The sequence below is a fragment of the Rhinoraja longicauda genome, chromosome 27 (assembly GCF_053455715.1).
Source record: "Rhinoraja longicauda isolate Sanriku21f chromosome 27, sRhiLon1.1, whole genome shotgun sequence".
Lineage (NCBI taxonomy): Eukaryota > Metazoa > Chordata > Chondrichthyes > Rajiformes > Arhynchobatidae > Rhinoraja > Rhinoraja longicauda.
In genome coordinates, this window is record NC_135979.1 from 12,371,578 (window position 1) to 12,631,664 (window position 260,087).

General features: G+C 43.1%; 2 protein-coding genes across 3 annotated transcripts in view; both read left to right on the forward strand.

Moving 5' to 3' along the window:
* The first annotated feature begins 71,343 nt into the window (after positions 1–71,343).
* On the forward strand, positions 71,344–243,489 carry col8a2 (collagen, type VIII, alpha 2). 2 transcript variants are annotated; one of them, XM_078423168.1, is made up of 3 exons: positions 71,344–71,472; positions 191,597–191,759; positions 238,387–243,489. In XM_078423168.1, exons 1-3 carry the CDS (start codon positions 71,449–71,451, stop codon positions 240,309–240,311), a joined length of 2,112 nt encoding a protein of 703 aa, XP_078279294.1. In that variant the 5' UTR covers positions 71,344–71,448; the 3' UTR covers positions 240,312–243,489. The 2 variants fall into 2 exon arrangements, with proteins under 2 accessions (XP_078279294.1, XP_078279295.1); XM_078423169.1 differs by lacking the exon at positions 71,344–71,472 and adding an exon at positions 166,405–166,427.
* Positions 243,490–248,022: 4,533 nt separating this feature from the next.
* Positions 248,023–260,087, forward strand: part of yars1 (tyrosyl-tRNA synthetase 1) — a 34,341-nt gene continuing 22,276 nt past the window's right edge. Inside the window, exons 1-3 of the mRNA XM_078423108.1 lie at positions 248,023–248,148; positions 256,636–256,717; positions 257,777–257,923. Of these exons, the coding sequence (XP_078279234.1) occupies positions 256,661–256,717; positions 257,777–257,923 (204 nt within the window). The 5' untranslated portion in view covers positions 248,023–248,148; positions 256,636–256,660. The remainder of the gene's footprint in view (positions 248,149–256,635; positions 256,718–257,776; positions 257,924–260,087) is intronic.

Below are 260,087 nucleotides of genomic sequence, written 5' to 3' on the forward strand. Positions count from 1 at the left end.
GCCGAGTGGCCTAATTCTATAAATGGAAGGAAGTAAGCTGGAACTCCATTGTGACTTCTTTCAGTGGAGTATAATAACACACATATTTGCCTACCTGCCTCTACCTACCTCCAATATCCTTAATGAATTTTAGAGGTAGGATGGAAGCACATGGTTGACCTGGCCTCAAGGCTTCTGACTCTGTCTGATACTCCTTTGAGATCCACTCATATAAATGTTAACTAAGAGTAGAGCCTGGTCTCGACCCGAAACGTACATCAGTCTGAAGAAGGGTCTCGACCCGAAACGTATATCAGTCTGAAGAAGGGTCTCAACCCGAAACGTCGCCCATTCCTTCTCTCCTGAGATGCGGCCTGACCTGCTGAGTTACTCCAGCATTTTGTGAATAAATACCTTCGATTTGTACCAGCATCTGCAGTTATTTTCTGACACTATTTATTCGCAATGATCACCCAGTATCCATATGCTGTAAAGTTGGGGGATAGGGGCTGCCTCAAATGCGGAAGCTTATGTTGAAATGGACTCCCAGCTCAACATAAAATGTTGGAGCTATTTCAAAACCTTCCAGCATATCGCAGGGACTTTACTCAAGAAATTCCTATTTTGACGTGCAGAGACTGTTTCACATCCTGACCGCCATTTTTTACCATCAAATGAAACAAGCAACTTAACGCCAGGATCTTTATCAATTCTTTCTTTGCTTTTCCCTGCTGTACAGAGCCCTGATGAGCAGCCAAGGTGGATAAAACTGCACTAATTAATTCCCTCCCTTGTCACCGCACATGTAGAACAATAGAGAAAAAAAATGCTTTCATTGGATCATCTGACTCGCACCTCCGTGAGAATTCTAATGTTATGCGGTTCAAATCCATTCTTTGATACTTTTTTGTATGACACCCTTCATCACAAGTTTTCAGTTTGACTGCTGATTTCAACGTCTTTATACAGCTGGAAAAATACAAGACACTGCACGCGAACAGAATGCTGAACAGACCAAATATTTCCTCGACCAGGCGAGCGAGCTACATGTTAATTTAAAAAAAAAATCTATATTACGGCTTTTAGAAACATGTTGGACTTAAAAATCTATTCAGAGAATAATATGCAAGGACAAGCATTTTGTTGTTAACGGTGATTGAAAAATTCTTAAGTAGCTTTTTTGATGTACAGTGCTAACATTACAGGAAGAAGGAAAAAAACATTTGGATGATTTTTTTATAGAGCAGGCTGGAACTTGATTTGGTTTGAGTTGGCTGCCAAAACGAGTTGGCAATTTTAACTCCAAGTCTACAACCATTTGTATCATAAAACCGCTTCCGATCATTCTGCCATTAGATAAAATAGCTTTTGCACACTTGTGAAAACACAGTACAAAGTTGTTTCCATATGCTGGGTTACCCACCTTGCTGTGAGACCCAGCAAACAAAACACTGCAGTTGCCACAGAAAGATAGGAACTCAACAGCTAAGGGATTGAAGATCCTGCTTCACGTGAGAATATTGCAAGCTCTTCTTAAAGCATCTTCTGGGATGCATTCTGGTTCAGTGAATTAGAATGGTGCCTTTTTAGTCTGGGGGCCTGTGCCCAAATGTAATGACATTTGTCAGCCCTAAGGTAGAAACAGAAACACGATCGATAAAAATATGGATTAAAACAATTTTATTTTATTTTCGCACTCTTCGGGAATTATGATCTACATATATAAAGTTAGTCTTTAGGGACGGTAAATGAGATTTGGTACATCATTGAAATCTCTCTTTGACTTTTTACCCACGAAGCATAATATTATCAGGGTATTTCATGGTGAGATTAATTTATAAATGTCCTAGGTTTGTGTCGGGGTGATTGTTTTATCTTGTGTAGGAAGGAGCTTAAACCGAAGATAGACCCGAAAAGCTGGAGTAACTCAACGGGTCAGACAGCATCTCTGGAGAAAAGGAATATGTGACGTTTTGGGTCGAGACCCTTCTTCAGACCTTCTATTGGAGAAGGTTGCATACATCCTAGCATCTTGAGGATAAGTACAGCATCCAAATCAATTTTGAGTACAAAGGCAAAGTTTTGAGTACAAATACAAAGTACAGTTTTGAGCACAAGTACAAAGTTAGAAATGTAAAGTCAGATGGTGATGGGTTTCTACCACTGTTAGTCCTCTGAAACATGAGTTTGGGGAATTAACACCAGAAAATAAAGAGATGGCAGAAATAGGTTGCATCAGTCGTTACCATAAAGGAGGCAACAACATCCCAGAGATCAGGAAATGGAAGGGAGGGAGGGATTTAGGAAAGTTACAATCGTCAGGGCAGTGGTACAGAGCAAATTGCTGGAATTGTGGCCTGAGTAGTTTTTGGATCCTGATTGATTTCATCCTGGGTTCTTAAAGTAAGTCGCTATGGAGACATTTGATGCGTTGGCTTTACTTTTCCAAAATTCTCATAGTTTGGGGAAGTTTCCATTCGATTGGAAAGTAGCAAATGTAACTCCTTATTCTAAAAGGGAGGGAGTCAGAAAGCAGGAAACTGTAAACAAGTTGGCTCATTGTCTGTCATCGGGAAATATTTAAAATCTATTATTAAAGATGTTGGTCTGAGATGTTAACTTAGAAAAATTCAAGATGAAAAATAAAGTCAACATGTTTTCTGCGAAAGGAAAATGATGTTTGACCAATTTACTATTCTTTGAACAAGTAACATGAGTTGGGTATAATGGGGAATCGGTGGTTATAGTATATACAACTAGTAGAACCAGAAGATTTTCAGAAGCATTTCATAAGGAGTTGCCTCAAAGCTTATTGCAAAATAAATAAAAGCTTAAATGTAGCAACAAGGAACTGCCGATGCTGGTTTACACAAATGGATGCAAAGTGCTGGAGTAACTCAGAGGGTCAGGCAACATCTCTGGAGAACATGGATAGGTGACATTTTAGTCCCAACTTGAAGCATCATGTTCTCCAGAGTTGCTGCCTGACCTGTTGAGTTACCCCTGCACTTTGTGTCCAGTAAAACTCAAATGGATAAGTAAGTCATTTTCTGTTCTGCAATGAATGATGGACCACAGGGATTGGTATTGGGGTCTCAACCTTTTATGATGTATATGAATGACTTGGATGAAAGCACTGAAGGTATGATTGCTAATTTTGTTAATGCTACAAAGTCAGATCGGAAAACAAGTTATGAAAAGGACACAAAGTGATTTCCAAGGGCATACAGGTAGATTACACGAGCAGGAAAAAGATCTGGCAAATGGAATATAACGTGGGAAAATGTGAAATTGTCCACTCTGGCAAGAAAAATAAAGAAGTGTTTTATCTTCCAGTGCTCTGAAATACAGAAGGATGTGGGTATCTGAGTGCATGATTACAAAATACCTACAACTAGATACATCTAGTGAGCAGGAGAGCCAACAGAATGTTATTGTTATGTTATTATTATGTGCCCTCCATAATGCTTGGGACAAAGAGCCATCATTTATTTATTTGCCCTGTACACCACAATTTGAGATTTGTAATAGAAAAAAATCACACGTGGTTAAAGTGCACAGTCAGATTTTATTAAAGGCCATTTTTATACATTTTAGTTTCACCATGTAGAAATCATAGCTGTGTTTATACATAGTCCCCCCATTTCAGGGCACCATAATGTTTGGGACACATGGCTTCACAGGTGTTTGTAATTGCTCAGGTGTGTTTAAATGCCTCCTTAATGCAGGTATAAGAGAGCTCTCAGCACACAGTCTTTCCTCCAGTCTTTCCATCACCTTTGGAAACTTTTATTGCTGTTTATCAACATGACCAAAGTTGTGCCAATGAAAGTCAAAGAAGCCATTATGAGACTGAGAAACAAGAATAAAACTGTTAGAGACATCAGCCAAAGGCTTACCCAAATCAACTGTTTGGAATATCTTTAAGAAGACAGAGAACACTGGTGAGCTTACTAATCGCAAAGGGACTGGCAGGCCAAGGAAGACCTCCACAGCTGATGACAGAAGAATTCCCTCTATAATAAAGAAAAATCCCTATACACCTGTCCGACAGATCAGAAACACTCTTCAGGAGTCAGGTGTGGATTTGTCAATGACCACTGTCCGCAGAAGACTTCATGAACAGAAATACAGAAGCTACACTGTCAATAGTCAATAGTCAATAGTCGTTTATTTGTTACATACACATAAATGTGTAGTAAAATGAAACATTACCCGCAGTTGAACAATAAGACCAATAAGATTAATCAATAAAAATGCAATAACACATACAATCACAACTAACACCAAACAAAAAGAAACATCCATCACAGTGAGTCTCCTCCAGTCCCTCCTCACTGTGATGGAAGGCCAAAATGTCTTTTTCACTTCCCTGCCGTCTTGTCCCGCGGTCAGGCTGTTGGATTTGCCACGTCGGGGCGGTCGGGGCTCCCGATATTGAAGCCCCCGCTGGGCGGTGAAAAATCCCGCGGCCTATTTCAGGCCGCGCCGGACGGTGAAAGGTCCGTGGCGGGCCGACCCAAGCCCCGCAATTCGGGGCGGGCGAACACGCTGCCTCTGCCGCTGCCGGAGCTCCCGATGTCGGCCCCCATCCAGGGGCCTGCGGGCTTCCGACGTCCACGCGGCCCGCGCCGGAGCCTCCGGAGACGAGTCGCAGCCGTTCCCGCAGCATTCGCAGGCAGCCAGCGCCGCAGGTGGTGAGTCCGCGCCGCGGGCTCTGCGAACCAGAGCCCCAGGTGGTCCCAGGTGAATGGCTGATGGTAGGCCGCAGCGGGAACGGAGACACGACACAGAACAAAGGTCACGTCTCCGTTCTGGAGAGAGAATGTTACAGTTCCCGTTCCCTCCCACCCCCCCCCCCCCAAACATAACATACAACACTACATCATATTAAACTACAATTCAGACAAAAACAACAAAAAACACAAAAGACAGACGGACTGCAGGCACTGGTTAGCCGCAAAATAGGATGGCCGGGTTACAGTTTGCTAAGAAGTACTTAAAAGAGCAACAACAGATCTGGAAAAAGGTCTTGTGGACAGATGAGACGAAGATTAACTTATATCAGAGTGATGGCAAGAGCAAAGTATGGAGGAGAGAAGGAACTGCCCAAGATCCAAAGCATACCACCTCATCTGTGAAACACGGTTGTGGGGGTGTTATGGCCTGGGCTGAAGGTACTGGCTCACTTATCTTCATTGATGATACAACTGCTGATGGTAGTAGCATAATGAATTCTGAAGTGTATAGACACATCCTATCTGCTCAAGTTCAAACAAGTGCCTCAAAACTCATTGGCCGGCTGTTCATTCTACAGCAAGACAATGATCCCAAACATACTGCTAAAGCTATAAAGGAGTTTTTCAAAGCTAAAAAAATGGTCAATTCTTGAGTGGCCAAGTCAATCACCCGATCTAAACCCAATTGAGCATGCCTTTTATATGCTGAAGAGAAAACTGAAGGGGACTAACCCCCAAAACAAGCATAAGCTAAAGATGGCTGCAATACAGGCCTGGCAGAGCATCACCAGAGAAGACACCCAGCAACTGGTGATGTTGATGAATTGCAGACTTCAAGCAGTCATTGCATGCAAAGGATATGTAACAAAATACTAAACATGACTACTTTCATTTACATGACATTGCTGTGTCCCAAACATTCTGCTGCCCTGAAATGGGGGGACTATGCATAAACACTGTTGTAATTTCTACATGGTGAAACCAAAATGTATAAAAATGGCCTTTATTTAAATCGGACAATGTGCACTTTAACCACATGTGATTTATTTCTATTACAAATCTAAATTGTGAAGTACAGAGGCAAATAAATAAATAATGGGTCTTTGTCCCAAATATTGTGGAGGGCACTGTATTATGAGTGGAGTTGAAGACAGGTAGGAAAACCAAACTTCTGGTTGTTTCTTTAGGAGAAAGGGAGACAATGTGGTCATTAAAGGTTTGTTCTTTACTTCTGAAGAACATAATCTGTTTGGCATTAAAGTGTCTTTATCACCTCACCAACATTTCCTCACTGTGTCTTACTCAGATCTCAATCTTTCAAGAAAAGCCTGTTAGAAAAATGTGCATTGCCTTATTTGTGCTTGAATGGCAGATGTTTCTGGCAAGTCGGTGTGTTTGCACATTCCTCACTGCGTTTCACTTGGGTCATTTCAGGGGGCCAGGACAAGCCAAGCGCATAGTTTGGATCAGGATTCGCACATATTCAGATCTGGTAAGGACAGCAGATTTCTATCCTGAAAGGACATGAACTAACAAGATGAATTCTCAGTTCAGGTCAGTTTAGTTTCTTGTCACGTGTACCGAGGTACAGTGAAAAGCTCTTGTTGCGTGCCAACCAGCCAGCGGAAAGACACTGCATGATTACAATCGAGCCGTCCATCTGGTCACCACACAATAGGAAAACATTATTCACAAAGGACATTTTCTGGATTGGAGGATTTGGGTTTGGATTTATGTTGTCAAGCTGGAAACGGTACAGAGAAGATTTACGAGGATGTTGCCAGGACGAGAGGGACTGAGCTATAGGGAGAGGTTGAGAAGGACTCGAATCCCTGGAGCGCAGGAGGATGAGGGTGATCTTATTGAGGCATATAAAATCATGAGAGGAATGGATCGGGTAGATGGGAATATCGTTCAGTGCAAGGTAAAGCCAGGAAAGTCTGATCAAAGATAGTCCGAGGGTCCCCGATGAGGTAGATAGTAGTTCAGGACTGCTCTCTGGTTGCAGCAGGATGGTTCAGTTGCCTGATAACAGATGGGAAGAAACTGTCCTTGAAACTGGAGGTGTGCGGCCTATTCTTGTGACAGTCCTATTCCTGATGTGTTAAATTCCAGTTGTTTTTAATTGTAGGTCCACAATGTGGACAGGAAGGGCAGCAACAAGTGATTGCTTGTGAAGAGGTAGCTGGTGACTGCTATCTCTTATGCGGTATTGTTTTCCTCGAACAGCTTTGTTTTATGTTAAATAAATCCTTTTCATAGTCATAACCCAATAAAACACTGGAAACACTCAGCAGGTCAGGCAGCATCTGTAGAGAGTGAAACAGAGCTTCAAACATCTCAACTTGATAATGTTTCAACAGAACTTTGATAGTACCTGCCTCAACTACCACCTCTGGCGGCTTGTTCCTTGCACTCACCATGATGTCTTAATAGACAATAGACAATAGACAATAGGTGCAGGAGGAGGCCATTCAGCCCTTCAAGCCAGCACCGCCATTCAATGTGATCATGGCTGATCATTCTCAATCAGTACCCCGTTCCTGCCTTCTCCCCGTACCCCTTGACTCCGCTATCCTTAAGAGCTCTATCTAGCTCTCTCTTGAATGCATTCAGAGAATTGGCCTCCACTGCCTTCTGAGGCAGAGAATTCCACAGATTCACAACTCTCTGATTGAAAAAGTTTTTCCTCATCTCAGTTCTAAATGGCCTACCCCTTATTCTTAAACTGTGGCCCCTTGTTCTGGACTCCCCCAACATTGGGAACATGGTTCCTGCCTCTAACGTGTCCAATCCCTTAATAATCTTATACGTTTCGATAAGATCCCCTCTCATCCTAAATTCCAGTGTATACAAGCCTAGTCGCTCCAGTCTTTCAACATATGACAGTCCCGCCATTCCGGGAATTAACCTAGTAAACCTACGCTGCACGCCCTCAATAGCAAGACTTTCCTTATCTCATTATGTAATTTTCCCTTCCGAAATAGAGCTACGATAAGATAAAGTGATCTACATTCGATGAACACTTCCACTGTAGGGTTGTCGTGAATTGAAGCCCTCCTTCCCCGTTTTGCACTGGGATTGTTACCAAAATACTGTAATTAATCTGTAGCCCATACATCATGCCATCTAACAGACCTACATTCATGAACAGGGTTGTGTGGTACAATTTGCTGCTCGTCAGTTCCACAGCAGCACAAATAAGTTCACATGAACACGTACAGATATTTTGATAAATGAGACCATAAGGATGTTATTTAACTCATCGAACAAAGATTCATAATAGTTAATCGTTCCGTGAGTGTTTTCCTAAACATTGTAAATTATAGTGAGTGGTTTCATAAAACATGTAACAGCTCCATATTTCCATCATAAACTTGTCCCAAATGGAACTACCTTATGTTCTACTCATTTTTACTACCTGCTTTTTAAGTGCCTGTTAGTTAGAGAGCGAGAGGGAGAGTGAGAGAGAGAGAGAGAGAGAGAGAGAGAGAGAGAGAGAGAGAGAGAGAGAGAGAGAGAGAGAGAGAGAGAGAGAGAGAGAGAGAGAGAGAGAGAGAGAGAGAGAGAGAGATATTAAGGTCATCGTAACAGGACATTTTATTCATATTATTGATAATAAGAAACAGACCTAATGTGGTAGCTTCTTGCTATTATGGTTAGGAATGTTAGTTCATCTCTTGTGGCATTGCCTGCAGACTTGAGAATAATGGCTCGGGTTCAATAAGTCTTTGCAAGATCAGCTCATATTTCAGACAAACTTGGCTACAAGTGGCCTGGTTTTGTATGGAGATGGGGCTCTGACCTAGGTCAGTGGCACTCATATAGTTATGGTTGGTTTAGCTGATTTCATTTTCCTTTCCCCGGGTAATGCTAAAAACCATCTTCTCTGTACCCTCGTCTTCATCTTTTCACTTGTGTTCCTGGTTTGACCAGGTTTTACCAAATTAATTAAGGAATTGATCCAATGGACTTTACCGTATCCAGCAATCCAACCATTTAGCACCAGTTTACAAAGTGTTGGGGCATGTTTCCTCTCTGCTAGGTTTAGATCAGGTTACTCGGGGGCAGCGAAGATAACCTCGGATTTATTTATCTTATTCTCTTGCTTCCTCCATTAGAGAATCCACACATGTCCGATGGCCTCACATTCATGTTACTAGGATTAACTTCATCTGCCCCAATATTTCCTTGTGCCTTGATGTCAAATTTTGATTGATAATGATTGTGAAACACCATGGACCATTTTTCCACGTGAAAAGATAAATACAAGTTTTGGTGTAAATTAGATGAGTGGATGTACCTTACCACCAGTGTCCGGACGATATGTTTTAGAAGTTCAAAACAAAGGCTAGGCTACACTTGAAACAGTGTGTGCACCACCTACTATCGGAAGACATTATTCACAAAAGACATTATCTGCATTGGTGGATTTGAGTTTGGATTTATGTTGTCAAGCTGGAAAGGAGTACAGAGAAGATTAATGATGATGTTGCCAGGACTAGAGGGTCCTGCCTCTAGGGAGCGCATGAGGATGAGGGGTGATCCTATAGAGTTGTATAAAATCATGAGAGGAATAGATCGGGTAGATGCACAAAATCTCTTGCCCAGAGTAGGTGAATCAAGGACCAGAGGACATAGGTTTAAGGTGAAGGGGAAAAGATTTAATAAGAATCTGAGGGGTTACTTTTTCACACAAAGGGTGGTGGGTGTATGGGACAAGCTGCCAGAGGAGGTAGTTGAGGTTGGGACTATCCCATCCTTTAAGAAATAGTTAGACAGGTACATGGATAGGACAGGTTTGGAGGGATATGGACCAAATGCAGGCAGATGGGACTAGTGTAGCTGGGACATGTTGGCCGATGTAGGCAAGTTGGGCCAATGGGCCTGTTTCCACTCTGTATCACTCTATGGCTCTATGACAGATTATATCTAAAAAGAGATTGGAAAGGATGAGTCAGTTTACCCTGGAGTGAAGGAGGCTGAGAGTTAGTGAAAGCATTTAAAAGGCATTATGATAGGTACTTGAATGAGAAGGTATGGAGGAATATGGAATTAGTGCAAGTAAGTGGGATTAGCATAGATAAACACAACGGGAAGCATAGGTGGGCTGAAGGGCCTGTTTCTATGCTGAACAACTGCATGACTGTAAGTATTTAGCACAAATGCTATGCTAGTGTACTATGGATGCCAATCATTCCGCTCAGGATACCGAAGGCATTTCCCTTATGAGCGTAATGATATAAAGCAACAGAAATATTTAGACTCCTCTGCAAACAACAATGAATTTTGTACCCAGGTTATTTCCACACTTTCTTACAAGTGATTTTCCAATTCCATCAAATGCAGTCAGATCTTAACAAATATTGTCGTTAAAACACTATGACCTGACTTCTAACCTGATATCCATCCACAATGGCCTTTTGAGGAAAGGAGTTCCAAATTATGGTAAATTACTTGTTAAATTGTGTGTCACAGTTGTAATTACGCTGAACAGCAGGAGATTTTACAACATGCATTGGAATTTTATAAACACATTCCTTCAATGTAGATACCGATGAAAGATAGTAATTCTTTACCGAGGATTTGACATTTACTGTGCTCGTTCTCTCGTTTACATTGCTTGTTGCTAGTCTACCTAACATTTAGAATGTGTTGGGATGGGAAGCACCGTGCTGTGCAGAAAGGGACAACTGCTTTGGTTTGTACGTCATTTCTCTCTCATGTTCTCTTCCACTGGCCGATAGAGTGGTGCAGCTGGTAGCGCTGCTGCCTCACAGCGCCAGAGGCCCGGGTTCGATCCTGACCTCGGGTGCTGTCTGCGTGGAGTTTGCATGTTCTTCCTGTGGCCGCGTGGGTTTCCTCAGATCCTTCCCACATCCCAAAAGCGTGTAGGTTTGTAGGTTAATTGGCCTCTGTAAATTGACCCTAGTATGTAGGGGGAAATGTCCTTTTATCCAGGGAGAGGTGGTAAATTCCCAAAAGCGCAGTTACAATCGTTTTTAGTTTTAGAAATCCAGCGTGGAAACAGGCCTTTCGGCTCACGGAGCCCACACCGATCATCCGTTCACTAGCAGCGTACTAGTGTGTAGGATGAAAAGGTTATCCCACTTTTGCATCCTACACACTAGGGGCAATTTACAGAAGCCAAGTAACCTACAAACCTGCACGTCTTTGGAATGTGGGAAGAAACTGGAGCACCCGGAGAAAACCCACGCAGTCACAGGGAAATCGTCCAAGCTCCGCACAGACAGCCCCCACAGTCAGGTTTAAACCTGGGTCTCTGGCGCTGAGAGACAGCAACAGTTCAGCTGTGCCACTGTGCACCTGCTATGTGCTGTCTGTTTCACAACCCAGCAATATGAAGTCAGCAGCCGGTGGCAGAGGAAGAAGAGCTCCCAGTGCCAGAGACCAAGGGTCATGTTGATGAACAGCTGGAGCAAGAGGAGTAGGAGGCCAACCATGAGGAAGTCCAGCAGAATACCAACAAAGCGAAGATAGACACAAAGTGCCAGAGTAACTCAACAGGTCAGGCAACAGCTCTGGAGAAAACCCTACAAACCAACATCTATAGTTCCTTTCTACACCAACAAAGTGAGCCCATTTAGTTTAGTTTAGTTTAGTTTAGAGGTACAGTGAGGAAACAGGGCCTTTAGTCCACCAAGTCCACGCCAACCAGCAATCACGCCATACACTTGTTCTGTCCTACACACGAGGAGCAATTTACTGAAGCCTGCACATCTGCACATCTTTGGAGTGTGGGAGGAAACTGGAGCACCCAGAGAAAACCCAAATGGTCACAGGGAGAACGTACAAACTCCGTACAGACGGCAGCCGTAGTCAGCAACAAATCCGGGTCTCTGGCACTGAAAGGTAGCAACTCTACCGCTGCGCCACCGTGCCACCCCCATTGTAACACTATCTTACAGAGATTGTAACAAATCTTCTTGCATCATGCTTTAAATGGGATCGATCTCGTTCACTTTGGAAACCGCTTATAGTGATTAAGTAATGATTTTCCAATCCTTAAGGAGGAGAAATTTGTCATTGGACACTTGTGTAGGAAGCCTTCTGTACAGCGGTGAATACCGCCACACATTCAGTGGCGGAGAATCAGTGGAGGGGGTACAACCACTCATCTATATTTGCTTGCATTAATGCTGCCAATGAATTATCTTAATAAGGCATAAAAGAATTAATTCAAAAGGACATTCCACCTCTGTGGCATGGGATAATTATACAACAGTCAATCCCATTATTGACATCTGTTTCAAATGAATCTCCACATGTAACATATGGACTTAAGTGTTGTGAATTGTGTGCACTTCGTGGAAATGGAGTAAGAGTGTTGGGTCAAGCAGAGGAAATGCCATTTGTGTATGACAAATGAAATATCCGTTTCAAAAAGATTTACCCATTGCTCATAGTCCTAGAATGTTGAGACAAATGCTGGAAGTCAGACCGACAGTAAGTTGATATAAATCAGTTATCTGGAAACTCATGGAACAGATTATGCCACAGACAACACAGACATACTCAAATAAATCTATCATTTATGTAACCGCTGCAATCCAAAGGGAAAGCATGCAAGTGGCCTTTATGCAACCCAGACTATTAACGATGTATTTATAACTGGCAATTAATATTCCATTAATAATAGTTCCATATTAGACTTATTCCATTAATTGGCAGCGGAGGCCAATTCACTGGATGTTTTCAAGAGAGAGTTAGATTTAGCTCTTAGGGCTAACAGAATTAAGTGATATGGGGATAAAGCAGGAACAGGCTACTGATTTTGGATGATCAGCCATGATCATATTGAATGGCAGTGCTGGCTCGAAGGGCCGAATGGCCTACTCCTGCATCACTTTTCTATGTTTCTAAGTTTCTATGTTTCTAATACGTCCAAAGTGTTCTGATTTATTGACCATGTTATTTCTATCGGAAAGATTAATGGTTGAATCAAATGATTGGCGTAGGAAGGCCACTTGAATATGTTAACATTTTGCTATTTTTGTTGAGGATAATGTCTAGGGTTTTTTTTTTCTAATGCCTTAAAGCCAAAATGCAATAGAATTGTGACATAAAGGGAATCTTGGAAATTGAGTCAAATTTTGAAGGGGAAACGAGGTACTGGAGATGCTGGTTTACAAAAAAAGACACAAAGTGCTGGAGTAGCTCAGCAGGTCAGGTAACAACTCGGAGAACAAGGGTAGGTGACGCTTCAGGTCGGGACCTGTAACTATGTTCCCTTGTTCAAGATTCACCCACTAGTGGAAACATTTTAACCTCTACTCTTCCAGTCGCCAGATAGAAACACAGAAACATAGCAAAAATAGGTGCAGGTGTAGGCCATTTGGCCCTTCGAGCCAGCACCGCCATTCAATACGATCATGGCTGATCATCTAAAATCAGTACCCCTGTCCTGCTTTTTCCCCATATCCCTTGATTCCTTTAGCCCTAAGAGGTAAATCTAACTCTAACACTCTCTTGAAGAAAGGTCCTGACCTGAAACGTTACCTAACCATGTTCTCTAGAGATACTGCCTGACCTGTTGAGTTCCCCCAGCACTTTATGTCATATTTTGAAGTAAACCTGTAGTTTATTTTTAACAAAAGAAAATTGTAGTAGGTTCCCTGTGTATATTTTGTCTCCAGTGGCCATTTGTGTTCCGCCTTTGGGAATAGGTGGACAAGAGATGTTTGATTTCATATCCCTTGGAAACTTTGCACAAAATGCCCCTTTTAACTTATTTTCAGCAACTTCTGATTTTCAGTGAATATGCATGAAAATATCAGAGTACTAGATTAAGTCTGTGGCATAATGTGTTTCTATCTTGGGCATTTAGCAAAAAGGAGATGGGAACTTAGGAAACTCATTAAAACTTTTGAAAGTCTCTATTTCTTCGGCCTCTCAACTCTTGGCCTGATCTACTATCCTTGGATGATGTCTTTGCTTGAAGTATTCTGAAGCCTTAAATGTCCCTGATATTTATTGTTGGAAAAGGTGTCAGTTTTGCCCAATGTTCTGCAGTTCCTTCCATTAGCTTTCTGTTTCTCTCTCCTTAATTTGTCTATCAAAACTCCATTCTATCTCCAAGCTGACTGCAACTTGTCCAAATATATGCAGTGTGGCACGGGGTCAAAGTCTGATTGATATTATTCCTGTGAAGTCACTTGGGATGTATTTAAGAATGAAAAACTACTATAGAGGAGCAAATTAATGGGAAAGATTATCTCAGTATGTGAGTGCTAAAAAACGGAAGCATTTATAACCATGATTTTAGATTTAGATTTTAGATTTAGAGATACAGTGCAGAAACAGGCCCTACGGCCCACCGGGTCCGTGCCGCTCAGCGATCCCCGCACATTAACACTATCCTACACCCAGTAGGGACAATTTTTACATTTCATTTGCCCAGCCAATTAACCTACAAACCTGTACGTCTTTGGAGTGTGGGAGGAAACCGAAGATCTCGGAGAAATCCCACGCAGGTCACGGGGAGAACGTACAAACTCCATACAGTACAGCACCCGTAGTCAGGATCGAACCTGAGTCTCTGGCACTGCATTCGCTGTAAGGCAGCAACTCTACCGCTGCGCCACCGTGCCGCCGGCGCAGCAGTAGAGATGAGGGGGGAAAGATTTAATAGGAACCCGGGGGGGCAACTTATTTACACAAAGGGTAGTAGGCGTATGGAACGAGCTGCTGGAGGAGGTAATTGAGGCAGGTACTATCGCAACATATAAAAAACATTTGGACAGGTACATGGATAGGATAGGTTTCGAGGGTTGTAGGCCAAACGCAGGAAGGTGGGATGAGTGTAGATGGGGCATGTTGGTCAATGTGGGCACATTGGGCCAAATGGCCCGTTTCTATGCTGTATGACTGTATGACTCTATTAGCTAAAAGTGCCAAGAGGATAACCTATCTCAGCCCCCTACTGTGATCCCCAGTCTCATAGAGGTCAGTCTCCAGCTAATTTGATTTCCTCAATGGATACAGCAAAAGACTCCAGGAGCAGAAATCATCCCAGCTAGAGTGATATACTGACGATTCCACAGCAGAACTGGCTGTGTATTTGGTTCAACTGCCCCATTGCATTTCCCACACTGCTGTCTACCATTGGCAGGGTAAATAGCCCTAGTATGTCCTGTTCTACAAGGGCAGCAGGTGCATGGAAGCATTACCATCTGCAGATTCCCCTCCATGTGCCACACCAACCTGACTTGGGAAAATATCCCAGGTCCTTCATGGCCGCTGGGTCTAAATCCTGGAACACCAACAGCACAGTGGTGGTACCTTCACCAGAAGGACTGCAGCGGCTCCACAGTGCAGCTCACTGACTTCTCAAGGCCAATTAGAGACGGGGAATAAATGCTGGCCTTGCCAGCAAAGTCCATATCCTGAAACAGAAGTAAAGTACATCACGGAATTAGAGTTATAGGGAAATACAGCATAGGACGTTTGACCACTGCATAAGACAGCATGGGACGACCGATATAGGACGTTGTAAGGAAATAACTGCAGATGCTGGTACAAATCGAAGGTATTTATTCACAAAATGCTGGAGTAACTCAGCAGGTCAGGCAGCATCTCAGGAGAGAAGGAATGGGCGACTTTTCGGGTCGAGACCCTTCTTCAGACTGATGAAAAAGTGGACGTTAGTCTACTGAGATTACGCTGACCATCGAGCCTCTATTTATGCTAATCCTACCTCATTCTCCCCACATTCCCATCAACCCCAGCCAGATTCTACCACAAATGTTGGGGACAAATTAGAGTGGCCAGTTATCCTACTGAGCCCCACATCTTTGGAATTAGAGAGGAAAACCGGAGCACTGGGAGGAAACTTGTGCAGTCACAGGGAGAACATACAAACTCCACGGATACTACACCAGAGGGGAGGGTTGAACCTGGATCACTGGAGCTGCAAGGTGCACTTCCATTAACTGTGCCGCTGTACGGCTGACCAGTACATTTTTAAAACTTTTCGGATTATCATTTGCAGTGATAATTTTCACCAATGAGTTCCAAATGGGGTAGATCATAACTTTATAGTTTTACTGAATACACTTCTGCTTCTGTACCCTCATGATTTTATTTCTGTTAAGCCAAGGATTTTTGATGAGAAATGCAATGAGTGCTGTGCAGTTAGACTTGGCTGGTTCGCTAACAGTTATCTCTGACAGCATGGTACAAATGGGCACCAGAGACAAAATAAACATAGAAAACCAACTGCAAATCTTTAGCATACAGAAGGTACAACAAGATTAGCCCTGTGAAATGACTGAAGGCCAGGTTTAATCATGGTCTTGCTTTTGCTAATGGAGGATACAAAGATGGATGCGAGTACGTTTGGGAGAGATTTGCGGGTCAAGGCCTTGGAATGGGTGATGTTAAATGTATAATATGGTTGGACACAGAAGCATTGGCCACACTTGTGGCGATGTGGCACTGTGATGTGTGGGCTCATTAAGGATCAATGATCACACCGAGGTTTTCCAGTGTTTCTGGTCTTGGACAGACATATAGAACTTTGCACTCGGGCATCTCATCATGTGGTAGAACTTGGGTGGAGATTAAACACACATCATTCTCAAAGTTGGTTCCAGATATTCAGTTAACATTATTGGCACCTCAATCCAGACCGAATCAAGGCTTCCAACTAAACATGGGCTAATTTGATTTCCCGTTGCTAAATCCTGCATACAATTTTCTTTGAAGGCAGAGTCTCTCTTCTGTTTTGTGAATGTTAACCACAGCTTACATCACCCTGAAAAATCGCTCCACATTTTCCAGTGTAAAACTACTGCCACATTTAACACTTTACACCTTTTTCCATACAAAAGGCTATTTGATTTAATATTCTTTGAAAACGACGGCATAAAATGCCTTTTCTAATTCCCTTTAGGCATGGTTGGTTTTCGGTGAATGTTTGTGAAAATATCAGAAGAGCAGATTGACTCTGTGAGTTGTGTTTTTATCCACGGGCGTTTATTAGAGAGGAGATGGGAATGAATTGCTTACAACTTGCTTTATAAACAGCTACTTCCTGAGTCAATGAATAGGAGTCTCAGGCATTCAGAAAGACTTGAGTTTGCAGCCATTAATAAAGAAGTAATGATGTAATGGCATTCGCAATTTGGGTAATTTTTTCCATTTAGTTGAATAAACAATAGTGCGTTTTAACATTGCGAATAAGTCTTGTGTGTTTCTCTCAATTGTGCTTTGAAATGCCACTAAGATATTTTCGATTCATTAATTTTTTTTCTTGATTCTTTTTCTCCACAGATGAGTTTCCAATAATGGATTGACTGCCAAAACACTGCTGAGCATAGTTTTATGAGCTAAGTCATGAAATATGGACTATTGTGCAGTCTAAAACTGTGCTCTATTGCTCTCTAATAGTCGAGTCCTTGAGCATTATTTCTCAATGGTCTTATTTTTCTATTAAAAACGGTAGCAAAGAATCAAAAAATAAAATAATTATATGTATGAGTCACAGGGTCATGGTGTAATCATATGGGACATCATCAAAATCTCAAGTGCAGTTCATTAATCTTGAGGCTGTTTTCCCATCTGTAACAAATGACCGTTGGTTGTTCAATATTACTTCCATACTTTTAAAAAAAAATGCAGCTTTCTTCCCCTGTTCTGTCAAGGGTTCGTTTCTTAGGTTGTGCCAGCCCAGCCACGTATCTGCTGACTGTTAGTAGGCCATTAGAACATAGAACATAAAATATTACAGAACAGTACAGCACACGAACGAGCCTTTCGGCCCACAATGTTTAAGCCAAACATAATGCCAAGTTAAAGTGATCTCATCTGCCTGTACATGATCCATATCCTCTATTCCCTGCACTTCCATGCGCTTATCCAAAAGCCTCTTAAATACCACTATCGTATCTGCCTCCACCGCTACTCCAGGCAGTACACTCCAGCCCCCCATCATCCCCTGTGTAAAAAGACTTGCCCCACACATCTGAAAAGACTGGTTCCACCAAGATGCAGGACTGAACACCGCAGGAGATCCTTCTTCCCTGTGGCTATCAAACTGCACAACTCCTCCCCCTTCTGTCAAGCGGTAGACTGACGCCCCCACCCCACCCCCCCACCCCCCCCCCCCAATCTTTGCACATTACCAATCCTTTCTACTCGTCACTTTAATTTCATGTTTCATGTATCTTGTGTTTTATGACTGTTGGCAGACCATTTCCTCCTGGGATAAATAAAGTACTATTGTATCGTATTGTATTGTATCGTTATCTCCATTAAACTTTACCCCTCTCAAGTTAAAGCTGTGCCCTCGAGTGTTGGACAAACCAAGCCTATTCAGTCTGTCCTTACAGCAGAAATGTTCTGATTATATCAACGTCCTGGTGAATGTACTCTGCACCCACTCCACTCCAGTCATGTTGGTATGGCTGGCAACACAAGACCCAATTGGCCACTCCTCTCACCAAATTAAAGAGAGCTACTGGATAATCTAGGTTAGAGGCAGTGGCTGAGACATCAATATTAATGAAGGCGCTGACGAGATCTTCTCTGCTTTTCGGCAAAGTAGAATCTTTGGAACTTTGACCTTATTATCAGAATTTGGTTGTGCGGTACTTTAGGAGGTTTGGAGAATGTGAGGGGTTCATCATGAATGGAAGTTCTTTCCTATTCACCACGGCACCTAAAAGGTGTCCAACGCCACAAAATCAAAATATATATTTTCCATGTATACATTGACTCAGATTTTATTATCCGGGAGATGGCAACATATAAGATTGAAATATATAAGATTATAAATAATTTTATAATAAAAATTATAAATATATAAGAATTGAAACATAAAATTATTAAGGGGTTGGACACGTTAGAGGCAGGAAACATGTTAGAGGTAGGAAACATGTTCCAGAACCAGGGGCCACAGTTTAAGAATAAGGGGTAGGCTATTTAGAATGGAGATGAGGAAAAACTTTTTCAGTCAGAGAGTTGTGATTCTGTGGAATTCTCTGCCTCAGAAGGCAGTGGAGGCAAATTCTCTGAATGCATTCAAGAGAGAGCTAGATAGAGCTCTTCAGGATAGCAGAGTCAGGGGGTAGGCAGGAACGGGGTACTGATTGAGAATGATCAGCCATGATCACATTGAATGGCGGTGCTGGCTCGAAGGGCCGAATGGCCTACTCCTGTACCTATTGTCTATCGTCTATTGTCTAGCACTCCCCTGGTACTGCAAAATACGACAAAATATCATGCTCAAATTTCTCAGTTGGGTCTTAAATCCACAACTTTCTGATTCAAACAAGAGTATATGTAAGAGTGCGTTTGGCGGCATTGAGTCTCAACTCACTGTAGTTTAGAAGGATGAGGGGGCACCTCATTGAAACTTACTAAATAGTGAAAGGCCTGGATAGGGTGGATGTGGAGAGGATGTTTCCACTAGAGGGAGAGTCTAGGGCCAGAGGCTCTAGCCTCAAAATTAAAGTACATTGCTTTAGGAAGGAAATGAGGAGGAATTTCTTTAGTCAGAGGGTGGCAAATCTGTCGAATTCATTGCCACAGAAGGCTGTCAATGGATATTTTTAAGGCAGAGATAGATAGATTCTTGATGAGCACGGGTGTCAGGGGTTTACGGGGAGAAGGCAGGAGAATGGGGTTAAGAGGGAGAGATAGATCAGCCATGAATGAATGGCGGAGTGGACTTGTTGGGCTGAATCGCCTTATTCTACTCCTATCACTTATGAACTTATGAACTTATATATAATTTCATCCCTGTTCACTAATAAAAAGAGAAAGAAGACAAATATTCTAAAATGAGGCCAGGAAGAAATATGGCTCAAGTTCTGGCTGTGTAACGTATTACTGGAGGCCGACAAACAAGAGTATTTTTAAAACCACAATCTAATGGAAACCAAGGAGGAAGTGCTGAATGTAAGTGTACACACGCCAATCCCTTTCATGTCCTGTGCACTATGCACGGTTGCATTAATTGCCCCGTTTTCCTCTGCATTGGATAAGTTGGTTTGGTGGGCAGTCATGGACAGTTTTATGCCTCCAGAACAAAATCGATCTGTGGTTTCTGATAAATAAAGTAATACAGCAAAGAAACAGGGCTTTTGGCACAACTTGCCCAAGTCGACCAAGATGGCTCATCTACATTAGTCCTCTTGAATGTGAAAAAAACTAAGGAGCTGATTGTGGACTTTAGAAGGGCTCAACATCCAAGGACGTACACGCCACTGGAAATAAATGGGTCTACTGTAAGCAGCTTTAAATACCTGGGAGTCCACATCAAAGAGGATCTGACAGGGACAACACACATTGCCACACTGGTGGGTAAGGCAAAGCAGCGCCTTTACCACCTTAGACAGCTGAGGAAATTCAGAGTGTTTCTGAGGATCCTTCAATGCTTCCACTCTGGGGCTGTAGAGAGCATCCTGTCCGGCAACATCACAATCTGGTTTGGGAACAGCTCTGCCCAGGACAGGAAGGCCCTGCAGAGAGTAGTGCGTTCGGCAGAACGCACCATGGGAACTACACTCGCCCCCCTGCAGGACCTATACATCAGGAGGTGCAGATCAAGAGCAAGCAAGATTATGAGGGACCCCTACCACCCCAGCAACGGACTGTTCCAGCTGCTACGGTCAGGCAAACGCCTCCGCTGTCACGCTGTGAAAACGGAGAGGATGAGACGGAGTTTCTTCCCACAGGCCATCAGGACTGTTAACTATTATAACTCCAGGGACTAAATTTTCTTTTCTGTATTAATTTTAATTTATATGCTGTAATTGTAACTTTTTTTGTACAATCCGCAGGCATTGCCACTTTCATTTCACTGCACATCGTGTATGTGTATGTGACAAATAAACTTGACTTGACTTGACTTGACTTGACCTGCCTGCATTTGGCTCATATCCTTCTAATCCACATACCTGTTCAAATGTTTTATATGTTGTGATATCACCAGCCACAATTACCTCCTCTGGCAGCTCATTCCATATACCCACCACCCTTTGTAAGAAACTGTTGCCCCTCAGGTTCCTATTAAATCTTTCCCATCTCACCTTAAACCTATGTCCTCTGCTTCTTGATTCCCCTACTCGGGGTAAAAGACTCGGTGCCTTTAACCTATCTATTCCCCACACGATTTTATACACCTCTTTAAGATCACCCCTCATCCTCCTGCGCTCCAGGGAATAGAATCCCAGCCTGGTCAACCTCTCCCTGTGGCTCAAGTCAAGTCAAGTCAAGTCAATTTTATTTGTATAGCACATTTAAAAACAACCCACGTTGACCAAAGTGCTGTACATCTGATTAGGTACTAAGGAAAAAATGAAACATACAGTAGCAACAAACATAACAGCACATACAAAACAGTTCACAGCACCTCCTCAATGGGCCTCAAACGCTAGGGAGTAGAAATAGGTTTTGAGCTTGGACTTAAAGGAGAGGGCAGTTCTGATGGGGAGAGGGATGCTGTTCCACAGTCTAGGAGCTGCAACCGCAAAAGCGCGGTCACCCCTGAGCTTAAACCTAGACCGCGGGATAGTGAGTAGCCCCAAGTCGGCCGACCTGAGGGACCTGGAGTTAGAGAGGTGGGTTAGAAGATTTTTGATGTAGGGGGGGGAATGTCCATTTAGGGCTTTATATGTGAAGGCTCAGGCCTTCTAGTCCTGGCAACGTCCTCGTAAATAAGTTGAACAAGCTGTGGCGAAGGGGAGAGTTCCCTTGTTTGAAAGCTGTAGGCTTCGTGTGAACAAACGCAAATAAGGCAGAGAAAAACAACTGTTATAAAATCTGCAGGTTTTGTACAGGAAACTGAAATATTCATTAAATAAAAATCAAAACAATGCATGATTTAGTAGACAGTTGTGGTGGATGTGATGCACACTCAGGATTTCAAGAGAGAGGATGGTGTTAGACAATCAGTGCCTGGAAGCAATCACTGGTTTTACAGTCTGGATACCCTGAACCAGCCTGGAGATATCTGAACTCCTTTTTGTAATGTTCCAGATGATTATTCAGTTATCCTGAGACTTAAAGCCTCAGAAGGAAGCTATTTGGATCTATTATCAATGAAAACAAATGCCTGCAATAATCTGCCAGATGATGTACATTCCCCAATGCTGGTGACAGCTTGGAAAAGCTCTCAGTTTGGGAGCTACCAATGTATTTGTTCATTATAGCTTTAGATGAAAATATAGATGTTAATACACTAAAGGAAAGGAGAATGAACGAACAGTGGTTGTGGATAGACGTTAGGTGTAATTAGTAAGGGAAACAGTGAAAAATGAATATCGAATAAAAAGGAGACACAAGGAAAGGCAGATGCTGGATTCTTGATCAAAACCGCACAGTGGCAGAGCAATAGAGATGCAGTCTTACAACTGGGGACCCCGGCTCAACCCCGACTACAGGTGCTGTCTGTACGGAGTTTGTACGTTCTCCCTGTGACTGCATCTGTTCCAATGATGTACAGGTTTAATTGACTTCAGTAACTTGTCCCTAGTATGAAGAATGTAAAACTTGGATAGCACAGTACTAGTGACAATGGGCGATTGTTGGCCGGTGTGGTTTGGGTGGGCTGAAGGGCCTGTTTCCACGCTGTATTGCTAACCTAAACTAAACTAAGCTAAACTAAACGAAACACAAAGGGTTGGAGGAACTCAGTGGGTGAGGCAATGAATTGGCGGTAAAGTCCACACATATCCAGGAAAAGGGAGGGCTTATAAGTGATTCTTTTTCATGGGATGCCAAGAGATCTCTGATGCCAATAACCACTCTGGCATAGAGACTTAATATTACAAACATGTAATGTAATTCCTCCAAAAGTCAATTAGTTTTGAAACTTTCAATGGTACAATGGTTCTCTATTATCACATGTACAAGACGTATAGTAAAATTCTGTTTCTTGCATACAGTTCAGTAAAGCATTGCCATACCTAAGCACAATCCCAGTTTAGTTCAAAGTACATAGAAATGGTCCACTGTGATCGCATGCAAGAGCCGCCAGGTTTTGACGCCATTTACGATTTATTCTTAATTTTCAGTCTATCTCTTTCATACCTCTTAGTCCCGTTTGGCTCTCCCAATCTTTATTGTATTTTCTGTACAGTTTCAAACCCAATTTATGTTTCCTGCTTTATATATCCCTGATAACAACTTTGCGCAGTTCAGGCCAACCTGTTGCATGTGATGCTGAGACGTACTGGAGACGTTTTGTGGAGGATGTCACACCAGATCTATTGCCAGATTAGAAGAGGTCTCTGACCACGAGCTCAGGCAGGCATTGTGGGCAGACGTCAGTCTAGTGAAGGGGTGGGGGAGCTGCTTTACGTCCTCATCGTCCACCCTGGGTAGTTCCACAGATCTGGCAAAATTTGCAGCAAAGCGTCAACTACGATACTCTGAAGCACCAGTTGCCACTTTTGATTGTTGTAGTTGACATACGAAAGGAAGAAGAAGTCTAGTGAAGGACAAGCACCACTCCTTTACTGCAGATGCACAAAATCTGCGTCAACTGAAAAACGTACGTTCTGATTTGGTGGCATTATACACCTCTATAAGTGCCGTGGTGAGAAGGAAAGAACCTCCACTTGTGATGTACCCCTCACCTTCACCGAATCTCCCAAAGTACAGCACATCCAAATTCTGAGGCATCTTCACACTTTGATAAAAGAGAAGTATTTAGAACGTGAAATCAAAACATCCTTGTAAAACAAACAGCAATAAAAGATATGTACTTTTCAGCCTAATTGACACATAAATATAATTGACATATACTTGACATATAAATGTTCTGAACGTTTTCATGGAATGATGTCGATCAACCATTTGAACCAACAGTTCAGTGTTATATATATATATGATTTTACACCGATAAAGGAAAATCCACCGGTCATGATTTTTACTTCAGTTTAATTTCCTTGGACGCCCGTCAAACCTTGATTTATTCCCATTTAATGTGACGTACTGAGTGCTCCAGTTGAAAGGGGAGTGGATCGGCTGTCTTACTAATGGGTTCCCTGCGATTGAGATTGCCCCCACTTATAAATCATAGACTTTATATTTACTTGTGGCTTAGTTGAGTTCTAAGACGGAGAGCAGAAAGTTCAGCCAGTTGACCAGCCTGTCTGGGAAGAAAATAACAGGATAGATTCCCTAATTTGATAAGTACTGGTGGAATAACATCTGTGAATAACGAGGAATCAGTTATGGAACGGATCCCATGCGCTGGCTTGTTATGATGTCTGTCGGTTTGGATACAGCCGCTGCTGTCGAAACAGACCAGTCACATCGGTAAACATAGTGCTCCAACTTGGCCAAGAGTTTCATTATGTGCTACCAAATGATTATCCAAAATGCACTCCGCTCAGAGAGGATTTCCATCATGGAACAGCGTGCACATTTAAGTCAAGCGCACAGATTAGAAACTAGACAACACTTCATAAAATAAAAAAGGCAATTACCACGCAACCAGAAGCCACAGGATTACATCCATTGACAGTGTAATTTTCTCCTTTTTACAACCATTTTCGACTTTCCAAAGGGGGCAGCTAAAGTCATTTGGAATTAAGGATCTGTTGCAGCATTCAACTCGTTGATCCGTGGAGTCATAAAGTCATACAGCAGGGAAAGAGGAACTTTGGTCCAACTTGCCCATATCGGCTAACATGTTCTATCTATACTAGTTCCACTTGATTGGTTTGGCCCATATCCCTCTCACCCTGTCCTATCCATGTACCTGCCTAATTGATTCTTAAACATTGCAATAGTCCCTGCCTCAACTACCTCCTCCGGCTGCTCGTTCCACACACACACCACCCTTTGTGTGAGAAAGCTACCTCTCAGATTCGTACAGAATCTTCCCACCCCCCCCCCCCCGTCACCTTATACCTATGTCCTGTGGAATTCTCTGCCTCAGGAGGCAGTGGAGGCCAATTCTCTGAATGCATTCAAGAGAGAGCAGGATAGAGCTCTTAAGGATAGTGGAGTCAGGGGGTATGGGGAGAAGGCAGGAACGGGGTACTGATTGAGAATGATCAGCCATGATCACATTGAATGGCGGTGCTGGCTCGAAGGGCCGAATGGCCTCCTCCTGCACCTATTGTCTATTGTCTATTGTCCTATGGTTCTCGATTCCCCTTCTCAGGACAAGAGATTGTGTGCATCTAGCCAATCTATTCCTCTCAAGATTTTTAGGTGAATGTGTCTCCAGCTTTGCCATCTGCTTCACAGCTGGGTGCTAATGGCCTTTCTCCCTGATTCTGGAGAACCCTCATGTAGTTCTTTGAACCTCCACGTGCCAAATCTGGTTGGATTTATGTCTGGAGGCTTCAGCATCAACTGCCATTCAAACAGCAATTTCCTTCTCATCACTTTGCCATAAGACCATTAGGCCATTCAACCCATCGGGTCTAGTCCGCCATTCAATCATGGCTGATCTATTAACATCTTCCAACTGCAGATGCCCCATCTCCGCTAGTCTCACTTGCTTGCTTTTAGTCCATATCTCTCTAAACTTCTCACTCTCCACGACTCATTACAAGTATCCTCGCGTTGAACAGAAAAAAGATTTAAACGTGAAGATAAAGGGCGTGTAAGCACTGCGGGAATAATGCCATCCAAATAGGTTGTCAGTGGAAGGTCAACTCTCACAAAAGAAGACTAGACAGGAGCAGCTTGTAGAACACTGCAGATGGAGAGCAGGGTAAAGAGTGAAGCTTAAGAACCAATGATGGAAATCACAATGATATAAAAATATAAGTGAAAGCTAATGATCGGATTTTGGTGAGATATCACATAGAACATGACTTTAAGTCATAGAGTCATGGAATGATACAGTGTGGAAACAGGCCCTTCGGCCCAACTTGCCCACACTGGCCAACATGTCCCAGCTACACTAGTCTGCGCTTGGTCCATATCGCTCCGAACTTGTCCTATCCATGTACCTGTCTAATTGTTTCTTAAACGTTGGGATAGTCCCAGCCTCAACTACCTCCTCTGGCAGCTTGTTCCATACACCCACCACCGTTTGTGTGAAAAAGTTACCCCTCAGATTCCTATTAAATCTTTTCCCTTTCACCTTGAACCTATGTCCTCTGGTCCTCCATTCCCCTACTCTGGGCAAGAGATTCTGTGCACCTACCCGATCTATTCCTCTCATGATTTTGTACACCTCCATAAGATTATCCCTCATCCTCCTGCATTCCAAGGAATAGAGACCCAGCCTGCTCAACCTCTCTCGGTAGCTCACACCCTCTAGTCCTGGCAGCATCCTCGTAAATCTTCTCTGAACCCTTTCAAGCTAGACAATATATTTCCTATAACATGGTGCCCAGAACTGAACACAATATTCTAAATGCGGTCTCACCAACGTCTTATACAACTGCAACATGACCTCCCTCCCTCAACGGAAGAAGTAACACATTCAGTGAAGGTAAAGAATGATGCTGAATCAATAACATGCTTCGAGTCTCCAAGATCCAAGCACCACTTAGAACAATTAAGAAAATCAATGAGGATTTAAAATCATTTGAATTGGTTTAATTGGTAAATTTATAAATGTTGGTAAACTAGTTTTACTCTTCCTTATCTTGCATAGAAGGAAGCAGGGTGGAGTATATAACTATCGATGGCATCGCTTGGTATTGTAGTCGATCATGTAAGTGTGTTGTTGTGTGCATCTGTGGAGTTTAGAAAGAACTTTGGCTAAAGCAGTCACACTTTTTAGAGCTCCCTATGCTTCCAGAATATAACCCAACACACTGGGTCTCGACACGAAACGTCACCTATTCCCTTTCTCCAGAGATGCTGCCTGACCCGCTGAGTTACTACAGCATTTTGTGTCTATCTTCAGTGTAAACCACCACCTGCAGTTCCTTCCTGCACATTCTGTCTGCTCCACTGCGAAATCTCCTCAAGGTATGCCTATTTTGAAGAGGTTCCCCTCCTCTCTCGAAGGGTCTCGACTTGAAACGCCACCTATTGCTTTTCTCCAGAGATGCTGCCTGACCCGCTGAGTTACTCCAACATTTTGTGTCTATCTTCAGTGCAAACCACCATCTGCAGTTCCTTCATACACATGTTGAAAGACTGGAGCGACTAGGCTTGTATACACTGGAATTTAGAAGGATGAGAGGGGATCTTATCGAAACGTATAAGATTATTAAGGGGTTGGACACGTTAGAGGCAGGAAACATGTTCCCATTGTTGGGGGAGTCCAGAACCAGGGGCCACAGTTTAAGAATAAGGGGTAGGCCATTTAGAACAGAGATGAGGAAAAACTTTTTCAGTCAGAGAGTTGTAAGTCTGTGGAATTCTCTGCCTCAGAAGTCAGTGGAGGCCAATTCTCTGAATGCATTCAAGAGAGAACTAGATAGAGCTCTTAAGGATAGCGGAGTCAGGGGGTATGGGGAGAAGGCAGGAACGGGGTACTGATTGAGAATGATCAGCCATGATCACATTGAATGGTGGTGCTGGCTCGAAGGGCCGAATGGCCTACTCCTGCACCTATTGTCTATTGTCTGCTCGGGAGAAGGCACTTATCGGGGCAGACCCATACGTGATCCTCTCCATACTGTATTATCCTTTCAATGACTGCATTTTATTTGTTCAAGTTGCAACCTGGGCTTTGTAGATCATAAATACTTTGTTAGCAATGTTTACAATGATCAGAAGTGGCCAAAAAAGCAACTGAGTTGAGCTCCCAAATAGTTGTCGAAACAATACAGAGAAACATCTTCCAACTGCAGACTTACAAATTGTGGAACTGACTTCCAGCCAAAGTCAATAGTGTGTTAACTTGGTTAGGAATTTGACTGAAGATAATAAGGATAAGGCATTTTGAAATGAGTGGTTTATGGATAGTTTTTGAGTTGCTGGCATCAACAATGGGTGTGACAAATGAAGATGAATAATGCAGGCTATCTCAGATATTCCCGCATTCTTGCTGAATTACCTTTTGGCAGAAGGGTGACCATGCTGAGACTTTGTATGTCTTTCAGGAGAAGAAACAGGTTTAGTAAATCAACCTTGCATTGTGCATGAAATTACAACTTCTCGTTCTGTTTTCCCATGTAACATTGGTTCCACTCAGGTAACGTTGGTTCCGCATGGTAGGCTGCTTGGCAAGGTGAGATTACATGGGATCCAGGAAGAGCTAGCTAACCGGGTATAGGATTGGCTTCATGGTAGGAAGCAAAGGTGGGGGTGGTGGAAGGTTGTTTTTTGGACTGGAAGTCTGTGGCGAGTGGTGTGCCTCGGGAAACAGTATTGGGCCCATTGCCGTTTGTCATCTACATCAACGATTTGGATGAGAATGTACAAGGCATGATTAGTAACTTTGCAGATGGCATTAAAATAGGTGATATCATGGACAATGAAGATGGTTATCCTATATTGCAGCAGGATCTTGATCAGCGGGGCAAATGGACCTAGGAGCGGCGAATGGAATTTAATTGAGATATGTGTGAGGTGCAGATTAGGAAGTCAAACCAGGGCAGGACCTTCACAGTGAATAGCAGGGGAGTGTTGAGGAGCAGTGGGATCTAAGATTACAAGTACACAGCTCCCTGAATGTGGTGTCGCAGGTAGATAGGGTGGTAGGGATGTCTGTTGGCATAGTGGTCTCCATCAGTCAGGGAATTTATAAAAGTTGGGATGTTACTGTTGTACAGTTAGTGAGGCCGCATTTGAAGTATTGTGTACAGCTTGGGTCACCTTGCTATGAGAAAGATGCCATTAAGTCAATAGTCAATAGTAAATAGTGCTTTATTTGTCACATAAGCAACTGCACAGTGAAATTCCTTTTGCATATACTATACTGCACATGCGGGCACCACCATTATTGGCGCACTAAGCAAAGTCCAAGTGCAAAGTCTGCTCAGCCCACGCGTTCGATGTACTGGAGCAGTTCCTGCAAACCCATGTCCCTCTCCTCTCCTTGTCCAGCCATCTTTGTGTTCCGGGGGCACCTCCTGCAGCCTACCTGAAGCCTCTGGAGGCATTACCCGGGTTCACCCTCCGAAAACAACCTTTCACCAGCCCCCTCTGCTCCCTGCCATGGAGCCAATCCTATATCCAGTTAGCTAGCTTTTCGTAGACCCCATGCAACTCTACCAGTGCGCCACTGTGCCACCCTAACATTGGATCCACCACTTCACAGCTGAAGATGCTGTTGAGACGCGTGAAGCTATTACTTCTGGCCACCAATTCCATCTCTCTCCCCTGCTATCGACTCCAAGTTGAAGTAGGCTGTTTGGAACTAACAACTAACCCAATTTCTCCTAAACATACTCTAATCTCTCCATTTCTAATGCTGCTCGTTTCTTCTCTCATCAGATGCTGAAATTCTCATCCATGTCCCCATGAGGTTGTGCTCAGACTTTTTCAAACTCTTGTGATTGGCTTGACATTGGGCAGCCTCCATCTAAGCCTTTGCACCTATGTCCTGACTTGCACCAAGTCCTAATCGTCCGCGTGCTATTTGATCTATATCAGCCTCTCAAGAGACAGATTTTAAATTCTCCATTTCTGAATTGTTTTCATCACCTCTGTACTTCTCTCCTGCTTCGAAAGAATCAGTCTTGTTTTAGTCCCTCTTGTCTGCCTGCCTGAGGAATGGTGGCCGTGCATTCAACTGACAAGGTCCTGCCCACTGAAATTCCTTCTCTCAACTGCTCAACCATTTCATTGCACTTGCTTCCCTTGGGACCGTTCTTAAAAACTTATGCTCTTGGTTGCCCCACAGAACATCTCTTTTATTTGACAAAAGTAAGCTTATTTATAGGTACAAAATGACAGTGAAAACACTACTCCAAGGAAACATCTGCCTAAAATAAGGAATATGCATATAAGTATCAAACCAAAACATTGTTGCCTTCATATGAGAAACACTCGATCCCATGTGGTCATAAGGTCATAAGGAACAGGAGTAGAATTAGGCCATTCGGCTCATCAGGTCTACTCCACCGTTCAATCATGGCTGATCTATCTCTCCCTTCTAACCCCATTCTCCTGCCTTCTCCCCAAAACCCCTGACACCCTCACTAATCAAGCAGTGACGCCCAGCAGTCCCGGAAAGTGGCCAAGGTGCCCGTGAACACCCGCGTGCTCCCTCTCCAGGGACACCCGGGCACGATGATGTAAGAGGGGTGGGCAGTCTGCTTGGCTGGAGCCCTCAGCTGCCCGCTACCATGACCCACACATGGCCAGCTCGGCCAGGCCCAGCAGCAGATTAACCAAGAGAAACATCTCTTTTTGTTTTTGGGCCTCCATCCATTCTTGTGGACGGCTTCTGCTTTGTGAAGTCACTGATACTAAAGACGCTGTATGACATGACATATATTATTGACACAGCTTCCTGATACTCATTCGGTTATCACTGAAGCTGCTGCAGTCCCTTGGCAATAATTAACTCAGCACAGCTTTGACTCATTTAATTGTTGAAGTTCTCAATCAAATAAAAACATTTCTTTTATCTACTGATTTTACAAACAGAAATCATTTTACTTTCTAGCAGCTCACAGTGAAACAAGATTTAGTATCCCAGATACTGGGAATTCATTAATTATTATTCTTGGATCATCCGTTGTTAGTATATGAATTATTATTTGTCTGAGTGTCTCTGTTCAGTCCCTTGGACAGTGATTAACTCTTATCTACTTGCACCAAAGAGGCCATCAGTCGAGGATATGAATATCCTCTCACTGGTTATTACTTCACTGAGCCAACATGTAGTTGAAAAGGAGTTCATTGGAAACCATATCTCTTTTAATGACAGTATCAGAGGCATCTCGTGAAAATTGTAGACCTATCAGCAAAACGAGGAGGAAGATTAAACAATCTTTAATCTGCTTTGTGTCCATTCCTATGTTTATTTTTCTGGTCTGAAGATTACGGAAGGAAGAATTCCAAATTAACATTTGCAGTTTGTGCTGAACCACATAAATTCCACGCAACGTTTCCAGAAATGAGGATAATTTGAAAGCTGCGCTGTCTGACTTTTTGAATGGCTGATTTTTGGACGTGAGGCTACGTTTTATATATTCAGCAGTCAGGAGCTGTATAACTGGATTACTTGGTGGCAATTCATTGACCTTGAGCAAAAGCAAACTGCTGGTGGAACTGAACGGGTCAGGCAGCATCTGTGGAAGGAGAGGAGGACAGTGTTTCAGTTTAGGACTCTTCTTTAGTCTGGCATAGAGGTGAGACAGGTACGTCAGGTGGGGAGGAGAGAAGGGTAGAAGTAGTAACCAAGGCTGGAGGTGATAAGTGGAGAAGACAAAGAGCTGCAGATACTTGCATCCGATGTGAAAGAATACCCAACATAGAACAGTACAGCCCAGGAGCAGGCCCATCAAACCCTGATGTCCATGGCAAACATTATGGCAAATAAAACGAATCTCTTCTGCTTGCATGTGATCCATATCCCTCGATTCACTGTCTATCCATATGCCTATCTAAAAGCCTCTTAGATGAGAAGTGAACTGTAGAACCAGAGGTAGGGGTGATGACTAGGTGGAAGTGGCTGGGGTGGGGGAGGGTGTATAGGAACCCAGTGGCGGTCGAGTTGGGTGAAGGGCAGAAGGAGGAAGTGGAGGAGGGGAATGAACTGGGTGTGACAGGAGGTGCGGAGGGATTGGAAAGAAAGGAGTGCGTGCATGAGAGGACCTGGGCTGATGAAAAGGAGGGAGAGGTGTTGGGGGGTGAAGTTTACCTGAAATTGGGGAATGCAATAGTCATCGTCACAGAGTTATACAGTGTGGAAATAGGCACTTCGGCCCAACTTGCCCACGCTGACCAACATGCCCCATCTACACTCGTCCCACTTGGCTGTGTTTGGCCCATGTCCCTCTAAACCTATAAAATAGGTTTTCATAGTAGTAAAATAATTTGATTAGTAATGCCATTGGGCTGAAGGCTTCCCAGACATATTACAGATGGATGACTGATATAGAATGAGAACCCAAGTTGTAGAATTCAATATTAAATCCAGAATTCATAGAATCTAAGACCATTTCTGGAATCATTAAAACTCAACAAAGCCCTTTTCCCACAGTTCCCACACTCCCAACTTGGAAACTAGATCTGGAAGAAAGTGATTCTCAAGTACCAATGGAGTAATATGCCGGAAGGTAGACCAGAGAAATTATGTTTAATGTGTTATTTATTACATTATACTTCTTAATAACACAATGATTTATTTATTTTTGACAGGATCTAGAATTTCACATGCACTACTTTTTTCAATAACTTATTGAAACATATAAGGCCCTGAGAGAGACAGAAGGGTCGAGGCTTAGATGTTTCCACCAGTGGGAGAATCTTCAACAAGGGGACATTGTTACAGGTTCTGGCTCGGAACATCACCTATCCATGTTCTCCAGAGATGCTGCCTGACCCCGCTGAATTACTCCGGCACTTTGTCTATTTTATTGTAAACCAGCATCTGCAGTTCCTTGTATCTCGACATACTTGTGTTTTGTGTCAGGACTCTTCTTTAGACTGAAGGGTGAGGAGTGGGTTGTGAAGGGCTGGAGGCGAGAAAAGACCAGAGTCAACCAAGGCCGGCCACAAATGACTTCAGGCAGGGAAGTGCCTGGTAAGCCCATTGTTGGCTAACGAAGGTGCGATCTTAAGAAGGAAACAAGGAGGAGAACTGTGGAACTGGTAAAATGACCAGGGTGGAGGAAGGGAGCCGGGGAAGTGGAAGGGGGGTGGGTGTCGGGAAGGGGAGTGTAAGTAGAAGTTACTTGAGATTAGAGAATTCAATGTTCATATCACTGTGTCGTAAGCTACCCAAGCGAAATATGAGGCGCTGTTCCTCCAATTTGCGTGTGGCCTTACTCTGGCAATGGAGGAGGCCTTAGCTTAGCTATATTTCTTAGCTTCACAAACAAACTGTTCTGCATTGTTGAGAAATAATTGCTGCCGTTCCAAGATACCGCGCTGTGAAGCGAGGAGTTTAATTTTGCCCCATTCCCCAGCTGCTTTTGTGGTGTTGGCCCAAGGGGGCTGGAAAGATGAAACAAGATGAAATATATTTAAAATATCACCCAAGCGTATTCACTAAAACGAAAAAAATTAAATTGTGAAACTATTTCTTTCACGGTCAGTTACCCACCGATACTATGATATTTGCCCGAGTTTCCAAATCTGAAGACCCTTGGAGTAGATTCTCCCACTCATCCTTTAGTTTGATGCTGACAGCTCTCCCTAGTGTAGATTACATTGGACATGGTCAAATAGCCCACGTGGTTGATATTGTTTTTTTTCCAAATCAAAACAGTGCAAGGGAAGTGAAGGAAACAACAGAAGCAGATGGGGAGGAGCGGGAGAGGAGGATTGGGGTAGGGGGATGAGGAGAGAGTGGTAAATCTGTGGAATTCTTTGTCACAGAAGGATGTGGGGGCAAAGTCAGTGGATATATTTAAGGCAGAGATAGATAGATTCTTGATTAATATGGGCGTCGGAGGTTACGGGGAGAAAGCAGGAGAATGGGGTTAGGAGGGAGAGATAGATTAGCCATGGTTGAATGGTGGAGTAGACTTGAGGGGCTGAATAGCCTAATTCTACACCTTTTACTTATGATCTTATGAGATTGGGGGGGGGGGGGGGTGGGGGAGGGGGGGGGCGAGGAGAATGGGGTGGGAGAAAGGGGGATGGGAGGTGACAAGAGAATGGAGGGTTGGGGGAGAGGAGGGAGGGAAATAGGGGAGGAGGAAGAGGAAGAGGAGAATGGAGGATAGGGAGATGTGAAAGGAGGATCTGGGGTGGGATTGAGGAGGGTGGAGTTCACTGCTCCTCTTCCAGTCTGGCCGTCGACAATGTTAAATGTTCATATTGGCCTTTGGGGATGTCATTGGGGCCTTGAGGCCCTGGTAACATCAAGCCACAGTGTTGGAGCAGAGGCAGCATCCTCATTAGGCCAAACCTGCTGAGAAAGACACACAGCAAAGTGTGTTTTGTTCCTTTTAGTTTGGTTTGATTGAGGATCAGTGGTGATCCTTTCAGCTCTGCAAATAAATCTTGGACCTCTCCTGTCCCGGGCTCCATCTGTCTATCCACGGTGTAGTTCGTCCTCTCAGAATTCTACACCACGAATGTTCCGCATTCCTCTAATGGAATGTGTACACTGAGTGGGGGGGGGGCTATTTCTCTCAGTGTCGGACCCCTGCCACCTAATTCCAGAGGCCAGGCAGCTGCTCCCATGGATTTACCAACTCATCGTGAAAGGCAGGAATAACATTGCTCAAAGGAATGGGACTTCATGGTTTCAAATGTTCTCTTTCTGGGCTCCAGGAGATGGATGAGCAAAGTCTTAAAGATTTGCACATTATTAGAAGGATGCAAAATATTAATTACCGGGTTTAGCTCACCACGGTAAATATACTGAAAGACCGCTGTGCAAACACAGCAATTTGTCAAAAATAATGGGAGGGTGAAGTTCAGATGTCCTTTATGCCAAACAACTGTGGAGTTGAGTTAATCCAAACCCTGAAGATTAACAGCTCAAAGCATATCTCTTGGCCCCCCGTTATAATGGACGATTTGCACATTAAGAACAGTGTGCATCATTAACAGACTGTTATTTTATTCCAGCAAGATCTGACCCATTAATCTTGCAGTGATTAAAACCGCGTGCAACACATAGCTGAACGTGTTTAGTTGATTAAAACACCATAGAACAAAATATATATTTAGAAATTGGCTGGACAATGAAACTGACTCCAGCTAGTCTGGCAAAACTAAATCAACGCGCCTTCGTATAAATGTAATAAGAGTTGAAAGATAGTGAGAGAGAATGTGAACTGTTTTCCCTTGTACTATAATTTGAATAGGTTTTATTTTCTAATTGGATGAAACAGCAGCAAGATAATTGCACGATAGGTTTATGTGTTGTTCCCAGCCAGCACGAAGATGATTGGGAAATATAAGAACCAACCAAGCTTAATGACCTGTAGAAACGAGGAACCGCAGATGCGAGTTTACACAAAAGGGCACAAAGTGCCGGAGTAACTCGGTGAGTCAGGCAGCACCTCTGGAGAACATGGATAGGTGACATTTTGGGTCGGGGCACTTCTTCAGTCCTCCTTGTTCTAAGCGACAAGGATTGAATAGAGGCCCACAATTGGTGAGTCTTTCTCACTCACTACTCTCCGGCTAATGTACTGAGCTTTTATTGGGAGTAGCCGCTGTAGTACCTTTCATCAGGTCTGTTTCAATAGTCTGAGGAAATTGAGTTTGCTTTCAGTTTTCGGTGAGTGTGGATGTGTGTGCTGCCCCAGCTCTAACTCATCTGCTGACATCAAGTTGTCAGTAGTGATTTTTTTTTGTCTTTGATCGCAGATCAGATGCAGAAATATTGTTGGCTTGCTGCGTTCAAGTGTGTACAGCCAGCTCCAATACACAAGTGAACGAATGGAGCTCAGTAAAACCAGCGGGATTCTCTCATATTATTCAATGCCAGTGATCAGTTTCCAGTGTGTAACGGGTCTCATCACGACGGAATGCAGAGATTAACGACTTTGTTATGGACGGTAAAGTAATGTTTTCTTTTCACCTGAAGCCGTTTCAAGTGTTTGTCATTTTAATTAGCTGTTAAACCAGCATTCACATCAGGACTGTTGGACTATCGAACCTTTCTTATGAAAGGCAAGATTTATCACAGATTAATATGTACAAAATCGGCACCACTTGCATTTTATATTTTAATATTCCAGGAAATGGCCCAAGTTTGGATATGTTTTGCCTGATCGACTTATTAACTCCACATGGTAGCAGAACTGGGACTTGCATATTCCAACATACCTGACGATTCTTTGAATTTGCCCCAGAGTCTCTGGATTTCCAAAGAATGTAGCAAAGCTCAGGTTGCTAAGATATAACTTTGCTTTGCGGTCTCCAGCAGTTTTATCAGAGTTACTAGGCCCCAAAGGTTTGCGAATGATCTGCGGATTAAAAAAGAAAAGAAACCTTCGTTATGCAAAGTAATGAGTGCTGAGGCATTACAGGATCAACTGCTACAGACATAGATAGAGTCATACAGCATGGAAACAATGCCTTGGCCCAACTAGTCCATGCTGACCAAGGTGCTCCAAGTAGGCAGGTTCCACCTGCCCAACTTTGGTCCATATCCCACTAAACCTTTCCTGTCCAAGTGTCTTTTAAATGTTGTATCGTAAGTAGGTCTGGAAATTCTAGTGTGCCCTGGAGAATATGATAGATGGACTGACCTACAGTCTGCTAGTGACGTGCCCATGCAGAGCAACGAGCCTCCGTGTCACCGAGATGGTAGGTCTGAAATCATCTGACTGTTGGGGCGGGGGGTGTTGTGTGGGCCTTGTTGGTGGTCGGGTATGTGGCCAGTGAATGTTGGATGTGAGTTGGGTTGACCATCAGGAAATGGGTTGACATGGAACGAGATGATGGATGAAGGTTGGGGCTTCAAGGGGTGTTGATGATTGCACTGGGCCAGGAGGAGAAAGCATGGAATGGGGGATTGTCAGAGCACAGGCTAATAAGGAGTTTGGGGGTGGTGCAGGTTGGCATGTGAGGAAGATGGGACTTGAACCATGGACAGTGTGAGGAGGTGGGTGTTTATCCGTGGGTGAGAGAGTCAATGGGTGGGTGATGAATGGTGGGTGAGGGAGTCAGTGGGTGGGTGATGAATGGTGGGTGAAAGAGTCAGGAAGGTGGTCCATTGGAGAGGTGCTTGATTAACATTCAGATTATGACTTGGATTGGTCATTGGGGATCTCAGCGGGATAGGGTTCGTTGGGTTTATACTTTGGCAGGTCAGAGATGGGGAACAATGTACAAGTTGTTGAGTCACTCAGTCTGGCATTATGCTACGAAGAAGGACACAAAGTGCCGGAGTAAGTCAGCGGGTCTGGCAGCATTTCTCCAGAGATACTGCCTGACCCGCTGAGTTACTCCTGTACTTTGTGTCATTTTTTGTAAACCAGAATCTACAGTTGCTAGTTTCAACTGTGCTATGAGGACCTGATTTATCTGGGAGTGCCACCATTATTCACTCCTAGGATGTGGTCTGCTGCCAAAAGGAGAAATGAACAGAGAATGATATATTGTGATGTACAAATCATGTCAGGTGTGCAGATCTGAAGTGAGTAGAGCTACTTGATCTCATTTCTAGGCTGCAATGTTTGAACACAAAATATTATGGAGAATGTATCTCTTGCTCACTTTGCATTGTTATTTCGATGGTTACAAGAACGGGTGTTCACAAACTGATCTCGGCAAAGGGAACACACACTGGGATGAAACATAGGAATCTGTCTGAGAATGCACATGAGGATGGGTTGCCTCAACAGTCTCCCACCACTCTTCCCCACGCCCAGGTCCATGCCTCTGCTTATACACTCGGAGTACAATAGACAATAGACAATAGACAATAGGTGCAGGAGTAGGCCATTCGGCCCTTCGAGCCAGCACCGCCATTCAATGTGATCATGGCTGATCATTCTCAATCAGTACCCCGTTCCTGCCTTCTCCCCATACCCCCTGACTCCGCTATCCTTAAGAACTCTATCTAGCTCTCTCTTGAATGCATTCAGAGAATTGGCCTCCACTGCCTTCTGAGGCAGAGAATTCCACAGAATAAACCTAAGATTATCCAAAACTGCCGCTGACTTTCTCCAATACTCATTGATTCGTGTTACCCAGTGTGCCTGCTTACCTACGGGGGGCTGCTGGTTGGACAATGCCTTGAAATTAAACTCCTCATCCGTCCTGATCCAATCCCTCCGATTCTCTGTAACCTTCTTCAGCCCAGTAACTCTTGGAGACATCTGCAGTCCTTTCATTCTGGCTGTGTGACCATTCCTTAAGATCGTTCCATCATTCATTCAATAGCTAAGCTCCTAAGATTCCGAGTTCATTCCTTAAACGTTCCCATCTCCTTGTTTTTTTTTCTCCATATTTAAGATGTTATTTGGACTTGTCTCCGGAGACGTTTTGGGACATCAGCTCCAATATCTCCTTCGCCTTCTTAATAACTTCACCATGATAACTCTGCCATGTAATGGGGGTTGATATTACAGTAGCTGCAGCCAGCGTCCTGAAGGATCTTTGGTTCACATTATGCAGAGGTTGCCAGGTGTAAATACCAGAATATTGTCACCATCTGCATTCTGAGTTTAAGGCCGCGTTGCAAGTCTCTGAGGAGTAAAAGGAGAACACATAAGACGTATTGGGAGAAGATATTTCAAATCCAAAGCTAAAGGATACACAAGAATAAGCTGAGGTTATTTTCCAAGTTGTATTTTTGGCTTGCCTTTGAATGTGAATGATAACAATCGAGCCATTGCAGTGACAATAGACAATAAACAATAGACAATAGGTGCAGGAGTAGGCCATTCAGCCCTTCGAGCCAGCACCGCCATTCAATGCGATCATGGCTGATCACTCTCAATCAGTACCCCGTTCCTGCCTTCTCCCCATACCCCCTCACTCCGCTGTCCTTAAGAGCTCTATCCAGCTCTCTCTTGAAAGCATCCAACGAACTGGCCTCCACTGCCTTCTGAGGCAGAGAATTCCACACCTTCACCACTCTCTGACTGAAAAAGTTCTTCCTCATCTCCGTTCTAAATGGCCTACCCCTTATTCTTAAACTGTGGCCCCTTGTTCTGGACTCCCCCAACATTGGGAACATGTTTCCTGCCTCTAATGTGTCCAATCCCCTAATTATCTTATATGTTTCAATATGATAAGGGAATAATGTTTAGTGCAAGGCAAAGCCAGCAAAGTGCAATCAAGGATAGTCCAAGGGTCACCAATGAGGTAGATCATAGTTCAGCAGTGCTGTAGTCATGCAGGCGTGCACCAGATTCACCTGGATGGGCGGCACGGTGGCGCTGCGGTACGGTTGCTGCCTTACAGCGCTTGCAGCGTCAGAGACCCGGGTTCGATCCTGACTACTTTATTTTTACCAAAAATAATCACTAAAAATAAATACACACAAAAAACACAAACAAACCCACCACCATAATACAAAATAAAGCAAATATTCTTAAATATTAAATCGCTATTTCCCCATCCTTATTGAGGGTACATTCCACTCCCCATGGGGCCCAGCGGTCCCGGAAACCCCCCAGGATGCCCGTGGACAGCGCGTAGTCCCTCTCTAATACCACCCGGGTGCAGACATAACCCCGGAAAAGGGGCAGGCATCCGGCTCGGGCAGAGCCGCCCCCTCCGCCTGGCGCCATGACTCGCCGATGGCCAGCTTGGCCAGGCCTAGGAGCAACCCAACCAGGATATCTTCAGCCCTACGCACAGGATGTCCAAAGGTGAGGATGGCCGGTGTGAAGTTCAGCAAGAAGGCAAAGAGCAGCCCCTTTGGAACAGGGGCTACAACCTCACTCACTCCATGTACACACGGTACACAGACTCACCCACTCCATGTACACGTGGAACACAGACTCACACTCTCCATGTACACATGGTACACAGACTCACGCACTCCATGTACACGTGGTACACGGACTCACACACTCCATGTACACGTGGAAGACAGACTCACACACCCCATGTACACGTGGAACACAGACTCACACACTCCATGTACACGTGGAACACAGACTCACACACTCCATGTACACGTGGAACACGGACTCACACACTCCATGTACATGTGGAACACAGACTCGCACACTACATGTACACGCGTGGAACACAGACTCACACACTCCATGTACACGTGGAACACAGACTCACACACTCCATGTACACGTGGAACACGGACTCACACACTCCATGTACACACGTGGAACACAGACTCGCACACTACATGTACACGTGGTACACAGACCTCCAGCCCGCATAAGTGGCAGGCGGCTGGCGAGTCTGCGAATCGCGAGAGAAACAGGGTACAAGGGACTCCTCGGTGCAGTACCCCCACCCAGGTCCCCATCGACCCCGACTACGGGTGCTGTCTGTACGGAGTTTGTACGTTCTCCCGTGACCGCATGGGTTTTCTCCGAGGTCTTCGGTTTCCTCCCACACTCCAAAAATGTACAGGTTTGTAGGTTAATTGGCGTGGTGTATGTGTAAACTGTCCCTAGTACGTGTAGGATAGCGTTAATGTGCGGGGATCGCTGATTGGCATGCACCTGGTGGGCTGAAGTGCCCGTTTCCGCGCTGTATCTCTAAACTAAACTAAACTAAACTAAATTCAAGCATAACTTTAACATGGATTTGCCAGTATGATGGACCCAGATATCCTGTGCTGGATTAGCTGCTCACAGGCCAAGACTAGAACAAAACCCAGCATGGAGTGGTGAGCATGTCTACTTACCTAATTTAAACTGCAATACAGTCAGTTGGCAGTTCAACCAGCAATGTGCCTTTGTCATGCACGTAGAGGCTGTGGATATTGCTGGAAAGGTCACCGTTTATTTGCTGTCCTCGATTGTCCTCGAGAAAGTTTTCCTTTTCTGCTGTTTGCCGCGGAGTTCCAAGATTTAGACCTAACGTGAATGAAAGAATGGCAATATATTTCTAAATGCGTGACATGGAGTGGATTCCAGATACAGGAAGTTGCCTGGAGCTCTGTGGATGAAAACCATATTTCTGTTAATTTGGTTTATTTCTTTCATGCAATCTTGTATTTAGAATGTCACAAAATGGCAGACTGGATCCCAATCAAATGGGCGGGTCTGTTCTGGATGTACAAATGCACATGAAGACTATTATGTTATGTTAAGAAGACTGGAATTCTGGAAGGAGGTTTCAAGGCATTAAAGGAATTTCGTACAGATAAACACATGTAAAAAAATCTTTTTGAGGCAATCAAAGGAGGAAAATAATCGAGGTAATTGTTTGATTGTCTCCTCCATGGTCCCCTTTGCCCACAACTCGGCATTTTGTTTTGGTAAGACCTGTGTGAGATCAGAAATGTCCATTAACATCACTTCCCTTTATGTAACCAATACAACAACCATTTCATATCAGCAATCACCAGGAAGAAGGGCATAGAGGATAGTGAGATCAGGGAGAGATATGCTGATATTCTACGGCATGTTGATGCAGGAAAGAAGGAGGTGTTGGGTGTCTTGAAGAACATTCAGGTGGATACGTCGTCAGGTCCTGATTGGGATCTATCCCAGCAAGAGAGCAGATTGCTGGGGCCTTACCAGTGAGTGTTGCGTCCTCTTTAGCCACACAAGAGGACACAGTGCATGATAGAATAGCCACTGTTGTTCCTCTGTTTAAGGAGAACAGTAGAAACAAACCAAGAAACTAAAGACTAGTAGGCCTTACATCAGTGGTAGGGAAATTATTAGAGAAGATTCTTAAGATTTGGCAAAACATGGCCTTACTAAGGATAGTCAGCATGGCTTTGTGCAGGGGAGGTCAAGCCTTGCAAACTTGATTGAGACTTTTGAGGAAGTGATGAAGATAATTGATGAGGTTAGTGCATTGAATGTTGTTAACATGCAAGTTAATATCTCCCAATTGCTGGCATCACAGACTGTGTGAAGGTTTGTTTGAAGGTGTAAAGGTCTATCAGGTATACAGTGGGATAATCGGCTACCGAAACTGGAGTAATGGCCGATAGAGCCTAATCTGAGCAAGTGTGAGGTGTAGCACCTGGGGAGGTCAATTGTAAGGGGAAAATATACAATTAACGACATCATCCTTAATAGCATTGATGTACAGAGGGATCTTGGGGGCCAAGTCTATAACTCCCTGAAAGTGGCAACACAAGTAGATAGAGTAGTAAAGGAATTATATGGTATGCTTGCCGGCATAGGCCAAGGCATTGGATATGAGTCAGGAAGTTATGAAGCAGCTTGAAAGGAGTTTGATTAGGCCACATTTGGAGAATTGTTGTTCCATTACAGGAGAGATGTGGAGGCTTTGGAAATGGTGTAGAGGAGGTTTACCAGACGATGCCCGGATTAAGGGGTATTAGCTGTGGGGAGAGGTTGGGCAGACTTGCATTGTTTGCTCTGGAACACCAGAGGTCGTGGGGAGACCTGATGGAAAGATATAAAATTATCAACGTCACAGATAGGGTAGACAGTCAGAACCTTTTTCCCCAGGATGGAGAAAGGAAATACTAGAGGGCATGGCTTTAAGATGAGAGGGGCAAAGCATAAAGGAGAAATGCAGGGCAACTTTTTTATATAGAAGGTGCTGAGTGTCTGGAATGCACTGCTGGTGGGGTGGTGGGGCAGATGTGATAGTGGTATTTCAGAGTCCTTTGGATAGGCATATAGATATGTAGGGAATGGAGGGAGATGATGGTTGAAGTATCAGGTAGATAAGAGATGGCATCATGTTTGGCACAGACATTGTGGACCCAAGGGCCTGTACTCTTCTATGTTCTATAACTTCTCTGCAAATCACCATGTGATGAATGTACACATCCTGAACTTTCTTCAGTACACTTTTAAAAACATCCCACTTGGCCGATGTTCCTTTCCCATCTAATAACCTGCTCCAGTCAACTTGAGCGAGACCTTTTCTCTTACCCTCAAAGTTGGCCTGACCCCAGTTGAGCATTTTAACACGTGGACCCTCTCCGTCCCTATCCATAACTGTCTTAAAACTAATCGAACTGTGATCACTGGTCCCAAAAGGCACCTCCACACACACTTCATTGACTTGCCCTTCCCAATTTCCCAATACTAGATCCAGCGTTGCCCTTTTACGTGTGGGGCCTCCACATACTGCTGAAGAAAACTCTCCTGAACACTTTTGAGTAATTGGACCTCATCTGAACCCTTCACTCTATCATTTTCCCAGTCTATATTGGGAAAGTTAATATCCCCGACGACAACAACCTTATTTGATCTGCAGCTGTCTGCAATCTCCCGGTACATTTGCTCTTCTAATTCCCGTTGACTATTCGGGGGTCTGTAGTACACCCCCAACAAGGTGATCATCCCTTTCTTGTTCCTCAGCTCCACCCACATAGCCTCACTAGACGAACCGTCTATAATGTCACCTCTGAACACAGCCGTGACATCCTCCTTAACCAACAATGCAACCCCACCTCCTCTTTTTCCCTCACCCATCTCTCCTGAAGCTCCTGTACCCGGAACATTGAGCTGCCAGTCCTGCCCCTCCCTTAACCAGGTTTCAGTCACGGCTACAAGATCCCAGTCGCTCGTACCTATCCGTGCCCTAAGCTCGTCTGCCTTACCCGTCAGGCCCCTTGCATTAAAATACTTGCAGTTCAAACCAACCCTCCTTCCTCGCTCTCCGCCTTTCACCTGCCTATTCTGTCCACTAATCTTTCCCACACCAACTTCCATGCCAACGTCTAGCCTCTCACGTGCCTTTGTCATGCACCAGATCCCACCCCCCGCCCAATCTAATTTAAACCCTCCCGTGTACAGTAGCAAACCTCCCCGCTCGGATGTTGGGCCCCCTCCAGTTTAGGTGCAACCTGTCCCTTTTATACAGTATGAGAAAATAACTGCAGATGCTGGTACAAATCGAAGGTATTTATTCACAAAATTCTGGAGTAACTCAGCAGGTCAGGCAGCATCTCGGGAGAGAAGGAATGGGTGACATTTCGGGTCGAGACCCTTCTTCAGAATGATGTCGGGGGGGGGGGCGGGACAAAGGAAGGATATAGGTGGAGACAGGAAGATAGAGGGAGATCTGGGAAGGAGGAGGGGAAGAGAGGGACAGAGGAACTATCTAAAGTTGTAGAAGTCGATGTTCATACCACTGGGCTGCAAGCTGCCCAGGCGAAATATGAGGTGCTGTTCCTCTAATTTCCGGTGGGCCTCACTATGGCACTGGAGGAGGCCCATGACAGAAAGGTCAGACTGGGAATGGGAGGGGGAGTTGAAGTGCTCGGCCACCGGGAGATCAGTTTGGTCAATGCGGACCGAGCGCAGGTGTTGAGCGAAGCGATCACCGAGCCTGCACTTGGTTTCGCCGATGTATACAGGTCACCCCTGCCCCAGAAAAGATCCCAATTATCCAGAAATGTGAATCTCTGCCCCCTGCACCAACTCCTCAGCCACACATTCATTTCCCCCATCTTCCTATTCTTACCTTCACTAGCACGAGGTACAGGAAGCAATCCTGAGATCACTACCCAAGGGTCTCGACCCAAAACGTCACCCATTCCTTCTCTCCCGAGATGCTGCCTGACCCGCTGAGTTACTCCGGCATTTTGTGTCTACGCTCAAACTTACTCCTTGGTTTCAGCCTCGATGCTTCATATTTTTGATGATTGGCCTTCTGTTCACTATGGCAAATTTACCGCCTGTTTTAAACAGAGGACCAGAGTGCATGAGCCTCCATGCAGGCTCCTTCTGCTCACCGCCTACCTGAATACCAATCACAGGTCGACTCCATTAACTCCTTGCACATCTTCTCATGTCATAGTTAGATATAGCTCTTAGGGCTAACGGAATCAAGGGATGTGGGGAGAAAGCAGGAACAGGGTACTGATTTTGGATGATCAGCCATGATCATATTGAATGGCGGTGCTGGCTTGAAGGGCCGAATGGCCTACTCCCGTACCTATGTTTCTAAAGATTCTATATTTATATGTTCTGTGTGCATTAGTTAAGCTATATCTTGGCTCAGCATCTCACTCATCTACTCTCCAAACCCCATTTAAATGTGTCAATAACTTTCATAAACTGAGAGATACCAAAGAGATTCACCTTATAACATAAATGGCTTTTTCAATGACCAATCCATTGCCATTATAGCATAAACTGATTTTTAATCCAATATCACAGGATTCTGTCCACAGATGTTACCAGATCCACTGGGAGTACTCCCACACTTTGTGTTTTGTTCAAGATTGCCGTGTCTGCTGTTTCTTGTGTCTTCTATCTCCTGTGCATTTTATGACGCTTGATGTTGTATTGTTTTATAAACTGCTTCAAGTTCCCTTGACATATCTAAAGTGATGGTCGCCCATCTGCTAATTCTCTCTCCATTTGTTGAATTAATTGAAATTAAACAAACAGCAGGTTTTCCAGAGTGCTGGAGTAACAAAGCAGGCCAGCCAGCATCTCTGGAGAACATGGTTAGGTGATGTGTCTGAACCGTTGAGTTACTCCAGCACTTTGTGTCTTCTTTTGTAAACCGGTATCTGCAATTCCTTGTATCTACAATAGCATTTCCAGCTTTGAAACTTTAACTAAATGCTGTTCTTTACCTCTAGTTTTGTCGGACGGGTTGAATTTGTAGAAAGGGTCAGAGCCAATGCTGGTCTCATGACCTGGCTCCACATTCCACAGCACTCAATGTTTCTAATGCAAATTAATCTTCCTTAATGTTTGTTTGCATGCAGATAATCTCTTATGATTATGTTGTGGAATTTGCAAATCAGTTATGGCAAGAATTTGAACATTTTCCCAAGTGGGGTAGGAATTTTGCAACAAAGTAAAGCAGATTAAATCTGGTTTACAAAAACTAAATGGTCTTGAAAATTACCACCTAAATTCGTTTGAAAATGTTGCCAAAAAAACATGGTCTTTAATTAAACACCTACCAGAACAATATTGTTCCCTTTCACAGTGTACCATGTGTCAGTTTCAATGCGAGTGTTACTTTATTGATCTATTGTAAGATCTTGCAGTTTGCTTGCACTTACAGCAGTTGGATGCCTACTCTTAAAGGGACAAACTGCAATGTGAGCATGCACTCTTCCAATTATTGGGGAGTGCTGATTTTAGATTTTAGATTTAGATTTAGAGATACAGCGCGGAAACAGGCCCTTCGGCCCACCTAGTCTGCGCCGCCCAGCGATCCCCGCACATTAACACTATCCTACACACACTAGGGACAATTTTTACATTTACCCAGTCAAGACCTGGACGTCTTTGGAGTGTGGGAGGAAACCGAAGATCTCGGAGAAAACCCACGCAGGTCACGGGGAGAATGTACAAACTCCGTACAGACGGCGCCCATAGTCAGGATCGAACCTGAGTCTCCGACGCTGCATTCGCTGTAAGGCAGCAACTCCATGCCGATGAATGAATTAAGGGAGGAGCATTAGAATGCACCCATGGATAAGACGGAACTATTTGGCAGTTGAAGTACAGTTTTTGCAGAAGGCACTCTTAGTTCTTTTCTGATTAGCATTTGTTAATGCGCTGAAGGCAACACTTATTCATAATGGAATAATGTTGGAATGCACTAAAATGCTTTTTAATTTCTCAGGCCTCAAAAGATGCAAGTACCGTCTGGCCAATAATCACCATCTTGATTTGGTACTTGCCCGACTAGTCGATCTTCTCATGAGCCAGAACAGTGACTTTGAGCAGATTGTTGAAACATGGGCGATATTGACTCTCTGTCACACACGGGCGAGTTTCTCCTCACAGGTCCCTACGCTCGGAGTGTGAGAAGGAATCCTCCGCTGATTATTCAGGTCTTTCTCTCACCTACCATTGCCCAGCTGTGATCGACTAATTCAACCTAGACTGTCAGTGTTATTCTGGACTCTTCCTGCACTGTCAGGCTCGATTCCCACATTAGGCAGTATAGTTACTGCCTGAAAGCTCACGAGCTTGTTCTGGGTGAAAGTTAATAGCTGAATTTTAATTCATGTGTTGGGTGTACTTTCCGTTACAAATTCCCAGTTCTTTTTTCTTTTAAGAGGAGCTAAGTGGTTCTAGTTACTTTCTTTATTTTGATATCTTAATTCAAAACTGTGTTAAGCTGAGAAGTTCATAAAGCAGAAGTATTTTTTGTGCAAAGGATCAAAGAAATGGCTCAAAAACCCACAGCGGGAAAGGGAAACACAGAGCACAAACCAAATGGTTTCACACAACCTTTCTCCAAGCATTTTATGATCAACGTTTAATTAACCTTTTATCAAACAAAGAAGAATCAATTTATGGTCCTAACATCAACGGCGAAGAAGCTGCCTTCTATTTTCTCCATTTTCCACAATACTTTTGCAACCACTTTGATTTTCTTCCTTTAAAAAAAAAAGATTTTGTCCAAAAAAAATTAAAGAAAATATTTTCATTTGTTATGTTTATCAAATCATTTTATCATTTTGGTTCAAATATCAAACCACCAATGCCTTTGATAAAAACAGGTTATATATCGTCAAAAGGAACTTGTGGGATCTGTAAAAAGACTCCACGCCGACCAACATGCCCTATCCACACGTCCCACCTGCCTGCACTTGGCTCGTATCCCTCTAAATGTATCCTACCCATACACCTGCCCAAATGTCTCCTACACATTATCATTGTACCTGCCTAAATTACCTCCTCCGGCAGTTCGTTCCATATACCCATCACCTTTTGTGTAAAGAAGTTACCTCTCAGGTACCTATTAAATCTTCCCCCCACCTCACTTTAAACCTATGTCCTCTGGGTTCTTGATTCCCCTACTCTAGCCAAAAGACTCTGTGCGCTTATCTGATTTATTCCTCTCATGATCTTGTACACCTTCATAAGATCACCCCTCATCCTCCTGCACTCCAAGGAATAAAATCCTCGCCTGCTCAACCCTATTGCTCAGGCACTCCAGACCTGGCAATATCCTCGTAAATCTTCTCTGCAGCTTGACAACATCTTTCCTTTCACATGGTGACCAAAACTGAACACAATACTCTAAATGTGGCCTCGCCAATTTATTATACAACTGTAACATGACCTCCCAACTTCTATATTCGATACTCTGACTTATGAAGATCAAAGTGCTGAAAGCCTTTTTGACAACCCTTATCTACCTGTGATGCCACTTTCAAGGGACGACGTACCTGCACTCCTAGATTCATCTGCTCTACAACACTCCCCAGAGCCCCGCCATTCACTGCGTAGGTTGTGCTCTTGTTAGACTTTCCAAATGCAACATCTCGCACTTTTCTGTATTAAATTTCATCAACCATTCCTCACTCAGCCCACCTGCCCAACCGATCAAGATCCTGCTGCACTTTTTTGCATCCATCTTCACTATCTACAATACCACCCACTTTAGTGCTATCTGCAAACTTACTAATCGTGCTTTGATTATGCGTAATGAATATTTGTCATAAAATCAAAACAAATTTGTTTATTTTTTTAAAAATAAGCAAAATTCAGATCCATAATAAAATCTCAAATAATAGATTTTTTTAATAAAGAAAAAAAATCTCACTTTTATACATGCTCATAGACACATTTAATATTTAGGACCTGTGTTCCACTAATCTAACAGCTCATTTAAACAAATGTGAAATGTTGTCATTTTGTTACCTTCTGTCTCCTTTCAGCCCTCCAGACTATGTATTTAGTTTAATTTAGTTTAGAGATACAGAGCGGAAACAGGCCCTTCGGCCCACCGAATTCACACCAACCAGCGTTCCCCGCACATTAACACTATACTACGCTAGGGACAATTTTTACACATATACCAAGCCAATTAACCTACAAGCCTGTACGTCTTTGAAGTGTAGGAGGAAACCAAAGTCCTCAGAGAACACCCACACGGTCACGGAAAGAAGGTACAAACTCCGTACAGATAAGCACCCGTATCCAGGATTGAACCCGGATCTCTAGCTGTGGAAGAGGGTGGTGTGTGTACGGACATTGTACGTTCTCCCTGTGACCGCGTCAGTTTTCACCAGGTACTGTGGTTTCCTCCCGCACTTCAGACATGCAGGTTTGTAGATTAATTGGCTTCGGAAAAATTGTAAATTGTCCCTAGTGTGTAGGGCAGTGCTAGTGTACCGGGTGATCACTAGTTGGTGCGGCCATGTTGGGCAGAGGGGCATGTTTTGTGCTGTATCAATAAAGTAAAGTCTTTACAGCCTGGAAAAGTTAGTTAGAATTGGTGTGAATTTCAGGCATTTAGAAACTGGTCTTGACAAAATATTATGCTCCATTGAATGTCAGCTGTGAGCTCTTAATGATGTACTATATCATTGATACTTCTATTAAGACTTTCTTAATGCAGGTAATCTTTGTTTTTTGTATTTACTTTAATAGTCAGTACAATGCGTCACGGTGGCACAGCGGTAGAGTTGCTGCCTTACAGCGCCAGGGACCCGGGTTCCATCATGACTGCGGATGCTGTCTGTACGGAGTTTGTACGTTCTCCCCACGACCTGCGTGGGTTTCCCCCGGGAGCTCCGGTTTCCTCCCGCACTCCAAAGGCGTACAGGATTGTAGGTTAATTGGCTTTGGTAAAACTATAAATTGTCCTGAGTGTGTGTAGGATAGTGTTAATGTGAGGGAGATGCTGTGGACTCTCCACGCTTCTAAACTAGACTAAACTAAACTAAATCACAAATGCGTATTTATGGTTGCATTGCAATGCAATGAAATTAATATGCAAAGCAAACACATTATTATGACATTGTTTTGGATTTCTGTTCAATTGTGGCACTCTTTGCGATGGAATACATTTGTGAAGCACATGAGCACGACATTTTAAAGATAGCATAACAATCATTCATACCGCGATGTGGTAAAGCCCACGCTGTGCTTCAACATAAGTGGTTCGAGTCGAATTTTTTTTAAGGCAAGTCACGCACACATAAATTCATATGGAAGGGAAATGGGAAACAGGTGTCCTCCAATCTCCATTTCTCAATTTTCCATTCAACACATGAAACTTATTGTGCAAATATGTCACCTATTTGGTAGTTCATTTAAAAATGCTCCTTTACAGTCTGGACAAACACTAACTCATTCCTGGAGGATGTTGTTTTTAATAACAATGTCTCTCAGCTGTGATACACAGAGGCTATTTATATCAAGGACATGAGAATATGGCAAACTCTGGAATAATATGTATTCCCTTTGTTTTCTGTTTCAGTGTTCTGCTTGGAAAATGGGTCACTCTTTTCAATGACTATCAGTGCTATTTGCTTCATATTGATAAGAAGCTCATTGTGTCTGTAGGTTATTTGGCATTGTTACTTACTGAAGCAAATGGCAGAGCAATTTGGCTTTGTAACTATTAATCACTATTGGAGTTAAGGTTCTGCATTGTATTTGATGCATTACTGGAAGTCACCCACTCAGTTATAATAATTTCCACCTTGGTCACATTTTAAAGTTCTGCATATTTGTGTGTTGTTTTCACACCGTGTTGCATCCTGACTTCCACTCTCGTTTCCTGCTGACAATGGGACCTTCCATTTTTTTCCTTTAAAGGCACACAGTCTTCCATGCCGCACTTCCCCTTGTGGATTGTGTCTGAGGGTCTCGGTCGCAACAAAACAGTTTTCAGTCGTTCCTGTTCTTCTTCAGCTGCACTGCTGGGGCTCAAGTTGTCCACCCCCCCCCCCCCCGTGGTGAACCCTGTCAACTGGCCTCAGTCAGGCGAACGACAACAAACAGAGACAGCAGAAGCAGAAACAGCTTCATAACTTCTGTTGCCTCAAACGCAAGAAGAAGAAGTAGCTGCACTGTATTGGGTTGACATCCGTAAATCTGTACTGTGATGTCTCTCATAGGATCTTTGGAGCATTTGAGCTGCATCCACCATTTTAATGCTGCCTTCCCTGAAAGCAGCCACCTGAATCTGCACTCTTTGTAATTGTGTAAACAATAAAACCTTGGTAGAGAACGAACTGTATCCAGAATGCATGGAGTCTCATCTTCTGCACCGGTACTGTCTGTTGCAGATGTAATTGAAAGCATCTTGCTGCAGTAGAGTTTTGTTTAGTTTACTTTAATTATTGTCACATGCACCAAGGTACAGTGAAAAGCTACTGTTTGCGTGCTAACTAGTCAAAGAAAATAGTATACATGATTAAAACCAAACCGCCCACAGTGCATAGATAAAGGATAAAGGGTACAACATTTAGTGCGAGATAAATTCCGATTAAAGTTAGATCAAAGATCACTAATGTGAACCATATGTCATCACCTCAACTTATAGTGCCGCTTCTCATTTCTCCTACAAAAATGTAACATGACACAGTTCTAATTATTGAATCACATCTGCTATCTAACCAGCGTATATCTCCTTTAAATCCATTACTATCCTCCTCGCCATCCACTCTATCTCCAAGTATTATGTCACTTCCAAATCGTCTGCTGTTACCTCAAGTCTAAATGATTAATATTTCCTAGTGCTGGCCCCTGAGGAGTTCAATTGTACACTTCCCTCCAATCCAATCTTCCACAGCTACTCTCTGTTTCCTTTTACTTCGCCAATTTTCTACCAATGCTGTTCCAAACTCTTTTTATTTATGGTCGTCAGTCTTGATGATCACAAAAACTGTATTTCCATACATATATGTATGCATATTGGAAGATATACAGATCACAGTTTTTAGATTTATAGTTTTATTTCCCTCATTTCTCCTCTGTTACTCAATAGTTAGTTAAACACCATTTGTCTTTTAAAAACCCATGCTTGTCAGCAAATGCCTCAATGCCAGCCCCATATATCAACAATGACTCTGTTGTGTTCTGAGTATCATGATATTGGTAGCATTTCTAGAATCTGTTCGTTCCATTTGAAGCTGGGAAAGCTATACCTACAGTTTGTGAAGTGTCATTGAGGAAACCATAACAAGTTGCTACATTGTGCCTTATACATGATACTCTCTGCATCCTTGGTGCACTGGTAATGAGAGAGAGAAAACATCTTGGGGTGTAGGATGATGCAGTGAAGAAGCAATCTGTATTATTTGGAGGGGCGGCACAGTGGGCCAACAGTTGCTGCCTTACAGCGCCAGAGACCATGGTTCAATCATGAGTGCGGGTGCTGTCTGTATAGAGTTTGCACATTCTCCCTGTGAATCTGAGCGGTACCTTTTTCACACAAAGGGTGGTGGGTGTATGGAACAAACTGCCAAAGGAGGTAGTTGAGACAAGGACTATCCCAACGTTTAAGAAACATTTGGACAGGTACATGGATAAGACTGGTTTGGAGGGATGTGGACCAAACGCAGGCAGTTGGGACTAGTCTAGCTGGGACATGTTGGCCGTTGCGGGCAAGTTGGGCTGAAGGGCCTGTTTCCACTGTGTATAACTCTATGACTAATATAAATGCTGAGATTCCCAGTGATGTCTGTGTGAATGACATAGAAAACGTACCCCTCAGAACACCTGACTTTACCTCGACATCACTTCCTTTGATCAAAATAAATTGCCAGGCTGCTTGTCCGATATTCAGTGCAGAATGAATGGCCATTTCTCCCAACAAATGTGGACAGCCTTCCATTGTCTTCAGCCTCTGCCACAATCCATTGCCATCTGACCTTCCCTAGGAAGCGATATGAAGCTGAACTACACTGTCATTTAACACAGGAGCATCTATCCATTGCTTTATCACCAGATGCAACTTTCTGACTATTTCAAACTCCTAAACATTTTCTTGACCCGCTGCTCATTTGCTGCTGAAACTCATTCCTGCCTTTGACTCTTGACTCTTCCATAATATTTCTGGTTAAAGCTCATTAAATTCCAAAGAGGAATCCATAGAAGATTGGAAAACAGCCAATGTGATTATCTTGTTAGAAAAGGGAAGAAGTCACAAGTTGGGGAACCATGGGCCGGGTAGTTTAACATCTGTGGTTGGCAAGATGCTAGAGTCAATAATTGTAGAGGAAATAGCTCACCATTTAGGAAAGGTGAATATAATCAAATCCAGTCAACATGAACGTTTTATGAAAGGTAAATCATATTTGACAAATTTACTCAAATTCTTTGGGGCAGTGACATGGAGGGTTGTTTGGAGGGAATCTTTAGATGCAGTGTATTTAGATTTCCAAAAGGCATTTGACAAGGTGCCGCTTGAGAGGCTGGTGCATAAATGAAGATCCTATAGGTTGTCAATTTGTTGTCACCGAGAAAACAGAGTTGGAATAAATGTGTTGTTCTCAGGTCAGGAGGATGTAACCAGTGGATCACCCAGCACATCCCTCCTCCCATATGGGGCCAAGACCGCTCACAATACTCCAAATGCAGTCTGACCAATGCCTCAGCATTATCTCCCTGCTTTTATATTCTAATCCTCTCGAAATGAATGCTAACATTGCATTTGCCTTCCTTACTGCTGATTCAACCTGCAAATTCACCTTTAGGAAATCCTGCACCAATGCTCCTAAGTCCCTTTGCATCTCTGATTTGCGAATCCTCTCCGAAATTTGGAAAATAGTCTATGCCTTCTTATTTCTACCACCAAAGTGCATGACTGCACACTTTGCTGCGATGTATTCCATCTGTCACTTCTCTGCCCACTCTCCCAATGTGTCCAAGTCCTTCTGCAGAGTCTTTGCTTCCTCCACACTACCTGCCCCTCCACATATCTTCATATCATCCACAATCTTGGCCACAAAGCCATCAATTCCACCATCCAAATCATTAATATAAAGTATCGGACACAGCACTGACCTCTACGGAACATTATTTATCACCGGCAGCCAGCCAGCAAAATCCCCGCTCTCTGCCTTCTGCCATTCGGCCAATCTTCTATCCATGCTAGTATCTTCCCTCTATTAGATGGGCTCTCATCTTGTTTAGCAGCCTCACGTGTGGCACCTTATCAAAGGCCTTCTGTTGGATACTCACAGTGCATTAGAGAGGAACACCCACTAAAAACTAAATGTTGCAGAAAACCAAAATAGAATCAATTAAAGAAGTGGAATGACTTGGCTCAAGTGTTGCAAAATAGCTAATTCCATTAGTTAACATAGAATTCATTCAATGACCAGAAAAATAAGATAGGTAAATAAATTGGAAGCAACAGGCTAATCACTTGATAGTAATGAGTGTCTCGGTAAGAAAAAGTTGAACCGTGTCCATTCCACAAACAAGGGTGAGAATCAAAGACGTCTGGCCTGTGGAATAATTCACTGGCAGCCATCCTCAAAATTCAGGCTTGGTTTGGCTTACTCTGCCTCTTTGCTTCCATTCTCATTGAATGCATTTTTCCCTTGTTACAACTTCAATGTACTTTATTTCACGGATGCATTGTACCCAACTGCGTAGCGCTCTGGTGATGTTGTCAGATGGTTGCATTGAAATCAGGGCAGTTTTAAACTCTGGCCTCACCTTCCTTTATAATTGAATCATTGTGTCTCCCCTGAATTAGATCTTTTTCAATTCCTGGGATTTTTCCCTGCTTCTGGCTGCACTTAAGCTGAGATGAACATGGCTCTCCACATTACCCTTCTGTTAAACAATCCCACCCACTCAAGAAATCAATCCATTATTTAAGTTGGAAAGATTGTGCCAAAAAGCACAATATTAATTTGATTTGGCCTAATGAGGCTTTGGCCTTTTCTAAGTTATAAATTAAATTTTCCAAAATGTATTTTCCTTGCCTTTAGATGGAAACCTTAGATTGCTGTAGTAAACTGAAATAGAATCAATGTTAAAAGCCCAGAGTCAAGAATGTGGCAAAACAGAGTCTGAAACCACATTTAACCTCCCAAATTGATAAATCCTGAAGTTAGAAAGTTCGGGCGTCCATCCAGATTTACTGAACAACAATAGAGCCAAATGAAATCAGACACCCAAGAACTTCGAGGCTGTCAAAAAAGTTTCTTGATTCATGGATGATTTGCAGGGAGGGCTTTGGACTATTTGCATCTTAAATACAATATATTCATTTAGCAAATGTATAGATCCCAAATTTGTAGCTGTGCAGAGGTGATTAGAGACATGGTTAAAAACTAGGACAGGAAAAGGCTAAAAACTTGTGATTGGATGGATATTGTGGACTGTCAACTCCTACTCATCTACAATCAGCAAATCCCCTTTAAATTATATTAGCGGAAATCTTCAAATGGCTGGATTAATAGGCTGCCTTGCTTTTTCGTGAACTCTGATGTGTCAAACGTGTACATTGAACGCTGCAACACTTACGTCCCGATACTGTAATCCGGGCTGATTTCCTTCGAATATACGATCTCTTTCACAGATGCAATTTTCACAGTGCAGTTTCACAGGGATTGTTTTCTATGCATTTTGTACATTTTTCGCGAACGTCGGGCCAAATGTGGGAGTCAAATTTCTGAAGACGTAATGAATTTTATTTATTCTTTTCTGTTGTCTAGGCACCGGTGGCAGTGCCAGCGTTTACAGCCCAATTACTAATTGGCTTCCAATACCTGGTGGTGAGCCAGCTTTTGGAACCGCTGCAGAACCTCTGATAAAGACGCTCCCACAATGGAATTTCAGGATTTCAACCAGGTAACAGCAAAGCACCAGCAATAAATTTCCGAGTCAGGATGGTGTGCAGCTTGGAGGGGAAATTGCATGTTGTTCATGATACACACAGTGCTAGTGGTGGAAGGAATGTTTGTGTGAATCAGGGCATGTGACAACCACAGAGCACAGCTAGGTTGCTGCTGGTTTAAACGTTCCAGTAACTATTATTGTTACAACTTGCTTATTTTTTTAACATGGATAGTGCACCGTGATGCTCTAAACATCGACCTGCATTCAGCTACTTTTCAGACTGTTAACCTGAAGTCTTCTTTTAATTGACTGAGAGGAATTTACACCATCACCAGTACACTAGGAAATTACTTCCATCCTGCAACTAAAGGTTTTATTTGTGAAACTTGTAGTTACAGGTTGGGAGTATTTTGGAGCTTTACTGTTGCCCTGCAGTGAATGCATTCAAGAGAGAGCTAGATAGAGCTCTTAAGGATAGCGGAGTCAGGGGGTATGGGGAGAAGGCAGGAACGGGGTACTGATTGAGAATGATCAGCTATGATCGCATTGAATGGTGGTGCTGGCTCGAAGGGCCGAATGGCCTCCTCCTGCACCTATTGTCTATTGTCTATTGTCTATCCTCCCGTACATCATTTAGTTTAGTTTCGTTTGGAGATACAGTGTGGAAACAGGCCCTTTGGCCCACCGAGTCCGGGTCGACCAGCGATCCCCGCGCACTAACACGATCATACGCACGCAAGGGACAACTTACAATTATACCAAGCCAATTAGCCTACAAACCTGTACGTCTATGGAGTGTGGGAGGAAACCGGAGAACCCGGAGAAAACCCACGCAGGTCACGGGGAAAACGTACAAACTCCGTACAGACAGCACCCGTAGTCAGGATCGAACCCGGGTCCCTGGCGCTGTGAGGCAGCAGGTCCACCGCTGCGCCACCATGTGGTCCAGGACATACGGTAAAACATTCCCATTATTCGGAACACATTTACTTCCTTTGGATATCTGACTACTACCATGATAGTAAAGTAACTATAGCTGTCAATTTTATGCCTTGTGCATGAGGGAGGGAAAGTAAACAAGCAGCCATTTAAAAATAAAGCTGGTTGGGGTTTGTGAGTTGAGACAGTGAATGTTGTTGATTACTGTATTATTCAGAGTTTAGGTGGTCAGACAATGTAAATAGAAACTTGTTCTTGGCATGGAATAAATTGGAGGCTGGGCATTGTATGCAGCTTCTGAAGTTTGGCTCTGTCAACATCCATGAACATGATTTGGGGAGTGGAGTAGAACCTGGAGCCATTGCAATATTACACCTTTAACCCAAGTGACCGAGGATGAATTTCTATCCAGTAATTTCCAAAATTGTTGCAGGATTTCCTTCCATATTATCACAGTCACTGCACCCCAATGCATTGAGCACAGAACGACATTTCACTGCAGTAATAAGCTCATTCAATAATTTCGTTTAGTTGAGAGATACAGCGCGGAAGTAGGCCCTTCGGCCCACCGAGTCCGCACCGATCAACTATCCTCGCACACTAACACTATCCCACACACACTAAGGACAATTTACATTTACATCAAGCCAATTAACCTAAAACCTGTACGTCTTTGTAGAGTGGTAGGAAACTGAAGATCTCGGAGAAAACCCACGAACGTACAATCTCTGTACAGACAAGCACCCAGAGTCAGGATTGAGCCCGGGACTCTGGCGCTGTAAGACAGGAGCTCTACCGCTGCGCCATCAGTTATTGCATGAGTTATTGTTAGAGGTGACACATTTCACCTGCTGCTCATGGAAGCTGTAAGGCAGACAGAGCACCCCTTTGGATTGCACATATTCACCTTTATGCAGTATTTTCTGAATGCACTTCATTTCCCCCCCCAGCCTTGACTTGACTTGTGCTGTTACACTGTTCTTCATTCCCATTCTCCCTCAGCCATGCTCATTCTTCACTCGTGAGTTTGACACACAAGCACCACGGGGGGTATTTAATTCTGGGAGGCATTACACTGGAGTCTAATCCTGCTCTCACAGATTTTGCACAGGCATTTCAAAGAAGGCTGCTGGCCTCCCTTCCATTACTTTTACCGCACCTCAATTCTTCAGTGGAAGCCTTTTTGACTACCTTCTCATTTGGCGAGCACATTAATCACTCAATTGAATAAATCAGGCATTTGGCCTGGAGAAGGAGCTGGTGAATGATACAGAAAATAACGCGCAAGAGGCCATGAATGGTCATTACGCAGGATAACAACGGAAAGTTTTGAGGTGGAGGAGACAAATAACCTATAGAGTTGTGCAGCATGGAAGCATGCCCTTCAGCCCAACTTGCCCATGCCAACCAAGATGGCCCATCTCCACTAGTCCCATCTGCTCGCGTTTGGCCCATAATCCCTCTACACGTTTCCTGTCCATTACATAGCATCATATTGTACAACATGTGAACCCATTTCAAAAATCTGACAATCACTAAGTTCATCGCAACATTTCTGATTTTCATGTGAATTTGGATCATAGACAATTTCGAATTAAAAGATTGGGAAATGTTGATATGTAAAGGGATCTTTGTGCCCTAATCCATCAGTTACTTAAAGAAAACATGAACGTGTAGAAAGCGGTTAGGACATCAAAGAGTGTAATGGTCTTCACTGGGAGATTATTTGAGGACAAGGGGAAGGTTTGCTACAACTGTACAGACCCTTGGCAATTCACCAGTCAGAGTATTGTTTAGAAAGGAGACATTATTGCCGTAGAAAGGAGACATTTGCCATAGAGGGAATATAGCAGTTTTACGGTTCATTTTTGGGATAACAGGATTGTCATTTGAGAGGAAACTTGGTGAATTAGGTCTGTTTTCTCTTCAGTTTTAATGAACTGAAATATGCAAAATTCTGACTGAACTCTATAGGTTGGACATAGGTGGGATGTTTTCCTCAGCTGAGATATCTAGATTGAGTGGTCACAATCTCAGAAAATGATTTAAAACATTCAGAGGAAACTTCTTTACCTTTAGATGGTGTTAAACATGTGGATTTTATTATCACAGGATATTGTGGAGGCCAGGCCATTTAGATTTGTTTAGTTTAGTTCAGAAATACAGTGCGGAAACATGCCCTTCGGCCCACCGAGTCCGCACTGACCAGCTATCCCTGCACACTAACATATCCTACCCATACCAGGGACAATTTTACAATTAAACAAAGCCAATTAACCTACAAAACTGTACGTCTTTGGAGTGTGGGAGGAAACCGGAGCACCCGGAGAAAAACCCACGCAGATCACGGAGAGAACGTACAAACTCCGTACAGACAAGCACCTGTAGTCAGGAACGATCCCTGGCCTCTGGCGCACTGCTGCACCACCGTGCCGCCAATGAATTAAATATATTAAAGCAGGAGACCAAATTCTATGGATGTGGGGAAAAGGGAAGGGACGTTGTATTGAGGTTGAAGATCAGCCATAATTGTACAGAAATGCAGGGCAGGTTTGATGGCTGAAAGGCCTATTTCTGTTCCAATTTTTCTGTGTTCTGTTTTTCCAAGGTCCATCTAACATCTAACGGTTGGGGGATCTAAAACATATGTGGTGCCACCTGATGGCTTCCTGGATTTTTGGTCAAACACAAACTGCCTGTTTAACCTGTGGCAATTTCTACAGAAGCAGATACCCAGTGCTCTGTGAGGCTGCCACGGCATATTCTAAAGAGACCCTTCATGACAAGGTGCCAGATCAGAGAATTTCTTACTGAAATGCAGATCCAGCATTCATTTCCAACTGGTCAAAGGTGATAATGTATCAGCTCTTACTGGTATTTTGCATGAGCTTGTGCAGTCCAGCTAGCTGACCTTAGAATGACCTTTGGCAGCCTCTCACAAGAAGGCCCCTGAGACCATTAAAAGTGTCTGTGTAGGAAGAAACTGCAGATGCTGGTTTACACCGAAGATAGACACAAAAAGCTGGAGCAACTCAGCGGGTCAGGCAGCATCTCACGAGAAAAGGAATAGATGACATTTCGGGTCAAGACCCATTCTCAGGCCGAGAGTCAGGAGAAGAGGGAAACTAGAGATATGAAAAGGTACAGAGAAAAAATGAATGAACAGTGTGCAAAAGGACAAAATCAAAGCCAGTAACAATGATTAAGGAATTGTGGAGCCCACAATGGTTCATTGTTGGCTGTGGAGAAGGTGATAACGAGTGATACAAACCATGAAACTCAGCAGGACGACAGTGAAACTGTCTGCGTTGTCTGATTTTGGAAGAGGTCTGAATTGAGCTAACGGGTCCACTATACATTTCTGCCTGCTGTTCACCTGCCTTCTTTCCCTCGTCCACCTAGAAGGATGAGAGGAGATCTTATCAAAACGTATAAGATTATTAAGGGGTTGGACACGTTAGAGGCAGGAAACACGTTCCCAATGTTGGGGGAGTCCAGAACAAGGACAGTTTAAGAATAAGGGGTAGGCCATTTAGAACTGAGATGAGGAAAAACTTTTTCAGTCAGAGAGTTGTGAATCTGTGGAATTCTCTGCCTCAGAAGGCAGTGGAGGCCAATTCTCTGAATGCATTCAAGAGAGAGCTGGATAGAGCTCTTAAGGATAGCGGAGTCAGGGGGTATGGGGAGAAGGCAGGAACGGGGTACTGATTGAGAATGATCAGCCATGATCACATTGAATGGCGGTGCTGGCTCGAAGGGCCGAATGGCCACCTCCTGCACCTATTGTCTATTGTCTATAGGCCTATCCTGGGTACTCGATCCTGGGTATCCGATACTCAATGTGAGGTGACATTGCTGAGGGTCGTCCCGTGTCACTTGATTGCCACTCACAGCTGAGTAACACTAACCTGGATGAAGTCCAAGGACTCAGGCCTCTGAACCACATTGTGTTATCCTTAACTGCACTAGAATTCCATATGGTTTTGTGGCTAAGAAAGTAATGGGTGATAAAATGAAGCAGTAATATATCCCTGCTGAATATTGGTCTACATATAACACTTGTAAATATTCTTGCACCATGACCTCGCAAAAGTCCATTCAGTCTCCAAGCTCTTTTTTTAATGAGGTGGGAATGGCTGCTGACGTGAGCCTGGGTCATGAGTGCAAAGTTTCCCAATAAGGTAAATTCAAACCTTGTGCCAATCAGCGTCAACAAATACACTTTCTGTTCCTGATAGCTGCTTCCCAAGAAGGTGATCAGAGGTCATCAGCCTGAAAAGTGAACTTTGTTGCTCTCCCCTTAGAGGTTGAGTATTTCGATGTGTTTTTTCCCCCTGCTTTTGTACCCAATAGCTGTTGCTTTTGCTGCAGCAAAGTGAGACAAACAACCCTCTCTTGCACCACCCTGGTGACCGATAGTTCATGTGGGAGTCTAATCAGTATCAGGAAGCTAGTCAACATGAATGCAAGTACACCCAAACCTTGTTATGTCCTCACCTAATGCATATACACAAATATTGTCAATAGACAATAGACAATAGACAATAGGTGCAGGAGTAGGCCATTCGGCCCTTCGAGCCAGCACCGCCATTCAATGTGATCATGGCTGATCATTCTCAATCAGTACCCCGTTCCTGCCTTCTCCCCATACCCCCTGACTCCGCTATCCTTAAGAGCCCTATCTAGCTCTCTCTTGAATGCATTCAGAGAATTGGCCTCCACTGCATTCTGAGGCAGTGAATTCCACAGATTTACATCTCCCTGACTGAAAAAGCTTTTCCTCATCTCCGTCCCAAATGGCCTACCCCTTATTCTTAAACTGTGGCCCCTGGTTCTGGACTCCCCAACATTGGGAACCTTTTTATTTCCTACAACTTTTCAGTGACTTCACTCTAAAAGTACCTTAAAGGTCAGGGCGGCACGGTGACACAGGGGTAGATTTGCTGCCTTACAGCGCCAGAGACCTGGGTTCGATCCTGACTATGAGTGCTGTCTGTACGGAGTTTGGTACGTTCACCCCATGACCTTCGTGAGTTTTCTCCGGGTGTTCCAGTTTCCTCCCACACTCCAAAGACTAAAAGGTTTGTCAGCTTATGTTCTTTTGGTAAAATTGTTCCTAATGTGTGTAGGATAGAATAAGTGTGCGGAGATCGGTGGGTCGAAGGGCCTGTTTCCGCGTTGTATCCCTAAACTAAACTTAAGGTCTTCGAGACCAGGAAGATTGTGAAAAGCATTATCAAAGTGCAATTAATTTTTAGTTTTCCTTTAAATTTGGGATAAGTAACTCAATATTCAGAAACCTGATCAATTATTCTCACTTCAGTTTCACGCTCTCCGTCTCTCTCTTTCTCTCTTTCTCTCTTTCTCTCTCTCTCTCTCTCTCTCTCTCTCTCTCATTGTCCCTCTCCTCTTCCCGCTCTCTCACAGTCCCTCTCCCCCTCCCTCTCTCTCCTTTCCAGTATATATGTACATGTGAAGATTCATTGTACGTTGCAATGTCCTGTGGCTTTCCAACAGTATTATAGTAAGAAATACGGTGAGACCATTAAAATAATAAAATGAGATGTACAAGGCTGTGAGAACAAGCAGAGTCTAGCCCATGGGAAAGTGACCAAAATCCAACTGAGGAATTGCTAATTTCAGAAAAAAATTGAATACAGAATTAATGTTAGTGATAGAAGAATTCGAATCCAACAAATATGATTAAGCTCCTTCCTCCCAATGGGATAAGGCTCCAGACAAGATTCCTGCAGGCTCTTTCATCAACCCACATAATGCAATATTGAAAAGCTTTTCTTCATAGCTTGCCAGCTCAGGGCATTCACGCACAATTGGTAACTTTCATTTCAGATTCCGTGACTGTGCCCCACATTGGTGGCCCCAAGGGTTCCCGAGGAAGCCAGTGAAATCTCAGCAACCTGTAAAGGTCACAGGCATTCTTGCCGAGGTTTTAGCACGCGGGTGCTTAAAACTTCCAAAGTGATCATTGAACCTCACTGAATCTGTCTGTGCAATACATTCTTTGCTGCAAACTTATAAGCACTTTTCGAAAAGAAAAAAAATCTCCACATTGCATACATCCACAATTGAACGGAGGCTGTTATTATTTTCTTTTTGTACAATCAATAAAGCTGCGGGTTCTTTGTGACGGACATTGAAAGGACTACACATGGAACAGATTTGACCCAGTAACGACTTTAGCATAATTTATTTCAAAAAGTAAAAATTGCTTCGAATCACTGAGTGTGTCTTAATGCACTGAAAGCCTTCGAACAACACCGATGAACAGATGGTACTAGTCATTCATCGCACTTGTAACCTGCTCATTTCTGTGGGCTTTTCCTCAATTTAGACTTACCAGATAGTTAAAATCCACTTGCACTTGAATGAACTGGCTCTAATGCTCCCGAGTACATTTAGTGTCTACCCATCACATCTCAACTTAAAGCCTTTCCTGTTATTTGAATTCTGAGTGCCTAGTGCTTCTGGAGTGGCAAGGCAGCTTGAAGAAATGCAGCCTGATGTCTGTATTGAACTGCACATCTTCTCTGAACCCTTGAAAGATGTTGTTAAGATTGAAAGGGTTCAGAGAGGATTTACCAGGATGTCACCAGGTCTCGAGGGACTGAGCTATTGGGAGAGGCTGAGCAGGCTAGGGCATTATAAGAAAATAACTGCAGATGCTGGTACAAATCGATTTATTCACAAAATGCTGGAGTAACTCAGCAGGTCAGGCAGCATCTCGGGAGAGAAGGAATGGGTGACGTTTCGGGTCGAGACCCTTCTTCAGACTGATGTCAGGGGGGCGGGACAAAGGAAGGATATAGGTGGAGACAGGAAGATAGAGGGAGATCTGGGAAGGAGGAGGGGAAGGGAGGGACAGAGGAACTATCTAAAGTTGGAGAAGTCGATGTTCATACCACTGGGCTGCAAACTGCCCAGGCGAAATATGGTGCTGTTCCTCCAATTTCCGGTGGGCCTCACTATGGCACTGGAGGAAGCCCATGACAGAAAGGTCAGACTGGGAATGGGAGGGGGAGTTGAAGTGCTCGGCCACCGGGAGATCAGTTTGGTTAATGCGGACCAAGCGCAGGTGTTCAGCGAAGCGATCGCCGAGCCTGCGCTTGGTTTCAGGCTAGGCATTATTCAGGCATTATTCCTTGGAGCGCAGGAGGATGAGGGGTGATCTTATAGAGGTGTAAAAAATCATTATAGATCGGGTAAACACATAGAGTCTTTTGCCCAGAGTAGGGGAATTAAAAACCAGAGGACATAGGTTTAAGGTGAGGGGGGGATTTAATGGGAACCTGAGGGTAACTTTTTTACACAAAGGGTGGTGGGTGTATGGAACAAGCTGCCGGAGGAGGTAGTTGAGACAAGTACTATCGCAATCGTAAGGTCATAAGGTCATAAGTAATAGGAGCAGAATTTGGCCATTCGACCCATCAAGTCTACTCTGCCATTCAATCATGGCTGATCTATCTCTCCCTCCTAACTCCATTCTCCTGCCTTCTCCCCATAATCCCTGACAATGTTTAAGAAACATTTAGACAGGTGTATGGATCGATAGATTTAGAGAGATATGAGCCAAAAGCAGGAAAGTGGGACTGGTGTCGATGGGGCATGTTGGTCGGCATGGGCAAGTTGGGCCAAAGGGCCTGTTTCCACTCTGTATGACTCTATGTGAATTTTCTGTTATATTTACACTTCGGTGGTATTCATCATTGTGATCTCCTTGTAATCCATGCCAATGAGCTGAAAGATTTAACACAGTCTGTCTGGAAGGACTAGAAAGTGACTTCCAGAGTTGCCCTCCAGAGTAACGGTGTGGAAATGCATCCTTCGTCACATGCAAAATGCATTGTCGTTAAAAGACACAAAATACTGGATCAGACAACATCTGCGAAGAACATGGATAGGTGATATATAATGAAAAGGAACTGCAGATGTTGTTTATACCAAAGATAGACACAAAATGCTGGAATAGCTTCGCGGGTCAGGTAGCATCACTGGAGAAAATGGATGTGACATTTCAGATCGGATCTAAGGAACCTGAAACGTCACTTATCCATTTTCTCCAGGGATACTGCCTGACCCGCTGACTAGCTCCACCATTTTGTGTCTATTGATGGTTAGGTGAAGTTTTGGTTGGGACCCTTCTTCAGACTGGATTTTTTTCTTGAGTCTGAAGAAGGGTCCCAAACCGAAATGCCACCTATACATGTTTTCCAGAGATGCTGCCTGTTCTGCTGAGTTACTCCAGCACCTTGTGTCTTGTTTTGGTGTACACCACCATCTGCAGTTCCTGGAGTATGCATTGCCTTTAAGTCACTGAATGTATTGAAGCATTTTACATGTTCCCCACTGTTCTTTATTCAGTGAGCCCTGCCCTCTGGATCACAACATCAATCAAAACTAGGTACTCATGTCTAATTCTGCATTATAACACTGGATGTGCATTTGAATGAAGTCAGAAGTTGGACATAGATTTGAAACTCTGCCCAGCCAAATACCATTAAAAAGAAAATTGCTGATGTATAAATGGGAAGAGCTTCCAGAATGCCAGGAAATTTGGAAATGTAGACTTAGCAGACCACCAGAGAAGTCAGAGCTACAGACTAACTACCAGGGATATTGGACTCAAGGGTCAATTTGCCTGTAGTAAAATTGAAACACACAGATCCCATTAGACATCGAAGGAGTACAGGTCAAACGTTTGCGCTCTAACAGGTCTGGGAATTGGATGGATCGTACAACTAGGTATTTACAAATTGTAAACCAAAAGACATGTAGTGCACAATTAAGTAACAGCTTTGTGATGTGATCATTTGAATAGCAAGCTTTGCACCATAAAAGGTCTCTTCTTCTGTCTATTGTGCATCACCGGTGCGGTGTGCACTACCTATATGCTAATAGTATGCTGAGGCTGTTTTGACTGTAAGACCAGTAGGAACATACCCCAGCTCTGAATTAACCTCTGAGTCACACAGCATTTTAACATGGAAATGTATCACAAACATCCGGGAACTCCACACCTTGGAGACAGTGGGAACCTCCCTACCTCACAGTCTATGCAGTTAAATAAGGCTCATCTTCTCAGGAGCAATTAAGAATGGATAATAAATGCTGGCTTAGTTTGTATGATCTGCATCCCGGGGATGAGTAACTGAAACGGTGAAGAGTGCCTAATTGCCATACGTACCAAAAACGGAGCAATGAAATTCTCACTTGCCACAGTTTAACAGGCCCGTAAAACACAATAACACAGCGTTCATATAAAATAATCAAAAATACAATATATAAACAATCGTAATACTAGGTAACCATAAGAGTGCAAACAGAAGCCCGAAGATCCACAGAAGATTATAGTTGCTGAGGTTAATGTGCGGTGTTCAAGAGACTAATGGTTGCTGGGAGGATGCTGTTCTTTTACCTGATGGTCATGATTTTCAGGCTCCTTTGCCTTCTTCCCACTGGTATCAGCGAACTGAGAGTGTTTAGTTTAGTTTAGAGATACAGCGCGGAAGCAGGCCCCTTTGGCCCACCGAGTCCGTGCTGACCAGCGATCCCCGCACATTAACACTACCCTACCCACACTAGGGACAGTTTACACATACACCAAGCCAATTAACCTACAAACCTGCACGTCTTTAGAGTGTGGGAGGAAACCGAAGATCTCGGAGAAAACCCACACAGTCACGGGGAGAACGTACAAACTCCGTACAGCCGTACCTGTACCTGTAGTTGGGATCAAACCCGGATCTTTGGCGCTACAAGCGCTGTAAGGCAGCAACTTTACCGCTGCGCCAATGTGGCCAGGGTGGTGCGATGTGTGGTATTTGATGACATTAGCTGCCTTTTTGAGGCAGTGCCTCCTATAGATCGTTTCACTTGTGGGGAGGTCAGTACCTGTGATGGAGCAGGCAGAGACATGCAAAGACGCAAAAGCTTCTTTAGGTAACTAACTGCCAGAAATGTTGCTACCTTGTACGTGTAACAGATCCAAATGGGAAAATTGTCCTTGGGTCACAAGTTTCTATTGGGACAAAAAAATCCAAATCTGTCTCATACAAACAAACCCAAATCAGAAACTTCACAAAATGAATCAAGTCTCCGTAATTAAAATCTAATAAAAGAATTAAATGAATCTAAATGTGTCCTTATTTGGAAATTTGTTAGGTTCACTTTCATTCAATGGTTAATTCACAACTCCACTCTGCAGTGTTAGGCAAGCCCTTTTATCTTCAAACGTGCAGCAAAACTTTTTCTGGACCTCTGACAAGTGATTTAAAGTGTAGACGAACGGAAGTGATTTGTCTGTGATGGTTTGTTTAGGAACACAGAAGGATCATATATCATAATTGTCCTGGTCATGTAGCTATATCAAAACCAATCGTTGCTTTACGAGTTTGGCAAGGTCACAAGTTGAATTTACTGTGGCTTGAAGCCAGGGGTGGAGTTGCAATGGTCAAATTCCACGTGAGATGAGGAATGTAGGTCAGGATTCAGTACAACTGGGGAAGGATGACAAATAGTGGCCTCAGCTGAAATGATGATCTGTTTTGTCCTGATTTCATTGTGCACCAGGCAGCAATTCGCAGCCACAAGGCACTGTGTGAAAAGTAGGCAGATACGTTTTCAATGGAGTTTAACTTTCTCACCCACCCACACCCCCCACATTTTGTCAGACTCACAACCCACTGTGAAATGTAACCATGAACTGATAACAGAAACTTGGTACAATAGGCACAACAAGCTTCAGAAAGTGGTTCACTGAAACTCACGGAGTGAATGTACGTGGGAAAAATCACTGTTGAAATGATTAGGAATAATATCGATGAAAGTTTTCTTCAGGTATTTTTAAATGAATATCCATTGAACAGCTGGCGTTAATTTGGAGTATTCTGGAAATTTGGTAGATATAATTTAGAAAATATAGCCAGTAAATTTGGACGTTTGGACACGACAGCTAAGGAAGCTCAGAAGATTGCGGAAATTCAGAATGTCTCTACCAACTCTTGCCAATTTCTACAGATGCATCATATAACCAAATGCATCACAGCTCGGTATGCCCAAGATTGCAAGAAATTGCAGAGTTGTGAATGAAGCCCACTCCATCTGCAGACTAGAATAGTCCTCTCCCAGTCTCCCAACATTGACTCCATCTGCACTTCATGCTGCCTCAGGAAAGCATCACACCCCAGTCATCCTCTCCTCTCCCCTTTCCCCTCTCCCCGTGGGCAGAAGATACAAAAGCTTGAAAGCACATACCACCAGATTCAAGGACTGTTTATCCGATCCGTTATCTGCCTCTTGAATGGACCTCTCATATGCTAAGGATGAATTTCTAATCTTCCAATCCACCTCCTTGCATGCCTGCACTTTTTAAACACAGCTTTTTCTCTGTAGCTGTAACATTATTCTCTGCACTACCTGATGTATTCATGTATGGTATGATTTCCCTGGATAACACACAAAACAAAGTTTTTCACAATACATGTGACAATAATAATAAAGCAAAGCATAAACTAAAACAAATCATAGTTGTTGTTAAGATGGAAAGAGTGTACAAAAGATTTACGAGGATATTGCCAGGACTCGAGGGCCTGAGCTACAGGGAGAGGTTGAGCAGGCCAGGACTTTAATTCCTTGGAGTGCAGAAGGGTCGCTGAAGAAGGGTTTCGACCTGAAGCGTCACCCATCCCTTCTCTCCAGAGATGCTGCCTGTCCCGCTGAGTAACTCCAGCTTTTTGTGTCTATCTTCGGGGAAGGTAGTTGAGGTAGGTACTATCACAATATTTGAAAAACGTTTGTACAGGCACATGGATAGGATAGGTTTAGAGGAATATGGGCCAAACGTAGGCAGGTGGGACTTGCGTAGATGGGGGATGCTGGTTGGCGTGGGCAAATTGGGCTGAAGAGCCTGTTTCCTCGCTGTATGACTCCATGACTTCATAGTTAAACCACATAATCTTGACCATAAATGGAGGATTTGTTAGGTTTAATACGCATTATATATCAGAACGTTTAAACGGTATCTACATCTAAGAACATACTGCCAAGAAAGGAAATACATCATTCAAAGAGGTTTAGTGGTGCAATAGTTAAGTTACAGAATTGGTATCGTGAGGTATAGACTATTGACCTGGAGACGTGAGTTTGAATCCCACCACAACAAATGGGGACTCTAAATTCAAGTAATTAAATAAATCTGGAAGAAAATGCTAGTATCAGTAGAAATTGGCCATGAAACTACTGGATTGTTGATAAAGAACCATCTGGTTTGCTAATGTCCATCAGGGAAAGAAATTTGCCATTGAACCTGGAATATAATTCCGCACAATCCTCAGAAGTACTGTATGCTTAACCCTTAGTAGAGAGGCCCAAAAAGCTGAAGTAACTCAGCGGGTCAGAGAGCATCTCTGAGTAGAAGGAATGGGTGATGTTTCAGGGTCGAGACCCTTCTTCAGACTGAGAGTCAGGGGAAAGGGAAACGAGAGATATAGACGGTGATGTATAGACGGTGATGTAGAGAGATACCTTAACCCTTAGTGGCCCTCAGAAATGACTCTTGCAAACCTTTCAGTTCAAGATTAGTTACTATGTTAAAAAAATGGACAGATTTTCACAAGTCTTCATTTAAAATATCCAATTGCTTTTATTAATTGTAATACTCATGAACAGGTCTTGTCAAGACCAAAAAGATATTAACGAAATGAAATAAATGTGAAATTATAACTCAAATAATTGAAATGTTATTGGACTAAAATTGTTTTTGCCGTTTGAGTCAATAATGAGAATTTCAATTCAAATTGCATTGAAGTACCTATTTTGGAGTATTTCAGGCAAATGAAACCATAGTATGTAGAAAGGAACTGCAGATGCTTGGTCCGCATTGACCAAACTGGTCTCCCGGTGGCCGAGCACTTCAACTGCCCCTCCCATTCCCAGTCTGACCTTTCTGTCATGGGCCTCCTCCAGTGCCATAGCGAGGCCTACCGGAAATTGGAGGAACAGCACCTCATATTTCGTCTGGGCAGCTTGCAGCCCAGTGGTATGAACATCGACTTCTCCAACTTTAGATAGTTCCTCTGTCCCTCTCTTCCCCTCCTCCTTCCCAGATCTCCCTCTATCTTCCTGTCTCCACCTATATCCTTCCTTTGTCCCGCCCCCCTGACATCAGTCTGAAGAAGGGTCTCCCATTCCTTCTCTCCCGAGATGCTGCCTGACCTGCTGAGTTACTCCAGCATTTTGTGAATAAATACCTTCGATTTGTACCAGCATCTGCAGTTATTTTCTTATAAAGAAGAATTGGAAATGGAGCCCACGGTGGATGGAAGAGGATGTGGAAACAAGGGCCCCAACGAGTTGGACAGAGGCCAAGAACTGGAGCCCCAGTAAGTGGAAATATTTCACCAGAATTACAGTAAAGCATGGCCACGATGTTGTCAAGAGAAGCCATTTGAAGAGAAACATGATCATGTTTAGATGTACAATACACAAGAAAACAGGAGCTGTAGGGCACCAGTCCCTTGAAAATGATCAGGGCAGATCTATCCGAGGCCTCAAACTCTCCTCCGTGCCAGTTCCCCGTGGCCCTTAATTCCTTGAGGAAATTTATTGTTAATTCCTAGTGCCCTTGATAGGGAGAACGTGCAAACTCCACACATACAGCACCTGAGGTCAGGATCGAAGCCGGGCCTTTGTGAGATAGCGGCTCTCCCAGCCGCACCACTGTAACACCCTACGCACCACTGTAGTGCTCTAAATTGTCCTGAATTTTAATAATGCAACTGAACATGAGTTTATCATAAGACAATTAACAAGTTAAGTTTGGATGTCAAATCAATACTTTGTTTCAAATTCATGAAAATGTCCAGTGGTCAGATTGGGGCACAGAGTCAATTTCTGGATGCTTTAGATGAATATAATTCATTTAAATGATTTACTTATTTTTTGTGTTCCAGTGGTTAAAACATTCAGCTTAGGCCTTGGAGCTTCTTGTAGGGCCACTGATGACTCCAGTGAATGGGATCTTCCCATGGGAATGACTGGGAACGTGTTGTACGAAGGCATGGATGTGAGGTAGAGGTTGCAATCACCTCAGTCATGAAAGGTGGAACAGGGTTGAGGGCCGGAGTGGTGTAGCCATCTTGGGGGGCATGATCTGTTTAAAGTCGTAAGACCAAGATGCCCCACCTACGCTAGTCCCACCTGCCCACATTTGGCATAGAGTCATAGAATCATACACCATAGAGACAGGCCCTTCGGCAGAACTTGACCATGCCGACCGAGATGCCTCATCTACGTTAATCCCAATGGCCCACATTTGGCGTAGAGCCACAGAGCCATATACTACCAAAACTAGCCCTTCGGCCCAATTTGCCCATGCTGACCAAGAGGACCCATCCATGCCAGTCCCACTTGCCAGCGTTTTAGTGTAGAATCGCTGAGCAATACCGCAAGTTTCTGGCAGTATATTTTCAAAATTAGTGCAAGGGCTCAAATTGCACTGAAGACAATTTACATGTACAACGCTCGTTCTTGTGCTGTACTGAGGGTTGTGTCAGGTGGATTGTGTGAAGAGGGAGCAGCCTAATCGGTTGGAAACTCGGGGTCTTGATGTTTATGTAGTGTTAAGTGAAAACACTGGAGGGTGCATGGTATAAATATGTTAGTCATTGCAGCTTGTAGTGAACACTCGATGAGCTTCATGTGTATGTGAACATGGGGCTGCACCAGACAGTACGCACTAAAAGCTTTAGAAGTTCCACGTGCTATTGGACATGGTGCTCCACTGGGATATATGGAGCATCTGTTTCTACTTCATGAAGCAGATCCGTATTTAAGTTATTCCAGTCCTTACAGTTAAAAAAAAAATCAATTTTTATTCTATTTAAATGAACGTTAAAATCCTATCTGCGGTGCTTCATAATACTGTTCCCAATTATCTGCCTTCCGAGCTGCTCTTAGCTGTGAAACCTGCAAGTGTACCTGTGGATTTATTAATTATTTAGACCAATATTTCCCTTGGAAAGATTCAAAAAGGAATGATAAAAGTAAAAGATTGTGAATGCTTTTGCCGGCGGCACAGCCAGAACGGCAAATATCTATAAAGTCTAGAAATGAAATTTGTTTTTAACAAAAAAATACTCCTCAACGATTCTTTCCCCTCCCCCAACCCTACAAACATGGTCCTTTGTATCTTAAAACCTGAGAAACAATTCTCAGCTGGAACATGTTCAAAACAAACCAAAGCTGATCTCAGCCTAGCCCATTAAACAGCTTGTGAAGTAGTGCGCTCTAAGTCACACACACACTCTCATAAACACTCATACATGCATGCCCCTTGCAGAAGGCTGTCAAAGTGGCTTTTCCTCTCACTCTCTCTCACTCTCTCACTCTCTCTTTCTCTCTCTCTCCCTTTCTCTCTCTCTCTCTCTCTCTCTCTCTCTCTCTCTCTCTCTCTCTCTCTCTCTCTCTCTCTCTCTCTCTCTCTCTCTCTCTCTCTCTCTCTCTCTCTCTCTCTCTCTCCCGCTCTCTCTCTCTCTCTCTCTGCTCTCTGTCCCTTCTCTCTCTCTTTTCACTGGGAAGCTAGAAGTTGAAAACTGCGAAGGTATTTGCTCTTCACAAAAACCTACAGAGTGGAGCATCCAGACGAAATATCACTGTCACGTCTAGAAAACTTGTCCTTTCTTTTCTAAATGAGGTGCAGCCAACTAGTCAAGGTAGGAAACTTTAGTTCCCATTTCTTCATTTTGCCTGTGTATCGATTACATGCCGTGCATATTAAGCTAAGCCAAGGAAACCTCTGCATTTTTGCAGTGGGGAAAAACCTTTTACTCTTAGAGGGACATTTTTGGTAAAGAACAACAACATAGAAATGGACTGAGTAAACTATTTTGTGGTTGTTTTCTGTTTATAAAATATAGATTCAATGAGATAAAACAGTGTTGAAGAGTTCTTTTTATAACAAGCATAAAACTTATCACTATCACAGTTAGAGTTTAAGATGCCAACAGGTTTCAGTCCGAATAACAGAGATGCTATGTTGAACTGAAAGAAGTTGCTATTAAAAACAGGTGGTATTTTAATTCCTGCAATGTCACTCGATGGAATCAAAATATGAACAAAGAAATCACTGTATAATTCCAGACAACAATATGTAATGCTGAACAGTAGTTGCATAGCATTCTTTAAAAAAATATGTGCTGTAGAGATCACAGGGCTAAAAATTGATCAGCAGCTGAATGATTGATTTCTTTGTTCTTTAATATTTATTTAATTGTTTAATGTGCTCATTGTGGTCCTGGATGTGTGCCATAAGTGAGATGGGACTTTAAAATGAGTCCCTGGCATTTTATTCCCTATGGATCCTGTGGCACTTGTCAAATAAGCAGTGGGTGTATGCTGCAATGTCATGGCTAACGTTGATCTCTCAACTGGCAGGCATTGAGCAAAAAGAGTTTCAGATGATTTGTACTGCTTTGGTCTGCTTATGCTGGTTGCTGCGTTTTTTCTACATTACAAAGGTGACTATTTCAAGTAACTTCACTGGCAGTGAAGTGTTTTGGGGCATCCTGAGATTGTGCAAAAGGTGCTATTTAGATGCCAGATGTAAACGCAAAGATCTTTCTTTATTTTCCTCTTCTAATTGTGGTGCAATGACGAATTTAGGTGCCAAAAGTAAAAGCAAATTCAAACGAATGATGAGCTACACCTACGTTTTCTCTATCTGTTACACCAGCTCTTTAAAATCTTTGCTCGCTGCCCCGTTAGTTTGGCGCGACCCTATGGAGACCTTTCCTGAATTTGCACGTATTTGGGATTTGTTCCCAGCATTGTCTGATTTTAAAAGTGATCAGCAAATGTGATTCCTGTCCTGACATTCAAACCCTGAGACAGAGTAGGTCGGGCATCCAATACCTGTTTTGCGTGGGGACTTGATTCTTCAAGGATAGTCTTACTCAGACTGATTCAGTGAAAGATTTTTCATAATGATTAGCTGGAACCCATCTTCAATCTTCAACCTTTACTTCACGCAACAGAAAAGAAGGTTCTTAAGCAGTGTCTTCAAACTTAGTCCCTGATTTAAGGAAGGTGCAAATTGTGCAATCTTTAGCTTGTGGAGTGTGGTAGCTCAGCGCTAACTTCATACTGCTTAATAAAACCACATGCCTGGAAGTTGTGAAACACCTGTTTTGATTTGTTAATCAGACAAGGAAAGTCGTGGATCAGAAAGATAGTTCAGAAGTGATTGGTAGATACAGGTGTCTGGCCAATCTATTGGTGTGGGATCAGAGCTGAGGGCAGATGTGGATATCAGTGGTGTAGAGGGATCAAAACAGTTAGCACACTAAGTCTGTTATTGTCCCATTGGTACATTGCAGTTTGCTACTGAAATCCAGTCCATTGACTGGAATTAATCTTTGGAGGCAGATTTCAACATGTGTTTAGTGTCACTAGCTGGACATGAATTTCTTGGTGTTTACACTCTCATTTAAAACAATAAATATTGAATTGACTTTTGGCCTTAATTAGATCTTAGCAAACATATGCCTACCTGATCTCACTGGCTACTGTTTCCGAGCTCCTGAAACACTGCTGTAATGCACAGGCTACCAGTGTTTTGTGGATTTTAACTAACAGTAACTCTCAACGCTGTGTCTCTGCATCTCACTGAATATAAATCGTTGGCTGCAAACTAAACCGTTACACAAGTGTGAGGGAAATCTATAAGGCACTGTGTATTGAGAAACGAGCTACCACCAGTATAATCGCGTGGTATCAGTTAATTCCAGATGCTACTTTGCAGATGTTGAATTCCCTTTGTATCTTGTCATGTTCCTTAAATGGCAATTAGGTGTGCAGGTTTGGCTATGTCCGGCACGGATATAATGTATTATTTTGGTGGTACGTTCATTATTGTATCTTAATGACCGAAATAGTAGCTTGAAATATTTTCAGTTTAACATGACTTTAGTATTGCAATCTGTATTCACTATCTTGCACATGAAAACAAGTGCAATGTGTCAATGCCATCCTCCAGAATTAGCAATGGGTTTGCATGAAATATTTTTGTTCACAAATAACCATGAGGTTTATTTGTGCAGAAAATGAAGTTAAATTAAAATCTTTAAAATTCACAAACAAAACCTCTTACAGCGCCAAAGACCCAGGTTTGATCCTGTCCTTGAGTGCTGTCTGTGCAGAGTTTATACGTTCCCCCTGTGACTGCATGGGATTCCTCCGGGTGCTCCGGTTTCCTTCCACATTCCAAAGACGTGCAGGTTTGCAGGTTAATTGTCTTCTGTAAATTGCCCCTAGTGTGTAGGATGCAATGGTGGGATAAAATGGAACCAGTGTGCAGGCGATCAATGGTCAGCACGGACTTGATGGGCCGAAAGGCCTGTTTCCACGCTGCATCTCTAAACTAAACAAAAACTAAAATTACTTGTTTAGTTTCAGTGTACTTTAGCCCACCGAGTCCATGGCGACAAGCGATCGCCTTACACTGGCACGATCCACAACACTAGGGACAATTTACAATCTTTACTAAATCCAATGAACCTACAAACCTGTACGTCTTTGGAGTGTGGAAGGAAACCGGAGCACCCAGGGAAAACCCACGTGGTCACGGGAAGAACGTACAAACTCTGTGCAGACCGCATCCCGTAGCCAGGATGGAGCCAGGGTCTCTGGCGCTGCAAGACAGCACATCTACTGTTGCACCACTGTGCCGAACAATGTTAGAGGGAGTTGCAATGTTCCCAAACACATTCGTTTTGAATTCTGAATGTTCCAGGTTTGAATCCACAGATATTACATTTTTGAATGAACTTCCAACAAAGGAAAATGACAAAGGTTTTCAGCAACAACTTGAAGTTTAAAAACAACATTGCTGGTAATACTCTGTAGCCACGATGAGAAACATCTTTTAAAGACCAGATACATATCTGCTCCAAAGTTTCAATAGTTTCCCAACTACTTTGTTTGTTCAAAGGCTAGTTTCATAATAGGAAAGAAAGAGTATACCATCTGAAACACATTTAGATTTTATTTCTTATAGATGTTATCACCATTAGTGCTGATGCTAATAGTTCTCTTAATTCCCTGTCATTAAGTACTAATTTAATCCTGAACTGCTAAACAGGATCAAATTGAATCTGCAAATGATCAAATGTATCCTTCCAGAATTATTATAGACAATAGGTGCAGGAGGAGGCCATTCGGCCCTTCGAGCCAGCACCGCCATTCAATATTCTGTTTTTATAAAATGAGATAATCAGATTATGGCGACTTGAATTCTCATTTAATGGAATATAATAAAAAAGAACTGCAGATGCTGGTTTATACCAAAGATAGACACACAAAGTTGGAGTAACTCAGGCAGCATCTCTGGAGAACATGGATTGATGTCGTTTTGGGTCGGGACTCTTCTTCAGACTTTCTTTTTCATTTATTGGGATTTGGATATTGTTGCCAAGGCCATGATTTATTGTTAATTCCTGGTGCTGTTGAGAAGGCAGCGATTTATTATTAATTCCTAGTGCTGTTGAGAAGGCGGCGATGGTGAGCTGCCTTCCTAAACCACAGCAGACTCTCTGGTGAAGTGAAGCCTACTGTTGGGTAGAACATTGCAGGATATAGATTCAGCAATGTTGAAGGCACAGTGATACGTTTTCAAATCAGGATGGTGTGTCACTTGCAGGTGAACCTGAAATATGTGATGATGTTCCAATGTGCCTGGCACACCTGAATTATTTGGTGGTGGAGGTCATGGGAGGAGCTATTGGAGGAGGCTGGTTGAATCACTACAGTGCGCTTTGTACATGGTGAGCACTGCAGCCACTGTATGGATGAGTAAGTACCACTTGATGCCACCAGTTTGCCTATATGCACAGCTGTAGTGGAGGTTTTCAGTACCACTACTGGCTGGTCTTGTAAAACTTTGCTGTGTCTCGGTAGACATGAATCCAATGTCTCAGCCATTTCTTGATATCACCTAGGGTAAATCAAACTGGCTGCTTGCCAGCTTCCGTGATGGTGGAGACTATCCTCTCAGTACTTGCGACGGAACATAGAATACTCCTGCCTTGTCTCTGGCATTCAGATTGAATCTACAAATGCTTGAGAATGAGGATAGAGGATTTCCTTGGAGGCTTTTCCTTTTGTTGGCTGTTTCATTGTCTACTACCTTTCACAATTCTGGCAGGACTGCAGCGCTTTGATCTGATCAGTTGATAAACTTAATTCTGTGAAGTCCTGCGTTGGAGCATCAATGGTTTATTTATTGTCACTTATATAGAGTTACAATGGAATACTTGTTCTTCATGCAATCCGGTCAAATCACATGTTGGTACGATAGATCGAGGTGGCACAGTGGTGCAGCGGTAGAATTGTTGCCTTATAATGCCAGAGACCCGGCTTCGATCCTGACTATAGTGATATCTGTTCAGAGTTTGTACGTTCTCCCTGTGACCGCGTGGGTTTTCCATGTGTACTGCGGTTTCCACCCACACTTAAAGACGTACAGGCTTTAGGTTAGTTTGGCTTCAGTAAAAATTGTAAATTGTCCCTCGTGTGTAGAATAGTGTTAGCGCGCGGGGGTCACTGGTTGGCATGGACTCAGTGGGCCAAAGGGCCTGTTTCCGCGCTGTATCCCTAAACTAAACTAAAGGTCCTCTTCCGGCACAGCACCCTGAGAGAGTTCAACCATTAAACCATTGGAGCTTCATCAGATTGGCACTGCATTGTTAGGTATGGTAGATGATATTTCTGACATGTCGTTCCGCCCTCTTCTTTGAGCTATGTAACATGATAGAAATAATAAAGGGTGGGATTTGCTAAGACAGGTCCCACAGAGTAGAACCAAGGACTCATGAGTTGCTGAGGACCATCAGCAGCAGCAGAATGGTACCCTGCCAAAATCTGAAAGATTTTGAACTCGTGGGTTCTTGGTTCTAGTCTGTAGGACCTGTCTGAGTCCAGCACATTCAGAATAATTGTGATGCTACACATAATACAACCGAGAAAAGAAGCAAAATGCTGGAGTATCCCAGCGGGCCAGGCAACATCTCTGGAGACCATGGAAAGCTGACATTTCGGGCCAGGACTGAAGAAGGGTCCTCACCCGAAACGTCACCTATCCATCCATGTTCTCCAGAGATGCTGCCGGACCCCCTGAGTTACTCCAGCACTTTTTTGTCTCTTTTTGTAAACCAGTGTCTGCAGTTCCTTGTTTCTGAGTGTGCGACTGAGTGTGTCTTGGTGATGAGAAGGGTGCTTTGCTTCACTGAGCCACTTCTAGCAATGTTGTCTGGCACAGGTATATCAGGGAGGTAAATGTCAGGCAGGTTGAAACTGCAACCCACAAAGCCTCGGTCCTTTATCACTTTGGAATATCAGTTGTCCTTTGATCCAGCTGCAACAGCTTCCCTGGTTGAGGTCCGATGAAGCCACCTCCTTTCAGATCAGGCTCCAGGCTTCTCTTCACGGTAGATGCCCGTTTAATGGCTCCTCTGGCAGGCTAGTCAATAGTCAATAGTCAATAGTCAATTTAGGCTACCGTCGTCACCTCTGTTCAAAGGCAATTGTTCTGGGCACTTGGTTCTAATGATGGTCTGCAGCTTGTTTCGACTCAAACTTTGTGACTTCCTCAAAGGTAAGATAATATTTTCCAGTGGTTGCTGCGATAAATAATTTTCTCAACGAAAAGCAACGTGAAAAATCTTTATGGTCATTAAAGGGACAGGAGACAGATTTATCCAGTTATATTAATATCTTCCATTGCCTTCACTCAGATAACAAAGTGTGCTACTCTATGTATGGTATTGTATTTAATCTATTGTATTTTCAACAACCAAATTACCAGCCAATCTACTCTGTCATTGGTAAAGTGGTAGAATGTGTTGTTGAAGGCGCTGGTACGTGTACTTGTACTCTAATAATCTGCTCAGTATTGCTCAATTTGGGTTTTAATAAACCACTTGGCTCCAGATCTTGTTATGACATAATTAACAATGAGGTGTCCCTGATCATCTTTGCGGTATTTTCACCGAGTGTGGCATCGGGGTGGACAACGGCAAATGTTGCAACACGAGAACATCACTGCAGGAGATCCTTGACCCAGTGTCCAAGCCTCAACCATCTTCAGCTGCTTCATCCATTTTCTCCCTGGTGCTATAATGCCAGAAGTGATATTGGCTGATGATTGCAGAGTACACAATTCTACTTGCAGCTTCACAGGAAATAGCCCAAGCTTAAACGTAGCAAGACTAGATGATATTTAACCAAACACTGAAAAGTGGAAACTGCATTTGTACTCTCATAAAGAGCCAAGGAGTGACCATCTCAAACCCAACAGATTCTAACCTCGTGTCCTTCAGATTTGATGGCTGAGTCCACCATCTTGAATATTCTACATTTCTCCATAATATTAACTGCAGATCAATGTTCCAGTATCCTGTGGTGCATGTTAACTCCTAACAGCCCAGAGTCCTTCTACTATCTACAAGGCACAAGTCAGATGAGTGCAGGGCCAGCAATTCTCCAGAAGCTTGATTTAGTTTAGTTTGGAGACACAGCATAGAAACAGGTCTTTTGGCCCACTGAGTCCACACTGGCCATTTATCACCCGTTCTCTCCAGTTCTATGTTATCCCACTTTCGCATCCACTCCCTACACACGAGGAGAAATGTATAGAGGCCAATTAACCAACAAACTTGCGTGTCTTTGGGATGTGGGAGGAAACGGGAGCACCTGGAGGTAACCCACGTGGTCACAGGGAGAACATGCAAACTCCACACAGACAGCATCCGAGGTCAGGATCGAACCCAGATCTCAGGCGCTGTGAGGCAGCGGCTCGCCCAGCTGCACCACTGTGCCACCCTATGCGCCACTGTGCAAGCTCTAAATTGTCTTGTTTTTGAAGAAACTTTTATAATGCAGCCGTGCAGAAATTAAATGTTGATGTCAAATCATTATTTGTTTTCAAACTCATGAAAATGTCCGGTGGTCAGATTGGGGTAGGGGGTCAGGTTCCATGGGTGCAAACTCCTCATGGACAATACCCAACGTCAGAGCCAAACCGGGTCTCTGGCACCGTGAGACAGCAACTATATCAGTTGCACCACTGTGCTAATCAAGCAGTGTGATTGGCACCCCCTAATCACCCTAAACATTCATCCCTCCACCATTCATTGCCTGCAGCCTTTATCATTGAATGATAGGAGAATGGGGTTGAGAGGGAAAAATAGATCAGCCATGATTGAATGGCAGAGTAGACTCGATGGTCTGAATGGCCTAATACTGCTCCTGTGTCCGATGACCATTCACAATGGCACTGCAGTTATTTGCATAGATCATTTGCTTAGATCATTTCAACAGCACCTCCCAACCTATACAAAGGACAAGGGCAACAGCGAAAGGGAGCACCACCGCCAGCTGGTTCCCCTCACCAGTTGCTCAACATCCAGACTTGAAAGTATATTGCTGTTTTGTGATCATGAGGTGCTAATCCTGCCACGTTGATCGGCGGGACCGGGAATCCACCCGAAGGCTCGTCGGACAGTGTAACCGGGTGGGAGCTGGAGACGTTGGGTGCAAGGAGTGGGCCGGTGGGAGGGTGAACCGGGGCCAGGCCTCCAACGCCTTTAAGGTCGGCTGCAGGAGGCGTCCCGGGAAACAAAGATGGCCGAGAGAGGAGAGGGACTGCGGTTCGCGGGAACTGCTCCAGTACACCAAGCGACCGGACTTTGAATAATGGCGGCAGAACATGTTAGCGCCTGCATGTGTGGTATATGCAAAAAATAATTTTACTGTGCAGTTGCATATGTGACAAATAAAGCACCATTGTAATAGCATTGAGGGAGCATCTTTAGCAGAAAAGCGGAGAGATTCAAGAAGGTGGCTCGCTAGTTGACTCTCAAGCATAAATAGGCCTGGGGAGAAAATGCTGGCCTTGCCAGCGATGGCCAGATCCTGAAAAATGAGTGAAGTGAAAACATAATCCGTTCACCATGGGATGGGTTTCAGCACAGGAGATGAAGATTTATTAAACTAGTTGAAAACCAGTCTCTAGGAAAATTATATTAAAAATTGTCTGCCATCTGACTCAACATTTTTTTTCGATTATTGCCCATGATGGGGCCAAGATATATATTATTAAATGGTTATGGCTGTTTTAAAGCTGGTAACATAAGCATGACCGATTGGTGTTGTCAGGTGCAATGTTTCCTGTCTGAGTTTTTAGGTTGGGGCTGACTGTCAAGGGGTGAGAAACTGTGGGCCATTGAATTAATGGGGGCGATGGCTGACGTTAATCAATTCACTGGGTTTCCAGACTGTACTCAATTATTTTAATTGAGCTCAGGGCTCATCTCCAACAAATCCTCTCCCTCGCCCCAAATGAAAGAAGTAGGGTTTGCTGCACATTATTTTTGTGAGGTTGAAGATTTTGGTCCCAGACATGTTGACTTTCTATCCCGGATGGGAGTCAGCTGCATGAAGTGAAGGTTGGTAGCAAAGCTGTTCGCGTTTTGTTTACAATGCATTGCACAACATTTCCAGGGTTGCTTTTTTCTTAAAATGTTGCCTTTGTGTAGTTTAGTTTAGTTTACTTTAGTTTACTTTAGAGATATAGCGTGGAAACAGGCCCTTCGGCCCACTGAGTCCAAGCTGGCCATCGATTCCCGTACATCGTACACTGACAGTATCCTATACACTAGCGACAATTCACAATCTTTACTGAAGCCAATTAACCTACAAACTGAGCAGTCTGAAGAAGGGTGTCACCCATTCCTTCTCTCCAGAGATGCTGCCTGACCTGCTTACTCCAGCAATTTGAGTCTACCTTTGATTTAAACCAACATCTGCAGTTCTTTCCTACACAACCGGAGCACCCGGGGAAAACCCACACAGTCACAGGAAGAATGGACAAACTCTGTACAGACAGCACCCGTAGTCAGGATTGAATCTGGGTCTCTGCCGCTGTAAGGCAGCAACTCTACCGCTGCGCCACCGTGTAAAAATGTATAAGAGTGCCATTACATAATTTTCCCAGAAGTCAGGAACTTATCAACTTCAAACATTGGAAAATGAAAAGAGAAACAGAGTTAACGTTTCAAGTTGAAGATCCTTCATCAAAACTGGGAAAGAGAGAAAAATAAGTGAATTTTACATCAGAGATGAGGGGAAGATATGGATAGGATAAGGGGAATAAAAGTGTTCCCATTAACCCATTTGACCTTTACAGCTTATGCTTGTGGGAACCTTGGCCCACCCTATTTCAGGTAATCCCTTTGCCCTACCCAAACTCTGCTCTATATTTTTTTTAACAAGTCTGACCTGCTGGGTGTTCCTGCATATGCCATTTTTATTTCAGGTTTCTAGCATCTGCGGTATTCTTGTTTAAGATGGGGGAATTGGAGAGAGGTCAGAATGCCATACTGTGAACCCCTGACATGACAGAGGGTGCCTGTTGCAGTTACCGAGCAATGCAAAATGACCCAGGAATGATAGAAACAAGGAACTGCAGATGCTGGTTTACACAAAAGGACACAAAGTGCTGGAATAACTCAGCGGGTCAGGCAGCACCTCGGGAGAACATGGATAGGTGACATTTCGTGTCGGGACTGAAGTCTGAAGAAGGGTCCCGACCCGAAACATCACATATCCATGTTCTCCCTGCTGCGTTACTCCAGCACTTTGTATTCTGGAGTGATAGCTCTTTTTGTTTCACCCATGAAAAGAATATTTTTCATTTTGCAAAAAAAGTTATTTTGTTTTCACAAGAAATATCTTGATAAAAAAGGTTTGTGTCAAACGTTGCAACTAGCAATTGATATGGCAAGATAACTGGCATCCATTGGGCAGTACGTCCATAGTCCGATGATGCCTGGTCTCCTCAGGAGATAAGCAACACTGCTATTGAAAACAAGTCCAAAGTAAGAGATAGAGTGGATGTGGAAAGGATGTTTTTGCTGGTGGGAGAGTCTATGACCAGAGGTCACAGCCTCAGAATTAAAGGGCGCTCTTTTAAAAAGGAGGTGAGGAGGAACTTCTTTAGAGGGTAGTTAATCTGTGGAACTCATTGCCACAGAGGACTGTGGAGGCCAAGTCAGTTGATCTTTTTAAGGCAGAGATAGCCAAATTCTTGATTAGAACCAGTGTCAAGGGTTATGGGGGAGAAGGCAGGAAAATGGTATTGGGAGGCAGAGATCAGCCATAATTGAATGGCGGACTAGACTAGATGGACCAAATGGCCTAATTCCACTCTTATAACTTGTGAACTTGTGACTCAGAACGGCTATTTGGTATTCAGCCAAACTGTAAGCAGCTTGCTCCTGCAACACGGCCAGTAGCTCAATGCTTTCATTTGGTTGGCATGGTGGCTGATTAATTGAAGCTGTCTGAACCCACAGCCCTGCCCCGACACTGAACCCATCGGCAAAACCCAAATAAAGCGACGAGCCCACAATCACCACTACTTGGGACTTCTGGAATACTCAAAGCTATTTTTAAAATGCAATTTAATTCTGCTCCCAAAAACCAGGAGGCAGCACTAACATTGTTGCTGCCGCACAGATCTCAGTTGCTCCGTATGCAGTGTGGGTGAATTAAAGTCGAAAAGGATTAAGTCAGCCTCAACAATACATTGCTTTACTCATTACATTACCAGCTGAAAGTTTAACTCTTCAGAAAATTACTTTTGATCTTAAACAGCTTTATAAATTGGAAGCCTTTAAAACGAGGGAACTATCTCCTGCCTAAGAGTTGCGATTAACCTCTAAGAAAGAAGTTTAATAAATTCAGCATTTTCACATCGAGAAGGGAAAAATATCTTACACCAAGAAACCGAATCAAATCGCACCCCAGAATCATTTCCCATAACAAACAATAAAGGTGTGTGTGGTCTGGAAAAATAGCTTTTACACTTCTGTTCATGCAGCCTCAAAAGAGTGCAGAGAAGATTTACAGGTATGTTGCCAGGACGTGGGGGCCTGAGCTTAGGGGTGCTAACTATCTCATTCCCAAATAAGGGACAAGGTGATGTCACCGTCCCGTGCCCCATGTCACCCTGCCAGCGGCCACGTGCTCCCACTCAGCCAATGGCGGCCGCCCGGGCCGGGAGGCGGGTTGCTAGGCAACCTCCGTTAGGCGGCGCCCGGGCCTACAGTGTCCGGGCCTAGACTGTCCGGACCTACAGTGTCCGGGCCTACAGCGCCCGCCCAGGCCTAATACGGGACAATTAGCCGGGACAAACCAATTCAGCCCAAAATACGAGGGGCAACTTTCTCACACAGAGGGTGGTGGGTAGATGGAATGAGCCGCCAGAGAAGGTAGTTGAGGCAGCCACTATAACAATATTTAAAATACATTTGGACAGGTATATGGACAGGGAAGGTTTAGAGGGATATGGGTGAACCACTATAATTTTGTGGGCAGTTTAAAATGGGCATTTAAAATAGGCCTTGCCAGCAGTGCAAATATCCCATTAGTTTAAAACAAAAGGCTATTATAAATCGGGTAGTGATTAGACAGAAACTTTTAACCAAAATGTACAAGCAGTTAATTTCTAGCCCCAGTCTCCTCACTAACAAGGATCAACATCAAATAACTACTTGAGTGGCACAAAAATGAAACGTCCATTACGTTAAACGGTGTGGATATATAATCCACAGTATGAGTCTAAATTTCCATTCGGCACTTACACTTGGCATAAAGATATCCGATTCTCAAAACCTTGTGCCAAACCAAAAACACCAAGTTAAACTCACTCTGAAACTTTCCACATAACAGACTGCGCTCATCTGACTGACAGACATTAACCAGACTTTACAACCATTTCTGTTCTAGAAACTGCATTCTTTAATTTATTTTTCATTTGCCAAGGCTGGTCTACGTGAAATACTGGAAACAGCAATGATTAGGCATGGCATGTGCCTGGTGAAAGCTGCATCTGTAACTCTGCACCAGATTTGAGTTCCAGTGAAGGTTTATATTTGATATATATGAACTTCTGCAAGGCTTGCTGAGTGTTTCCTAAATTTTCTGTTTCAGATTTCCAGCAACTGGAATGTTGATTTTGTTTTTGCATATTTTCCATTTTCCCATGCATGTAAACAGCCTTACACAGGCACTCTCCGAATCACTTAAGTGTTACATTCTGAGAGATTTTACGTAGGTCGGAATCACCATCCTCATCTGCTGCCTGGAACAAAGCTCACTGAGTGTATTAACTGTAAGAAAATAACTGCAGATGCTGGTACAAATCGAAGGTATTTATTCACAAAATGCTGGAGTAACTCAGCAGGTCAGGCAGCATGTTGGGGGAGAAGGAATGGGTGACGTTTCGGGTCGAGACCCTTCAAGGGTCTCGACCCGAAACGTCACCCATTCCTTCTCTCCTGAGATGCTGCCTGACCTGCTGAGTTACTCCAGCACTGAGTGTATTAACTGCCTCAGTGATGTCCGGCTGTGTCCAGGGCACTTTCTGGGGCACATGGCCTTCTGGGTAAGCACCACAGCCATTGTTGACTTGTTTCCAGTGTAAACCTGAGTGATTGTACAATGTTGTGGAAATTACAGATCGCCTTGATTGCACTAGGGACTGAGCATAGGTTAGATAGACACAAAAATCTGGAGTAACTCAGCGGGCCAGGCAGCATTTCTGGAGAAAAGGAATAGATGACATTTTGGGTCGAGCCCCTTCTTCAGACTTGGGGGCGGAAAGGGAAACGAGAGACAAAGACGGTGATATAGAGAGACGTAGAACAAATGAATGAAAGATATGCAAAATGTAACGATGATCAAGGGAAGGTGGGGCCCACAATTGTCCATTGTTGGCTGTGGGCTAGGTGATAACGAGTTATACAGACAGTGTAACTCATAGTTTAGATAAGTGCGAGTTAATGTCAGTCGGGGAGGGGGGGGGGGGGAGAGTCGTGTTGATATCGACAATGGCTATTGTTGTAGATTCTGCCTACACATTTCAATCATTAATTGAAGATTGCTGCATTAAAACAGAGATCAGACTTCAAAAGCATCTCAGTGGCTGTGAAGCAATTTGAGATGTCCTGAGGTACTGAAAGGTTCTATTTACATGCAAATCGTATTTTAATTGTTAAATAGTAAAGAAAAAGACGAATATTTGCATTACTTTCTCTTCCTTTGGAATCACCCTGGGCTACAGACAGTGATTGGAGATGCAATGAACCTTGTTGAGACTGATCTTTTGATTCTTAGTCTGTGTACAAGAGGATTACAAGTCTTGAAGGTGTTCATAGTTTTCTTTAATTGAGAGATTTTATGATACTCAATGGTGCTTTAGATTTTATCGCAATAAGCAGCTTTGCACGACTGAATGTGAGTTATAAATGTCAGTAATTTCAACACTGCGATTTTTGTGATTGTTCAGTAATAAGTTCCTTTAAATCTTAATCTTTTTAAACTAACTTAACTGTTGACAAAAAGGGTTGAAATTACTGGAAGTCTGTGTAAATGAATCCTACCTAATAGTGGTGGAACTGAACTTAGATGAAACTCTCCCCCCTTTCAGAATATGGATAAGGTAAATATAGAATATCCTTAGTCTGCTCAGTCTGAAGAAGGGTCTCGACCCAAAACATCACCTATTCCTTTTCTCCAGAGATGCTGCCTGAGTTACTCCACTGACCCACTGAGTTACTCCAGCAGTTTGTGTCTATCTGTAGAATATTCATGTTCATTAGTGATAGGAGCAGAATTAGACCATTCAGCCCCTCAAGTCTCCTCCGCCATTCAATCATGGCTGATCTATCCTTCCCTCTCAACCCCATTCTCCTGCCATCTCCCCATATCCCTGACACCCGTACTAATCAAGAATCTATCTATCTCTGCCTTAAAAATATCCATTGACTTGGCCTCCACAACTTTCGGTGGCAATGAATTCCACAGATTCACCACCCTGGTATATTCCACCTGGTATAAACTAACATTCCATTACTAGATTCAGGAACAACTAATTTCTGACAGCTATCAGGTTCTTAAATCAACCTGCACAATCCTAATCCTACCACTCCTGAAGGTTGAGGTAGGGGCAGGACGTGGTGTGAGAGGGCCTCAACCCGAAAGTTCAACCATTCCTTTTCTCCAGAGATGCTGCCTGTTCCGTTGAGTTACTCCAGCCTTTTGTATCTATCTGTGGTGTGAGACGTGTCCTGTTGAAACATCACTGCATGTGTCCAGATACCTTCACGTGTTAATGCATCAGATTGTGTTCAGTTCTGGGCACCATGTTATAGGAGAGATATTGTCAAGCTTGAAAGGGTTCAGAGAAGATTTACGAGGATGCTGCCAGGACTAGTGGGTGTGAGCTATAGGGAGAGGTTGAGTAGGCTGGGTCTCTATTCCTTGGAGCACAGGAGGATGAGGGATGATCTTATAGAGGTGTATAAAACCATGAGAGGAATAGATTGGGTAGATGCACAGAATTTCTTGCCCAGAGCAGGGGAATTGAGGACCAGAGGACATAGGTTCAAGGTGAAGGGGAAAAAGATTTAATAGGAATCTGAGGGGTTACTTTTTCACACAAAGGGCAGTGGGTGTATGGAACAAGCTGTCAGAGAAGGTAGTTGAGGTTGGGACTATCTCAAAGTTTAAGAAACAGTTAGACAGGTACATGGATAGGACAGGTTTGGAGGGATATGAACCAAACGCAGGCAGGTGGGACTAGTGTAGTTGGGACATGTTGTCCGGTGTGGGCAAGTTGGGCCGAAGGGCCTGTTTCCACACTGTTTCACTCTGTGACTCCATGACTCTATGTGCTGAGGACCCAGAAGGAAACTCGTGGACTCTGCAATTTGCAATCAATCCTCGATTTTCCTGAATATTCTACTTATCATTGCAATTGGGAACTGCAAGCCATAAACGGGACTCCATAATCCGTTTCTAAGCAATCAAGTTATTTTTCCTTTTTTTAACCCAAGTGGTACATTTTTCGCTGTGTGATGTTGCCTCACAGTGGCCCTTTTTGTTTAGGTTTAAGAGACAGTAATCTGTTTCCATTGACAACAGAAGATTATAGTTCACTCATACTTCTGAAGGGGGGTGGGGTGGAGTATTTACAACCACATGACTAGTTTTCTGCTAAGCATCTTTGGTGACCTCACTCTCTTACTGTAGAGTACAAAAGTCCTGATAAACCTTATAAAACCAGCACTGTTGTATTTCTGACCTTCGCTACGTCGTCATGGAACCGTTCTGAGCAGGAATTTGACATTACTGTACAGAGGTGCAGATGATTTGGGGTAAAATGATTTAGCTTAGCAATGCAGCGTGGACACAGGCCCTTCGGCCCGCCGAGTCCACGCCGACCAGTGATCACCCTTACTCTAGTTCTATCCTAGACACGGGACAATCTACAGAAGCCAATTAACCTATAAACTTGCACGTCTTTGGGATGTGGGAGGAAACTGGAGCACCTGGAGGAAATCCATGTAGTCACCGGGAGAATGTGCAAGCTCTGTACAGACAGCACCCATAAGCAGGATCGAACCTGGGTCTTTGGCACTATGAAGCAGCAACACTGTGCCATCCAATCTCCTTTTATTCCGCATCTGTAAGGCAGCAACTTTACTGCTGCACCACGAGGCTGCCCAGTGACATTGTTACAGCCTTCCAGGCTTTTGCAGAGATGGTGGGAATGGGGGACTCACTGGTGCAGCTGTAGAGTCTGTTTCTCACAGGCCCAAAATAGAAAATAGGCCTTTTGGCCCAACGTGCATACATCGACCAACATGCTCCATCTACACTAGTCTCACCAGCCTGTGTTGAACCAAATCCCTCTAAACCTATCCAACCAAACAACCTCAATTCAATCCTGCCCTTCGCTTCTATCAGTGCAGAGTTTGCATGTTCTCCTTGTGACTTTGTGGTTTCTTCCAGGTCCGCTGGACTTAGCATCGCCGGCGCGACTCGGCCGCGGGACCTAACAGTCTCAGTGCTCGGTGCGGCTCGGCCGCAGGGCCTTCCATCGCCCGGCGCGGCTCGGCCGCGGAACGGTTCAGCGCCCGGCGCGTCCGCGGGGCCTTCCATCGCCCGGTGCGGCTCGGCCGCTGGACTTAACATCACCGGCGCGGCTCGGCCGCGGGACGTTTCAGTGCCCGGTGTGGCTCGGCCGCGGGGCCTTCCATCCCCTTGCGGGGGTGTGCGAGTCGGTCGCCTCGTTAGGGGTCGAGCTGCCTGTCCGTGGGCGTGGGGGGAAGAGAGTGGAAGTTTTGTTGCCTTCCATCACAGTGAGGGGGTGTTTGGACTCACTGTGATGGATGTTTGTCTTGGGGTCGTGTATCCTGTGTACTTTTTTCTTTTTTTTGTTGTGTTTTGTGACTGCTGTAATTTCGTTCGGTACTTGTGCCGAATGACAATAAAGTTCTATACTACTACTATACTATACTATACTATACTATTACTAGTATACTATACTATACTATACTATACTCTGGTCCTCCCCCTCCCATCCCGGAGTTGTAATTAATTAGCCACTGTAAATTGTCACAGAGAATCTGGGGAAGAGTTAATAAAAAAGTGAGGAGTGTAAAGAAAAAATAGTGGAGGATGGAATGACTCTGTTTGTTGACATAGACTCAACAGGCTCCTGCTGTATCAAACGGAAATACGGTCAATTCTGGAGAGGTTATCAGCAATTAGTCCTTTTATCTGTAGTGTGATCTAGATTGAGCGAAGATTGGATAAAGTCTGTTCAAGAACTGAGTTCTGTGCTGGTTCTTACATCAGCAATAACAATGTATCTCAAATGTCTCATAAGAATATTAGCACACACTAAGTTTGAACACCATTCATCACTGTGCCACAGGGAGTGACGGAGATATCAGAACAGTTCACCACGAGCTTTTGACTAAAGTGATAGATTTGGAGGAGTGCCTGGAAGGAGGCAATGAATTCCAGATCTTAATGCAGAGGCTAGTGATGATTAAGCTGCCACTGTAAAATATATTTGGCCATTGTCATGAAACCTGTTATATCTGATCTAGGAGTCTTTAATGGGAAGTATATGATGGAGGAATATATATTTCCTTTTCCATCATTAGTTGATTTATCACCTCAACATTTATCACTAAAAATACTTTAAAAATATGGCGCAGGTTATGATACTGTGAAATCGGGCCAACAAACGGAAGAATAATGTAGATAGGCACAAAATGCTGGAGTAAAAAGGGTAGGTGTCGTTTTGGGACACCACCCTTCCTCAGATGAAACGTCACCTATCCATTTTCTTCAGAGATGCTGCCTGACTCGCTGAGTTACTCCATTACTTTGTGTCTACCTTTGGTATAAACCAGCATCTGCAGTTCATTCCTGTCACGTAAGAATATTGAAGTTTGAATGTCCTCGAATGTAACCTTAGGAATGCACTGACGGTGCCAAAGGAATAACGTTTTGCACAATATCTGTTGGTCACGCAATCATTAATAACAATAAATTATTAAATAATAGCTTGCATCTTACCCAGGCTAGGAAGTAATCATTGTCCATATATGCTCACACATTAGTGCCTTGTTAGCTGTACTCCTGCGTTGCCTTGGGTTACTAAAGCCACCTGATGTCAGGGGTGATGGGGAGAAGGCAGGAGAATGGGACTGAGAGGGAAAGGTAGACCAGCCGTGATTGAATGGTGGAGTGAACATGATGGACGGAATCAAGGTTATTTAGATTTTAGATTTTTTAGATTTAGAGATACAGCGCGGAAACAGACCCTTCGGCCCACCGAGTCCGTGCCGCCCAGCGATCCCCGCACACTAACACTAGGGACAATTTTTACATTTACCCAGTCAATTAACCTACATACCTGTACGTCTTTGGAGTGTGGGAGGAAACCGAAGATCTCGGAGAAAACCCACACAGGTCAAAGGGAGAACGTACAAACTCCGTCCGTAGTCAGGATCGAACCTGCGTCTCCGGTGCTGCATTTGCTGTAAGGCAGCAACTCTACCGCTGCGCCACCGTGCCGCCCTGATAATATTATCCAATCAGACCAACAAACATAAGGATATTGAAGATAGACACAAATCACTGGAGTTACTCAGTGGGTCAGACGGCATTTATGATGGTTCTGATGGAATGATAATTCTGCTCCTAAAACCTATAAAACCTATGTCGCATTCAAAACGCCCAGCCTGACCATATCTGGAACATAAATTTCTCCACATCTTAAAAGCCAGCCTCTGCACTGAACTGCAGTCCTGTCTCTGCTATTCATGAAACACTTTCAATATGACAGCTGCCACCACATTTATTTATTTATTCACTGGAGAGCACTCATTACACTTTACTCTACACTGATTTATTGCTGGAAAACAAAATGTGCCAGGCTGGCCATTTTGTATTTGTTAACTTACTTTAAAACTTACTTGCCAGCTTGAGGTGTTCTGGCAAAGGACTCGGCTGTTGACAATGGCATCTTTGTGGGGAGGCTGGAAGCGGTTGTCTGAGCAGCAGTTTAATTTGAGTTGACCTAATCTTTTATGTGAAGAATTGACCATGGGGTAAGAACTTTATTGAGCAAAGGTAGGATGGTGCCCTCTCGATCTGTCCCAGAGCCTCTGTAGCCCTTTGATGACTGTCCCGTCTCCAGACCTCTTTGAATGCAGTATCAGATTTAATCTTATTACACCTCTGCAAATGTATTCTGGATGCTGGTATCTCATATTTATTTGATCCCATTTTACCTGTGTTACTCTAAGTAATTTTTTGGAATGCATTTAACTTGAAAAACCCGGCGTTTTGAACGTTTATTTCTCTAACTTCAAGTAACCCCAGCATTCCATCTCGCCCCCCCCCCCCCCCCCCCTCCTCTCCCATCCTTGTTGTCCTACCAGTTCCACTGTTCACATCCTTGTATCCCTCTCGTTATCACCTCTTCCCCAGCCAACAATGGGCCATTATGGGCTCCACATTTCCTTGGATATCTTTTGCCTGCCATGATTTGTTCTGGCCTTTTCCTGCTTCCAGTTCCCCCCACCTCTACTTTCAGTCTGAAGAAAAGCGGCACGGTGGCGCAGCGGTAGAGTTGCTGCCTTGCAGCGAATGCAGCGCCGGAGACTCAGGCTCGATCCTGACTACGGGCGCCGTCTGTACGGAGTTTGTACGTTCTCCCCGTGACCTGCGTGGGTTTTCTCCGAGATCTTCGGTTTCCTCCCACACTCCAAAGATGTACAGGTATAGACAATAGACAATAGACAATAGGTGCAGGAGTAGGCCATTCAGCCCTTCGAGCCAGCACCGCCATTCAATGCGATCATGGCTGATCACTCTCAATCAGTACCCCGTTCCTGCCTTCTCCCCATACCCCCTCACTCCGCTATCCTTAAGAGCTCTATCCAGCTCTCTCTTGAAAGCATCCAACGAACTGGCCTCCACTGCCTTCTGAGGCAGAGAATTCCACACCTTCACCACTCTCTGACTGAAAAAGTTCTTCCTCATCTCCGTTCTAAATGGCCTACCCCTTATTCTTAAACTGTGGCCCCTTGTTCTGGACTCCCCCAACATTGGGAACATGTTTCCTGCCTCTAATGTGTCCACTCCCCTAATTATCTTATATGTTTCAATAAGATCCCCCCTCATCCTTCTAAATTCCAGTGTATACAAGCCCAATCGCTCCAGCCTTTCAACATACGACAGTCCCGCCATTCCGGGAATTAACCTAGTGAACCTACGCTGCACGCCCTCCATAGCAAGAATATCCTTCCTCAAATTTGGAGACCAAAACTGCACACAGTACTCCAGGTGCGGTCTCACCAGGGCCCAGTACAACTGTAGAAGGACCTCTTTGCTCCTATGCTCAACTCCTCTTGTTACGAAGGCCAACATTCCATTGGCTTTCTTCACTGCCTGCTGTACCTGCATGCTTCCTTTCATTGACTGATGCACTAGGACACCCAGATCTCGTTGAACTCCCCCTCCTCCTAACTTGACACCATTCAGATAATAATCTGCCTTTCTATTCTTACTTCCAAAGTGAATAACCTCACACTTATCTACATTAAACTGCATCTGCCATGTATCCGCCCACTCACACAACCTGTCCAAGTCACCCTGCAGCCTTATTGCATCTTCCTCACAATTCACACTACCCCCCAGCTTAGTATCATCTGCAAATTTGCTAATGGTACTTTTAATCCCTTCGTCTAAGTCATTAATGTATATCGTAAATAGCTGGGGTCCCAGCACCGAACCTTGCGGTACCCCACTGGTCACTGCCTGCCATTCCGAAAGGGACCCATTTATCCCCACTCTTTGCTTTGTTAATTGACTGGGTAAATGTAAAAATTGTCCCTAGTGTGTGTAGGATAGTGTTAGTGTGCGGGGATCGCTGGGCGGCGCGGACTCGGTGGGCCGAAGGGCCTGTTTCCGCGCTGTATCTCTAAATCTAAAAATATCTAAAAAAGAAGGGTTCTGACCTGAAACGTCACCCATCCTTTTTCTCCAGAGATGCTGCCTGCCCGGCTGAGTTACTCCAGCACTTAGTGTCTATCTTCGTTACAGACCAGCATCTGCAGTTTCTTCCTACACATAATTAAAAAACTAGTCTGGTTATTAAAGTATTAATATTTAAATATTTTTAGAAATAAAATTAAATACTGGAACATATAGCTTAGATAATGCATGAGCAATAATGCTCCTACCATAGAACAACGAAAAATACAGTGCAGGTATAGGCCCTTTGGCTCACAATGTCTGTGCCAAACATGATCCCAAGACCATCACTTACCTGCCTGCACATAACCCATATCCCTCCCATTCTCTGCATATCCACATGCCTATCCAAAAGTCTTTTAAATGCCACTAACATATCTGCTTTAACCACCACCCACAACACCATGTTCCAAGCACTCACCACCCTCTGTGTTAATAAACAACTTGCCCTGCACACTTCCTTTAAAAATTGACCCTCTCACCTTCAAGCTACGCCCTCTAGTTTTGATTTTTTTTTCCATCCTGAGAAATACATTCAGTTCCATTGAAGTCATTGGTGGCAATAAATGTTCAAGTTGTGGTGAAACCGGAAACATGATCTCTGTTCTTCTCTCCACTAATACTGCTGCTTGACCTGTGGAGCATTTCAGCATGTTTTGTTCCTTTTTCATTTCAGATGCACATTGTTTCCAGTGTAATGAAGATTTAAAAAAACCCCAGCAAATGTCAGAAATTTGAAATGCAAACATACAGTGTTTGCAATGTGCAGTAGGTCAGGCAGGACCTATGGAAAGAGAATGAGAATTAATTATTCAAGTCAAAGACCCTTCACCAGACGTGGAACCTATATTTAATATGATTGGGAGAACAGTCAAGATAATATTTAATGTCTTATCCAAAAGATGTATGGCTTTCAGTGCAGGACTTGGATTTAAAAAAATTATGTTTATGGCAAGCAAACCTGCTACAGAAAACCGCTGGCTATTTGGAATTCTAACAACATTGGAGCTTTTTGGTCTTTTTTTACTCCTGTACCTCAATGTCAGTCTGCATTGTGCTGGATGTCAGATGTGAGTATGTCTGATGACTAATCCACTCCCAGACTCACCATTGAGTCCAGGCCCTTTCTGCTATTTACTAAGCTGAGGGATCAGATGCACTTCATATCTGGCCCCTCACCTGTTTGCCACCTGGTGTAGCTAGTTTTTTCTGAATGTCTAGGAAGGAACTGCAGATGCCGGTCTAAATTGAAGGTAGACACAAAAAGCTGGAGCAATTCAGCAAGAGTCTGAAGAAGAGTCTTGACCCGAAACATCACCCATTCTTTCTCTCCAGAGATGCTGCCTGTCCTGCTGAGTTACTCCAGCTTTTTGGGTCTATTTTCTTTTGAATGAGGCTCATTGAGCAAAATAAATAATTTGGGGGGGGGGGATTTGTTTTCTGAAATTTCAATAAATATATTATTTCCCTTTTTTTTAGAATAAAAAGAAAGTTATTTATATTAGTGTTAACTGTTTGTAAGTAGGCAATTCAAGCTGGTGAAGCTGGCCGATTGACAGGATGAAACCCTAAGATCTTTGAGGTTCACGCAGTGGCTGTGGAACCAGTGCTTGCTCTCCACCATTTCATCACGGCTGATTTATTTTCCCTCTCAACCCTATTCTCCTGCCTTCTCCCCATAACCCCTGACACCCTTTCTTCTCAAGAATCTCTCAATCTCTGCCTTAAAAAAAAAAGCATTGTATATATATATTATATAAATATAATAATCATATTCTAAACTCCATTGGGCTTGGTTTTCTTGGTTGGGCACTTATCCTGGTGTTAAAGCAAAAGTACTTTGTGTTTTTACAACATTAAAAAAAAAAGGAAATACTATTATAATTAAAACTAACCACCATATACATTGAAAGCTAAAATGGCTTTACCTGCCAGAATTAGTCAAAAGCCTGAGCATCCTACAAAATGCTGAAGTATTGTGAATATTAAAAGCTGGTCTGATTTACACATGTCAGCTGGGCAATGCTGTCTCACTCTATAAAGCATTCCGCTCTCAGGGAACGCCTTGGTTGAGAAAGATGGACTCTATTAACTCCAATGAACAGCCCTGGTCTTAAAGGCTCAAGGCTTGTCTAGCAAACTGTCAAGCACATCGCTCTTGCTCTCCAAATTAACTGGGTAAAAAACCTGGCTTGTCTATAGCTTGTGTGGCAGCAGCCAGTGTGAAACGCAGGAAGGTCACTGTTTTCAAGCCATGCCCCCCACCCAGAGCCACACACAAAACTGCCATGCGTTGAGCTTCATTTTTACTGCGCCAGTCTGTAATCTCTACAATTGATGATATCAACTGAGCAGCAATATGTACAAGATGACTGACTCTGCTTGGTCAACCATGTTGACTTACAGCATAATGTCTGGCAGCATTGAAAAATTAGACTGGTATCCATTTCAAGCTTTGTTCATTATATAAGTATGTGCTTTGTTATAGGTTAGTTCCATATCAATGACTACTATGGCAGCCCATAAAGTGAGCTTTTACGGTAAACAAGTCTCATGGAGTGTTGATTGTAAAAGCATTGGGGATATGGTTATAGTGAGATGTGGGCTACAAGTCTCTTTAATAATGCCTCTTAAGTTATAATAAACATTGTTAATATCTTTCAGAGGGTGTGGGATTAATGTTCAAGTATGTAGTATAATAATATGACAAATTAGCAATCATAAAAGGTGTGGAGCAATTCCCTGATGATATTTTTACGAGAGGATTGATGAGATCACTTTGCCAAGCTTGCCATTTCAATTCTCCTCCCTATTCCCAAGCTTGCACGTCTCTCCTCAGCCTCCTCCATTGGCCAGGGTAAGGTCAAATGCAATCTGGAGGAACAGCATTTCATATTCTGCCTCAGTTGTCTGCAACTCAATGGCATGAACGATGAATACTTTAATTTCAGGTAACCTGTTCCTCTAGGTCCCTCTATCCATCTCAGATCCCCCTACAATACTCATCCCCCTCTCACCCAGCTTCTTTCCCACCCACCCGTTCCATCAGGTACCCTTCTTCTCGTGTTCCCATCTCCCCACTTCACATCCCCCATTTCTTCCTATGTTCCATCTTCCTTTCCCATCGGATTCAATGAATCAATCAATGATACTTTATTGTCGCATGTGTCTAGGCACAGTGAAATGCTTTGCTTCATAAACAACCCGGTAAAACCGTACAGCAGGCATCGCCTAGGTAGTACACAAGTGTCGCCATGTTTTGGCGCCAACAAAGTTACAAAGGTTCACTGAAGAGTCCTATCAACTGCCTGCTACTGCATCTACTGCAGCCCCCCCACCCCGCCCCCCGCCTCACCCTCCAGCCGCAGGGCCCCCCTTCATTTTTGCCAGATGCCGGAGCACCCGGACAAAACCCACGCGGTCACACGGAGAACGTACAACCTCAATATGGACAGCACCCCTAATCCATCATCTGCATCTCTTTATTCACAAAATGCTGGAGTAACTCAGCAGGTCAGGCAGCATCTCGGGAGAGAAGGAATGGGTGACGTTTCGGGTCGAGACCCTTCTCCATCTGCATCTCTTGGTTACCTCCACCAAACATGTCTCACATTCTGGTGTTATCCATCCCCCCAACCCCCCCACCTCCCCATCCACGAATCCTCCCCTACTCACTTGGAGCCCCCTATTATGTGTCACCTCTTGCCCCACACCCCCTGACCTCTTCATGATGCCTTTCTCCCCCGGTCTCTTTCAGGCCAGAGGAAGGCTCTCGACCCGAAACATCCACTGTCCATCGCCCCCTGCAGATGTTGCCTGACCCACTATCTTCCTCCAGAATCCAGCATCTGCAATCTTCCGTGTCCCCATTGATGAGAGTGGTCTGGTGAAATATCTTGAAATTATTTTCGGATAAATTGTGTAATGCGATGTGACAAACAGACACAAAAATTTGTAAGCATTAACATCTGATCTAAATTTCATTCTGTTCTTGTAACAGTAGAACGAGAACATTTCCAAACGCTTGAATTGGCCATATATTCCATATTTGTTTACAAATTATGGAACATAAATATTATTGTAATGGTGATCTGATCTGTTGGAATTATCTTCGCTGCTAAACACAAGTAATAAATCCAACTAATAAGCTGGATGTGTCAATTCAGCCACTTTCACTTCCTTCTTTAATCCATGGCCTTTAGTTTATTTTCATTAAATGTTTAGATTTTATTTAATAACCTTTTATTGCCTTGTGTTGGCTCAGTTTAGACCCAATATAATGCTTTATGAAACTCAAAACAAATCTAACATTGGGGTCTGACTTGCATGGTTAGGACAACACATTTGAACTGACCTTTGAGCATTATATAATAGGTATGTAGGTTGATTGGCTGGGTAAATGTAAAAATTGTCCCTAGTGGGTGTAGCATAGTGTTGGTGTGCGGGGATCGCTGGGCGGCACGGACTTGGAGGGCCGAAAAGGCCTGTTTCCGGCTGTATATATATGATATGATATGATAATGAAAGAGGATGCAGCTTTTTTCAGTGAAGTCCCTATTTCCCTTTATTCAGGACGGGAAAACTTCGGGAAGGTTCCTGAGCACAGGCATTGTCCAATAATGCAAGCCGGAAATAGGTCAATAAAAGTTCAGCAAAAGAAGACACCAACTCATTTTTGTTGACTTTCATTGTTAATTAACAGGTTAACGCTATTTATCACGATTCATGCATGATGAATAGGCGATTACATGAGACATTGCTGGCAGCAATGAGAGACCGTTCCACAAACAGAGGCAGAATTCTAAAGAAGTTGTCGTGTGAAACCCTTATTTCTGGACACCCAGTCATTCAATGTGTTCCATGTCTGTATCTCATGCTTCAGCTATTTGGGGTGTTTTTAGTAACATCTGGAATCGAGCTAAATGCTTGCTGTAAAAACACCATATAAATGACATCACCTGTGTCAACAGCCAAAGCTGAGGTTTTTGCTCCTGGTCAGAGATCACAACGACTTGCATTTATATCGCCCGAAAATATAGCAATAAGTGCAATTTTTCCAAAAAAGTCACTGAAGGAGATTACAAGTCAGTATAGTTATAGGTGTGGGCCTCAAGGAACCTCTTCGAATAGAAGAGAGAGAGAGAGAGAGAGAGAGAGAGAGAGAGAGAGAGAGAGAGAGAGAGAGAGAGAGAGAGAGAGAGATGAGAGAGGCGAGTGAGAGAGAGAGAGAGAGAGAGAGAGAGAGAGAGAGAGAGAGAGAAGTGAGTGAAAGAGAATGAGAGCGAGAGAGAACAAATGAGTGAGCGAGAGGAAGAAATTGAGAGAGAGAGAGAGAGAGAGAGAGAGAGAGAGAGAGAGAGAAGTGAGTGAAAGAGAATGAGAGCAAGAGAGAACAAATGAGTGAGCGAGAGGAAGAAATTGAGAGAGAGAGAGAGAGAGAGAGAGAGAGAGAGAGAGAGAGAGAGAGAGGAGAGAGAGAGAGAGAGAGAGAGAGAGAGAGAGAGAGAGAGAGAGAGAGAGAGAGAGAGAAGAGAGAGAGAGAGAGAGAGAGAGAGAGAGAGAGAGAGAGAAGAGAGAGAGAGAGAGAGAGAGAGAGAGAGAGAGAGAAGCAAATAGGATTATGGAGGGAATTGCAGACAGCTGAAAGGATCATCATTTGCAGAATTGTGAGGTACAAAAAGCCAGAAATAGAGTGTAAGTGTTAGTGTTCAAGGAGATTACCTCAGATTGAGAACAAGGATATGTATTTAAAGAATAAAGCATTGCTAGAAAGAGGATGTGGTGGGGAGATCCTTTTGGTACAGCGAGCATACACATGGTGATGAGTGATAGCAACGATGGAATTAAGGATATGTAGCTTTGCATGAGCTTAGGCTCTTGAAGAGCAGAAGTTGGAAAATTGGATGGCAGAATCTTGGAATAGTCCACAGGTTGTCCAGCTGCAAACAAAAATGATGCAATGATACTTTATTCAATGATTCAATGATACTTTTATTGTCACATGTACCTATGTACTGTGAAAGTCTAGTATGTGTGCGGGGATTGTTGGTCAGGATGGACTCGGTGGGCCGAAGGGCCTTTTTTCCGCGCTGTATCTCGAAACTAAACTAAACTAAAAGCACAACTGGACCTTCTTCAATTGTTGTAAGAAGGAACTGCAGATGCTGGTTTAAACCGAAGATAGACACAAAAAGCTGGAGTAACTCAGCGGCTCAGGCAGCATCTCTGGAGAGAAGGAATGCATGATGTTTCGGGTCGGGTCTGAAGAAGGGTCTCGACCCAAAACGTCACCCAGTCGGAAACAGGTGAATTGATCATAGGGAACAAGGAGATGGCAGACCAATTGAACAAATACTTTGGTTCTGTCTTATCATATCATATCATATATATACAGCCGGAAACAGGCCTTTTCGGCCCTCCATGTCCGTGCCGCCCAGTGATCCCCGTACATTAACACTATCCTACACCCACTAGGGACAATTTTTACATTTACCCAGCCAATTAACCTACATACCTGTACGTCTTTGGAGTGTGGGAGGAAACCGAAGATCTCGGAGAAAACCCACGCAGGTCACGGGGAGAACGTACAAACTCCTTACAGTGCAGCACCCGTAGTCTTCACTAAGGAAGACATAAACCGTCTGCCGGAAATAGCGGGGGACCGGGGGTCTAATGAGATGGAGGAACTGTGGGAAATCCAGGTTAGTCGGGAAGTGGTGTTAGGTAAATTAAATGGATTAAAGGCAGATAAATCCCCAGGGCCAGATAGGCTGCATCCCAGAGTGCTTAAGGAAGTAGCCTCAGAAATAGTGGATGCATTAGTGATAATTTTTCAAAACTCTTTAGATTCTGGAGTAGTTCCTGAGGATTGGAGGGTAGCTAATGTAACCCCACTTTTTAAAAAGGGAGGGAGAGAGAAAACTAGCCTAACATCGGTAGTGGGGAAAATGCTAGAGTCAGTTATTAAAGATGTGATAGCATCACATTTGGAAAGTGGTGAAATCATCGGACAAAGTCAGCATGGATTTACAAAAGGCAAATCATGTCTGACGAATCTTATAGAATTTTTCGAGGATGTAACTAGTAGAGTGGATAAGGGAGAACCAGTCGATGTGTTATATCTGGACTTTCAGAAGGCCTTCGACAAGGTCCCACATAGGAGATTGGTATACAAACATAAAGCACACGGTATTGAGGGTTCAGTGTTGAGGTGGATAGAAAATTGGTTGGCGGACAGGAAGCAAAGAGTAGGAATAAACGGGTCCTTTTCGGAATGGCAGGCAGTGACTAGTGGGGTACCGCAAGGCTCAGTGCTGGGACCCCAGTTATTTACAGTGTATATTAATGATTTGGACGAGGGAATTGAATGCAACATCTCTAAGTTTGCGGATGACACGAAGCTGGGTGGCAGTGTTAGCTGCGAGGAGGATGCTAGGAGGCTGCAGAGTGACTTGGATAGATTAGGCGAGTGGGCAAATGCATGGCAGATGCAATATAATGTGGATAAATGTGAGGTTATCCACTTTGGCGGCAAGAACAGGAAAGCAGAGTATTACCTGAATGGTGAACGATTAGGAGAAGGGGAGATGCAACGAGACCTGGGTGTCATGGTGCACCAGTCATTGAAAGCAAGCGTGCAGGTGCAGCAGGCAGTGAAGAAAGCGAATGGTATGTTGGCATTCATAGCAAGAGTTTAGGAGCAGGGAGGTTCTACTGCATTTGTACAGGGCCTTGGTGTGACCGCACCTGGAGTATTGTGTGCAGTTTTGGTCTCCTAATCTGAGGAAAGACGTTCTTGCCTTAGAGGGAGTACAGAGAAGGTTCACTAGATTGATCCCTGGGATGGCGGGACTTTCATATGAAGAAAGACTGGATAGACTAGGCTTGTACTCGCTGGAATTTAGAAGACTGAGGGGGGATCTTATAGAAACATATAAAATACTTAAGGGGTTGGAGAGGCTAGATGTGGGAAGATTGTTCCCGATGTTGGGGGAGTCCAGAACCAGGGGTCACAGCTTAAGGATAAGGGGGAAGTCTTTTAGGACCGAGATGAGAAAACATTTCTTCACACAGAGAGTGGTGAATCTGTGGAATTCTCTGCCACAGAAGGTAGTTGAGGCCAGTTCATTGGCTATATTTAAGAGGGAGTTAGATGTTGCCCTTTTTGCTAAAGGGATCAGGGGGTATGGAGAGAAGGCAGGTACAGGTTACTGAGCTGGATGATCAGCCATGATCATATTGAATGGCGGTGCAGGCTCGAAGGGCCGAATGGCCTACTCCTGCACCTATTTTCTATGTTTCTATGTTTCTATGTTTTCTCCAAAGATGCTGCCTGTCCCGCTGAGTTACTCCAGCTTTTTGTGTCTTTCTTCAATTGGTGGTTGCCACTCACTTCAGCATATCTCCAATATCAAAATGATACAATAAAGGGGAAAAGAAGATAGCTTGCAGCTATGGGGATGGTCCTTTGGATGCACTTATGAAAATCCCACTTGGATCTATGCTTCCCTCTGTAAACTTTTTCCCAAAGTTAAGTCACAGGGTTACCACATGAGAAATCGCTGAAGAAATCTAAAGTTCTGCCCAAAGGGTGTCAGGGGTTATGGGGTGAAGGCAGGAGAATGGGGTTGAGAGGGAAAGATAGATCAGCCACGATTGAATGGTGGAGTAGACTTGATGGGCCGAATGGTCGTATTCTGCAACTGCTGTAGAATTTATCAACTTATGAACTGAAATGAATTTCACACAACAGGAAAGTAAAGTCCAAAAGAGAAAGATTAGAGATGTAACCGAAAGATGTGTCAAGAAGGTAGTTTTTCTGGCGAGACCTTTTCCTGTGCGCTGAATTATTTTAAACACTGTCTCCGTGAATTGTGGCATTTTAGTTTCCTACCAACAGAGTAACTTTAACCAGACTCTCTTGGTTGTGATCTCCCGATACATGATCATGTACAGCATTTATCCTGACACATTTTTCTTCAATGTTGACTCTGTTCTTAGAAAAGGAAATATTTTTTCGAGGAAACCTCTTCAGAGGCTTTGGCAGAATCGGGGGCAGTCACTGATAAGACAGCTGCTGCTCCTCGTCTGTGTTGGCAGCTCTTGGTCACATCGCTGCACCCAATGATTCTTAATGTTACTGCTGTCAAGCCTCACGCCCCAGACCAGAGCTCCCACATTCCAGAAGGTTCCACTGCATTTGTGCGAGTTCAAGGCCTGCATGGGGAAGGCGAGTTTGCTTCATTGGTATATATTTTGGATGGAAGGTAGTTTGGATTTCAAACTAAGCAACTGGACACTGTCAAAGTAAGGAAGGCCTCCGTTACATTATAGACAATAGGCAATAGACAATAGGTGCAGGAGTAGGCCATTCGGCCCTTCGAGCCAGCACCGCCATTCAATGTGATCATGGCTGATCATTCTCAATCAGTACCCCGTTCTGCTTTCTCCCCATACCCCCTGACTCCGCTATCCTTAAGAGCTCTATCTAGCTCTCTCTTGAATGCATTCAGAGAATTGGCCTCCACTGCCCTCTGAGGCAGAGAATTCCACAGATTCACAACTCTCTGACTAAAAAAGTTTTTCCTCATCTCTGTTCTAAATGGCCTACCCCCTTATTCTTAAACTTTGGCCCCTGGTTCTGGACTCCCCCAACATTGGGAACATGTTTCCTGCCTCTAACGTGTCCAACCCCTTAATAATCTTATACGTTTCGATAAGATCCCCTCTCATCCTTCTAAATTCCAGTGTATACAAACCTAGTTGCTCCAGTCCTTCAACATATGACAGTCCCGCCATTCCGGGAATTAACCAAGTAAACCCACACTGCACGCCCTCAATAGCAAGAACATTATTGCTGTTCAAGAATAATGTCTGTGAAATTGTCATGATGAAAGGAAACTTTTTGGGGACTTTTTGTAATAGTTTTGGTTGAACATAACTGTACTGTTTGAAAAAGAAAATCATCAATCAATAATCCGAATGGATGGTAGATCATCTTACCTGAGGAGACACAAAGTGATGGAGTAACTCAGCGGGTCAGGCAGCACCACTGGATGACATGGATAGACGACATTTCATGTTGGATCTCGATCTGAAGAAGGGTCCTGATCCGAAACGTCACCTATCTCTGTCGCCATCGCCTGACCCACTGAGTTACTCCAGCACATTGTGTCTGTTTTTGTAAACTGACATCTGTAGTTCCTGTGTCCACATCATACCAAGGGGAAGGCCTTCAGCGTGGGTGCCTGGAGTGACCACTTGCTCTGTTGTCATATCATATATATACAGCCGGAAACAGGCCTTTTCGGCCCACCAAGTCCGTGCCGCCCAGTGATCCCCGTACACTAACACTATCCTACACCCACTAGGGACAATTTTTACATTTACCCAGCCAATTAACCTACATACCTGTACGTCTTTGGAGTGTGGGAGGAAACCGAAGATCTCGGAGAAAACCCACGCAGGTCACGAGGAGAACGTACAAACTCCGTACAGACGGCGCCCGTAGTCAGGATCGAACCTGAGTCTCCGGCGCTGCATTCGCTGTAAAGCAGCAACTCTACCGCTGCGCTACCGGGCTGTGGTTGATGGTAAATCTGTGACGTGCCTTTCAAATCCAATGATGCAGTTGATTGAGTCTCATGTTAAAGTGTACGGCAAGACGTTGCTGATATAGAGAAGTACAACTTTAATACCAATATGCTACGTATTTGTACGAGCGGCGGAAACAACTCTCCTTCAGTCCAATGATGGATCTCGGTCTACCACCTATCCTTGTTCTCCAGAGATGCTGCCCGAGATGTGATTGAATGGGTGTATTCTGCAACTAGAACTTATGAACTTATGAACTGAAATGAATTCCACACAACAGAAAAGTAAAGTCCAAAAGAGAAAGATTGGAGATGTAACCAAAAGCCGAGTCAAGCTCCAGCACCTTGTCTCCTTTTGTGCTATTTGTACAGTTATTTTCTCATAGCAATGTATAGGCATGAGATCACCCATGATCTAAAGGGATGGAAAAACCGCTTTGGGGTTCCCATGACCCATTCCTTACATTTCTTAGATTCTTGTGTTCTTAAATGGCACCTCAAGGGAAATAGTGGAGGAGGTTTTAGCAAAGGAGGTTTTATCAAAGGAGGTTTTAGCAAAGGAGGTTTTAGCAAAGGAGGTTTTAGCAAAAAGAAGTTTTAGCAAAGGAGGTTTGAGCAATGAGTGAAGGTGAATATCTTGGACTTTTGCCTCATTTAGCTTTAAATTTTGGGAGAAACTTCACAAAATCCTTGTTTTGGAGACAAAATAGGAAGAACAGTGCTGAACAGGCCAGGCTGCACATAATCTGTAGGAGGATCAAACATGTTAGGCCATTTTCACTTTCCATTTCATTGTTTTCTTATGGGAGACATTATTTGGATGTTGCTATTGTCTTCAGTCGTCAGTATCTTCCTGCATTTGGCCCTTTATGTGCCAGCATTTGTATTCTCCATTAATAGTGTATGTTTAAACTTTGGACTCGGGATGAGCTGATCGTTTTTGCGTCTGTTTTGGTTAGTACCTTTACTTGCTCTGAAATTTATATTGTTCATATTTAAAAAACAGAAGTTTTTAGGTTTTGATTATGACCCTGCTCTGACTGGACCATGTTTCCTTACTGAAAGTGTGAACATTAACTAGAAACTCTTCAACATAGAACATAGAACAGTACGCCACAGGAACAGGTCCCTTGGCCCATGATGTCTATACCGACCATGATACCAAATTAAACTATCTCCCCCTGTCTGCACAATAATGCATATCCCTCTATCCCCAGCATATATATTCCCTTGCCCAAATGCCTCTTAACTGTCACTGTTGTAACTGCTTCCACCTCCATCTCTGGCAGTGCATTCCAGGCATCTACCTCTCTCTGCACACAAATAAATTGCTTTGTACATCTGTTTTAAATGTCCCCCCTCTCTTCTCAAAGCTAAGCCCTCTAGTATTTGACATCCTATTTGGCCCTGGGGACTTATCCATCTTAATTCTCTTCAATGGCAACAATACCAACTCTTTCTTGCTCTCAACACTCCGTAGAATATTAGCATACCCCCACACTGACCACTCTATCCTCCACGCCCTTCTCAGTGAATACTGATATGAAGTGCTTGTTTAATACCTTACTCAGTTCTGTTGGCTCCAGAGACAAATTCCCTCCCTTGTCCCTCTCTCCAGCTACCCTCTTGTTTTCAGTAAAATGTATAAAATGCCGTTAGATTTTCCTTAATACTACTTGCCAAGGACATTTCAAACTCATTTTGGCCTTCCTGATTCCCTGTTTTAGTTCTTTCCTGCTTTCTTTCTATTCATTCAGAGCCCCGTTTGATTTCAGCTTCCTAAACCTTGGATCCACTTCCCTTCTCTTTTTGACTAAATTTAGTTTTTATCTCTCATCACCCAAGGTTCCCGAACCTTGCCATCCTTGTCGGTCTTGAATTCATTAAACAACTCTCACATGTCAGATGTGGATTTACCCCATAACAGCTGCTCCCAATTTACTGGCCCCAGCTCCTTCCTGACACTGCTGTAAATTGTCATCCTTCGTAAGTTCATATGTGACAGGAGCAGAATTAGGCCATTCGGTCCATCATGTCTACTCATGGCTAGTACGGGCATTAGGGGTTATGGGGAGAAGGCAGGAGAATGGGGTTAGGAGGGAGAGATAGATCAGCCACGACTGAATGGCGCAGTAGACCTGATGGGCCAATGGCCTAATTCTGTTCCTATCACTAATGATCTTAAGACTTATGGTCTATCTTTCTGCCATTCATTGTGATCAGCTACAATCTGTAACCCGTGCCTGCCTTCTCCCCATATCCCTTGATTCCGCTAGCCCCGAGAGCTCTATCTAACTCTCTTTTAAATTCATCCAGTGAATTGGCCTCCACTGCCTTCTGTGGCAGAGAATTCCACAAATTCACAACTCTCTGGGTGAAAAAGTTTCTTCTCACCTCAGTTTTAAATGGCCTCCCCTTTATTCTTAGACTGTGTCCCCTGGTTCTGGCTTAATAAATGGACAAGCTGGACATTGAGTTTTTTACCTTTTCACGGTGTTCGATAAGATAAGAGTTGAGGGGACTGGTGCCAAAGCTTAGATCAGCACGTGAGCAGGTTTGTTACAGTGCCGAGGCAATCAGTCAGACTTTGCAAACTGTTCAAGATTAATAGGCGGATTTGCTATATTAACTGCCCTCATAAATTGTGGCACTTGATTGAGTTAACTGCTTTCCTAATGGAATTCAAGATAGATGTTACTTGACATTAACCAACCAATTTTCAAGTCGGTTATTTGCAAAGCAGGCACTTGGATGATTAGGTGGTAATGTTTGCTGAAACCTGACTAAGAACTTAAATATTCATTTTCATTATTAACCACAGTACAATTTTCTACAGTTTTGAGAAAAAAATAAAATTTGATGCCCCTTATTGCAGAATCAGGACTATTTCTATTATTCATTGAATTTGTTCCACTTTCATATATTCCTTTGGCATTTGTCCAGAAACAGTTTGGTTTATTGTCACGGGTACAGTGAAAAGCTTTTGTTGCGTGCTATCCAGTCAGCGGAAAGACAATACATGATAAAAATCAAGCCATTTACAGTGTAATAGATACATGCGAAGGGAGTAACGTTTAGTGCAAGGGATAGCCAGCAAAGTCCGATCAAGGATAGTCCGAGGGACACCAATGAGGTAGGTAGTAGTTCAGGACTGCTCTCTGGCTGTGGTACGGTGGCTTAGAGAGCACCATAGAGAGCATCCTAATGCATGGCATCCCTGTGTGGTACCTCAGCTGCACGGAGGCAGAGAGGAAAGCTCTTCAGCACATAGTCCATAGGGCTCAGAGGACCATCGGAACACAGCTACCAGCCTTGGAGGGCATCTACAACACACGATGCCTCAGAAAAGCCACCAGCATCCACAAAGACTCTTCATATCCCTGCAACAGTCTGTTCGAACTTCTACCATCGGGCAGACGACACAAGGCCTTCTACGCCCGCACCTCCAGACTCAGGAACAGCTTCATCCCCAGGGCCATAGCTGCTATGAACCGGTCCTGCTGAGCCAGATGGTCACATCGCACAGTGATCCGGCACAGATCTACTTGCACTTTATTCTGTATTAAAACTGTTCTAATTTGTTTCATTGGGTTGTTTAAATTAATACTGACTAGCTAATTAAATTATTGCATCGTATGGGACGCGCATTCCCAATCTCGTTGTACCCCTGTACAATGACAATAAAGATATATTGTATTGTAGTTGCCTGAAGTACAAGTTACTCAACATGCTCCTAGTCTATCTCTTGATCTGCTTTTTCCTGGAGCTGTTAATTAATGGCTACTTCAACAGGGAACAAAGGAACTCTGTAGGGATGCATTAAGATCTTGAACGATATTGGCAACAGTATATTCTGGACTGCACTTCTAATACGAGCATAAGAAATCTTGCTTTCAAAGCACAGCCATCTGCTGAGTGCACACCATTATTTTATTTTCTCCTCTTGCCATTTAGAAACCTTTCCAGCAAATCTGAAACATTTTCAGGCAAAGTTTTTTTTTTTGAGGATGTTTTCATGCATGTGAGAATTTTCATAATTGATGATTAACAAAGATGTCACACAGCATGTTATAAACTGCCATAAAACAGAAGCAAGGTGAACAATGATGATCGTCGATGCATTTGATTAAATGGTTTTCAATTGAAGGGGAAAACAGTCAGAAAATATTTTGGAAAATAAAATCTCACTAATGCAACTTGACATCTTTGGCGACAAGCAATTTATCTAAACACAATAGTTTTGTGTATATATGGTAAATGACTCATACATGAGCTGCACAGAGCCAGATGTGAATAAATTGATACGTTTTACCCAGACCACGATGTATATCAAATTTCGACAAACAGCCATGAAATAGGAAACTATAATTAAGCATCTAACCAAAACCATAACGAAGTATCTTCTAGTTTAGTTTTAGAGATACAGCACGGAAACAGGCCCTTCGACCCACCGTGTCCGCACCGACCAGCGATCCCCGCACATTAATGCTATCTTACGCACACTAGGGACAATTTGCACTTATACCAAGCTAATTAACCTACAAACCTGTACGTCTTTGGAGTGTGGGAGGAAACCGAAGATCTCGGAGAAAATATACACGTTCATGGGGAGAACGTACAAACTCTGTACAGACAGCACCTGTAGTTGGGATCGAACCCGGGTCTTCGGCGCTGCAAGCGCTGTAAGGCAGCAACTCTACCGCTGCGCCACCGTGCCGCCTCGATAGTTACCCTAGTATCTGCAAAATACACAAGCAGACTATCATTAACATGGCACAGAGTACTGGAGTAACCCAGCGGGCCAGGCTGCATCTCAGGAGAACATGGATAGGCGACGATTTCGGCTGGGACCCTTCTTCATTAAGATTATGTCCTATTTTATTTTATCTTTTGTGTATTATAATTCAACGTGTCATTCATAACAATACATTATTGGCTTCTCTCCCGCTACTACATAGTGGCCACTTAAACAAAGATTTTAGAGACAGCGCCATTAATTACAACTCACCTCCCTAATTTAGCACATGCACTGTGTTTCATGATATTTGGAGTCAGTCAAAGAAGCAGGCTCCTTGGCCCATTGTGTTGCTCCCCTCAATCCAACACTAACCAGCCTCCTCCCCCTCCCCTTCCTCCTCCAAGACCTCGCGCTCTTTCTTCCCCCCTGAACTCTGGCTGACCTTTCACCTTCTCCTCCCCCTCCACCTGAATTCCATCCACTGGCTTCACAATTTGCAACCTTTTCTATCCTCCAGCTTCATAATTCGCACCTTTTTCTATCCTCCAGCTTCACAATCCGCAACTCTTTGTTCTTTTGCGCTCACACCTGTAATTTCATCTCTGGCTTTAGTCCCAAAAATCTGCCTATTAATAACCCTCCCCCCTCTCGCCTGTGTTCACCAGGCCTCTCCTCTCTTCCAGCTTCCTTTCCCCCCACCCCCCCCCCCCCCCACTTCAATCAGCCTGGTGATTGCTGCAAATTACACATATATTAGCATAATGCTGCTATCATTGTGAGAGGCATAGGCAGGGTAGATAGTCAAAATCTTTTTTTCCCCATGGATGGATATCAAAAACATGAGGGGATAGTTTTAGGGTGAGACAGAGGAGTTTTACAGGGGATCTGAGGAGTATGTTTCTTACACAGAGAGTGTCTGATACTTGGAACGTGCTGCCAGAAGAGGTGGTGGAGTCAGATACAGTGACTACGTTGAAGAGATATTGAGACAGACACATCAGTAGGAAATGCATTGGATGCAGTCTTAATGTAGGTAAATGGAATTAATGTAGATGGGCAAAAAGATTGGCGTGCGACTGGTGGGCTGATGGTGTAGGAATGAACTGCCGATGCTGATTTAAATCAAAGGTGGACACAAAATGCTGGAGTAACTCAGCGGGTCAGGCAGTATCTCGGGAGAGAAGGAATGGGAGACCCTTAAGGGTCTCGACCCGAAACGTCACCCATTCCTTCTCTCCCGAGATGCTGCCTGACCCACTGAGTTACTCCATTGTTTTGTGTCTACCTGGTGGGCTGATGGGCCTGTTTCTGCTCCTTAAATCTCCTGTAAGACTCTACATTGGTGAGGCGGGATTTGTCTTCATCAAGTTGGCATGTCAACCCTCCTTTCTTGCAACATAAGCATTGGGCCGAAGGTTTAAGGCTAGAGAAAGGAACATTCTGTCAGCAGTTGGAAACAAAAGGTGCCACTGTATGTGTCGATGTTAGAAGGTGCAGTGTGAGAGAAAATGAAAGATGCATATGTCTAGTCAAGCATCAAGTATATTTCTCATAAACCTCATTGTGCAGATTTGCGCAGGAATATGCATGTTCTCGGATCAGGGAAGCCGTGTGTATAATATGCTGTGTGTAGTCTAAGAGAAACTGCGGTCAGCAGTGTGACAGACAGAGGATATTCAAAAGGAAATGGCTGTCTACAAGAACAAGGAAAGCCTTTACATGTAAATGGCTTTACATGTGCGTCAAGCCCCGTACACTGCTGCTTTCAATCAAGTATTCAAGCTTTCTTACTGTAGATGTATGTTTTCATCAACCTAATGTATGTGATGTTTGAGCAGTAACCCATGCTGTGAACAACCATCACTGTTCACCATCTTTCAAAGACAAGCATCTGTCACAATGCGGAGTGCAACATATACTGTAAAGAATCCGTTTTTAAATTCAGACATCCTTAAAGACCAAAATTTATGGTGCAGGAAGTATCTGGTACTTCACCAGTTCTGATGAAGGGCCTTCAACCTGAGGCGTTAACTCCATTTAGAGTCATAGAATTAGAGAGCATGGAAACTGATCCTTCAGCCCAATATCCAGCCTATCTTTATTACTCAAGCCCTTCAGTCCGAATACCATCCCTGTAATTTGTTTGTGCACCCTTCTGAGCTTAATGACATTCTTTCTACAGCTGGGTGACCAGAACTACGCACAATACTCCAGGTTTGATCTCACCAATGACTTGTACAGTTGCAACATGTTACCCCAACTCCTAAATTCAATGTCGAAACAAAGAACTGCAGGTGCTGGTTTTTACCAAAGATAGACGCAAAGTGTTGAAGTAACTCAGCAGGCCAGGCAGCATCTCTGGAGAGAAAGGATGGGTGATGTTTCAGAAAGAAAGGTCCCGACCCGAAACGTCACCCATCCTTTTTCCCCAGAGATGCTGCCTGACCCGCTGAGTTACTCCAGCACTTTGTGTCTAACCTATATTCAATACCTTGACTGATGAAAGCAAGTGTGCCTCTTTTTCTGTGGTTGTTGCTTGACCTGCAGAGTGTTTCCAGAACTTATTGGGAATGAGGCAATCTATTGGGAATGAAATGAGACAAGTATGGAAGGAGAGTGGGTAAATTTGATAGCCTGCAGAAATGGGACCCAAAATCACTCAATTTGAATTGTTACAATACAATACAATACAATACAATATATCTTTATTGTCATTGTACAGGGGTACAACGAGATTGGGAATGTGCCTCCCATACGATGCAATAATTTAAATAATTTAAACAACAACAACCCAACGAAACAAATTGTAACAGTTTTAAGACAGAATAAAGTGCAAGTAGATCTGTGCCGGATCACTGTGCGATGTGACCATCCGGCTCAGCAGGACCGGTTCATAGCAGCTATGGCCTTGGGGATGAAACTGTTCCTGAGTCTGGAGGTGCGGGCGTAGAAGGCCTTGTATCGTCTGCCCGATGGAAGGAGTTCAAACAGACTGTTGCATGGGGTGTGAGGAGTCTTGGTGAATGCTGGTGGCTTTTCTGAGGTATCGTGTGTTGTAGATGCCCTCCAAGGCTGGTAGCTGTGCTCCGATGGTCCTCTGAGTGGTTCCAATTCCAATGATACATTGGGCTGCCACGGAATGAAAGTGTCCTTACTCCAGTTAGTTCACTGGACACTGATCTGTGCAAATTACAGTCTATGATTGTACATCAGCTGGATATCAAGGGTCTGGGGTCACTTTCAGCTCGATTGCACGACAGTGTTGATATGTAGCACCTGCTAAGCAGTAAGTATACATTCTCCGTGTAAGAAGGAACTGCAGACGCTGGTTTACACCAAAGATAGACACACAAAGCTGGAGTAACTCAGCGAGACAGGCAGCATCTCTGGAGAGAAGGAATTGGTGACATGTCGTGTTGAGACCCTTCATCAGATTCTATGGCACCCTGCATCATGGAGAAGGTTGCAATCCCTAAGGTTTTTCTCCCAGCCTCTTGGTAGCTTGAAATATAGAAAGAAATGTAGTATCTCCCTTTGACTGCATGGCACCACGTGACACAATAAGGTTAACAAACTCTGATCCAGTTTGGATGGAATGAGTAACAGAAAGTTCAGTCACTATCTTCCTGACCGCCACTGAAAATGCTGTTCTTGCCCAACTCCTAGGTTGCAGTCGAGACTGCAGTAAGAGTCAATGAGAACGCAGCTACAAATGCAGCGATCATTGCGTGCCTGGGGAGACTCCAGCCATCAGATGCTGCTGATGTACATTTGGCAGTCTGTAAGGAACTGCAGATGCTGGTTTAAACCGAAGATAGACGCAAAGTGCTGGAGTAACTCTGCGGGAATGGCAGCATCTCTGGAGGGAAGGAATAGGTGATGTTTCGGGTCGAGACCCTTCTTCAGACTGCTTTTCTCCAGTCTGAAGAAGTGTCTCGATCCGAAAGGCCACCCATTCCTTCTCTCTCGGGTCACTGCCTGTCCCTCTGAGTTACTCCAGCACTTTGTGTCCAACATTTGGCATGAATTGGTTAAATTGACGTACGCAGATGATGACAAAATGGATTGTAAAATGTTCTTATTGAGAAGAGGGTGATTGTAGGTAGGTTGGGGGGAGGCTCAGTCTCAACAAGGTGATTGGAAGGGTAATGCAAGATTTAGATTTCTGCACTGAAAGTAGAAGGAAAAGAATAATCAATTTTGACAGATTATTTATTTTGACAGAAACATAATGTGTCATATTGGATAATAATCTATGCAATAACTGGCCTATTACGGGGATTATTTAAGCAGCACAAAAGCGTATTACAATTTATTCAACCTGACATTAATAAAGGTGTTTGAGGTTATTAAAGCTTCATATTATGCAGTCTATGATGACAAAAATTGATAGACACAAAAGGCTGGAATAACTCAGCGGGTCAGGCACAGGGGACAGTGTTGTTGGGGCACCTCTGGAAAACAAAAGCCAAAATAAACTGTGGGGGATTTTAACTAGCGGGGAGTTTAACAGCAACCACTCCGTCACCAGTGACAGCTCCGGGACCCCAAACAATTAGCTCTGCATCATTGGTCAGGCAGCATCTCTGGAGAAGAAGGATTGGTGATATCTTGGGTCACAACCCTTCTTCAGACCAAATTTGAAAAAAAAAGACAAAAAAAGTTGAGATCATCTTGGCCTGAGAACAATATATGTAATACGAAACATCACACTTCAATCTGCTGACAGGGCTGCATTCTAATGAACTTTCATCGAGAGCATAACATTGTGAGGCATTCGATTGTCTCATTCACAAGGAGCCTCTCTCTGTAAAGCCGGTTGTTTTGAGGTACCATTATGTGCTTTTCTGTGAAACTTCCGTGAAGTTTTTCGGTGCTGTGTGAAGGGATTTAAACAAAATTCAGTCACTTAACGTGATCAGTCCCAAAGGTCCTGGAATACAATCACACCACCGAGGATATACGTCTAGAACAAGTGCCATTCCTTAAATCATGAAAGCATATTTAATTCTGTGCTAGCAGAGATGGTTTATAGCTCCAGCAGACAAAACACTTCACCCTTTCCAGAATGAGAATAAGGAAAAGACCGAATATTTAAAAAAAACTTTTAATAATCTTGTGTACACAATGAGCCTTTTACACATTACACTTTAAATGAGGCCCTATTAACACTCTGAAAAAATGAATGAATAAAGTTCTTCAAATGTAGTCTTTTCAGAATGGCAGGCAGTGGCGAGTGGAGTGCCGCAAGGCTCGGTGTTGGGGCCGCAACTGTTTACCATATATATTAATGATTTGGAAGAGGGAATTAGAAGCAACACTAGCAAGTTTGCGGATGACACAAAGCTGGGTGGCAGTGTAAACTGTGAAGAGGATGTTAGGAGGTTGCAGGGTGACCTGGACAGGTTGAGTGAGTGGGTAGATGCGTGGCAGATGCAGTATAATATAGATAAATGTGAGGTTATCCACTTTGGTGGCAGAAACAAGGAGGCAGATTATTATCTCAATGGAGTTAGGTTAGGTAAGGGGGAGGTCCAGCAAGACCTGGGTGTCCTTGTACATCAGTCACTGAAAGTTGGCATGCAGGTACAGCAGGCAGTGAAGAAAGTTAATGGAATGTTGGCCTTCATAACAAGAGGATTTCAGTATAGGAGTAAAGAGGTTCTTCTGCAGTTGTATAGGGCTCTGGTAAGACCACATCTGGAGTATTGTGTACAGTTTTGGTCTCCTAATTTGAGGAAGGACATCCTTGTAATTGAGGCAGTGCAGCGTAGGTTCACGAGATTGATCCCTGGGATGGCGGGACTGACATATGAGGAAAGATTGAAAAGACTAGGCTTGTATTCACTGGAGTTTAGAAGGATGAGAGGGGATCTTATAGAAACATTTTAAATTATAAAAGGACTGGACAAGCTAGATGCAGGAAAAAATTCCCAATGTTGGGCGAGTTCAGAACCAGGGGCCACAGTCTTAGAATAAAGGGGAGGCCATTTAAAACTGAGGTGAGAAAAAACGTTTTCATCCAGAGAGTTGTGAATTTGTGGAATTCTCTGCCACAGAATGCACCTGGCTAACTGTTTCTTAAATGTTGGAGTAGTCCCTACCTCAACTACCTCCTCTGGCAGTTCGTTCCAAAAAACCCACAACCCTCAGTGTGAAAAAAACGCCCTCAGATTCCTAATAAATCTTTTCCTCTTCACATTAAACGTATGTTCTCTGGTTCTCGATACTTCTACTCTGGGCAAGAGACTCCGTGCATCTACTCAATCTATTCCTCTCATGATTTTATACACCTCCATAAGATGACCCCTCATCTTCCTGCGGTCCAAGGAATAGAGTCCCAGCTGACTCAACCTCTCCCTTTAGTGCAGACCCTCGAGTCCTGGCAACATCCTCGGAAGTCTTCTCTGTACCCTATCAACTTGACAACATCTTTCCGAAAACATGGTTATATAGAATTCATATAACATTCATCGGCAGTTTCTAGACCAAATACTGTTGGGCCATAAAAATCTGCCCTGGTTTAACCTGCTCTTTGTCCCTCGGCTTTATTTTTGTCAACTGTTATTCCCTTTGTTGGTCAGCAACATGATATGGTATTTCTCCAAGGTTACAGTCAATGTCAGAGTGTAACAGGCTGGCCAGAGGAACAGTTGGAGTAGAATGGGAGACAATGTCTGCTTTTTCACTCCTTGAGATGGAATGCACTACTCTCATGTTCTGCTTAATCCGGTGTCATGATAACAGCCTAACTGGGCAAATCGTTTAGGCAGTTGTGTGATCTGATACCTTGATTTTCTGTTGGCACCGAAATAGTTGGCTGTTTGAATTGCTAAACCACTTCAGATGTGCTTTGATCTCTACAAAGCCAAAGATAGACACAAAAAGCTGGAGTAACTCAGTGATTCAGACAGCATCTCTGGAGAAAAGGAATAGGCACGATACAATACAATACGATTATTATAATGCACTTTGACACTTCCAATGCCTTGTAACTGTACCTTTTGACTGGTACTTGATTATACTGGTGGTCTTATCGAGGCAGTGTGAAGTATAGACGGAGTCAATGAAGGGAGGTTAGTTTGTGTGATGGGCTGGGCTGTGTCCACGCAATTCTCTACAATGTCTTGCGGTCTTGGCTGGAGCTGTTCCCAAACCATGCTGTGATGGATCCCGGCCCATCTGTAGAAATTGGTGAGAGTTGTTGGGGACATGCCAAACTTCGTAAGCCTTCTAAGCTCCCTCTTGTCAAGAGATCCTCTGGAGGACATGTAAAATGCTTCAAGGTTGTTATCAAAGCCTCCTCCATAGGGTGTGAAGTGAGGAGGTACTGCTTGTTTCTGGACAAACCAATCTTTCGGTGGGGCTCTGAAAGAGACATTCAACTCTTATTTACGTATGCCAAACATCCAAAGATCCAAAGCCAGATTCGGAGGTATAGCATGATACCGGGAGTTGAGTAATGGTGCTACACCCCACAATTTTGAATAAATGGAACATTGCACTACAGACCAGTGTTTGTTAGCGTGGTGTGGACAGCCCTGAATAATTTCATGGTGACTGGACCAACTTCCAGTAAGAGCCCAACGTTCCCTCAGGCAGAATGTAACAAAATATATGGTAGAAAATCATCTATCAATGTGCCAGTGTTCATAGTGTTCTGAGGAATGGTGCATAATGCAGAAAATACAAGCAAGAGGAAAAATGAACCAAGTTAGATGATCTACAGAAAAGAACCAGTGCATTGACAAGCACCTCATATTTTGCTTGGGCAGCACTAATTTCTCTAATTTCAAGTAACCCTTGCAGTCCCTCTCTCTCCATCCCTCCCCCACGCTAGTTGTCCTACTAGTTTCACTGTCGTCCTGCTTTGTTTCACTGTTTGTATCCACTCGTTATCACCTTTTCCACAGCCAACAATGGACCATTGTGGGCTCGACCTTTCCTTGATCATCATTGCTGGCTTTGATTTGTTCTTTTTATATCTTTCATTCATTTGTTCCTTGTACCTTTTCAATGCTCTAGTTTCCCTCTCCCCTGACTCACAGTCTGAAGAAGGGTCTCAACCCAAAACATCGCCTACTTCTTTTCTCCACAGATGCTGCCTGACCTGTTGAGTTAACACCAGCATTTTGAGGGGAGGGGGAGGGGAGGAGGGAGGAGGGGGGGAGGGAGGGAGGGGGGAAGGGGGGAGTGGGGGAGAAGGGAAAGGGGAGGGGGGAGGACAAGGTGCTGCACCAATGCAGGAGAGGTTTGGGCCCAGCCTTGGACTAGTTTGTACTATTATTACAACTGCAAAATCTGACAATTAGCCATTTGCAGAGGCTGTAAACAGAGCAAGCCTATGATGAATATTGCGCAATATTAGAATGAACAGAACCAGAACATCATCAATTCATTAACTACTCTCTCATCCGTGGACAGTGGAATATTGATCCTATATATTCAATAAAGGATATTCTTGCGATGCAGTTGAATTCTGATCTAGAATTCATTGCTTGTAAGTGTGGTTAAAAACTAAATTAAGAGGTACCCAGAGAGGAATTTGCAGTGCTGCGGTGAAAGAGTGGGGAACAGGACTGGTGGTGGTGTAGTGGACAGTGAGGAAGGCTATCTAAGTGTAGAAAAGGATCTGAATCAACTGGAAAAGTGGGCCAAGGGATGGCAGATGGAATTTAACTGACAGGTATGAGGTGATGCATTTTGGTCAATCAAGCATACACAGTAATTAGAAGTAATGCAGGTACTATCACAATGTTTAAAAAACATTCGGACAAGTACATGGATAAGATAACTTTAGAGGGATAATGACCAAGTGCCTGGTGGGACTGGTGTTGATGGGGTATGTTGGTCAGCATGTGCAAGTTGGGCCGAAGGGCCTGTTTCCTCACTGTATGACTCTATGACTCCAAGTGTTATAGAGCAGGGAGACCTCAAAGTACATGCACACAATTCCCTGAAAGTGGCAGCGTAAGTAGACAGCGGGAATGATGAAGATGTTTAGCATGCTTGCCTTCAATGGTCAGGGTACCAATTACAGCAAAAGGGACAAAGTGCTGGAGTAATTCAGCAGGCCATGCAGCATCTGTGGAGAACTTGGATAGGTGATGTTTTGGGTTGGAAACTTTCTTCAGTCTGATACATTGTGCCTTTGTTTTGTATACGAGCATCTGCAGGTCCTTGTTTCCATGGGCTACACGAGTTGGGATGTCCTGTGGTAGCCACACAAGACTTGGTGAGACCACATTTGGAATATTTTGTGCAGTTCTGGTCTCCCTGCTGTAAGAAAGATATCATTAAGCTGGAAAGGGGGCAGTAAAGGTTAACCACATTGTTACCAGGACCTGAGGCTTGATTTATAGGGAGAGGTTGGAGAGGTTGGGACTTTTTACCTTGCAGCATAGGAGCGTGAGGGGTGACCTTATAGAAGTACACAAAATCACGAGAAGTGTAGATAAGACCAATGTTCACAGACTTTTTTCAAGGGCAGAAGTGTACAGAACTAGAAGTTTGTAGTTTAAAGTAAAAGATGAAAGATTGAAAATAGACCTGAGGGATGGTTTCTTCACCTAGAGAGCGGTCCATGTATGGAAAGAGTTGCCAGAGGAAGCCCTGGAGGTGGGTACAACGACAATGCTTAAAATACAATTAACCATGTTGTTGAAAAGGTTTAGAGGCTATGAGCCAAATGCAAGCAAATAGAACTAACCCAGTTATAAAACCTGGTTGCTATGAAAGAGCTCCACCGAAGGGCATGTCCCATGCAGTATGACTCTCTGATTCTATGAATGCATCAAAAGCCAATATTGTGCAAGACGGAACTACCGATGCTGGTTTACACCAAAGGTAGACATAAATTGCTGGAGTAACTCAGTGGGTCAGGCAGCATCTCTGCATAGAAGGAAAGCCGATACAGGCTTGATGGGCTGAATGGCCCTTTTCTGTGCCATTGCAATTCTATGATCAGAATTTAGTTATACAGGTGCATCAGTGTCCACCGTCTGAAGAAGGGTCTGGACCCAAAACATCACCTATTTCTTCTATCCAGAATTGCTGTCTGTCCTGCTCAGTTACTCCAGCATTTTGTGTCCATCTACTATCCATCCATCTTAATGCATTCTGCCCGAGGGAATATTGGGATCTCACCGGATATAATCGGTGGGACCAGTAACCAGGAAATGACTTGCGTCTATTCTCACCACAACGGGGCTCATTTGGCCCATTGTTCACCCCACACAGTAGGAAGCTCAAACCAGAAACCTCAGACTAGACAATCAGAGAATTCAGATCGTGCTTCCTCGAAAAAAAACAGGAAATCATTTGCATTCCCTGTCCCAAGACCAGTGAGGAACTTAGACAAAGATATCCTGTCCCGCCCCCTCCCCCCTCTCACTGGGCAACAAAGCATCCAAGTCTGCAAAAATAATTTTCATATTATTTTAAAGAACTCCCTTCCTTTGCAGCTTCCAATGGTTTTTCATAGATAGCCAATCTGCGAAGAAATACTTATGCCACGACTCAATGTATATTAGTAAAACTCCACTGGAGAACCAAAGTCAAGTGTGTCCATTTGACATCCCTCGGTCCAATGACGCACGGAAAGCAGAGCCCATTCATTTGAACTAATGAGCCTTATTTTAAAATCAAAAATAAATGTACTCAGCGATACAAAATACAATACAGACACAATACCAACAAACCATAGTACAATTCTTAAATATCAAATATACTGAGTATTAAACAACTATGTTACAATCCTTGTCATGGATACATTCCACCCCCCAGCAGTTCCGGAAATCTCCCAGGGCACACGTGGACAGTGCATAGACCCTCTCGTACCACCCAGGCGCGGACGTAACCTCGGAAAAGGGGCAGGCAGCCGGCTCGGGCAGAGCCCTCTTCCGCTTGACGCCGTGACTCACAGATGGCCAGCTTGGCCAGGCCTAGGAGCAACCCAACCAGGACATCTTCAGCCCAACCCACTCCCCAACGCACAGGGTGTCCAAAGATGAGGATGGTGGGTGTGATGTTCAGCCATGAAGGCAAGGAGCAGCCCCTTTAGATATTGGAACAGGGGCTGCAACCTCACACACTCCATGGACACGTGGAACACAGACTCACACACTCCATGTACACGTGGAACACAGACTCACACACTCCATGTACACGTGGAACACAGACTCTTCCAGCCCGCACAAGTGGCAGGTGGCTGGCAAGTCTGTGAACTACGAAACAGTTTGCAAGGGACTCCTCGGTGCAGTACCCCCCACCCCAGGTCCCCGAAGTAGAGGGGCAGAAACCCAGCGGACTAATGAGCCTTGATTACTTTGGTCTTATGTAGTCTTTTCATGTGTTTAAGTGGTGCGTATGTGTCCATGTTGGGAAGTCATCCAATGGTATTGCCAACTCTTGTCGTCATATAAATCAGGGTTCTGTAACTGCCTCCTGTCTGAACAGAAACTTGGATTGCTCCGTGTTTGGAAAGGGAAATAATGGTTTTGAGGAAAGTTTTTTTTAAAAATGCAACCCCCACCTCAAATAACCCGAGCAGCAAAATGATTAGCTGGGAAAACGCGCAGGAAAATCCTGAGACAAATGTTTGCATCTTTGAAGAAGCTTTCTCTGAGGCATTTCAAATTGAACCAGGAGATAACTAAACTGTGGCCAGTTACGGAGGAGCCAGCCAGATGGGAGGGGCCTGTCCTCTTTAAGCCACTAACCTCGTCCAGTTTCATCAAGTCCGTAATTAACTTTTCACTTGCGTTGACAGGTTTCATATAAAACACATGTGTTGGGATTCCGGGTACTGCATTAAAATCTGAAATCACTTAATTCAATCTTTGGATAGTTTTATTAATCTGCCCAATATTTACCTTGACAAAAGATGAAATCAACAACTCTTGCTTGGAGTGTTGCAATGAATTTTTCCAAATGGTGTGAAAAAATGTTTTTAAAGGTAGTTTGATGATCATGAAATTACATTTTGACACATTAGCATGCAATGTTTCACAGTGGCCACAGAAGTGCTTTTCTTCCTAGTTTTTCCCTCATTTTCCATGCCTATCATTGCTGCTATCATTGCTTTACATTTGAAATTGGACTGCATGACCCCTGCCTATGCTCCCTTGCCCTAGCAGCTGCGGCTTACCTGCAGTCCGTCTGTCTTTGTTTTTTTATGTTTTTTTTTTGTCTTGATTGTACTGTGAATGTGATGTAGGTTTTTGGGGGTTGTGTACTATGGGGGGGGAGGGGAGTGGCGGTAACTGTAAATGTAAAACTGTCTCTTCCGAACGGAGACACGACCTTTTGTTTCTGGGTCGTGTTTCCGTTCCCGTTGCGGCCTACCATCGGCCAAACACCTGGTGCTGGCGGCCTCCACCTGGGACTCGCCTGTGGAGGCTCTGGCCGCGTGGACGTCGGAAGCTCGCAGCCCCTGCCCTGGGTGGGGGCCGACATCGGGAGCTCCGGCAGCGGCAGCGTCTTCGCCCGCCCCGAATCGCGGGGCTTGGGTCGGCCCGCTGCGGACCTTTCACCGTCAGGCGCGGCCTAAAATAGGCCGTGGAATTTTCTCTGCCCGGCGGGGGTTTTAATGTCGGGAGCCACGACCGCCCCGACATGCAGCGGCATCGGCGGCGTCTTGCCCGCCCTGGATCGCGGGGCTTGGGTCGGCCCGCTGCGGACCTTTCACCGTCCGGCGCGGCCTGGAACGTGGCAAATTCAACAGCCTGACCGCGGGAGAGGACGGCAGGGGAAGAGAAAAGACATTCTGGCCTTCCATCACAGTGAGGAGGTGATTGGAGGAGACTCACTGTGATGGATGTTTCTTTTTGTTTGATTGTATGTGTTATTGCTTATTTTTATTGCTCTTATTGTTGGACTGTGGGCAATCTTTCATTTCACTGCACATTTATGTGCATGTGACAAATTAACTTGACTTGACTTGACCAAGAAGGAGGCAACATAGAACACCAAGTGCTGGAGAACCTCAGCAGGTCAGGCAGCATCTCTGGAGAACCTAAATCTTCTCCTATCACCCATGACCTTTTGACCTTTTGACCTTAAATGACCTTTGTATCGGCATTGAGACTTTCATCCAAACAAATCTATCAAACAATAACTGGTCAGAGTCTTGCTTTCGGGTCCAAATGTCACGTAAGATCTGCTGGCATCCTTTACATCGTGGGAATGTGGAAATATCACCAGTTAACAGGCAACCAAGGAGAGGGTGTTGTCACATTGGAACAAATCCAATGCTGAAAGTCTGGCTTTCAAAGAAAAAATCGTGCAGCCAACTGTCTGTGTAACAAAAAAAGTTTTATAACTTTTTGCTGGGGGCTTTTTGAAATAAATAGTGGCTCAGTGGAAAGGAATAGATGGTGACATCAATTCAGAAAAGGCGAGAAGAGGCTTCAGAAAGAAAAGAGAAGTGAAATCACATTAATATTTCTTTCCACTGTTTAGATTATGTGCAAAATTAAGATAGCGGAGTAAAAATGTGAATTTGGTACTTCCACAACCGAGTCTTGTTGTCTGGAGTGCAAACTACTTAGATGCACTCTGTTATGGAGATTAGATGGCTGATACAGAAAGAAATGTAACCAAGGAAAGGAAATAACAGTTGATTATTTGAGCTTTACAACTTAGGTGAAAGACATGACACACTTCGACTCATTATAATTCTGAACAGAGATTGACAGAACTCCAAAAGAAGTACTTAAATCAGCTTTTGAAGTTCTAGTCTCCAATAGAATTTAAAACGTCACACAGAATTGCAGTCCTAATAACTATAATATAATGATGCCTTCTTTGGCAGCAATAGACCATCAGTATCCCATATGTATTTGCACATGGTGCACAAGAACTTCTTATTATAATACTGTCACAAAATTGCTCGGCATGCTGTTTCCATGCTGCATCTCTAAACTAAACTAAACATCCAAACAAACCTACTGAAATACTGATGACCAGTCATTTGTAGCTCATCCACTCCTAAAGCAATGTCTGAAAGATGGCTTGATATTGATTGTGGAAGCAAGACCAATCAATGTCACATAAAACATTATGGTTGTGGAGAGGATGTTTCCACTGGTGGGAGAGTCTAAGACAAGTGGTCATAGCCTCAGAATTAAAGGAAATGAGGAGGAATTACTTTAGTGGCGAATCTGTGGAATTCTTTGCCACAGAGGGCTGTGGAGGCCAAGTCAGTGGATATTTTTAAGGCAGAGATAGATAGATTCTTGATTAGTACGGGTGTCAAGGGTTATGTGGGAGAAGGCACGAGAATGGGGTTAAGAGGAAGCGATAGGTCAGCCATGATTGAATGGCGGAGTAGACTTGATGGCCTTATTCTGCTCCTGTCACTTATGACCTTGTGACTATGACCGTGAGTATTAATGCCATCCAGCACTGAGTTCATCTCCCTTTACGTACATCTCCTCCATCAGAGTAGCTACGATTAACAAGCCTTCACTCTGCCCAACATCACCACCTTTTCTACAGTTCATTATTGATCTCCACCCGATGACAGATATTTTCCCTTGTTGTCTCTACTCCTACATCTTGCCTACAATTTAAAACATGTTTCCAACTTCCCCGTTCCGGATGAAAGGCCACCGACCTGACACGTTAATTCTTGTTCCTTTTTCCAAGAACGTTGCCTGGCCTGTTAAGTATTTCTGACATTTTCATTTTCTCAGCTTTCGGACATCTGCAAGCTTTTTTGATTAATGCTGAATTATGCAGCACAGCATTCTTTGCCTTGATAAACCTGATGTACACATCCATAAAGGTAAAGGAAAAAAAAAAAAAGATAAAGCAACAAGTGGACAATTAAAACTTGAATGTGTTTTTTTTCATAATGGCCTTGTTTCAGTCTTGAAACGTGTTATGTAAGCCTTTGGCATAGTGGCTGTTTTCCTTACATTAGTTGCAATGGTGCATATTTTCCCAAGGATCACGACAGGAATGTTGGCAAATGATGCTTTCAATTTTAAAAGTATTTTTCAAAAGGAAAGAAGAGACTTTTTTTAAATATAAAGAATACATGTCAGCCAAAGATGGTTTAAAAACAACATTCCGTTGAGTGATTTTTGAACCTATTAGCCATTTTAATGCCATAAGGTTACTGGAGTAGCCTCAGGTATTTAAAGTGTGCCGATAGACATGAAGACATTTCGTGCTGATATCTTCTTTTCAATCATCAGTTTTATTAATTTTTAATTAAAACATTTTTAGAAAATATTTCAAATGTCAGGTGCTTCGTGACAAACCAGATGAATTTGGCATCAGGGTTTGAGATCATCTGTCCTCATGTGAAAACTGACATTGTAGATCTGGTCAGATTTTCAAGGACAGTTTCTTCCCAGCTGTTGTTAGGCATCTGAATCATCCTACCACAACCAGAGAGCAGTGCTGAACTACAATCGACCTCTTTGGTGACCCTCGGACTATCCTTGATCGGACTTTGCTGGCTTTACCCTGCACTAAACGTTGTTCCCCTTATCATGTATCTATACACTGTAAATGGCTCAATTGTAATCATGTCTCGTCTTTCTGCTGACTGGGTAGCGTGCAACAAAAGCTTTTCACTGTACCTCAGTACACGTGACATAAAATAAAATAAACTAAACTAAACTAAATTTCAAATACAGTTATGTTCTTCCATAAACTGTATAATAATTGCTTTTAGGAAAATGGATTGTACTAATGCCATTTATCCATGGACTTACGCAAAGATTTAAACATTAGTAATTGCAAAAAGGTTTTGGGCAAAGATTTAAACCTTGGTAATTGCAAAAAGGTTTTGGGCAAAGTTCTGAGTGGATAACTACAAAATTACATTTCTAATGCAGACAGATGAAGAAATAACACACAGTTCATAAATGTTCTAAATAGCCAAGGATTAAGCTTTGCATTCTTTATACTTCCTATGTTCAAATAAAACAAAGCATGCTTGATATCCCTAAAGGGAATGTTGAATCAAATAATCAGAATGGTAAACTGTGTGTCAAAGGAAGAAGGCTTAAACTGGAGATTGCTTTGTTTGGAATCCATTTTGAATACTGTATACTGGTGATGTGGAGATAATTCAATGGACAGCCATTAGCTCATGGCCAGGTGTGGATGATTAGGCCATGATGAAAATAGAGGAGATGGGCATTGAAACCACAACTTATCATTCCAGTAGATATTAGTGGTGTCACCAGGGTGGGACTTTGATAAGGCCCCGGGAAAGATCTAGAACAGTGGTACCTAGCATATATTGCTCTGAAAATGGCATCATAGGTAGACATGGTGGTGCAGAAAGGTTTTGGCACACTGACTTTCATCAGTCAGGGCATTGGGTATAGAAGTTGGGATACTATGTTGCAGTTGTACAAGACGTTGGTGAGGCCACACTTGGTGTTCAGTTTTGGTCACTCCGCAATAGGAAAGATGCTATTGAGCTGGAAAGAGTGCAGAAAAGATTTACAAGGATGTTGCCAGGACTCGAGGGGCTGAGTTAAACAGAGAGATTCAGCAGGCTAGGACTTTATTCCTTGGAGTGAAAGAGACTGAGGGGTGATCTTATGGAGGTGTATAACATCAGATAAGGTGAATGCACACAGCATTTTTCCTCAATGTTGGGAAATCAATTTCGAGAGGGCATACGTTTAAGGTGAGAAGGAAAATATTAAATAAGGACCTGAAGGACAACGTTCTCACACAGTGGGTGGTTTGTCTATGGCATGAGCTGCCAGAAGAAGTGGTTGAGGAAGGTTCAACTAAAACATTTAAAAGACATTTGGACTGCTATATGAATAGGAAAGATTCAGAGGGATATGGGTCAAATGTAGGCAGATGGAACGTTTAGATGGGGCATCTTGGTTGGCATTGAAGAGTTGGACTGAAGGGTCTGCTTTGTGCTGCATGACTATCACTCTATAACCCTATTACTATGACTTTAAGACTGCAAAAAGAGATGATGGAGATATGTTTTAGTTAAATTGGCAAGTAGGGCATAATATAAGAACATAAACAGGATTGGGCCATTTGACCCCTCATGGCTGCTTTGCTTTAAAACATGATTAGAGATGCCATTTTCCTTCAAAACCCAATACCCAATTTTCTTTAATCTGCAGAAACTCCATCCCTGTCTCCTTTTTAAACAGTTAGAGCGTCAGAGACCCGGATTGACTATGGGTGCTGTCTGTACGGAGTTTGTACGTTCACACTGTGACTACGTGGGTTTTCTGTGGGTGCTCTGGTTTCCTCATAAGATATACAGGTTTGTAGGTTAATTGGCTTTGGTAAAAAGGGGCCGCGGCTGGTAACTGGGGACATGGCCGGAGGCCTTTATTGAAGCGCCGCGGTCTCGATGCCTCCCGGATTGCCGCATAGAAGCCCGTGTCGGGGCCCAGCCGGGGCCTCGCGGGTCGGACCGAGGAGCTGGGCCTCGTGAGTCGGAGTCCGGGTCGGACGGAGCCCGCGGCTGGGGCCCGGATTGTCACCATAGAGGCGTGTAGTGGGGCGTTGACAGCGGTGAGGCTTCGGCGGCGGTGGTGAAGCCTCGCGAGCGGCGGCGGCGGCACTGCCTCGTGGGTCGACCCGAGATCGATGGTCGATGAGAGTGTGGAGGACCACCGTGAGAGTGGGGGGGGGGGGGGAGGGGAATAACAATGGAGAACAATGGAGGTGTGGGGAGAACAATGGGCAATCGGGGACCCGGCTTGGGGGGAACCGCTGGGGGGGGGGGGAGAACAAAAGGGGGAGCCGACGTGCTTTGTGACTTTGTCAGCGCCGTTGGTGGTTGCTATTTGTATACATTGGGTAATGCAGCAAAGAATCTCACTGTGCCTAGTCACATGTGACAATAAAGTATTCCTTTCCATTCCAGTCAATGGCTGAGTCTTCACATCCAATCACTGGCAATTCCAATGATTCATCCTCCTCCTCCTCCTCATTTTGTTCTTAAATGGTCTAAACTTTATCCTGAGCCTTAACTCCTTATTCTAGACACATCAGCCAGGAGAAACATCCTCTCCCAATCCACCCTATTGTGTCCTCTAATTTTTTTGTACATTTCAATAAAGTCACCATTCATTCTTCTAAATTTTAGAGAATATTAGCCTGTCCTAATCATGTGACTGACCTGCCATTCCAGCCCAAATCGTCTTGGCTTCTTTGCCTGTGGTGTAGGAGATAAGGAGATGATCCAGTTGAGATATTGGTAAACAGCAGCATTTTGGAGTGGCACGGTGGTGCAGCGGTAGAGTTGCTGCCTTGCAGTTCCAGAGTCCCGGGTTCGATCCTGACAGCGGGTGAGGTCTGTGCGGAGTTTGTGCGTTCTCCCTGTGGCTACGGTGGTTTTCTCCAGTTTCTCCGGTTTCCTCCCACACTCCAAAGACGTACAGGTTTGTAGGTTAATTGGCTTCGGTAAGTTTAAAATAGTCCCTAGCGTGTAGGATAGTGTCATTGTACGGGGTGATCGCTAGTCGGCACGAACTCGGTGAGCTGAAGAGCCTATTTCTGCACTGTGTCTCGAGTCTAAAGTTAAAGGTACAGATAAACCATTTCCTCTCGTGGGAAATCTGGCAGTGTTAGCTGTGAGGAGGATGCTAGGAGGCTGCAACGTGACTTGGATAGGTTAGGTGAGTGGGCAAATGCATGGCAGATGCAGTATAATGTGGATAAATGTGAGGTTATCCACTTTGGTGGCAAGAACAGGAAAGCAGACTATTACCTGAATGGTGGCCGATTAGGAGAAGGGGAGATGCAACGAGACCTGGGTGTCGTGGTATACCAGTCATTGAAAGTAGGCATGCAGGTGCAGCAGGCAGTGAAGAAAGCGAATGGTATGTTGGCATTCATAGCGAGGGGATTTGAGTATAGGAGCAGGGAGGTTCTGCTGCGGTTGTACAGGGCATTGGTGAGACCACACCTGGAGTATGGCGTACAGTTTTGTTCTCCTAATCTGAGGAAAGACATTCTTGCCTTAGAGGGAGTACAGAGAGGGTTCACCAGATTGATTCCTGGGATGGCAGGACTTTCATATGAAGAAAGACTGGATAGACTCGGCTTGTACTCGCTTGAATTTAGAAGATTGAGGGGGGATCTTATAGAAATTTACAAAATTCTTAAGGGGTTGGAGAGGCTAGATGCAGGAAGATTGTTCCCGATGTTGGGGAAGTCCAGAACAAGGGGTCACAGTTTAAGGATAAGGGGGAAGTCTTTTAGGACCGAGATGAGAAAGTTATTTTTCACACAGAGAGTGGTGAATCTGTGGAATTCTCTGCCACAGAAGGTAGTTGAGGCCAGTTCATTGACTATATTTAAGAGGGAGTTAGATGTGGCCCTTGTGGCTAAAGGGATCAGGGGGTATGGAGAGAAGGCAGGTACGGGATACTGAGTTGGATGATCAGCCATGATCATATTGAATGGCGGTGCAGGCTCGAAGGGCCGAATGGCCTACTCCTGCACCTATTTTCTATGTTTCTATGTTTCTAAAGGGAACAACGTTTAGTGCAAGATAAAGTCCAGTAAACTCCGATTAAAGATAGTCCGAGGGTCTCCAATGAGGTAGATAGTAGCTCAATGTAGAAACACAATGGTGTCATTTCTAATGAGTGTAACAGTGCATAGTGCTTTTACTTAAAAGGTTGGCTTATCCTAAGGTGACAGTCTATCTGAAGAAATTGGTGTTAATACATTGTAAAATATTGCCATATTCTTGTCAAAGTTGCATAAACATGTTTATTTGAGTCAAGTTCTTTGGGCAAATTGATTAAAAGACGAAATGTAAGAGAGCCTCTCCCTCACATTTGACTGCTAAATGTATCCTGAAGGCCATGAAACTTTAAGTTTACAGAAATGTTCTCAGCTTTTGGAGACTCACTGGTGGTTCATGACAGACCTGTTCTGTATCAGGCTCTATCACTGGCTTAGTTTGTTTTCAGTTTATTGAAACCAGCATGGCTGTGTTAAAATGAAATGTCTGCAGTGCGTCTGCAATGAGTAGTTATAGTATTCTTGACATGTGAGGCTTTTTAACAGTTTGTCTACACAACATTTACACACCCACTGAGCCCACTTGGCATTTACCAGTTTACTACCAGAAAAGTCAAGAATTCTCCAGGCTCCTGGACATTCCAGACTGTTTGAATAAAACCTAAACAATTATATTCCTCCCTTGTACAATGTAAGGTGACGTAAAACTGTTTTATAGTCATAGAGTGCTGGAGTAGTTCAATAGGTGATCCGAAGAAATGTCTTGACCTGAAGCGTCACCTGTTCCTTCTCTCCAGAGATGCCGCCTGATCTACTGAGTTACTCCAGCATTTTGCGTCTATCTTCAGTGTAAACCAGCATCTGCAGTTCCTGCCTTCACAAAACTGTTTTATCGTTGACATTGGGCTGGGTAAATGGGTTGAAAGCTTTTATAGTCTGCATCCATTTTGCATTCACTCACTCACTCACTCACTCACTCACTCACTCACTCACTCACTCACTCACTCACTCACTCACTCACTCACTCACTCACTCACTCACTCACTCACTCACTCACTCACTCACTCACTCACTCACTCACTCACTCACTCACTCACTCACTCACTCACTCACACTGTTGCTCACTCACTCACTCACTCACTCACTCACTCACTCACTCACTCACTCACTCACTCACTCACTCACTCACTCACTCACTCACTCACTCACTCACTCACTCACTCACTCACTCACTCACACTGTTGCTCACTCACTCACTCACTCACTCACTCACTCACTCACTCACTCACTCACTCACTCACTCACTCACTCACTCACTCACTCACTCACTCACTCACTCACACTGTTGCTCACCCTCTCATTCACTCACTCACTCACTCACTCACTCACTCACTCACTCACTCACTCACTCACTCACTCACTCACTCACTCACTCACTCACTCACTCACTCACTCACTCACTCACTCACTCACTCACTCACTCACTCACTCACTCACTCACTCACAAATACATTCACTCACTCACTCACTCACTCACTCACTCACTCACTCACTCACTCACTCACTCACTCACTCACTCACTCACTCACTCACTCACTCACTCACTCACTCACTCACTCACCCTCTCACTCACCCTCTCACACACTCCCTCGCTCACCCTCTCACTCACCCTCTCACTCACTCGCCCACTCACTCACTCACTGCTTTGTGTGTTCAAAATGTGCATTGGTTCTGTCAGAGTGAACCTTATACAATCTTAACCCTAGTGGTAATCCTGTTCTCTCAGGAGTTATGTTTTGGGATAATGTGCACTAGAGTTTTGCTGCTGCATGACTCTCTCAATGAACTGGCACATTTCACCTGTACATTTTAATGTACTCTTTTAGGCATTGTACATTTCATAGCTCCAAAACTTTCCGAAACCTGAACTGGGCTCTGTTCTCGATTCAGAATCACCATTCAGGAGAATGTTATACTAACTTTTTGGCTGATAAATTAGTTTTGTACAGAATAATTATTCTTATAATGAAAATAACGTTGTTTTGCAGATTTTATTATCGGAACTGACCACAAGCAGTTTAAAAAAATCATGTCGGTGTAAATAGAAATATTTTTTAACAAATGGGTTGATTTTAATTAAGCAGCCTACTCAACATTTGGTAACTTCACTGCTGTTGTTAGGACAGAGGAAGAGTTTAGAACACAATGCAGTCAGTCATAGGAGAGGAATGGGCTATTTTGCTTCAGTTAAGGTTTAGTTTTATAACTCATACCTCCTGAGTTGCCTCTTTTTGGCTCTGGCTTTCAACTTAACTACCTCTCAACTCTCCTCTTTTTTAATCTGAACTCCAAATGAAACTTCAACTTCAAGTCAAATAGGACACACACTCCAATTGCTATATGGAAAGGCAAGGTGCAATGTCGAAATGTGAATGATAACAATGCAATAACTCACCTAAGACAACCTGGATAAAGTGGATATGAAACAAAGCATCTCAATAGTTTCAGGTAATTTGCCTCAAAGAATATTGGTCTGGCCAGTCTTTGGAATGGAAAATAAAAAAATCAACAAGCAAAGGACACGTATCTGGTCTAAATCTCAAGAGAATTTTGTTATTTCATCCCTGAGTTACGCTGCTCTATAAGTGGACATCAGGCAATTTAAATCCCCTCTCCTTAAAACAAAGTATTCTGTCCAATGCAAAACACAAAGTGCTGGAGGAACTCAGCAGGTTAGACAGCATCTGTAGATGAAATGGACATATGACATTTTGGGTTAGGACCCTTCTTCAGATTCCAACCCGACCCGAAATGACATCTGTCCATTCCCTCTGCACACGCTGCCCGACCCGCTGAGTTTCTTCAGCACTTTGGTTTTTTGCTCAAGATTCCAGCATCTGCAGTTCTTTATTCCTGCATTCAATCCAATGATCCAGTGTTAAAAACGTGAGAAGGTATTTGTAGATTTTTTTTAGAAATATTGCATGGGAACAGGCCCTTTGGCCCACCGAGTCCGTACCGACCAGCGATCCCTGCACATTAACACTATCCTACACACACGAGGGATAATTTACACACGCCGATCCAATTAACCTATAAACCTGTACGTCTTTGGAGTGTGGGAGGAAACCGAAGATCTCGGAGGAAACCCACGCAGTTACAGAGAGAACGTACAAACTCCATACAGGATCGAACCCGAGTCTCTGGCACTGTAAGGCAGTAACTCTACTGCTGCGTCACCATGCCGCCCCTAATTTGGTAGTATTCGTGGATTAGCCTTGGCCTGCAAAGTGTGGCCGTCAATGAATTGGTAACAGACAATTTGCTGGGAAATGCCTGACCTCACCGCAAGGTTCTTTATTGATGCAGATTGTTCAGCATCGTCTTGTCCTCATGTTACCAGTGGGCATGGGCGAAAAGCAGAGGTCCAATGTACCAACGTGAACTCCTGTCTGTTCAGAATGACACAATGGTGATCTGCGCATGGAGAGAGAAAGAGAATGTAAACTTCTCAGGCTCCAACATCTACCTTTGCTTTTTGCAGGTTGAAATTAGGCTGGCATGTGGGGATAAGAGTTTGATTGTTGCACTGAAATACGTTACCTTGTGGTTCCACTACCTCCTCTGTTCCAGCAACAGGTCAAGGTTGTAATTTGACATTTCGTGCTTTGCACTTCATAAATCTCCTTCGTTTGTACTAAATAAGTGAAATCCGAGCATAAAAAAAACAAGTTTATTGCGACTTGCACGATGGAAAGAACACATGACAAATATAAGGGAAGACTTTTCACATCCAAATGACTCACATGCAATGATTCACTTCTCACGTTCAGGACCAGAGGGAGATTATACCAACTTAGCTTTCCAATACTTTATTTGTGTGCTGGAGTGAGAATAGGGAGAAATAGTCACAAGGGTACAATGCATGCGTTAAGTTGGTAAATGCATAGAAATTGTGCTTCAGGTAATGTGACCTTCAAATAACCCACTTGAGCAAATGGTCCTGGGACTGTAGACGTTTAAAGGGGTTCTTGACCCACTGGCATCATCGGGATCCCGCCATTGAGTTGCTGATGTCAATTGCAACCTTTAGCTGCTACCTTCTCCCTTGGGATGCTGTGGGTGACTATAGATAGACACAAAAAGCTGGAGTAACTCAGCAGGACATGCAGCATCTCTGGAGAAGAGTGGGTGACATTTCGGGTCGAGACCCTTCTTCAGACTGGTTAGGGATCAGGGAAACAAGAGGGTCTCGACCTGAAACGTCACCCATTCCTTCTCTCCCGAGATGCTGCCTGACCTGCTGAGTTACTCCAGCATTTTGTGAATAAATACCTTCGATTTGTACCAGCATCTGCATTTATTTTCTTATACTAGGGAAACAAGAGATATAGATGGTGATGTGGAGAGATAAAGAACAATGAATAAAAGATATGCAAAAAAGTAACGATGATAAATGAAACAGGCCATTGTTAGCATTCCCCCCCTCTCTATCCCTCCCCCACCCACGTTGCACTAGTTTTGCGTTTTCACCCTACAAATAGCTACCAATGGCCTGTTTCCTTTATCATCGTTACTTTTTTACATATCTTTTATTCATTGTTCTTTATCTCTCCACATCACCATCTATATCTCTCGTTTCCCCTATCCCTAACCAGTTTGAGGAAGGGCGTCGACCCGAAATGTCACCAATTCCTTCTCTCCAGAGATGCTGCCTGTCCTGTTGAGTTACTCCAGCTTTTTGTGTTTATTTTCGCTTTAAACCAGCATCTGAAGTTCCTGTCTACAATGAGGGTGACAGTGTTGAGAATCAGCAAAGGTGGTAAGCAGAATCCCCGAGCTAGATATTACATTATCCCTCACTTATTGACTAGTGGTCCTTCATTGCAAGGATATGTAGCAGTTTAAGCATATGCAACAGCTGTCATTGTATTGATTAGTCAAGTTAAGAGTCAAGAGTAGAAAGGAAGATGCTGGAGTAACTCAGCGGGACAGGCAGCATTTATGGAGAGAAGGAATGAGTGACGTTTCGGGTCGGGACCCTTCTTCAGACTGAAGAACTGAAGAAGGGTCTCGACCCGAAACGTCACCCATTCCTTCTCTCCAGAGATGCTGCCTGTCCCGCCAAGTTACTCCAGCTTTTTGTGTCTGTCCGGTTTAAACCAGCATCTGCAGTTCCTCCCATCACAGTAGAAAGGAAGAACTGTGTTGCCGGTTTATACCAAAGATAGACACAAAGTGCTGGAGTAACTCAGTGGCTCTGGCATCATCTCTGGAAAATGCATCTCCAGAGATGCTGCCTGACCTGCTGTGGAACTCCAGCACTTTGAGTCCATCTAAGAGTCAAGAGTGTTTACTTGTCATTTGCACCGGATATGAGTTGGAACAATGAAATCTAAAGAAGGGTCCCAACTCCAAACGTTGAAAGTCCATGTTCTCCTGAGATGTTGCCTGACCTGCTGAACTACTCCAGTACTCTGGGTCTTCTTTCATAATGAAAGTCTTACCGCCTGCAGCTTTACAGGCTCATTAGATGCAATCTACGGAAACGTGGATGAAACTTACTGAAACTGGCTGGATAGTGAAAGGCCAGGATAGAGTGAATGTGGAGAGAATGTCTCCACTCTAGGACCAGAGGTCATAGCCCCAGAATAAAAGGTTGTACCTTTAGAAAGGAGATGAGAAAGAATTTCTTTAGTCAGAGGGTGGTGAATCTGTGGAATTAATTGCCACAGATGGCTGTGGAGACCAAGCCAATGGATATTTTTAAGTCGGAGATTGACAGATTCTTGATCTGTATAGAAGTTGGGAGGTCATGTTGCAGTTGTATAAGATGTTGGTGAGACCGCATTTAGAACATTGTGTTCAGTTCTGGGCACCATGTTATTGGAAAGATATTGTCAAGCTTGAAAGGGTTCAGAGAAGATTTACGAGGATGCTGCCAGGACTAGAGGGTGTGAGCTATAGAGGTTGAGTAGACTGGGTCTCTATTCCATGGAGCGCAGGAGGATGAGGGGTAATCTTATAGAGGTGTACAAAATCATGAGAGTAATAGATCGGGTAGATGCACAGTCTTTTGCCCGGAGTAGGGCAATCGAGGACCAGAGGACATAAGTTCAAGGTGAAGGGGAAAAGATTTAATAGGAATCTGAGGGGTAACTTTTTCACACAGAGGGTGGTGGGTGTATGGAACAAGCTGCCAGAGGAGGTAGTTGAGGCTGGGAGGTAGTTGAGGCTTATCCCATCGTTTAAGGAACAGTTAGAGACGTACATGGATAGGACAGGTTTGGAGGGATATGGACCAAGCGCAGGCAAGTGGGACTAGTGTAGCTGGGACATTGTTGGCCGGTGTGGGCGAGTTGGGCCGAAGGGCCTGTTTCCACACTGTATCACTCTATGACTCTAAGGGTTTCAGGGGTTATGGGGTTAAGGCACGAGAATGGGGTTGAGAGGGAAAAAATAGATCATTAATGATTGAATGGCAGAGTAGACTTGATAGGCCGAATGGCCTAATTCTTCTCCTAGAACTTATGAACATATGAGCATGATCAATTATCTGTTATTCAAAGTCAACAGCACCATGATAGTGCAACAACCAGAGTACATAGTGAGACCACAGTGAAGCGTATTTTGAATGGTTTAGGTGGTTGAGATAGGGGTGTTGCCATTAGGTTTGTGCAGGGTAGTTCATGAAGTTGAGGTTGATGGGAAGAAGCTGGTGGTAACAGTTCTCAGGCTCCTGTACCTTCTTGCTTTTTCGTATTTTCCCCATCCTTTTTAAAGAGGCAAAGAAGTTTAATTTGTGTTCCGCCATTGCCTCTAGATTTGCACTTCAGTTGCTCATATTTTAGCTTCTGTGAAACGTCTACATTTAATAATTTTTTTGTCTGCCACCTGTCACTGCTTGAATCTCAAGTTAAAATATGGGATAGAAAACCAACGACCTGAACTCAAAGCAGAAACTGTTGGACCATCCAGCAGGTCAAGCAGTGTCTGTGGAAAGAGAGACAGAGTTACGATACGATACGATACGATAATACTTTATTGTCAGATCAAGTCTAAAGTTTTTCTTGCATCACAGCAGCTCCACTTGCAACATCAACAAAGACAAAGAATGTAAGACAAGAAACGAGGATACATATATTCACCTTGACATTACAATCACAAATGGCGACACATTCAAGACCCTTCAACATACATTTGATCTGGGATTAAGTTCTATGTTTAGTTTCAGGATTGACTGGTGCACAAAAGATTGCTTCAGTCTAACCTTACAGTGCCACCCCTGAGTATACTCGGATCAGAATGTTCAAGTGAAGAAAATCTTGGCAGTGAACAGGTTAAGGTCCCAGTTTGAAGACCTTTCAACAGAATGTCGGAGGCTGAATGTAAAACATTGACGGCAAAACTGGAAAAGATATGTATTTGTTACTTTTGGGGCCAGCAGCATTCCTCTGCCTGAATAAGGTGATACCCTCCTCTGGATTTGGTGCAGAAAAAAACGTGATTTAGTTTGAATTTTTAAAATCTTTTTCCATGGAAAAATTTGGAAGAAGCAGATTGTCTTGTCTGGTATTTCTTTCGAATGAGACTAGCATTTTTTACGTGCTTAAATATAAGATGGCGTGGAATATTTGCTTTGACAACAATAGCATAACGTCTAATTGTGAAGCTGGCTCTTAAAAATACCTCAATCTTAAGACAGTAGAAGTCTCTTAAAGTGATCCAAGGGAAATATAGCAAATTCATTGTCAAAATTCCTGATTGTGAGAGGTTTAATAAATCTGCACCGAGTTAATTGGATAGATACGTATAGGAAGGAACTGCAGGTGCTGGTTTACACCAAAGATAGACGCAAAATGCTGGAGTAACTCAGTGGGTCAGGCAGCACCTCTGCACAAAAGGAGTAGGTGACATTTCGGATTGAGATCCTTCTTTAGACTGAGAGTCAGGGGAAAGGGAAACTAGAGGGAAACTGGACCTGGTTATCAAAGGTTAAATATGACTGGATCATATTAAGAGACCGGTCTCGACCCGAAACGTCACCCATGTCTTCTCCCCAGAGATGCTGCCTGTCCCGCTGAGTTACTCCAGGCATTTTGTGTCTGACTTGGATGGGTAGTACGATGCGAGAAAGGCAATCAATCGTCTGCCATGTAATTGTGCATTTAATATATTTTTCACGCTGAGCGATAGTTGAATGTGATCTGGGGCAAGCCACAGCATCAGTTGAAGTCACGGCACAACAATGTGGGAATGAAAGGAGCATCCACGTGTCTCAAATGGTGAGCTCATCGTTTGTGAGACAGATGGCACATTTCTGGATGGTGGTGACGGGGGATGATTGAAGTTGCACGTGGGAAGAATTGAACGCGTGGAGCTGCAGCCATATGGAATTGAAGTCAGACACACACACACAGCACGTAACTGGAGGGATACAGTGTTAACAGGCTCCCGCGGGGAGACCCCTCTATCCGGTGCCTTCAGATTGGTTTCTTATCCCTCGGAGAAGAACCGTTCAAGATTTTAACGCTGGTCTAGTCACGTTAATAATTTGAAACCAACGTCCTGTATTATTAGTGAAGAATTAATTCGCTTGGATAAAGGGAGTATAATTCCAAAGCAAGGAGGCAATTGTCAAAACAATAGACACCTTAACTGTTTAACTTTTGCATCTTTCATACTTGCCCAATAAAACTCTAACAGGACTTCAGGCTTAATTTCAGCTGAGATTGTCAATGAGTGAATGAATCTTCTGCTCTGCATTTATTGGTCCAGGTATTTCTACATTTTGACAAATGGTTTAGATCGAGAAGAATTGAACCCAATTTCTATATTGGCTTTTCCAGCAGGCAGGGGCCATGAAATAACATGGCAAGAAGTCCATTTGTATTGTCTAATATTTGTAAAATATGCTACCCTTAATTGCCAAGGCTTCCTACACAGTAACTCCAAAACCAGCAGCATCTACAATAGAGTCATAGAGCGTGGAAACAGGCCCTTCGGCCAATAAGAGATTAGTATGCAAACTTAAAGCACACGGTATTGTGGGTTCAGTATTGATGTGGATAGAGAATTGGCTGGCAGACAGGAAGCAAAGAGTAGGAATAAACGGGTCCTTTTCAGAATGGCAGGCATTGACTAGTGGGGTACCGCAAGGCTCAGTGCTGGGACCCCAGCTATTTACAATATATATTAATGATTTGGACGAAGGAATTGAATGCAACATCTCCAAGTTTGCGGATGACACGAAGCGGGGGGGAAGTGTTAGCTGTGAGGAGGATGCTAGGAGGCTGCAACGTGACTTGGATAGGTTAGGTGAGTGGGCAAATGCATGGCAGATGCAGTACAATGTGGATAAATGAGAGGTTATCCACTTTGGTGGCAAGAACAGGAAAGCAGACTATTATCTGAATGGTGGCCAATTAGGAGAAGGAGAGATGCAACGAGACCTGGGTGTCGTGGTGCACCAGTCATTGAAAGTAGGCATGCAGGTGCAGCAGGCAGTGAAGAAAGCGAATGGTATGTTGGCATTCATAGCGAGGGGATTTGAGTATAGGAACAGGGAGGTTCTGCTGCAGTTGTACAGGTCATTGGTGAGACCACACCTGGAGTATTGCGTACAGTTTTGGTCTCTTAATCTGAGGAAAGACATTCTTGCCACAGAGAAGGTTCACCAGATTGATTCCTGGGATGGCAGGACTTTCATATGAAGAAAGACTGGATAGACTTGGCTTGTACTCGCTGGAATTTAGAAGATTGAGGGGGGATCTTATAGAAACTTACAAAATTCTTAAGGGGTTGGAGAGGCTAGATGCAGGAAGATTGTTCCCGATGTTGGGGAAGTCCAGAACAAGGGGTCACAGTTTAAGGATAAGGGGGAAGTCTATTCGGACCGAGATGAGAAAGTTTTTTTTCACACAGAGAGTGGTGAATCTGTGGAATTCTCTGCCACAGAAGGTAGTTGAGGCCAGTTCATTGGCTATATTTAAGAGGGAGTTAGATGTGGCCCTTGTGGCTAAAGGGATCAGGGGGTATGGAGAGAAGGCAGGTACGGGATACTGAGTTGGATGATCAGCCATGATCATATTGAATGGCGGTACAGGCTCGAAGGGCCGAATGGCCTACTCCTGCACCTATTTTCCATGTTTTCTATGTTTCTAAACTTGCCCAAGCCAACCAACATGCCCCATCTACACCAGCCCCACTTGCCTGAGTTGGCGCATATTCCTCTAATCCTATCCTATCCAATCCTGTCCGAATGTTTCTTAAACGTTGCGATAGTACCTGCCTCAACTACCTCCTCTGGCAGCTCGTTCCGTACACCCACCACCTTTTGTGTAAAAAGGTTACCCCTCAGGTTCCTTTTAAATCTTTCCCCTCTCACCTTAAACCTATCTCCTCTGGTTCTCGATTCCCCTACTCTGGGCAAAAGACTGTGCATTTACTTGATCTATCCCTTTCATGATTTTGTACACCTCTATAAGATAACCTCCCCACCAAGGAATTAAATCATAGGCTGCTCAATCTCTCCCTATAGCTCAGGCACTTGAGATCTGGCAACATCCTCATAACTTTTCTGTGCATCCTCTCCAGCTTGACAACATCTTTCTTATAACATGGTGACCAAAACTGAACACAATATTCTAAAGTGGCCTCACTGATGTCTTATATAACTGTAACCTGACCTCCAAACTTCGAGACTCAATGCTCTGACTGATGAAAGGCACTGTGCCAAAAGCCTTTTTGACCACCCCATCGACCTGTGATGCAACTTTACCACCGAGACAGCAGGAGCATTGGAACAGCACCACATCCTGTCTTCAAAGTTTATCGCTGTTCCTTCATTGTCACTGGTGCAAGGCTCTGGAAATGTCTGCCTAACACCTCTGTCCAAGTACCTTCGCCTCAAGGACGGGGGCGGTTCAAGAAGGCAGCCCAAGAAGTATAATTGAGAGAATGGCGATAAATGTTTAGTTTTGTTTAGTTTAGAGATACAGCGCGGAAACAGGCCCTTTGGCCCACTGTGTCTGTGCTGACCAGTGATCCCGTGCACTAGCACTATCCTGCACAATTTAACATTTACAACACCGTCCTACACACTAGAGACAGTTTTACAATTTTACCGAAGCCAATTAACCTGTAAACCTGTAGGTCTTTGAAGTGTGGGAGGAAATTGGAGCACCTGGAGAAAACCCATGCAGATCACGGGGAGAACGTACAAACTCCGTACAGGCAGCACCCTTAGTCTGGATGGAACCCGGGTCCCTGGCGCTGTAAGGCAGCAACTCTACCGCTGTGCCACCGTGCTGCCCGTGTTGACCTTGCTGTCATACTCACACCTTAAGAGTGAATAGATCACGAGTTTAAAATAGTTCATGAGAACTATCAGTCATTTGTAAAGGAGAACATTAAGCCGTCCTGCAGTGGCAGTGATACATTAAAGGGTTTATGAAAACGTCTCAGTTTACAACAGTCATTTTTTAAAGTATCTTGGATGTTTTCTCCTTTGTTTTCTTGAAGGTAAACTTGCCTTGATTATAGTTTGAATCTGCAAAAAAAAACCCAGCTGTGAAACAAATTGGCTCCTGCTTCAGTAAATGTGCCAAACCCTCCCACTCATAACATTGTTTAACTTCAGCAACTTTACAGTCTATTATAATAACCTGTCTGGTCTCAACAATTGACTAAACCGAAGGAGAGAGAAGAGGTTTTCCATAAAATCTCCTTTTTCTCCATGTGTGTGTGTGCGTGCGCGTGTGTGTGTGTTAGTGTGTGTGTACATAGTTTGGTGAAAGTTTATACTCTTCGTTAGCTTCAGGATTTTAGTAACTCCTCATGTAACGAAGAAGAAGGTACTGAGAGATGTTAAGAGTTTTGGGGGGAGGATGGATGCAGTCAGGATGCAGGAACGGATCTTGAGACAGTTTGTTGGAGATTGCAGTTCACTTTCAACACCTTTATTGTTGATAGTTCAGAAAACCCGAGGTCCCATCTGCTCCTCTGGCTTCTCAAACGCCTTCTTGGTTTAAACCTCGTGTCGTGTTACAAATGGATCAGAGGAATCCATTGGTTCCACCACTAGTACAAGTGCCATGGTGCTTTTCAATGGAACATTTCCAGTGAAGGTGCTGACCCGAAATGTATATTAATGATTTGGACGAGGGGATTGAAGGCTTTGTGGCCAAGTTTGCAGATGATACGAAAATAGGTGGAAGGGCAGGTAGTGTAGAGAAGGCAGGGGTCTCTGCAGAAGGACTTGGACAGGTTGGGAGGGTGGGCTGAGAAGTGGCAGATGGAATATAGCGCAACAAAGTGTGGAGTCATGCATTTTGGTAGTAGGTGTAGATTATTTTCTAAATGGGGAGAGAATCCAAAAATCAGAGGTGCAAAGGGACTTGGGAATGCTGGTGCAGGATTCCTCAAATGTTAATCTTCAAGTCGAATTGGTAGTAAAGAAAGCAAACTCAATGCTAGCACTTATTTCAAGGGGGTTTGTATACAAATTCAGGGATGTAATGTTGAGGCTCCACAAGGCGCTGGTAAGGCCGTATTTTGAATATTGTGAGAAATTTTGGGCACCATTTCTGAGGAAGGATGTGCTGGCTCTGGAGAGGGTCCAGAGAAGGTTGACAAGGATAATCCCAGGAATGAGTAGGTTAACCTATGATGAGCGTTTGTCGGCACTGGGCCTGTACTCACTGGAGTTTAGAAGAATGAGTGGGGACCTCATTGAAACATACAGAATAATGAAAGGCTTGGATAGAGTGGATGTGGAGAGGAGGCTTCCACGAGTGGGAGAGTCTAGGACGTGAGATCATAGCCTCAGAATTAAAGGATGTTCTTTTAGGAAGGAGATGAGGAGAAATTCCTTTTGTCAGAGGGTAGTGAATCTGTGGAATTCTTTGCCACAGAAGGCTGTGGAGGCCAAATCAGTGGATATTTTTAAGCCAGAGATAGATAGATTCTTGATTAGTACAGGTGTCAGAGGTTACGGGGAGAGGCAGGAGAAAGGGGTTAGGACGGATAGATAGATCAGCCGAATGGCGGAGTAGACTTGATGGGCCGAATGGCCTAATTGTACTCCTGTCACTTAGGACCTTATGACCCTCATTCGAATTCATGGACCACAAACACAATGAGAACCTGTAGCAACAGCCTGGGTCCTAAACATTTGTTTCATAATTGAAAACAAAAAGATGTTTTTAACATTTTAAGATAGAAGGAAAGCAGGTATTATCAATAAAAATTTATACAGGTACATGGATAGGATAGGTTTAGAGGGATATGGGTGAAACGCAGTCAGGTGGGTCTAGTGTAGATGGAATATGTTTGGCCGGTTTGTGCAAGTTGTGCCCAAGGGCCTATTTCTAAGCTGTATGCCTCTATGACTTTATGAGACAAGAAATTGCATGGGGGGGTGAGAATCATCTGTATGAATCTTTGAGATCAGAATAGGGATAGGTCCAAAGTTCTGTGGAATAAATAAAAGAAGAAAAATGATTGACAATTCATTCATGTGATTATATTTAAAAAAATCTAATTTATAGGAAGAAGGGTCTCGACTCGAAACGTCACCCATTCCTTCTCGCCAGAGATACTGCCTGTCCCGCTGAGTTAATCCAGCATTTTGTGTCTGCCTTCGTCCACCCACACAGGTAATGTAGAATCAGGAGAGCTGTTTCTGGATTTGATGGGCTGAAGGAACATATATAGTGACCATAGCAGAATGCTGCCCCTGCATAATGTGTATTAATGGAAGAGAAAGTACACTGAAAGTTACTAATGATTAAACTGCCGCCAAAACCTTTCATCTCACAAGGAAAACCTACTATTTGTCCTATTTGATCAAAAGCGAAACCAAGTTGGCTGAATTGTCTGAAGTATTAGGATTTAAAAAAAACATTTGTACATTTTGTGGCAGGCAAAATATAAGTTTCAAATACAATGTAAGATAGGTGAGAACAATTAGGATTTAAAAAAATAAGCTTCGGTATTGCAAAAAGATTAAAACATTCTTCTGGTGTACCTCGTGAATTGTAAACACATCAAAGTTTAAAGGGAAAACATAATCAAAATGGTCACTAAAAAACTGGAGTCCTTGAAATCTGTATTCATAGGGCAAGACCAGAATTACTATATCCACAAATGCTGAAGGAAATGAGGATATTGGAAAGCGGAGCGTTGGATTAAATTATTCACAGCTTATTATACACAGTGGTGGTGCCAGACACTTGGAAATTTACAAAGGAAGTCAAGGACTGAAAGCTTGAAATCTCAAGTCGAAAAATATTACAGACCATCATAAAGCAAATAGTTCAAGCATAACGAAGAAAAGAAAAGGAATATCCCAAGCTTGCAGGTGTTAATGAGAAGAAAAGCATGATTAATAGACAATAGACAATAGACAATAGGTGCAGGAAGAGGCCATTCGGCCCTGATTATCTGAATATGTAACAGGATAAATGGCACATTAATGTGTTACGTGCTAAATATCATTTAGAAAAATAATGTGCACCTATATAGTCCACTCCTTGTTCTCCAGTTCTTCTTGGTACTCTGGAGGCAACAATCTGTTGTTGGAAGTCAGACAGCCTGGTGGCGCAGCTGTAGAGTTGCTGCCTTTATAGCGTTTGCAGCGCCGGAGACCCGGGTTCGATCCTGACTACGGGTGCTGTCTATACGGAGTTTGTACGTTCTCCCCGTGACCTGTGTGGTTTTCTCCAAGATCTTCGGCTTCCTCCCAAACTCCAAAGACATACAGGTATGTAGGTAAGTATGCAGGTAAATTGGCTAGGTAAATGTAAAAATTATCCCGAGTGTGTGTAGGATAGTGTTAATATGCGGGGATCGCTGGATACAGCGATCCTGGGGTATTGTGTGCAGTTTGCGCCTTTATCTAAGGAAGGATATATTTGTCATAGAGCAAAGGGTCTTCAGACTGCTTCTTTGGATGCCAGGATTTTCACTTGAGAAGACATTGGATCAACCGGGCTGGTATTTATTCGAATTTAAGAGAATAAAAAGGGATTAATTGCACAAAATTCTAACAAGGCTGGGCATTCTGGATGTGGAGGGAATGTTTCTCGCACGGTGCGGTGAATAGAAAGAGAGGCTATAATCTTAGGATAGGGAGTAAGGCATTTAGTTTCATTTTTGTTTAGTTTAGTATATTGTCACGAGGTACAGTGAAAATTTGGACTGAGATGATTTAGACGAGGGAATAAAATGTAACATCTCCAAGTTTGCGGGTGACACAAAGCTGGGTGGCAGTGTGAGCTGCAAGGAGGATGCTATGTGGCTGCAGGGTGACTTTGATGGGTTGGGTGAGTGGGCAGATGCAGTTTAATGTGGATAAATGTGGATGAAAGTGAGGTTATTCACTTTGGTGGCAAGAACAGGAAGGCAGATTATTATCTGAATGGTATCAGATTAGGAAAAGGGGAGGTGCAACGAGACCTAGGTGTGCTTGTACATCAGTCACTGAAAGTAAGCATGCAGGTACAGCAGGCAGTGTAGGAAGCTAATGGCATGTTGGCCTTCATTGCAAAAGGATTTGAGTTTAGGAACAAGGAGGTCCTACTGCAGTTGAGACTGCACCTGAAGTATTGTGCGCAATTTTGGTTTCCTAATTTGAGGAAGGCCATTATTGCTATTGAGGGAGTGCAGCTTAGGTTCACCAGGTTAACTCCCGGGAAGGCGGGACTGACATATGATGAAAGAATGGGATGACTGGGCTTGTATTCACCGGAATTTAGAAGGATGAGAGGGAATCTTAGAGAAACATATAAAAATTCTTAAAGGATTGGACAGCTAGATGCAGGAAAAATGTGCCTGATGTTGGGGAACCAGAAGTCACAGTTTAAGAATAAGGGGAAGGCCGTTTAGGACTGAGATGTGGAAAAAATAATTCATCCAGAGAGTTGTGAATCTATGGAATTGTCTGCCACAGAAGGCAGTGGAGGCCAATTCACTGGATGTTTTCAAGAGAGAGTTAGATTTAGCTCTTAATGCTAAAGGAATCAAGGGATATGGGGAAAAAGCAGGAACGGGGTACTAATTTTAGATGATCAGCCATGATCATATTAAATGGCGGTGCTGACTCGGAGGGCCGAATGGCCTACTCCTGCACCTACTTTTCTATGTTCTAAGTGAAATTTCTTCACTTACAGGGGGAGGGAGTGGGGGAGGGAAGGGGTGCTGCATCAATGCAGGAGAGGTTTGGGCCCAACGGGTCCACTTGGTCGAGTAATACTATAATACTAATAACACATAGTAATATTGTGGCATAATCCTACTATTGCCCATGTCTCTAAATTAAGTTTGCAAAGTGCCAATGCCAGATAAAATTACGATCATTAGAATTATTATAATGGAAATTTAGTGACTGACAGAATATCATTAAGGATGTCACAGGAATAATACATGTGTTAAAGGATTTTGCTGATGGCACTAAATTAGCTCATTCTGAAACCCTGTTTACGTTAAATCCTAATGTTACTATAATTTGCTGCTCGACAGTCATTCAGCAAAAAAAACAATAAAAAAAGACATAAGGTTCTTATTGACTGCAAGCATTTCTTAATAGTTCACTTTGTGGGTTAAAGTAAACATAAGGGGGAAATCCAGAATCGGGTTCAGATGATGATCATTGACGCATTTACGGGAAGTCGATAAGCAGATGAGGAAGAGAGAAATGAAAGGAAATGCCGAGGATGAAGCTGGGTGAAAGAAAACTCATGTGGAATAGAATCCCCAGCGCAGAGCAAGTCTCTGTCTATTCGAGAGGTACTGTAAGTGAGCTATGTTGTATTTGGCAGGAAGGCATGTGGAAAAATAGACAAGTAAATTTTCTAAGTGGAGAATTCTGTCCTCTGTTGCGTTCAGTGATTGCACCATGTAATCATTTGTATCACCTTCTGAAATTAGGTTCCATTGTATTCAATTTCAAATTTGGCATTCAAGGTAAATAGATACAAAATGCTGGAGTAACTCAGCGGGACAGGCAGCATCTCTAGATAGAAGGAATGGGTGACACTTTGGGTCGAGACCCTTCTTCAGACTGAAAGTCAGGGAAGAGGGAGGCACAGAGATAAGCAAGTGTAAGGTGTGAGAACAAGACATCAAAGGAATCAAGAAAAATGTAAAATAGATCATTGTTAGCTCAGAGGTGTCAACAAAGCAAGCAGAGATAAAATACAATCGGGGACAGTCAGACTGGATGGAGAACCGGGAAGGGGGATGGATGGAGAGAGAATTAAAGCAAGGGTTACTTGAAGTTAGAGAAGGCAATATTCATACTGCTGGGGTGGAAGCTGCTCAAGTGAAATACGAGGTGCTGTTCCTCCAATTTGCGCTAGGCCTCACTCTGACAATGGAGGGGGCCCAGGACAGAAAGGTCAGTATGGTAATGGGAGGGGGAGTTAAAGTGTTTAGCATCCGGGAGATCAGGTAGGTTGGTATCCAAGGTACATAGGTTACCACATTGTGATTTTAACACACAGAACAGCAGAGGACTTTCTGCTTCTCAATAGTTAAACGACAATCTAAAGTTTAGAATTGGAATCAATAAGAATTGATAATCAACAAAATGCCAATGTTTTGAATGGATTGAAAGAAAGTCAATGGTGGAAATACCCTCTAATAAAGAAGTGAGATCAAAGGGTAGAGGGAGTAATTTGTCTTTGTTAAATGAGTGCGAGAATACTGGTCTCTAAATGTACTCACCCACACATATTTAGTTCCATTGATATAAATGGAGCTAAAATCACATCAGTAAGTACAAGTGGTAATGATGTTCCTGCATGCACTCAGTCACAAAATGAATATTTCCTCTGTGGCCTCTTGTGTCTAACTATGGTAATTGTGATTATTTGCTTGGAAGCAAGGAAGGCATAGGGGAAAAGAAGATGATCCCACGTTTAAAATTCCCACAGTGGTCTATGGAAACCAATTCTATTCACAGAAATAATAAACACATGCTAGCCTTTTTAAACTTAATTAATGGGTTGACCAGACAGAGAGCAATAAAAATTTCAAGATGAGGAAACTTTCAGCTGATTTTAGCTGAAGTATCTTTCTTATTGATGGCAACCAAGTTATGAAATATGCTGTGAAAGATTTATTGATTCAGCCAAAGAGAAATTGAATTAGTTCATGATTTATTGGGAAACAGTACTATCAAAGGCATTGGTTATTCTTGGGTTATAAGAAAACCTGGCTTGTCCTTTGTTTGTGTGTCTTTTCAGTGATATATTTCAAACATAACTGCATAAATAGTACTTTCACCATTTACTCCAAGGTTTGGTTATAACACATCTGGTGCTGTCTCATGCTTAAACTGTTCACCACCCCAGTATTTTCCTGGAATGCAAATTCCAAGCTACATTTCTGCCCCACTATTGCTTCCTATAGACCATTCCCGTCTTCATCTTCACCTTTAACAAATGCAAGGACCTCACTGCTGTTAATTAAGATTAAAACCATTTGTTCATTTACCTCCACTTTCCCATCACAAAGCGGTGCTATCCCGCACCTACTCCTATCCCAGCTTTGAATCTAGCTCTTAAGTTTCCCCCTGTCTTACAAGACACAGTACGGGGCAGCACAGTGGCGTAGCGATAGAGCCACTGCCTTACAGCGCCAGAGACCCGGGTTCGATCCAGACTCTGGGTGTTTGTCTACGGTGTTTGTACGATCTCCACGTGACCTGCGTGGGTTTTCTCCGTGATCTCCTCCCACACTCTAAAGACGTACAGGTTTGTAGGTTAATTGGCTCGGTATAAATGCATTTTGTCCCTAGTGTGTATAGGATAGTGTTAGTGTATGGGGATCGCTGGTCAGTACGGACTCAGTGGGCCGAAGGGCCTGTTTCCGTGCTGTATCTCTAAACTAAACTAAACTAAACTAAACTAAAATATCTTCTCTTTACTTATCTTGATCATGATGTCCACCTCCTGCTGGGTTGGCCCTGCTTCTGCCACATTGTTGACCATCACCCATGCTCACTGGCTTAATAATTGGATGTTGATGCCCTTTCACATTTGACATTGAATCTCATCCTGAACGGAAAAAAAACTTCATTCTTGTTCTTGCAAACTACTAGTGCAACTAAAATCTACCTGCCTCTGAAATGTTCTCATTTATTGTGAATCTGTGTAATTCTCTGCCTCAGAAGGCAGTGGAGGCCAATTCTCTGAATGCATTCAAGAGAGGGCTAGATAGAGCTCTTAAGGATAGCGGAGTCAGGGGGTATGGGGAGAAGGCAGGAACTGATACTGATTGAGAATGATCAGCCATGATCACATTGAATGGCGGTGCTGGCTCGAAGGGCCAAATGGCCTCCTCCTGCACATATTGTCTATTGTCTATCTCCAAAATCCGTACAACCCCTCAGTCAAGTTTTATTTTTGCCAAAGCATTTGAATGGCCAAAATCAAAGCCACAAACTGCAATTTGTTGTAACTTTAAGCATGGTGTGCTGTTTTTCTGTGACCCTCTCAACATTCTGGCAGCTATTCTGGTATCCTATTTGTCCCTGAGTTTTGAGACCCTTGTGAATATGTGTTTTTAAGAGACCCGTTTGTCCATCTTGGGATTTACCTCTTCTGTCCTCTTTCCACACCATACTTAAACTATCCTACCTTCTCTCTGGCTGGCTTCCATCTGACTGACTTATTGCAAATAGAATAAGAAAATAACTGCAGATGCTGGTACAAATCGAAGGTATTTATTCACAAAATGCTGGAGTAACTCAGTAGGTCAGGCAGCATCTCAGGAGAGAAGGAATGGGTGACGTTTCGGGTCGAGACCCTTCTTCAGTCTGAAGAAGGGTCTCGACCCGAAACGTCAACCATTCCTTCTCTCCTGAGATGCTGCCTGACCTGCTGAGTTACTCCAGCATATTGCAAATAGAAGCTCATCCTAATCTCTGCTGTCCGTTCACATTGAGTTCCTTTCATCTATCGCTCTTCCTTTTGACATTCCCTTCATTGATTTCTGTCTTGCTCATTTAAAAACTAACTTTTCTAATTTCCATGTGTTCATACCCCCTTTGTACCGCCCTCTGCTGGTGGGATACACCTCTGTAACTCTGCTCGGAATCCTCCTCCAGCAATAATCATCTCCCACTTGCTTTGCGCAAACCTTATTGGTCTTAGCTTCAGTCATGGTGATATCCCCAAACGTCTCCGCCTATAAAAAAAATTGCGCAAATGCTACCCTCAAACTCAACGATACGATACGATATGATACGAAATAACTTTATTTATCCCAGGAGGGAAATTGATCTGCCGACAGTCATAAAACACACCAAGATTAATGAAACATGGAAATTAAAGTGACCTCAATTAAACCTCAATGAAAGATAATTTTTCCTGTTTGAATTAATAATTTCTACAAACTTAATTACGTTCATGGCAAGAGAATAAGTGACAAACAATTGATATTCGGAATCAACTGGGCACTAACCTGGGTACCAGCTTATAGATCAATACTATTCAGCGTCACAATGGGTAAGAGTTGTTGAAATCGGGAGATCATGCAATTATTACAAGCTGAATAATGTATGGCCCCCTGTGGCCCTAGTATCTCCTCCGAGGCAGTTCTTTGTGGATCCTAGAGGCTTAGAAGCTGGATTGGCTTCAGATCATCCAGTTCCTGAAACACTGTGTGGGATTTGGCTGTGTCTTGTTTCAATCTATTGAATTCTAAACAGAAACCACATGTAAAAACAATCAGGATGAATTGAAAAGCAGTCGATTCGAGAGAAAAAAAGGGAATTCCTGCATCAGCAAAAATATGAACAGTTTTGGACTCAGAGTTAAATAATATCCCTCAGCAGAAAGTGGCTTGTATTTTCTGAAGCTCTAGGCCAAGACGCCAGATTTCCAGTATGTCGAATCTAGTTCCTATTCCTTCTGCCATCTTAATTCCCTCAGATGATCTGGTCCACAATGAAAGTTTTGTGAGGTGCTAGAAACACTTTAGTTTGAAGCATAAATGTTTAAAATGTTTTAATGCTCTAGGTGAATTGGCTGGATGTTGCACAGAGCACAGTGAAATCTCCAGATTACTTTGCTCTGTGCATATAGAATTTTTCTCACAATTAAAAGCATTTCATTAAACTGCCTTTCATTACCTTTCTCATTTTCTGGGCGCTCAGTGAGGTTTCGCCACATACTTTGGGGTCTAATAAAGACTATTTCATAGATTATTATATCATTATACTAACCCTGCCAAGACACCCTGCATCTGTCTTATGTTATCATTTTAGAATTATTGCTCATTGTCCGTAATTTATCATGTAAACTACACTGGTAGTAGTACTGGTGTGGATCCAAATCCTGCATTGTGATGTGAATTAATGGTGCTGGTACTTGGAGCATTGTAGTGTGGTTTAAAAATAGTAATTTCCCAAAACTTGACTGCTTTACAGAATTGTGGCTTCCCTTTGTAGTTAAATGTTTTTTTTCTTATTAAGGTAGAGTCAATGATGACTGCTGTGCTGTTTAATTAAGCAATGCGCTTCATCTGAAATGTTACATACAAGGAATGCTGAGATACAAGTTCTCTACTGCTGATCAATGATCTGAATCCCTTCTCCTGCAGTAGTGTTCAGTACTGCGATATGAGCTTCACAGCACCAATGCATGGTATAAGGCAATGTTTATATTTTATTCCATGGAGACAATGTGAATTCAGCAGTCCTTTGAATTTACTAGTAATGATGCATATTGCAGAGTACAGATCGGTAAAGGATGTGGTAAAGGAATCCAGGGATTATGAACACAATATGGGATTGCGTAAGATAGACACAAATGCTGAAGAAGGGTCTCGACCCGCAACGTCACCTATTCCTTCTCTCCAGAGATGCTGCCTGTCCTGCTGAGCTACTCTAGCATATCGGTTTAAACCTTCATCTGCAGTTCCTTCCTACACATGGGATTGCATAAAGTGAGAATTGTAAGAAAGTGCAGTGCAGAAGAAACATAAGGTATATAAGAATGGAAGGTGAATACAAAAGATTTGGTGGAAAGACAAGTTTATTCAAGTCAGAATACTGGGTAACATGGTGGCGCAGCGGTAGAGTTGCTGCCTTACAGCGCCAGAGACCCGGGTTCGATCCTGACTATGGGTGCTTGTCTGTGCAGAGTTTGTACGTTCTCCCCATGACCTGCGTTGGTTTTGTTCAAGATCTTCGGTTTCCTCCCCCATTCCAAAGACGTATAGGTTTGTAGTTTAATAGTCTTGGTATAAATGTGAAAAAAAAAGCCGCAGTGTGTGTAGAATAGTGTTAGTGCGCGGGGATCATTGGTCGGTGCGAACTCGATGGGCCGAAGGCCCTGTTTCCGCACTTTATCTCGAAACTAAACTAAACTAGATTAGCCAAATCACCAGTGGGTGATTTGTTAAATAACTTAACCTACAATGAACATTGCCCTTCTGTAAAAAAACTAGACTGGTCTTGCTGCACCTTGCAGATTGACATGCATCACAGTCAAATTGCATTCCAGATTTTATTTTCCTACAGCTACACAATAAGCATTGTATCTCCATATTGTGCCTTTTACAAGTTATTCCACCAATGAGATCTAGTAAAAGGTATTAGAAATCAATATGACAAATCCAGCAACAAAATATATTAATCTCCAATAATTTTTTATCAATTTGCTGTCTGAACACAGTCTACAAAACTTTGGAATTGTAAAGGGAACAGAAGTATTGTTACATTTTGACTCTCAGTCTGAAGAAGGGTCTTGCCCCGAAACGTCATGCATTCCATCTCTCGAGAGATGCTGCCTGTTCTGCTGAGTTACTCCAGAATTTTGTGTCGATCTAGAAGTAAGGTTAATTACTGGAAGTCACAAGTTAGGGAATCCAAGGTATAAAATCTAGACAGATTCATAAAGTCAGGAAAAAAGATTAGCACTCTTTGGATTAATTATTTAATAACAGGACAGTAGATGCATCATGTTTAAAAACTGTGCATTTGAACATTTCAAATGTACTTCAAATTAAGAGAGTGAAATCGATCAGTTATAAGCTTCATATTTTGCTGAATCATTTAAATGTTGCTGTTGTAATCTTCCTTTTGAAGGATTTGCATGCAATATTTCACTGCCCGGTGAGGCCATTAAGAAATCCAAATTGGGTTAAGAAAGGCTGTCTTTATTTTCCATTTTCTTCTTCTTCTTCTTAAGCCCTTGACTCCTCTAGGGAGCTTAGGCCATTGACAAATGCCCTCCACCTCACTCGGTTGTTGGTGGTTCTTTCAAGATCTCCCACTCCCAGACATTTCTGCCTGGACACCTCTTCTCCAGCTGTTCCTGGGGCGACCTTCCCGAAATTGCGCACAAACATAAATTGCAGGAGGGAACAATTTAATGTTCAATAAAAGAAAGCGCATGATGTAAATGGTCTAGGGTTCGAGAACCAGTCAGTCCTACTTTGTTGAGTAAATAGTCACACTGACATGAGATGTATTTTTAGGTCAGGATCAAACTATCTTACGTTCAAATAAATGTATGGAGTTTGTACGTTCTCCCTGGGTTTTCTCCGGATGCTCCGGTTTCCTCCCACTCTTCAAAGATGTACAGGTTTGTAAGTTAATTGGCTTCGGTAAAATTGTAAATTGTCCCTAGTGTGTAGAATAGTGCTAAGAAGGAGAAGGCAAGGAATTTCTTCTCTCTGAGGATGGTGAATCTTTGGAATTCTCTCTCTCAGAGAGTTGTGGTAGTAAATTCATTGAATTTACTGGAGTCTGAGATTGATAGAGGTTTTTAATTAAAGGGGATCCCACAGCGTAGCCTGGAGAGAGGGCAGATTCGCACATTTGAGACTAAGATTGGATCACAGAACCCTTCTTCAGCTTAAATGCAGGAGCTCTTATTTTGAAACTCTTTCCCCCTCCCACCATTAGTTGATAGCCCAAAAGGGGAAATATTTATCAAACCCCTCAGAGTATTATCTTTTTCAATTTGATCACCTCTCATTAATCTAAACTTCATTGAGTGTAGGGCCAACCAGTTTAATCTTTCCTCAGCCATTAACCCCAGATATCCCATTTGGAAATTCAAAATATCTATTATTAGCATTTATTGAAGCAGTTTAAAATGAATTAAAATTGATTAAAATTACATTTGCATGACATTTCAACCATGCCTAAATTAAATCTGATACAGCCCAATAACTTGGTTTTGTATTTTATTTATTTCTATTTGGAATCGAGAGCACTGACTGCTTGTGATCTGTGCAGTCGACTTTGTTATTCTTTGTCGTCAGGAAGATGTTCCATGCCATCACCTAACCCCGTTTCACTCTTTTTCATTAATAAATACAATCCTGCCCTTGTGGTTACAGAAGGGCTATTGATCCCTTGATTTTGTTGAGTTAGACTATTGATGATCTGCATTCCATTGTAGAAAAGGGAACTGCAGATGCTGGTTTCCACAAAAGGACACAAAGTGCTGGAGTAACTCAACAGTGGAAATCTGTGGAAATCTGTGGAATTCTCTGCCTCAGAAGGCAGTGGAGGCCAATTCTCTGAATGCATTCAAGAGAGAGCTAGATAGAGCTCTTAAGGATAGCGGAGTGAGGGGGTATGGGGAGAAGGCAGGAACAGGGTACTGATTGAGAATGATCAGCCATGATCACATTGAATGGTGGTGCTGGCCGAATGGCCTACTCCTGCACCTATTGTCTATTGTCTATTGTCTATTAACAGGTCAGGCAGCATCTCTACAGAACATGGATAAATGGTATTCCATTTATTTCCTTTTAGTTTAGTTTAGTTTAGCGACGCAGTATGGAAACAGGCCCTTTGGCCCACCAAGACCACGCCAACCAGCGATTACCCATACACCAGTTTGGTCCTACATACTAGGGACAATTTACAGAAGCCAATTAACCTACAAACCCTCACGTCTTGGGAATGTGGGAGGAAACCGTAGCACCCGGAGAAAATCCAACCAGTTACAGGGAGAAGGTATACACTCCACATAGACAGTACCCGTGGTCAGGATCAAACCCGGGTCACTTGCGCTGTTAGGCAGCAACTCTACCGCTGCACCACCGTGCTGCACAATTTCCTTTTATTCCACATACTTTGACTCGCATGCCTAACAAAGCTATCAGTCTCATTCTTGAAAATGTAATTGACCTAATCTCCACAACTTTCTCTTTGGTTGGGTTGGTGGGGGGATGGATGAAGGGCTGGAGGAATTGGGGGGAGATTTACAATATCCTTTGCTAACAACAAATGCTTCCTAACTGATGTAGGCCCCTTGTTCTCTTGTGTTCTCTTGTTACCCTTGCTGCTCATTCTACATACAAAAAACATTTTGTTTGCAAGCACTCCACTGAAACCATTCATTATTTGACAAATCACAGTCAGATTACCATTCACCTTTGAAAAGTAATAAAAATCAATGTTACGTGAGTGATTTTGATTGTACCCAGGTGCATCCAGGTACAAAAAGACTATTTATGTAGGAAAGAACTGCAGATGCTGGTTTAAACTGAAGGTTGACACAAAATGCTGGAGTAACTCAGCGGGACAGGCAGCATCTCTGGAGAGAAGGAATGGGTGACGTTGTTAAGTGGTTGAACATTAGCTGGAAGCAGTGCTTTGTTTGGTGATGGGACACGCTGGCACCTTTATGCCCTAAAAAAAGCACTGGCTAGAAGTATACTGGGGAGGGCGTTCCAGGATCCTAGAGTTTCAGCCGCAACTGGACTCCCACAGCCCACAGACTGCCATATTTCCATGTTGTGTTTGTGCTCACAGCTGTGTCACTATCGCTGGGCCTCATAAAGATCAGTTTATTTGATATATCGATGGCTGACGTGCACAGAACAAGCACTATTCATCTTCATTGCAATTAAACAATGCAACGTTATTTAATGTCATTAAATCCTTTACCTAAAGTAAGGGAATCAAAAACCAGAGGACAGAGGTTTAAGGTGAGAGGGGAAAGATTTAACAGGAACCTGAGGGGCAACTTTTTCCACACAGAGGCTGGTGAGATATGGAGCAAGCTGCCAGAGGAGGTAGTTGAGGCAGGTACTATAACAACATGTAAAAGTTATTTGGACAGGTAGATGGATAGGAAAGGTTTAGCGGGATTATGGCCATACACGGGCAGCTGGGACAATTGTAGGTGGGGCGTCTTGTTTGTCATGGGCAAGTTAGGCCGAAGGGTAGGGGTGCCAAATATCTCATTCCCAAACACGGCACAAGGTGATGTCACTGCCCCGCGCCCCACGTAACCTCACCCAGCCAGTGGCCATGTACTCCCGCTCCACCAATGGCGGACGCCCAGGCCGGGAGGCGGGTTGCTATGCAACCTCCGTTAGGCGACGCCCGGGCCTCCGGACCTAGACTGCCTGGAGCTAAAACCTAGAGTGTCGGGACCTAAACCGTCGGGACCTACAATGTCGGGGCCTACAGCGCCCCTGGACCTAATATGGGACAAGGGCGGTCCCGAACGGGACAAACCAATTTAGCCCAAAATACGGGATGTCCCGGCTAATACGGGACAGTTGGCAACCCGACCAAAGGGCCTGTGGTCGTGCTGTATGATTCTATGACTCTAGGTATTGACAATGCATTTGATCTCAAACTCAGATTAATTCATGTGAGCAGGTTATGCAGTTACAATCTTCTGCCATCTCACGTTTTTCTCCTCTCACCTGTTTTACTCTAGATTCTGTGTCATTTGTCCACAGTATGCTGCAATCAGTCACACTTGGCTGTGAGCGGCTATTACTCCAAGTCATCATATTATTTTGCTGAAAGTTTCATCACTGGTTTAGCCCACCTTGAACACAAAGGCAAAGAATAGTTGAAGCCTAATTTTGATTCAGAGCATTGGCCTTAAGAATCTGGAAGCAGTTTCTCAGCTGGGAAAATATTGCATGCAGGGTAAAGCTGCAACATATAAAATCAGGGAAAAAAAACAAGGTTTCAGGGAAAAAGCCTTGATAAAAAGTCTATGCCAAAATAATCAGATGTGTCTGATGCCGATTATGGGGATTTAGCTTTGATTTGTCATGTGAATTAATGATACTGCCTGTACCAAGAACCGTTGGTTCATGAGCTATAGCTGTCAGATATACTTAAATTTTGAGTAACAGGTAACCAGTTTTAGTGAGATTACACTTTACCCTGATTGCTGTTTCATCATAGTCACTGACATATTTTAATCTCTGCTAAAACAAGGTTTTCCATAAATAAATATTGATCTGGACTTACACTGAAGTTACTAATTGTCTCAGAAGACAGACACAAAGTGCTAGAGCAACTCAGCTGGGTTAGGCAGCATCTCTGGAGAAAAAGAACAGGTGATGTTTCGGGTCAGAAATCTCTTCAGAAGTCAGAACAAGGGTCTAGACCTGAAATGTCACCTATTCCTTTTCTCCAGAAATCCAGCCTGACCCGCTGAGTTACTCCAGCATTTTGTGTCTATCTTCGGTATAAACCAGCATCTGCAGTTCCTTCCCATGCATTACTAATAGTCTAGATTTATTGCCTGTAATTGACACAATAACAACTATTAGATTTTATAAAAATAATCTGACTTGAAAAGTACTGTATAAATGTTAGCCCTACGAGGTACTACTAAATCACATGTTGACAAAGGCACTGGTCAATTCACCCGATGTTTGCTGATATGTTCTTTTACACCAATTAATCTTTCGTATCCAATTTACCAATGTCTTTCATAGAACTAAGACACTCACAACATTTGATGTATGTTGTGCAATTGATTAATTGATTGAAAGATACAGCATGGAAACTTCAGTCCCCCAAGTCATAGCCGACAATAGATCGCTAGTTCACACTAGTTCTATGTTATCCCTCTTTCTCACCCACTCACTACACACTTGGGACAATTTACAGAAGCCAATCAGCCTACAAATCATAATCATAATCATAATCATAATCATCATCATCATCATCATCATAATCATAATCATCATCATCATCATCATAATAATCATCATCATCATCATCATCATAATCATTATTATACTTTATTAGCCAAGTATGTTTTGCAACATACGAGGAATTTCATTTGCCAGACAGTCATGCCAATAAAAAGCAGCAGAACACACAAAATACATTTTAACATGAACATCCACTACAGTGACTCCTCCACATTCCTCACTGTGATGGAAGGCGAAAAAAAGTTCACTCTCTTCTCTTCCTTGTTCTCCCGCGGTCGGGGGCCTTGAGCCTTCCGTTGACAGGACGATCTTGGCTCCCATAGCGGGCGGTCGGGCCCTCCGTGTCGGGCGATCAAGCTCCTGCATCGGGGAGGAATCTCAACTCCCTTGCGCCGGGTGATCTGACCCTGGTCGGGGCTGGTTGAACCTTATGCGTCTTTGGAGCTTCCCGACATCGGTCTCTACCCGAGACTGCGAGCTCCATGATGTTGAAGTCCACAGGCCGTGGTTGGAGCGTCGATCCAGTCGATCCCAGGGAGTGCAGGCTCCGGTGGTAAGTCCAGAGCCCCGCGGTGGGGCTCAAAGTCAGTCCCGAGCAAGGCCTCCAGCTCCATGATGTTAGGCCGCAGAGCCACCGGAGATACGATCCAGAAAACAATCGCATCTCCGGAAAGGTAAGAGATTGAAAAAAGTTTCCCCCGGCCCTCCCCCCCCCCCCCCCCCCCCCCCCCCCCCCGCCCACCCCCACATAAAACAAACCAGAGAACATTAACACAAACTTTAAAAATACACTAAAAATAACAAAAAGACGAAAAGACAGACAGACCGTTGGCAAGGCTGCCATCGCTGATGGCGCCACCCGGTGGTGTTCAAATGCACACGTCCATGGGATGTGGGAGGAAAGCCAAGCAGTCACAGGGATAATGTGCAAACTCCACACAGACAGCACTTGAGGTCAGGATCGTATCAGGGTCTCTGCTGCTGTGAGACAGAAGCTCAATGAACTGCATCACTGTGCGTCCAATCTTCCAAAGAAATATGGAGGACATTATAGGTGGATAATAATCTGAAGGACGTTGAAGGGTAAATTACCTTGTACCTTTATAATCTGAAGGACAAGGTAAGAGGATAAATTGCAATGTGTCAGTCATTCACCAGAACCATTAATCCTGCAAGGTTTTGTGTTAGAAACACAATAGGCAGGTGGTGATAAAGTACCAATTTCTTACCATTACCAACATGAGAGAGAGAGAGAGAGCGAAAGTGGGAAAGTGTAGGTAAGTGAGTGTGAGTGAATGAGTAAACGTGAGTGTGTGTGTGTGTGTGTGAGAGAGAGAGAGAGAGAGAGAGAGAGAGAGAGTGAGAGAGAGAGAGAGAGAGAAAGAGAGGGAGATCTCATGAGAATCTTGCAACATCACTGATGCGAACACATGATCAAATGAATCATAGAGTCATAGAGAATCATAGAAACATAGAAACATAGAAACATAGAAAATAGGTGCAGGAGTAGGCCATTCGGCCCTTTGAGCCTGCACCGCCATTCAATATGATCATGGCTGATCATTCAGCTCAGTAGCCTGTACCTGCCTTCTCTCCATACCCCCTGATCCCTTTAGCAAAAAGGGCCACATCTAACTCCCTCTTAAATATAGCCAATGAACTGGCCTCAACTACCTTCTGTGGCAGAGAATTCCACAGACTCACCACTCTCTGTGTGAAGAAATGTTTTCTCATCTCGGTCCTAAAAGACTTCCCCCTTATCCTTAAGCTGTGACCCCTGGTTCTGGACTCCCCCAACATCGGGAACAATCTTCCCGCATCTAGCCTCTCCAACCCCTTAAGAATTTTATATGTTTCTATAAGATCCCCCCTCAGTCTTCTAAATTCCAGCGAGTACAAGCCCAGTCTATCTAGTCTTTCCTCATATGTAAGTCCCGCCATCCCAGGGATCAATCTGGTGAACCTTCTCTGTACTCCCTCTAAGGCAAGAACGTCTTTCCTCAGGTTAGGAGACCAAAACTGCACACAATACTCCAGGTGCGGTCTCACCAAGGCCCTGTACAACTGCAGCAGAACCTCCCTGCTCCTAAACTCAAATCCTCTTGCTATGAATGCCAACATACCATTCGCTTTCTTCACTGCCTGCATGCTTGCTTTCAATGACCGGTGCACCATGACACCCAGGTCACGTTGCATCTCCCCTTCTCCCAATCGGTCACCATTCAGGTAATACTCTGCTTTCCTGTTCTTGCCACCAAAGTGGATAACCTCACATTTATCCACATTATATTGCATCTGCCATGCATTTGCCCACTCGCCTAATCTATCCAAGTCACTCTGCAGCCTCCTAGCATCCTCCTCGCAGCTAACACTGCCACCCAGCTTCGTGTCATCCGCAAACTTAGAGATGTTACATTCAATTCCCTCGTCCAAATCATTAATATACACTGTAAATAACTGGGGTCCCAGCACTGAGCCTTGCGGTACCCCACTAGTCACTGCCTGCCATTCCGAAAAGGACCTGTTTATTCCTACTCTTTGCTTCCTGTCCGCCAACCAATTTTCTATCCACCTCAACACTGAACCCTCAATACCGTGTGCTTTAAGTTTGTACACCAATCTCCTATGTGGGACCTTGTCGAAGGCCTTCTGAAAGTCCAGATATAACACATCGACTGGTTCTCCCTTATCCACTCTACTAGTTACATCCTCGAAAAATTCTATAAGATTCGTCAGACATGATTTGCCTTTGGTAAATCCATGCTGACTTTGTCCGATGATTTCACCACTTTCCAAATGTAATGCGATCACATCTTTAATAACTGACTCTAGCATTTTCCCCACTACCGATGTTAGGCTAACTGGTCTATAATTCCCCGTTTTCTCTCTCCCTCCCTTTTTAAAAAGTGGGGTTACATTAGCTACCCTCCAGTCCTCAGGAACTACTCCAGAATCTAAAGAGTTTTGAAAAATTATCACTAATGCATCCACTATTTCTGAGGCTACTTCCTTAAGCACTCTGGGATGCAGCCTATCTGGCCCTGGGGATTTATCTGCCTTTAATCCATTTAATTTACCTAACACCACTTCCCGACTAACCTGTATTTCCCTCAGTTCCTCCATCTCTTTAGACCCCCGGTCCCCCGCTATTTCCGGCAGACGGTTTATGTCTTCCTTAGTGAAGACAGAACCAAAGTATTTGTTCAATTGGTCTGCCATCTCCTTGTTCCCTATGATCAATTCACCTGTTTCCGACTGCAAGTGACCTACATTTGCCTTAACTAATCTTTTTCTCTTGACATATCTATAAAAGCTTTTGCAGTCTGTTTTTATGTTCCTTGCCAGTTTTCCCTCATAATCTATTTTCCCTTTCCTAATTAAGCCCTTTGTCCTACATACAGTGTGGAAACATGCCTTTCAGCCCAACTTGCCCACACTGACCAACATATCCCATCTACACTACTCCCACCTACCTACATTTGGCCCATATCCCTCTGAACCTGTCCTATCCATGTACCTGTCCAAATGTCTTTTAAATGTCGTTATAGTATCTGCCTCAACTTCCTCTTCTGGCAGCTCATTCCATACACTTATCACCCTATTAAATCTCCCTCCCTCCCCCCCCCCCCCCCCCCCCCACCCTATCTCAGTTCCAATTACTTAAATCGGTTGTGACAACACCTCTGTATTTCCTGATCAGTAGCACGTTGCTTAAATAACTGCCCCATAAAATACATTCTTGTGTGAGGATCTCCCCTCAACAGATGTAAACAGTGATGTGACATCACCCCAACACACCTTGTCAGGGCATAACATTTTTTCTACATTGTGAAGTTGCATTTGGCATGTTCAATATAATTCATCCTGTTATTTTAAGGATGTGCCCCAGCTAAGTTACATATCATGAAGTGTTGCTTGTCCATGGATCATGAGGAAACCACTCTTCTTCTGATGGACATTCCATAATTCATGCTCACCTGCCAACGGGACCTCACTCCTGGCGAGGATTTCACTGACCAATTCTTGCACATCTCTGCGTGGGAAGGAACTGCAGGTGCTAGTTTATAGCGAAAATAGGCACAAAATGCTGGAGTAACTCAGCGGGTCAGGCAACATCTCTGGAGAAAAGGAATAGGGTGGCATTTCGGGTTGGAACCCTTCTTCAGATTGGAAGATAGAGAAGGCCAGAACATATCAGGTGCCGGCAACAGATGATCCCTGTCTGGGGTGGAGGCCATAATGGCCCATTGTTGCTGGGGAAGATGTGCTGATGACAGGGATACAAGGATGTGAACAGTGGAACTAGTAGGACGACTAGGCTGGGGGAGGAGGAGAAAGAAATGCAAGGAGTTACTAATGTGGGATCTGCCTCCCTCTTTCCTGCAGTCACTGTCTCTTCCATGGCAGCAAAATATGAGTAGTTGCTGTGTGGCTGTTATGAAGAATGTACCAACAAGGGATGACACCCATATCTGAATGCTCATCCTCTGTACATTATACAAATCCCATAGTATAAGAAAATAACTGCAGATGCTGGTACAAATCGATTTATTCACAAAATGCTGGAGTAACTCAGCAGGTCAGGCAGCATCTCGGGAGAGAAGGAATGGGTGACGTTTCGGGTCGAGACCCAGAAGGGTAATACAAATCCCATTGCAGTCTTTCTTGCTGGGTGCAAATAACCCTGCACTGTTGCACAACTATTTTGGCCATTTTTATTAACGTTTTATCGGGGGTTCATTTAACTTTACAGTGACGTTTCAACACTCTTAGTGTGATCCAATGTTTTTGTCACAAATTTGCATCAGGGTACAGTTTATGCAGTCTCATCTTGTGGAGGTCAGTTCAACAGATAGGGACTATCAACTCCCTTTTCTGTTTCAGACTGGTGCATTCGCCTAATGTCCTTTGCCACCATATCCTTTCACACCCAGTCTACCATTTATGCTGGAATTAAATAACTTTGTGTTGTAACGGGAGTCTTTTCATGACTTCCCCTGAGTTGTTATACAGCTGGTTCTTTACTGTACTTGGCAGGGGGATTTAGTGTTAATAAGTAATTATGACACCACCCAAAAATGTTGTGTTTTTAGTCAAATAACAAATATTATTCACCATGATACTTTCCTGAGCAGTGTTAAGTGCAATCAACATCAACTGTCCCACAGCAACAAATCTGAAATGAAAGCAAAAACTATTGAAGATAGACACAATGTGCTGGAGCAACCCAAATGGGTCAGGCAGCATCTCTGGAGGTAAAGGATGGGTGATGTTTCAGTTTGGGCCCCTTCCCAATGCAAAATCATTGGTCGGCTTTCGAAAAACCGTACATTCAAATTTAGTTAAATATGGAAGGGGATTCAAGTTACAATATTATATATTTTAGCTGTAAATTTATAACATCCTTCACACAGAGATAAAGTCACCATCAGAATGCTATCAGGATTTCATGGACAGCGAGTTCAGCTTGCTAATATTTTTCTTTCTTCAGAGAGATATTGCTCATTGGATACAATTTCAGTTGAAATATATTGTTCATTTGGGATGTTCAATATAATTCTTCCTGTTGTTATTTGTTGCTGCTTTAGAGTAGCGGTAGAGTTGCTGCTTTACAGCGAATGCAGCGCCGGAGACTCAGGTTCGATCCTGACTACGGGTGCTGCACTGTAAGGAGTTTGTACGTTCTCCCCGTGACCTGCGTGGGTTTTCTCCGAGATCTTCGGTTTCCTCCCACACTCCAAAGACGTACAGGTATGTAGGTTAATTGGCTGGGCAAATGTAAAAAAAAAAAAAATTGTCCCTAGTGGGTGTAGGATAGTGTTAATGTGCGGGGATCGCTGGGCGGCACGGACTTGGAGGACCGAAAAGGCCTGTTTCCGGCTGTATAGATATGATATGATATGATATGATAAGAATGTGCCCAAATCGTCCCATTTCATAGGTTGTGACTTGGTCACGCTTCATGCAATTTCAGAAAGCATTGGCAAATTAGAGTTTAGATAAGTTTGGATTATAAAAGTGATTAATATATTGCTGGGAAGGAGCAGAAATATCACGCTATGGTATTCCAACTACTCTGGATCATATCATATATATACAGCCGGAAATAGGCCTTTTTCGGCCCTCCAAGTCCGTGCCGCCCAGCGATCCCCGCACATTAACACTATCCTACACCCACTAGGGACAATTTTTTTTAACATTTACCCAGCCAATTAACCTACATACCTGTACGTCTTTGGAGTGTGGGAGGAAACCGAAGATCTCGGAGAAAACCCACGCAGGTCACGGGGAGAACGTACAAACTCCTTACAGTGAAACACCCGTAGTCAGGATCGAACCAGAGTCTCCGGCGCTGCATTCGCTGTAAAGCAGCAACTCTACCGCTGCGCTACCGTGCCGCCCTTCAGGATCGTACTTCAAAACATTAACTATTAAAAATAAACTCTTGTGTGTGAGGATTGGTGAGATCTTTCCAATAATAATAATACAAGGTTTAAATTGTCTGTACTTTATCATAGGCAATTCTTTGGCTTCGATACATTTGTGTCTGTGGTCTATTCTGATCGTGGCGGAGTGCGTGTTTTGTAATGTTAAGCAATGTGCTTCTATCAGATCGTGAAGCACAAATTATTTTTGAAGGATGATGTTTTCGAAACTTCCAAATCCACAAAAAGTTTAGATGTAACGCCATTAATCAAAAGGCAATCTCCTGTTGTGAGTTTTAAAAATCGAAATAACTCTGATCTTGCTTTGGTTGATTGGCTCAAATTCACTTTTTTTAAAATCACTGATCATTAATCAATGTCATGTGCAAGGATTTGTGTAAAAAAAATACAAGACTCCAAGTTCTGGAAAGTGAGATTTTATTTTCCATAGTTAGTATCTGTCACAAACTGTGAGGCTGATTGCCATTCACAGCACAGAGCAACTGTACAATCAGACACACACCGCTGGGGAGAGCAAGGAACCACCAATGTGTATGGATTTAAAACTTCATCTGGAGTTGCCAGCTCGCTGATTGGGGAGAGAATGGGAAATACAGTAGGCCCTCTATGGACTTAAGATGAAAATATAAATTTAAAGGAAGGATAACCCCGGAGGCGTGAAATCAAAAAACAAAATTTGATCAAAAATGACTCAGCTGGCCAGTCAGCATCTATGGTTGAAGACCTTTCATCAGAAAGACCGGCACGGTGGCGCGGCGGTAGAGCCTGGGTTCGATTCAGAGACCCGGGTTCGATCCTGACCATGGGTGCTTGTCTGTGCGGAGTTTGTACCTTCTCCCCGTGACCGCGTGGGTTTTCTCCGGGTGCTCCGGTTTCCTCCCACACTACAAGGGCGTACAGGTTTGTAAGGTAATTGGCTTCTATAAATTGTAAATTATCCCCGATGTGTAGGATAGTGCTAGTGTATGGGGTGATCGCTGGTCGGTATGGACACGTTGGGCCGAAGGGCCTGTTTGTGGGCTGTATCTCTAAAAAAAAAAATTAAACTAGAAAACTAAGTAAAAAAGTCAGTTTTAAGTTACAGATAGGGCAGGAAAGAGATTGATAGGGCAATAGGTTATATCGACAGGGTGAGGCCAGGGTTGTTGTGGTGATAAACTGTTGATGAAGCCACCAGGTTGCTGGGTTAATGAAGGCAGTTTGAGAGAAAGGGAGAAAATAAACATATTGACGTTTAAAAGCTGTGAAATATTGATCTGTAGGAAGTGCCCAGCAAGTCAGACTATGGAGAGAGAGAGAGATAAATGGAGCCAATATTACTGATGGAAAATCAACACCCGGAATAGACCATTTCTGATGTTCGGAATTTCGGAGGTGATTGAATGGAGGGGTGGATGGAGGGTGTTGTGATGTCGGTCTGATCATGCACTAGAAATGTTGCATAAGCCTAGGATAATCATTCAATCAGTTTTCAGGAGCAACTTCCAGCAGTCTCTTTAAGACCCCTATTTGAGTTGTTCATCATCCAAAAGCCAATGGGTGGAGGTTCTGTGGTCCATGCTTCATAGATTGGTACTTGAGAACTAAGTTGGCCCCTTTTATCTAGTGTAGAAAATACATGTAAATGTTGTAATTGGAGCTGTGTTGGACAGGGCCGCATCATCCATGATGAGGCTAACTTGAATATCAAGCAGATAAACACAAAGTGATGGAGTAACTCAGTGGGTCAGGCAGCATCTCTAGAGAAAAAGGATGGGTGACGTTTTGGATTTGGCCACAGACAGACATTGCTTATTTTCAGCACAGAGGACACACAATCTCTCCCTCTTCCTGTTTCCCCCATTGAACCCCCCCCCCCCCACCTTCTCTCCCCCTCCCCTCTCACCTGTGGCCCACCTAGACTCGCACCTATTTCTCCCCTCACCTACACTTCTTCCTCGAGCTTCACAATTCACACTCTTGAATCCTTCTGCCACACATCTTCTGTCTTTTCATCTCTGGTCCTTGTCCAACCATCAGCCTATCAAATAACCCTTCCTATCTGTGTTGGTTTATTACCTGCCAGACTTTGCCCTTTCGCTCCTCTCTCCCAGCTCTCTTCCTCCTCTTATAATCTCTGAAGAAAGGTCCCGACCAGAAACGTCACCTATCCATGTTCTCCAAACATGCTGCTTGACTCCAGCACTCTGAGTCTACTTTTGTAAACCTGCATCTGCGCTTCCTTGCTTCTAGGGTTTATTTTTCTCCAGTTTTAGCATCTGGACTTTCATGACAAGGTCAGCATTTATTGCTCTTTCCTCAATCACCATTGACTAGTTGGCTAAGTTGTTGAACCACGCCGTCATTTCGCTGATGATAACTTGAGTGTTCCTGGGTTGAAAGTTCTTGGATTTAGCCCTGACGACCACGCAGTAATGGTGATATTTTACAAATCAGGATGGTGTGTGCGAAGGGTATTCTACAGCTGGTGGCGTTTCCCTGAACATTCTGCCCTTGTTTTAGTTTAGTTTAGAGATACAGCGTGGAAACAGATCCTTTGGCAACCGGGTCCACACCGACCAACAATCACCCGTATTCTATCCGACACACTAGGGACAATTTGCAAAAGTCAATTAACCGTGGCGGCACGGTAGCGCAGCGGTAGAGTTGCTGCTTTACAGCGAATGCAGCACCGGAGACTCAGGTTCGATCCTGACTACGGGTGCTGCACTGTAAGGAGTTTGTACGTTCTCCCCGTGACCTGCGTGGGTTTTCTCCGAGATCTTCGGTTTCCTCCCACACTCCAAAGACGTACAGGTATGTAGGTTAATTGGCTGGGTAAAGGTAAAAATTGTCCCTAGTGGGTGTAGGATAGTGTTAATGTGCGGGGATCGCTGGGCGGCACGGACTTGGTGGGCCGAAAAGGCCTGTTTCCGGCTGTATATATATGATATGATATGATATAAACCTGCACGTCTTTGGAATGTGGGAGGAAACCAGAACACCTGGAGAAAGCCCACACAGTCACAAGGAGAACATACAAACACAGGACAGGCAGCACCTGAAGTCAGGGTTGAAGATTGATCCTGGATCTCTGGCACTGTAAGGCAGCAACTCCACCGCCTCGCCACCGTGCCACCCTTCTTCGTGGCCGCCCTTGTTGTTCTTCATGGTAGAGTATCCTAGGCAAGTTGCAACTGCGAGATTTGTACATCAGACACATTGCAGCCATGGTGTACTATGGTCAATGGGAGTGAATGGTTACAGCAGCAGTTGGGGTGCTAATCATGAGGTCTTCTTTGTCCTTTCTTGTGTCGGGCACCTTGAGTGTTCTTAGAGTTGTCCTAATACAGACTTGTGGAGAGCATTCATCAAAATCCTGACTCGTGGCTTATAGACGTTTGGCTGGGGAGAAGTCACTCAAGGCAGGACACCCAGCCTTTGTTCTGCTCTTGCAGTACTTATGTGGCAGGTCCAGATACATTTCTGGTCAAAAGTATCTCATTTTGCTGATGGCAGGGGACTAGGTTTGATGGCAAGTGGAAATACCATTGAGTGCGTAGTTCCCATCTGCTTATTTTTGGCCTGGATGGGATGGTAAACAGGTAAAAACTATTCACCTGTTCTTCCTGTCTCCCTTGTTCTACATTGAGATGCATTTCGAAGACTGTGGTCCTGGTTAAACTTTACTTTAGACTTTAGAGATACAGCGTGGAAACAGGCCCTTTGGCCCACCGAGTCCGCGCCAACCCGTACACTAGCACTATTCTACACTAGAGACAATTTACAATTTTACCGAAGCCAATTAACCCTCTCTCCCTCCTATCTCTGCTACTGGAAGCTAACTTTCAGACGTTAGAGTTACAGGGCAGAAACAAGTCCTTTGGCCCACCGAGTCCATGCCGGCCGGCGATCCCCATTCACTAAGACTATCCTACACACTCGGGACAATTTACAATTTTACCGAAGCCAATTAACCTACAAACCTGTACGTCTTTGGAGTGTGGGTGGAAACCGGAGCACCCGGAGAAAACCCACGTGGTCACAGGGAGAACGTACAACCTCTTGTACAGAGAGCATCCCTGGTCAGAATCGAACCCGGGTTTCTGCCGCTGCAAGGTAGCATCTCTATCACTAAGCCACTGTGCCGCCCAAGTCAAAGCTCTCTGATGCTAAACTGCACCCTTGACTGTGTGTTGAAGATGGGTTGGATATTGGAAAGCATGAAATATTAGGGGAATGGCAGTTTTCAGAAATCTCTTTGAAACAAGTCTGTCCCCTGATCTCTTGCCTAGATTTTGTTTAAGGCATTAGACCATTGAAAGAGAATGGAAAAGGGTTTACTTACATTAACATTCTTTAAATAAATTGAAATATATATCTCCCCTATGTGAATAAATACCAGGGACTCGATGCCAATTATGAAAATTTAAAGTAAAATAAATGATCAAGTCCGGAACACTCGTATGTGGAATAAAGAATGTAAGACTTCTCCTAGCAACAGCTGTTTGCCTTCTGTAAACAGTTGCAGGAACCAACATCCTCCTAATCCCTTGTCTCTAATATCTGTTGCCAAGTCATTTTCTCTTTGACAAAACGTTGAAAGTTATAGAAAATGAGCTTTAAAGGAGCCCATTTAGTAATGGGAGCAAAGTTTAAAAACATTTACACAGAAGGCGATTAGGAACCTGTTGATTGGTGTGAAGATGTTAGCAAGCATTAAATATCCAGAGCAGCCAAAAGCTCCTTTTACCCTGTCCCTCTGGACGCCCTTTCATTCCTAACCGGGTGAACAAACACTTGTCTCGCATTCAAGCAAGTAAACGTATCAAGAAAACACAAGGCTGAGGAGCAGAGCGTGAGGCTGGAACGGTGCTTGGCAAAGCACAGTGCAGACATTCAGTTAGTTCTGCAGTCTGCTGGCGTGCAGTCGTATTCAATAGGACGGAGCTGTTAGGCGTCAGTAAGTGGGAATCGCAGCTCAGACCTGCCTCAAGTTTGGTGCTGGCCAGTTCACTGCGGTTAGTCTCACTGAAACAGATTGTGTTGTTGGGATCCTTCTGGTTTGTGCAATTTGATGCGGTTCATACATTAGCAATGGTTAGAAGTCGGTTGAATCTGAGCAAATAAGCACTTACAGCATTTAAAAACCTTAGAAGACTGCATTCTCTGGAGTACCTCTCTAATCAGTTATAATTTTCATTTTAATTCTTGTAAATGGCATGCGGAAACACAGCCTCTGATTACCGGTAAATTACACATTTGTGTTTTCTCTTTCGTCGATTCTTCTATAAAATCTGTGTATTGCGATAATAATGCGTGCTGTAGAAATCCGTCATTGAGATATTATTTCAAGCTCTGAATTATTGGCCCGAGTTTCCTGTTACGTAGACGAGCATTCAGCCACGCTGCTTCCAATGATTGTAATGGCAAAATAGTCAGGAGTCATGGAGTTGAGTGATATATGTGACTCATTGGGCAGCACTCAACTCCGAGTCTGAATGTTATGAAGGGTCTTAAGTGCAAATATCTCGGCTGACACTCTCGAGCAGTGTTATTGATGGAGTGCTGTGATTAGTTCCATCTTTCCGATGAGAAGTTAAACCAGAGGCATATCTGAAGAAGGGTCTCAACCCGAAACGTCACCCATTCCTTCTCTCCAGAGATGCTGCCCGTCCCGCTGAGTTACTCCAGCTTTTTGTGTCTATCTTCGCCATATCTTCTTTCTCGGGTTTCCACAAAAGAACTAATTCAGCCGTGCTGTGTCAGGATTCTGGTTGATATTTATCCATCAGACAACATCAGAGTATTTGGTCAGTATCGTATCACTGTTTTTGAAAATTGCTGTGCATAAATGGGACTGTTCCATTTCCTACATCATGAAAATGATTACATTTCAAGTTATGCTAAGGTGCTTTTGGTGTTTTGAAAAGTGTACGAAAGCCATTTAATATATTATTGTTGTTTGCAGTTATTAACATTAATCTTACGTTGCCAATGTGCATTGTCAGCATACTAGCTTACATTACAAACCAGCACATTTGATTATGATGGTAAAGCAAGGCTCCCTCTCGTCATGGAAATATTTCCAAGGGTATTCCCTGTAATATCCCAGGGCCAATATTTCTCCTTCAACGGCTATGTCTGAAACCGATTATCTGATCGTTATTCTTTGCTTGCTGTGGGTCTTGCTGTGCAATTGGATTGTAACAGTGACTGCACTTCAAAAGCACTTCATCTGGGATCTATCCCAAAGTCTCAAAAGGTGCAATGCAAAGTGAAGCTGGTGCTTATTCGTCCTGAAATGTTTTGCTGCTGTTGATCACTGGGTCTGCAGAATAATGTATGATCTATTGCGGTGTGCAGCAACGGAGAATATCATTCTCTACAGCTCTGCAGTGCTGTGTATCTATGGTCTTTATGGTCTATTGGGTGTTTCAATCATCCCTGTGTTTGGCTGTAGTGCCCTCCATCTTGGCATTGGAATTATGTGTGCCTGACACTGTGAACTTGCTATTTTGAATGAGGTTTCTAGTGATGCTCCTTACTATGCAGGAGTATAATACAGAACTATCAGTGAGTTGCTCATCTTCTGACTGCTGTGTGTTAGTTGATGCATCACCTTTGTTTCCGCCTCTTCACCAGGCCTGGTGGTCGTTAAACTCATGAACTGCTCCATTTGAAAAATCGAGATCTCAATTTGCTGCTCTGGTCGCCCCATTACAGGGAGGATGTGGAGGCTTTGGAGAGGATGCAGAAGGCACGTCAAAATGCTGTCTGGACTAGGGAATATTAGCTACAGGGAGAGGTTGGATAGACTTGGATTATTTTCTCTGGAACGTCAGAGGCTGAGAGGAGACCTGATAGGAGTCCAAAAGATTATGAGAGACATAGTTAGGATAGACAGTCAGAACCTTTTTCCCAGAACCTATGTCAAATGTCGTAGGTTTAAGATGAGAGGAGGGAAACCTAAAGGAAATGTGCATGGCAATTGTTTTACATAGAGGGTGGTGGGTGCCAGGAATACATTGCCTGGGGTGGTGATGGAAACAGATATAATAGTGGTGTTTAAGGAGGTTTTACATATGTATACATATGTATATGTATTATTTTGTCGGCAATGTATTATTGTGAGAGCAACTCAGATCTATTCACGCTTATCTCCTCTCTTGAGTCAAATATCACTGTGTGCTCCAACCAATGTAAAAGATTAAGAAAGAAACAGTTTATACAGAGCCTTTGTTTCATTACATTACATCCCAAAACAACATAGCTTTGAAGCATCCCACAAGCAGACATCAGGTCAAGTCAAGTCAATTTTATTTGTATAGCACATTTAAACACAACCCACGTTGACCAAAGTGCTGTACATCAGTGCAGTGCAGGTACATAGAAACATAGAAACATAGAAAATAGGTGCAGGAGTAGGCCATTCGCCCTTCGAGCCTGCACCGCCATTCAATATGATCATGGCTGATCATCCAACTCAGTATCCTGTACCTGCCTTCTCTCCATACCCCCTGACCCCTTTAGCCACAAGGGCCACATCTAACTCCGTCTTAAATATAGCCAATGAACTGGCCTCAGCTGCCTTCTGTGGCAGTGAATTCCACAGATTCACCACTCTCTGTGTGAAAGAAACCGTTCTCACCTCGGTCCTAAAAGACTTCCCCCTTATCCTTAAACTGTGACCCCTTGTTCTGGACTTCCCCAACATCGGGAACAATCTTCCTGCATCTAGCCTGTACAACCCCTTAAGAATTTTGTAAGTTTCTATAAGATCCCCCCTCAATCTTCTAAATTCCAGCGAGTACAAGCCGAGTCTATCCAGTCTTTCTTCATATGAAAGTCCTGCCATCCCAGGGATCAATCTGGTGAACCTTCTCTGTACTCCCTCTATGGCAAGAATGTCTTTCCTCAGATTAGGAGACCAAAAGTGTACGCAATACTCCAGGTGTGGTCTTACCAATGCCCTGTACAACTGCAGCAGAACCTCCCTGCCCCTATACTCAAATCCCCTCGCTATGAATGCCAACATACCATTCGCTTTCTTCACTGCCTGCTACACCTGCATGCCTACTTTCAATGACTGGTGTACCACGACACCCAGGTCTTGTTGCATCTCCCCTTCTCCTAATCGGCCACCATTCAGATAATAGTCTGCTTTCCTGTTCTTGCCATCAGTGGATAACCTCACATTTATCCACATTATACTGCATCTGCCATGCATTTGCCCACTCACCTAACCTATCCAAGTCACCTTGCAGCCTCCTAGCATCCTCCTCACAGGTAACACTGCCACCCAGCTTCGTGTCATCCGCAAACTTGGAGATGTTGCATTCAATTCCCTCGTCCAAATCATTAATATATATACATGCCACAGATGATCTGAGAATCTGTTCCGAGCAATGGTTGAGGGGTGAATGCTTGGCCAGGACACCAACTACTTCTCTCAGCGGACATGATACCTTTATTTGAACTACGCATTCCATCCCCTGCAGGCCTGACAAACAGATTTCTCTTCACCTATCCATTACCGATTTCTTAGGCTTCTCTTAGAGTCTGTCACAAATGGCGAGCTGAATACTCACTTTGTTTTCCATTCTGACTCGATGCAATTTAGTTTTCACTCTAAGACGTGAACCGTGCCTCACAACGTTTGAATAAGTGCTGACTTATGTTGATGTTTCAGACCAGAAGCCAGGTTTTATACCTCCAGTGACATCCCCATTCAGAGATTGGACATTTAATCTGTTAATCAAACTGATTACTGCCCCTTTGGGTTGAGCCTCAGCCAACGCATGTCCTGCTGGGTTGAGATCGTAGGTGTGAATCTCCACTAAATATATTGAAATAAACATGATCTTGTGGCACAGTTGTAATTCATAAATAGTCAATGCTCATTTGATCATGACGGCCCCGACTATAGAACTCATGCTGTTCCCATTCCCAGCTCTGCACGTGAGCTGGAATTAAATTCTGAAAACATGCTTTAACTCAGTATAACTCGGTAAATCATTATGATTATACCTTAATGTATGAAAATAACTGCAGATGCTGGTACAAATCGAAGGTATTTATTTCACAAAATGCTGGAGTAACTCAGCAGGTCAGGCAGCATCTCGGGAGAGAAGGAATGGGTGACGTTTCGGGTCGAGACCCTTCTCGACCCGAAACGTCACCCATTCCTTCTCTCCTGAGATGCTGCCTGACCTGCTGAGTTACTCCAGCATTTTGTGAAATAAATACCTTAATGCACAGTAATGTATGAAATTGGACAGACCTACTGATGTAACACTGTCATACCTGCAGACTGACTATCCACCTATTTAATCATCTGGTACAGTAGAGTGAAACAAGACCCCAGATGAGGTGTTATCTATTCACAATCTACTGACACCAATTAGCAGTTGCAAAGGAAGTTCATAGTGCAGAATTCACATGTTGTTTTTCCCATTATTCCAATACTTGCAGAAGGGTCTCGACCCAAAACGTCACCCATTCCTTCTCTCCAGTGATGCTGCCTGTCCTGCTGAGTTACTCCAACTTTTTGTGTCTATCTTCTATTCCAATACCTGAGCCTTGTTGTGTCACACATGTGACCACCATTTGTTGATGGCTGGGAGGGAGTTATCCATTCTGAAAGAAGACCCATTGCCTCACATGTTGGACCAGATTGTGAGTGGCCTTGCACTAGCCCTGTGGATCCACTGACCTTCTGCACCCATTTGGCTCTTAAGATCCTGTTTGTGTTGTTGTTTCACTTGTTCCACGAGGTGGAACGGGTAGCTAGGTCCTTGGTGGCAGAAAGCAAAGCCCTGCCCAATGTGATGGCCTTCAGACAACCTTTGTACTGTATTATTGTTTCCGCTGTTGATCAGAAGTGTTGGGAAACAGCTAAAATAATTAAATAGCTAAAAGAATGTAAAATTATTACAGAACTAGAGCTAAAATTAAAAGTCACATTAAGTTATTGGTAATTAAATAAAGCCATTGATGTAGAGTTTAGAGCATAGAATATAAAGCAAAATATAAGGAAACTTCTTTAAACATCTTTTGAATGAAGCTCAGCAATGTACAGACTGCAGAAGGAGAATCAAGAAATTGCAGATGCTAGTTTACAACAAAAAAAGACACAATGTACTGGAGTAACTGGCAGCATCTCTGGAAAACATAAGTAGGTGATGTTTCACATTGGGACCCTTCTTCAGACTGATCTTCTTCAGATGATTTTCTATCTGAAGAAGGATTCTGACCCAAACTGTCACCTATCTGTGTTTCCCAGAAATGCTGATTGACCCATTAATGTACCTGGATTCAATGCTGGATGAAGTGAGAGGTCAGATGCAGCTGCAATTAATCCTCCGTCTCTGAATCAAGTTTAATGAATCTTGGTATAATTCCCTCCATGGTAAGATTTTCCAGTAGAAGGTGAAGAGACCAAAATGGAACTAAAAGTCTCTTGGTGCTGCCTCATCAAGTCCCTATATAATTACAGTCATTTGTATGAAGTAAGGCTTCCAGTTCAGTAAATTAGATGAGTAATCAGTTTTCTTGATGGTGATTGAAAGGTAGATGGGGCCTAATTTAATGGTTCCACAAAAAGTTTATTATTAAAAAAAGAATAGATCTAAATACTTACATGTATGTCTGGACTTACACGGATCTTTAAATAGATGCACATCATACACAGATATGTATAGTTTAGTTTAGTTTAGTTTAGAGATACAGAGTGGAGATAGGCCCTTCGACCCACTAAATTCACACAGACCAACAATCCCTGCAGATTAATACCTTCCTGCACACACTAGGGACAATTTTACATTTATACCAAGTCAATCAACCTACAAACCTGTATGTCTTTGGAGAGTGGGAGGAAACGGAAGATCTCGGAGAAAAGTCACGCAGGTCACGGGGAGAGCTATACAAACTCTGTATGAACATGCACCCGTAGTCGGGATCGAACCCGGGTCTCCGGCGCTGTAAGGTGGTAGCTCTACCGCTACGCCACCGTGCCACCCTAGTGAGTGTCCCAAATCTGGTGCATGTTGTGTGTGCGTGTGTGTACATGGATGTGGGGGGTGGGGAAGAGGACCATGCTAGTTGCTCACATCCTCCCCTCCCTATCCCCAACTGAGTATGAGCAGTCATCCATTAACCTTGTTACCTTTAGTAGTCACAAAAAAAATCTCCATGTCTTCAAGAATCATTTCCCAATCATAGTTAGCAATTGTGAAGAACAGTTTGCATTTGTCAACCTCCTGCACAACTGATCGCTGTTTGAACAGTTGGGGCTAACTGTTGAAAGATTCCATCTACCATTTTGTTTAATTTAACTAAAAGTAGAAAATGGGTCCAAAACTTCAAAAAGGAATGCTTCCTTGTTAACGGTAGAAAAAAAGTCTTTGGATACATTTTCTTTGCTTTGGCTTCGATTTCCATTTTTTTTTCCTGCTGTTGATTCAGGAGAGTTAGTACACGGGGAAATGTATGTTTTTGACATGCTGCTAATTTCACTGTGGAATATTCGACAACAGTAAATTGCAGGAAACAATTTTGAGAGAAGGTATGTGTTTGAAACAGCAAAGGAAATGAAAGCACTCCAACAACTTACTCATATCTGATCTCAAAGTGAGCTACCCACCACTACAGTATTTAGCTTACCCAAAGTGTACCAGATATTTCTACACATGGAGCCGACTGTTAATAAAGAGTCTTTCTTCAGCCTCATTGAGTTGGCAGAAAAATAAGTTCCAGATTTTAACTGATGAACTTGTAAAGTCCAGCAATGGCTGCATTCTCAGTCTAACATTCTTCTAGCAAGTTTAACGTCCATTTTATTAATGTATTCATTAAAATAAAGAGTATATTTGCCACTGGGAAAATGAACACTTTCAGTTCGTACATCCAACAATTCCCTAGTTAGGCTTTTAAAACTCTCTGGGGATGTGGATTTTGAGGCAAAGCCACTTCTTATTGCCCAACCGAACTACCCTTGAGAAGGAAAAGATGGCCTTATATTTAAAATGCTGCAGTCCTTGTGGTGAAGGTGTTCCCACAGAACTCCAAAATCTGAACTCTGTGATGTTGAAGGACAATAATATATATTTGCAGATTGTGATGGTGTATAAGTTGGCTATTATGACATAGAGTAAGATCAGACTTTGAGATCAGACAAAAAGCTCTTTGTATTCCATCCGCATGTTGTGTTTTAACTCCAACGTATGTGGAACAAACTTATACTCCCGGCTTTAGGGATTGTATTTAAGTAGAGGTTGTTGTTTAATTAGATGTGCTCTACTTTAAAGTTTGCAATTCTGCAGTTGTCAACTTAAGCTTGATATTTTATATTTTGTGATGTATATATCAATTCCCACTTCCTGAAATCAGAGTTCAACTCAATGTCTTTCAAACTATTTTTTTTCAGATTGTAGAAGTCTCTTTGGCTACCAATTCCATTGGCAGTAATAGATTGAAAATTGCTGATATTTACGTATGTCAAAAAGGGTGTAGTTTTACGTGTTGCTGACTCATATTAATGTACTAATAAAACTGCTGAAAACGTGTCTCTGTAAAACGAGTCTATGTGGCTGAAAGAGTCGTTCTTGGGGAACTACTGTAAAGTAAGTAACAAAGAAATATAATGCAAGTGCTGGAAATCTGAAATAAAAATAAAGAAACCAAAGGCAGGAACGGGGTACTGATTGAGAATGATCAGGCATGATCACATTGAATGGTGGTGCTGGCTCGAAGGGCCAAATGGCCTACCCCTGCACCTATTGTCTATTGTCTATTGTCTAAAGGCTAACCAGTACCTGTGGAGAAATAGGAGAGTGAATATTCCAATTTTATGGATAGTCCATGGCTTAATAACACGTGTTTTCCCCGCTGCTCAAACACAGAAAATGTATAATTAACCCTGGTATGAAATCTAGGTAAATTATAGCATAAACTTGGATTATTTTCTCTGGGGTATCGGAGATTGAGAGGCATTCTGTTAGAGGTACAAGTATATAAAATTATGAGAGGCATAGATAGGGTAGACAGTCAGAACATTTTTTTCCCCCAGGGTAGAAATCTCAAAGGCTTAAGGCACAGCTTTAAAATGAGAGGACTAAAGTTTGAAGGACATGCATGGGGCAAGTTACACAGAGAGTGGTGGATGCCTGGAATGAGATGCCAAGGTTGGCAGTGGAGGAAGACAACATTTAAGTGGCTTTTAGTCATAGGCCCATGGAAACGCATGGAATAGAGGGATATGGATCACATGCAAACAGAAAAGATTAGTTTAGCTTGGCATCATGTTCAGCACAGACATTGTGGGCCAAAGAGCCTGTGCCTGTGCCGTACTATTCTGTGCTCTATGTTCCATGTACCACTCCAAACTAATTCATATTAGTAAGCCAAGAGAGCACAAATCAAACTCTTAATAGTTTGAAGTCAGGATTTTTTTTCCAGCAATGGAAAGTAACCATTCTTGTTAACTGTTCATGTATCCAGCTGATGATGTGTTAGTAGGATTAGGCCAAGGGTAGCAGACACAGGCAGGGAGCAGTCTGTCTGGCAGCCACAGGCCTCTCAGTCGCAGTTCAAACACCCCTTGCCTTGCCTTGCGTATAACTGTGCTGCTGTCTCCATGAAAAAGAACCGTCACAGAAAACAACCCTCTCTCCCTCCCCTTCACAGATGAATCAACCCTTTGCTTGGACTAAATTGCTGTTTTAACCCTAACTATCCATGACAACAAAAATGTGAGGAAAAAGAAACCCTGTTTCTTCACATCTTGGAAACATTTTTAACCTGGAACATTTAACTCGTATAGATGGGACAGACTAGTGTAGATGGGGCATGTTGGTCGGTGTGGGCAAGTTGAGCCGATGGACCTGTTTCCACGCTGCATGACTCCGCGACTCTATTTAAGCATTGTCATTGCATCTAGTCATTGAAGCATCTAGTCATTGAAGCATCTAGTCATTGAAGCATCTAGCCATTGAAGCATCTAGTCATTGAAGCATCTAGTCATTGAAGCATCTAGTCATTGAAGCATCTAGCCACTGAAGAAGTAACAATGTGAAAGGATCGTTACCTATCATAAAGGCTATTATGATTTTATGTTTATAGGTCATGATATTATGAAAGGATAGTTATAACAACCTAAAAGGTTATTCAGGAAGGATATTACTCTCATCTGTCCTTCAATGCACTGCACAAAATGTTCCCATGGCCATTCATTTTTACCAGAAAATGGGCTAATGCACTGTGTGGTTCTGAATACGTGTGACAATGAAAAAGTGTTTATTTTTTAATTCTTTCTTCATCCCTGCTCTGACTCAATGAAAGAAATCTGATTACAGAGGAAGCAGAATGTTGATTTTACGGGTGTCCCACATTGGCTGCTATGCGAATACTGGACTTTGAATTAATTGGTGCTAATTAGTGACATTTTGGGTGGGACACAATGATTAAAATAAACATTCAGAAGTCAGCAGCTTCGAATCGGCTGCCTTGTGAAACACGTTGTGTCTCTGTTCTCAGAAAGAAAGCTATCAGGGAACTGCCGATGGAAAATATTTACTGCTGGTTTGAAACCCCCAATTAAATGTTGCTAATAGATGTCATTACAGGTTTATACTGGTTTAGTCCTGAGGATGAATATCTCTTAACATGGATTATTGTGCTGGCATAACTTCTGCTGCGGTGATGAACTTTAATTAGAGGGCTCGTGGTGTCGAGTGGTTGATCAATTTACTCTAGATCCTGAGTTTCACTGTGAATGGTTTGAATTTGGAACATTTGGATAACGCAGCAATTTTTAATGAGAAATAGACATTAAATACTTCAGTGCAGACTGCAATGGCGTGGATGGTTTCAGTCACAAGGGGAAGTGGGGGCAGGGACGGTGGTCGGGTCTAGGGAGAAAATTGTACTTTACAAAGAGGTATGACAGCACCTAAGAATGCAGTGACCTATTTTTGCAGGTTATTTAATTTCGCTGAACAGCTTAGTTTCAAGTAGATTCTAAATATGTTTTACCCAAACTAAAAACAAAACAAGGCAACTCTACTGGGCCCATCAAACTTGCTCATAGAACACAGAACATAGAACACTACAGCTCAGGAATGGGCCCTTTGTCCCACAATGTTTGTGCTGAACATGGTGTCAAATTGAGTCTGAAGAAGGGTTCAGACCCAAAACATCGTCTATTCCTTTTCTCTGGAGATGCTGCCTGACCCGCTGAGTTACTCCTGCATTTTCTGTCCATCTTGTTGTACTTCGTGGTCCGGTACTTGTTGTACCTTTGTTGTGACTCTGGAAGGACCACAAGTACACGTGTATAAAAGGTTACATTGCTGGAGCTTAACTCCAGGCTGTTTATTCCAAGGCCATCTGGATCCAGAGTGACCGCCTAATCACACCCATCACTTATATACACAGCCATACAAAGTAGTTCTTGGATACACAAAGTAGTCCCAGCAATATCACAACATCCCCCTTGTCTTATATATTACAACATCCCCCTTGTCTTATATAAAATTGTTTTCTTTACCATTCGAGGGCTAAAATATATTTAACAAACAAAACCAAAACACCATTGCTTTTTGCAAACAAAACCAATAACACAACTAAACACAATTGCTTTTTTTTCGCCATCATGGTGGTCACTCCTCTGCGGAATTTCACTCATCGCCGGGTGGTCACTCATCTCCGGGTGGTCACTCATCTCCGGGTGGTCACTCACTCCGGGTGGTCACTCACTCAGTGTGGTCACCACAGATATATACATTTATACAAAAGCATCAAATATAATACATTAAGCTTTCATTACACAGATCACTACACAGGTCATTAAACACAAAATATTCATTTTGTTCCATATCTTCCCCTCAAGAAGACGTGCTGTGTAGATCAAACGTAGTGTAGGCTCTAGATGCTCCACCACCATGATTTGCCTGCCACTGCTGGGCTCCCACTGCTGGGTTGGCACTGCTGGGCTCCCACTGCTGGGCTTCCACTGCTGGGCTCCCACTGCTGGGTTGGCACTGCTGGGCTCTCACTGCTGGGTTGGCACTGCTGGGTTGGCACTGCTGGGCTCCCACTGCTGGGTTGGCACTGCTGGGCTCTCACTGCTGGGTTGGCACTGCTGGGTTGGCACTGCTGGGCTCTCACTGCTGGGTTGGCACTGCTGGGCTCCCACTGCTGGGTTGGCACTGCTGGGCTCTCACTGCTGGGCTCCCACTGCTGGGTTGGCACTGCTGGGCTCCCACTGCTGGGTTGGCACTGCTGTAATCGCGGTGCGCTGGCCCCGCCCACAAGTGCTCCCCGGCAGCTGCCGTTCAACTTTTCGAACGCGCTGCCGCTGGCCCCGCCCACAGGTGCTCCCGGCAGCTGCCGCTGGCCCCGCCCACAGGTGCTCCCGGCAGCTGCCGCTCAAATTCGAACGCGCTGCCGCTGCCTCGGGCCCAGGGCCGTCCCGACTCTCCAGTCGACGCGCCTGGGTATGTACGCAGTGCCTCGGCCTTACCGGCCGCCGCACCTCCGCGGGTGGTCGGTCCCTCCGGTCGCCGACCCCCTCCGGTCACCGCACACCTCCGTGGGTGTCGGTCTCCTCCGGGGCTCTCCCGGTTGCCGCACACCTCCGTGGGTGTCAGCCTCCCCCGGTCGCCACACACCTCCGTGGGTGTCGGTCTTCCCCGGTCACCGCACACCTCCATGGGTGTCGGGTCTCCCGGTCGCCGCACACCTCCGTGGGTGTCAGCCTCCCCCGGGGCTCTCCCGGTCGCCGCACACCTCCGTGGGTGTCAGCCTCCCCCGGTCGCCGCACACCTCCATGGGTGTCGGTCTTCCCCGGTCGCCGCACACCACCATGGGTGTCGGTCTTCCCCGGTCACCGCACACCTCCGTGGGTGTCGGCTCTCCCGGTCTCCTATAGTTGTCGCACACCTCAATGGGTGTCGGTCTTCCCCGGTCACCGCACATCTCCGTGTGTGTCGGCTCTCCCGGTCTCTCCCCCGCGAAGCAGTCGCAGGCTTCTAATCTCGGGCCTACACAGGTGCTGGGGCGCGACGTGAGCCTACACGTACCTCCCCCAGCAACTTGCAGCGTCACGTCCGCAACTCGGCGCCGACTACTGAGCAGGTAAGTATACCAACTCACACTGGCTCTGTCGGGATGCACTCCAAACGTCCCGTACCGAGCTGGAAACTTTTGTTTTGTTTTGTTTCCCTTCAGGGCTTTTTTTTTCTTCTTTTTAACCTTTTCTGCTCGGGCATGCTTCATTCTCCCCCTAGGCGAAACACCAAACCGCTGCCACCATGTTGTACTTCGTGGTCCGGTACTTGTTGTGACTCTGGAAGGACCACAAGTACACGTGTATAAAAGGTTACATTGCTGGAGCTTAACTACAGGCTGTTTATTCCAAGGCCATCTGGATCCAGAGTGACCGCCTAATCACACCCATCACTTATATACACAGCCATACAAAGTAGTTCTTGGATACACAAAGTAGTCCCAGCAATATCACAACATCCCCCTTGTCTTATATATTACAACACATCTAAGATGCCAAATTAAACTGATCTCATCGGCCTGTACATGATCCAAATCCCTTTGTTCCCTGCACTTCCAAGTGCTTATCTAAAAGCCTCTTAAATGCCACTATCGTATCTGCCTCCACCACCACCCCTGGCAATGCGTTTCAGGCCCCACCACTCTCTGTGTAAAATACTTGCCCCGGACATCTCCAAGAAACATTCCCTCCCGCGATTTTTAGCTATGCCCTCTATTGTTGAACATTTCCATCCTGGGCAAAAGGATTGTCAACCCTATCTGTGCCTTTCATCATTTTATATTCTTCTATCAAGTCTCCCCTTCACATCGGTCGGTGTTGGCAAATTACTTGGTCTTTTAGCCTCCATAGAAATTGGTTGCTTTTTACCTCAACTGCACTTCCCTCATTTGTTCACGTCCTTTGAAAACTTGGACAATCAAAAATCTATTGATTCAAGAGATTGTTTAAGCCTGAGCCAAAATATGATAGACACCATGGAGACACCATGGAGACACCATGGAGACACCATGGAGACACCATGGAGACACCATGGAGACACCATGGAGACACAAGGAACTGCATGCACTGGAATGTTGAGTGGAAAATGAAGGGCTGGAGGAATTCAGCCGGTCAGGCAGCATCTGTGGAGGGAGTGGACAGGCGATGTTTTGGAATGGGGCTCTACTTCAGATTGGCCACATATCCTTCTAGTTCCTTTTAACCAAGACTGTGCGCACATGATTTGCTGAGAAATGAATTCCTGGTCGACAGCACCATGCATGCAAAGTAACATCTCCAATCCACTTTACACTTTAGACTTTAGAGATACAGCATGAAAACAGGCCCTTCGGCTCCCTGAGTCCGCGCCAATCAGCGATCACCCCATACACTGTCATTGTCCTACACACTCGAGACAATTTTGCAATTTTACCAAAGAATCAATCTACAAACCTGTAGTCTTTAGAACGTGGGAGGAAACTGGAACACCTGGAGGAAACCCACGTGGTCACGGGGAGAACGTACAAACTCCATACAGACAGTGCCCACAGTCAGGATCAAACCCAGGTCTCTAGTGCTGTAAGGCAGCAATTCTATCACTGCACCACTGTAAAATTCAAAAATTGAAATCAAATCTGAAAGTATTATGACTACTATATGGCATGCCTAGTGATACTAATCAAGTCATTAAATATATTCAAGAAGGAGGTAATATTAATAATGTCCAAGGATCAAAGAGTATGGGGAAAAGAGAGAAACATGGTAGTGAAGTAAGTGATCAAGCATGGTTATATTGAATGGCCCTACTCCTGCACCTATTGCAGTGTATCTCCAAGTTTGTAGGTCCCATCTGATACTTTCACCAGCAGCCAATCTGCACAGTTAATTCAAATATTCCCTGTTGTAATATGCATGGAAATATACGCTAAACATGCATTTTTAACCATGAACAAATTTATAAGTTTCTTAATAAAAAGAAAACAAAAACTTTAATAAACAAAATCCTAATCCAATATATATGAACACCATAGCTAGTGGGTCTCACTCTTATAAAGGCTGAGATTTCTGGGTTAGTATTGGAAGTGTTATGGATTTATGCTCCTCTAGAGATGAAGAAATTCTTCCTAATTTACTTAGTTTCGTTTTAGTTCTGTTTATTATTGTCACATGTGCTGAGGTACAGCCGAAAATGTTTCTTTGTGTGCTATGCAGTCAACAAAAGGACTATACATGATTACAAACAAGCCATTCACAGTGTACAGATGAAGGATAAAGGGTACAACATTTAGTGAAAGAAAAAGTCTGATATAGTCCGATGAAAGATAGTTCAAACGTCTCCAATGAGGTGGATGGGAGATCAGGACCGCACTCTAACTGCTGAGGGGACTGTTCAGCTGCCTGATAGCAGCTGGGAAGAAACTGTCCCAGAATCTGGAGGTGTGCGTTTTCAAACTTCTGTACCTCTTACCTGATGGGAGAGGGGAGAAGAGGGAGTGCCCTTACTCTAATTTTAATGTTTTCTCAGGCTGACGTTCCCATAAGAAGCACCAATTTCTCTGAAACAATATCACCAATACAAAACGCATTTTATATTGAAGATGTAAATCTGAAGAAGGGTCTCGACCCGAAACGTCACCCATTCCTTCTCTCCCGAGATGCTGCCTGACCTGCTGAGTTACTCCAGCATTTTGTGAATAAACCCATTTTACATTGGTATAGAATCATTTCTAAATTCTGTCCATAGAATAAATGTAAGATAGACACAAAATGCTGGAGTAACTCAGCGGGACAGGCAGCATTTCTGGAAAGAAGTAATAGGGGAGGTTTCAGATCGAGACCCTCTGAAGAAGGATCTCAACCCGAAACGTCACCCATTCCTTCTATCCAGAGATGTTGCCTGTCCTGCTGAGTTACTCCAGCTTTTTGTGTCTATCTTTGGTTTAAACCAGCATCTGCAGTTCTTTCCTACACATAGAATTAAAGTACTCTCCTCTGAATATTTACCTACCACCCTTTGCACAGAAATGATCACTTACGCTTTTATTGAATTCTGATACTGCTAAGAGTAAAAAATCTTGACTTTTGCCTTTGTAAGAAAGACATTCAGTTCAGTTCCGTTTATTGTCATGTATACAGAGGTACAATGAAAAGCTTTTGTTGCGTGCTAACCAGACAGCAGAAAGACAACACATGATCACAATCGAGCCATTTACAGTGTAGTGATGCATGATAAGGGAATAACGTTTAGTGCAAGATAAAGCCAGTAAAGTCCGATTAAAGATAGTCCAAGGGTCACCAATGAGGTAGATAGTGGTTGAGGATTACTCTCTGGTTGTTGTAGGATGAATCAGTTGCCTGATAACAGCTGGGAAGAAACTGACCCTGAATCTGGAAGTGTGCGTTTTCACACAATTTAGATTACTATAGGATTTCTCTTAATAATAGTTCAGTGTTGAAAACCCTCAGCGGGCAATCTGTTAAGTAACCTCGGTCAGACGAGAGTTGTCTGTAACAATTTTCCCAGCTCTGGGTCGACACCACAATTTGCTTCCTGAGGACGCGTTACAAGAGAAATTCTCTTCCAGCCCTGCCGACCAAAAACCCTCCTTAACAAACAGTTTGGAATGCTATCACAGAATGTTACATCATCGCAGCTGGTGCTGAATTGTTCCCATGTAATTGAGAATAACGAGAGAATATAATCTCTTCCTTTCACTGCACACTGAGACATGTTTACCATTGACCTCGTGTTGAAAGGTTTATAAAAGACTGTGCCGGTTTTGCAGCAGCCCATAGGAAATTGAATTGCTGCCCTGTAACACACAACTAAATCTATGTCCATCAGGAGTAAATAATACTAATCCTGTTAAAATGGAATCCACTAATGAGTATTTTATGTACTTTCTAAAGTTTTAATTATTTCCTGCCACTCCACAGCAGTATTTTATTCAATAAAGTGTCATTTCATCGGTATCTTTGCCTTTTTTTAAAAATGGAAGAGATTTTATACATTAGGGGATAGACACTAAGTGATGCAGTAACTCGGTGGGTGAGGCAGCATCTCTGGAGAAAAAGAATTGGTTGACGTTCCGGGTCGAGACCCTTTTGCAGGTTGTGACAAATGGTCTTTTTCTCCAGAGATGCTGCCTGGGCCGCTGAGTTACTGCAGCACTTTGTTTCTACAGTATATACCAGCATCTGCAGTTCACTTTCTACACATCATTATACATGTGGGGGATTTGATTTTGGATTAATATTACATCAAATCTTTTAAACCAACATCTGTTTCATCTTCTTGAATTCCTTGCACCACAAAAACCATAGAATCATGAGAGAGCCCAGCCACAAGAGGAAAACAACAGGTGTATTCATTTTGCCAGGTATGCAATTCAGATTAACTGATTTCTCAACCTAGAACATAGAGCTCAAACACGTGGAGGGCACGTGATCTTTAACTCTGTTAATACAAGGGTGATTAGTACCAAGAAGAATGCCATTGTTGAAACTAGTGTTGGAGGAGGACTTACTCAGTCATTACCACAGCCACTTCTGTATCTCAGGTCAAGGGCAAGAATAAGGATAAAACTGAACCGACCTTCTAGAAACAGTTCGGAAACAGTCCCTTCAGCCCACCGAGTTCGCGCTGACCAGCGGCCACCTCACAATTTTAACTGAAGCCAATTAACCTACAAACCTGTACATCCATGGAGTGTGGGAGGAAACCGGAGCACCTAGAGAAAACCCACGCGGTCACAGGGAGAACATACAAACTCCATACAGACAGCACCCGTGGTCAGGATTGAACCTGGGTCTCTGATGCCGTAAGGCAGCAACTCTACCGCTGCGACATCGTGCCGAGCGAGGCACCAAATCCAAATGAGATGAAGTTCTTTCAGTCCAATAACTTTGCAGAGTCCTCCTCACAAATATCTGAGGGCTAGTGTCTAAACTGGAGGACTAGTCAAACAACAGCCTAATATTGCCATACGCGCAGAATCAAACATTACAGAAATGGGCCAAATTCCTTGATAGCAGTCCCTGGGGTTGTCCTTCCCACCCAAAGGACAGACCCACCAAAGACTGTAGTTACTGGTGGGAGGAAGTGGTCCTCAGCATTCATTCTAAACCCGCAAGTGAACCGGAACACTTGCATGTTCCTTTCCAAGTCAAACACCATCCTGACTGAGAGGAAGGTTCTTGTTCCCTCATCATTGCTTGGTCTGTGTATTAGAACCTCTCACTGTGAAATCGTGGGAGGTTCTTTACCACAAGCGCGGCAGCAAATCCTGAGGTACTGTATGCTTATAATTACCTTCCAGGGGACGATTAAAGATTCCAGATGTGAGCATCCTCGTTAATGATGTTCATATCCTGAAAAATGATTAAAAGTCGATCATCGCATATTCATTTCCCCCATCCCTTCCAACAGCTGGATGTGGATTTGTGACTCGTGACTTCCTGAGATCACCAAAGGAGTTTGTTCGAGGCGTATGTTGACTGTCTTGGCAGAGGACTTCTAACACGGGGAAACGGGTGCATAAGCAGCAACTTCCTGACCTCGGTAAGAAGGAGCTTTCGATCCAGGGACCAGAAAATGCAAGACAACAGTAAACCTCTGTACTGCCGCTACCTTCATCTGCCTTCAAAATGTCCAAAGCCTGGGCCTTTGGGAACTTGAAAAGTTCTTCCCACGTTTGGTCCTCACTTCAGGGCTGCACACCATGTGTGGCCCGACCAGGAAGATGAGGTTGCAGGCCACACAGATCCAAGGGTCTGTGAAACACGAGCCTCTCCAAGGAGTGGAAGAGGGCCTTTTAGCAACAGTGCAGCACCAATCACGCACAGAGACACTAATTGGAAACCAATGGGTGTTTACTGAAAATGTTTTGAGGAACAAGGTGTAATGGATATACAAGGCAGCTTGCCTGGAACTGTTGCTGGTGGTGTTGAAATAAATTAAATGGATCAAATTCTTGAGCTGTGTAGGGAGATCAACTGCACAGAAATGGAGGCACATTACCAGCACAATGTGTTTTCTGGAATATAGACATTGTATGACTTTCTAACCAATAATATTACTATTAGCATAACAATAATATACTGAAGATAGGCCCCATTGAATCTCGGATATAATATATTCAAAATAAAATGTAATATTTGTTATCGAGGCTGCTCCATGTTAGCAGATGGCAATTATTAATTCCAAATGAAACAAGAAATGATTGGAATTTTCGTAACATTTTTAATGAGAAGCAGCGGAAATGTCTCTCCGGGATGATCATTTCCCCTCCAAAATTGTTGGCACTTCCTGTGCTGGCCCATCTCCTTCAAATGCCCAACATAACTTTGACTGCAAAACAAAATGTCAGTCAGTGACATGTTTAGTTTAGTGATGGCGCGAAAATGTTGTTTTCTTAACATCATTTCTCGAAGTATGTATTTTTACAACTGTTCCAATTATGTAAAGTATGGTCCACTCTCTCTGCCAACTAGGATTCAGCAGCTTCAAATGAAAAGGTTCATTTTGTCGGTTCAAGTGCCTACCAGATATGTTGGAGTTTGTGGGACCTGGCACTTCATAGAGTCGTACAGTCATACAGCATGGGAACAGGCCCTTCGGCCCACCTTGCCCATACCGACCAACATGCCCCACCTAAACTAGTCCCACCTGCCTGCTTTTGACCCATATCCCTCTAAACCTACCCCTTCCATGTACCTCTCTAAATGTTTCTTAAACTTTGCAATAGTACCTGCTTCAATTACCTCCTCTGGCAGCTTGTTCCACACACCCACCACCTCTTGTGAAAAAAAGTTACCTCTCAGGTTCCCATTAAATCTTTCCCTCCTCAGCTTAAACCTATGTCCTCTGGTTCTCAATTCGCCCTACTCTGTGCGTTTACCCAATCTATTCCTCTCATAAAGCCCTAGCCTGTTCAACCTCTCCCTATAGCTCAGTCTCTCGAGTCCTGGCAACATCCTGGTAAATCTTCTCTGAATCTTTTCAGCTTGACAACATGGTGCTCTGATCCCACTGCGTTCAGCTTGTAAAGTACTTGTCTGGAAGTGGCTAGAAGAATGAGCTGCTGATGAAAATCTTTCTCGCCGATAATCAGGATCAGGGATTGGTAAGCAGAGAGATGATAACCAGAATCAAAACAGGCAGAAAAATAGAAACAAGTAGTGTGAAAAACGATTTGATTAAGGATAAATAAAAGATCAGAAAAATAATTAAGAAAAATATTAAAAGATTTAAAATTAACATCTTTAAAATCTCCAATGATGGCACATTAGCACAGCCGGTAGAACTGCCGCCTCATAGCACAAGAAACCTAAGTTTGATCCTGACCTCATGTGCTGTCTGTGTGGAGTTTGCATGTTCTCCGGGTGCTCTAGTTTCCTCCCACATCCCAAGGACGTGAAGGTTTGTGGATCAATTGGCCTCTGTAAATTTGCCCCTAGTGTGTAAGGAGTGGATGCGAAAGTGGGAATGACATAGAACAAGCATGAATCGATGATCGATGGACGGCGTGGACTCGGTGGGCTGGGTGGCCTGTTTCAATGCTGTGTCCTTTAATCAGTCCTTCAATCAGTAACAACTTATTAGTGGTAAAACTGAGATTTGCCTGTTTCAATCACTTCCTTGCTCGTTCAGAAAGTTAGAGTGCTTAGCTGGTGCAGGAAGCTTCCAATCTGTTCCACAGTTAAATTCTAGCTTGAATTTTGAACCTTGTAGAAGGTTATGGGGCTGATGGGCCAGTTTAATTGCTTTAATCTGTGTAAGAAGGAACTGCAGATGTTGCTTTAAACCGAAGATGGTCACAAAGAGCTGGATTAACTCAGCGGGACAGGCAGCATCACTGGAGAGAAGGAATTGGTGATGTTTCGGGTCGAGACCCTTCTTCAGACTTTTAAAGTAATTCCTTGATTTACAAAAGGGATGTGTTTTCAGAAAATGCTTTTGTGAAATGAAGCAACTGGGTTAAGTGTTCAATGGGTATTTGAGTACAGCGTGTTCAATATCTGGAGAATGTGTGATGTCCATACAGTGAATGATAGCTTCTTAAATTGAAACCACAGATTTCCACAGAGTCACCGGCTTTATGGTGAAAATTCATGAAGCAAAAATGTTTGTAAGATTAGAAATTAGTGCAATTCAGATTTTATTGAATTACTTGAATTTAAATTCCCTGGCCAATACTGTGGTATTAAAAATCACAAAAGCATAAGAACATTAATATGGGGGAGTGGAGCAGACTGCCTCTTGAATTTGCTCTGGTGTGCAGGTTAGGATGGGTGATCTGAGCTTCACTTTCACTTTCGTGCCTTGTCCCCATGTCTTCCCTAATATCTAAGATATTTTTCACTGCTGTAAATATGCTCATGACTCCAAAGTCCAAGCCTCTGTATAGTTGCCTGGTAACATAGCCACAGTACTGCCATTGACCAAGTTATCTTGCAGCTTGTAACTGTCCTAATTCATTGGATTGTTTAGAAAACAAGGAAACCAATTCAAGATTGAAAAGTGCTAGAACATTTCCATCCAAAACCGCAAGAAATTGCAGAGAATTATGGACGCAGCCCAAACCATAACACAAACCAACTCCATTGACTCCATTTACACTTCACGCTGCTTCGTGACTTCAAGGCCACCAGCATAATCAAGGATGAGTCTCACCCCCGGTCACTCCCTCTTCTCCCCTCTCCCATCTAGAGATCGGTCCTGAGCTACTATCTACCTCACTGAACACCTTCGGACTATCTTTAATCGGACTTTACTGGACTTCATCTTGCCAGACATCCCTCTTTTTAAGATTTCTCTCCTCATTTAAGATGTTCCTTGAAACCTACCTGTCTGATTAACATTTCAGTTAAATGTCCTGATACCCCTCATGTTGTTCCAGTGTCAAACTTAGTCATGTGAAACACTTTGGGAAGGTTTATTGTGTTGCCAGGACCACATGCATGTAACTGTTCAATACAACAGAATGCATGTTGTAGTTTGCTTCTTATAATTAATTCTTCAGACATCTTGAATCTTTTCCCTTTTCCCGTATCTTCATTCTAATAACAGAAGGGAGTGATTTGCTTCAGAAAGTAGTTCACAACTATCCATGTCATCCAAGCAAAGTATTAGCATGCATTGATCATTATGTCTTACATCTGCAGATGCTGGTACAAATCGAAGGTATCACAAAAAGTTGGAGTAACTCAGCGGGTCAGTCAACATCTCAGGAGAGAAGGAATGGGTGACGTTTTGGGTCGAGACCCTTCTTCAGACATCTCTTGAATCTTTTCCCTTTTCCCGTATCTTCATTCTAATAATAAAAGGAAGAAGGGTCTCGACCCGAAACATCACCCATTTCTTCTCTCCTGAGATGCTGCCTGACCCGCTGAGTTACTCCAGCTTTTTGTGATACCATGCATGTAACTGTTCAATACAACAGAATGCATGTTGTAGTTTGCTTCTTATAATTAATTCTTCAGACATCTCTTGAATCTTTTCCCTTTTCCCGTATCTTCATTCTAACAACTGTATAAATATTAAATAAATCGTTGATTGAATGGAAACTTTAATGGATTGCATCTAAACACAGCGCATATTACACACTATAGTTTAATGAGAAGTAAATGATTAGCACGTGTATTTTGTTGCTTTGTTTACTAGCTCTATTGTTACGCAAACCCATCGGCCCACATGAGGAAAGATTTTTTTTGAGGGTTACATTTACATTAATTGTTGGTAAACTTATATTTATTCGGTGGAAGCTATTAAATGAAGGAACTTGCAAAGATATGGGGAGATGGGCTGCTCCAGAACAAGGGATTAATAAATGAAGCTCTTTCTGCTTAAAATAATAGGCAGAACAATTCACTTAAGCTTTTGGAACAAAATCAGTTTTCAGAAATAACAACCATATTCCAACCACAGAATATACAAAAGCATCTGCAAGAAATTCTTATGGAAGCCAAATTTAAACCAAACATAAACATATTGCGTGATTTTGATTTAAATTCCTTTTTTCTCTTGTCAAACCATAATGTAAGCTCATCAGTGGAAGGGCCTATGGTTCTCACATCGATCTCACTAACCACGGCAGAACCCACAAAACTCAAGTAGAAGCAAGTCATCCTTCATCTCCAGGAATTAGCCAAGAAGAAATTAGTTGTTGCCCTATTTATTTCAAGCCAATCAATGGCTATGTTAAACTACCCAACAAAAGCAAACTTATCTGAATGCATTAATCGAAATGCACCAGAGAGGATTTAAATGGCACAGTGGTGCAGCCAGTAAAGTTGCTGCTTCACAGCACCAGAGATTTAGGTTCAATCTTGACCTCTGGTGCTGGCTGTGTGGAGTTTGCACGTCCTCTCTGTGGCTGTGCGTTTGTTTCCGGATGCTGCTGTTTCCTCCCACATCCCAAAATCGTGTGGGTTAATTGGCCCTGGTGTGTAGCTGAGTGTTAGAATCTGGTAAAGTGGTAGAGTTACGAGAAGATGGGAATCGATAAAAATGGGAATTAACCTAGGCTTAACGCAAATGGGCGTTTGATGGTCAACACAGAGCCGATGGGCTGAAGGGCCTGTTTCTGCGCTGTATCTTTTCAAGTACACTGTCGACTTGATTGTGAACTGCTTGTGAAGTCTACATTAACTTCTACTGTTCGCGCATATTTTTCCTTTAGTGTGTAAATTTTGAAATTACACGGTGGTTTCCAGATTTCATAATAATGGCCACAGTGTCGTTTCAGAGAACTCTAGCTCTTGCTCAGAAACAGAGTTTCAGCCTTCAAAGGAAAGTTCTGGAACAGACTTGAATGTTCCGGCTTGAACCTGACTGATGTGAATTTTACTTAATTGGGCTTTTACAGTAGGCAATTAAAGACCCTTTTCCATTATCAGTCACCATCAGGTAATTACACCATGGTGTGCGTGGCCTAGTCATAACATAAATACTGTCAGCAGATCGGAGAAAATAATCTTGCACTTTTCCCAAAAGTAAATTCACAGTCATTATAGCGGTTCACGTTGAGAGACATGTTTCATGGATGAATTCACAATTTGTATACTTTGGCTTCAAATGTTTTTATTATATTACAGAAGTTAGAAGAAAATACATTTGAGTAGAATGAGCAAATATTGCAGAAGTTAACACAAACTGTACTACCCCCCGCCTGCGGTTTACACATTCATTAACTAGCAGAACTAGCAGCTCTTCCATCATCTTGAGGCTGACTCAATGCAGCTTCCCTCTGGTACTGGAGATTTAATTTACCACAAAAAATAACAGAGAAGAACTGGATATCTTTCAACATAGATGTATTTGGAGATTTTACTCCAAAAACAGTTAATACTCTTTATAAAGGTACTCGAGTAGATTTTAATTGTTGCTAAAAAAATACCAGGGATTGTGTTTGTACTTTATAATACATAAAAACAGAACATCAAGGGAAGTTTAGTTTAGTTTAGAGATACAGTGCGGAAACAGGCCCTTCGGCCCACCGAATCCACGCCGACCAGCGATCCCCGCACATTAACACTGTCCTGCACACTGGGGACAATTTACATTTATATCAAGCCAATTAACCTACATACCTGTATGTCTTTGGACTGTGGGAGGAAACCATAAATCTCGGAGAAAACCCACGCAGGACACGGTGAGAACGTACAAACACTGTACAGACAGCACCCGTAGTAAGGATCGAACCCGGGTCTCTGGCTCTGTGAGGCAGCAACTCTACCACAGTGCCACCGTGCAGCCCCAAGTGTCATGAATTAAGAGCGTTTTACTGTCCTATGTCTCGAAATGTGACAATGAAATTCTAACTTGCAGCGGCACAGCATAGTAACAAATAAAAGTTCAGTATATTATAAAAACAGGCTGGAAATATTAATATAAGCTTATCAACCTGAAATGTTAACTCAGTATTCTCTCCTCAGCTGCTGAGTATTTCTGGCATATTTTGGTTTTACTTCAAACACCCAGAGAATACCCAGAGAAATCCCACGTGGTCATTGGGAGAACGTATACCCTCCGCACAGACGGCAACCATAGTCAGGATCTCTGGCGCTGTGAGGCAGCAGCTCTATTGATGCGTCACAGTGTTGCAGAAAATTGTTAATTATCACACTGCTGCCACTTGCATTTGCAGAATTGTAATCGGGTGATTGTCTGATTAATCGATATGTCCGATGACACAAATGTCAAAATTACAGTAAAAACCTGCGAGAAATAAATTCAGGATATTTCATGATAATTACCACATGTTTTTGGAACAGATGTTCAGGAAGGGAAGTTTGAACCATTCAGTCAACGATTAGATGGCAAGATTGTTGAGGGTCTCTCTGGAACAATTAAATCAGAACACCTATGTCAGAATTGATCTCGGCATTCCAACTGGACTTTGGAACATCCAAAGCTGGGCAAAGTTCCCTGAATAGTATGAACAGTGACAGCAACATAGAGCAAAATGGAAAGTGTATTGAATGCAGAATTTTTTAATGTTGAGATTTACATTGTTCATCGTAAATCATGTCGAGGGGCAAGCCAGGTGCTGGAAAGTAAATGAGAGAAACTGGGATTAAGGCAAATTAAAGATATACTTGCAAGTGGCAAAAAAATGTGTTTAAGTGAGATCTTAGATTGATTGCAGTAGTGTGCTTTATTGGTATTGGCACTGATGTACAGGAACTCACCAAAAGTCACAGAGTCTGTGTTGAGGCTGCAAACTGGTACATGAAATGCAAATCAAAAGTACACCTGGATAATTGGGGTAATTGCATTTCGGGGCTATCCCCACACCTACAAACATTTCTCTAGTGTCTCTTCACTTTAATGCCCCCGCTAATTCATCTACCACCGAAAGGAATGAAGGGCAGCCATTCTTATTTTTTTCTTCTTTAAAACAAAATCAGGTCTGTGTCCATTTAAGGTGTAAGTACAAAGAATTACTCTGAAGCGCTGAGAATGTTTTCAGGCAAGCTGACTTTACCTGGGTACAATTGCTTTCAGCTGGGCTGCAAAGTAAAGTTGGAGTCTTTCCAACCCTAGACTGATGGACTAAGTACAAAGATTTGCTGTGTTCGCTTTTTGTTCTAGCTTTTTTTTCTCTTCTCTTAACGGTTCCTCTTTCACCTCTCACACAGATCACACAGGAGAGGACAATGCTACAAATGGATATTTTCATTCTCGTGTTGATGACCATCATAGACTACGTTTCCAGTGGAGGCTATTCTTCAAAGTATGTGCACCCCATGACCAAAGGCCCTGTGGGACCTCCGTTCAGAGAAGGCAAAGGACAATATATAGGTAAGAATGAACCTGCAGCACCCATTGCAGTTTGAATCTTAGTGGGAAAAGCCTATGGCAAACATCACACATTTCACTGAAATATTAATTTGCTGGACCACATTTGATTTGATGTATAAACTCTAACACAACGTGGATATTTTTCTGCTCCATTTTTCCTGTTTCTTGCATTGCTGACGTGGGTAACTTTGACTGGAATGGAAGCACTATCGGTACTTTATGATGTGAATATGACGAGCAAACAGAAATAAATACATTTCAGGGGTGAATGCAATATTGTAAGCGGTGTTTAATCAGTTTTATATTCAGTCAAGATTTGTCAGCTTCAGCTATTTGAACTTTAAGACCATAAGTTCACGCGTTATAGGAGCAGCATTAGGCCGTTCGGCCCATCAAGTCTATTTCCCCATTCAATCATGGCTGTTCTGTCTTTCCCTCTCAACCTCATTCTCCTGCCTCTTCCCCATAACCTTTAAATCAATCCCTGATTCGTGAACCCACACTGTGACATACGGGCAGAAGTTGGGAGACTGCTCCATCCCTGGAGTCCCAGGGATTTTTACCCAGAGAGCTGTGAATCTGTGGAGTTCTCTGCCACAGAAGACAGTGGAGGCCAATTCACTGGATGTATTCACGAGAGAGTTAGATGGAGCTCTAAGGGCTAACGGAATCAAGGGATATGGGTGAAAAGCAGGAAAAGAGTATTGATTCTGGATGATCAGCCATGATCATATTGAATGGTGGTGCTGGCTTTAAAGGCCGAATGGCCTACTCCTGCAAACTATGTTTCCCCATGGAGTCCCCATGACAGCAGGGCACAGTCTGGGTAATTGCCTATTGGGTCCAATACCGGGACACAACAGTTACTGGTTCTGAGACAGTTGGTGTCAAAGGGTATTTTAGCCTAGCAGGTTTAGAGGCGAAGAGAGTGTGTGTGTGGGGGGGATTGAGGTAAGTTATTATGTGATTATTAAAAAATATTTCTGTGTCGTAATTAACATTTTAACTTTTTAATTTTTTTACATAAATAATATTTTATTTGCTTCAATTTCAATAGTTTTTAGATGTCTCTAAATGACAAAAGGTGCAGTTGCATCTTTAGATTTGTCTTCTGTCAGGGCCACTGGTGTACAGAGATCACTGGTCGGTACGGACTCGGTGGGCCGAGGGGCCTGTTTCTGCGTTGTACCTTTAAACTAAACTATCATAAATTTTGGCAGCAGGGCCTCTGGCCTGGCAGAGATCAGCCCTCCACATCGGGCCTAGGTAAGGGTGAGCTGTACAGGGGCTGCAGTCCAGGCTCTAGGCCGCAGTCAGCACCATCTGGCCCGGCAGCTCTTCTTACCTGTATATGGAGATGCTCTGAACTGGTGAAGAGATCTGCATCTTTGAGGTCACCATTTTAGACTTTAGACTTTAGAGATACAGCGCGGAAACAGGCCCCTCGGCCCATTGAGTTTGCGCCCGACCTGTGATCACCCCAGACACTAGTACTATCCCAAACACTAGGGACAATTCATAATTTTTACCGAAGCCAACTAACCTACAAACCTGCCTGTCTTTGGATTGTGGGAGGAAACCGGAGCACTTGTATACCCGCACGGTCACAGGGAGAACATGCAAACTCCTTACGGTCGGTACCCCAGGTCTGGATTGAACCCGGGTCTCTGGTGCTGTATGGCCGCAGCTCTACAGCTGCACCACTGTGCTGCCCCAAAATAAATAAATAAATATCATTGTGCCTTAATAAATAATCCTTTCCGTAAATACACAAGAATCACACAAACTAGATATATAAGAAAATAACTGCAGATGCTGGTACAAATCGAAGGTGTTTATTCACAAAATGCTGGAGTAACTCAGCAGGTCAGGCAGTATCTCAGGAGAGAAGGAATAGGTGACATTTCGGGTCGAGACCCTTCTTCAGACTGATGTCAGGGGGGCGGGACAAAGGAAGGATATAGGTGGAGACAGGAAGATAGAGGGAGATCTGGGAAGGAGGAGGGGAAGAGAGGGACACTCATGGGAGGGGGCATTGGGAGGGGTGACATTTCCGTCACCTACAACGGGACCCCACCACCGGCCATATCTTCCCATCCCCTCCCCTCTCTGCGTTCCGCAGAGACCGTTCCCTCCGTAACTCCCTGGTCCTTTCGTCCCTTCCTACCCAAACCACCCCAACCCCGGGCACTTTCCCCTGCAACCGCACGAGATGCAACACCTGTCCCTTACCTTCCCCCTCAACTCCATCCAAGGACCCAAACAGTCTTTCCAGGTGAGACAAAGGTTCACCTGCACCTCCTCCAACCTCATCTATTGCATCCGCTGCTCTAGATGTCAACTTATTTACATCGGCGAAACCAAGCGCAGGCTCGACGATCGCTTCGCTCAACACCTGCGCTCGGTCCGCGTTGTCCAATCTGATCTCACGGTGGCCGAGCACTTCAACTCCCCCTCCCATTCCCAGTCTGACCTTTCTGTCATGGGCCTCCTCCAGTGCCATAGTGAGGCCCACCGGAAATTGGAGGAACAGCACCTCATATTTCGCCTGGGCAGCTTGCAGCCCAGTGGTATGAACATCGACTTCTCCAACTTTAGGTAGTTCCTCTGTCCCTCTCTTCCCCTCCTCCTTCCCAGATCTCCCTCTATCTTCCTGTCTCCACCTATATCCTTCCTTTGTCCCGCCCCCCTGACATCAGTCTGAAGAAGGGTCTCGACCCGAAACGTCACCCATTCCTTCTCTCCCGAGATACTGCCTGACCTGCTGAGTTACTCCAGCATTTTGTGACACAAACTAGATAGGCTTTCTGCTTTCCACGTGGAAAGTACTGCGAGATTGTTAAGGCTCATACACACACATTAATGATTACGCTGGTGCAATACATCACATCACACCCCAAAGTTAATGGGTTCATTGGCTTGGTATAAATGTAAAAATCGTCCCTAGTGTAGGAATGGTGTTAATGTGCGGAGATTGCTGGTCGGGATGGACTCGGTGGGCCGAAGGGCCTGTTTCTGCGCTGTATCTCTGAACTAAACTAAATTTTAAAAAAATCAATTCCCTTTTCCAGTTTGGTTTGAATTTACAAATCTGTGAAAAAATTGAAAATATGTCTGAACCCCTTCTCAGCCAAGTGGACTGCAGACCGTTTGTTAATTTGTGGTATGCAAAATTATTAATAATTCTGGGTCAGCTTTCAGAAATGAGAACTGCAAACTTCTTGTGTTCCCAGAGTGCTCCTTTCCTTTTCTCACAATCCAAAGATTTTCTGGAGTCGTTCCACGATTCCTGTCATCTCCCCTCTTCCCCCTTTGTACATGAGTTTTGGTCGAGAATTATTGCAGGATATTGGCCTTGTTGGAAATCATTGCCAAGCCCGATGCTGATCTTATCCAATGTCAACAAATGTATCCTCCAGCATGCATATCACAACTGTGATAAGGAGCAGGACTTGGCTGGCTTCTCACCCTCTCTCTCTCTGTCAGTGATATTTCTTTAATGACCAGTTACCCCAGCGGGACATTCAGATGCAGTCATCGCCAGCATCGTTCATCAACACGGAGTTCTCTTGCATGGAAATGAAACATGCAGGTGTTGTCGGCCTAGGCCAGGTACCAATGACTGCAACTACGCACTAATAAGCAAGGTTAGATGCAGGAATCTCATACTGTGCATAATCTCCAAAGCACTAAATTTAAATTCTTACAGCAAGAAATCAGAAAAAAAGAATATGAAATGATGTGCAAACACAAGACATAAGACAAATTTTAAAAGAAGTAGAATATTTTTATTATGTCCAGAATTAGGTATTTCTGTGTAGGAAAGAACTGCAAATGATGGCTTAAAGCGAAGATGGACACAAAATGCTGGAGTAACTCAGCAGGACAGGCAGCATCTCTGGAGAGAAAGAATGGGTGACGTATCAGGCCTGAAGAAAGGTCTCGAACCGAAATATCACCAATTCCTTCTCTCTAGAGATGCTGCCTGTCCCGCTGAGTTACTCCAGCAGTTTGTGTCTAGTTTGGTATTTCTGTTTGGTGCCTGCATGGCTCTCTACAGGTGATGTTAGATGAGAGCAAAAATACCAATCGCTTTGCAGTAAAACGGAATCTAAATGGCCAGTGCCGTTCTGAAAATCACTGGGGCCAAGTTAATAAGCAACAGTTGCTGAAGATTACGTGAACAGATTTGGGAAGTGCAGGGGTCAGTAATCGGTTAAATATTTCTGACCCAGGGCCCACAGGGTGCAGTAAAACTCTTGCTACCGTGGTGTGTACATAATTAGAAGTTTATGTTTTCACTTTCCTGGTGCCATAAATTAAAATAGGATGACATGGTTTAGTTAACTTTCCCCATCAGGGCTGTGCTTGTTGGGCTGGCTGATTAAGGCCATGATAAGCTGAGCCGCATGGATCAGAAGGTTTCAGTTTCAGTCCAGGTCTGGACTGAATTAACTGCTCTCATCTAGGGCCAGCGACAGGGCTGGGGGGTCAGGGGTCCCACAATGGGTCTCGGCTCTTTGGGATTAAGAGGAGAACATTTTCCAACTGCCTGTTAGTCGTTGAGGGGAGGCTGCACACAGTCAATAATGTAATGTTCTGTTTGCCTGGTTCAGCATGAGCTAGCTAAACAATAATTGCAATGGACATGAACGTGGCCATTAAACCCAACTGTTGCACTGCACGTGTTTTCTGACGAGAAACATTTCCTCTCATCATAAGTCTAATAAGTGTGGGATATTAGGTGAGATAGGGTTAGCCTAGGTTGTGCTGGGATCCTTGCCCTTGGGGCTCTATGTTGACAGCCCCCTATTGAGACTAATAATCGGATATGAATGATGGCAGATCCATGTCGGGGACCAGCACGCAGAGAGTCACCTGATTGTGTGCCATCTTAGGTGCTGGGTCACCCTGCTTAGTGATACCTTGCTTTGTACTTAGGAGGTGTTCCTGGAACACTGGTGGAATTGCGGCACTAAGGGTGGTCCCAGCATTATACATGGGAGATGCGGTCGGTACTGGTGGTGTTGCTCTGCCGTAAAGCTGGGCTGAATCTCTGTCTGCCCAGCTCCTCTTCTGGGGATAGACACAAAATGCTGGAGTAACTCAGCCGGTCAGGCAGTGTCTCTGGGGAAAAGGAACAGGTGACATTTCGGGTCGAGACCCTTCTTCAGACTGAGAGTCAGGGGAGAAGGAAACTGAAGGTATAGAACAAATCAGAGCTGGCAGCGATGGCCCGAGGAGCCCACATCGTTGGCTGCGGAGGAGGCGATAACGAAGGAATGCGAACAAGTGATGACTAAGGTGGGGGAGGGCTGGAGAGAGATTGTTAGTTGGCGCAGCGGTAGAGTTGCTGCCTTACAGCGAATGCAGCGCCTGAGACTCGGGTTCGATCCTGACTACGGGCGCTGTCTGTACGGAGTTTGTACGTTCTCCCCGTGACCTGCGTGGGTTTTCTCCGAGATCTTCGGTTTCCTCCCACGCTCCAAAGACGTACAGGTATGTAGGTTAATTGGCTGGGCAAATGTAATAACTATCCCTAGTGGGTGTAGGATAGTGTTAATGTGCGGGGATCGCTGGGCGGCGTGGACCCGGTGGGCCGAAGGGCTTGTTTCCGCTCTGTATCTCTAAAAAATCTAAAAAATTTGAGAAATCAATATTCATACCGCTAGGTTGTAAGCTGGGAATCTCACCTCTGGGAACATGGGCTGAACTACTTTTCTCCGCATCGGTGGATTGGTGTGGAGTAGGTGGGCTGTGAGGGCTGGTGTTGCGTGGACTAAAGTGAATGGTGCGGATACTCAACACCAAGATGGGAGGCTCAGGTTTCCAGCCTGTTGAATGTGGGCCTTTTATACGATGTGATACGATAGAACTTTATTTATCCCAGCAGGGAGATTTATCTGCCAACAGTCATAAAACATGCACCTGCTCCCTGTCTGTTCAGATGGTCTGTACCCTATTGTCTCTCTCATCACCTCCTCATGGGTGTGTGTGCTCTCTTCCCTTTCCTTCAGTTAGCTGCACAGTTCACTCCAGCCCAGAGATGCTCAAAAGAAATGCCTGGGGTCCACTGTTGAATTTATTACCAGGACGGAGAGAAGTGAGCAACCAAACGAAGAGATGAGGAAACAGTAGCTTCCATTGGAGAGATGAGAGAGACCCTGGGATCCGGATGGTCTGTCCACACAGGGAAGCATCCATAGACAGTTAGCAGCAGTGGCCCACACTCACTGTGCTGACCTGAATCCCTGAGCCCCACACGTCAAGGTGCTGTGACCACACCACAACACAACACCACCAACACCAAGCAACCACACAGAGGACTGCCAGTGAGGAGCAGGGGGTTCCTGGCACAGCCAGGGTAGATGTCTATTTAAAGTGCAGGGTGATAGGTATCTGTGAGTGTTTGGACCGGAGAACCAGCAGGTTTGGGGAGAAGGCAGGAGAATTGGGTTGAGATAGACAGATTGATCAGCTATGAATGAATGGCTGGGTAGACCTGATGGGCCTAATGGTCTAATTCTGCTCCTAGAACTTATGAATTTATCTTGGGAATAACACCGAGGAAGGCAAGGAAATGCCACCATTTTGGGAAGGGAAGAGTTTGCCCTGGATGTTGTCTGAACCTATGTATGGTAGATGGTAGCGCAGAAATGATGAACCACATTATGCTAATACCCAAGCAATTTATGGGGCAGATCAGTTCAAATTCTTCATACACCTTACATCAATTGCCATTGTGATTCAACTACTAAATGAACCATAATTAGAAACAGTATTGAGCCAAGAAACCCGTGCTCGTGAATCAGTCATAGGTACAGGATATAGTTCAGAACTACTCATAAAAGAAGATAAACTAAACAGACAGAATGGCTGGGATTATAAATCAGTTAGTGAAGTGTACAAGGGAAATGTTTTACTATTGCTTTGATTTTTCACGTAGGTAAATGGTACTTCCAGTCTCACTGAACAGAAACAAATCTATACAACAATAATATCTGCAGTACTAGAGGACTGACATTGAGATATCTGTTTTAGACCTTAATATAACTGAAGCACAGATTTCCATTTCAGTTTTATTATATTGAAACTCCTCACCAATTCTCGGCAAATCCTGCAAGTATCAGCACAATATTATATTTAAAAAGTTCATATGAAGGAATAGTTGACTCACAAGCCAGCGAAACTAAAAAAACAAACTAAAGCAGCAAAAGTTGGGAATTCTCAGCAGGTCAGGCCACGTCCGTGGGGAGAGAAACAGGGCTGGAGATTCTTCGTCAGAACTGAAAAAGTGATAAACGAAGCTTGTAGGGTTGTAGGGAGGCTGGGAGAGGGGGTTGGCTCCAGGCTAAAACCAAGGTAACTATCAGGATAAACTGTAAGCTGGGCATCTGGTCAATAATTGAGTGGGAACAGTTTGAGAATGAGTACATAGAGGTCATAAGGTCATAAGTGATAGGAGTAGAATTAGGCCATTCGGCCCATCAAGTCTACTCTGCCAATCAATCATGGCTTTATTCACAAAATGCTGGAGTAACCCAGCAGGTCAGGCAGCATCTCGGGAGAGAAGGAATGGGTGACGTTTTGGGTCGAGACCCTTCTTCAGACTGATCTATCATGGCTGATCTATCTCTCCCTCCTAACCCCATTCTCCTGCCTTCCCCCCATAACCTCTGACACCTGTACTAATCAAGAATCTATCTCTGCCTTAAAAATATCCACTGGTGGCCTCCACAGCCTTCTGTGGCAAATAATTCCACAGATTCACCACCCTCTGACTAAAGAAATTCCTCCTCATCTCCTTCCTAAAAGAGCATCCGTTAATTCTGAGGCTGTGACCTCTAGTCCTAGACTCTCCCACTAGTGGAAACATCCTCTCCACATCCACTCTATTCAAGCCTTTCACTATTCTGTATGTTTCAATGAGGTCCCCTCCTCATTCTTCGAAACTCCAGCGAGTACAGGCCCAACGCTGACAAGCGCTCATCCTAGGTTAACCTACTCATTCCTGGGATCATTCTTGTAAGATTGTGGGAGTTGTGAAATGCAGAACAGGAGGGGTAGACCCAGCAGGTCAGGCTGGGCACATCCTCCATTCCCAGAGAAAAAATGAAAGGGGGAAAAAAAGGAGCAAAAAATTACACAGATAAGTTTGGCATGCCACCATCTCTTACACGACCAACAATATTTGTGCTTTTAATGATCATTGCTGTTTGCTATAGGTTTAAGGGGCATAGTGGCACGAGTAGTAGGGGCCACTGCCTCACAGTGCCGTTCGATCCTGACATTAGGTGCTGTCTGTGTGGAGTTTGCACGTTCTCCATGTGACCGCATGGGTTTCCTCCAGGTGCTCCAGGTCCCTCCCACAACCCAAACATGTGCGGGTTTGTAGGTTAATCAGCCTCTGTAAATTGCCCCTAGTGTGTAGGGAGTGGATGAAAAAGTGGGATCACATAGGTTACTGTAGGTTCAGGTGATTTGCTACATACCTTATTTGTATGAAGATTAACTTTTATTTTTATTTTTATTAAAAAGAACAATTAAATAATCCTCCTCGCCGTCAGCAGCACACTAACTCTTTAAACTATGTTGCAGAATTATTTAAGTCTGAAGAAGGGTCTCGACCCAAAACGTCACCCATTCCTTCTCTCCCGAGATGCTGCCTGACCTGCTGAGTTACTCCAGCATTTTGTGAATAAATACCTTCGATTTGTACCAGCATCTGCAGTTATTTTCTTATAGAATTATTTAAAGCTATTTTCATCTATAACGCCTGGATTTAATGCAACGTAGAAACAAATTGTCTGCTATCCTATCTAAAGTTTAACCATTTAGCCTGCTTGAAAATAAATATTTTGTTCTTGCCCTGATAATTTCCACTTATATTTTCCCGTCAGGTACTGTTCAGAGTGTGGTTGTGGTACAGTTCCGACAGCTTTTGTTCTTCTGCTTGTTAGACATGGCTCCGTTACAATGTAGAATGATCCTGGTTCAATCAGACAGCTGTTGTTGTGAACTTCAAGTTGAGAGCATCCGAGAGATTTGCGCTGTGCTGACTTCCATGAGGATCCCTGGAGACGAATGGATAGCGCCCCAGGCATTTTGGAATTGGGGAAAATTGTTGCGGTCCGTTCTATCTAAACAAAGTTACAGTGAAACACTTAAGCAAACTCATCCATTTCTGCTGCAGGAATTATGCAGAAGATGTGAGCTGGTGGAGGAGTGGAAAGATTAGGATGTTGATAGCCAGGAAATATTTAGTTTATTGTTGTTGGTTTATTGGATTTTAATTCAAAATAATTGGTAGAAGAATTAGTGGGGTGATGAGGAGATTTTGTTTTTTTTTTACCCCAGAGGCCTGTAATTTAATTGTCTGGATTTAATTGCTGGAATGGATAGTCAAGGCAGAAATCCTGGTTGCATTAAAAAAAAAGTACTGTGACTAACTAGACCATAGAGGAAGAGCTTAAACGTATGATTAGACGAGACAGCTATTTTCTCGCTGGTGCAGTTATGATGGAAGATGAATGATCTTCCCCCGCACCATGAATTTCCCTGATTAGTGGTTCCAATATGTACCAGTTTCACCGGCTAGATAATAGGTGCTCTTGGAGAGAATTGAAACTGTAGGGGAATAATTAGCAATGCACAGATTTTTAGGAATCCTTAGCTTTTCATTGATTGCTAATATCCATCAGATGGGCACTTCACTTTTGTGCATAGTCAAGATTATTCAGTGGTCAATAATGTATAATATTGCAAGGCAGATTAAAGAGTTCAGCATTTTTTAAGGGGAAAGATTATTTGCAGAATTCTAAACTATGTATAGACCATTAGAACAAATAGCGTCAGGTCTCAGGCAGGAAATAACTTTGTCTATTATTTTTATACAGCAAAGCATGCAATAGTCTAGCAAAGTTCCTTTTTCAATTAGATGCACTGTTTTTATGTAGCTTTGAATCGAATTCCTTTTGGACATTACTCATCTGTTTCTATCTGAAATGGTAGACTGTAGGGACAGCCAGCATGGCTTTGTACGCGGTCGGTCAGGCCTAACTGGCAGATGGAGTTTAATCCAAGCAAGTATGAGGTGTCGCACTTTGGGATGTCAAATGTAAGTGGGAAATATACAGCTAATGGCAAGACCGTTGCATCAACGTACAGAGGGATCTTGGGGCCAAGTCCATAACTCCCTGAAGATGGCAACACAAGTAGATAGAGTGGTAAAGCAGGCACAGAGGGTGGTGGGTGCCTGAACTGCGTTACTAGGGTGGTGGTTAAGGCAGATACCACAGTCATATTTGAGAGGCTTTTGTATATGCACACGGATATGTAGGGAATGGAGGGATATAGATCACGTGCAGATAGATAAGAGCAGTTTATCTTGTAAGTAGCTTCTACTTACACTATCCTCCCCTCCCCTCGTCCTCCACCCTAGTAATTGTCCCAGTTCCACAGTTCTCCATATTGTTTCCCTCTTGAGTTCCCACCATCCCTCGCCACCAATGGACCCCACCAGGACACCACTCTGCCTGAGGTCATTGTGGCCAGCCTTGATTGGTCCAGGTCTTATCTCACTTCCAGCTCTTCAACCCCCCCCCCCCCTCTCATCTCCTATTTCAGTCTGAAGAAGGGTCCCGACCTGAAACGTCACCCATCTTTTTTCTCCAGGATTGTTGCCCGACCCACCGAGTTGCTCCAGTACTTTGTGCCTACCTTTGATATAAACCCCCCATCTGCAGTTCCTTGTTTCTACATGAAATCTAGCCTAACTAGATTAGTGAAACAATTGTTTTTAAAAAAAAGACACAAAGTGTTGGAGTGATTCAGAGGGTCAGGCAACATCTCTGGAGAACATGGGTGGGTGACATTTCGGGTCAGGACCCTTCTACAGACTGATGCCACGAAGTAGGTCTGAAGAAGGATCCCAACCTGAAATGTTGCCTTTCTGTGTTCTCCAGAGATGTTGCCTGACCTGAGTTACTCCAGTACTTTGTGTCTTTTTTTTTGTAAACCAGCATCTGCAGTTCCTTGTTTCTACACAATGAAACAATTGTAATTGTTTATGATTATTTGAAGGGCTTCTTCAAATTCAGCTTAATAATATTAGAAGCCATGACATTAGTTAAACATATTACACCTATTAATCATTAAAAATGTTTAATTTACGAACAATTCATCCAGTGCACTGCAGTGATGGTAATAAAGGGTTCAGTTATAGTTTTTAAATGCAGTTACAGTGATTTATAATCAATCTACTTCTGTGACAGTCCAGACACACTTTTATTAATGATGCTATTTTCGTGACTTATCCATTTTCAGATATATTAATAAAATTGCACCAGACTAAATATCCATCACTAATTAAATTAAATATTTTTTAATGGTAAGATCTATTATACTCCCCGATTTCAATGTTTAATGTAAGATGTTATTTTTCTACTCCTGCAAATAAATCTGAGTGGAAACTTGAACAATACTGATTGCGCCAAAGAAGGAACTTAATTCCATGCCTCATTGTACGAGCAAATGTTCTGAAAAAAACAGATACAACTCAGTCCTTAATCTGAGCAGAAATTATTTTCTTCAAACTTGGTTACGTCCAAATGCAAGAATGATTTCACACCAAATGGAACCGCGATTCAACCAGGCCATTTTCATCCATCATCACACACAGACATATAAGGTGGAGATCAGCAAAAAATAAATATAAAAAATGGTGTCAGATATATTCACTCCAGCAAACTGGACATGGGAATGACGAGAGATTCAGGGGCACAGTACGTCACTGCCTTAACTCAGTGAACTCAGTGAAAATAACAATGAGAACATCAGGTCTTGCTGTAATAATGGAGACAAGCTCCCAATCCGCACCTGGCCAGGTACATGCAAAAATCCACATCTTACCAATTTGCTGCAGTTGTCCACTCCACTGTAGTAAGTGAATTGATGACAACGTCAGATGTTTATAAACTATTCAACTTAAGTGATGGAGAGAGTGTCGTCGGATAGCAGGGCTATCAAATCTCTCGTACTCATCAATCGCTTGCTCACTGACGTCAAGATTGACTTTCACCAGAACTCTTTAAGTCTCGACCTCGTCAAAGATTTACTTCCACCATGGACCAAAGAGCTGAATTGTCGGAAGTACTGTCCTTGACATTAATGCAGAATTTGACCAATAATGGCAGCAGAGAACCTGGTAAACTGATGTCAATGGGCATCAAGGGGAAAACACTCCAATGGTTGGAGTTATACCTCTCGAAACGTAAAATGGTGTGCTCATTGGAGATTAGTTAGAATGGTGGTAGCACACCAGTGCAAATGTTTCTCAGATTAATGTCCTGATCCTAACAGTGGCGCAACGGTAGAGTTGCTGCCTTACAGCACCAGAAACCCAGGTTCGATCCTGACTGTAGGTGCTGTCTATAGGGAGTTTGTATGTTCTCCCGGTGACCGCATGGGTTTTCTCCAGGTGCTCCGGTTTCCTCCCATATTCCATAGATGTGCAGGTGTGTAAGATGAAAAACTGGGATTACATAAAACTAGTGTATGGTCGGGATCGTTGGTCGGCGCGGACTTGGTGGGTTGATGGGCCAGTTTCCATGTTGTATGTCCAATCTAAACTAATCTAAACTAATCTAAACTAAACTAAACTAAACTAAACTAAATTAAACTGAACTTGTAGAAACAAGGAACTGCAGATGCTGGTTTATACCAAAGATAGACACAAAGTGCTGGAGTAACTCAACTGATGCTGCCTGACCCGCTGATTTACTCCATCACTTTGTGTCTACATTAAACTTGTATTTGTTCCATCAAAGGAACTCTTTCCACCATCAGGTCCCCTGATGATTACATTCCCTACTCTTCAGCTAATGAAGCATGCCAAATCAGTTTGCAGCAAGATCTCTGTAACATTCAGCACTGACTAAAAGGAAACAAGGAACATTCATGCCACATTAGCGCCAGGTAATGACTGTCTCAGCAAGAGAAAGTTTAACCATCTCTAATGGCTTTTCCACTGCTGAGTCCCACACCATCAATATACCATGGATCAACATTGAATAGAAATTCAACTGCCACCGGTCACATAAATACTATCAAAGTAAAATATTTGCATATCAGGGATTTATTATGCTAATTTAATTTTAACGTTCTCACAAATATTGTTAAATAAACAACCATCATTCTATGCTATGGGATCAGCAGATTATTTGCAAAGTTCTGAAAAAGCGGCAAATGTTTTTACAATTTTCTATTCAAGTACAATGGAGTCACAGTGCGGCACGATGGCGCAGTGGTAGAGTTGCTGCCTTACAGCGCTTGCAGCACAAGAGACCCAAGTTCGATCCTGACTACGGGTGCTGTTTGTATTGAGTTTGTACATTCTCCCCGTGACTGCGTGGGTTTTCTCCAAGATCGTCGGTTTCTTCCCACTCTCCAAAGACGTAGAGGTATGAAGATTAATAGGCTTGGTGTGTGTGTAAAATTGTCCTTAGTGTGTGTAGGATAGTGTTAGTGTGCGGGGATTGCTGGTCGGTGTGGGCTCGGTGGGCCGAAGGGCCTGTTTCCGTGCTGTATCTCTATAAGTTGCTCTGCCTGACGAAGGTGATTTTTCAACATCATGGTGGAGAGTGGGTCACCCATGCTGAGTTATTAAGTGGACTTTTCCAGCCGAACGCTGACCATATATAGAGATCTACATCATGGTGCCATGTACACCAATGACATCATTCCATTGGTTTGCCTGTTGATTTCCTGTCAAAAAGGGGAAATTTGGAACACTTCTGAATTTCTGCAGAAACGTGGCTTCTGATTATTATTTTACTGCATATTTAAAATTTGCCTTTATTGACTTGAACTTGTTCCATGTGCTCTTCATTCACACAATATTCACTGACTAGGAAGCATCGATAACGTGACTGAAATAAGGAAGGGAGCGGGGTAGACGACATAAATACAGAGCGATGCTGTCCTGATGTAGATTGTTCAAACTTGGCCACTGATTTAGTCAGCTGGGAAAACAAATCAATGAAATATATTTTATAACATATTCACACAGCTACCTAGCTTTCCAAAATATGCTCATTCTGTGTGGGTTTTGGACTGCACGTTCTTCTGGAGTGGCATGAAAATCAGACTATAATAATATTTTCATAAACTCCCAACACTTTGAAATATGTCAAAGCACTAAGCAATGTTTTAGGCAATACCTTGATTTTAAAATTCATACTTGTTTTTAAACCACTTTGTCTCCTCGGTAATCTGCTCCATCTCTGGAAAGTAGGAGGTTGAGGAGTGAACTTAGAATGGTAAACTGAATTATGAGAGGCATAGATAAGCTAGATAGTCTGATTTTTGTTGTTAGGTTTAAGGTTTAAGCTGAGAGGGGAGAAATTTCAAGAGCATTGGAGGGCTAAGTTTATCACACAATGGGCGGTGAATATTTGGAACGAGCCGCCAAGGGAAATGGCGGAGTTAAGTACTGTTACAGCATTTAAAAGGCATTTTGACAAGTACTTAGATAGGAAATGAATAGAGGAATGCAGGAAATGCAGGAAAATAGGATTAGCGTAGATAGGATCAAAGTATGAGGTGGGCCCTACTTAGAGCATCTGTGCTCTGCATTCCTGAGATTCCATAAATCATTTGTTAAGCTAGCCTGAAGACTGTGTATTCTGTTCACTACATTATAGGAACGATGTGATTATACTGGAAATGGAAGCATGCTGCTTGGACAATAGGGTAGAAAAGGTGCAATGCCTCACCATTCCTGTTCTGGCCCACATCTGATGGATTGAAAGGTTATAGAAGACGCTGATTTCTGAAGTAATTCCCTGCAGGATGCCAACTCCACATCATATAATTGTCAAATGATTGGGGTCATGTCTTTGGCATGTCTTTCTTTTTTCCCTCCTATCAACCAAATTAATTGATCAACCATCCTTAACTTATTGCTGATATTCATCGGGATGCTGGCAGTGGGGGTATAATGAACTTTGAAGTAGTTAGTAGGAAAATAACTGCAGATGCTGGTACAAATCGAAGGTATCACAAAATGCTGGATTAACTCTGCAGGTCAGGCAGCATCTCAGGAGAGAATGAATGGGTGATGTTTCGGGTCGAGACCCTTCTTCAGACATCTCTTGAATCTTTTCCCCTTTCACGTATCTTCATTCTAATAATAAAAGGAAGAAGGGTCTCGCTGGAATTTAGAAGACTGAGGGGGGATCTTATAGAAACATAAAATTCTTAAGGGGTTGGAGAGGCTGGATGCGGGAAGATTGTTCCCGATGTTGGGGAAGTCCAGAACCAGGGGTCACAGCTTAAGGAAAAGGGGGAAGTCTTTTAGGACCGAGATGAGAAAACATTTCTTCACACAGAGAGTGGTGAGTCTGTGGAATTCTCTGCCACAGAAGGTAGTTGAGGCCAGTTCATTGGCTATATTTAAGAGGGAGTTAGATGTGGCCCTTGTGGCTAAAGGGATCAGAGGGTATGGAGAGAAGGCAGGTACAGGTTACTGAGCTGGATGATCAGCCATGATCATATTGAATGGCGATGCAGGCTCGAAGGGTCAAATGACCTACTCCTGCACCTATTTTCTATGTTTCTATGTTTCTATAACGCTTCCTGCAGCTCATATATTCTAGTCTAGGCAAGATCAGGTGAAGCATTCAGCTGGTGGGATATTCTAATTTCTGCTTTGTGGCATTGGACAGGGAATCAGTAAATGAAGACCTGTAGCATTGCGAATATTGCTTTTGTAACTACTCTCGAACTTTACAATTTTACCAATCTTTTGAAACAGTTTTGCACTTGTGGATCACTTGCCTCCTTTCTCCTGAAGGCTGCAAACAATTTGCACCTCGACGTTTAGCACCCAACAGGGCTGCTCTCCTAAACCACTTCCTGTATTAATGCCTCCAATATGCTGTTAATGAAGTCTTTTGAAGTGTTTATGCTGCCTTCAACACACAGCTGACATTAAAGCAGTTTCCTACTCAACAGAATAATTATATATAAATAAATACACCGGGTGGCGCCGTAAGTGGCAGCCTCAGCCCGTGGCTCGTCCCTTTCTTCTTTTGTTGTTTTTAGTCTGTTTTATTTGTATGTTTTAGTGTATCTTTAGTTTTTGTATTATGTTGGGGTGTGGGGGGAGGGGGTTGGGGGAATCTTTTTTTATCTCTTCCCTCGACGGAGATGCGGCTTTTTCCCGTATCGTATCTCTGTCCGCACTGCGGCCTTGACATCGTGGAGCTGGCGGTCCTCTTTGTTAGGGATCGACTACGGGCGCTCCAACCGCAGGAGCTTCGACCGCCCCGATCGCGGGAGCCTTGATCGCCCTGTTGCCGGGGGCTTCGATCGCCGACTGCGGGAGCTTCGATTGCCCCGACTGCGGAAGTTTCGATCGCCCCAACCACGGGAAAAAAGGAGGAAGGAGATAAAAGTTATTTGCCTTCCATCACAGTGGGGAATATGAGGTCGCCGGAAAACAAGATGGACGTGCTGCCTGCGCTGGTGGGGACTCGGAGGGAGTGCCGTGAGTGCTGTGATCTCGGTGTTTGCGGGGACATCGTGCCATGAGCTTGTTCCAGATATGGACTAACCTCTCTGTGATAAAGTTACCCCTAAGGTTCCCTTTAAATCTTTTCCCTCTCACCTTAAGCCTGCACCCTCTAGGTTTAGAATCCTCTGCCTTGGGAAAAAGATTGTGAGCATTCACCAATTTTTAGGACTTCGACTTATCTAACGTTCGATAACTCATCTTTTTTTCTGTTTGTATCAGAATTGGCTCAGCTTTATTTTTGTATTTTTCTCTTTCTTTCTTTCCCCTTTCTATTTGTATACTGCTGACCAAGTCACGCAGCCTCACTAATACTTAGGCAAAGAAGCAGGATCTAGTCTTTACTGCCACATTAAGCTATTTGATCTCACTCTATCAGAGATATTTCCCTTTGTTTCATCCACCTCTGTCGCTCCTAACTCTGCTACTGGAAACTAACTTTCAGACGTTAGAGATACAGTGCAGAAACAGGCCCTTTGGCCCACCGAGCCTGCGCCGACCTGCGAACGCCTTTTCTCTTTTTCCTCGTACTCATGAAGGGTCCCCGACCTGGAACATCAACTCTTTCCACAGATGCTGCATGACCAGTCGAGTGTTTCCAGTACTTTCTGGGTTTTTTTCATATATCTGCAGCATCTGCAACTCTTCTTGATGTTCATCGAATGAATCTTTCCCTTTTGCTTTATCTTTTGATTCAGTTGATGAGGACAATATCTCAAACTTTAATTTCATCTTTTGGAAGAAAATCTGAACAAAAATAATTTAGTCCCTCCCAATCAGACTGTCTTCACTGAGACAAAACAGTGCACCCCACAATCAGCATCTCTGGAGAACATCGATAGGTGGCTTTTCAGATCGGGGTGTTTCGAAAGGGTCCCAATCTGAAACATCACCTATCCATGTTCTCCAGAGATGCTGCCTGACCCACTGAGTTACTCCAGCACTTTGTGTCTAATCAGTGTCTAGCTTTCCTTCTAACTGCCAATGCTGCCCTCTGCTGGCTTGGTGAAGTGGCAACTCACTGCATTGGTTAGAAGTTGTAAAACTTAAAACCAGGATGAGAATTGAAGCGTTTCAGAAAGTTTGCCGAGTTATGAGTTGATGAGCAACTAACATTGAAATGATCAATAGTTTCTCCCAGGGAAGGTTCCCTTTCACTGTAAATGTGCCCTTGAATTATAAGTCAAGTGGTTCATTTCTTGTTCCCCATGCACCAAGTGTTCATGGAAATGTAACCTGTCCACCCAGTTTCAAGGGTTGAAATCTCCAAAGTAATCTCCCAATACAATTAATCTAATTCCGAATTTGAAAAAGACTGTAAAATTATAGTAATTTTATAATATAATTTGGACGGCTGATTGATTTACTTGTTACTTTAACATGTTTGGTTGGAGATGAGGCGATGAAATTGGTTGATTAGATTTTTAGATTTAGAGATACAGCGCAGAAACAGGCCCTTCGGCCCACCGGGTCCGCGCCGCCCAGCGATCCCCGCACATTAACACTATCCTACACCCACTAGGGACAATTTTTACATTTGCCCAGCCAATTAACCTACAAACCTGTACGTCTTTGGAGTGTGGGAGGAAACCGAAGATCTCGGAGAAAACCCACGCAGTTCACGGGGAGAACGTACAAACTCCGTACAGTACAGCACCCGTAGTCAGGATCGAACCTGAGTCTCCGGGGCTGCATTCGCTGTAAAGCAGCAACTCTACCGCTGCACCCACTAGGGACAATTTTTACATTTGCCCAGCCAATTAACCTACAAACCTGTACGTCTTTGGAGTGTGGGAGGAAACCGAAGATCTCGGAGAAAACCCACGCAGTTCACGGGGAGAACGTACAAACTCCGTACAGTACAGCACCCGTAGTCAGGATCGAACCTGAGTCTCCGGCGCTGCATTAGCTGTAAAGCAGCAACTCTACCGCTGCACCCACCGTGCCGATTAATTTGTCATAAACTTGGAGATTGGCCAGTTGTCCCACCTTATAAATGGCATTTTGTACTCTCACCTCTCATTTTATTCAGTGTTAATTTATTCTTTGTTGATTTAGTCCTCCAAGGCCAAATGGACTGGTGGATCACAATTTTATATTTTCCTGCTCAGATAAAAGGGGAGAAGGAAGGGTCTCGACCCGACACGTCACCCATTCCTTCTCTCCAGAGATGTTGCCTGTCCCACTGAGATACTCCAGCTTTTTGTGTCTATCTTTGGGGAGAAGGTCAAACTGAGCGACAACTGACTAGACCTCCTTGATGAAACTGGTAAAGGAACTGGCAGATGCAGTAATCGAGGAAAGACGAATTAACAGTGCAGGCTAATGACTGAAATGCACAGGCTAATAATTGAAATTACCCTAACTCTAACATTCAACTAATTTGGCCAAGTTCTTTAGTTAAGGTGGTTCAGTTGGTGGAAGCGTGACCATTTCACAAAATAGCACGTATTACACAGTAAGAAAATAAAGTTAATAGGATTAAAGGAACAGTGGCAGCATAGATAGAAAGTGATCCAAGAGGCAGGGAGCAGAGATCAGTGAGAAACATCTATTTGTCAAGCAGATGGGAAGTATAGAGTGCTGTTCTCTGCAGTTCAGTATTGGGACCACTTCTCCTTCTGATCTACATTATTGACCTGGACTTGGGTATTTGAGATATTGGAATTGAAATTCAATCTCAGTCACTTGTAATTAATGCACAATATGCTAACAGTGAATTGCAATGCTCCACTTCTGAAGTTCAGTTCTGTTGACCGCTGCATCAACAGAAGCAGCAAATGGACCCATTGGTGCAATGTTAAATTGGGTCCAAGGACATGTAGTTTATTTGCACAAGTTTTTTAAGGCGGCAGGGAGAGGTGGAAAGATTATTTAAACACATATTAGCTTTATTGATAGGGTAAAAGAAATAGAAAATCAAAGAGTCATTGTTTTAATTTTATAAAACACAGTTTAGGCCTCTGTTGCTCAATTCTGGGCATCACATTCTAGGAAAGAAATGAAGCCCCCAAAGTGGGTGTGGAAGAGATTTACTAGAATGGTATGAGAGATGAAGGGGATTGCCTATGCGGAGGGTCTGGAGAAAGACGTGTGTTCAGTTAAGCTATTGCACTGGCACTGCTAGTCCTTGTACACTGCTACAAGAGTCCTTCAAAAACTGTGACCTAAGCCCAACCATCTTAAGTAGTTTATTCCACGGCCCTTCTCCAGTCATAAGGCTGAATGGGAGAATTTAATTGTTAATTGCATAACTTTCAATTCCATTCATCGTTCATTAGGCAATGCAAGCAGCCCATGGCTACAAGCAACACGACTTGGAAGGCATCAGGCTTAGGTTGCTAAATGCATTGGCATCGTACAAATGCTAAGTAGCCACCATTTCCAAAAGGTGAGATTCCAACTAGCTCCTCTTAACATTCAATAACAGTGACTATTGCTGAGTTCCCAAGCATCAACATCTTGGGGGAAACTATCATGTACCAGTTGCTTAAATACTACAGCAATCAAGCAGGTCAGAGGAGGTGCCACCTAGAGTGAATGAACTATTGCCTGAATGTTCAGCCTTTTTACCATATGCAAGTTATGAGTCAAGAATGGACTCTCCACTTGGATATACTCTCCACTTGGCCTGATGAGCACAGCTCCAACAACACTCTAGACGCTTAATATCAGCCAGGACAAACCAAAGCAGCCCACTTGGCTGGAATCAGCTTCAGCACTGTAAATCACAACCCCCAAGTCTGTAATCACAATCTCCATCACAATACAATACAATACAATACAATATATCTTTATTGTCATTGTACCCAGGGGTACAACGAGATTGGGAATGCGCCTCCCATACGATGCAATAATTTAATTTAGACAAAAGCAACCCAACGAAACGAAACAATTGTAACAGTTTTAGACAGGGTAAAGTGCAAGTTGATCTATGCGTTGTGGCCATCCGGCTCAGCAGGACCGGTTCATAGCAGCTATGGCCCTGGGGATGAAGCTGTTCCTGAGTCTGGAGGTGCGGGCGTAGAAGGCCTTGTATCGTCTGCCCGATGGAAGGAGTTCGAACAGACTGTTGCAGGGGTGTGAAGAGTCTTTGTGGATGCTGGTGGCTTTTCTGAGGCATCGTGTGTTGTAGATGCCCTCCAAGTCTGGTAGCTGTGTTCCGATGGCCCTCTGAGCTCTATGGACTACCCGCTGTAGAGCTTTCCTTTCTGCCTCCGTGCAGCTGAGGTACCACACAGAGATGCCATGCGTTAGGATGCTCTCTATGTTGCAGCGGTAGAAGGTCGTCAGCAGCTGTTGGGGTAGACCAGACTTTTTCAGTGTTCTTAAGTAGAACAGTCTTTGTTGTGCCTTCTTGACCAGCGCAGCAGTGTTATTGGACCATGTTAGGTCCTCCGAAATGTGAGTGCCCAGAAACTTGAAGCTGGACTCTTATTTGTAAGATCTACAAAATGCATTGCAATTATTCAATTTCCTCAACAACATCGCCCTTATGTTGAACTGTGTTCAGGTTGAATGACATGGGTAGACGGCAGATGGGAAGTTGACCTGCTGTGGGTTCCCCTCTAAGTCATGAGCCATTCCGAGTTGGAAATATAGAACCTAACTGCTGTGCACCATTATTGCTGTTCCTCCTCAATTTCCCATTTTACGACATCTCACCTTATCAGTATATTTCTCATTTCCATTCTCCTGCATTGAGCTCTGGCTCAGCAGCACCTCGTGGAAGTGAGCTACACATACTCAAAAGGACACAGAGTGCTGGGGTAACTCAGTGGGTCAGGCAGCATCCCTGGAGAATATGGATAGGTGAGATTTTGGGTCGGGACCCTTCAGTACACACCCAGTACACTCAGGGTAAAGAAGTTTATCCTGGATTCCTTTTTGGCTTTATTGGTGACCATTTTGCAAGTTGTATTACTTCACATGTTCCTACATTGAATGGCTTCTAAATTCAATGGCTTCTGAAGAACTGCCCCCATTCTTATAATTATTCTCTCCATTGATTTCAAAGCAGCAAGTCCCAGTGGCCCACTGCATTTGCTTATAACTATGCAGTTAACAACCATTTCTGTACGACTTAGCCAAGCACAAACGACCCCAGTTATTAAAGGATAATAAATTAGTTATGTTTGGCTGAAGGAGAGTGCAGAAAGACAGGAGGAAACCAGGAAATTGAATTTGAGACCTGTTTCTGAAGTAATCCCACATCTGTATTCGTATGCTTCCAGTAGGGGTCACACTAAGACTGTTTTCCCTAAATATATACTTTAATCATACAATTTCCAAACATATAATTCAGTATCTTCATATTTCTCCATTCACAGTGCTCTTACTTACAAGATTTGCATTATATCAGCAAGACAGCAATTTTTCTTTTGCATGTTTTGCATGAGAGAATGTCAGGTTAGTTCAAGCCCCTTGGTGGGTAGTGTGGAGCAGGTCTGAAACCCTGGTCTTTCCCCAGAGAAGTGGTGGCTGCCCCAAGCTTCAGCAGATCCCTCAGCGCATGAACCTGGGAACGTGCCACGCTCTGCAACGCTCAGTTCTGAACAGCTCTTTGCACTAAAAGACCGGCAAGTTCTGGGCTGACCAAAGTTTGTCTTGTAGTACTTAAACCAGTTCCAAACAGAAAACCACAATGAACCCATTGTCGAAGAATGTTTGGAGCAGACAGGAATTCCACTTTGCTTTTGTGGTGTGTCCAACAGACTACATCCCTCCAAGTCAAGAATTTAGTCTGGGAGCGTTTTTCTTGGCAAAATGAGAAACTTGTATTTTTGTAGCCAGGTTGGAATGACCTGATGTGATAGATTTAAGGGGGACAATGGAGTTGAAATTGCCATGCTTTACACTGATACATCAAGCACCCAATCTGCACACACAAGTCCTATTGCCAAAGGACCATTTTTCAAGCAAAGGTCAACATGTGTAGACCCCTTAAATATGTTAATCAACAGCCTTATGATGAGTACATATACCGGGAAAATTGTAACTAGCACCGAATATCAATGATATTGTGGATTCAGTGGATAGTACCAGCTATCCAAAAAAAAAATCTGAATGAGATGAGGTGAGAGGGGAAAGATTTAATAAAGAACTTGAGGGGTAACTTTTTCATACTGTGGGTAAATTGAACAAGCTACTGGAGGATGGAATTGAGGCAGATACTCACACAACAGTTAAAAGGCATTTGGACAGGTACATGGATAGGAAAAGTTTAGAATGATATAGGCCAAACATGCCAGGTGGGATTAGTGTAGATGGGACATCTTGTTCAGCATGGACAAGGTGGATCAAAGGGCCTGTCTCCATGCTGTATGATTTTATGAGATTCCAATGCTCGTTTAAAAATTCTATCATCTGTGCAGCTCATTGGATCCTATATTGTTTGTATTGTTCTTCCCTTAACCAACAAAAAGTAGGTTAACTTTCCACTCATTCCATTGGTATTTGTGTGGGCCATTATGGGCTCCACCCCATCCTTGGCCATCTGTTGCCGGCCCTGATTTGTTTTGGCCTTTTCATACTAGTGCTCCCCCCACCCACCTCTACTTCCAGTCTGAAGAAGGGTTCCGACCTGAAACGTCACCATTCTTTTTTCTCCAGAGATAGAAACATAGGAAACATAGAAAAATTGGTGCAGGAGTTGGCCATTCAGCTCTTCGAGCCAGCACCGCCATTCAACATGATCATGGCTGATCATCTAAAATCAGTACCCCGTTCCTGCTTTTTCCCCATATCCCTTGATTCCTTTAGCCTTAGGAGCTAAATCTAACTCTCTCAGATGATGCTTGACCCATTGAGTTACTCCAGCACTTTGTATCTATCTTCGATATTTGTCATATGTGGCTTTGTACAGGATATTAACATACATGGTAATTAATCAAATGGAAAAAAAATTGAAATATTTTAAAGTTTTTGATAGGATTCCACTTTTGGGTGGCACTAAATGTGTAATTAAACTCTTTTAAAATCATCCATTTCATTTTGGTAGCAAGTCATCACCACTTTCTCCAAATCCACTCAAGTAACATTTTAACCCAATTCTTTTTAACTGCATTGCAGCTAAAATTTTTTTTAAAGTATTGATTAGTAAAAAAACATGAAACATCAAAATTTAAATTCATAACTTAGCAAATAAGTATGATCTCAAAATTGTAGTCTCCTAGTCCGACTCTTAATGTTAAGGGGTGTCTACTGTGTGGGATATGCCTGGCTCAGAGAAAGCATTTAATAGTCTGGAGAGCCAGGCATTGAGTATTTCAGTTCTGCTCCCAGATCCGATTGTGAAAAGGAGCCAACAAATTCATACCCACAATAAAGCTTTTTTTCACACACAAGGGAGCATTTTATTGGGATGCATCGAAGCCTGATTTGGGAACAGCTCCATCACAGACTGCAAGAAGTTGCAGAGACTTGTGGACATAGCCCAGACCCTCACACAAACCAACCTCCCTTCCATTGACTCATCTACACTTCACACTGCCTCGGCAAGGCTGCCAGCATTACCAAGGACCAGTCTCACAGTGTTCACTCCCTCTTCTCCCCTCTCCCATCAAGCAAAAGGTACAGAAGTTTGAAAACGCATACCTCCGGATTCAGAGATAGTTTCTTGCCAGTTGTTATCAGACAACTGAACCGTCCTCTCATCAGCTAGAAAAAGATCTTGACCTCCCATCTACCTCAGTGGAGACCTTTGAACCATCTTTAATCTGACATTATCAGACTTCACTGTGACATCTTGCACTAAATGTTATATCTTTTATCTTTTATCTGTGAGCTACGGACAGCTTGATTGTACTCATGTATCGTCTTTTCTTTGACTGGATAGCACACAAACAAAGCTTTTTACTGTACCTCAGTATAAGTTACAAAAATAAACTAAACTAAAATAAACTAAAGTAAATACCAAGTGTTTGTCTGCCTCAGATTTGGCATCAATCATATTTGAACAGATGGGTTTTTGAACACCATGGAGTTTGCAGCTTCTCCTTTGGTGCTAGCTACGCTACTCAGGACAATAATACTCCTATTCAAAGCCCCGATGTAAGCCAGTCCTAAGAATTTAATAAATAAAGCAGGTATGGCCCTTTAGACATTCCACTAACTCCGCAGTCAATTAGATACCAGCTGATCTTTTATCTCATTATCAATTCTGGCCCTTGCCCATATTCGTCAGTTTCCTTAATGTCCAAAAATATATTGACCTCAGTCTTGAGCCTGTTCAATGACTGAGCCTTCAATACCTCAAGGAAAATGTATTTCCAAGATTCACAACTCTCAGAGAAGAAATATCTTCTCAGTGGCTGACCTCTTACTTTGAGACAATGGCCCCTAGTTCTAGATAACCCTGCCAGGGGATTATCGTCCCTACATCTATCCTGTTAAATCCCATAAGCATTTTGCACATTTCAATGAGATTATCTCTCACTCTATTAAATTCAAAGAGTGCAGGCCCAACCTGCTTAAGTTCTGCTCAAAGGAAAATGTCTCCATCCTAAGAGTCCACATGGTGAACCTTCTTTGCACTCCCTCTATCACACGTTTATTCATACTTGGGCAGAGGACTGGACCTGTTCACAATGTTCCAGGCGTGGTCTCACCAAGGCCTTATATAATTGCAGAAATACATCTTTACTCAAATCTTCTTGGAATAAAAGTCCAAACTCTCGTTATTTTAAAAATACTCTGTTTATTCCCAGCAGAATATATGCTGTTCCATAACATATTCTGCCTGTCGTGTCTGCACTCATTCACTAAGCTTGCCGATAACTCATTGAAGCCTCCCTTCCTACATTTCATAATTCATACTGGCTCCCGGCTTCATAGCATCAATAAAGTTTTATACATTACCCTTTGTCCACCTCATCCAAATTTATTTTAATCTATTGGAGACCATGAGCAGTTGGGGCCCCTGTACTGTTCCCAAAAGCATACTGCTAGTATGCTTTACCAAGCCAAAAATGACATGTACATTCCTATGTCTCTTCATCAATCCTCCGTCTAGTATTTTACCCCCAATACCATGAGGTCTAGCAGTGTTTTAACATTCCTATGTGTGGCACCCTATCAAAAGCATTCTTAAAGTCAAGTAGACCACTGGTTTACCCTTATCTATTCAGAAAATTGCAACCTCAAAAAGCTTTAGCAGGATTGTCAAACGTGATTTACCTCTCATAAATCCATGTTGACATTGTCTAATCTTCTAAATGTCCAGTTACAATTTCCTTAATAATAAATCCTAGCATTTTCCTTTCGGCTAATGTCAGGCCAACTGCTCTGTCCTTTTCTTTCTCCCTCCTGTTTTAAATACAGATTAGCTCGGAAGAAAAGGAGAGATAAGATATATACTTTGCATGCTGTTGCCAATCTGAGCATTTCCGTTCCAGGGCGGACCAGCTGATAGAGCTGCTGCCTCACAGCACCAGAGACCAGGGTTCGATCCGGACCTTGGGTGCTGTCTGTGTGGAGTTTGCACATTCTCCTCGTGACCACGTGGGTTTCCGCTGGGTGCTCCGGTTTCCTCTCATATCCCTGGGACAAGGGTGTCAGGGGTTATGGGGAGAAGGCAGGAGAATGGGGTTGCGAGGGAAAGATAGATCAGCCATGATTGAATGGTGGAGTAGACCTGATGAGCTGAATGGCCGAATTCTGCTTCTCTAACCTATGATCTTATGAACTTATAATTTGGCAAATTGGATTTGACGTTGAAGATAGGAGGCAGAGGGTGATGGCTAATTCTGTAATTGGAAATCTGTGACCAGTGGTATACTGCAGGGACCTGTGCTGGAATCCTTGTTGTTTGTTTTCCAACTTCTTCTTTCGTGTCCATCATCGATGTTTGAAAAGGACGCAAGCTTCCAGCAACAATCAGGGGGAGCCATCACTTGTACAATAGGTGATGGTGGTAGCAGAATTAGCTCAGGACACTTCCAGTTTCCAGCCCCGTGATGTGGACGCTTCTGCTATGGGGCCGTTTTCCAACTTAACATTCTACAGTAACAGTTTGTTAATGTGGAATGTATGATTATTAAGTTTGCAGGTGGCATGAAGATTGGAGGTGCAGCTGATCATGACTAGGGTGATTTTTAACCACATAACAATATTGAACAGTTCATAAAATGGGCAGAGAAATGGAATTTAATCCAAAAACTCTGAGGTGCTGCATTTTTGGAGGACCGCCAAGAATAGGACATGCACAATAAATAGAAGTACTGGGAGGCATTGAGGAAAGAGATGTGCATGTCAAAGGATCTCTGAGGACAGAGAAGGTGGTTAAGAAGGCATTAAAGATACTTGCTCTCAACACCTAGGGCATGGAGTATAAGAACAAGGAGATTATAGTACAACTATATGTGTTATTAAAGATGTCCTATTAAAGATGGAGTATTAAGTGTTTGCATTTTGCAACTAAGTATACTGTCTACATACATTGTACACCCCAAGACTCCTATATTTTTCAATGGAGATCCTTTGGGATTGAGGATCACTTACTTTGACCCGGTTTTGTAGGTTGTGAGGTAGCTAATAGCCCAATGTGACTCTTCCATTGATGGGGTTGGTGGGTAGATTGTGAGTTGCAACAGTTAGTTTGCAGTGATGAACAATTTTCAACCATGTTTGGTGAGCTGAGTGAAGTTTAGATACCAACATGTGATCCATCATGGGTAACTGCTGTATGGTGATGACATTGAACCTCAATATGCATCAACTAAACATCAGCTTTGGCTGTATTTGGTTATAATCTTGCTTAGGCCATTTTTAACCTGGATTTTTTCCACTCCAGTGTTTTGATTTTAAGCATTTAAAAGATTTAGTGACTGCTTTCCACTTCGTATTTGACTTGTAGAGTTAATAGAGTTTATTGAAATGCATTTGGATGCTGGTGAGCCTTGAGATTTGTACTTTGCACTGAACTATGTGACATTTTAATGTACTCCTGTAAAAATCTTTTAAAAATAGAACTGAAGCATAAATATTTTTAAGTCGTCTGCATTATCATATTTGGGATTTTATAAGGCAGAGATAATGTTTCAAATAAAGTAACCTATGCCAATTCTCCCCTGTTAACCACTGGAGAGTGTGTTTAGTTGGAGTAGATGTGTCTTTGGTTCACATTGTTCTTTCATTCCATCTCGTACTTTAACGATCTTCTGACCGATGCCAAAGAACAATGTCAGAGCTGTTAAACTTTGGATGGGTGTGCGGCAGATCAACTGTGCAGTATCAGCAGAAAAATAATCGTTAGCCTTCCTGTATGAAACAACTTTTGCTACTGCTTTATCTCTGGAGGTGAACAACAATAAAATAGAATGCATCCACCTAGTTTGATTGTGTCAATCCATCTCCAAATATTAAGGGTGTACATATACCGTATTTCTTTATTGTTACAACAACTTAAAATTATATTCTGCCTTTCTGCCACAATTATGAGAGAATATTTAACAGCTTTACTTTTGCTGAATGAGTCTGTCACGTTTTCTGTTACTAATGATTTAGGAAAATGAGATATTCTTCCTGTTCTCAAATCATGTTATGGCTCATTTTTGACTGTTGTGATTCCAAGCTTTATTTGGCAATTGGGTGTAAAAAAATACTGTTGAGGATTGACAACAATAATTATTATCCCAGGCTTTTAGTTCGTGGTTGGATACACCATTGCCATTTTTGAGCCACTGATTGGCTTGATATCAGGGGGCATTTAAGAGAAAACCATATAGACCAGACTGGGCAAGGCTGGCAGGTTTCCTTCCCAAAAGAACTTTACCAAAGCAGAAATATGGGTGTAGGAAGGAACCACCGATGCTGGTTTACACTGAAGGAAAACACAAAATACTGGAGTAACTCAGCGGGACAGGCAGCATCTCTGGAGTGAAGGAATGGGTGACGTTTCGGGTCGAGACCCTTCTTCAGACACTCAACCCGAAACGTCACCCATTCCTTCTCTCCAGAGATGCTGAGTTACTCCAGCATTTTGCATCTATCGGGAATATGGTGTGACATAGCCTGACTGACATTATATTTTGTTTCTGAAAGTTTTTTCAGGAATCCTCAACGTTTGTGTGAACAGATCTCAACAAGACGGATGATTACTTTCACGGGAATCATCCATTTTAATCAAGGATAAAAAGTTCTTCAGGAAGAAATAACATGGTTTGAATTATAGAGGTCTGAACTGTCTGGTATTAGTTTAGTCTCTGTGTTCTTGCTGAGGAAAGGAAATCTCTCCATGACTAAACATTTTGATTTCATTGCGTGTTCGAGCTGTTAGCAACAATGTCTGCTTTAATTTACCAGAGGCACCTGCAATCCCGACAGCAGCAATCTCCAGATTAACGCAACCATGTCACATTTTTGGCACGACACAGGATTCCACACAATAAGGCAGATGTTTATAATTTCCCATGCAGTTAAAAGGGAAGTCAAGTAAGTTAGCTAGGAATCAGTAAAAAACACAATAACAACTTCACAAAAAGTAAACCAAATAAACAAACCGATTGAAAGGAAAAACTGCTTCCACGGAACATTCCCTATGGTGTCAATCACACTTCTGGTATGTAAGCAATAAAATTAAATCAGACTTTTATTAAATTTGGCCAAGGACGTGATAGAAACAAGGAATAGATGTGAACTTCTGATTCTGTGTTCTTTAAGAAAAAAAGCATGGAACTTACTAAAGAAAATGCTGTATTTCCATTATCGCAATGGAAATATGATTACATTTTCAACAATGGATAGTTCATCACAAAAGCTGTTTTTTTGGTCAATTGGAAAATCTATTCCTATACATGGCCTTTGATCTTATTAGCCACCTTAACTACGTTATACACAACTGATGTTAGGTGAACCAAGAAACCTCCTGGGAGGGGCACAAAAAGAGAGAAAAAGACTCTGGAGGCGAAATACAGGTTGAGCAGGGTTGTTGATGTACCTGTTCACAGTCATTCACAGGTGTAGTCCACAACCCACCTGGCACCATGGGGTTCTGAGATACATTTACATGCATAAGCTAAGAGTATATAAGGTGATAACATCATCATAGTTGTTGAAAGTCTGCAGTAAGTTCTCGGTATGGAATGGAATACATTATTGTCACATGTGACAAGGCACAGTGAAATTCTTTGCTTGCATACCCAAGGTGTGCAAATAACGGCCACCTACGGCACTGACAAAGTTACAAAGTATGCCGGCTCCTCCTTTGGTCACCCCCTCCCTGCCCTCCCCCATAGCCGTGTCCCTATTGTCCATTGTTCTTCCCCCTCATGGCGGTTCCCCCCACGCTCTCATCGACCGCAGGCGACGGGTCGAACCACAAGGCTTCACCAGAGGTCATTTTAGTTAATACAAGGGCTAATATACTGGTTCACAGGCCAATTTTTAAAGTACAAGGGCTACCATACCGGCTCACAGACCACTTCCCAGTACACAACTGGAGACAAAGATTGTCACAGCAGCTGACTTGTATCTGTATAGGCAAAAGATGGCGGTTTGAAGATACTCTTTGCTGCACCAACTGAGCATGGCTGATTAATAGCTGCCATCAAGGGACCTTCTCATTCCGCAGTCAAGGTGAGAAACTGATGCAGAGTGTTGAGATTTGCCAGTGTACATCATGTTGATAAATATGTGCAGACAGTGACCAGCAAAAAAAAAGACCTGCACAGGCTTTAGCATGGAGTAAACAATCTTCACTTGAGGAGAATTATTACACAGAGGAGATAGTGCGGCATTGTTATGGTTTATGTGGGAAAAGAGACAAGAAGGAAGCTGTAGTACATACCAGGTATCTAGACAGCCTGGGAGTGTTCAGTTGAGCAATGGAATTATTCACATGGAAGGGGATGGAAATGTTCTTTTTGGATAACGATAGTCCTGAGGTAGAAGATTATGTTCAAGGTGCAAACGCATTGAACGCTGCCGAGAGAGAGAATGAAACCCCCTATTTTACAACAGAGATGGTTCTGACATCCATTGCATGCTTATTGACCTGGTAGTCCCACAGAAAGCCAAAGATGTTCCCTTCACAGGGGTGGTACAGAATTGGAGGATTTTTTCAGATCACAATATCTCTATTAGTCGGGAGTTATAATCTGACATAGTGGTGGAAACATTAGCGATAATGTAACATTGAAAAAGCTCTCCAGGTGACAGGTTGGATGGATTTTTGAGCCATACACTACAGAACAGATCTGTTGTGCGATAGACACCAAAAGCTGGAGTAACTCAGCGGGACAGGCAGCATCTCTGGAGAGAAGGAATGGGTGACGTTTCGGGTCGAGAACCTTTTTTCAGACTTGGGCATAAATGTAGAGGGGTTGGTCAATATGTTGGAAGACAACACCAAAATTGAGTTGTGGACGGTGAGTAAGTGCTGTAAAAGTACACAGATGGATATAGATCAGCTACGGAAATGGGCAGAGAAATGTCAGATGTAGTTTCATCTGAGCAAATGTGAGGTGTTGCACTTTGGGAAATCGAGTGTAAGGAGAAACTATACAAAACCTAATGACAAACTAATGACAAGACCTTTAACAGCAGTGATGTAGGGTGGGATTGGGGTACAAGTCCATAACTCCCTGAAAGTGGCAACAAAAGTAGATAGAATAGTACAGATGGCGCGTGGTGTGCTCAGTTGGAGCATTAAGTACAAGAGTTAGAAACTCACGTTGCAGCTTTATAGGCTTTTGTTAAGCCGCCTTTGGAGGGTTGTATGCAATACTCTTCGCCCCAATACAGGATGTGGAGGCTTTGGAGAGGATGCAGAAGGTTGCTTGGATTAGGGGGCATTGGCCATAATCCAATATCTGGATTAGTCGGGAGTTATAATCTGACATAATGGTGGAAACATTAGCGATAATGTAACATTGAAAAAGCTCTCCAGGTGACAAGTTGGATGGATTTTTGAGCCATACACTACAGAACAGATCTGTTGGGCGATAGATGTTCCCTAACTTAGATGTTCGACAAACTTTGATTGTTTTCTCTGGAATGTTGGAGATTGAAAGGTTTATAAAATGATGAGAGGGTAAACTGTCAGAATCTGTTTCCAAGGGTGGAAATGTCGAAGACTGGAGGGCATAGCTTTAAGGTGAGAGGAGCAAAATGTAAAGTTTTTCACACAGAGAATGGTGGGTGGAATGTGCTACCAGTGGTGATGATGGAGGCAGATAAGATAGTAGCATTTAAGACGCTTTTAGATAGGCACATGGAAATACAGGAAATTGAAGAAGATAAATCACGTGCGGGCTGAGATCAGTTTATGGTGGCGTCATGTTCAGCATGGATATGTGGGTTGAAGGTCCAATTCTTGTGCCATTATGTTCTGTCATGCTTGTCGATCACTGCTTTGATAAACCCTAAAACTATTGATAAGTGCCCAAAATAGCCGTTTTTCCACAGCTCTGTTAACAAAGTTCTGCCTAATTCTCAATCATATCTCAACTTCCAAAAGGTACTGCAGTACTTTGCTTCTGTTACTAGATTCTTAATCCAGAGACCTAAGCCATGGTATTCAAGGAATTTAAATTCATCTGATTAAAGATATGAAACAAACTGCTAGAGATGGTAATCATGAAACTACTAGAAATCCAACAGTTCACTCATATCCTTCAGGGAAAGAAATCTGGCATCCACATATTGTCTGGCCTAGATATCCTTCTCCAGACTTGCAAGCAAGGTATTTTACTCACAGCTGCTCTACAGAAAAATAGGAGCAGGAGGGAGGTCATTATTCCCTTGAGTCTATCCCTGCACTCAGTACCTTCATATCAATAATATGTTTCTGCATTCTCTTTTGTATGCAGGAACCTATCTTCTCCTTAAATATACTTAGCAACTTGACCTCCACAATTGGGGAAAGTTTCACGTTCGCCATCTTCTGAGTGCTGACATTTCTCTTCATGTTATTTGTAATTGTCTTATCCCATATTCTGAGACTCCAGGTTTCAGACCCTCCACAGCCAGAGGTAATAACCTCTTGGGATTCATTCTGTCGAGCATTGTTTAATTCACTCCAGTGAACACAGGCCTTCTTGGCCCAATTTTTTTGTTCTCAAAACATCTTGCAATAAAAGCTAATACACTATCTGCCTTCTAAAATGCTTGCTGCCTCTGCATCTTTACTTTCAGCGACTGGCGTGCAGGACACTCAGATGATTTTTGTACATCAAAATTTCCCAAACTATCACCAGTTAAGTAATACACTATTTTCTGTTCTTCCTAGCGGAGTGGATAGCTTCACATTTAACCATCTTATACTGTGTTGGCATTATATTTGCTCACTGATTCAACATGGCTGAACCACCTCTTTGCATCTTCCTAAACTCTCAAACCCGTCTGGCCTTTGGCAAATTTATAAATATTACATACAGATCCTCATTCAAATCATTAATGTAGAGGAAATGACTGGGGACCAACCACTGTTCCCTGCAGCAGTTCACCAGTCAGTTGCCATCTTGAAAGAGGTAAGACAGCATTTTTGTGGAAGAAGGAACTGTTAACATTTCAGGTTGAAGACCCCTCATAGGACATTGAATGTAAAAGATTAATTGGGAAGTGGGAAAATTATGTGGGAAATGTACGAGTAAGAATAAATGTGTCAGGCAAAACCTGTATAAAGAGAAACAACCAATGTTTTAGGTCCATTCTGATAAAGAATCTTCGATGTCAAACGTTAATTGTTTCTCTTTCTATAGATGGTGCCTGACACATTATTCCTACACTGTTTCCGTCTGCCAACCAATTCCCAGTCCACGGTAGTATAGTACCTCCAATCCACGTGTTTTCATTTTACACACTAAGTTCTTAAATTTGGGAGTTTATCAAAGGCCTTCTGAAAATCCATAAGCACCAGATCTATTGTTCCTTATCTATTCCACCAGCTATATCCTCAACAAACCTCCAAACACCATTTTATTAAATCTGGTATGTTAATTTTATCACATCCAATTGATACTTGCTAAGTGCCCTGTTATCACATTCTTTACAACAGACTTCAGCATTGATAGAATTCTGCATGGCCTCGAATACGACATCCAGGGCCTATTAGGGAAATGCAGTAGATGCTGGTTGTATCCACATTTTATGAAAGAACAAGGAAAACTCAAAAATAAAAAAGCCGATTATCAACAAACCGTTCCTGGAACATTCTCCACTTACTCCTCGGCATGCAAACTTTTCCCATCCCTACATTCAGCCATTTACTTAACAAAGTCTTAGCATTATTGTGGGAAGCTTTAGTTTCAAGAAGCTTTGGCCATGTGGATTTAATCCAGGTGATGTGGTTTCCTCCCAGTGAGCAAATATCAGACGTGCAGTTTTGTAGGTTCTGTAAGTTACCCCTAATGAGTAGGTCGTAAATACGGAGGTGGGGGTAACATAGAACTAGTGTGAACAGGCGATCGATGGTCAGTGTGGACTCGCTGGGGCAAAGGTTTTTTTTTCTCTGCTGAAACTTTCAATCAAACTCTGTGGAACTTAACTGACCAGACTGACCCATGCTGAAGTACAGAAAAGGCAGTGAAAATTTCAATCTGCGCAAGGCTCTAAGATGGATAAATATGAAACTGCACAGATGTATATAATTTATCACTTTGAATAATTTTGTAAAATCACAGCCTGCGCTGCCAGTACAGATCATTAAAGTGCCATATGTAAAGTATATTTTAATATGTTCCATATTTTTACATTTTCAGATGTGCAACTTCTCCCATAAATTAGGCAATTTAAATAACTTAAAGTTAAACTGCAATTTAAAAGAAAACAATGAACGATGGATGCCTGAACCACAACTCAAAAAAACCTTGGAAGACTAAAGCTTGATTAAACAACGAATAAAAGATCATATCCACCATGCTACCATTTATGTGATTTTCCAATATTGACAGTTTAACAACAATTGGCTGATGTCCCTTGTGAATGTAACCCTTTACATTCTCATTTCAGTTTATGTGGTCAGTTTAAGTGGGAGCCAACTAGTTTTTATTTAATTTGACTCTGGTGACTCCTTTAGATTTATTTTTATCCCATTAGGTAGTGCATTTTTACTTCCCGAGGTATTTTGAGGTTGTGCATTTTTGAAATAGTTATCCAGTCAGTAATTTTTATCAATTCAGCCAGACTCAGAGCAGTAAATTGTCCTGCTTATCGGAAATTAAAAAGAACAATATTTTTTATATCATGAAGATCTATGAACATTTGAAGTAAATTAGTTTTGCCAGCTCTGTTAAACATTAGAAGTACAACTGTGATTATTAACAAGTTTACCAGCATGACCACCTTGGGATAGCTTCAGGCGGCCAAAAGATTTTTAGAAGGAATATGAAATGGAGTTTTTTTCCTAAGATCCTGCAAATTCAAAGAGCAAATACATGAAGATGAAAGAGATACAGTTTTTGTAGATTTGGCCTTAAACATGGCACGTCACATTAGAGTAACAATCAACTGCAAATACATTTAAAACAAAAAGGAAAAAGCTACATTAGTGGGAGAACATAGAACTAGTGTGATAACATAGAAAGTGGGATAACAGGGAAATGGTTAATGGTCGGTGAGGACTCGGTGGGCTGAAGGGCCTGTTTCCATGCTGTATCTCTAAATTAAACATTAATAGAGTACCCTTTGTGATCTCAGGACATCCCACTACACCTTCGTCAATGAGGTATTTCACCTTTTCACTTGTTTGAGTCACTGCTAAATTCATGAAACACAACATCCAATTTTGCTCTCAGCAAATTCTCAGAAATAGCAATCAAATGAGTGACTTGAGAATCTGTAATAGCATCAGCTGAAGTAGAAATGTTACTGAGAACACATGAAAAAATTCTCCTTATCACAGTCTTCCTCAAATTATGTAAAAAGGATCTTATAACAACCGTGAAGGTACATGGGCCTTAACATCTTTTCCCAAAGAAAGCTTGCCAGAAGGGTCAGGACCTGAAGCGTCACCTACCCATGTTCTCCAGAGATGCTGCGTGACCTGCTGAGTTATTCCAGTGCTTTGTGTCTATCTTCAATATCGTAATGGCTCTCGAGGTTTAGCAGAATAATTAGTTTCTAAAGTCTGGCAATGGTTGCATTAGTTTGCACAACTAGTGGTTTAATCTGCACTTTGTCTCTTTTTTTGTAAAACAGCATCTGCAGTTCTTTGGATCCAGGGGAAATGCTACATTGAAGAACACAAATAATTCATCCAAATTGGTCAGATGTGCAGAGTGGTGGAACTAGTTGTGAAAGCAGAAATGTGAATATCAAAGACATAACGGAAAAGAATCCCGACTCAAAACGTCCTCTGTCCATTCACAGATGCTGCCTGACCAACTGAGATCCCCCATCACTTAAATATTTTGCTCACTTAAATATTTCTGTCTAAAGCAAATTCTAAACCTGAATTTGATGTTTCCGAGGTGGCAGAATTGCAGAGCAAATTAGGATTATTTATTTTGGAAATCTGAAGAGCCCACACATTACAAGAACAAGATTTAGTTACTCCAACATTTTGTGTCTATCTTTGGTGTAAACCAGCATCTGCAGTTCCTTCCAACACAAGATTTACTAAGTAACAATTTGAATGATATTCTTGGCATGGTTAAGAGCTGCCATTTTACCAAGCATGCGGATGTCGATCAGACTAGACACTTTCACATGAATAATCACCTAGATTCAGGTTAAGATTGGTCCTTGACATTACAACTTTTAAATAATAATTAAGATAAATGTTCTCAAACCAGTTTGCAGTTTCACAGTGATTGGCCTGTTTTATTGTGCACAAGGCAGCAATTAATCAAGAGTTCCCAGATGAGTCTTTGGCTCACTGCTTCCTACTGAAATGAAAAAATTACACCATTTGGGACAAGGAGAAAAAAAGTTTAAAAATCAAATCAACGGTGGCGCAGCAGTAAAGTTGCTGCCTTACAGCGCCAGAGACCCGGGTTCCATCCTGAATACGCGTGCTTGTCTGTTCGCAGTTTGTACATACTCCCCGTGACCTGTGTGAATTTTCTCTGAGATCTTCGGTTTACTCCCACACTCCAAAGATGTATAGATTTGTAGTTTAATTGGCTTGGTATAAATGTAAATTGTCCCTAGTGAGTGTAGGATAGTGTTAGTGTGCGGGAATGCTGGTCCGTGCGGACCTGATGGGCCGATGCTATATCTCTAAACTAAACTAAACTAAACTAAAAGACTGGAAGACATCTTTCTTTTTCTGTAGAGCAGTAGACATGAGGGACAACTTCCTTCTGAAAGTACTTATTTGGTTCTTTTATCGGGATCTTGATTAAAACCTGATTTAGAACAGGATTTAAGGCCACCAGACCAACAAATGTGGACAGATAATGGAATGCCTTTTGGTCACTTTGCAATTGAGACGTCAGAGAGAAATCTGCGGAATGCAAATGGGAACCATTAAATAACGTAGTCTTCAACATTGCATTACTATCCAGGGAGACATTTCAAAGAACTTTGCCTTCTTGGAATTTTTCTCTGAATTCACATCTCTTAAGAGATTAAATTGGGCAAACTGTATGAAAGGAATGGTCAAAATGGACTTGTCTCATTTAATTTAAAATTCCTAAGCTATCTTTAAAGCTGCAACATTTGATGAAGACACAGGAGTTCAAATGGTTTTGCTCATTTCAAAACTATGTTCATGTGTTTTGAAATAAGCACCTCTTTGAAATTTCCCCAGTCTTTCAAGATGGTTGGAGACAAAAATTGAAAGCCTAATTACTAATACCCTAGAGCAGCGTTTCTCAACCTCAACCTGGGGTTCCGCGAGAGATCACTAGGGGTTCCGAGAGAAATTAGTGTTTGTGTGTTTGTTGCATTTGGACAGGCCAACTCCAGCACTTTGTGTCTATCTTCGAAACTAGGAGGTTAGCTAGTGATGGAATTGGAACCAATTTTAATGGCAGCATTCCCTGAGGTGCCACGCGGCGGAGGTCTTCTCGTGGTGCCACGGCCGCAGCGCGGTCCCCGCCCCGAAGGGACCCGCTCAAAGGCTCGGCGATCGACGGGACCAGGAGGGAGCTGGAGACTTCAGGCGCCAGCAGTGGGCCGGTAGGAGGGTGAATCGGGGTAATGCCTCCAGCACCTTCAAGGTAGGTTGCAGGAGGAGCCCCAGGACATAAAAATGGCCGGGAAAGGGGAGGAGAGGAGAGGGACGTCGGTTGGCGGGAACTGCTCCTGTACATTGAGCACGCGTGCCAACCGGACTTTGAATAATGGTGCCAAAAATGGCGGCGCCCACATGTGCAATACATGAAAATTTTTGCCCATCATTTAGGGATGTTATATGAATTAAAAAAATTTAAGTATGTTTATGTTTATTTTTGTTAGTATATGAAAGGTTTGTGTTTATGTATGTTTTTGTTAGTTTATGAAAAGTTTACGGTTCAAGCAGTTTGATTTCAGTTTTTTTTGCCTTGTCAATAAACGAGAAAAACGCAAGTTATTTTTTGCTTAAACCAGTTGTCAGAAAAATATATTATGTTTGCCTTACGAACTTTAAGTTTATGAAAGAGAAAGATATCAATAAAGATATATAATAATTTTTATGTAGGGGTTCCCCGAGACATGAAAATTATTTCAAGAGTTCCGCAAGGGTAAAAAGGTTGAGAAACGCTACCCTAGAGGTTCTCATTTTTATTCTAATATTCTTGTATTCTAATAATCCATTAATGTGTAGGAAGCTAAATTATATATTATATTCGGCACGGTGGCGCAGCGGTAGAGTTGCTGCCTTACAGCAAATGCAGCACCGGAGACTCAGGTTCGATCCTGACTACGGGCGCCGTCTGTACGGAGTTTGTACGTTCTCCCCGTGGCCTGCGTGGGTTTTATCCGAGATCTTCGGTTTCCTCCCACACTCCAAAGACGTACAGGTATGTAGGTTAATTGGCTGGGCAAATGTAAAAATTGTCCCTAGTGGGTGTAGGATAGTGTTAGTGTGCGGGGATCGCTGGGCGGCGCGGACCCGGTGGGCCGAAGGGCCTGTTTCTGCGCTTAATCTCTAAATCTAAATCTAAAAATATTTAATGCCGCCGAACGAAGCAGGCACTGGCTGTGGCTGAAAAGAAGAGATGCTGTCTGGGCTGCCACGTGACCATCTAGAGGCTAACCATAAGACACACACCCAGGTCTGATCACCCTGCTGTGGGCCTGCCTCAACTTAGGGTGTCTTGTGATAAAAGGCCGAAACACCCAGTGACGTTGAGGTACACAACTGAAGATGTGTCTGAATGGTAGCAACATCACCTAGTGGTCACCCCCAAGAACAACACCATGCAAGTCAATTGTAGTGCAAAACCTCAGGGGTTGTAACAGCCAGTCCTACTAATCAATCTGGAATGTTTACCTACCATATGAATAAAATGCAGTATGGAACATATCAATGGGCAATAAATTAAGTCCTCCAAAATACATGCTCATTTGTAGTTTCCACCTTTGGTGCAGAAGCAGCGACAAGTAGTTTAAATTCTAAGCGCAGAGAAACAACAAATATCTGACACTTCTGCAGATTCCTCTGTTTTCATTGTTTTTTTTTGCTATGGCAACATTATTAAAAGCTTTGCGCATACTGTTCTTATGGTTAAAAATTAACACCTCTGTAGACAAAGCGTGGAAAATGCTTTAAAACAAAAGTCCAATTTTTTTGATGATGCAACAGATTGCAGATGCTGGAATCTGGAGCAGCAATCCTTACCCCCTCGTCAGTCCACTAATCACTCACTGGCCCTTGTCTCCTCTTTATACTGGCTGTCTTCCATCTCCACTCTTAGTCCTGATGCTGAGTTCCAACCAGAAACATTGCCAACTCCATTCCCCTCAAAGATGCTGAACTCCTCCAGCAGATTGCATGTTACATTTTTTGGTGATGGCTTGGAATCTTCTCCTCTTCTCATGAACAGTTCACAAAGCAGAAGAATAACAGTCTAATGTCAAAAGTGGTTCATTCTCTCAAGCCAAAAATAAGACAACTGTTACATCCAAAGACATAGTGTTAGCAGTTCAGGGAACAAATCTCTTGTCAGCTTATTTACCTCTAAGGAAGATGGTTCACAAAAGGAAACATAGCATTTGTGGACCAGTTTTAACAGAAAAGATTAAAAGGGCTAAACAAAAGCTTGATCGTGGAGCTCAATTTAAGAATGTTCTTAAATTGTAGAGCTTTCATCAATATCAGGAATATTATGTGTTGAAAAGGAACTGCAGATGCTGGTTTATACCAAAGATAGACACAAAGTGCTGAAGCAACTCAGTAGGTCAGGCAGCATTTCTGGAGAAAAAGGATGCGTGACTTTTCTAGTCGGGATCCTTGATGAAACTGAAAGTAAAAGGAAGGGAACTGGAGATAAGAAAAACTGAAAATAGACACAAAATGCTGGAGTAACTCAGAGGGACAGGCAGCACCTCTGGATAGAAAGAATGGGTGACATTTATGGTTGAGACAACTTCAGACTGAGAGTCAGGGGAGAGGGAGACACAGGGATAAGGAAGTGTAAAGTGTGAAAATGAAACATCAAAGGGATCAAGTAAAATGTAGAATAGAACATTGTTAGCTAAGAGAAGTTGTCAACGAAGCATACAGAGATAAAATTTAATCAGGGGGACAGTCAGACAGGTCGGAGAACTAGGAAGGGGAGGGATGGAGAGAGAGAGGGAAAACAAGGGTTACTTGAAGTTACAGAAGTCAATATTCATACCGCTGGGGTGTAAACTGCCGAAGCGAAATCTCTGTGTCTCCCTCTCTCCTGACTCAGTCTGAAGAACTATCTCGACCCAAAATTACACCCATTCCTTCTATCCAGAGATGCTGCCTGTCTCGCTGAGTTACTTCAGCATTTTGTGTCTGTCTTCGGTATAAACCATCATCTGCAGTTCCTTCCTACACGATAAGAAAAGTCAGTCTGATGAAAGGTCACGACCCGAAATGTCACCCATCCTTTTTTGCCATAGATGCTACCTGACCTGCTGAATTACTTCAGAATTTTGTGTATATCTTTAGGAATATTATTCTGCTTTTGCGCATTAGAAAACCTTGGCATGTTTTCTCATGTGTATACATTGTATGCGAGTAGAAACATGAAATATTGGACATAGAAGAAACAAGAGGGACTGTAGGAATTTTATGTTCATAGTTGTCGGAAGCATTATGTTCAGGAATGGAATGTCCTTGCAGTTCACGTACCTCAGTCTCAACACCTCGCACTCCAAAATTATAGAACCCACTACAAATTTCAAAATGATACTGATATTGGAGCAACAGCTAAGTTAGACACTTCAGCTGGCCAATAACCTATACGCTTCCCAGCTAACAATACGGTTCTTTACCAATGAGAGAATATTTTGGTAAAATGTGTAATTAATTCACCGCACCTGGCGTACTGTGTGCAGTTTTGGTCTCCAAATTTGAGGAAGGACATTCTTGCTATTGAGGGAGTGCAGCATAGGTTCACTAGGTTAATTCCCAGAATGGCGGGCTGTCGAATGTTGAAAAACTGGAGCGACTGGGCTTGTATACACTGGAATTTAGAAGGATGAGAGGGGATCTTATTGAAACATAAGATTATTAAGGGATTGGACATGCTAGAGGAAGGAAACATGTGCCCAATGTTGGGGGAGTCCAGAACCAGGGGCCACAGTTTAAGATTAAGGGGTAGGCCATTTAGAACAGAGATGAGGAAAAACTTTCTCACTCAGAGTTGTAAATCTGTGGAATTCTCTGCCTCAGAAGGCAGTGGAAGCCAATTCTCTGGATGCTTTCAAGAGAGAGTTCGATCCTCTTAATGATAGCAGAGTCAGGGGGTATGGGGAGAGGGCAGGAATGGGGTACTGATTGTGGATGATCAGCCCAGATCACATTGAATGGTGGTGCTGTCTCTAAGGGCCGAATGGCCTACTCCTACACCCATTGTCCATTGTCTATTGTCTATCCTCATTTAACTTCAAAGGGCTTCCAAAGGTTTTCAGCAAAACTCAGGCTTCCAAATCATGGAATGTTTATGGTTTATCTGGGTGCTGGATTGGGGCTCAAGTCAAGAAGTATACGGACTCACAGAATCTACTGAACAACGACCAGATTCCCAAATGACTTTCAAAATCTTATATTATTTTAAACTTTAACTTTAGTTAGTACTGGATCCAGATCAAAAGTATATCGTGCAAAGCTGAATAAATGAAAACTTAATAAAGGTTCTTGAAAGTCCATAAACCTGTTCATCCTTTGGGAGTTTGAGTTTCGTACAGGTGAGTATCCTTCAAGACACAATTTAAATATAAATACTCTGATAAATATTTCACAGTAGTTTTTTAAATGAAAATGTGAGCAGCCTTCAAATCCCAGACCCTTTCCTTCTCTGACATAACTTTCCAGATTTTGTTTAGGAAGGTCAGACATGTTGGCAACACTTCCCATTGATGTTTCTTCCCCTGCACAAAGCCAAACCCTCAAACATGTCTCAGACGGCTAAATATGACCTATTAGTAATGAATGTACATAACAACCTCCGATGTTTGCCAATCCTTAATCATCTACACTTTTGACCCAATTTCCTAATGGAGAAATTGTCACACACAAAAATTTTATAGAACATTTTATACAAACATTTTATAGAAGGAATAAAACAAAGTAGTAAAATTTATTTTCAATTCTTTCCTGCACAATGGGCACTCTCATGACGACTGGTTTGTTTTCTGGGAATGAGGATCACATTGATAATTCTCTGAATTATCACTATTTATTTTTCTTTCTTGCCACGTTCTCATGGACTGAAGGTTTCCAGGACCTGCTTTGTCCCAGGGGATAATGATTCCAAGCTGTGTCGTATGTAACTGCAAATTTTGCCCTATGCCTGCATATGGAATTAAAGATTTTGTAACCACTTTGTTTCAGAAAAATATATAACATGTGCACAAAACCTCATTCGGGAAGTAATTCTCACGTTGAATTATGTGGAGTAAACTGCCATCTAGTGGTAGCAAAAGAAGCTTCTGTAAATTTATTTAAGCAGGATTAAGACCTTTCTTTTACTGGATGATGAAAAACAATGTAAAGCATAAATATTGTGCAGGAAGGAACTGCAGATGCTGGTTTAAACCGAAGATAGGCACAAAATCCTGGAGTAACTCAGCGGGCGGGACAGGCAGCATCTCTTGAGAGAAGGAATGGGTAACATTTCGGGTGGAGACCCTTCTTCAGACTTACCAGTACTAACCACCGGCTAGCGCCATACCACCAATTTGTTAAATGAGTTTGTTGCAAAAAATATGAAATTCCGTGTAATCCTAGAAACAGTCTATGGGCTTCATCTTTATCTTAATTGACTCAGAAAAAATCTTCCTGAGATAGACTCAAAATGCTGGAGTAACTCAGCGGGACAGGCAGCATCTCTGGAGAGAAGGAATGGGTGACCATTCGGGTCGAAACCCTTCTTCAGAAGAAGTCTGGTATTGAGATTCTCCATATGGTGTGGAAGTTCCAAAGCTGTGGTCAGCTGTTTGCCATTTTGTCAGTTATGCTCCTATACTGTATTGGATTCATTATAGAACTTAGCTTGGGAACAGGAAGTAGCAGGGATTCCCCCTCATTCACACTGAAGATTCCATATGAAAGGTGCTGGACCAAGTTAGACATTGCATAGGAAATGTTTTGCCATTCTTTTCATAGTCATTGAGTTATGAAAACTCTTATAGAGTTATAGAACCTGGTGATTTTGAGGCAATAGGCTCACAGACTCACCCCTGAAAGTTGACTTATTATCTTCTAAGGAGAATCTCAATGGTGTTGAATTTTACAGGTGCAATTGAAGATAGTTATTCTGGCAGTTCCCTGCAAAATTCAGGCCATTATTCAAAGATAATTAATTGGCCAAAGGGAGTTTAGTAACAATGGTCTAAACATTTTCCCGGAAGACTGGAATACAATGAAATGCTCGCTGCTTTAAGAGCTGTACATCTTTGCAAAAGAGCCCTACTAAATTGTTGAAGTACAAAACTGGTTGAAAGTACAGATGAAAAGTAACCTTCTCTTGACTTTCTGAAGCTAGTTCACTGGGTTCTGAATTCATTGCTTGCTATTCCTGTATCCACCATAATATGACAGAGTTCAATTGCACAAGGCCATATAACCATTACTCCTACTTGAAGAAATAAGGCAAAAGTTCTGCCAACTTACAGGAACACAAATTTCATTTCACTTAAATATGTTACAAATAAGAGGAGGAAAAACTTTAATTGATAGAGTGCCTTTCACGGTCAACATTTCAAAATATTATACAGTGAACAAAACTCCACATAATTAAATAAAGACATCACTATATCAGAATATTATCAAATGAATAATTTAAGTTTTAAGTTAAAATTATTACAAATTGGAATAATTTTAAAGTTAATAACTACAGAAAAAAGGGCATTTTATCTTTTGTAATTGATTTTATTCTTTAAACACTTAATTTCAGTTTCAGCATTATTGAATTAGCAAGTGTGAAATTTGAAACTGTACTCTGTAAGTGCTCCAGAGAAATCTGGTTTGCTTGTTTAGGTGCAGTGGTGTTCTGTGAATGTGTGCCAAAAACGTCAGTCACCACCAGTCTTCCTGATTTGATACTTGGTTTGGTCCTGTCAGTTCATTATGTGGTTTTGGAAGGCTGTGTTGAATTGGCCCATTACCTAACCGGGTAAAAGTTAATCCCAAAGCCATTAGATAAGACCTAGAGAAGACTTTTGTAAATGAAGACCAAATGGTCTTTTTCAGTCATTAACATGTGGATAAATGTTTTATGTTGGTTAAAATGCCCTGAACACCAGACAGTGAGTGGAGCAAGTAGCTATGCTGCTTACTGCGGCCCTGTTACCATTGCTTATTGGAGTTAGATCTAGAGGGATACACTATTGAAAGCTGTAGCTAACAACAAAATGAAGTGATTCTTTGTTTATGGAACAAGTCTCAATGTAATTGAGGTTTAGTGGTAAGGATTAATTTTTAAACTGTGCTATGCTAGAGAATGTCTTGTATTTTAATTGATCAATTTAATCCAGGTTAAATATCTAGGTGTGTTTAAGACTCATTTCATTCAATTGATTATCTTCAGTTATCACAGATAACTCAAACAAAGAAGTTGGAAACAGTTATAGCATTTGCCAAATTCACACAAGTACAGCATAATATAGAACATAGAATAGAGAGGAGCTGTGATTAAATGATTTGTATTTTTGTGTTTTAATGTAGCTCTCCTGTCAATGCCATCCAAATGTTTCCAAATGGTAAAATGCACCAACTGTTAGATATATTGCAACAAAGTTATTGGGAAATGGTACATTGGGAAATGGTCCCAACTGTACTGAGCATTAAGATCATTGGTTTCCCTTCATGTCGTGCACTGTCAATCCGTTATCATTCATAGGTCTCCATCCTTGAATTTTTGACCTAACACTATTGCAAAATAACCACTCTCAGCTTATCACAGAAACTGGGTAATGGCCAATTCATATGACCTAGCCAACTTTTCTCGCTTTCTGAAAATAAATATTTTTAAAATGATCAGACGGTGATTTAACTTTTTGTTGCATTAATAAGTTAGATGAAGGAGGTTGAGGATTTAGATTTTTAACCAGTGGCTAACATTTTTTCCACCAATTACATTTATTCAATAAAGGATGCATCATGATTTCTAAAGCAAAAAGGTAGACCTGTTAGGAATACCATACTTCCGATTATATTTAGTTGGTACATCTCATAATTCTTCTCTTCAAAATTTATAGGACTTTATTCCTTTGAGTGCAGGGGGCTGAGGGATGATGTTATAGAGGTGTATAAAATCATGAGAGGAATAGATAAGGCGAATGCACCGAGTCTTTACCCCAGGGTAGGAGAATCAAGAATGAGAGGGCATATGTTTAAGATGAGAGGGGAAAGATTTAATAGAAACCTGAGGGGCAATGTTTTCACACAGAGAGTAGTGGTGTATGGAACAAACTGCCAGATGAAATAGTTGAGGCAGGTACGATAACAACATTTAAAAGACATTTGGGCAAGAACATGGTGAGGAAAGGCTTAGTGGGATATGGGCTAGGGACAGACAAATGGGACTAGTTTGGATGGAGCATCTTGGTCGGCATGGACAAGTTGGACTGAGCAGCCTGTTTCCGTCCTGCGTACCTCAAAGACAAGTTCGTTGAGTTTGCATGCACTCAAAATGATATTTGTACCTTTCAAGCGGGAAACTAGTGAAAATATTTGCAGCAGCAGATTAGTATGTCAATGGGTTTAATGCAAGAGCTATGTTGCCTTCGCATTTGTTCAAACCATTTAACATTACTGTGCTAACAGCAAAGTTCTTAGAAATTAAACAATATATTTCAGTGGTTTGTGGTAGATGATGAAACTACTTGTGTTCAATTTGAATTTCCATTAAAAAAATGAATGAATCAACAACTTTAAAAAATAATATAGTCAACATATTCTGTCATATTAGTGACTACCAAGAGTTATATTTAATTGTTTATTCAATTTTTGGAAGTGTTAACTGAGGAGTGGTTATTAAAGCAGATGGGATCTTTGAATTCATTGAGGATTAGGTTGCAAAAGAAGTACAAATATGTTGAACCTGTCCAGTTATAAATTTAGATTTGAGAGGCTGGTGTTATTTTCCTTTGAGGAAAGTTAATTAATAGAAGATTTGATTGAAATGCACAAGATCGTGACTGTCCTTGGCAGATTGACTAAATATCCCATTAGCAGATGGTTCAATGACCCCCAAAACTTAAACATCTTTTGGCTTAAGATCCAAGAGGGATATAGTGGATATATACTCAGAACCAGAAATGTATTGCGCCCTGTACGAATGGTGGAAACAGAATCAATCAGTGCAGTCAAAGGGGAATTGGGAGAAGCATGACATTAGTTGGAGGTCAAGGCAAAAGGTAGGGAGGGGGGTTGCATTGGGATTGATAAGATCAGGTTTCAGTATAGACTTAATGGGCCAACTGGTCTGCCACTATGCCACAGTAATTGTATAAAATAACTTGGTTTTGCATTTTTTATTGCAACAGAAATTCCAGTGATTCTTCCGGCGGATCTCAAGGGTGATAAAGGTGCACCAGGAAAACCTGGACCAAGAGGACCATCTGGGCCACCGGGAATGCCAGGCAATGCAGGATATGGCAAACCAGGTCTTCCAGGCCCAACCGGACCTCCAGGGACACCAGGATTTTCACGCTTTGGAAAGCCAGGAATGCCGGGAATACCTGGTAAGCCAGGTATCAAAGGGTTTCCTGGACCTAAGGGCGATGAAGGACCCAGAGGAGATCAAGGACCCCGAGGCCCAGCTGGGTTTCCAGGAGTACCTGGGCCTGTGGGATTTTCTGTCCCTGGGAAGCAAGGACCCCCAGGGATTACTGGTGCCCCTGGACCTAGAGCAGAGCCTGGTGAGAAAGGAGAACCTGGTGCTCCAGGGGAACGTGGTCCCAAAGGTGAGGTTGGGTATGGTAAACCGGGTATACCAGGAGCAAGAGGTAAGGAGGGCAGTCCAGGTAAATCTGGGCCCTCAGGGTTACCCGGTTTGGGAAAACCAGGAATTAATGGTTTACCTGCTGTCCATGGTGAGAAAGGTGAATCAGGACCCAGTGGAGAAATTGGACATCCAGGACCACCTGGTCCTCAGGGTCCTGCAGGAAAGCCAGGATTGGATGGCATAGGGAAACCAGGTCATAATGGGTTACCAGGTATCCCAGGATCTGTAGGTCATAAAGGTGAGCCTGGACCTCCTGGTGCTCGGGGTTTGCCTGGAGTTCCAGGGTATGCAAAACCAGGAATGAATGGATTAAAAGGTCAGCGTGGGCCTCCTGGGGCACCAGGTGCTCCAGGACCCAACGGTGAACCAGGTGCAAGTGGTTTACGTGGTGAGCAAGGCCCCAAGGGTGGGCAAGGTTATCCAGGGCCTACTGGTTCTAAGGGGTTAATGGGAAGGCATGGCCCACCAGGGCCTGAAGGCAAAATTGGGCTAAATGGGCCACCAGGGCCAAAAGGAATCCGAGGGGATCAGGGATATAGTGGGTTACCTGGAAAACCTGGTGTACCCGGGGAAAAAGGTTTACACGGATCTTCAGGAGCACCAGGTAAAATAGGTCCAAAAGGAGACACTGGACCTGCAGGAGGTTCTGGGACACATGGATTAGCTGGTCCTGTAGGACCAAAAGGAGAACCAGGGCATGGAGGACAGCCAGGACCCAGAGGTTCTTCAGGAATTCCAGGAATTCTGGGGCCAACAGGGCCCAGAGGACCAATAGGTTTACCTGGTCCCAGAGGCAATACAGGGCCACCAGGCTTACCAGGAGATGGAAAATTAGGATTACCAGGTATTGCAGGTCCAGTAGGTCCAATGGGAAACCCTGGCATTCCAGGAAGAATGGGAGTTCAAGGCTCCCCTGGGCCTCCAGGTCCACCAGGCCCGCCCGGCATCATCATTAATGGGGATACAACACGTATTGCTAGCCTGCATGGTGGTGTTGATGGTGCATCAATACCAGGAAATGGAAAACATGGAAAACCACAATATGAAAGAGGAGAAATGTCTGCACGAGTAGCTCCAGCTTTCACTGCCATTCTCTCAAAATCATTTCCACCATCAGGCATCCCCATTAAGTTTGATAGGATTTTGTATAATGGACAACATGGTTATAATCCATCAACCGGACTATTTACTTGTCAAGTTCCAGGTGTCTACTACTTTGCTTATCATGTGCACGTGAAGGGAACCAGTATCTGGGTGGCACTATACAAGAATAATGTGCCTGCAACATACACATATGATGAATATAAAAAAGGATACCTTGATCAAGCATCAGGGAGTGCGGTCCTGGAACTGAAAGAACATGATCAGGTGTGGATGCAGATGCCTTCAGACCAAGCTAATGGTTTATATTCCACTGATTACATTCATTCCTCTTTCTCAGGATTCCTACTTTGCCCAACATAACGTTGATCAACTTGAATTAGTGGATTTATATATTGTGTAGTAATAAACTGTATTAAGAGGGACACTGGAAAAACATACAAGTGTTATATGTCGCTACCATGTTCCAGTATTAAAAAAAGTCTAGACAGCCTCTGGATGATAATCAGCATATTATAGCAACCACAAACATCAGACATTTTCCCTAATGACTGCACATTTTCAGCTTATGTTATAAGGGATTTAATGTGGAACTGTTTTTTTTTAATGATCAGTTAGAGGCAAAAACATTGTCAATGAAGATTGATATGATGTATGTGACACTTGTATTCCCTGTGCTATTTTGAGTAACGTTCTAAGTAAGGATGCATTTCTTGTTTTTTTCCCACATTTATACCATTGACAGAAACAAACTATCATATTACACAGTTGTACTCTAATTATTATAATCACATCTTTTTAAGTGCAATACGTGATAGGTGGTGTTCCATTGTGAATTCAGACAACTGTGTATACTGACTGAGAATTAAAATATTGAGGAATGGTATAATCGGCACTGCAACTTGCTTGAATTTTAAATTTCAAATTAACTTGTAGTTATGTTATGCTGACAAAAAAGTTGATGGATAACGGATGTAGTACAAGTAAATGTTTCTTTTGTACTCATTAAGTTTTATGTATTTTGCATGATCTGAGATGTTACCAAACATCAATTTAGTTGGAATGAAAGGGTAAGGAACATTGAACTGTACCAAAATGAAATAACTATTGTCAGTGTATTGGTATTGGCATTGGTTTATCATTGTCACGTGTACTGATATACAATGAAAAGCTTTGTTTGGTTGCTATCCGGTCAAATCATATATTTGGTGCTCAAGTCTCAGGAATGGGATTTGAATCTACAAACTTCTGACTCAGAGCTGAGAGTGCTGTTCATTGGTTAACACCCAAATCACAATGTGGTGCACCCCAACATTTCACTAACAAATCATCAACTGAGGAGACAAAACGGGAAATCAATCTGTCATTCCTTCCAATGAACTACTAAATTATCCCAGCTGATGTGATCTCAGATTACTTATTCACAATGAATACCCTCCTTCTAGATCATAAATTGTTATGATTCTCACATAGTGAAGACACCTCTGTGACAGATCTAGTGTAGTCACGTAGTAATTTAACAGTTTGAGGGCAGCTTAACCGCTGCATGCACACATGCCACTATTTTTCAAACTAGCAAAGACTGTGAAAAGTTTAGTCTTTTTTTCAAGCTCATAACACAAAGCTTGATGAGAATCCCTTATCAAAGAATTCCAGTCAAGAGGGAGTAGAGATCTAGTGGCACCTTGGAGCAAATGGACCATGGGATCACTATTATGTTGCATGCTGGTAGATCCTCGAAGGTTTAGTACATTGCTGAGATTCACCAATTTCGGTAAGTCCTATTTGTGAACAATGCCTCATATGAGAAATGTGTTACATTTGCCGACATGTTACACCAGATTATGTCATGGCTTCTGTGTTCCTGAGCCGTGACATTTATACAACAGTAGATTTTATATTTTTCAAGGAGTATTTGTGCAGATTGGCATTATGAACTTTCGGGCAGTGTGGTTCTTTTCATGGTTACATTTTCTGATCTTAATAGGCTAAATTAGTTTTGTTGCTAAAAATAATTCTTGGTAGTAAAACTTAGTTAAAATGTATTACCGCAGAATTACTTGGGATAGTTCATTTGCAAATGCCTTACCTAGGTTTTCTTTTCTGCCTCTTCTTTGTCTGACCTGTTAATACTTACACTGACATGGAAAAACATTGCAAAGTAATCCAAGCACATAGAATTTAAATGTCCAATTAGATTTAAAATGGAAATGTAGAATTTTTAAATATACCAATGAGATGAATAGAATATCAGCATTCTACTGATATGCTCATTTAGTAATGAAATTCAGAATGTGTAGCAGAAATGTTAAGTGGCTGATGAAAATTGAGTATGGAATAGATTTATGATGTAATGTGATTGATTATGAATCAATAATAATGAGCATAAAAAAACATTTAAAACTGTTTTATGTTCTACCAGTCCTTTCCAGACATTCTCTCTGAAGTATAATAGTTACATTGCTTACAAAATAGTTAAGAGTAAATGAGTTCAATTTACTTTTGAACTTTTAGTTGGAGTAATTGATTATACAGAATCAAACTGATACCCAAGACAATTTGGATAATGAAATGATGCCAGGAAGAATTCTGTTTATAGGATCTTACAATTATTTTTATGCAATGTAGATTGACTGTACACATTACTTTGTGAAAAATAAATTTATATTACCCATTGAAACAACATAATTAAAATAAACTGCACAGCAGAGTTTGGTTTTGAAGGAATGGGCTGATAATTTAGTCCCAGTTATTAGAACATAATTTGGAGCTAAGGTAATAAAATTTAGTGCATTATATAGAAAATATAAAGTGGAATGATAATTTCTCCAAAATTTCAATTATAACCACAGGGCTGTAACATATTTTGTAACAGAATTCCTACCAGCTCATGAAGTTATATTTCAAAACAAAACATAAGCACTACAGCAATTATGAAAAAGCCCAAGGTGTACATCTGTAATGTCAAAATGCACAAGAGATACCCATTATTTCAAAGATTAACGCTTAAGTCAATAGCTTTGAATTTTAAGCAGAATAAATTTGTTAATGTTTACTATACGAATTTGCTAATTTAGCAACATGAGACCACAATCTGATACCTTCATTCTTCTACACCAAAGTCAACAGAGTTGTCGTCTAAAATTCAGTTATACATTACACTTTATTGATCTATTGTTATATCAGATGCCAGAATAATTATTCCAAAATGAAGAAATTGCATTAAAATGTCCAACACTATATATATATATGCAACTTTAGATTATATGTATTTTTTAATGGACGGTTGTTTTCACGTCAATCACGAATTCGTAAACCTGGACAATCCCATAATTATGTTATTGAATTATTAATATTGATGAGAGAGAGTCATTCTCCGTCTTTTTGTCAGGAGGAGAATTTCACCTTCATAGTCATCAATTTCTGATGTGGAAGGACGTCTTCTTATGTAAATACTTACCTGCACTGTAATAGCATCTGGTAAAATGCACTCTTATCTGAATTGAAAGCTGGAGTCTTCTTTGAAAACTAAACTACTTGATTGTATTGATACAACGTCAATAAAAGGTTTTCTGATATTACGAAAAATGACTCTTTGTTTATTTTAAATAAGGTGATTAAAAATTGCGCCTTTCTTCCTGAAAGAAATTTCTTATAAAAGATATTTTATTCTGTTTTAAAGTTTATCCAAATTTTATGTCTAATCTAGGCCATTCTATTTCCCCAAAATGCTATGAATTTGTAAGTTCAATCTAGTGATTGCAAAAATTAACAATTAAATGATTAAAAATTGATCATTATTAACTACAATATGTTACAACAGCCAGGTATAGATACTTTTTTTGTATTGCTTTCTTTACTCAGTAGAAGACCAGACAATTAACTGACAGGCAATCACAATGAGAAATCCAAATATATTAAATTACGCAACATGTTAAGCCATTTATTGACACCACCTTTTAACACATTCCTATTCGATCCAACACATCATTGGGAAGTGGGATTGACAAGGCCAAACATTTTTGTATAAATTTCAAGAATAATGATGATATAGCTACTGACACAGTGCAAGATTTTAACAGTTCAATAGTAATATTTTAAGTAAATCAAAACAATTCAGTTTATGGTGCTGATGTGATTGGAGTTCCTGCAAAGTTTTCAGCTGTTTAAAATGAATTGGATGTACATATGAATGTAATATTTCAGAGCCAAAATGACTTGACACAAAAATTAATATCCTTGCACAGATATGGATATGGAGTGTATATACTCAATGTCTACAGAAAATTAGGAAATTGCATCAGCCTCCACAACAATACAATACAATACAATATATCTTTATTGTCATTGTACAGGGGTACAACGAGATTGGGAATGCGCCTCCCACACGATGCAATAAATTAATTAGCTAGTCAGTATTCATTTAAACAACCCAATGAAACAAATTAGAACAGTTTTAAAACAGAATAAAGTGCAAGTAGGTCTGTGCTGGTTCACTGTGCGATGTGACCATCCAGCTCAGCAGGACCGGTTCATAGCAGCTATGGCCCTGGGGATGAAGCTGTTCCAGAGTCTGGAGCTGCGGGCATAGAAGGCCTTGTATCGTCTGCCCGATGGTAGATGTTCGAACAGACTGTTGCAGGGGTGTGAAGAGTCTCTGTGGATGCTGGTGGCTTTTCTGAGGCATCGTGTGTTGTAGATCCCCTCCAAGGCTGGTAGCTGTGTTCCGATGGTCCTCTGAGCTCTATGGACTACCCGCTGAAGAGCTTTCCTCTCTGCCTCCGTGCAGCTGAGATACCACACAGGGATGCCATGTGTTAGGATGCTCTCTATGGTGCAGCGGTAGAAGGTCGTCAGCAGCTGTTGGGGTAGACCAGACTTTTTCAGTGTTCTTAGGTGGAACAGTCGTTGCTGTGCCTTCTTGACCAGCGCAGCAGCAATGTCAGCAATATTCTTTAAAAATATACAAGAGAGATTTTTTCAAATGCAAATTCACGTATTGTATAAAAGGGTTAATTTTGCCTTTGGTTTAAATATGAATGATTGAATTATATCCTCCATTATAACATAGAGGTCTGGAGAGAAGTAAAAGTGAGATAATCAGTTCTCACTGTTACACTGGATAAAATATACCAGCAACCTCTGGAGAATGCCCCATAGCAACTGTATGCAAGAAATTAGAAGTTTATGTAATTAATTCCCTGCTTCCCGAATATTGTGGTCTGGCTTTCTCCAACAATCTGCTAAATGAAATGGAGTAACATGGACATTATGCATTTATGAGTTAATGTCACTGTAAATAAATCCTCAAAAAACATTTATTAATTGTACCTTCTTGATAGTTTCTTAAGGTATTCAGAAACCTCTGACCTTAAAAAAGTAATTTCACGTATGGATTGTTATTCCCTCAGATTATTATTTTGGTGGTCCTTGCATATTTTAAAATACAATTTTAATTTCTATATGATATTTCATCTTTGCACTTAATATCATGTGTTTTTCCCCAAATTAAATTTGACACTAGAACATACTTTCAAAGCTGGTCAACCAAAAAGCCCAGAATTTTTGGTGAGCAGTAAGCTTGACAACTTTTGCTGCCCATTCATTTGAGCAAGAGTACTTCCCGGGTGGAAACCTGTCAGCAGCAACTACAACCTCAAGATCAGTTTTAAACAGTGATGCAATTCGCAGAGGATCAATCCTGACCACTGATGCTGACCATGTGGAGTGTGAATGTTTTCTCCGGGGCTGTTTGTAATTCCTTTTGGTGCTCAAGTGTCCTCCCACAGCCCAAAAATGTGCAGCATGGTAGGTAAATTGGCCACTGTGAATGCCTCTAGTATGTAGGTGAGTGGTAGAATCTGGAGTGTTGTTGATGTGTATATGAAAATAATAAAATAAGTTTATCATAGACTTCTGGTATTGATTCTTTAGCAAACCACATTCACAGAATTGTATTTACAGATAGCTAACTTGTAGCCCCATCAGTACTGGAGTCAAAGATCTATACAGTATAGAAGCAGGTCCTTCAGCCTAACTTGTCCCAGCTGACCAAGATGGCATTCTGGCCTAGTCCCATTTGTCTGCATTTGGCCCATGTCCCATTAAACCTTTCAGTTTGCTAAGAAGTGTGTATGTTTGTGCATGTTGCAGAAGCTCTCAAAATTATTTAAAACTATTAAAATGTACTAATGCAGATACACCGACGATTTTCCGACAACTGATAGACCAGCACATCCTATAATCTGGACAAAATTACGAGAGTGCACTTGAAATTCTCGCGACCGCCAATGTAGTTCACTGGACAGCCACTTACTGCCTGTGGCGAGTGCTCTTTTGGGATGTGTGCACCATCCCAAAAGTGTTTAATTGATTTTATTATTAGAATTATTTATGTTTCTAGTAGTCCCTGGTGCTCAGTAACACGGGAAGGATATAATTAGTGGGTCAGAGGTGTATTATTGAATTATTATCCAGCAAAACGGATATCATATTATATCATATATATACAGCCGGAAACAGGCCTTTTCGGCCCACCAAGTCCGTGCCGCCCAGCGATCCCCGTACATTAACACTATCCTACACCCACCAGGGACAATTTTTACATTTTACATTTACCCAGTCAATTAACCTACATAATTAGGATAATTAGACAAGGCTCTGGAACCAAGGATGCCAGAAAATCGGTGGTGTACCTGTATTACTAAACTATTTAAAAATACTATTCATTTAAAAAACCCATCAAACATTAGAAAAGTTCTAAAACAATTATGTAGAGTTAACTCAATTAATGAATGCAGGTAGATTACTTGAGACTTACCTCTCTCTAACTCAATTGAAATGAATGGAATCACTGAACCTGTGCAGGTCTCATCAGGTGCAGGTCCAGCCTCAGATTATTCAGTAAAATATCCCCGGAACTTTGGGACTTGCATATTTGCACACCCTTGCATGGGCGTCTTAAACTGCATCTGAGGGCAGAAGACACACAATATATGATGCTTTCAACAACTCATTTTGAACTGAGGCAGAGATAATACAGATGTATAGTAGTTTACCATTGACGATGAAAAGTATATTGGATCAAAATATTAGCTCAGGATTGCAAACAAATGCTTTACTAAAGAGGTTATTTTTTTGGCATTAGTGGAATGAATAGAGGGGTGGAGAGGTAGAGATTTTAGAAAAAGTATTTAAGCTTGCAGCTCTGACTGCTGATGGCGCAGCTTCATTAGTGGAACAATGGAAGATTAGTATTAGAAGAGTGCAGTGTGTGTGTGTTCACAACTCTTCTGTTCACTCAGGACAAACCTGCTGACAAAGAAATGATATTCTCTCACAATCTCTCATTTTTTTGCAGACACAAGTCTAACCTGGTTCTTCAAGGGTGGAGAATGGATAAAGCAGCAGTACACAACATGTAATAGTTAAGGGCCTGTCAACTAGTGCAGAGTGTGCCAGCTTGGAACAAAGGATGACACTGGTATAAACGATGGCATCCATCAGAATCAATGTGACAGATGATGAGAAACTTGCAAATTGAATCCGAATCCTTGGAGGAAAGGTTGGAAGAAGTGTAAGTGAGGTAGCTGCAAGTATCAGTGTTGTTTTGGCAAATGGTTTACCTGAAATAGGAAAATCAGTGAAAGGGAGGTGAGAAATTGGTGGAACCTGGCAGCAAGGGTTGTTAGCTATTTCTGTTTCTCAGTCATCAAAGTGCTGGGGGGAAAAAATAGATAAGGGGGCATCATATGGAAGAGTAAAATAAACATTGTTCTAAGCATTCCTTAAAGAGTCAAATACTGCCAGGACCCATAAAAATGCACATGCGCAGTGAGGGGCAATGAACACACCGTCGTGTGGTTGCACATGCGCAGCGAGGGGCAATGAACAGTCGTGCCTGCACATGCGCAGTGAGGGGCAATGAACAGCCGTGTGGTTGCACATGCGCAGTGAGGGGCAATGAACAGTCGCGTCTGCACATGCGCGTTAAGGAGGGAAATGAACAGCCGTGTAGTTGTACATGCGCAGTGAGGGGCAGCTACTGGGTCCGTGTCTGCGCAGGCGCAGCGGAGTGCCATTGACGAGCCTCTCGGCAGCGTCTGCGCAGACGCACGCCGGCCGCTGATGCAACCCTGGATGACGACCTGTAGGAAGAGAGGATCATCCATCGTTGGGTCGCTCGGCTGTGCTGCACATGGTAAGAATAATTCCGTAGTGCTTGGTCGTGAAGCAGCTGGAGGATGTGGGCCCTGACCATGTGTGCTGGCCGGGTCGGGGGTTCACCTGGGCTGGGGGCCTGACAGGACGAGGAGCGTCGGCTCATTGAACAGCATGGACATCTGAGACAGACACAGAAACCTGGAGTAACTCAGCGGGTCAGGCAGCATCTCAGGAGAGAAGGAATGGGTGACGTTTTGGGTCGAGACCCTTCTTCAGACTGAAGCGAGAGAGGATGTAACTGAACTCTCGACAGAGAGAGGAGGAGGTCTTCAAAGTAGACATACCTTCTTGAAAAGATTTCGCAGTGGAGCAGACAAAATGTATGGGAAGTAACTGCAGATGATGAAGGGTCTCGACCCGTAACGTCACCCATTCCTTCTCTCCAGTGATGCTGCCTGTCCCGCTGAGTTACTCCAGCATTTTGTGTCAATCTTCGGTTTAAACCTACATTTGCAGTTTCTTCCTACACATTCAGCATGGGTACAGGCAGGCCACGAGTGGGGACAGATCCGCAACACACCAGGTGTTGTCTATTAACTTTTCGAGATTTGGAAGGCAGCAGCAGCATTTATTGCCCATTCCTAATTGACAATAGGTGCAGGAGGAGGCCATTCGGCCCTTCGAACCAGCACCACCATGTGATCATGGTCACCATGTGATCATGGTCACCATGTGATCATGGTCACCATGTGATCATGGTCACCATGTGATCATGGTCACCATGTGATCATGGTCACCATGTGATCATGGTCACCATGTGATCATTCTCAATCAGTACCCTGTTCCTGCCTTCTCCCCATACCCCCTGACTCCGCTATCCTTAAGAGCTCTATCTAGCTCTCTCTTGAATGCATTCAGAGAATTGGCTGCCACTGCCTTCTGAGGCAGAGAATTCCACAGATTTACAACTCTTTGGCTGAATTGCTCTTATGTAGGAAGGAACTGCAGATGCTGGTTTCCACCGAAGATAGACAAAATGCTGGAGTAACTCAGCGGGACAGGCAGCACCTCTGGAGAGAAGGAATGGGTGATGTTTCGGATCGAGACCCTTCCTCAATTGCTCTTGAGCTGATTGACTAGGCCATTCAGACAAGAGTTAAATGAAGTAGGGAACTGTAGGTGTTGGTTTGTATCGAGAGTGGACACAGAATGTTGGAGTAACTCAGTGGGTCATGTAGCATCTCTGGAGAAAGGGGATAGAAAGAAGGGTCTAGACCTGAAACGTCACCTATTCTTTTCTCCAGAGATGCTGCCTGACCGGCTCAGTTACTCCGCCAATTTGTGTCTATCTTCAGAGGATACTTAACATACATTTGGACAGTTACATTGATAGAAAAATAGGAAAATGCTGGAAACACTCGGGTCAGACAGTATCTGTGGAAAGAGAAACAAACGCAGGCAGATGGGGCGAGTGCACATGCGACACTTTGGCCAATGGGCTTGGGCAACTTGGGCTGAAGGGCCTGCTTCTGTGCTGTGTGTTGCTAAGACTTCAGAGTCAATCATATTGATAGGTCTGGAAATTTAAAAAAAAATGGATGCTGGTAATCTGGAATAGAAATAGAAAATGTTGGAACCTCCGCCAGGCCAGGCAGCATCTGTTGAAAGACAATAGACAATAGGTGCAGGAGTAGGCCATTCGGCCCTTTGAGCCAGCACCGCCATTCAAAGTGATCATGGCTGATCATTCTCAATCAGTACCCCGTTCCTGCCTTCTCCCCATACCCCCTGACTCCGCTATCCTTAAGAGCTCTATCCAGCTCTCTTGAATGCATTCAGAGAATTGGCCTCCACTGCCTTCTGAGGCAGAGAATTCCACAGATTCACAACTCTCTGACTGAAAAGGTTTTTCCTCATCTCAGTTCTAAATGGCCTACCCCTTATTAACATAGAAATATAGAAAATAGGTGCAGGAGTAGGCCATTCGGCCCTTCGATCCTGCACTGCCATTCAATATGATCATGGCTGATCATTCTCAATCAGTACCCCGTTCCTGCCTTCTCCCCATATTCCCTGACTCCGCTATCCTTAAGAGCTCTATCTAGCTCTCTCTTGAATGCATTCAGAGAATTGGCCTCCACTGCCTTCTGAGGCAGAGAATTCCACAGATTTACAACTCTTTGGCTGAATTGCTCTTATGTAGGAAGGAACTGCAGATGCTGGTTTCTACCGAAGATAGACAAAATGCTGGAGTAACTCAGCAGGACAGGCAACACCTCTGGAGAGAAGGAATGGACTCAATGGTTTCTTTATAGTGTAAGAAAATAACTGCAGATGCTGGTACAAATCGAAGGTATTTATTTCACAAAATGCTGGAGTAACTCAGCAGGTCAAGCAGCATCTCAGGAGAGAAGGAATGGGTGACGTTTCCCATTCATTCTCTCCTGAGATGCTGCCTGACCTGCTGAGTAACTCCAGCATTTTGTGAAATAAATGGTTTCTTTATTGTCATATATACCAGGTACAGTGAAATGCATTTTTTACATACAGATCCACAAGATTATCCCCATACATAAGCACACTCGCCCCAGTTAGCTCAGTATGCACAGAGCTGCCCACCGAATCCATATGTAAGAGGCACCATTTTGGTGCCATTTTACAGTCCCAAATGTAGGCCTGCTGCATCCATTTCCTCCTCCATTGCGATCGTCCTGCGAACTGTCGTCCCTCTCCACGCCTGACCCTCTTCAGCCTTTCTTCCCTGAGAGGGGGTGGCGGAAGGTAAGACCACCCCAGTCGGTTCCTCTCATTTTCAGTTCTTATTGCCGATTTGCAGTCGCATGTTAGACCAGACATTTGTACAGGTACGTGGATAGGAAAAGTTAAGCGGGCGATGGGCCAAACGTGGGCAGGTGGGTTAATGGGGCTTCTTGGTCGGCATGGACAAGTTGGACTGAAAGGTCTGTTTCTATGCTGTACCATTCTGTGACTTTAGAGCCAATCACGTTCATAGGGCTGGAAATCAAAGAAAAACTGCAGGTGTTAGAAATCTAGAATAGAAGTAGAAAATGCTGGAAACACCCAGATCAGACAGCATCTGTCGAAAGAGAAAGAAACTTACAATTTCAGATTCTTTGTTCTTACAAAATACTTTGACTAGAAGCTTCAATTTCTGTTTCTTTTGGCACATCAAACTGTGTGTCTAGCGTTTTCAGTTCTTATTGACGATCTGTAGTCACATGTTAGACCAGATATGGGAGGTGAATCTGGAATTATTTGCCACAGAACGCTATGGAGGCCTAGTCAATGGATATTTTTAAGGCAGAGATAGATACATTCTTGATTGGTACGGGGGTTATGGGGAGAAGGCAGGACAATGGAGTTAGGAGGGAGAGATAGATCAGCCATGATTGAATGGTGGAGTGGACTTGATGGGCTACTTATGACATTTGGATAAGTACGTGGATAGGAAAGGTTTAGCGGGATATGGGCCAAACATGGGCAGGTGGGTTAATGCGGCATCTTGGTCAGCATGGGCAAGTTGGCCGAAGGGTCTGTTTCTGTGCTGCACCATTCTGATATTTTAGCGTCAATCACATTGATGGATTTGGAAATTTTTAAAAAACTGCAGGTGCTGGAAATATGGAATAGAAATAAAAATAGAAAATGCTGGAAACACCCAGGTCAGGCAGCATCTGTCGAAAGAAAATCAAACTTAACCTTTCAGGTTTCGGATCCTTTGTTCCTATTAAATACCTTTGATTGGAAGTTTTAATTTCTGTTTCTTTTGTGCATCGTGTTACTTGATCTGCTGAGTGTCTCTAGCATTTCAGTACTTTTTGGTGGATCTGAAGTTACATGTTGGACTAAACCAGGTGAGGATGGCAGATTTCATTTCTTCAAGGTGAGACGTAATCCAGATGGACTTTCTGGTACTTTTGTGGTCAGGGCTAGTTACTATCTATATACTAAAACTCTTGTTTGTTTGTTTGTTCCTGAACTACAGCCAAAACGGTACAGGATAGTACAACAATTTTAGGCCCAACTTACTCACCGTCGTCCCTTTGGTGCTAATGGAAGAAGTTTCATTGAAATTGGTGTTATACTTTTATTCACATTTTAAAGTTTAAATCTATCTCCTAAGGAGGGAGGATAAGGAGGGTTGAGGGGGATGGAGTGGAGGGGGAGGGAAAGGGGGGGAGAGTGAGGGGATGGGAGGAGGCGGGAGGAGAGGGTGCTGCACCAATGCAGGAGAGGTTTGGGGTCCAATGGGTCCACTTGGTCTAGTCTTTTTATTAAAGCTGAGTTTCATGGTTGCCATGGGAGGAACATAGAAAATAGGTGCAGGAGCACCTATTGATCATTCAATATGATCATGGCTGAATTATGTATTTTGGTTCGAGGGATTGGTGCTGGTGATGTTTATCATTGTAATAGACACAATGACTCAATGACTTTGCGTTAGAAAATAATTGCAGATGCTGGTACAAATCGAAGGTATTCACAAAATGCTGGAGTAACTCAGCAGGTCAGGCAGCATCTCAGGAGAGAAGGAATGGGTGATGTTTCGGGTCGAGACCCTTCTTCAGTCTGAAGAAATACCTTCAATGACTTTGTGTTTATCATTACTGTTTGTATGCTGTTTACTCGAACTTCATGTAAATAAGGAATTTCATTGCCTCCTGGTGTATATGATAAATTAATCTGAATCTGATGGAAGAAATATGATGAATCCACAGTCTTTTACCCAGAGTTGGGGAATCAAGAATCAGAGACATAGGGTTAAGGTGAGGAGTTTTAATAGGAACCTGAGGCTGGTGGGTATATCGAATGAACTGTCAAAGAAGAGTGGGAAGACAGAGGATTGGGACTCTTTTAAAGAGCAACAAAAGTTAACTAAAAAGGCAATACGGGGAGAAAAGATGAGGTACGAGGGTAAACTAGCCAATAATATAAAGGAGGATAGCAAAAGTTTTTTTAGGTACGTGAAGAGGAAAAAAATAGTCAAGGCAAATGTGGGTCCCTTGAAGACAGAAGCAGGGGAATTTATTATGGGGAACAAAGAAATGGCAGACGAGTTAAACCGTTACTTTGGATCTGTCTTCACTGAGGAAGATACACACAATCTCCCAAATGTTCTAGGGGCCGGAGAACCTAGGATGATGGAGGAACTGAAGGAAATCCACATTAGGCAGGAAATGGTTTTGGGTAGACTGATGGGACTGAAGGCTGATAAATCCCCAGGGCCTGATGGTCTGCATCCCAGAGTACTTAAGGAGGTGGCTCTAGAAATAGTGGAAGCATTGGAGATCATTTTTCAATGTTCTATAGATTCAGGATCAGTTCCTGTGGATTGGAGGATAGCAAATGTTATCCCACTTTTTAAGAAAGGAGGGAGAGAGAAAACGGGTAATTATAGACCAGTTAGTCTGACATCAGTGGTGGGGAAGATGCTGGAGTCAATTATAAAAGACGAAATTGCTGAGCATTTGGATAGCAGTAACGGGATCATTCCGAGTCAGCATGGAGTTACGAAGGGGAAATCATGCTTGACAAATCTACTGGAATTTTTTGAGGATGTAACTAGGAAAATTGACAAGGGAGAGTCAGTGGATGTGGTGTACCTCGACTTTCAGAAAGCCTTCGACAAGGTCCCACATAGGAGATTAGTGGGCAAAATTAGGGCACATGGTATTGGGGGTAGGGTACTGACATGGATAGAAAATTGGTTGACAGACAGAAAGCAAAGAGTGGGGATAAATGGGTCCCTTTCGGAATGGCAGGCAGTGACCAGTGGGGTACCGCAAGGTTCGTTGCTGGGACCCCAGCTATTTACGATATACATTAATGACTTAGACGAAGGGATTAAAAGTACCATTAGCAAATTTGCAGATGATACTAAGTTGGGGGGTAGTGTGAATTGTGAGGAAGATGCAATAAGGCTGCAGGGTGACTTGGACAGGTTGTGTGAGTGGGCGGATACATGGCAGATGCAGTTTAATGTAGATAAGTGTGAGGTTATTCACTTTGGAAGTAAGAATAGAAAGGAAGACTATTATTTGAATGGTGTCAAGTTAGGAGGAGGGGGAGTTCAACGAGATCTGGGTGTCCTAGTGCATCAGTCAATGAAAGGAAGCATGCAGGTACAGCAGGCAGTGAAGAAAGCCAATGGAATGTTGGCCTTCGTAACAAGAGGAGTTGAGTATAGGAGCAAAGAGGTCCTTCTACAGTTGTACCGGGCCCTGGTGAGACCGCACCTGGAGTACTGTGTGCAGTTTTGGTTTCCAAATTTGAGGAAGGATATTCTTGCTATGGAGGGCGTGCAGCGTAGGTTCACTAGGTTAATTCCCGGAATGGCGGGACTGTCGTATGTTGAAAGGCTGGAGCGATTGGGCTTGTATACACTGGAATTTAGAAGGATGAGGGGGGATCTTATTGAAACATATAAGATAATTAGGGGATTGGACACATTAGAGGCAGATAACATGTTCCCAATGTTGGGGGAGTCCAGAACAAGGGGCCACAGTTTGAGAATAAGGGGTAGGCCATTTAGAACGGAGGTGAGGAAGAACTTTTGCAGTCAGAGGGTGGTGAAGGTGTGGAATTCTCTGCCTCAGAAGGCAGTGGAGGCCAGTTCGTTGGATGCTTTCAAGAGAGAGCTGGATAGAGCTCTTAAGGATAGCGGAGTGAGGGGGTATGGGGAGAAGGCAGGAACGGGGTACTGATTGAGAGTGATCAGCCATGATCGCATTGAATGGCGGTGCTGGCTCGAAGGGCTGAATGGCCTGCTCCTGCACCTATTGTCTATTGTCTATTGTCTATTGTCAATGGAGGTAGTTGAGGCAAATACTATGACAACATTGAAAATACATTTGGCCAGGTACATGGTTAGGAACGGTTTAGAGGGATAGAGAGCAAATGTGGGCAGGTGGGGCTAGTGTTGACAGGGCATCTTAATCGCATGGGACAGTTGGGCCGATGTACCTATTTCCGTGCTGTATAACTCTTATGATCATCCGCACATGCTACTGGCCTGTGCCAAAGTGATGCATGTTCATGATAGTTGTCCATGTTCTCCAGAGATGTTGCCTGACTTGCTGAGTTACTTCAGCATTCCGTGTCCTTTTGGAAAGTGTTATGGTTGTGGCTGGAAAGCCTGGGGGTGTTGGTGTGGTCTTGCCTTGTAGTGGACAAGAACAACCTATATCTCTTAGTTGTGAGGTCCATAATGGGGGCATATAAATTCAAGATAATTACTAGAATGATTAGAAAAAGGTTGCAGTATATATAACTGTATATTCTGTGTTAGAGGCAATAACCTTCAATTTTTAAATGAGTATTTGGATCTGCCCTTGGTGTGCTGCAAACTGCCCGTTGATAACTCTACCAATGATATCATCCATTTGCTGATTATGGAGAGTAAACTGAAAGAGCCCGAACTTGTCCTATTTTGGATTGGCCATATCTGCACAATTCCACCAAACTGGGCAGATGCCAGTATTGTGATTGTAGATGAACTGTGCAACTCGATGTGGCTGGTTCTGAATCCTGTTTTCCGACGAAAGCCTGAATATTGCCAGATTCGTCAGCCATTGTAGGGGTGAATCAAAGTGATTGAAGATCAGTTTTCCCTGACTTTGGGAACTGATTTTATCAAGCGGATGCCAGATGACAGTGGCAGGCCTGAATATCGTCACAAGCCAAAGTCAGATGTATCTCTGGCGCTGCGTCCTTTTATGCAGCGTGGACAGATATATGCTCTTTCAGCTGACTGGTTAGCATGTAACAAAAGCTTTTCACTGAACCTCGGTAAGTGGGAAATAAACTAAACTCAACTCAACTCAATGGTGGCTGCATTGGTTTGGATGAGGTTATGTAGGTATAAACCTAGCTGGTTCTTATTTAGCCTAAGGTGAAGTGCTGTAATTGTTGTGATAAATATAGACAATAGGTGCAGGAGTAGGCCATTCGGCCCTTCGAGCCAGCACCGCCATTCAATGTGATCATGGCAGCCAAGCTCGACACAAAAGGCAATTAAGGGGAAATGTTAATAATGTTGATTACCCAGGACATGAGAGCAAACTTCCCCATGTTTTTCAAAACTACAACAAGGAATCTTTTGCCTTCACTTGAGAGAGCCATTGAAGCCCCATTTTATTGTTGGAGCCTCAATTGCTCTTTAAAGTGAAATTAAAAGAAGGCAACTTTACGACTGTACCAGTCATTCAGTCTTGCACTGGAATTCCAGTTTGCATCTTTGTCCTTGAATCTTTGAAACGGGACCCCATTTCCTTCAGTCTGGTAAAAGTGCTCTTGACTTGGCCATTCCTTGCACTAAGTGTCACATTTAACATTACATATTGTGCAGGCACATCTACAAAGATCTGGGCATTAGATATTTTTGAGCTTTTGCATTATTATCTTTGCATTAATCGTGGAGAAGTTTGTTTTTATTGAAAGAGCTTGTGAACATTCAGCAGCAACAGTATTATCATCAAAATGACATTTTTTCACTTTTACACAGGTCATCATTGGAAGTATTCAACAACATGGCGGAAAACAAAGATGTTCAGGAGAAAATCAATCTTATCACAAGAAACTTGCAGGTACACCATTATTATGCAAAATCAGTGATTTGTGATTTATTTTTCCTTCAGTCGTGAATATCCAGAAGTAACTGTAGAGGCAAAATCACTGGATTCTTTTAACAACATTTGAATGTTGAAAAATGGGGAGAGCAGTCCTAAGAGACCTTTCTCATTCTGGTGAACTGTTCTCACACTAACTAATGTACAGACCATACAGATTAGATTGGAAAAGGATAACAAGTGATTATATATAAAATTCAAAGGTTCAAAGGCCAGCTTATTGTCACATGTACCAATTAAGGTACAGTGAAACTCGAATTACCATACAGCCATACTAAAAAAAAGCAACAGGACACACAACTACATAAAAGTTAACATAAACATCCACCACAGCGGATTCCCCACATTCCTCACTGTGATGGAAGGCATTTAAGCCTAATCATCTTCCTCTTTATTCTCCCGCTGTTGGGGCAGTCGAACCATCTGCAGTCAAGGCGATAGAAGCTCCCGCAGCCGGCGGTCGAAGCCCGAGCGTCGGGGCGGTCAAAGTTCCCGCGGTTGGAGCTCCTGAAGTCGGTCTCTAACCAGGGACCGTGAGCTCCACAATGTTAATTCCGCAGGTTTCCGCGGTTGGTGCTCCCGAAGTCAGTCTCCAGCAGAGGCCACCAGCTCCACGATGTTAAACCGCAGAGCGGGCGGAGATACGATACGGAAAAAAATTGCATCTCACCCCACCCCCCCACATAAAACAAGCTAATGAACACTAAAACATACATTTAACACATACTAAAAAAAAACAAAGAAGGAAGGGACAGACTGTTTGTGAGGCAGCCATTGCTGGCGCCACCCAGTGTTGATGTTGGCAAAAGAACAAAAAACTAAATAGAGAATAATCTGCATCTCTTAAAGTCTCTGGATAGTTGATTTATCAATCATTTTCATGTCTATGTTAATTTCTCAAGCTTCAACCATTTAATTTTCAGATTTTGTAAATTTCAGAAAAAATCCTTTTAAGAATGTATTTATATGCTTAATCTACTCAAATATATCACAAAGCAAAATTTACATTTTTTCTAGGAAGTCTTGGGTGAGGATAAGTTGCATTCCACTCTGCAAGAACGAGACTTGAATGTGTACTGGGGAACAGCTACAACGGGAAGGCCTCACATAGCATACTTCGTTCCAATGTCAAAGATTGCTGACTTCCTGAAAGCTGGGTGTGAGGTGAGGAGATGCACAAACAGAATGTGGGCAGATATTGTGCATTTTTCTTCAGGGCTTAACATGGTTAGGATAACAAAGTCTGTTGTATTGGTTCAAGTCATAATTTATTGCTCATTCTTAGTTCCATGACACTTTCATCATGATTACTTGTATTGGCATTTTCACAATACAGTATGTTTAACATAGAAAAACATCCAAAATGGTGAGTGAAACCAAACAAAAATTGATACCAACCCAAATAAGTGGATATTGGGACAGATGATCAAAAGCTTGCCAATAATGATTTGTATGACCTTCATATAGGCTGGAAGGGAGTTTAACTGTGGAAATATGCAAGTTTAGGGCTTGGACAGCTGAAAATGCAAAGCTAAAGTTTTTTTATGATGAAACATGGTGAATGCCTGCATATTTCTAATCGAGGAAAAACTCAAGGCGACCTCAGTTGTAAAGCAGGTAGCCATCTCTGTTGATCAATATATATCACTAAAACCCTCATCTTGTTTATTTGGCAGTTTGTTTGTGCCTGTTGATCTGGAAATACAGCCAAAGTGGTAAACGATAGCGAGACAAATTTAGGCCCATCTCACTCACCATTGTCCTGGGGTCTGCAGTGGCAAGTTTCATTCAAATTGGCGTTATATTTTTTAAGTTATTGACATTTTAAAGTTTAAAAAAAACACTTTTCCATTTGCCCTGGCCGTCAGCCGTGTCCGACGTCATAATGTGACCCACCCAAGTGACAGGAGTGGTGGCCAATGGGGCGGGGGGGGGGGGGGGGGGGGGGGTGGATGGAGCTGTTGAGCTGCCGCTGCTGCTGAGCCATCGAGCTGAAACTTTAAATGCGCCCCCCTGCCAGGAGGACCGCACCTGTCCCGGCATGTCCCACGCCTGACCTTCCTCCCTTGGGGCAGCGCGGCGGCAGAGGGTCAGACAAGATGGCCGTCGCCGCCGAGCTGCTGCTGCAGGAGAGGTTTCCACCGGGTTCATGGCTCGCTCTGGCCAACGCGATGGCCGCCCGGGGCCAAGGTGAGTGGCTCCCTCTCCCCTTTCCTGTCCCCCCTCGCCGCCCATGGCCCGGGGGGGACACTCCCCGGCCGGCAACGGGTCCACAGATCGTCAGTTGGTGGAGGGTTGCCGGGCCCGCAGGAGAGACTTGCATCCAAGTCTCCAAGTCTGAATACCATTCCCGCAGGAGAGGTTTGCACTGAGGGTTGCCAGGCCCGCAGGAGAGATTTTAAAATCACATTTCAAACTTTAATATGTACGTAAGATGGCCGCCGCATCAGCGCGTGCACAGTTGGGGGTGGGTTTCCCGCTCGGAGGGGGGCGGGACCCGCCCCAGTGACGGGAGTGGCGGCCAATGAGGAGGGGGTGAGGAGGGTTTTCCTGCTATTGGGCTGCAGGAGAGATTTGGAGCCATCGGGCACCTGCCCGTTTAGTATCCTTTGTAATTGGCTAAACACTGATCATGAGAAACCTGCTTCATTGATATATTGATATGCCAATATTGAGTAGGTCGCAGATATTTGCACATTGCAACTCAAATATTTGAGATTAGGAGTCAACTGATTAATTTAACATGCTAAAAGGTCCCAAAGTGCTCTACAAGTGGGGGAAAAACAATATAGGCTTTGCTTAAGGAAATGTCCTTTAGTTTAGTTTAGTGTAGTTTAGAAATACAGAGTGGAAACGCCCTTCTGCCCACCGAGTGTGAGCCGACCACAATCCCCTGTACATTAGTTATGTCCTACACACTAGGTACAATTTACAGAAGCCAATTAACCTACAAACCTAAACATCTTTAGAATGTGAGAGGAAACTGGAGCACCCGGAGAAAACATACCCGGTCACAGGAAGAATGAGCAAATTCCTACAGACAGCACCCGAGATCAGGGTCGAACCCGGGTCTGACACTGTAAGACAGCAACTACCGTGCGCTACTGTGCTGTCCGTCCTAGAAAGAGGAAAGAAGTGACGGAGAGAAATCCTAAGCTTGGGATCTGCTACCTATCGCTAGATAAATAGTCGCAAAGTCAAAGAGCTGTGCAAATACTTTGAGGTAGAAATTTGGAAATCTGTTTTGCAAATGTTATTTGATAGCTTGGTTGTTAATTTTAAATCCAAGATCCATTGATTCTGGATTATCAAGGGTGTAATGTTGCTC

Excerpts from the sequence above, each read along its gene's own strand:
- col8a2 (XM_078423168.1), top strand. The coding sequence starts at position 71,449 with ATGAGGTGCAGCCAACTAGTCAAG. Across the intron at positions 71,473-191,596 it reads GGTGCAGCCAACTAGTCAAG|ATCACACAGGAGAGGACAAT; the intron begins GTAGGAAACTTT and ends CCTCTCACACAG. Across the intron at positions 191,760-238,386 it reads AGGCAAAGGACAATATATAG|AAATTCCAGTGATTCTTCCG; the intron begins GTAAGAATGAAC and ends TTATTGCAACAG.